General features: G+C 41.5%; 4 protein-coding genes across 19 annotated transcripts; 1 reads left to right on the forward strand and 3 right to left on the reverse strand.

The window, feature by feature from the left end:
- Positions 1–26778: 26778 nt before the first annotated feature.
- prrt2 (proline-rich transmembrane protein 2) lies at positions 26779–37329 on the reverse strand. Its single transcript, XM_014159270.2, has 5 exons — positions 36952–37329; positions 35767–36051; positions 35063–35367; positions 32276–32405; positions 26779–30166 (listed from the first exon to the last, which is right to left on the reverse strand). Exons 2-5 carry the CDS (start codon positions 35999–36001, stop codon positions 30150–30152), a joined length of 687 nt encoding a protein of 228 aa, XP_014014745.1. The 5' UTR covers positions 36002–36051; positions 36952–37329; the 3' UTR covers positions 26779–30149.
- Positions 37330–37575: 246 nt separating this feature from the next.
- On the reverse strand, positions 37576–91480 carry kif22 (kinesin family member 22). Of its 2 annotated transcripts, none has more exons than XM_014159252.2 (13): positions 91316–91480; positions 85169–85364; positions 84834–84961; positions 84114–84268; positions 83558–83767; positions 72242–72638; positions 68066–68183; positions 61750–61849; positions 50787–50973; positions 49800–49891; positions 49307–49507; positions 40908–40967; positions 37576–37918 (listed from the first exon to the last, which is right to left on the reverse strand). In XM_014159252.2, exons 2-13 carry the CDS (start codon positions 85360–85362, stop codon positions 37889–37891), a joined length of 1872 nt encoding a protein of 623 aa, XP_014014727.1. In that variant the 5' UTR covers positions 85363–85364; positions 91316–91480; the 3' UTR covers positions 37576–37888. The 2 variants fall into 2 exon arrangements, with proteins under 2 accessions (XP_014014727.1, XP_014014726.1); XM_014159251.2 differs by lacking the exon at positions 91316–91480 and adding an exon at positions 85562–85766.
- Positions 85821–124038, forward strand: pagr1 (PAXIP1 associated glutamate-rich protein 1). 7 transcript variants are annotated; one of them, XM_014159254.2, is made up of 5 exons: positions 85821–85840; positions 88857–89043; positions 116128–116449; positions 118472–118560; positions 122972–124038. In XM_014159254.2, exons 2-5 carry the CDS (start codon positions 88878–88880, stop codon positions 123217–123219), a joined length of 825 nt encoding a protein of 274 aa, XP_014014729.2. In that variant the 5' UTR covers positions 85821–85840; positions 88857–88877; the 3' UTR covers positions 123220–124038. The 7 variants fall into 7 exon arrangements, with proteins under 7 accessions (XP_014014729.2, XP_014014731.1, XP_014014733.1 ...); XM_014159256.2 differs by lacking the exon at positions 85821–85840 and adding an exon at positions 85928–86124; XM_014159258.2 differs by lacking the exon at positions 85821–85840 and adding an exon at positions 85940–86062.
- Positions 124039–124114: 76 nt separating this feature from the next.
- Positions 124115–172459, reverse strand: tlcd3bb (TLC domain containing 3Bb). Of its 9 annotated transcripts, XM_014159269.2 has the most exons (8): positions 172072–172439; positions 147497–147688; positions 144026–144109; positions 133984–134206; positions 133422–133517; positions 132499–132547; positions 127812–127921; positions 124115–125268 (listed from the first exon to the last, which is right to left on the reverse strand). In XM_014159269.2, exons 2-8 carry the CDS (start codon positions 147619–147621, stop codon positions 125215–125217), a joined length of 741 nt encoding a protein of 246 aa, XP_014014744.1. In that variant the 5' UTR covers positions 147622–147688; positions 172072–172439; the 3' UTR covers positions 124115–125214. The 9 variants fall into 9 exon arrangements, with proteins under 9 accessions (XP_014014744.1, XP_014014740.1, XP_045558562.1 ...); XM_014159265.2 differs by lacking the exon at positions 132499–132547 and having other exon boundaries at positions 172251–172459; XM_045702606.1 differs by lacking the exon at positions 127812–127921 and having other exon boundaries at positions 172072–172440.
- Positions 172460–203458: the final 30999 nt, after the last annotated feature.

Genomic DNA, 203458 nt, shown 5'->3' on the forward strand with positions numbered 1-203458 from the left:
AGGTATTATGCCAAAACGTTGGTAAATATAAATTACTGGGAGTTTATATAAGGAGTGTGCAACTCTCTCTATTTTGATAGTTTATAATTGAACATTAATTAACATAAACATGTTTAGCATCTCCAGGCTTCCACACATAGTCTACAAGCCACTGATGCAGACCTTTGGAACATCTACATTTTAAATATGGCCTATATCATAACAATAAATACATGATTTATTTTAGGCAGGTCTAAATAAGCATAATATGATGAAAATATAGCCTATTTCAGAACAACAGAATAATAGCATATTCTGAGTCATCCTTTTGTTTGGCCCTGATCTGGCTATGCCATATGGACGTGGACTAAAATAGTTAATTTAGCAGATAATATTTGCTTATAGTAATTTCATAGTAAGAAGAATACATTTTAACATTGCTGAGTAAAATAGAAAGGATATTTTTCCCAAACGATTTCCAAAGGAGTGCGGACATGTGGCTATTCTGTGTTAAGCGGTCCTCTTATATGCTTAAAATAGAGTTATTTATGCAAATGTAGTTGTGATACAAACCTTAGGCTATACACTGAGCGTAGAAAACATTATGAACACCTGCTCTTTCCATGAAGTAGGCTGACCAGGTGAATCCAGGTGAAACTGTTGGTTAAGGGCTTGTAAGTAAGCATTTCACGGTAAGGTCTACACTTGTATTCGGCGCATGTGACAAATAAAGTTTGATTTGATTAGCTTTGATTTTGAACGCTATGATCCCTTATTGATATCACTTGTTAAATCCACTTCAATCAGTGTAGATGAAGGGGAGGACATAGGTTAAAGGAGGATTTTTAAGACTGTAGACAATTGAGACAGATTGTGTATGTGTGTCATTCAGAGGATGAATGGGCAAGACAAAAGATTTAAGTGCCTTTTAACAAGGTATGGTAGTAAGTGCCAGATGCACTGGTTTGTCAAGAACTACAATGCTGCACTCAACAGTTTCCCGTGTATATGAAGAATTGTCCACCACCCAAAGGACATCCAGCCAACTTGACACAACTGTGGGAAGCACTGGAGTTAACATGGGCCAGCATCCCTGTGGAACGCTTTCAACACCTTGTAGAGTCCATGCCCTGATGAATTGATGCTGTTCTGAGGGCAAAAGGGGTGGTGCAACTCAATATTAGGAAAGTGTTCCTAATGTTTTATATACTCAGTGTATGTTTTGATTTCTAATACATTCTAAGGCTGGATGATGCGATGATGCGATGATGCGACTCTCATGATGATTTGAAAAAAGTTGCATGAAAGGCAAAGGCTCTGCTCTGTTTCTTGCGCAGGTGGGACACACTTCGTCAGTCTCAAATTGTTAATTTGACAAGCACTTAATAATATTCTCACCCATTAGACTATTCTCAATTTAATCTGGTCTTTATATATAGCCTACTAATATATGTGTATGAAGGTAAAATAGAGACATGAGTGTACAAGAATGTAAAGTATGATTTGCACATGTAAAATATGAGTTGCACCTGTATAATCAGTTTTGCAGTTGCAAACATGTAACTTCTTTTGAGAATCAGTGCAACAACACTTGCAAGCAGGTAATGTGATGTGTGAATAAATACCAACAACACTTGCAAACATGTAACATGATGTAACATGTAATCTTCTTCTTTGAATCAAAACTAAATTTGCCGATGTCAAATCTGTGCGCTCTGAGTTTTGTCACTAATTCTGTGCTTTTAAGAGCTGCTCTGCAGGAAAGCAGCAGAGAAAACATTACAGCTCTGGTAGGCAGGGTTTTCTCTTCAGATCAATCAGGTGAGGTGGTGTCATTTTGGAACGTGCTTTCACGTTTCACAAGGTTCCGATCTGGAAGCAACTTTGTTAAAATTACTAGCTAAATGATTATTCACAGAATTTGAAAGCTAGAGCAAGGGGATGGCGAAGAAGAATTAAAACGAGTATTTGGACATTCCCTTTCAGTCCTTATATACTGCTACACAGACAAGTTATATAAGCATGATTTACATGATTCATTATTCATTATTAACGTTGGTTCCTGCATGTGACTGATTGATACCTCACAAGGCTTCTTCTCTCAAAGCTGAGACCTTAAAACTGAGATAGTCCTTTTGGTTCCCAGAGCAACGTTGTACAACGTTGCTTATCAGTGATTGTGTAGATTTCTCCCATGTACAATCAATCAGTCACTCGCATGAACCCAACCAAGTTGGTTAGAGAAAAGCAGCATTGTGCTAAACATACGATCTGATACACACAGAGAAACTTCCATCACACTCCCTCCTTTTATCACTCTGTGACAACTATTGTTACATTTTAAGCTAAGCATTAGATTATTACAAGTAAAACCAGACACTTCATCCTTTCAAACCCTTCATTCTGGGTTGAACAATCTAACTAGTAAGTGATCCTTATTCTATAGCCCTTACACTTGTAAAACCATTGCAGTAGAATGGTTTAACTTAAGACCTTCATTTCATAGTGTTACACACATGCTTTATTACACAATTTCATTCATGTAAATTATATCATCGTGAGCAGCACCTTCAATGAGTTCCTTATAGTCCTCATTATCTTCATTATTGTCATTAGCAAATGGCATTTATTTTAGGCTGATCAAATGAACAGTCTCTCCTGCAGTTGCGGAAGTGAACATAATAGTTGCTGAGACCTGTGAGACAAAAGAAGAGCACAGAGCTTTACAACACAAAATCAATGTTATAACACACAAGGACAAATACTCCCAACATGGCCCATTTTGCAAGGTTCACAGACTATGATTCAAACATAGATGACAGCCAAGCTGTCACCTCCCACTCTGTATCTTTATTGCCAGAGTAGCTTCTGACGGTTTCTGATAATGACATTTCAGCTGGAACTTTTGACTTTCTTTACTTCCTTCGGGTTCTTAAGAGAGTGACAGTAAAACACTTGAAAAGAAAAAGAAAACACAAATATAAAGTATTAGTAATGCGTTAAGCTATGCATAATCATATATGGCAAGAAACAAAGTTTGATAACATGACAATTCCCACTCTCCCTTCGCCTGACTCTATATCTTTGGGATACTGTTCTGCTGGGATGCACAAAAATGAAGGCTCTAAAAACATTGTCCATTTGGAAGACCCATTTGCGACCAAGCTTTAACTTCCTGTCTGATGTCTTGAGATGTTGCTTCAATATATCCACCAAATTTTCCTCCCTCACGATGCCATCTATTTTGTGAAGTGTGCCAGTCCCTCCTGCAGCAAAGCACCCCCACAACATGATGCTGCCACCTCGTGCTTCATGGTTTGGATGGTGTTCTTCAGCCTGCAAGCCTCACCCTTTTTCCTCCAAACATAATGATGGTCATTATGGCCAAACAGTTCTATTTTTGTTTCATCAGACCAGAGGACATTTCTCCAAAAAGTACCATATTTGACCCCATGTGCAGTTGCAAACTGTAGTCTGGCTTTTTTTATGGTGGTTTTGGAGCAGTGGCTTCTTCCTTGCTAAGTGGCCTTTCAGGCTATGTCGATTTAGGACTCGTTTTACTGTGGATATAGATACTTAGGTACCTGTTTCCTCCAGCATCTTCACAAGGTCCTTTGCTGTTGTTCTGGGATTGATTTGCACTTTTCGCACCAAAGTACGGAACGCCTCGCGATAGGGCGTGGCGCGAATTACAAACTCCTCAAAAATCCCAAAACGTCCATTTTTCAAACATATGACTATTTTACACCATTTTAAAGACAAGACTCTCCTTTATCTAACCACAAAGCAAAACATTAGATTATGTCAGGAGAGTACCCAGCCAGAAATAATCACACACCCATTTTTCAAGCTAGCATATAATGTCACAAAAACCAAAACCACAGCTAAATGCAGCACTAACCTTTGATGATCTTCATCAGATGACACTCCTAGGACATTATGTTATACAATACATGCATGTTTCGTTCAATCAAGTTCATATTTATATCAAAAAACAGCTTTTTACATTAGCATGTGACGTTCAGAACTAGCATACCCACCGAACACTTCCGGTGAATTTACTAAATTACTCACGATAAATGTTCACAAAAAACATAACAATTATTTTAAGAATTATAGATACAGACCTCCTTTATGCAATCGCGGTGTCCGATTTTAAAATAGCTTTTTGGTGAAAGCACATTTTGCAATATTCTAAGTACATAGCCCAGGCATCACGGGCTAGCTATTTAGACACCCGGCAAGTTTAGCACTCACCATAATCATATTTACTATTATAAAAGTTTGATTACCTTTTGTTGTCTTCGTCAGAATGCACTCCCAGGACTGCTACTTCAATAACAAATGTTGGTTTGGTCCAAAATAAACCATCGTTATATCCGAATAGCGGCGTTTTGTTCGTGCGTTCCAGACACTATGCGAAATGGTAAAGAAGGGTCGTGCGCATGGCGCAATTCGTGACAAAAAAATTCTAAATATTCCATTACCGTACTTCGAAGCATGTCAACCGCTGTTTAAAATCAATTTTTACGCCATTTTTCTCGTAGAAAAGCGATAATATTCCGACAGGGAATCTCCTTTACGGCAAACAGAGGAAAAAATCACAAAGGCGGGGGCGGTCGGGTCACGCGCCTAAGCCCAGAGTCCCTTGATCGGCCACTTGAGAAAGGCGATAATGTGTTTCAGCCTGGGGCTGGGATGACGACATTCAGGTTTTTCCCGGGCTCTGAGCGCCTATGGACGACGTAGGAAGTGTCACGTTAGAGCAGAGATCCTTAGTAAAAGATAGAGATGGAAAAGAAGTTCAAGAAATGGTCAGACAGGCCACTTCCTGTAAAGGAATCTCTCAGGTTTTGACCTGCCATTTGAGTTCTGTTATACACACAGACACCATTCAAACAGTTTTAGAAACTTTAGGGTGTTTTCTATCCATATGTAATAAGTATATGCATATTCTAGTTACTGGGTAGGAGTGGTAACCAGATTAAATCGGGTATGTTTTTTATCCAGCCGTGTCAATACTGCCCCCTAGCCCTAACAGGTTTTAAAACTCTCTTGGCAGATAGTGTAGTCTACAGCTTATCATAGGTTACTCTACCTCAGGCGAGCAATAGCTCGAGACTTCTTTAATATCAGACATCGCGCACCAGCTATTATTGACAAATAGACACACCCCACACCCCTTGTCTTACCAGACATGTTCTGTCCTGCCGATGCACGGAAAACTCAGCCAGCACTATATTTTCCGTGTTGTTGTTCAGCCACGACTCAATGAAACACAAGATATTCCAGTTTTTAATTTCTCGTTGGTTAATAATATTGAATGGAAATCATTCAGTTTATTTTCCAATGATTGCACTTTGGCCAATAGAACAGATGGTAGAGGCGGTTTACCCACTCTCTGACGTATTCTGCCCTCTGTATTTCCAATTTCTTTTAGAATATTATGAACACATTTTCAGTGAATCAGCCATATGATATGTCCACCCTGTTAATTACTTTCACTTGACTATTTTAATAATATTTACATTTTCATAAAACTATTGTGTCCCCTTGTCAACCCTGTCCATTTGTTCTGGTCAAATTATAAAGAAATAACAGATTTTGTGTACAATGTGTGGTTTTATACAGAACTTCATCTAATTTGCACCTTATCTTTCTAAATTGGCGTCCTGCTAGCGGGACAACTTCCGGTAAAACTGGAGGGCACGCAATTCAAATAAATAAAAATAAAATTATGGATATTAAACATTTAGGTAAATATAAGTGTCTTATATCGGTTGACAGCTTAAATTCTTGTTAATCTAACTGCACTGTCCGATTTACAGTAGGCTTTACAGCGAAAGCATGCCATGCGATTGTTTGAGGACGGCGCTACACATCAAAATATTTTTCCACCGACACAGGTTTCATAAATTCACAAATAGTGATTAAATATTCACTTACTTTTGGAAAATCTTCCTCTGATTTGTCATCCAAAGGGACCCAGCTATAACATGTAGTGTCGTTTTGTTAGATAAAATCCTTCTTTATATCCCAAAAAGTCTGTTTAGTTGGCGTCATCGATTTGAGTAATCCACTCATTCAACATGCCAGGATAGGAATCCAAAAATCTACCACTAAACTTTGTTTCAACAAGTCAAAATACATTTCTATTTAATCCTCAGATACCCTAAAATGTAATCAAACTATAATATTTAATACGGAAAGCAGTATGTTCAATAGGAAAGCAATATTAGCAGTTGCGCGTTGTCTTCATGGCGCACGCACACACGAATATCCAAGCAGATGTCTTGTACTAAAACTCATATTCTTACTCGTTTTGGAAGAAACAAGCCTGAAACCTTGAACAAAGACTACTGACACCCAGTGGAAGCCATATGAATTGCATTCTGGGAGCTAGATTTAATTATTTCCCTATACGTTCCATTGTAAGAGCAAGGGCTCTCAAAAAATATATATTTCCGGTTGGTTTATCTTTGGATTTTCTCTTACCATATCTATTGTGTTATAGTCTCCTACATTATTTTAACATTTTAACACATGTGTCTTCTTTCCAATGGTACCAATTATATGCATATACTGGCTTCAGGGCCAGAGCAACAGGCATTTTACTTTGAGCATGTCAGTCAGGCGGAAATTGAGAAAAAAGGAACCTAGCCTGAAGAAGTTTTAACCTCTATGGGATCGATGTCCCTATACCGGGATGGTTGAGCTAACGTGCGCTAATGTGATTAGCATGACTGTTGTAAGTAACAGCAAACTTTCCAGGACGTAGACATGTCTTATATGGGCAGAAAGCTTGAATTCTTGTTAATCTAACTGCACTTTCTAATTTACAGTAGCTATTATAGTGAAAAATACCATGCTATTGTTTGAGGAGAGTGCACAACAACAAAAATCTTTTATCACGGCAACTGGAGTGATTCATTCATACATTCACCTCTGAAGGTAAATAATGTACTTACATTCAGTAATCTTGCTCTGATTTGTCCTACTTAGGGTCCCAGAGATAAAATGTAGCATAGTTTTGTTTGATAAAATCTATTTTTATATTCAAATGTAGGAACTGGGTTCTACAGTTTGAACCCCTGCTGTCTCTGGCTCCACACCCACCCCGCCCGGCCATCTAGATGTGTGAAAGTTAGTGTATAAACTAATGATATTCATGCATGACATTCCCGGGAGTGTGTAAACTTACATTTTGTATGACCATATAATTTGTGTATGTTCTCTATAGTTATGTACTTGAAAATGTATCATTTCACCAATTTGGGCAGGCTTGATACAAAATATTGCCCAGTATTGTAATGCTTCACTGGATCAATCTGAAACTTTGCACACACACTGCTACCATCTAGTGGCCAAAATGTAAATTGTGCCAAAACTACAATGTTATCATGGCCTTTCTCTTGCATTTCAAAAATGATGGGGTAAAAAATTAGAAAATGCATGTTTTTATGGTTTGTTTTACCTTTTACTAGAGCTAATGTGTTGCATTATCCTACATTAATTTCACATTTCCACAAACTTCAAAGTGTTTCCTTTCAAATGGTATCAAGAATGTGCAGAGAAAAATAGGAGAAACTCCCCAAATACAGGTGTGCCAAGCTAGTAACGTCATACCCAAGAAGATACAAAGCTGTAATCGCTGCCAAAGGTATTTCAACAAAGTACTGTGTAAAGGGTCTGAATGGTCTGAATAATTTCCGTTTTTTAATACATGTGCAACATTTTCTAAAAACCTGTTTTTGCTTTGTCAATATGGGGTATTGTGTGTAGATTGATGAGAAAAACAACAACTTAATCAATTTTTGAATAACGCTGTAACGTAATAAATTGTGGAAAAGGTCAAGGGGTGTTAATACTTTCCGAACACACTGTAGGTTATCATGATTAAAATGGTGTAGAACTTCAATACATTTTGAAATATTTGGTGAAATAGACAGACATGTCCCTATTTCCCCAAAACAATGGCAGTCTAAAGGTTTTAAGAGCAGTATTTGATTTAACCAGCTTAGGGTTATTGCCTTATTTGTGTTTAAAATGTTGTGGTTTGAACTAGGCCTCTATGTGAAAACGTGGCAATAACCTTTCATTCATTTCACAGTTCTACTCCTCTGATGGCATGGCAGGCAGGCAGCACACTCCTGAAAATTAACTGCTCAGGAAAGCAAAGGATCTTTTGAGCGCTACCAGATAAAACAATTTTTTTATGAATTTTCTATGTCCAGTGTCTGTGTTTATATTTTAAGGGGGTGTTACTTTGGCAGATAATGTTAACCATCTAAAGAAAGTGTCTTTTTAAAGAATTTACAAAATGTATGGTGTTTTTGGTTTATGCGTATGGACCGTTCGTGTAATTGTTATGCTATAAATGGTTATTTTATGGTTATAAGTGATAAAATGAACTAGCAAATATTTTATATTTTGCAATTCTGAGTAATTATTACTTCAGTAAGGATATACTTTATTCAATGACCTGAGGTATAGAAACTTTTGGATGGTCTGAAAAAAAAACAACTAATGTACTGCAATTGGTAAATATATCCAATAGGTGGCAGCATAAGACCACGAATGACATTTCAGAAGATTCATTTTCTGCCTGGATACACCGCTCCCCCTCGTAGGAATAGTTTCAAGTTTTTATTTCACATGCACAAGTACAATGAAATGCCTTTCTTGCAGACTCCAAACCCAACAATGCAATAATCAATAACAATGTAACACTAGAAAAAAACCTACAACAAATATGAAGAACACAAGTAAGTAAGCATACTATATACAGGGTTCGTTCCAATACCAATGTGCAGGGATACTGGAGTGATGGAGGTAGATATGTATAGGGGTAAGGTGACTAGGCATCAGGATATAAGATAAACAGAGTATCAGCAGCTTGTATGAATGGGTGTGCGTGTGTGTAGTCAGTATAAATGTATGTGCATATTTGTGAGTGAGCAGATGATGGAATGTGTGTGTGTGTATGTGTGTGTAGGGCCCTGTGAGTGTGCATACAGACAAAAATAAAAAGGTCAATGAGGATACAAGGTTAACTCAGATAGTCCGTGTAGTTATTTATCAGTCTTATTGCTTGGGGAAAGATGTTCAAGAGCCTGTTGGTGCCAGATTTGATGCACCAGTACCGCTTGCCGTGCGGAAGCAGACAAAATCGTCTATGGCTTGGGTGGTTTGAGTCTTTAACGATTTTCTGTGCCTTAATAACACACCGCCCAATATATAGATGTCCTGGATGGCAGGGAGCTTAGTCCCAGTGATGTACTGGGCCATACGCACTACGATCTGTAGTGCCTTGCGGTCAGAAGCCGAGCAACTGCCGTACCAGGCAGTGATGCAACCAGTCAGGATGCTCTCGATGTTGCAGCTGAAGAACCTTTTGAGGATCTCAGGACCCATGCCAAATCTTTTTAGTTTCCTGAGGGGGAATAGGCTTTGTCGTGCCCTCTTCACGACTGTCTTGGTGTGTTTGGACCATTCTAGTTTGTTGTTGATGTGGACACCGAAGAACTTGAAGCTCTCAACCTACTCCACAACAGCCCCGTCGATGAGAATGGGGGCGTGCTCGTTCCTCCTTTTCCTGTAGTTCACAATCATCTCCTTAGTCTTGGCTACGTTGAGGGATAGGTTGCTATTCTGGCACCACACTGCCAGGTCTCTGACCTCCTCCCTATAGGCTGTCTCGTTGCTGTCTGTGATCAGGCCTACCACTGTTGTGTCGTCTGCAAACTTAATGATGGTGTTGGAGTCGTGCCTGGCCATGCAGTCATGGGTGAACAGGGAGTACAGGAGGGGACTGAGCACGCACCCCTGTGGAGCTCCAGTGTTGAGGATCAGCGTGGCAGATGTGTTGCTACCTACCCTCACCACCTGGGGGCGGCCCGTCAGGAAGTCTAGGATCCAGTTGCAGAGGGAGGTGTTTAGTCCCAGGATCCTTAGCTTAGTGATGAGCTTTGAGGGTACTATGGTGTTGAACGCTGAGCTGTAGTCAGTGAATAGCATTCTCACATAAGTGTTCCTTTTGTCCAGATGGCAAAGGGCAGTGTGGAGTGCAATAGAGATTGCATCATCTGTGGATCTGTTTGGGCGGTATGCAAATTGGAGTGGGTCTAGGGTTTCTGGGATAATGGTGTTGATGTGAGCCATTACCAACCTTTCAAAGCACTTCATGGCTACGGACACGAGTCCTACGGGTCTGTAGTCATTTAGGCAGGTTGCCTTTGTGTTCTTGGGCACAGGGACTATGGTGGTCTGCTTGAAACATGTTGGTATTACAGACTCAATCAGGGACATGTTGAAAATGTCAGTGAAGACACCTGCCAGTTGGTCAGCACATGCCCGGAGCACACGTCCTGGTAATCCGTCTGGCCCCGCAGCCTTGTGTATGTTGACCTGTTCAAAGGTCTTACTCACGTCGGCTACGGAGAGCGTGATCACACAGTCGTCCGGAACAACTGATGCTCTCATGCATGCTTCAGTGTTGCTTGCCTCGAAGCGAGCATAGAAGTGATTTAGCTCGTCTGGTAGGCTCATGTCACTGGGCATCTCGCAGCTGTGCTTCTCTTTGTAGTCTGTAATAGTTTGCAAGCCTTGCCACATAAGACGAACGTCGGAGCCGGTGTAGTATGATTCAATCTTAGCCCTGTATTGACGCTTTGCCTGTTTGATGGTTCGTCGCAGGGCATAGCAGGATTTCTTGTAAGGTTCCGGGTTAGAGTCCCGCACCTTGAAAGCGGCAGCTCTACCCTTTAGCTCAGTGCGAATGTTGCCTGTAATCCATGGCTTCTGGTTGGGGTATGTACGTACAGTCACTGTGGGGACGACTTCCTTGATGCACTTATTGATAAAGCCAGTGACTGATGTGGTGTACTCCTCAATGCCATCGGAAGAATCCCGAAACATGTTCCAGTCTATGATAGCAAAACAGTTCTGTAGTTTAGCATCTGCTTCATCTGACCACTTTTTTAAAGACCGAGTCACTGGTGCTTCCTGCTTTAATTTTTGCTTGTAAGCAGGAATCAGGAGGATAGAGTTGTGGTCGGATTTACCAAATGGAGGGCGAGGGAGAGCTTGTACGCATCTCTGTGTGTGGAGAACCGGTGATCTAGAATTTTTTTCTCCCTCTGGTTGCACATTTAACATATGGGATTGAGGTCAGGGCTTTGTGATGGCCACTCCAATACCTTAACTTTGTTGTCCTAAAGCCATTTTGCCACAACTTTGGAAGTATGCTTGGGGTCATTGTCAATTTGGAAGACCCATTTGCGACCAAGCTTTAACTTCCTTAAGAAAAAAAACGTTTTTTCTTTGTCATTATAGGGTATTATGTGTAGATTGATGACATTTTTTTTTTTAAGGCTGTAACTTAACAAAATGTGGAAAAAGTCAAGGGATCTGAATACTTTCCGAATGCACTGTAGATTACTAAAATGATCAGATCCTACATTTAGCTAGATAGGATGTCATATTTTGTGTTTGGTCCACTATCACTGATCAGCTGATGGCTTATCCATCATGATCAAACACCACACAACCATGTGATGGATATGCTGTAAGACCCAAGAAATAATCACTTCCTCAGAGGACACACAGGAGTTGGCTATACGGCACAATCCGATGGAAGACTTCGCTAACATTTGGCTGATTGTCAGAACAGAAAGAGTTAAACTTCAATGTACTGGAGGACTACTCTAGAAATTCTAGGCTTAGTTACAGGAAAGATAGAAAGCAGAATAGGACGTGGTTTGTTTGTGTAGCACCTGAATGCAAGGGCAAGCGGTTGGTTATGCATCGTAGGGGACCAAAATAATTTTAGGATGAGGCACTCCAGTTAGTGTGAATCATTGCAGACATAGGCACCAGTAAAGGTAAATATCAAAGATGTTTACACTGACACCCCGTCTAGGGAATAGGGTTCCATTTGGAACGCAGCCCTAACATTGAAAGATGATAAACTATTGTTCCTCCTGTGCGTTGGCCTACACTGAGCTGGGTCTGACAGAAGAGCTGGGTAGTGTGAGAGGTCTGTCTGTCAAACAGAGTGATCCTGAGGAAGGGATCCCACAAGCAGATGGGTTAGTATGTACCAAAACATGATGCAAATATTAAAGATGAAACTCCATGTTGATGTTGAATAGAATACCCTTGTGACAGGGTTTCCCAAACTCGGGACTGCCGCCCACGGTCATTAAAAAAGAGTAGGTGTTAACCCCGGTGTTATGGCTAAATTCCCAACCTGGTCCCATTCCATCATGACCACCTAAGCATATATCACCTCTCCACCTGATAGCTGATGTATGGTGAGCGTTCTGGCACAACAATAGTCGCAGGTGGGTGATGTACAGTGGCAATAAAAAGTATGTGAACCCTTTGGAATTACCTGGACTTCTGCATTAAATGGTCATCAAATTTGATCTGATCTTCATCTAAGTCACAACAATAGACAAACACAGTCAGCTTAACCTAATAACACACAAACAATTATAAGTTTTCATGTCTTTATTGAACACACCGTGTAAACATTCACAGTGCAGGGCGGGAAAAGTATGTGAACCCCTGGATTTAATAACTCGTTGACCCTCCTTTGGCAGCAATAACCTCAACCAAATGTTTTCTGTAGTTGCGGATCAGACCTGCACAATAGTCAGGAGGAATTTTGGACCATTCCTCTTTGCAAAACTGTTTCAGTTCAGCAATATTCTTGTGATGTCTGGTGTGAACTGCTCTCTTGAGGTCATGCCACAGCATCTCAATCGGGTTGAGGTCAGGACTGACTGGGTCACTCTAGTAGGTGTATTTTCTTCTGTTGAAGCCATTTTGTTGTTGATTTACTTCTGTGTTTTGGGTTGTTGTCCTGTTGCATCACTCAACTTCTGTTGAGCTTCAATTAGCAGACAGATAGCCTTACATTCTCCTGCTAAATGTCTTGATAAACTTGGGAATTCATTTTTCCGTCGACGATAGCAAGCCTTCCAAGCCCTGAGGCAGCAAAGCAGCTTCAAACCATAATACTCCCTTCACCATACTTTCCAGTTGGGTTTTGATGTTGGTGTGCTGTGCCTTTTTTTCTCCATACATAGTGTTGTGTTCCTTCCATACAACTCAACTTTAGTTTCATCTGTCCTCAGAATATTTTGCCAGTAGCACTGTGGAACTTCCAGATGCTCTTTTGCAAACTTCAGACGTGCAGCAATGTTTTTTTTATTACAGCAGTGGCTTCTTCCATGGTGTCCTCCCATGAACACCATTCTTGTTTAGTGTTTTACGTATCGTAGACTCGTCAACAGAGATGTTAGCATGTTCGAGATTTCTGTAAGTCTTTAGCTGACACACTAGGATTCTTCTTAACCTCATTCAGCATTCTGCGCTGTGCTCTTGCAGTCATCTTTGCAGGACGGCCACTCCTAGGGAGAGTAGCAACAGTTCTGAACTTTCTCCATTTATAGACAATTTGTCTTACCATGGACTGATGAACATCAAGGCTTTTAGAGATACTTTTGTAATCTTGGGTCTTCTGAGATCTCTTTTGTTAGAGGCATGGTTCACACCAGGCAATGCTTCTTGTGAAAGCAAACTCAAATTTTGTGAGTGTTTTTTATAGGACAGGGCAGCTCTAAGCAACATCTCCAATCTCGCCTCAATGATTTTACTCCAGGTTAGCTGACTCCTGACTCCAATTAGTTTTTGGAGAAGTCATTAGCCTAGGGGTTCACATACTTTTTCCAACCTACACTGTGAATGTTTAAATTATGTATGCAATATAGAAAAGAAAAATACAATAATATGTGTATTATTAGTTTAAGCAGACTGAGTTTGTCTGCTGTGACTTAGATGAAGATCAGATGACATTTTATGAACAATTTATGCAGAAATCCAGATAATTCCAAAGGGTTCACATACTTTTTCTTGCAACTGTACATTGATGGTGGATGAGGTGAGTTTCCCCCTACTATGTAAAGCGCTTTGACTACCTCTGTTGGTAGAAAAGCGCTATATAAATCTAATCAATTACTATTATGATTTCTGTCCTCCACCAAGGCATCCCAGCCTTCTAATGTCCCTCCCCAGATCGCCTCCACCTCTCCTCACCTCCTTCTGGTCCCCCCTCTTATTCCCCCACAGGCCCTGCCTCCTACTCCTGCTGGCCAACCAGCCACCGGCTGCACACCCGCTTCCAGTTTGACCACAGCTACTCCGAGATAGCCTTTCCTTATCCCATACATTCTGCATGCCAGCCTGCCTGTATGTTTGATTTATGACTCTCATGGAATTTAATGTGTTAAGGACTTGTAAAGACTGTACAAGAATGTTGGGCTTTTAAATTGATCCCGTTGTGTCTCTTCATGTAATAGACTATAGGCCTAATGTAATGGGTGTACAGAAGAAATGTAAGTTGTAAAAGCCAACTGTTATTACATGACTTATCATATTATGTCATTACAGATACATTTGGATAACAATATCCCTGAGATGAATGTTGTACATAATGTTATGGCTATGATAGCTATAATTTGCACTTTTTTTTTACAGGTTTGAATGAGACAATGTATTCCACTAACATTCTTTCAATAAAGTTAGTTTTATTAATATTATATTCATTGTTTTTGTCTTTCCTTATCATATATAATATTAAATGCTATTTGTAATTTTGGTGTAGATTTGTGTTTAATATACTATCCAGATAAGAAAGTGTCTGATCAAGGAACATTCCATAGAATTATTGAAAAATACCGTCGGTCACGAAAACAGCTGTAGCTTGTTCACAGTAAAAGGTATTTCTATTCTGATTTCAGATGTTCAATCTTTACCAAACAAGGAACACTCGGAATGATTTAATTTTTTCTCTATCTTCATTAGAAAGTTATAAATGGCAGTCGTTTGGAAAAAAGAAATTGATTTTCGTATACGATACACATTTTCACAGGTGTTCTCTTAACTGATTACATTTGGATTGATGGGGTGCTATTATATGTCATATAATTTTAAAGGGATGTTTCTCAGCTTTCTAAATATGTTGATATAATGTTGAAGTCAGAAGTTTACATACACTAAGGTTGGAGTCATTAAAACTCGTTTTTCAACCACTCCACAACTTTCTTGTTAACCAACTATAGTTTTGGCAAGTCGGTTAGGACATCTACTTTGTGCAAGACACAAGTAATTTTTCCAACAATTGTTTACAGACAGATTATTTCACTTATAATCCACTGTATCACAATTCCAGTGGGTCAGAAGTTTACATACACTAAGTTGACTGTGCCTTTAAACAGCTTGAAAAATTCCAGAAAATGATGTCATGGCTTTAGAAGATTTTGATGGGCTAATTGACAATATTTTAGTCAATTGAAGGTGTACCTGTGAATTTATTTTAAGGTCTACCTTCAAACTCAGTGCCTGTTTGCTTGACATCGTGAGAAAATCAAAAGAAATCAGCCAAGACCTCAGAAAATCGTAGATCTCCACAAGTCTAGTTCATCCTTGGGAGCAATTTCCAAATGCCTGAAGGTACAACGTTCATCTGTACAAACAATAGTACGCAAGTAAAACACCATGGGACCACACAGCCGTCATACCGCTCAGGAAGGAGACGCATTCAGTCTACTAGAAATTAATGTACTTTGGTGCAAAAAGTGCAAATCAATCCCAGAACAACAGCAAAGGACCTTGTAAAGATGCTGGAGGAAACAGATACAAAAGTATCTATATTTACAGTAAAACGAGTCCTTTATCGACATAACCTGAAAGGCTACTCAGCAAGGAAGAAGCCACTGCTCAAAAACCGCCATAGAAAAGCCAGACTACGGTTTGCAACTGCACATGGGGACAAATATCGTACTTTTTGGAGAAATGTCCTCTCGTCTGATGAAACAAAAATAGAACTGTTTGGCCATAATGACCATCATTATGTTTGGAGGAAAAAGGGTGAGGCTTGCAAGCTGAAGAACACCATCCAAACCGTGAAGCACGGGGGTGGCAGCACCATGTTGTGGGGGTGCTTAGCTGCAGGAGGGACTGGTGCACTTCACATAATAAATGACATCATGAGGAAGGGATTTGTGGATATATTAAAACAACATCTCAAGACAGCTTGGTCGCAAATGGGTCTTGAAAATGGACAATGACCCCAAGAATACTTCCAAAGTTGTGGCAAAATGGCTTAAGGACAACAAAGTCAAGGTATTGGAGTGGCCATCACAAAGCCTTGACCTCAATCCCATAGAAAATGTGTGGGCAGAACTGAAAAAGCGTGTGCGAGCAAGGAGGCCTACAAACCTGACTCAGTTACACCAGCTCTGTCAGGAGGAATGTGCCAAAATTCACCGAACTTATTGTGGGAAACTTCTGACCAACTGAATGTGATGAAATAAATAAAAGCTGAAATAAATCATTCTCTCTACTATTATTCTGACATTTCACATTCTCAAAATAAAGTGGTGATCCTAACTAACCTAAAACTGGGAATTTTTACTAGGATTAAATGTCAGGAATTGTGAAAAACTGAGTTTAAATGTCTTTGGCTAAGGTGTATGTAAACTTCCGACTTCAACTGTATACACTACCCTTCAAATGTTTGGGGCCACTTAGAAATGTCCTTGTTTTTGAAAGAAAAGCAAACTTTTTGTCCTTTAAAATAACATCAAATTGATCAGAAATACAGTGTAGATATAGTTAATATTGTAAATGACTATTTCAGCTGGAAACATCAGATTTTAATGGAATATCTACATAGGCGTACAGAGGCCTATTATCAGCAACCATCACTCCTGTGTTTCAATGGCACGTTGTGTTAGCTAATCTAAGTTAATCATTTTAAAAGGCTAATTGATCATTAGAAAACCCTTTTGCAATTATGTTTGCACAGCTGAAAACGGTTGTCCTGATTAAAGAAGCAATAAAACTGGCCTTCTTTGGACTAGTTGAGTATCTGTGGCATCAGCATTTGTGGGTTGATTACAGGCTTACATAGCCAGAAACAAAGAACTTTCTTCTGAAACTCGTCAGTCTATTCTTGTTCTGAGAAATGAAGGCTATTCCATGCGAGAAATTGCCAAGAAACTGAAGACCTCGTACAACGCTGTGCACTACTCCCTTCACAGAACAGCACAAACTGGCTCTAACCAGAATAGAAAGAGGAGTGGGAGGCCCGGTGCACAACTGAGCAAGAGCACAAGTACATTAGAGTGTCTAGTTTGAGAAACCGACGCCTCACAAGTCCTCAACTGGCAGCTTCATTCAATTAACTCAGCAAAAAAAGAAACGTCCCTCTTTCAGGACCTTGTCTTTCAAAGATAATTCGTAAAAATCCAAATAACTTCACAGATCTTCATTGTAAAAGGTTTAAACACTGTTTCCCATGCTTGTTCAATGAACCATAAACAATGAATGAACATGCACCTGTGGAATGGTCGTTAAGACACTAACATCTTACAGGCGGTAGGCAATTAAGGTCACAACTATGAAAACGTAGGACACTAAAGAGGCCTTTCTACTGACTGAAAAACACAAAAAGAAATATGTCCAGGGTCCCTGCTCATCTGCGTGAACGTGCCTTAGGCATTCTGCAAGGAGGCATGAGGACTGCAGATGTGGCCAGGGCAATAAATTGCAATGCCCGTACTGTGAAACGCCTATGACAGCGCTACAGGGAGACAGGATGGACACCTGATCGTCCTTGCAGTGGCAGACCACGTGTAACAACACCTGCACAGGATCGGTACATCCGAACATCACACCTGTTGGACAGGTACAGGATGGCAACAACAACTGTCCGAGGTACACCAGGAACGCACAATCCCTCCATCAGTGCTCAGACAGTCTGCAATAGGCTGAGAGAGGCTGGACTGAGGGCTTGTAGGCCTGTTGTAAGACAGGTCCTCACCAGACATCACCGGTAACAACGTCGCCTATGGGCACAAACCCACCGTCGCTGGACCAGACAGGACTGGCAAAAAGTGCTCTTCACTGACGAGTCGTGGTTTTGTCTCACCAGGGGTGATGGTCGGATTCGCGTTTATCGTTGAAGGAATGACCGTTACACTGAGGCCTGTACTCTGGAGCGGGATAGATTTGGAGGTGGAGGGTCTGTCATGGTCTGTGGTGGTGTGTCACAGCATCATCGGACTGAGCTTGTTGTCATTGCAGGCAATCTCAATGCTGTGCGTTACAGGGAAGACATCCTCCTCCCTCATGTGGTACCCTTCCTGCAGGCTCATCCTGATATGACCCTCCAGCATGACAATGCCACCAGCCATACTGCTTGTTCTGTGTGTGATTTCCTGCAAGACAGGAATGTCTGTGTTCTGCCATGGCCAGCGAAGATACCGGATCTCAATCCCATTGAGTACGTCTGGGACCTTTTGGATCAGAGGATGAGTGCTAGGGCCATTCCCCCCAGAAATGTCCAGGAACTTGCAGGTGCCTTGGTGGAAGAGTGGGGTTATGTCTCAGAGCAAGAACTAGCAAATCTGGTGCAGTCCATGAGGAGGAGATGCACTGCAGTACTTAATGCAGCTGGTGGCCACACCAGATAATGACTGTTTCTTATCATTTTGACCCCCCTCCTTTGTTCAGGGACACATTCTTCCATTTCTGTTAGTCACATTTCTGTGGAACATGTTCAGTTCATGTCTCAGTTGTTGAATGTTATGTTCATACAAATATTTACACGTTAAGTTTGCTGAAAATAAACGCAGTTGACAGTGAGAGGACGTTTCTTTTTTTTGCTGAGTTTAGTACCCGCAAAACACCAGTCTCAATGTCAACAGCGAAGAGGCGACTCCGGGATGCTGGCCTTCTAGGCAGAGTTCCTCTGTCCAGCGTCCGTGTTCTTTTGCCCATCTTAATCTTTTCTTTTTATTGGCCAGTCTGAGATATGGCCTTCCATGTGGCTCAGTTGGTAGAGCATGGTGTTTGCAACGCCAGCATGGTGTGTGCAACGCCAGGGTTGTGGGTTCGATTCCCATGGGGGGCCAGTACAAAAGAAAAATGCATGAAATGAAATGTATGCATTCACTACTGTAAGTTGCTCTGGATAAGAGCTTCTGCTAAATGACTAAAATAACAATATGGCTTTTTCTTTGCAACCCTGCCAAGAAGGCCAGCATCTCAGAGTCGCATCGTCACTGTTGACGTTGAGACTGGTATTTTGTGGGTACTGTTCAATGAAGCTGCCAAACTTCTTCTTATTGGTGTCCTTTAGTAGTGGTTTCTTTACAGCAATTTGACCATGAAGGCCTGATTCACACAGTGTCCTCTGAACAGTTGATGTTGAGATCTGCCTGTTACTTGAACTCTGTGAAGCATTTATTTATTTACCCTCTGCAGTAGAGGTAACTCTGGGTCTTCCATTCCTGTGGCGGTCCTCATGAGAGACAGTTCCATCATAGCTCTTGATGGTTTTTGCGACTGCACTTGAAGAAACTTTCGAAGTTCTTGAAAATGTCCGGATTGACTGACCTATATGTCTTAAAGTAATGATGGACTGTTGTTTCTCTTTGCTTATTTTAGCTGTTTTTGCCATAATATGGACTTGGTATTTTCCCAAATAGGGCTCTGTTCTTTATACCCCCCTACCTTGTCACAACACAACTGATTGGCTCAAACGCATTAAGAGGGAAAGAAATTCCACAAATTGATGCAGACAATTACATTGATGGAAGCAACAATCTATTCACAGTATTAAAGCTGATCCACCCCTTAATAATTTTTTTAAATATGAAATTCCACAAATTAACTTTAACAAGGCACACATGTTAATTTAAATGCATTCCAGGTGAATACCTCATGAAGCTGGTTGAGAGAATGACAAGAGTGTGCAAAGCTGTCAAGGCAAAGGGTGGCTATTTGAAGAATCTCAAATATAAAATATATTTTGATTTGTTTAGCACTTTTTTGGTTACTACATGATTCCATATGTGTTATTTCAGTTTTGATGTTTTCACTATTATTCTACAGTGTAGAAAATAGTAAAAATAAAGAAAAACCCTTGAATGAGTAGGTGTTCTAAAACTTTTGACCGGTAGAATATATATACCTTGTGTTTTCATATATGGTTTTACACCAGAAAATGATACTCAATAGTGCAAGTAGAGGTCATGATCCAGCAAGAAATGTAACATTCCGTCAAGGCTGGGAAGGGTTAACCTAATGATGCTCTTTCATGATTGTTTTAATCTTGTCTAGAGTAATGACATAGTCAACTGCTGAGGAAGAATCGATTCTGCCAGATCATCCTATACATAACCACTGTTTGTACTTAATACATTTTTTCACAACAGTTGGGTAAACTGCATTTTCATTTACCCTCCACTACTTCTCGATGTTTTCATATAAGAAACAGGAATTCCAGATCGTTTGTTTTGAAATGGCTCTCAGGTTGATGAGAGAATGGCCAGACTGATGTTATTGATAAACTTTCTGGAAAATGTACATTAGTATCTTTCCATCTGTCTAGTAGGAGTATTTGGAAAACAGAAAGGAAAAAGCTGCTGCTCAAGCTCACAGGTGATATTTATTTACATCGTTTCGAACCTTAGGTCTTCATTAGGCATCCATATTCCAGGTGGGGGTGGAAGGTCCTATATATAGGGACACTACTCGGAGACATCACTTCCTGAAACAGGAGGTAGAAAATGTATAACATAGTTTCACGATATTAACATTCAATGTATCAAAATATATTGATCACATTCTCTGTGTATGATCATATTTATAGTAATATACACACACATACAATATTAAATTAGGATTTTAAAAAACCAATTTAGACACAATTTAAAATGGTTTCATGTCAAACTCCTCGTTAAGGCCAAGAGGAGACAGTGTGTTCAGCCTGTGGATCCAGAAAGATTCCCTTTGAAGAAGTTTCCTCTCAATGTCTCCTCCCCTGCGTGACATCTTGACCATTTCTATTCCAATGTATCTCAGAGAGCTAATAGGATGTCCAGCTTGTACAAAATAAGAAGCGACCAGATTTGTTGTCTCACCTGTCCGTATATTGCTACGGTGCTCACTGATCCGTGTCTTAAGGCTTCTACAGGTTTTCCCTATGTAAGACAGACCACAAGGACATTTCAACATGTAAATAACATTGGTGGACATACATGTAATCAGGCCCTTGATCTTAAATATTTTTTTATTATCACTTGTGAACGATGCCCAGCTTGTGTGCAGAAAGGCAATAAACAGTGCATGCCTTTTTTGGCGACTTTTTCAAATCAGCCACACAACTAATGTAGCCTAGCCCATAGGCCTATACGTTTTGATAAGGTTTGTATCACAACTAAAGTGGCCAAATAACTTTTTTAAATCAAGCATTTTAAGCTAAACGTTCTGATCTGTTGCATCAGACTCATTGCTTTTAAACGTTTTTTTGATGAGTGGTTGTATTAATTTGGGATCTGTCGCATCCCACAACTGTCCCAGACTTTGTTTGGAATATTTTTTGAATAGGTCAACTTTTGAACTATGGAGGATAGTAGACTGACATAGGCTAGTGCTTTTGCTGTTCGCCTACTCATCTTGGTGGCTGACGAAAAGTAAATGTGGACAGTTCTTCTAACATCTTCAATATGCGCCTCGGAATTCAATAAGAAGGACGCGAGCACTTGCGTACCCGATGTGTCTGTCTTCACTTGTAGGCTACTTCGGAGCTGAGATGCCTGTGAGAAGGACCCAATCGTTTGACAGGCATTGGTTAATAAGAATTGAGATATCTGAGAGAGCCATGTGAGTGAGAGGTGCATCGGAGCACGCAACCGGGAGAAGGGAATTATGATTATTATATTCAGCCCAAATGGCCACTGGTAGCAAAAGGAATGGATTTTTCAGGGGGCATTTTGAGGTATTTTCAAGTGCTTGTCAAATTGTGAACGAGAGACTGATGAAGTGAGTGCAGCCTGCACAAGAAACAAAGCAGAGCTCATGCCTTTCATGCAACTTTAAAAAAATAATTTGTCGCATCATGCAGCTTTAGAATGTATTAAAAACCTAAACATATAGCCCAACGTTTGTATCACAATTAAAGTTTAATAATTAACTCTAAATTAAGCATATAGGAGGACCTGTTTCTCTGTTAACCGCTCAACACAGAATAACTGCATGCCCGCATTCCTTCAGGATTAATTTGGAGAAAATATAATTTTCTTTATGAAATTACAGCCTGATGCGCTCGCATCTGTGAATTCAACTTCAATTGCACTACTTTCGCATGTCCCGTTTACAGCACGCAGCGGAGGAAAAGTGGATAGACATGCCACAGTCCTAGCTAGGCTACTAAAATGTTAGTCTGGCTTTGGTTTTTAAAGCTTGGCAATGAAACCAAAAAACAAAACACACTGCAAGAGAGAAATATGTAGGCCTATTACAGCAACATTTGAGCAATAGCCTAGGTTGGCTCAACTACAATACATTAAAATGAAAAACATGTTTTAAGTTTAAATGTTACAACAACCTATAGCTAAGTCTTTGTTATTTGGAGTCATTAAATATTTATTGATTAGGGTTGCAGAATAGTATGCACATCTGCAGGCATAGCAGCAAAGGCTGGACAAATATTCTCTCTCATACAAAAGAGATACGTTAAAACGCTATATACAGCATCCTATGTACATAACTGGACATTTTAAAAGGGCCATATTTTTTTGAATAAAACAATGGCGAGTATTGGCCGCAGTTGCACATTTGTTTGTAAAAGCAAATAGGCTATGTCTGGTGTGCAAATTCATTATTCTTTTCTCAATATGGCCATGCTGCTGATTAAGTTTGAAACCCCTGGGTTAGCGTATCTATTTATGTAACTAGCTATTTATTTAGCAAGCTAAAAACACGGAGCCTAACGTAAGCTACAGTAGTTAGCTGCTGGGAGGATGTCATGACATTGGCGTGGGTGAGTGACCAAATTTCCCCATCGTATCATTTTTCGTTGGCTACAACTAGAGACGCCGTAGGTGTCATTTGGTTAGCTAGCAAGACATGTGAATCGCTTTGCTAGCTAGCTGAACGACTGTTGTCCAGAGTTAGCATATCTCTTAATTGTCAATGAAATGTATTAGGCGTCTATCAAATGGGAGGGCAGGCACAGGTAAACTGCAGAAGGTAAACAGGTCAACTGCAGCTGGACGAGCAGGCTACTATTCCCCATCGTTTATCGGTGCAATTTCGACGGCCAACTAGCTGAAAAGGTTTGAGTGTTTATCTAATGTTCGTTCCCTCGTTAGATTTTTAGCTCATCTTAACTGTGCAGATTTGAAAAGCAGAGAACTGCAGAAGTAGAGGAAGATTTCAGATGTTTAAACTTTTTGTCTAAGTTGTGGTCAAAGTAGCTGATTTGTGTCAAAAGTTGCATTTACAGTGAATGGAATGTTGTAAGTGATGAGTTCACAATGGGGCCGCTAAGAATGTTGAGGAAATGACATGAAAGTGGATGGAGGACAAAAACAACAAAAAGTGTACAAAATACAGAAGATATCAAAAAGTCGAACAAGATTTTTAATACGGAACGGTCTACACGTTTTGAAGTTAAATGACATTTCTAGCTCAAACGGTGTAAAAGTAGCGTGCCAAATGATAAATAACATTAAGTAATAAGTACAGTATGGTCAAAGATGCAGACACACACGTTCCCAACTGGGCACACTGGTTGAATCAACGTTGTTTCAAAACAAATGAAATGTTATTTTTCACGTGTCGAATACAACAGCTGTAGCCTTTAACGTGAAGTCCTTACTTACGAGCCCTTTCCCAACAATGCGGAGTTAAAAAGTAAGTAACGTAATATACTGATCAAAAATATAAACTCAACATGTAACAATTTCAAAGATTTTACTGAGTTACAGTTCATATAAGGAAATCAGTCAAATAAACCCATTAGGCCCTAATCTATGGATTTCACATGACTGGGAATAGGCCCACCCACTTGGGAGCCAGGCCCAGCCAAACATAATTAGTTTTTCCACACAAAAGGAATTGAATACAGACAGAAATAGTCAGTTTCATCAGCTGTCCAGGTGGTCTCAGAGGATCCCGCAGATTAGGAAGCCGGATGTGTAGGTCTTGGGCTGGCGTGGTTACACGTGGTCTGCGGTTCTTGGCCGGTTGGACATACTGCCAAATACTTTAAAACGACATTGGAAGTGGCTTATGGTAGAGAAATTAACATTCAATTCTCTAACAGCTCTGGTGGACATTCCTGTAGTCAGCATGCCAATTGCATGTTCCTTTAAAACTTGAGACATCTGTGGAATTGTGTTGTGTGACAAAATTGCACATTTTATAGCACAAGGTGCACCTGTATAATGATCATGCGGTTTAAACAGCTTTTTGATAGGCCACACCTGTCAGGTGGATGGATTATCTCGGCAAAGGAGAAATACTCACTAAAAGGGATTAAACACTTTTTGTGCACAACATTTGAGATAAATAAGCTTTTTGTGTGTATGGAACATTTCTGGGCTCTTATTTCAGCTCATGAAACATGGGACCAACACTTTGCATGTTTATTTTATAATTTTGCTCAGTATACCAATATCAGGCTATATACAAGGAGTACAAAGTCCATTTACAGGGGTACGAGGTAGTTGAGATAATATGTACAGTACATAGAGGTAAAAGTGACTAGGCATTCAGGATAGATAAACAGTAGCAGCAGCATATGTGAAGAGTCTTTGTGTGGCATCAATATTCGTGTTGGAGTGTCAGTGTAAGTACAGTGCCTTCAGAAAGTATTCACACACCTATACTTTTTCCACATTTGTGTTACAGCCTGATTTTCTAATGGATTAAATTGAGATTGTGTCACTGGCCTACACACACACACAACACCCCATAATGTGAAACAATTTTTACAAATGAATGAAAAGCTGAAATGTCAGGAGTCAATAAGTATTCAACCCCTTTGTTATAGCAAGCCTAAATAAGTTTAGGAGTAAAAAAATGTGCTAAACAAGTCACATAATATAAGTTTCAGGGACTCACTGTGTGCAATAATAGTGTTTAACATGATGTACCCAACACATAATGTCGCTCATCCGAGCAGTGCATTTCAAACACAGATTCAACCACAAAGACCAGGGAGGAGAAAACGGAGGGTGGATCAACAGCATTTTACATACTCCTCAATATTAACCTAAATCAAAAGAAACGGAAGCTTGTAGAGAATAAAAATATTGAAAAACATGCATCCTGTTTGCAACAAGGCACTAATGTAAAACGGTAAAAAATGTAGCAAAGAAATGTTGTTTGGGGCAAATCCAACATCACTGAGTACCACTCTCCATATTTACAAACATGGTGGATGCTGTATCATGTTACGGGTCTGCTTGTTATCGGCAAGGACTAGAATGTTATTTTTTTAAACAGAATAGAGCTAAGCACAGGCAGAATACAAGACCAAAACCTGGTTCAGTCTGCTTTCCAACAGACAGTGGGAGACACATTCACCTTTCAGCAGGACAATGAACTAAAACAAGGCTAAATATACAGTGCATTCGGAAAGTATTCAGACCCCTTGACGGTTTCCACCTTTTATTATGTTATAGCCTTATTCTAGAATGGATTAAATTATATTTTCCCTCATCAATCTACACACAACACTTCATAATGACTGTTTTTTAGAAATGTTTGCAAATGTATTACAAATAAACTGATATCACATTTACATAAGTATTCAGACCCTTTACTCAGTACTTTGTTGAAGCACCTTTGGCAGCAATTACAGCCTCGAGTCTTCTTGGGTATGACGCTTCAATCTTGGCACACCTGTAATTGGGGAGTTTCTCCCATTCTTCTCTACAGATCCTCTCAAGCTCTGTTAGGTTGGATGGGGAGTGTTGCTGCACAGCTATTTTCAGGTCTCTCAAGAGATGTTTGATCGGATTCAAGTCCGGGCTCTGGCTGGGCCACTCAAGGACATTCAGAGACTTGTCCCGAAGCCATTCTTGCGTTGTCTTGGATATGTGCTTAGGGTCGTTGTCCTGTTGGAAGGTGAGCTGTCGCCCTAGTCTGAGGTCCTGAGCGCTCTGGACCAGGTTTTCATCAAGGATCTTTCTGTACTTTGCTCCATTCTTCTTTCCCTTGATCCTGACTAGTCTCCCAGTCTCTGCCGCTGAAAAATATCACCACAGCATGATGCTGTCACCACCATGCTTCATCACAGGGATGCTGCCAGGTTTCCTCCAGACGTGATGCTTGGCATTCAGGCCAGAGTTCAATCTTGGTTTCAACAGACCAAAGAATCTTGTTTTTCATGGTCAAAGTCCTTTAGATGCCTTTTGGCAAACTCCAAGCGGGCTGTCATGTGCCTTTTACTGAAGAGTGGCTTCTGTCTGGCCACTCTACCATAAAGGCCTGATTGGTGGAGTGCTGCAGATGGTTGTCTTTCTGGAAGGTTCTCCCATCAATGTGAGTCAGCATTCTCAAGGTGAGCAATACTCAGAAATGTTGCTGGAATACAGATTCAACCTCAATATCTACACATCAATGTCAAAACAAGATAAAAATAATCGATCTCACTAACTTTTACCAAGACGGGTTAAGTTTTGTTTCTTGGTGCTAATCGTCAAAGATATTCTACCTGCTCATTAGAACTATCAGTGGTTTTTGCCTGTAGGCCCCTCACCCCCAAATGTCTTGCTCTTCCTTCTCCCCCTCTTCGTTCCACTGCCTGACAACAGTAAGCACTTTTCATCCCCAAAGCTGACATACTCTAACTGTATGACAAGCATGCACTCCCACACTCAGTTTTCCCTCTTTCATTTCAAGTCATGCTGTGATAGACTAACAGACCAATTTTCATGCAATGTGTCTTTATTAAGAATGTGCCTGGGAAGGATACAAGTATCTCTAGTGCCAGGTTTTCTTATCCATGTCATTTTGGTTGTACGTCTATAAAATTGTCATACATCAATGGAAATCAACATGCCAATATCCACATAGATTATAGTAGCCAATGGTAATACAAAGACTGCAAAAGACTAATTAACAAAGACTAGCAGACTACCTCTCCTGTCCACATTATAAGAGCTATAATGTTAACTCATAACTATGAAGACTCCACAATATATACGTTACCTTATCTGCAGAATAATATCAAGTCTTGATTACAATTAATTTTAACATCTAAACACTAACAGAGGGGAGAAATGCCTAATACATTAAATCATACAGAATGTTTGCATTAGGGTAGGAATTGCTGTTGATGGACTTTGAGGTCAAGGCATAGTAGTATCTAAATTAAAGGTAGTCTCAGAGATATGACAGATGCATTTAGTAAACAGCATAGCGGGTCAATTTCTGCAACAACTAAGAGCGTTGAAGTGTGAGGCTCAACTTCTCTTCCGTGCACATGTGCAGATACTGTGTGTGACCGTGTGAGTGCGAAGCCTTGCATCTCGCTCATCAATATTTGCGATGCTGCTCATGGCAATGCCATTTCATCTACCTTAACTTAAAGTTCCAATTTAAAATAATTACTAATCAAAAGTGTTTGGGAGACAGGAGCTGTGGGAATGAAAGGTAGATACTAATCAGACATTTGGCTTGGATTAAAGGGTAGATACATTTTTTTTTTAAATCCATCAATTTATTCACTTAATTGTGGCGTTGTTGATTGAAAATTGATTCAACATTTTAAATGCAGGGTAAAACATTTTATTTTAGCCACCGCTAAGCAAAACACTATAGGAGTAACAGGGGCATAATTTGCATGTTCGAAATCTGTGGACAAATCACTTCAAGTAACTTCAAACACGTTACCATCCACAGTTATGAAATTAAAGTCATACCGTCTATCTATCTATCTATCTATCTATCTATCTATCTATATATAAAAAATCACTACAGCTGTGATGGAAACATGACGTTTTGGTCCAACTTTATAAATACCGACAATTTTCTCGTTCGACGTGGGATCTTTTTGTGTTGGTAAAATTAAATATGCAGTGTTAACACTAGGCGCAAATATTCATTTAATAACATTCATATCGAAGTGAACTTGGAGTCACGTGATGATATGGTGTGTGGTCCTCTCACTACAACTCGGGGAAACCATGCAGTTTATTAGGCTACAGACTAAATAAATTATGATGAACGTTCACGGTGATGAGACACACTCCTTCCCAATAAATAGAGGGTCTTATTCAGATGACATGATCGATGCTTGACTGCCGTTAGAAAATTAAAATATTCTCGCTCTTATCCATAATAATCTCATGTAGACTTGTCTATCTGTACTGTATCTGAGATCTGTTGGCTAGAGCGCACGTGCCAAAACCAGAGTTGGCACCATTAGCTATTAAATGCAACAGTTTGTGACAAAACTTTCGGTCGAGTTAAAAATGCAATGGAAACACATTGAATTAAGCTTTAAAAATCAAATTGCATGCACTACATCGTCACACACTGATTATTTGTATCCGCAGAAATTCGGTTTGGTGGAAAAATATTCACATTTTCTTTATGCAGATTATGAAAAATCTGTCACCAAATGGATGGAAACCTGGCTACTGACTTCATTTGAGTTGATTTGGCCACACCATTTTTACCATCAACAATGCCCCTTTTGCTTCCATGGTTTTCTAGTTAGCTGTGGCTTTTTAAACAAATCTGAATCCTGCACATAAATGCCTGGATCAATCGACAACACAATTAAGCGAATAAACCAATGAAAATGTCAAGTGAACTGAACCTTCCCTTTAAAGTCCACCACTAGATACCCAGCATGGGGATCAGATTCCCACTTGATTAAATCGGAAAGATGACAGATTATATTCTCTGGGTCCCCATACAATAGATACCCAGGGCTGCTACCGTATTTCCAGTATCACCAAAGTGAAGACTGGCAATTCATTTTATTGTGACCAGCCACAACAGTGCAGTGACTATGTAATTTGGTATATGCATGGACACACACCACGGCCATCTATCATCGATAGCTCCGTACTTCAAAAGCATCAGATTATTAAACTTGTGGTTTAAAATCTAAAACATTATCAAAAATGTACAAGAAATAAAGTTTCACCGATTCACAATGGCAGAACTTTAACCATTCATGGATGCTGTAAATAACCTGCTATGATTTGTTTTTAGGTTTTTCCACTTCTCTGGTCAGCAATGCTCTCATTCATTAACAGTCAAAAGGCCCATCCTCAGTGTGGAAAATGGATATAAAGTCACTGAATTACATATCATTTTGTGTTCTTCCTGCCACCCATTTTGCATCCATTTCACCTTATTTCCAGGTCCTAAGCCAAACACATGGAGATATATATTGTGGTCACCAAAAGCTTTAAAGCACAATGACAACTTTATTTTTTGGCCACAATTGTGTCCTTTACTTTGACTTTGCTTCGTGCCCATGAAATGTTTATCCCTTCCATCTTCTCAGCAGTTGTGTGTTGGTGAGCGTCGTTCCCTCCTGCCCTCGCTCTTAAATTACAAAATGGCTAACAGTAGCCTGAAAGACATGAAGGATATGCACTGACAAACTAGAATCTAAGCCTATTCCGAAATGAAAGGGGAATTCTTCCTCTGAAATTAATTTCTTCTTTGAGTTTCTATTGCAAGGCTAATCCCTCAAGCACCTTCATGTACCGATGGGATTTTATGCCAAGCTGAATTTCTGATGTGTCCTTTCGTCAGGGCAATGAAGGATGGACTAAGCAGACATTTTGTTGTCCTCCAATGATTGTAGGTAGTCAAGCTCTGAAACAATCCTCCCAGTTTCTCTCACATTGATCACACCTCCTTTAAACAATCTCTTCTGTTGTTTTTGTCATCCTTTCTCACGACATCTCGTTTTGGTCTGTCTCTCTGATCATGGCCAGTGGTTGAGGTAATGGCGCCTTGTCAAGGACAGTGTTCAGTGTTGGGCAGAATACAAAGTAAGGAATTATTCTGATCATCCGTTTCTCCACTGCGAGATCCATCATTGGAGAAGCCCAGACCAGTTTGGAGCGGAAGCATCTTGTATATAGTTTTTTCATTAACAAAGGATTACATAATATCAATTATAGAAAGGTATGTAATATCAGGTGTATAATATTCATAGCATGTCCAGTTAATGACTACACTGTAAGAGACGGTAAAAAGGAACAGTCAGCTAGATAGATCCTGTTTCCGGATATCCAACTGTTAGATCCTGTTTCACGGCAAGACGATACTCAGGATTTCACATTTACTAAAACAAAAAAAAGAAGAAACATCAGCAGTTAGTAAAGCAATTTTTCATTCTGCCAGCTCAATATGGAAGTAGAAGCAAACAGAGCTACAGAGAACAGTTACATAATGTATCAAAAAGGGCCACCGGCCCTTTAACTCCAGTTGTGTGTACAATATGCTAGTTTTAGTTCCAGTCGCTGCTCACAGTGAGTTAATTAGGACATCTCTTTGGCTTTAAGACCCGATGGGATGGACATTTTTCACATTCGAAAACAGCCAAAATACTGTTGTTAAACATTTGATTGAACTTAAGTGAACTAAACAATCCCACATGGGTAATTTCATTTGAGTGATTGACCCAGCTTATGGCTGTGTGAGTATTTTTGGAGTGAGCCAGTGGACACACACAAAAGTCCTGGGCCCAGTTCCCCAAAAGCGTCTTAAGGTTAAGTATATTGTTAGAACCTTTGCAGGAGCAAAATCTCTGAGCTGTTTCCCAAAACCATCATTATCAAAGTTGCACTTACGTTTGAGTTAATTAGCAGACACTCTTATCCACAGCGATTTACAGGAGCAATTAGGATTAAGGGCATTTCTCAACGGCACGTACAGATTTTTCACCTAGTCGGCTTGGGATTCCAAGCAGCGACCTTTCGGTTACTGGACCAACACTCTAAGTGATGCGCTTAAAACACTTGTTATTTACCGACTGCCTCAGACCGCTAAGTGAGTCGTTAGATGCTCTTTTGCATCACTTTATACACAGAAGTTCTCCACTAAACATAGAATCAAGCTTTTTATCTGTCTCTCAGTGACCACTGATAACTTCACAACGAAGTTGACTACAAATACAAAGTTGCCAATGTCGTTGCAATTGTTACGAGCAAAAGATAAAGATATGTTTCAAATGAAAACTGAAATGACTGCATTAAAAAATAAATAGTATAGGCTACATAGGTCTATAAATTACATTTTTTGTTAAAATCAATTTCATGTTCAGTCAACTGAGTTCTATTTAGCTAAATGTAGGCTACACTGTAATTTTTCCCTCAAGATATTTCATGATCTGTAACATGTGCGCAATGATGTGCCAAATCTGTGATTATGTGCATTATAGGGTAGGCTAAGCATTAGAATAAGCCACCTCAATATTTGCAACCTTATAGGTGATAGCTGACCCATCATAAATATAGTGAAATAATTCTAATGTTAAGGTAAATTTCGAATGGAAAAAGCTGATGGGAGAGCAGCACTGACTTTTTTTTACATAAGGAAAAACAACGACACACTTCGAATGTTCTTTCTGTGTGGAGTTTTGGGAAGCATGTTACATCTTCGGAAGTTGTCGGAAACGATGTGTCGTTAAAACACTCGTGAGCCTAAGTTCCATTGCTATAGGGAAACTGGGCCCTGTTTGATTCCTCTAAAACGCAACTTCCTTCCTCCCTGTAGATCAGGGCTGTCAAATTAATTCCATGGAGGGCAGTGTCTGCTCATTTTTGTTATTACCTTTTAATTTGTGTCCAATGAAGACCTAGACAACCACATGAGGGGAGTTCCTAACTAATTAGTACAAGGGAGGTGAAAACCCGCAAACACTTGGCCCTTCAGGGAATGAGTTTGACACCTGTGCTGTAAATGACCAATGATCTTTAAGTGATTGGATGATTAGATAAGTGAAATCAAAGTGATCACCCTAATGTTTTTGGGAAAGATATCAAACCCTCATAAGTCCCATAGGCCCCTGAGCTTAAGTCCATGCATTAGCTCTGGGAGCTAACAAGTCTTCAGGTCTCAGGAATGATTACTCATCACACAAGCGTAATTAACAGAACCCTTTTTGGTACACTGTCACTAATCCAAATCAGACATCAGGGAAGGAAGGATGGATTGCATTTCAAGTCCTCGAACAGTGCCAGCCAAGGGATTTGTTGGAAAGGCTTTGAGACTTCTGGTAGGAATCATAAATTAATAGAGTAGGGCCCATATTCATAGTCTTGAGTAGGAGTGTTGATCTAGGATCAGTTTTGTCTTAAAGATCAAAGACAAAACTGATTCTCGATCAGCACCCCTACTCTAACTCTTTATGAATACAAGCCAACTGAGGTTGGCCAACTGTGATACTCACTCGCTAGGTTTACAATGCAGGCAATGATGATGACTGTCCCTCCTATCAGTGACACTGTAGAGAGCATCCTGGCGAGACGACCTAATCGTCGAGCTCCATCCAGGTTGCCCTGCTCCAGACTGTTCTTGGACTAGGAAAGGAGGAAGGAAGTAGTTGGTTAGTTATGGACTGCTTAAAGGCCCAGCGCAGTCAAAAATATGATTTTCCCGTGTTTTGTAAACACTACATGACCAAAAGTATGTAGACACCTGCTCGTCGAACATCTCTAATCATGGGCATTAATATGGAGTTGAACTGATGTGTTGGAAAGGTGGCATCCTATGACGGTGCCACGTTGAAAGTTACTGAGTTCTTCACTAAGGCCATTCTACTGCCAATGTTTGTGTGCATGGCTGTGTGCTCGACTTTATACACCCGTCAGCAACAGGTGTGGCTGAAATAGACAAATCCACTAATTTGAAAGGGTGTCCACATACTGTTGTATATATACACACGGTGCAATCGGGAAGTATTCAGACCCCTTGACTTTTTCCACATTTTGTTACGTTACAGCCTTATTCTAAAGTTATTCAATTCTTTTTTCCTTCATCAATCAACACAAAATACCCCATAATGACAAAGCAAAGACTTTTTTTAACAAAAATATCACATTTACGTAAGTATTTCAGACCCTTTACTCAGTACCTTGTTGAAGCACCTTTGGCAGTGATTACAGCCTTGATTCTTCTTGGGTATGACGCTACAAGCTTGGCACACCTGTATTTGGAGGGTTTCTGCAGTTCCTCTCAAGCTCCGTCAGTTTTTTCATGTCTCTCCAGAGATGTTCGATCTGGTTCAAGTCCAGGCTCTGGCTGGGCCACTCAAGGACATTCAGAGACTTGTCCAGAAGCCATTCCTGCGTTGGCTTGGCTGTGGGCTTACGGTCATTGTCCTGTTGGAAGGTGAACCTTTGCCCCAATCTGAGGTCCTGAGAGCTCTGGAGCAGGTTTTCATCAAGGATCTCTCTGTACATTGCTCCGTTCATCTTTCCCTCAATCCTGACTAGTCTCCCAGTCCATGCCGCTGAAAAACATCCCCACATCATGATGCTGCCACCGCCATGCTTCACCGTAGGGATGGTGCCAGGTTTCCTCCAGATGTGACGCTTGGCATTCAGGCCAAAGAGTTCAATCTTGGTGTCATCGGACCAGAGAATCTTGAGTATCAGTCCTCTAGGTGCATTTTGGCAAACTCCAAGTGGGCTGTCACTTGCCTTTTTTTTTTACTGAGGAGTGGCTTCCGTCTGGCCACTCTACAATAAAGGCCCGATTGGTGGAGTGCTGCAGAGATGGTTGTCCTTCTGGAAGGTTCTCCCATCTCCACAGAGGAACTCTGGAGCTCTGTCAGAGTGAGCATCGGGTTCTTGGTCACCTCCCTTAACATGGCCCTTCTCCACCGATTGCTCAGTTTGGCCTTGTGGTCAGCGCTAGGAAGAGTATCGGTGGTTCCAAACTTCTTCCATTTAAGAATGATGGAGGCCACTGTGTTCTTGGGGACCTTAAATGCTGCAGACATTTTTTTGGCACCCTTCCCCAGATCTGTGCCTTGACACAATCCTGTCTCGGAGCACTACGGATAGTTACTTCAACCTCATGGCTTGGTTTTGCGATGACTGTGGGACCTTATGTAGACAGGTGTGTGCCTTTCCAAAATATGTCAAATCAATTGAATATACCACAGATTGCAATCATGTTGCAGAAACATCAAGGATGATCAATGGAAACAGGATGCACCTGAGGTCAACTTCAAGTCTCATAGCAAAGGGTCTGAATACTAATGTAAATAAGGTATGTTCTTTTATTTTTTTATATGTTCTCAAAAAATTACAAAAACCTGTTTTTGCATGATGAGGATTTTTTAAATCCATTTTAGAGCAAGGCTGTAATGTAACAAAATGTGGAAAAGGGGAAGGGGTCTGAATACTTTGAGGGCACTGTATAGTGTATATTTCCACACTTTGAGGTTGGAATAATACTGTGAAATTGTGAAAATGTATGATAATGCCCTTTTAGTTTAAGAGCTGTTTGAAAAGACCACTTGAAATTTCAGCCTGTTTTAGTGGGATGGAGTTTTGGCTTTCCATGGTGACCATGCTGTAAATTAGTTAACAGACCAATAAGAGCAATTATTTCAAACCTCTCTGCCAATAACAGCTATTTTTCAGCTTTCACCTGCCCACTCCCAGATAGTTCTAGTAAACAACTCGCCCCTTTGCTAAGAAGCTATGTGTTTCCTTTTGACCAGTATTTTTTAATAGAGATAAAAACAGACTAACACTAACAGCACAAGGTATTCTGAAGCCTGACACAAAGCTGGTAGCCTGGACCCAGATCTGTTTGTGCGCTCTTGCCAACTCCTATGGTCATGAAGTGGCATGACAATGACCATAGAAGTTGGCTATACACCACAAACAGATCTGGGACCAGGCTACAAAGCTGGTGCTAATCGTCAATAACATCACAGCAGTCTAAGATGAATAGAAGTAGTTTCTGACACAAAAGGTACAGAAATGTCTGATGAATATGAAACCACAAGCATAAAGGCAAAGGTCTTCAAAGCTGTACTAAAAATAGTATTTAGCAAACATTGCAGATCATTTGACACTAAAATGTGACAGAAAGAGGAACACAGTTGTCTAGCAGTAGTCCTGCAGTTCAATCCCCGGTCTTGCCACTCCCTTACTGTGCTATATCCTTCTCACCAATCTCCCCATCTACATTTCTAACTTGTCAAAAGAAAGAGGCTTACCATAACAGAGTAGACAAACCCCACAATGTTGATTGGCCAGACAGGGCAGAAGCAAGCCAGCACAGCCAGTATTAGGTAGTCTTTAGGCTTGGCTCTGTCAATGGGTGGGTTGGTGGCGATGCTGGAGTGGCGTGAGATGGAGGGCCGCGGGGAGAAGGCGGTGTAGCCGATGGAACCGGCACGACTCCCCTTCCGGGTCTTGCTGTTGTGGGGGTGGTGGGAGTAAGAAATGGACTGCTGCCTTCTGGGAGGAGAGGAGATGACTGGGGAAGTGGTGTCAGCAGGAGCTGGGTGTATACCATTACCTAGAGAGGGGGGGGACGGGGACATGGATGAAAAGCATCAGTAAATGATTGAACTAGTGTCCCCTGAGCACTAGTAGACCAGAATCTTATGTTAAATGTATTTGACATGCCCCGAACTAACCGTCCAAGCAAGCGTATGCTGTACAACTGTCCTGGATTCCGCGGGCACACAAATAACTTAAATGAGTCAGAGCTTAAAAAGCTTGGGCTGTGTGGTCTAGTGGTTAGTGCCGCAACCCCTGGCACAAAATACCAGTCGGCATGGGGTCGAATCCAACCCAGTGCCCTTCTGACTTGCAACTCTGCTTACTTTCCTATCTTCTCTCCACTATCCTATGCACCAATAAAATACGTAAGGAGCGGGACTGCGCCTCTGCATAAAAATGTTTTATGTCTTACTGTTCTCCATTTTCTCATTGATCACAATGACCAGTTCCCCTGCTGTGGCTTGGCTCAGGCAGGGCCCAAAGCTGGTGGTGGTGCTATGGATCTCTTGTTCCTCCATCTCTGGTGGGGACGTGACAGTCACAGCGATGATGGTAGCTGGGCTTAACAATGATGCATCTTGGTCCAATAGTGACGGCTGTTCCTCGCCTGGCCAAATGGTGGGGGCTGGGTTCGTGTTCAGAGCCATGTTGATAACAAAGGAGTGTGCTTGTGGGCTTCTGCTTACCTTCTATACACCTGGGGGTTAGACAAAGGGGTTGAACAATGACAAAACAAAACCTGCTTACCAACTATTGTTTACACTCTGTTCAGAGCAATTTGGTATTTTACTTATTGAATCTGTACTCACTGGCATATGAGGGCACATAATCATAACCTCCTTTAGTATTCCTGGGGACTTAGGGTCTGATGAGAAATTCTTACCAGTTTTTTTCAATGCTCTGCTTAAATATAACAGGAAAGGCTAAGAGGCCAAACATCTATTTTAAACACTGATCTGGCCCTTTGCCACACAGGGGAGAATTAATACAAAAAATTAAGTAATGTAAAATGTCACCAATTTATTATTCAATACAAAGATAAAAACATGGCCCAGCTGCCTTTATATCAAATAATGCTAATAATATTATTGACAAAAGGTCTATGTGCAGGTGTGTACAGACCTGCTAGTATTTCTTGACGTGTTCATAACCACTTTCTGAGCACAATGGGGCATATGATTGCAGCCTATTTAGCACAGTACAATGGGACAAAAAAAAATTGATAAAAAAAAAAAGGTAACAGGGACAAAGCCACAGGGAAGAGTGAAGACATATGGAAGGAGAGTGAAAGGGGAGGGGGATTATACAGCTACAATTATGGGCTAGAGTATTGGATACAAATAACCTATTTGAAGGAATAGGCAAATTATAAAAAGCAACCGTTTACCAAAAAGGGTAATGACTGTGGGGGGGGGGACGATGCATATGCAGCAATGTAGGCTTGCATGGAAAACATAAAAATAAAACGGGATAGGACATAAATACCCAAATTCTCAATTCAAAGCCGTTATCACGGCCTATTGGCATTCTACACAAAACATTGTATTGAAGATAATGGCATAAGCAAATTGACGATGCTAAAATATTAGAAACTCACCTTTTATCCAATGGATTCTTCAAAATACCCGAAATGACCCGTGATTTTGCATGATAGTATTTTCATAAGTGAACCCAATAGCATTCAGCGATTTATTATTCGTTACAGCCTTCAGTATGTTTGCATGCGCAACTCTGAAGTATGTTCCCCAAATACGCGCATCTCTTTTGTAATATTCTGGAAGACGTGTACAGTACTGAATTACGTGATGTAGAGCCCTTTCGAAATGCTGCGCTTCGGGGGTGGGGAGGGTGCAGAGAATGTGGATCAGATAAGAGGGGGGAAAGCGTGAAATGAATAAACTGAAATCAACCCAGCCTACGTGCAGTGGGAGGGATGGATTGACAGCACAGCACCCGACAGAAACGCATCCTTTCTGTTGAGTGCCTAATTTCCTAATGCCACATTTACATTTACTATAACGCCTTCCCATATTAAAGGTATGTGTAATAATTAGGGTTATCAAAATGGAGATGCCCTTCCACGTGTTCTGCTATTGTCATATTTCACCAATGGTAATATTATTTCGAACAGTGTTGTTGGCTATACATTTTTACAAGCAAGCCACATCCTCGAACAACATATACCATTAATATGGTGTGTAAATAAGGACTGAAAAATCGATAAAAGTAGAGACATTTATTGAACGGCAATATTGCGCCATCGGCTGGAATAGCGCAAATACTACAAAAACATCTCAAAATAAAACAAGGACAAATATCACATTTTCGTGAAATATAATAAAAAGACATACTAGTAAACGCTTGCAGACCACCTCTTATAAGAGATGTATATACACAGACATATCACGTTATACAGTTCTAAATGCAGAGTCAGAGTGGCAAATAATCAGAGAACATTCTTCAAAAACAGAGAAAATTAAAAAAGGCAAAATGTTGGAAGGACAAGAAGAGTAGACAAAGACCAGATAGCAGAATCACGTCCCCATCATGCTGAGAATGTTGGCCTGTGAATGAAGAGAGAAAACAGTCACGCACCATAAAAGCCTTGTTTAAAGCTTTATTCTTTAAATGGACCAAGAGGACACCAGAAGCCTAATGGAAACGATAGTTAGCGCCTGGGTTGAATTCATTAGTGTAATGTGCACTGTAGCAAAACGCTTAGCTGTAGAAAACGTAGACATGCGTTCAGGTAGTCCCTCCCGTTTTGCCACTTTGTTTCGGTTTTATTCCTAGTGAATACAACCATGGAAATATCTTACACCTGGGCCATTCACGTCTGCTACAACAGTGTTTTAAGGTGTTCCACAAATACTCCAGAGAACATTGAGTTTTCAATGCCTCGGGGTATCAATACAATTCGTGCTTAAAAATCCATCAAAAGGATATCCCAGTTAACAACAACACGTTCCCACAACTCTCAATAGGTCATTACCTAATGTTTTCATAGGAACGTTCCAGTGCTGTGCAAGGACTGTTTCCATGAGACCATTCCCTAAATATCAAAACAGAACCTACCCAGAACGTGGTTACCATGTTCTCAGAATATTCAGTACTAATGGTCTAGACATGTTTCATTGGAATGTTGCAAGAATATTCCATTGTACAGTTTGAGGGTTAGGAGAATATTTCATCAACATCACACCAAACAAACAGAACATGGACGCCATGTTCTCAGAATATCAGATATTAATGCTCTGGACACGTTTCATGGGGAAATAATTTTTGTCTAGTTCCCAGTTTGTTCCGGGGACCTACCCAAAGACTCCGAAAGAAATGTTCTCTCCCAAAAAAGGACTTGTTTCTTTAGACACCACACCTTGTTACTGTTGCCAAGCCCATTAGGGCCCTGATTGGTGAACCACAGATCCATTTACAGCTCTTTGTTTGTTGGCAAGGTTTGGGACACCCAAACAGTGCTTTTAACATACTGTTTTCAACTTACACACTTGACATACATGATTCCATTGTGCACGTTCATTTAAACAGTTATTATTATTATTCAACATGTCCTCACCTGGGATTTGAACTCACAACCTCTTGGTTCACAGCATTCCGATCTTCCTGCTATGCCACCATGTCTGCGTCTAGTTGTCTAATGTTGGTGGTGCATATTCCTCAGTTTTAATGTTACTCCTTAATCACCATGATAAATAAAATCGTTTTTATTGAGTGTACTTTTAACAGAGATGAGATTTACTTTGAATTGCAAAGTGTACCAATATAGGTAAAATCAGTCAGTGACACTGCACGGTGGCGTAGTAGAAAAATACTGATTTTAGAGATGAATAATGTTACGGTCCCCACTACTACAACAAACAAAAAAAAATACTTAAATACAGTCATTTAAAATACTGTAGAATTTCATGAATTCCTATAGAGAACTGCTCCTACTGGGGAGAGCCAATGTCAGACTGTTGGCTTCAAAGCCTCGCAAAGGCCAATACATAGCATCAGCAACACAGGGTTTATAGACATCATTGTGTTGAAAGCACTGTGTGTGTGTGTGTGTGTGTGTGTGTGTCTCCCCTTAACCTTGCCAACAGACAAAGCTGTAAATGGATCACTGGTTTACCAATCAGGGCCGTGATGGTCTCGGCAACAGTAACAAGGGGTAATGTGTAATGAAACAAGTTTTTCTATTGGAACCATCAGGCGACATCCTAAAAACCTCTTTAGGGACGTCCCCGGAAGAATCCGCAAACTAGACAAAAACCTCCATGGTGCAATGACAGACTGCCCTATGTTTCAAAACGTCCTAGGACACAGGAATGTTATTGTAACGTTCCAATAGAATGTCTCTCCTTTTTGGAGAACATGGCAACCATATTCTGTTTATGTTTGGTATGATGATGTTGGAATACTAACCCTCAGAAAACTGGACACAAATGTTCTTGCAACATTCCATGAAGTGTGTCCCGAACAGTAATATTGGGTACTCTGAGAACATGGCGATCATGTTGTTATGTTTGGTATGATGTTGATAGAATATTCTCCTAACCCTCAGAAAACTGGACGCAACGTCCCATGAAACGTGTCTTGAAAATTAACAATTTTGTTTGACATTAAAAATGATTCTCCGGTACTTTGTATACCTTTTAGCCAATAGTTCTGAAAGTAGCGCTCACGAGCCAAAATACCGTACTACGTCTTAGTGCAGATATATTGCACAATGTCATTGCTCTCGCTCTGCTCTGGGTGCATCATGTACATCTTGCTAGCTGTCACTCATAGAGGTCTGTCACGCAAGAGGATGAAGCTTATTGGCTGGCCCATGTGGGGGGAAAATGGAGCAGAACAGCATCCAGAAAAACAGTTGCATTCAAACTAGGGACTTTGTGGCCAATTGAGGTAAAACAGTTATTCAGCTCATGGATTATGCATGTATGAACTACACATTGACACATCCAGCCCAAATCAGCACATTTCAAAAATACTTAGGAGAATATTTTCTTAAATATATGCTCCTAACTAACACCAAAACATGCTAAATAGGTTCTCAGAAGGTTTTTGCTAATATAGATTGAACGTTCCCTTAACTAACGGAAAACTGAATACTCAAACATTTAGGGTAACATTACAAAACGGTCTCCGCCCCTAGAATTGTTAGCCGAAATAGCAGTGAAGCTCGGCAAAGAGATCCTTGATGAAAATCTGCTACACAGTGCCCAGGACCTCAGACTGGGGTTCTACAATAGAGTTCTCACCATTTCTCTTATTTACTGAAGACTGACTGGAGCATAAACCATGTTCATACCCTGATACTATCAGTAAGACTTCCTGTTCAAGTGTTGGGGCATTTTCTTTTTAAAGCGTTACATTTTCTTGCCAACATCTATACAATGTAGCAATGTTACATTTTCAAAACAAAACACCAAAAGACAATGGAATGATAGTCCTGGTGTTTTTTCATATTACGATACCACAATGAAAGATGGAGAAAGAGTATTGAGACGACCCCAGATCTATTCTATGGAATCTGCTTGTCAGTCTTACCTTAATGAAGGAGGAGAGTCTTTTGGCTGTGATTCCCTCGATTTTGGTTAGATCCTCCAGCTGGAATAAAGATTGATATTGGCATTAGAACCAGAATGAATGAAACTCAACTTAAATTGTATGTACAGAGCATTTGGAAACTATTTAGACCCCTTGACTTTCTCCAAATTTTGTTACGTTACTACCTTATTCTAATATTTTCCTCAATCTACACACAATACCCCATTATGATGAAGCGAAAACAGGTTTCAAAATGTTAACAAAGTATATAAAAATGAAAAACAGAAATGTTATTTACATAAAAATTCAGGCCCTTAGCTATGACACTCGAAATTGAGCTCAGGTGCACCCTGTTTCCATTGATCATCCTTGAGAGGATTCTACAACTTGGAGCCCACCTGTAGTTAATTCAATTTATTGGACATGATTTGGAAAGACACACACCTGTCTATATAAAGGCCCCACAGTTAACAGTGTATGTCTGAGCAAAAACCAAGCCATGAGGTCAAAGGAATTGTCCGTAGAGCTCTGAGAGAGGATTGTGTCGAGGCACAGATCTGGGGAAGGGTACCAAAAATTGTCTGCAGCATTGAAGGTCCAAGAACACAGTGGCCTCCATTCTTAAAAATGGGAGAGGTTTAAAACCAACAAGAATCTTCCTAGAGCTGGCCGCTTGGCCAAACTGAGCAATCGGGGGGAGAAGAGCCTTGGTCAGTGAGGTTACCAAGAACCCAATGCTCACTGACAGAGCTCCAGAGTTCCTCTGTGGAGATGGGAGAACCTTACAGAAGGACAACCATCTCTGCAGCACGCCAACAAATCAGGCCTTTATGGTAGAGTGGCCAGACAGAAGCAACTCCTCAGTAAGAAGCACATGACTTTGCCAAAAGGCACCTAAAGGACTCTGACCATGAGAAACAAGATTCTCTGGTCTGACGAAAGATTGAACTCTTTGGCCTGAATGCCAAGAGTCACATCTGGAGGAAACCTGACACCATGCCTACGGTGAAACATGGTGGCAGCATCATGCTGTGGGGATGTTTCAGCAGCAGGGACTGGGAGACTAGTCAGGATCGAGGGAAAGAAGAATGGAGCAAAGTACAATGAGATCCTTGATGAAAATCTGCTCCACAGCGCTCAGGACCCCAGACTGGGGTGAAGGTTTACCCTCCAACAGGACAACAACCCTAAGCACACAGCCAAGACAACGCAGGAGTGGCTTCGGGACAAGTCCTTCAGTGGCCCAGAAAGAGCCCGGACTTGAACCCGATCTAACATCTCTGGAGAGACCTGAAAATAGCTGTGTTGCGACACTCCCCATCCAACTTGACAGAGGTTGAGAGAATCTGCAGAGAATGGGAGAAACTCCCCAAATACAGGTGAGCCAAGCCTGTAGCGTCATACCCAAAAACACCAGAGGCTGTAAATCGCTGCCAAAGGTGCTTCAACAAAGTACAGAGTAAAGGGTCTGAATACTTATGTAAATGTGATCGTTTCAGATCTTTCATAAATTTGCACAAAAATCAAAAAATGTTTTTTACTATGTCATGGGTTATTGTATGTAGATTGATGAGAGAAAAAAACAACAATACATTTTTGAACAAGGCTGTAGAGTAACAAAATGCAGAAAAAGTCAAGGGGTCTGAATACTCTCTGAATGCACTGTGCTTGTGTATGTGTATATACAGCTCTGGAAAAAATTAAGAGACCACTGCAAAATTATCAGTTTCTGTGGTTTTACTATTTATAGGTATGTGTTTGGATAAAATGATAAGGTTTATTTTATTCTATAAACTATTGACAACATTCTCCCAAATATTGTCATTTAGAGCATTTATTTGCAGAAAATGACAACTGGTCAAAATAACAAATGATGCAGTGTTGTCAGACCTCGAATAATGCAAAGAAAATAAGTTCATATTAATTTTTAAACACAATACTAATGTTTTAACTTAGGAAGAGTGCAGAAATCAATATATTTGGTGGAATAACCCTGATTTTCAAATCACAGCTTTCATGCGTCTTGGCATGCTCTCCACCAGTCTTTCACATTGATGTTGGGTGACTGCAACTTTTGGCGCAAAAATTCAAGCAGCTCGGCTTTGTTTGATAGCTTATGACCATCAATCTTCCTCTTGATCACATTCCAGAGGTTTTCAATGGGGTGGGGTTCAGGTCTGGAGATTGGGCTGGCCATGACAGGGTCTTAATCTGGTGGTCTTCCATCCACACCTTGACTGACCTGGCTGTGTGGCATGGAGTATTGTCCTGCTGGAAAAAACAATCCTTCGAGTTGGGGAACATTGTCAGAGCAGAAGGAAGCAAGTTTTCTTCCAGGAAAACCTTGTTTGTGGCTTGATTCATGCGTCGTTCACAAAAGACAAATCTGCCCGATTCCAGCCTTGCTGAAGCACCCCCAGATCACCACCGATCCTCCACCAAATTTCAAAGTGGGTGCGAGAAAACCAAGCGCTATGATGAAACTGGCTCTCATGAGGAGCGCCACAGGAAAGGAAGACCCAGAATTACCTCTGCTGCAGAGTATAAGATCAGAGTTACCAGCCTCAAATTGCAACCCAAATAAATGCTTCGGAGTTCAAGTAACAGACATCTCAACATCAACTGTTCAAAGGAGACTGTGTGAATCAGGCCTTCATGGTTGAATTGCTGCAAGGAAACCAATAAGAAGAGACTTGCTTGGGCCAAGAAACATAAGCAATGGACATTAGACCGGTGGAAAACTGTCCTATGGTCTGATGGGTCCAAATTTGAGATTTCTGGTTCCTCCCGCTGTGTCTTTGTGAGACGCAGAGTAGGTGAACGGCTAATCTCCGCATGTGTGGTTACCACCGTGAAGCATGAAGTGTGATGGTGTGGGGGAGCTTTGCTGGTGACATAAGGCATTCTGCAGCGATACGCCATCCCATCTCGTTTGCGCTTAGTTGGACTATCATTTGATTTTCAACAGGACAATGACCCAAAACACACTTCCAGGCTGTGTAAGGGCTATTTGACCAAGAAGGAGAGTGATGGAGTGCTGCATCAGAAGACCTTGCCACCACAATCACCTGACCTAAACCCAATTGAGATGGTTTGGGATGAGTGAAGGAAAAGCAGCCAACAAGTGCTCAGCATATGTGGGAACTCCTTCAAGCCTGTTGGAAAAGCATTCCAGGTGAAGCTGGTTGAGAGAATGCCAAGTGTGCGCAAAGCTGTCATCAAGGTAAAGGGGTGGCTACTTTGAAGAATCAAAAATATATTTTGACTTGTTTAACAGCTTTTTGGTTACTACATGATTCTATGTGTGTTATTTTATTTATTTAACCTTTATTTAACCAGGTAGGCCAGTTGAGAACAAGTTCTCATTTACAACTGCGACCTGACCAAGATAGCACAAAGCAGTGCGACACAGAGTTGCACATGGGATGAACAAACGTACAGTCAATAACACAATAGAAAAGTCTATATACAGTGTGTGGAAATGTAAGATTAGGGAGGTAAGGCAATAAATAGGCCATAGTGGCGAAATAATTACAATTTAGCAATTAAAACACTGGAGTGATAGATGTGCAGAAGATGAATGTGCATGTAGAGATACTGGGGTGTAAAGGAGCAAAAAAAAAAAATAACAGTATGGGGATGAGGTAGTTGGGTGGGCTATTTACAGATGGGCTATGTACAGGTGCAATGATCGGTACGCTGCTCTGACAGCTTATGCTTAAAGTTAGTGAGGGAGATATGAGGCTTCAGTGATTTTTGCAATTCGTTCCAGTCATTGGCAGCAGGGAACTGAAAGGAAAGGCGGCCAAAGGAGGAGTTGGCTTTGGGGATGACCAGTGAAATATACCTGCTGGAGCGCGTGCTACGGGTGGTTGCTGCTATGGTGACCAGTGAGCTGAGGTAAGGCAGGGCTTTACCTAGTAAAGACTTATAGATGACCTGGAGCCAGTGGGTTTGGCGACAAATATGAAGCGAGGGCCAGCCAACGAGAGCAAACAGGTCGCAGTGGTGGGTAGTATATGGGGCTTTGGTGACAAAACGGATGGCAGTGTGATAGACTGCATCCAATTTGCTGAGTAGAGTGTTGGAGGCTATTTTGTAAATTACATCGCCAAAGTTGAGGATCGGTAGAATAGTCAGTTTTACGAGGGTATGTTTGGCAGCATGAGTGAAGGATGCTTTGTTGCGAAATAGGAAGCCAATTATAGATTTCATTTTGGATTAGAGATGCTTAATATGAGTCTGGAAGAAGAGTTTACAGTCTAACCAGATCCCTTGTCCACATAAGTCAGAACCGTCCAGAGTAGTGATGCCAGACAGGTGGGCAGGTGCGGGCAGTGATCGGTTGAAGAGCATGCATTTAGTTTTACTTTCATTTAAGAGCAGTTGGAGGCCACGGAAGGAGTGTTGTATGGCATTGAAGCTCGTCTGGAGGTTTGTTAACACAGTGTCCAAAGAAGGGCCAGAAGTATACGGAATTCTGTCGCCTGCGTTGAGGTGGATCAGAGAATCACCAGCAGCAAGAGAGACATCATTGAAATATACAGAGAAAAGAGTCGGCCTGAGAATTTAACCCCGTGGCACACCCATAGAGACTGCCAGAGGTCCAGACAACAGGCCCTCAGATTTGACACACTGAACTCTGTCTGAGAAGTAGTTGGTGAACCAGGCAAAGCAGTCATTTGAGAAACCAAGGCTGCTGAGTCTGCCGATAAGAATGCGGTGATTGACAGAGTCGAAAGCCTTGGCCAGGTAGATGAATACGGCTGCACAGTAATGTCTTTTATCGATGGCGGTTATGATATCGTTTAGGACCTTGAGCGTGATTGAGGTGCACCCATGACCAGCTTGGAAACCAGATTGCATAGTGGAGAAGGTTCTGGTGGGATTCGAAACGGTCGGTGATTTGTTTGTTAACTTGGCTTTCGAAGGCCTTAGAATGGCTGGGTAAGATAGACATAGGTCTGTAACAGTTTTGGTCTAGAGTGTCTCCCCCTCTGAAGAGGGGGATGGCCACGGCAGCTTTACAATCTTTAGAGATCTCAGGCAATATGAGAGGTTGAACAGGCTGGTAATAGGAGTTGCAACAATTGCGGCAGAATTTTCGAAAGAGAGGGTCCAAATATTCTAGCCCAGCTGATTTGTAAGGGTCCAGATTTTGCAGCTCTTTCAGAACATCAGCCATCTGGATTTGGGTGAAGGAGAAATGGGGGAGGCTTGGGCAAGTTGCTGTGGGGGGTGCAGAGCTGTTGACCGGGGTAGGGGTAGACCGGTGGAAAGCATGGCCAGCCATAGAAAAATGCTTAATGAAGTTCTCGATTATCGTGAATTTATCGGTGGTGACAGTGTTTCCTAGCCTCAGTGCAGTGGGCAGCTGGGAGGAGGTGCTCTTATTTTCCATGGACTTTAGTGTCCCAAAACATTTGGGAGTTTGTGCTACAGGATGCAAATTTCTGTTTGAAAACGCTAGCCTTTGCTTTCCAAACTGCCTGTGTATATTGTTTCCTAACTTTCCTGAAAAGTTGCATATCGCGGGGGCTATTTGATGCGAATGCAGTACGCCACAGGATGTTTTTGTGCTGGTTGAGGCCAGTCAGGTCTGGAGTGAACCAATGGCTATATCTGTTCTTAGTTTAATTTTTTTAGTTTTTTTTTTTATGAATTGGGCATGCTTATTTAAGATGGTGAGGAAAGCACTTTGAAAGAATAACCAGGCATCCTCTACTGACGGAATGAGGTCAATGTCCTTCCAGGATACACGGGCCAGGTTGATTAGAATGGCCTGCTCACTGAAGTGTTTTAGGGAGCGTTTGACAGTGATGAGGGGTGGTCGTTTGACCACGGACCCATTACGGACGCAGGCAATGAGGCAGTGATCGCTGAGATTCTTGTTAAAGACAGCAGATGTGTATTTAGAGGGCAGGTTGGTCAGGATGATATCTATGAGGGTGCCCGTGTTTACGGATTTAGGGTTGTACCTGGTAGGTTCCATGATAATGTGTGTGCGATTGAGGGCATCTAGCTTAGATTATAGGACGGCCGGGGCGGCAGGTAGCCTAGTGGTTAGAGCGTTGGACTTTACAAGATCAAATCCCCGAGCTGACAAGGTAAAAATATGTCCTTCTACCCCTGAACAAGGCAGTTAACCCACTGTTCCTAGGCAGTCATTGAAAATAAGAATTTGTTCTTAACTGACTTGCCTGGTTAAAGAAAGGTTAAAAAAAATATATAAAAAAATCCCAGTTCAGGTCACCTAACAGTACAAACTCTGAAGTTAAATGGGGGGCAATTAATTCACATATGGTGTCCGGGGCACAGCTGGGGGCTGAGGGGGGCCTATAACAAGTGACAACAGTGAGACTTATTTCTGGAAAGGTGGATTTTTTAAAGTAGAAGCTCGAACTGTTTGGGCAGACCTGGATAGCATGACAGAACTTTGCAGGCTAACTCCACCCCCTTTGGCAGTTCTATCTTGGCGGAAAATGTTGTAGTTGTGGATGGAAATGTCAGAATTGTTGGTGGCCTTCCTAAGCTTTGATTCAGACACGGCTAGGACATCGGGGTTGGCGGAGTGTGCTAAAGCATTGAATAAAACAAACTTAGGGAGGAGGCATCTAATGTTAACATGCATGAGACCATCAGTTTTAATTTCTTAACTATTATTCTACAATGTATAGAAAAAGAAACCCTGAAATGAGTAGGTGTCCATACTTTTCACTGGTACCACACACAGAGTGCATTCGGAAAGTACTCAGCCAACTTGACTTTTTCAACTCGTGAATTTCATTGAAAATAGCTATGATGCACTTTATATGTTAAGGTATTGACATTAATTTTTTTTGCATATTATTACCAATGACTTATCAACAGCTGTAACAAGTTGTCCAGTGTAGGAAATCCTCACCGGTACCGAAGTTTATAGAAATACCCATTACCAGAATGCTAACAAAATTTGCACAAAATAATAGTGAAAGCACATAGCTAAATGCTAAATGCTAATGAGCAAAAACAAACCAACTAATTGCAAAGACAGGCAAATCCAGCTCATAAAGTTATAAAAGCATAGCTAGTAGCAACCAAATTGTATTTTCTGTGAGTGTGGATATTTACAAGCAAAAGTGAACAAGAGAAATTGTGCAAATGAACAAAGTTGTAATGCATGCTTTTCTGATGGAAGAGCAGCATATGTCCACGGAGCAGAGGGGGGAAGAACGGAGGAGAAAAAAAGCTAATAGGAAGCACAGGGGAAAAGATGGCAACAGCACATAACTAATCAGAGGTCTTTGACTTCTAGCAGAAAGCCATTCTAAGATATCTGATGGAAAAATGTTTGTAGTGAATTGCATACAAGTGTAACTTCATCTCATGTGCGCAGAACACAGAGACTCACCAATAGATAAAACGCAATAGACGTTTTAGTCATTGAGCAGACGCTCTTATCCAGAGCGACTTACAGTAGTGAATACATGCATTTCATTTTCATTTCATGCATTTCTTTTTTTTTTGTACTGGCCCCCCGTGGGAATCGAACCCACAACCCTGGCGTTGCACACACCATGCTGGCATTGCAAACACCATGCTCTACCAACTGAGCCACAGGGAAGACTCTCCCGCTTCTCCCGTTGTGCCATTTACAATCAAACACGTGACTTGCTCAATTATTCTGGGTAACTATGGTAAGCTTCATAATGTAAAATTATGTGACAGGTGAAATAAGATGAAATCTACTTTATCTCCTAAAGGATTGCACAAGTTGACTGCAGGTATTAACTTAAAAGGATCTACAAATTTTCAAAGAAATAGTTTGGACGGTATTGAAAAACTATGCTGTGGTTTTTCCCAAATACCCCGGTATGCAGCCCAAGCCTAGTGACAGTAACCAAAGGATAATCAAAAACTTGTGTACACCCAAAAGATGATACAATGCTTATCTAGAGGCAACACAACATTGTAAATCAGGTAAAACAAACAGCTTGTGACAGCAAGTAAGCGCGACATTCTCAAAACCCCTTTGGTTACCGTCTGTCATTTTGAGTTCCATTACACTTAAATATATGTAAAACCTAGGACTCACATACCATGCAATGCCCCTTGTAACTATTGTCTGATGTGTTTATGTTGTGTTTGAACCGTTTGTGATGCTGTGCTGCTACTGGTATGATGTTCTTTCTTTTTACAGTGTAACTGGGTGCCTTGAAAGGACGGCGCTTCAAATAAAATGCCTCGTTATCATTCTGATGAAGGCTTAGATGACAAGATGGCTGAAACATTGGTCTCAAAGTATTTGTTTTACTTCAAGAGCGAGAGCTACGCCCACTATCAACATTACATTTTTTTGTTTTTAAGAAATGGGCTAGCTGTAAATGCTGAAACTTAATATGGGCCCAAACAACACAGACCTGGGAGAAGGACCCTTGAATCTCCCTCCAGCCCAGAATGAGCTTGGCCTTCTTGTCCCCAATCTGCTGCAGGCCCTTCAGGTCTTTGAGGGACCCGGAGTTGAGCACCTGCAGGATCTTGTGTCGGGACTGGTCCAGCACTGACTTGTCCAAATGAGACTCCCAGCCGGTGTCCTTCACATTCTCTTTTCCCTCTTGGAGCTGAGAGCGAGAGAAGGTGGACGGCAGAAACAGACATATATATATATATATACACACATCAGAATTATTATTTTTTGCCTGCATATTACAGTGCACACCAACATGGGACAAAGGGTTCAGAACAGCTGTTTAATATTGCATGTTATGTGGCTTTGTTCCAATAGTCACACTAGAATTACCACTTAGCATCAATCAATGTACTGGGTGTGCATGCTAAGTGGTAGGCTAGTGTGGTTTTTGGAATGAAGCCAGTTTCATTTTACATAGTCAAACAACAAATGCTGTTGCTGACCTCACTCTGCTCCAGATTCTTCTGTTTCTTCATGAGGCAGACAGATGGCTTTTTGACCACTGGACAGTGCTGGAGAGGTTGTAGCTGGGACACTTAAAGGAAAAAGAGATGTCACACACACACACACACACAACATAGATTCCTTTCAATACTACATACAGGAAAAGCATAGACCCTGGCTATTTACAGAGCAGAAAATTAAACATTTATATAAAAAGCGCTATATGAACGTGGCAGAAAACATGCTTAAGCGAAAGACATGGGAAGATGCTCATTGGAAATGCACCGCTGCCAGACCCCAAGGTGCTGAAGTGGCTACAGATTGTATTAGTCATCATTATTTGGTTGGTTTGGGCAGATTAATAGGCAGACTGCATGGTCATATCAAGCTCCCGATCTAATCAATAGCCTTACTGTTTTACAAGACATTGCGCAATACGATATCAATTGTTGACACTTAAAGGGACAGTTCAGATTTTTTTAGGATTGGGTGAAATGTGTCTTGAGTTGTCTATATACCAGTAGTGACAGCATCCACAAAAATAATCCATACAAAACTTTGTTTGAAGTTACTTTGAGGCGATGTTTTGGCATGAAATGTAGACAATGCATTTTGAAACCCAGATTTTTTCTAATGGGGATGCTAACCATTAGCCAGTGGTGCCTGGAGTAAAGAACGCATTATCGTATATTATCACTATGGGCATAAAAAGATGAATTTAAGCCAATCATAAAAATAATATATAAAACATACCTTTAAAATTGGCAGGGCCATGTTCATTAGGCACTAAACGGAAGAAAACTGACTAAAATAGGGAGGGACTACCTTGAAATTAATGAGATGCTATTTTTCAGGTTCCGTTGAGAAACATTTTAAGCTGTTTTCCATTGCGTGCCCTTATGAACACGACCCAGATGTGTTAGAGAGGTTAAGCTTAGAGGTTCCTGGGGTAAACACTGGATTAGTGGGTGGGTGGGCTCACTGACCTTGTAGGGGCGACACAACAGCCTGCTGTTTTTTGGGTTTGGCCGCCGTGGACTGTTTTCTGTGTAGTGGGGGTAGATGCGTCCTGAAGAGGGGCGAGTCTCCCGATGACCCACTGTCCGAGCTGTTGCGAGTGGCACCATTTCCTGTCACTTTGCTCTCAAACTCCTTCTGCTTCTCTTTCAACTCCTGCACAGACAGCAGGAGTGAAGAGTTTTGTAGCCATAGAATTACAAATGATAACTAATAGGATCTCTGTGATTGTGGGACACTGCACATTAAAATCAACATTTCTGTAAATGTGCCAGATTTAGTCCAGGAAGCTAATCGTCCCATTTACTGTGTAAAGGTGATTCAGTATTTAGAATTAGGGATGAGCATTTGAAATTATTTCACTATTTGAATATCATGAAACTTTTGGACGTGGCTTTTGACCATTCCTTTGGGTTCATCATGTCTAACTATTGTTAAAAAAAAAGTTTGGTCCTAATCAGATAGGTTTGGTACTATATTTATTGAATATTATAAGAATTTGAAGCATTTGAGGTAGATATGTACATGAAGGCAGGGTAGTGACTAGGCATCAGGATAGATAATACTAAGAGTAAAATAAAGAACAGTAGCAGCAGCATATGATGCATGTAAAAGTGTGAGTGTTTGTGTTGTGTCGGTATGTGGGTTTTGTGTGAGTGCCAATGTAGTGTGTGTATTTAGTGTCATCCCCTCCTCCAAAAATTCACCTCTGGCAGGCGTTTCAGGTCACTCACGACCAAAACCTCCCGCCACCTGAAAAAAAGTTTCTTCCCGGGGCTGTTGCCTTCACCAACCGGCCCATAGAGACTAATGGAGTATACACTCTATGTTGCACACATCAAGCCATCTCTGAACAAAATAACTGGACTATACTGCATTGGCACTCTGTTAATCTCTCTGCATTTAGATAGTGCCTTTAGAAAGTATTCACACCCCTTGACTTTTTCAAAATTTTGTTGTGTTACAGCCTGAATGGATGAAATAGATTATATTGAGATTGTGTCACGAGCCTACACACAATACACCATAAATGTGAAAGTGGAATTATGTATTTAAAATTTTTACAAATTGATTCAAAATTTAAAGCTGAAATGTCTAAGTATTCAACCCCTTTGTTATGGCAAGCCTTAAGTTCAGGAGTAAACATCTGATTTAACAAGTCACAAAAGTTGCATGGACTCACTGTGTGCAATATATAGTGTTTAATTAACATGATTTTGTAATGTCTGTACCCCACACATAAAATGATCTGTAAGGTCCCTCAGTCGAGCAGTGAATTGAACCAAAGACAAGGGAGGTTTTCCAATGCCTCGCAAAGAGCGGCACATTTTTGGTAGATGGGTAAAAAATTAAAAAAAGAAGCCGACACTGAATATCCCTTTGAGCATGGTGAAGTTATTTAATCACACTTTGGATGGTGTATCAATACACCCAGTCACTACAAAGATACAGGCTTCCTTCCTAACTCAGTTGCCGGAGAGAATGGAAACAGGAATTTCCCCATAAAAATATTCCAAAACAATAGAATCATGTGCAAATATTGTACAATCCAGGTGTGCAAAGCTCTTAGAGACTTATTCAGAAAGACTTACAAATGTAATCACTTCCAAGGGTGATTTTAACATGTATTGACTCAGGGGTGTGAATGCTTATGTAAATTAGATTTCTGCAGTTAATTTTCACTTTAATGCAGGCAAACTCATGATAAGCTGTAGACCACACTATCTACAAAGAGATTTCCCATTTATATCATTCGTAGCCGTCTATTTACCACCACAAACCGATGCTGGCACTTAAGACTGCACTCAAAGAGCTGTATAAGGTCATAAACAAGAACATTCTCATCCCGAAGCCGGGCTCCTAGTGGCCGGGGACTTTAATGCAGGCAACTCCATTTTACCTTGTGCAACCAAATTCTAGACCACCTTTACTCCACACAGAGATGCATAAACAGCTCTCCCTCGCCCTCCATTTGGCAAATCTGACCATAATTCTATCCTACTGATTCCTGCTCACAAGAAAAAACTAGAGCAGGAAGTACCAGTGACTCGCTCAATATGGAAGTGGTCAGATGACGCGGATGCTACGCTACAGGACTGTTTTTCAAGCACAGACTGAAATATGTTCTGGGATTCATCCAATGGCATTGAGGAGTATAACACCTCAGTCACTGGCTTTATCAATAAGTGCATCGACGACGTCATCCCCACAGTGACCGTACGTACATTTCCCAACCAGAAACCATGGATTACAGGCAACAGCCGCACCGAGCTAAAGGCAAGAGCTGCCCCTTTCAAGGAGCGGGACAGTTATCCAGCCAATTATAAGAAATACCACTATGCCCTCAGAGGAACCATCAAAGAGGCAAAGCATCAATACAGGACTAAGATTGAATCATACTACACCGGCTCTGACGCTCGTCGGATGTGGCAGGGCATGAAAACTATTATGGACAACAAAGGGAAACCCAGCCGCAAGCCTACCAGGCGAGCTAAAATGCTTTTATTGCTTGCTTTGAGGCAAGCAACCCGTAAGCATGCAGGAGAGCACCAGCTGTTCCGCACGACTGTATGATCACACTCTACGTAGCCAATGTGATCAACACCTTTAAATAGGTCAACATTCACAAAGCCGCAAGGCCAGACGGATTACCAGGATGTGTAGTCAAAGCATGCCCTGGCACGTGACATTTTCAACCTCTTCCTGGCCGAGTCTGTAATACCAACATGTTTCAAACAGACCACCAGTCCCTGTGCCGTACGTCGGTAGCCATAAAGTGCTTTGAAAGGCTGGTCATGGCTCACGTCAACACCATCATGCCTGAAAGCCCTAGACACACTCCAATACGCATACCGCCTCAACAGATCCATAGATGACACAATCTCAATCGCACTCCACACTGACCTTTCCCACATGGACAAAAGGAACACCTAGATGAGAATGCTGTTCATTGACTACAGCTCAGCTTTCAAACGCCATACTGCCCAAAAAGCTCATCACTAAGCAAAGGACCCTGGGACTAAACACCTCCCTTTGCAACTGGTTCCTGGACTTCCTGACGGGCCGCCCCCAGGTGGTAAGGGTAGGCATCTGCCACGCTGATCTTCAAAACTGGCTCGTTAACAGCTTCTACCCCCAAGCCTGCTGAACAACTAATCAAATGGCCGCTGACTATTTATATTACCCCCCCCCCCCCCCCATTTGCTTTTACACTGCCGCTACTCACTGTTTATTGTCCATGCATAGTCACTTTACCCCTATCTACATGTACAAATTACCTCGACTAACCTGTACCCCCGCACATTGACACTGTACCCCCTGTATATAGCCTCATTATTGTTATATACATTTGTGTTACTTTTTACATTGTTTATTTAGTAAATATCTTATTAACTCTTTCTTTAACTGCATTGTTGGTTAAGGGCTTGTAAGTAAGCATTTCACGGTAAGGTTGTATTCAGCGGATGTGACAAATATCATTTGATTTGATCTAGACATGACCCCATCACCGACTGAAGTTGCAGCTCTGGCAACCATTGTACCCTTTCCAAATAGCTTATATTTTATTTTTGAATTATAAGGAAACTTGACACTTTTTAATGTTTCAATAGGCCTCAAGTGTTGTTGGATGGTTGTTTGACAGTCGCTGAGGCTTGTTGTGTCTTAACATTAAACACTTTCAGATGAAGCAGGTTTAGCTAGTTATCTAGCTATCATTGCTAATGTTAGCACCAAAGATACAGGCTGAGAGATCAGGATTCCTTAATGATTTGCCTTTCAATTTCATAATCAATGTTGTGTTCTTCTAACAGGCATACATGTTGTTTGGACTGTTGTTTAAGACAGTGGCAAAGAAACTCGGCTGTTATTGTTGCAAACACTATCATTTTGGATGTAGCATGCTAACTAGATACAGTAACGCTTATGGTTAGCCTAGCTAGTTACAGTCAAAAATCATTTGAAGTTAGATGCCATTGCAGTTGGTGACAACATGAATATAAATATAGCATGACATTCATGCAAGCATTATAATATATTTACAACCCAAAAGTATTGTTAAATGCCCTCATAACTTATGACATAAGCAACATATTTAGACTAAGCTTCAAATGGGCTTGTTAGCCAGTTAGCTAAGCAAAAGCCGCTTTCAAGTGCTAGTCAGAAGTAGGAAACTCAAATGTCCGACTTGCTAATTGGTTAAACTCAACACGTTTATAACTACAACCAAATAGCAAGTTGAAAATGTCAGAGTTTCCTAGTTCCGACTAGCAACATACCTGCAGCCTAACTAGGCAGAGCATTGAATCATGGGAGACTAAATGCACCTTACGGACATAATCAATCCCTATCCCAGTCTGCTGTCCCCACATGCTTCAAGATAGCCACCATTGTTTCTGTTCCCAAGAAAGCTAAGGTAACTGAACTAAATGACTATCGCCCCGTAGCACTCACTTCTGTCATCATGAAGTGCTTTGCGAGACAGTCAAGGATCATATCAACTCCACCCTAGACCAACTTCAATTTGCTTACCATCCCAATAGGTCCACAGACAATGCAATCGCCATCACACTGCCCTATCCCGTCTGGACAAGAGGAATACCCATGTAAGAATGCTGTTAATTGACTACAGCTCTGCATGTAACACCATAGTACCCTCCAAACTCATCATTAAGCTTGAGACACCGGGTCTCGACCCCACCCTGAGCAACTGGGTCCCGCCCCCAGGTGGTGAGGGTAGGAAACAACAACAACACCTCCACTGATCCTCAACACTGGGGCACCACAAGTGTGTGTTCTCAGCCCCCTCCTGTACTCCCTGTTCACCCACGACTGAGTGGCCATGCAAGACTCCAACTCAATCATCACGTTTGCAGATGACACCACAGCGGTAGACTTGATTACCAACAACAACGAGGAGGTGAGGGCCCTTGGAGTGTGGTGTCGGGAAAATAACCTCTCACTCAACGTCAACAAAACAAAGGAGATGATCGTGGACTTCAGGAAACAGCAGAGGGAGCACCCCCCCTATCCACATCGACTGGACATCGCTCCACAGGTGGCGAATCGCATCTCTGCATGTCTGGCAGACATATCAGTGTGGATGACGGATCACCACCTCAAGCTGAACCTCGGCAAGACGGAGCTGCTCTTCCTCCCGGGGAAGGACTGCCCGTTCCATGATCTCGCCATCACGGTTGACAACTCCCTTGTGTCCTCCTCCCAGAGTGCTAAGAGCCTTGGCGTGACCCTGGACAACACCCTGTCGTTCTCCACCAACATCAAGGCGGTGACCCGATCCTGTAGGTTCATGCTCTACAACATTCGCAGAGTACGACCCTGCCTCACACAGGAAGCGGCGCAGGTCCTAATCCAGGCACTTGTCATCTCCCGTCTGGATTATTGCAACTCGCTGTTGGCTGGGCTCCCTGCCTGTGCCATTAAACCCCTACAACTCATCCAGAACGCCGCAGCCCGTCTGGTGTTCAACCTTCCCAAGTTCTCTCACGTCACCCCGCTCCTCCGCTCTCTCCACTGGCTTCCAGTCGAAGCTCGCATCCGCTACAAGACCATGGTGCTTGCCTACGGAGCTGTGAGGGGAACGGCACCTCCATACCTTCAGGCTCTGATCAGGCCCTACACCCAAACAAGGGCACTCCGTTCATCCACCTCTGGCCTGCTCGCCTCCCTACCTCTGAGGAAGCACAGTTCCCGCTCAGCCCAGTCAAAACTGTTCGCTGCTCTGGCACCCCCATGGTGGAACAAGCTCCCTCACGACGCCAGGACAGCGGAGTCAATCACCACCTTCCGGAGACACCTGAAACCCCACCTCTTCAAGGAATACTTGGGATAGGATAAAGTAATCCTTCTAACCCCCCCCTTAAAAGATTTAGATGCACTATTGTAAAGTGGTTGTTCCACTGGATATTATAGGTGAATGCACCAATTTGTAAGTCGCTCTGGATAAGAGCGTCTGCTAAATGACTAAAATGTAAAATGTAAAATGCAGTAGTGGAGAAGGTGGAAAGTTAAGTTCCTCGGTGTACATATCACCAACAAACTGAAATGGTCCACGCACAGACAGTGTGATGAAGGTGCAACAGCGCCTCTTCAGCCTCAGGAGGCTGAAAAGAATGTGGCTTGTCAGCAAAAACCCTCACTAACTTTTACAGGTGCACAATTGAGAGCATCCTGTCGGGCAGTATCACCGCCTGGTATGGCAACAGCACCGCCCACAACCTCAAAGCTCTCCAGAAGGTGGTGTGGTCTACACAAAGCATCACCGGGGGCAAACTACCTGCCCTCCAGGACACCTACAACACCCGATGTCACAGGAAGGCAAAAATGATAATCAAGGACAATAACCCCTCCCCCCCCCAAGTCACTACCTGTTCACCCCGCTTCCATCCAGAAGGCGAGGTCAGTACAGGTGCATCAAAGCTGGGACAGAGGGACTGTTAAACAGCTCTCTCAAGGCCATCAGATTGTTAAACAGCCACCACTAGCACAGAGAGGCAGCTGCCTAACTACAGACTTGATATCATTGGCCACTTTAATTAATGGAACACTAGTCACTTTAATGCCACTTTAAGAATGTTTACATATCTAGCATTACTCATCTCCTATGTATATACTGTATCCTTCACCATCTATTGCATCTTAGCCGCTCTGTCACTGCTCATCCATATATTTTAAACTTACCGTAATTTCCGGACTATAAACCGCAACTTTTTTCCCACGCTTTGAACCTCGCGGCTTAAACAATGACGTGGCTAATATATGGATTTTTCCCGCTTTCACATTTTTTTCCTTTAAAAAACACATTCTGTGATGTGCTCAGTTTTTTGCCGGCATGAAGCTTTCATTAGACCAATGAAATTGCCGAACGGGTTAAGGTCAAACAACTTGTTTACTGTTTAGATTAAATCAAGCGCTCTCAAACGTCCCATCATTCTGATTACGGTAGTCATTTTGTCACCCTCATCATGGCAAAGACACGGAGAAATGCATAGTATGCAGCTTTCAAGTTGAAGGCGATTGATCTGGCTGTTGGAAAAGGAAATAGAGCTGCTGCACGGGAGCTTGGTCTTAATGAGTCGATGATAAGACGTTGGAAACAGCAGCGTGAGGAATTGACAACTAAAGATTACTGCTAATTTTTTATTTTTTGTTACAAGCCGTGTTTCGTTAAAGCCTATTTATTTTTGTTACAAGCCGTGTTTCGTTAAAGCCTATTTATTTTTGTTACAAGCCGTGTTTCATTAAAGCCTGTGTAAAGTTCATTTGTTTCAATGTACCGGTAGGCACCTGCAGCTTATAGACATGTGCGGCTTATTTATGTTCAAAATAATATTTTTTTAAATTCAGTGGGTGCGGCTTATATTCAGGTGCGCTAAATAGTCCGGAAATTACGGTGTATATATATTCTTATCCCATTCCTTTACTTGATTGTGTGTATTAGGTTTTGATGTGGAATTGTTAGATTTTCCCTGTTAGGTACTGCTGCACTGTCGGATCTAGAAGCATAAGCATTTCGCAACACTCACAATAACATCTGCTAACCATGTGTATGTGACCAACAAATTTGATTTGGATAGGATTTGAAATCGTAGTATGCTGTAGATGAGGGCAATACAGAAGCTTAAAAAAAATAAAAAGTTCGGTATGACTAACAAAAATGATAAATGTTAATTAACTATTACACCCCTTAACATTATCCACATTTTATTACGTCACAGCTTTATTCTAAAATAGCCCATAACAACAAAGCAAAAACCGTTTTTGGAATTTTAGCAAATACACACACACTACCGTTCAAAAGTTTGTTGTCACTTAGAAATGTCCTTGTTTTTGAAAGAAAAGCATAAAATAACATCAAATTGATAAAAAATACAGTGTATACAGTATTAATGTTGTAAATGACTATTGTAGCTGTTCTTTTTTTATTGAATATCTACATAGGTGTACAGAGGCCCATTATCAGCAACCATCACTCCTGTGTTGCAATGGCACGTTGTGTTAGCTAATCCAAGTTTATCATTTTAAAAGTCTAATTGACCATTAGAAAACCCCTTTTGCAATTATGTTAGCACAGCGGAAAACTGTTGTCCTGATTAAAGAAGCAATAAAACTGGCCTTTAGACTAGTTGAGTATCTGGAGCAGCAGCAGTTGTGGGTTCGATTTCAGGCTCAAAATGGCTAGAAACAAAGGCTATTCCATGCGAGAAATTGCCAAGAAACTGAAGATCTCGTACAACGCTGTGTACTGATAATGGGCCTCTGTACGCCTATGTAGATATTCCTCAGCCGTTTCCAGCTACAATAGTCATTTAAAACATTAACAATGCCTACACTGTATTATTTCTGATCAATTTGATGTTATTTTGATGGACCAAAAAATGTGCTTTTCTTTCAAAAACAAGGACATGTATAAGTGACCCCAAACTTTGGATTGGTAGTGTATATAAATACAACGGATATGACATTTACTTAAGTATTCAGACCCTTTACTCAGTACTTTGTTGAAGCACCTTTGGCAGTGATTACAGCCTTGATTCTTCTTGGGTATGACGCTACAAGCTGGGCACACCTGTAATTGGATCCTCTCAGCTCTGTCAGGTGGATGGGGAGCATCGCTGCACAGCTATTTTCAGGTCTCTCCAGAGATGTTCGATCTGGTTCAAGGCCAGGCTCTGGCTGGCCCACTCAAGGACATTCAGAGACTTGTCCAGAAGCCACTCCTGCGTTGGCTTGGCTGTGGGCTTACGATCATTGTCCTGTTGAAAGGTGAATCTTTGCCCCAGTCTGAGGGCCTGAGTGCTCTGGAGCAGGTTTTCATCAAGGATCTCTGCTCCGTTCATCTTTCCCTCGATCCTGACTCGTCTCCCAGTCTGTGCCACTGAAAAACATCCACACAGCATGATGCTGCCACCACCATGCTTCACCGTAGGGATGGTGCCATGTTTCCTCCAGATGTGACGCTTGGCATTCAGGCCAAAGTTTTCAATCTTGGTTTCATCAGACCAGAGAGTCTTGTTTCGCATAATCAAACTCCAAGCGAGCTGTTATGTGCCTCTTACTGAGGAGTGGCTTCCGTCTGGCCACTCTACCATAAAGGCCTGACTGGTGGTGTGCTGCAGAGATGGTTGTCCTTCTGGACGGTTCTCCCATCTCAACAGAGGAACTCTGGAGCTCTGTCAGTGACCATCGGATTCTTGATCACCTCATAGACCAAGGCCATTCTCCCCCGATTGTTCAGTTTGGCCAGTGGTCTGCTCTAGGAAGTCTTGGTGGTTCAAAACTTCTTCCATTTAAGAATGATGGAGGCCACTGTGTTCTTCGGGACCTTCAATGCTGCAGAAATGTTGCGGTACCTTTCCCCTGATCTGTGCCTTGACACAATCCTGTCTCGGAGCTCTACGGACAATTCCTTCGACCTCATGGCTTGGTTATTGCTCTGACATGCAGTGTCAACTGTGGGGATGATATATAGACAGGTGTGTGTCTTTCCAAATCATGTCCAATCAATTAAATTTACCACAGGTGGACTCCAAGCAAGTAGAAACATCAAGGATGATCAATGGAAACAGGATGTACCTGAGCTCAATTTCGAGTCTCATAGCAAAGGATCTGAATACTTAATTAAGGTATTTATAAATTAGAAATACCTGTTTTCGCTTTGTCATTATGGGGTATTGTGTATAGATTGATTAAATATTTTTCCTCAACAATTTTAGAATAAGGCTGTAACGTAACAAAATGTGGGGGAAAAAAAATCAAGGGTTCTGAATGCTTTCCGAATGCTCTGTATATTAACAGCATAATAACTGGTTATAAAGTGGTGGAATTGTCCTTTAATGATAAGGTGTGCAAGGTAGTTGGTTTTTCCACAAGCCTTTTTCAAATGGCAAATGAATGAAACCGTAAACAAATTGGTTCGCTAGCACACTGAACTACTAAATCAAATGTTTATAGCTATTATGTGTCTAAACTTAAAAACACTTGCTCTTTTTGCAAACTGATTTTCAGCTGATGTTTTTTTGTTAAAGAAGAAAAAAGTAGACTAATGATTCTGATGAAAATACGCTCTTGGCCTTATTCCAAAACTGCAGCTTGTGGTTGGAACACACAATGGGTTCCAAAATTGACACACTTGATAAAGAGCAAAAATAATTCAAATACGTAGCTATATTGTATGCTCCAAAAATGTGGGAAATATTATTTTATACTAAAACGATTGCTCAGAGAAAGAGATTTTGTTTAACAAGAAAACCTTTTTTTTTTTTTTTATAAAAAAAAAGGCAGGTGCCAATTATGGACACCCCTATTTTCAATACCTCACCTTGTGAGGATAATGGCACGGAGCCTTAAAAATATATATATATCATTAAATATATATATATATCCATTATATATATATATATATATATATATATATATATATATATATATATATATATATATATATATATATATATAATGGATTTCAAGTTCGGAGACTGAGATGGCATATGTTAATTTTGTGGCCAATTAATCAATTTTGTGGATTTTGATGTGTGCCTGGGCTTATTCAGGCAGCTACAAAGCCGATTCCACCTGCCCCACTGTTCAGTTTACCTGCACCGGGAACATCAGCAACTTAATGTCAACCCCTGCATGGTATGTCCTTGTATGTAAAAATGTCACACAGATAATTTAATACAGACAAAGCCTTTTCATTGTTAAAATAGGCATACCACCCCCCCAAAGTGAACACTCACACAAGTGACCTAATACTAACGTCCGTCCAGATATTCAAATAACCGTACCCATCGCTAGTGAGAATGCGAATGTTCAGTATCTCATGACAGTTCGGTCTTATTAACTAGGAAATCAGCTTGTACACTATTCTGAGTGTGTGTGTACACTCTGTGATAAAGGGTGCATGCTCTTTACCTGGATCTCTCTGTGCATGTTGAGTCTTTCCTTTACTGGGGTGCCCATCAACAGCTTCTCCAGAGCCAACAGCCGGTTCAATACAGATGGGTCTGTGGGGCTGAGAAAGAGACAAGAGAGAGAGAGCAAGAGATAAGCAGGGGAAAGGGACAAAGAGAAATGTGACTAAGCTCAGACAGGAGGGAGCTTCCAAAGTTGCTCAGTAAGGAGAGAAAAAAAGAGAAAGAGCTAATGCCTAGTAGTAGAATGAATTGTTATGAGTACAGTAATACACAAAAAGGCATAGAAAAGACAGATTTGTCTCTTTCTATAAGGGTCGCCAACAGGCACAGCAGTCAGTGGTGTTTGTTATAGGGAGAGAATTCCTTTCAGCACCAGCTACCAAATCCTGGCCTACTGCACTGACGCCAAAACCTGTTAAGATGCTGTCAGAGAGAGGATAGATAGATAGATGGATTTACAGGCATGTAGAAAAGTAAGTACACCGACTGGAAAGGTAATTCTTTAAAATTATTATTATTTTTTTTTACATATTTTGACACATGGATAGTTGAGCTAAATTCCGACCACATTCATTGATAAAAGGTGACCCAATTTTTAACAAATCACAAAACAAAAAAGTTAAAACAAAAATGTAATTTCCTTATGCGGAAAAAGTTAGTACATCCCTACCTTTACCATCACATAAAATGGCTAAAATATGATTAGAAAATGATTAGAAAATCTGATTAAGTTGGGAGGGTCCAGTCTTCCATAAAGATTAGAAACTTAGTCTGGTTTGGTCTTAACCATATGGGTGTGTGGTAACATCATGCCAAGATCAAAATACCTATTCGAGGCCCTCAGAATAAAGATTATTGATGCCCATGAGTCTGGGAGGGGTGACAAATCAATTTCCAAGCAGTTCGAAGTACATCATTACACTGTCTGATCATCTACAAATGGAGAAATCTCCAGACCACTGACAATCTACCTAGGACAGGTCGTCCCACCAAATTCTGACCAAAAGATGATCATAGAAGTCTAAGAACCCCAGGGTAACATCAAGGGATCTACAAACCTCTCTTGCCACTAATCAATGGCAAAGTGCATGAATCTGTCAGAAAGAGACTGCACATATTTGGCCTACAAGGGAGGTCAGGAAGAAGCTTCTGCTCTCAAAAAATAATATCAAGACACGACTGACATTTGCCAGACAACACCTGGGTTAAGAACAAAACTACTGGAGCAATGTGCTCTGGACAGATGAGTCAAAGGTGGAGTTGTTTGGCCTCAATACCAGATGGCAGCGTTTCGTTTTTACCAAACATGGCTTTAAACAGAAGAACATCATACTAACCGTAAAGCATGGAGCCGGTGGCATTATGGTTTGGGGATGATTTGCTGCCTCAATGATTGCAAGTTGGCTAGGCCCTGAGTCAACCATGAATCCCATATTGTACCATTGAGGAGAATGTGAGACCCTCTGTCAAAAAGCTGAAGCTGAACCAAACATGGCTCATGCAACAACAGGACAATGATCCAAAACACACAAGCAAAGCTACAACAGAATGGCTCAAAAAGAAGAAATGGTGGGTTATGGAATGGCCGAGTCAAAGCCTGGATTTCAATCCTGTCAAAATGCTGTGGGGGGGGACTTGAAGCGAGCCGTGCATGTAAAAAAGGCCCCGAACATGACACAGTTGAAGCAGTTCTGTAAAGAAGAGTAGGCAAAGATTCCTCCCAGTCGATGTAAGAGACTAATTGACAGTTACAAGAAACAGCTACATTAAGTTATTTCATCCAAAAGGAGGCAACACCAGCTACTGAAGCTAGGGGTGTACTTATTTTGTCCGCATTTCTGTAGATTTTTCATGAATAAATTATTCCAAAGTATAATCTTTCAGTGTCCATTTGTTAAATTAGGTTACCTTTATCTGTCAATAGTGTTGAAGTGAAGATTACATATCCATCTGTCCAAATATGTACCAAAAGAAAAGACAACTTTCCAAGAGGGTACTTACTCACAGTCACTACCATGAAAGAGAACAGTTAGTCATGTGGAAAAGTAAGTTTATATGCACACTAACAATTCAATATTAAACTGATTATGGCAGTAGGTAGATTATGCAATAGTCCTGTAAACACCGTACTGTGCTTATCTTAAATCAGCGTATGGTCATAATCGACGTAAGCATACAGCGATGAAAATACCTGGTTTTCTAAGATACCTTTCGAATTATTAGGACATGTAAACATCTTAAAATCGGCTGTTCCAGCAGTGTATTTGATCTGCGCATGTGTGCTAGCACCAGCCCAGCGAGCCTCTCTTTAGCGTGAGGGAAGTGTGTTCGGAAACAACTGAATGCCTGCGTCTTGAGTCATTTTTACATACCAATTACAAGTTAATTAAAAAATTCAAATATGCTTCCCAAAAATAACATGTTCGCTGTGGTAGAACATTTATTTTAATTGACAATTTTCTGCATTTATCAGACTGCCATCAGGTTGCCTGATTTCAGATGTGTCCATGTAAACAGGGTAATTAGGGAAATCGTTCATCTTGCAATGCATGTAAATGTTTTAATCGAACTATTATATCAAATCTGATTATCCACATAATCATATTATTGTGTGCATGTAACTGTACTCACAGTTTGACATATTCCAACATTATAAAGGCAACCTTCTTACAACTAGCCACTTCAAAACTGTTATGTTAATAAATGTTTAAATACAATAAATAATATTATATACACGCACGAACACGCAGAAGCCATCTGACATAAAGAAACGCATGTCGGTGTCGTAGCATGCCACCGGCATATCTCTACAGTACAAGTCAAAAGTTTGGACACACCTACTCATTCCAGGGTTTTTCTTTATTTTTTTACTATTTTCTACATTGTAGAATAATAAAACTATGAAATAACACATATGGAATCATGTAGTAACCAAAAAAAAGTGTAAAACAAAATCTAAATATGTTATATTTGAGATTCTTCAAATAAGCCAACCTTTGATGACAGCTTTGCACACTCTTGGCATTCTCTCAACCAGCTTCATGAGGTAGTCACCTGGAATGCATTTCAATTAACAGGTGTGCGTTGTTAAAAGTTAATTTTTGGAATTTCTTTCCTTCTTAATGCGTTTGAGCCAATTAATTGTGTTGTGACAAGGTAGGGGTGGTATAAAAAAAATGTATTTTACCAAATAGGGCTAAGTCCATATTATGGCAAGAACAGCTCAAATAAGCAAAGCGAAACGACAGCCCATAATTTTTGTTTACCTTTATTTAACTAGGCAAGTCAGTTAACCTGTTGGGGCTAGGGGGCAGCATTTGCACGTCTGGATAAAAAAAATGTACCCGATTTAATCTGGTTACTAATCCTACCCAGTAACTAGAATATGCATATACTTATTATATATGGATAGAAAACACTCTAAAGTTTCTAAAACTGTTTGAATGGTGTCTGTGAGTATAACAGAACTCATTTGGCAGGCAAAACCCTGAGACATTTTCTGACAGGAAGTGGATACCTGATGTGTTGTATTGACTTTAAACCTATCCCATTGAAAAACACAGGGGTTTAGGAATATTTTGGCACTTCCTATTGCTTCCACTAGATGTCACCAGCCTTTACAAAGTGTTTTGAGTCTTCTGGAGGGAGATCTGACCGAACAAGAGCCATGGAACGGTGATGGCCGATTAGACTCTGACGCGCGAGTTCATGTTGGGTACCCTCGTTCCAATACGTTATAAAAGAGTATGCATTCGTCCACCTTGAATATTATTCATGTTCTGGTTAAAAAAGGCCCTAATGATTTATGCTATACAACGTTTGACATGTTTGAACGAACGGAAATATATTTTTTCCCCTCGTTCATGACGAGAAGTCCGGCTGGCTTACATCATGTGCTAACGAGACGGAGATTTTTGGACATAAATGATGAGCTTTTTTGAACAAAACTACATTCGTTATGGACCTGTGATACCTGGAAGTGACATCTGATGAAGAGAATCAAAGGTAATGGATTATTTACATAGTATTTTCGATTTTAGATCTCCCCAACATGACGTCTAGTCTGTATCGCAACGCGTAATTTTCTGGGCGCAGTGCTCAGATTATTGCAAAGTGTGATTTCCCAGTAAGGTTATTTTTAAATCTGGCAAGTTGATTGCGTTCAAAAGATGTAAATCTATAATTCTTTAAATGACAATATAATATTTTACCAATGTTTTCTAATTTTAATTATTTAATTTGTGACGCTGACTTGACTGCCGGTTATTGGAGGGAAACGATTTCCTCAACATCAATGCCATAGTAAAACGCTGTTTTTGGATATAAATATGAACTTGATAGAACTAAAAATGCATGCATTGTCTAACATAATGTCCTAGGAGTGTCATCTGATGGAGATTGTAAAAGGTTAGTGCATCATTTTAGCTGGTTTTATGGTTTTGGTGACCCTGTCTTTGACTTGACAAAACATTACACACAACTCTTGTAAATGTACTGTCCTAACATACTCTAAATTTATGCTTTCGCCGTAAAACCTTTTTGAAATCGTAAAACGTGGTTAGATTAAGGAGATGTTTATCTTTCAAATGGTGTAAAATAGTTGTATTTTTGAAAAATTTGAATTTTGACATTTATTTGGATTCAAATTTGCCGCTCTTGAAATGCACCTGCTGTTGATGGAGTGCACCACGGGTGGCACGCTAGCGTCCCACCTAGCCCCAAGAGGTTAAGAACAAATTCTTATTTACAACGATGGCCTAGGAACAGTGGGTTAACTGCCTTGTTCAGGGGCAGAACAACAGATTTTTTTATCTTGTCAGCTCAACCTTCCGGTTACTAGTCCAACGCTCTAACCACTAGGCTACCTGCCGCCCCATTACTTTAAGACATGAAGGTCAGTCTATCCGGAAAATGTGAAGAACTTTGAAAGTTTCTTCAAGTGCAGTGGCAAAAACCATCAAGCGCTATGATGAAACTGGTTGTCATGAGGACCGCCAGAGGAAAAGGAAGACCCAGAATTACCTCCGCTGCACAGGATAAGTTCATTAGAGTTATCTGCACCTCATATTACACCCAAATAAATGCTTCACACAGTTCAAGTAACAAACACATCTCAACATCAACTGTTCAGAGGAGACTGTGTGAATGAGACCTTCATGGTCGAATTGCTGCAAAGAAACCACTACTAAAGGACACCAATAATAAGAAGACTTGCTTGGGCCAAGAAACACAAGCACTGGACATTAGACCAGTGAAAATCTGTCCTGATGAGAAAATTTGAGATTTTTGGTTCCTCCCGCCGTGTCTTTGTAAGACACAGAGTAGGTGAATGGATGATCTCTGCATGTGTGGTTCCCACCTTGAAGCATGGAGGTGGTGGTGTGATGGTGCTTTGCTGGTGAGACAGTCTGTGATTAATTTTAAATTCAAGGCACACTTAACCAGCATGGCTACCAAAGCATTCTGCAGCGATACGCCATCCCATCTTGTTTGCGCTTAGCGTGACTATCATTTGTTTGTCAACAGGACAATGACCCAACACACCTCCAGGCTGTGTAAAGGCTTTTTGACAAAGAAGGAGAGTGATGGAGTGCTGCATCAGATGACCTGGCCTCCACAATCACCCAACCTCAACCCAATTGAGATGGTTTGGGATGAGTTGGACCGCAGAGTGAAGGAAAAGCAACCAACAAGTGCTCAGCATATGTGGGAACTCAGTCAAGACTGTTGGAAAAGCATTCCTCATTAAGCTGGTTGAGAGAATGCCAAGAGTGTGCAAAGCTGGCATCAAGGCAAAGGGTGGCTACTTTGAACAATCTGAAATATATTTTGATTTGTTTAACACTTTTTTGTTACTACATGATTCCATGTGTTATTTCATAGTTTTAATGTCTTCACTATTATTCCACAGTGTATAAAATAGTAAAAATAAAGAAAAACCCTGGAATGAGTACGTGTCCTAACTTTGACTGGTACTGTATGTATGTATAACACATTGATTAAACACTGGAATGACTTAACTAAAGGCAAAGAAACATAACGATTACATATTAGTTATGGTGAACTGGGTCAGGTGTGTAAATTAAGGATGCACTGATGTGGACATTGAGCCAATATTGATCATTTCTTGACCATAATGACCAACACTGAGAACAAAATGTTTTTCTGTAATTCTCGGCTAATACGGAAATGAAGAATAATATATTGGGAAACCCTATTTGCACAATTAAGGTTGGTATAGTTTATGTTGCTATAGTTCATTTTTTTTGTGTAGGGAAGATATAGATTGTGTTCAATAGAGAAGGGCCTCCAACCTGTGTAGCTGTGCTGGGGGTGTAGGCTCCTCCTGGCTGGTCTTCTTCACGTCTTTTAGCTTCTTTTTCTGGGGCTCACCGGACCGCCCAGCCTCCTGCTCCTCCCTGGACCTCTTCACTGCAGCAAAGAGGGGAGGGGGACGTCAATGATACTACATATCAAAATTAATGTTGCAAAATCCTGGTGCCTCATACATAACCACTGCGTAAATTTGTCACCAAGACTGAGCATGCAAATACATTGAGATTTAGCAATGCCATACATACATGTTTCCCGTTAAAAAAAATCAGACCCGCGGTAAAAACTTGTGCGTTAATGAGATTATAACTCGCACATAATTCAACTTTTATAGTGACAATAATGCCCTTATTAGCTGTATATTTTGGACCTAATGGAATTAGACCAAGTCAGTATCTAAAGGAAATAGCGAACTTGATCAAACGGTTAGGAGCACGTAAAACGTCAGCCATCCCCTCCGACGCCATTCTAACAATGTCTTCGGGAGGCGTTTCTGAAAGACCAACAATTGCAAATTGTTGTGGACTTGTAAACAGATCATTTGAATGCAATAATGTTTTGCATTAACTTTTTATGGAAACTAAATATGCTGCACTGACCACGAATTCTGAAAGTGTCTAAAAATACATCTGAGTATACTACAGTAGACCTACTTACAGTGAAGGCCTACACACTTCAATGCAAAAGAAACTGTCTGTTCACCTGTTAAATTATACTGTGTGTTATAAACCACGCTGCCTGTCAGATGCATATAGCAAAAACTATAAATAATAGCCTATCTAATAGGCCCAATTAAATTATATGTGGATGATAAAATGTTGTATGGCTACTTGGGAAATATAAACTCAACCTTCTCAACATAACCAGAAATGGTGAGGAATTTATTCTGCAACGGTTCTGATACAGTGGCAAGAAAAAGTATGTGAACCCTTTGGAATTACCTGGCTTTCTGCATAAATTGGTCATAGAATCTGACCTGATCTTCATCTAAGTCCCAACAATAGACAAACACAGTCTGCTTAATCTAATAACAAACAATTACAGTGCCTTGCGAAAGTATTCGGCCCCCTTGAACTTTGACCTTTTGCCACATTTCAGGCTTCAAACATAAAGATATAAAACTGTAATTTTTTTGTGAAGAATCAACAACAAGTGGGACACAATCATGAAGTGGAACGAAATTTATTGGATATTTCAAACTGTCCTTAAGCCATTTTGCCACAACTTTGGAAGTATTCTTGGGGTCAATGTCCATTTGGAAGACCCATTTGCGACCAAGCTTTAACTTCCTGACTGATGTCTTGAGATCTTGCTTCAATATATCCACAATTTTCCTACATCATGATGCCATCTATTTTGTGAAGTGCACCAGTCCCTCCTGCAGCAAAGCACCCCCACAACATGATGCTGCCACCCCCGTGCTTCACGGTTGGGATGGTGTTATTTGGCTTACAAGCATCCCCCTTTTTCCTCCAAACATAACGATGGTCATTATGGCTAAACAGTTCTATTTTTGTTTCATCAGACCAGAGGACATTTCTCCAAAAAGTATGATCTTTGTCCCCATGTGCAGTTGCAAACCGTAGTCTGGCTTTTTTTATGGCAGTTTAGGAGCAGTGGCTTCTTCCTTGCTGTGCGGCCTTTCAGGTTATGTCAATATAGGACTCGTTTTACTGTGGATATTGACACCTTTGTACCCGTTTCCTCCAGCATCTTCACAAGGTCCTTTGCTGTTGTTCTGGGATTGATTTGCACTTTTCGCAACAAAGTACGTTTATCTCTAGGAGACTGAACGCATCGCCTTCCTGAGCGGTAGGATGGCTGTGTGGTCCCATGGTGTTTATAGTAGCGTACTATTGTTTGTACAGATGAACGTGGTACCTTCAGGCGTTTAGAAATTGCTCTCAAGGATTAACCAGACTTGTGGAGGTCTACAATTGTTTTTCTGAGGTCTTGGCTGATTTCTTTTAATTTTCCCATGATGTCAAGCAGAGGCAATGACTTTGAAGGTAGGCCTTGAAATACATCCATAGGTACACCTCCAATTCACTCAAATTATGTCAATTAGCCTATCAGAAGCTTCTAAAGCCATGACATCATTTTCTGGAATTTTCCAAGCTGTTTAAAGGCAGTCAACTTATGTAAACATCTGACCCACTGGAATTGTGATACAGTGAATTATATGTGAAATAATCTGTCTGTAAACAATTGTTGGAAAAATTACTTGTCATGCACAAAGTAGATGTCCTAACTGACTTGCCAAAACTATAGTTTGTTAACAAGAAATTTGTGGAGTGATTGAAAAACGAGTTTTAATGACTCCAACCTAAGTGTATGTAAACTTCCGACTTCAACTGTAGGTCTAGCTTACAATTGTCAATGGAAAGGGTGACACATTATTCAACCGTTAAACTGCGCTTCGGATTAGATCGCATAGAGCAAAATACTTGAAATAGCTTATCTAATTTACTACTGCGATGTGGGTTCAATTAAATGAGAGATGGGACGAATGGTAGCCTATATTAACTTGTTGTAGGCCTATAGACTACTTCGAAGTAGCCTATGAAACCAGCATAGTCAGAAAAGATGAGGAATTTATTCTGCAATGATCATGGAAATTTCTACTCCTAATTATTTTGGAATGCAAAGACGAAAAAAAAAGAAAAAAAGTGTCACTCTTTTCACTAACAGCAAATGTTTGCATCTTATGTACTCCCCATTTGCACAAGGCTACTACTTTTGCCTTGCGATGTAATACTTCAACCACTAGAAACTGTGCATACATATTATCTAAAGTTCGCGGGAGGATAAGCACATTCTCACGTCGAGTTCGGTTTTTATAAAATGTTAACTTTCTCAAAAGTTCCCAGGTTAAGAAATCTTGGTAAGAGGGTTCCCTCCCAGCCTATCCCTGTTTCTGGGAATCAACCAACCGGGATTTCTGAAGAACCTTAACTTTGGGATAGTTTCCGTAATACATTACAGCTTACTAGTGTTGCACGGTACTCTGTAAATTCTGTATTTTTACAAAAATAAATAATGGTCCTGTACTAGGGTCTGTTACATTCAGTTCTTCTTTCAAATGTGTCTCACGTGATTAGGGGTCATCAAGTCTAAATGAGCGTAGCCCCTTAAAAGCATGAAGAGCAAAGTGCCTGCTCCATTTACTCAATCATTGCTAGAGCTGTCTAGGCTGCATTGTTAGCTCCCCAGTCACGCTGCACAGAAGTTAACACACTTGAATAATGCACCACGGCATGTAGAAATGTTTAAACTGTTCATTACTGTAGGCAAAACAATGTCCATAGAGCCTAGAATACTTTTATGATGCAAGACGATACCGCTAGACTACAATTAAAACTGGAAGCTAACTTTACTTGCTAGTTTAGAGCTGAATTCACTTCTCTAGTACTTTTTTTGTGATAATATGCATACCATAACACAAAATATGTTGATGTCAAAGCTGATTGTGATCACTTCGTAGTGTACCTCGACTCCCGTCTGGCTTCTACTAGATTCCATAAGCACAGTCAGATTCCACAGCCACATTCTGCCTCGTAAACAAGTCATTACTTTCTTAAAAAAGAGATTGCACACACTTGTATAAAAGAGAATGCTTCTATGTAAATGTTGTTGATCAGTACAATAATATGTTCTAATAGTTGCCAATATAAGAAGTCCTAAATGGAAGGGATTGTTAGTAATCTGTAGCTAAAACAAGCTCAACTCAATGCACGCACACACTTCATTTGAATAATATGCATTCACCTGTATCGTGAATAGACCGAGGCTACATCTTGATTTACTCCGTTCATCAGTAGATTTACCATTCAAATAAATGATTACCATTAAGTTGTTTGGAAGTTAGATTGGCAAAAACTATGTCAAATTGATTGTATGATTGTATAATGGAGTCATTAATACATGGCTGTCTAAAAAAAATAAAAAATAAGAATAGTTTAATTTGTGATTAATACAATTTTATGTCAAACAATAAGAACCACCAGGAAAAAGGGGTGAGTCATTTGGGCTCCACAGGGTTCATGTCAAGACTCGAATCCATCAAAATCTATAATTGTGCTGTGCCATATTACTTGCTGCCTGCAATGAACGGGCCCATAATATAAATACCTCTGAATTTCATCCCCCTTTCTCACCTTGTACAGACGGCACGGTCACCGTCTCCCGTATGAAGGGCTTGTTGACGATCTGCTTGGACTTGGCGGCAAAGTTAAGTGCTGTGAAGGTTTCAAAGTAGTATGTGTACTCGGGCGCGATGTTGGTGATCATGACCGAGTGGGACGAGCCGCCCAGCGAGTCCTGCAGAAGCCTCGTCAGCTTGCTGTCACGGTAGGGCACACGCCCGCCGCCGCCCGCGTTGAGCGAGTCCACCACCTTGCTGAGGGTGAAGAGGGAGAGGTTGATGGCGCCGCTCTCCTTTAGGCGGATGCCCTTGTTGCCCGTACGCCGGTTGTCCTCCGAGCCGGCCAGGTCCACGAGGTAGAGCTTGCCTGTCTGCTGCCGGTGCGGGGGGTTGCGCTGTGTCCGCACCACCTGGGGAGAGGCAGAAGGAATTATTAACTTTATTTATTCAGGGAAGCCCAATTGAGACCAGCTGTCTCATTTTCAATAGTGCCCCGAGGACATAAAAGAAAATATAAAACTTCAAGATACAATACGAAGTACACTAGAACATCAATCACAAACAAGTTATCAAAAGTCAATCAAAACAATTCCACACCTCGTGAACTCATTTGTCAGAGTTTTAAACTGAGGAAATCCAAACACAATGCATTTTATAAGCAATTCCAAAATGTGGCGTGTTGAAACTAAAAGCGGATTTACCTAGTTCGGGGGAGACCTGAGGAACCTCAAGAGTTACCAAACCCGTTCACAGGGTTGCTTATGTCATGTTTTTATACTTTAAGAACTAAGTAAGGTAACTGGGAAGCTTGTATAGTATAGTTTGGCAAACAAAAAAAGGTAGTAATGAAGTGATCTACGGGTCTTTAATGAGAACAAGCCAACTATCTGGCAACAGCTCTGGAAGGCATTCCTGCAGTCAGCATGCCAATGGCACACTCCTTCAAAACTTGAGACATCTGTGGCATTGTGTCGTGTGACAAAACTGCACATTTTAGAGTGGCCTATTATGGTCTCCAGCACAAGGTGCACCTGTGTAATGATCATGCTGTTTAATCAGCCTCTTGATATGCCACACCCGTCCGGTGGATGGGCCATCTTGGCAAAGGATTTATTCTCACTAACAGGGATGCAAGCAAACTCGTGCACAACATTTGAAAGAAATAAGCTTTTTGTGCACATGGAACATTTCTGGGATCTGTTATTTCAGTGCCTTTAACCTGAGACCAACACTTTACATGTGAGTTCATTATTTTGTTCAGTGTAGTTACTCCACAACACTAACCAAATTGACAGAGTGAAAAGAAAGAAGCCTGTACAGAATCAAAAATCTTCCAAAACGTACATCCTGTTTGCAATAAGGCACTAAAGTAAAACTTAAAATAATGTGTCAAAGAAATTAACTTTGTCATGAATATGAAGCGTTATGTTTGGGGCAAATCCAACACATCACTAAGTACCACTCTTCATATTTTCAAGAATGATGATGGCTGCATCATGTTATGGGTATGCTTGTCATCAGCAAGGACTAGGGAGTTTTTTTTTTTAGGATAGAAAGAAACGGAATATAGCTAAGCACAGGCAAAATCCTAGAGAAAAACCTGGTTCAGTCTGCTTTCCAACAGACACTTGGAGACAAACGCCTTTCAGCAGGACAATATCCTAAAATACAAGGCCAAATACGCTCTGGAATGGCTTACCAAGATGGCATTGAATGTTCCTGAGTAGCATAGTTACAGTTTTGACTTAAAATTGGCAAGACTTGAAAATTGCTGTCTAGCAATGATCACCAAACAACTTGACAGAGCTTGAAGAATGTTTAAAAGAAAATGATTGTATAATACAGGTGTGCAAAGCTCTTAGAGGGTTACGCAGAAAGACTCACAGCTGTAGTCGCTACCAAATGTGATTCTAACACTCAGGGGTTTGACAACTTATACAATGCTCAAAAAAATAAAGGGAACACTAAAATAACACATCCTAGATCTGAATGAATGACAATCTTATTAAATACTTTTTTCTTTACATAGTTGAATGTGCTGACAACAAAATCACACAAAAAGAAATCAATGCAAATCCAATTTATCAACCCATGGAGGTCTGGATTTGGAGTGGAAAACCACACTACAGGCTGATCCAACTTTGATGTAATGTCCTTAAAACAAGTCAAAATGAGGCTCAGTAGTGTGTGGCCTCCACGTGCCTGTATGACCTCCCTACAACGCCTGGGCATGCTCCGGATGAGGTGGCGGATGGTCTCCTGAGGGATCTCCTCCCAGGCCTGGACTAAAGCATCCGCCAACTCCTGGACAGTCTGTGGTGCAACGTGGCGTTGGTGGATGGTGCGAGACATGATGTCCAAGATGTGCTCAATTGGATTCAGGTCTGGGGAACGGGCGGGCCAGTCCATAGCATCAATGCCTTCCTCTTGCAGGAACTGCTGACACACTCCAGCCACATGAGGTCTAGCATTGTCTTGCATTAGGAGGAACCCAGGGCCAACCGCACCAGCATATGGTCTCACAAGGGGTCTGAGGATCTCATCTCGGTACCTAATGGCAGTCAGGCTACCTCTGGCGAGCACATGGAGGGCTGTGCGGCCCCCCAAAGAAATGCCACCCCACACCATGACTGACCCACCGCCAAACCGGTCATGCTGGAGGATGTTGCAGGCAGCAGAACGTTCTCCACGGCGTCTCCAGACTCTGTCACGTCTGTCACATGTGCTCAGTGTGAACCTGTTTTCATCTGTGAAGAGCACAGGGCGCCAGTGGCGAATTTGCTAATCTTGGTGTTCTCTGGCAAATGCCAAACGTCCTGCACGGTGTTGGGCTGTAAGCACAACCCCCACCTGTGGACGTCGGGCCATCATACCACCATCATGGAGTCCGTTTCTGACTGTTTGAGCAGACACGTGCACATTTGTGGCCTGCTGGAGGTCATTTTCCAGGGCTCTGGCAGTGTTCCTCCTTGCACAAAGGCCGATGTAGCTGTACTGCTGCTGTTTTGTTGCCCTCCTACGGCCTTCTCCACATCTCCTGATGTACTGGCCTGTCTCCTGGTAGCGCCTCCATGCTCTGGACACTACGCTGACAGACACAGCAAACCTTCTTGCCACAGCTCGCATTGATGTGCCATCCTGGATGAGCTGCACTACCTGAGCCACTTGTGTGGGTTGTAGACTCCGTCTCATGCTACCACTAGAGTGAAAGCACCGCCAGCATTCAAAAGTGACCAAAACATCAGCCAGGAAGCATAGGAACTGAGAAGTGGTCTGTGGTCCCCACCTGCAGAACCACTCCTTTATTGGGGGCGTCTTGCTAATTGCCTATAATTTCCACCTGTTGTCTATTCCATTTGCACAACAGCATGTGAAATGTATTGTCAATCAGTGTTGCTTCCTAAGTGGACAGTTTGATTTCACAGAAGTGTGATTGACTTGGAGTTACATTGTGTTGTTTAAGTGTTCCCTTTATTTTTTTGAGCAGTGTATAATCAAGATAGTGTTTTCTTTTTCATAGATTATTATTTTATTTTTTTAACAATTGTTACACATTTTTCTTCCACTTTGACATGAGTATTTTGTGTAGAGCATTGACAAAAAAATAGCAAATTAAATCCCACTTTCTAACAAAATGTGGAAAAAGTCAAGGGGTGTGAATACATTCTGAAGGCACTGTATATTTAGTCTTGTCTGCATCAAGGACAAGTTTTAAACCAACTTTTTCTAAGGTAACAAAGTCAGATCACAGCTCTAATATAGCCTGGTCAACAGTTTGGGCAATAGCATAGATAAGTGTCATCTGAATACAAATGAATATTATAAACAGATAGACCAATATTATTCATGTAAATAGTGAAGAGAACGCGTCCCAATACCGATCCCAGCGTTACACCTTTTGTAATATATATGAAACTAGACTTTGGTTTACACCATCAGAAATCACACAATGTGTCCTATCTGACAGATAGGCCTCAGTTTGAGAACTGATCTAGGCCTCAGTTTGAGAACTGATCTAGGCCTATTTCAGTCAGCCTCTGAATGAGAATGTAATGGTCAAGAGTGTCAATTACCTTGGAAATGTCTATAAATAAGGCAGCACAATGGTTTTTATGATCTAAGCAATTTAACACATCTAGAATAAGCGTAGCAGCTGAAACGGTGCCATGCCAGGTCTAAAACCAGACTGGTGCACAATTAGAATAGGATGAGAGAAAAAAAAGAAAAAAATGATTCGCTGAGAGTTGGGCAGGGATTCTAAAACTTTGGAAAGGCAAGATAAATACGGTTCAATTTTTCTAAGTCAGAAGGATCTCCTATGTGTAGGGGGAGGACATGTTCCGCTTTCCAGATCTTAGGAACACCAGAAACAACTGTTAAGTTAAAAATATACGATTCTGCAATAAGTGGGGGAGAGAGCTGCATGGCACTTAGTACATCATATATATAATGGTTGAAATAAAAATAGTGAATGTGTATATGGGAGTTCATCATTCATTATTTACCGTCACTTTCGAGGTGAATAAAAGGACTCCCTCTACTGGAATTAGAATTTCCAGAAACTATTCTTTCAAATAGATGGCCTCTCTTTTTTTCTTTTATACGAAAGCATGCTTATCTGCTACCTCACCCCGACATTATACATTGGGTTAGGGACGGGTAGGGCCTGTTTTTGCATCAATAACTAGGGTTACGGGCATGGCTCAGGTATCACTAACATTTTGAAGCTGAGCCATTTACTTGATTTTCTGCGTAGTACAGTGATATGTGACTAAGATCATAACATGGTGTCAGAAGTGCTTTAACCTCGCCAAATATAAAACAGGAGAGATTATTTCTCAGAAAATAATGTTCCTTGATTTTTGTCAGAGTTTAGAGTGACGAAAGGAGCCAACTCCTCTCTAATGTCTCGTCATTGAGCAGAGCAGCCCAAGCGGAGCCATGGATACTCACAGAAACAGAGCCGCCATGAGCAGAGTGTGACTGACAGAGAGGAACAGCTAATGGATTTACTAAGAAAGTTATTTCGGGCAGTGCCTTAAATTTGGCAGAAGCAATTGGGCCTGGGTAGGTAGGTCCTGAACATTGCGGGCATGGGTAGGGCTTAAAATGAATGTCCATGCAGGGCTCTGATTTTCAACAATGTTAGAGAAGTGAAACAATTTAGGGCCTGATCCGAGTCAGAGATCGATGACAATGCCCCAGTCACACAACCCCAGATCAGACATGAAATTATGCGCATTAAAATCCCTAAAATGTCTTTGTAATAATACATGGATGGTATTTAGGTAGCTTAGCATCTCTTATGCAAGCAATGGGACACTGGTCACTGAGCTCATTAGCAAAAATTCTATGGATGCATCGATTCTTCAGCCAGAAAATCTATTTAAACATCACCATTAACAGATTCACAATTTTTTTGTTGTTGTTGCTTATATTGCCTTCCTTCCACTCTCCTAAAAATAAGCTACAGTTTTTGACAACAGTTGCGTCCTCTCCTTCAGTGTCGAATTAAGCATGCAACTGTGTTGACAGTCATTGATCTACAAGTAATTTCACATACCGAACAACTCCAGGGAATATCAGTAGCCTGCCTAGTCAAACCGCGCACTGTGCCCAACGCGAAGTAGGCAGCCTGTTCCTGATCTTGCACGTCTGGGTGGCACCGTTAACATCAGGCTTTATTAGCTGAGTGACAACCTACAGTACCAGTCAAAAGCTTGGACTCATTCAAGGGTTTTTGTTTATTTTTTAGTATTTTTTACATTGTAGAATAACAGTGAAGACATCAAAATTATGAAATAACAGATGGAATCATGTAGTAACCAAAAAAAGTGTAACAGATCAAAATATATTATATATTTGAGATTCTTCAAAGTAGCCACCCTTTGCATAAATTTCAAATAATCTGTTTTAACTTTGTCATTATGAGGTATTGTGTGTAGATTTATGAGGGGAAAAAAACAATGTAATGAATTTTAGAATAAGGCTGTAACATAACGAAATGTGGAAAAAGTCAAGCGGTCTGAATACTTTCCGAATGCACTGTGTATCTCGATTTTTTGTGTTTCTTTCGAGAAAGAAAAGAAGATAACACCTATTTAAATGATTTCTTCATTAAAATGAAGAAATAAACAATGCCACTTGTCTTTCTGTATCAATTAAGCCTATATGCGCAAAATAAACAAATGAACACCATCACTTGCCAGGCTGTCATTGAACATAAGATTTTTAAATATGAAAACATGCCTCATGTATCCCTGAAAATGTGCAAAATAAAACAAATACTACATTTCTGTCAAACAAAATGATATTTTACTTTGCTCCTATAGGTTTCTGGAGAGGAACTTGAGCCTGTCTACCGACTCTGGCTTGAGGCATGCCCTACGGCATGTTACAATGTTCCCACCTGTGCTGAAGACCCTATCTGAAGGGGCACTTTTAGCAGGAATGCATAGGTACTTCTTTACAAGATCGCTCAGTCTTGGGAAGTAGGCCTTATGAAGCCTCCACCACTCAAGCGAGTCAGTGTCTGGGTCTGTGTCAGGGGACATCAATTAGCTTGAATGATCAGTTTTGATGGTGTCATCCTCTGACTGGGAGGCAGACGTTACGGTCTTCTTGAAGATGCGTGCAAGTATTTTCTTGCTCTTCTTAGCCACAGGTTCAGCTTCTGGGCGCACATGCACAGCTGTGCCAGGCTGAGGTGTGCTCTTCTCAGCTAGCAGAGACTGGAGCTCCAAAACAGCTCTTCGTTTGATGCCCTCAACCTTGTCATCTGCTATGTATTTTCTCCTGGACCAGGGATCCGGTTCTGTTTCTACACCTGCATTGCTTGCTGTTTGGGGTTTTAGGCTGGGTTTCTGTACAGCACTTTGTGACATCAGCTGATGCAAGAAGGGATTTATAAATACATTTGATTGATTGATTGAAGCCATATCCAGGTGATCATCTGTGGCAGGGTCATCATACTTGTCATTTAGATACTCCAGTGTGGCGCTCTTGATTTGCTTTGTGAGACCGTTCTCACCCTCCACTGGCTGCAGGTGTTGAACAGATGCAACACAGGCTTACCAGACAGCACATCAGTGAATTATTGTAGTGGGCTTATGGCTTTGTTCACTGACTCCAAAACGTTGATATCCTGCCAGCTGGGCACCAGGTGCCTGCTTTTCTTCTCTGAGCCCATGACCCGTGCTATGGCCTTCTCCTGCTCCAGGACTCGTTCAACCATCTTCTGTCTTGAACCCCACCTGGTTAGGACTCTGATGAGTTGGTAGATTGAGCTCAGCCTGTACTAAAACCATGTCTCTGCTATTTTTGAAGCTGAAGGAGAAGCTGATAACAACCTTTTTGCATACCCCGATGGCACAGTCAATCTGAGGGTCTTTCACACCATTCTCTGTAAAAAAAAATAAGAATGTAAAAACTAGTAAAAGAAACAAAAATAATAATTTACAAATGGCAACATTTTTAGTAATGTAACAAATACAGCATTCCCACACATCGTGATGTAACAGTTTTTGATAAGCCTTATTTCTATCCGTATTTCTATTTGACAAAGAAAACATATTGGCAAACACTTTCACCCTGTATAATACTACTACATTGTTTAGGAATGTTTAACCATTGTAGCTGTTTGCATAGGCCTATATGTTTACATATTTAATTGTTTTGATTGAAAACATTTAAAATCAATTACATTTAGTCCATATTGTTGTTATTCTTTAAACATGCCTGTGGTTAATTTGCTATTGGATTGGTAGAACTACAACCAGCTACAAAGGTAAATTATTATTATTATTATTATTTACAGCTGGTCTGAAGATTCATTTTTTGAATGCATTTTCATTATCCAATGTCACACTTACCGATAGCGAGGTGAAGCCTGTGTCCAAAGCACTGCAGACGGGTCCACTTGTTCAAGCGCAATGCTTTTATCATGCATGTCTTCGCTCAGCTTCCATGCCAGTGTGTCTTCGAGACCCTGGGCTATTATTTCACCCGTATGGTCATCGGGGAAGTATGATGTCTAGAGGCATACATTTAGCAATGTCTATTCTTCATCTATATAATGGACTGTCAAGCATAGATATGGCTCCAACGTTCTGCTCGACAATAGATCGGTTGTGGTGGAAAAGTACGACACATTACACCACTGCGAAAGAGTCACAGAGAAGCTGGCTAAAGTACTTAAGTAAAAATTATTTAAAGTACTACTTAAGTAGTATGTGTACTTTACTATTTATATTTTTTGACAACTTTTACTTCACTACATTCCTAAAGAAAATAAATGTACTTTTCACTCCATACATTTTCCCTGACAACCAAAAGCAGGACAGGAAAATTGTCCAATTCACGCACTTATCAAGAAAACATTCGGGTCATCCCTACTTACTAAACACACGTGCTTCATTTGTAAATTACTTTTACTCAAGTATGATAAATTGGGTACTTTATCCCCACCACTGCTCTTTCGCAGATAGCAATGTATAACCGTGGCAATGCTTCTTCTGCAAAATACTTGCAGCTTGGTAGCTGATATTTGGGGTCAATTGTGTTTAGCAGCTTTTTGAAGCCAGGCTTTTCCACTGTATAGATGGGGAGCATATATTTTGCTATGTGATTAGTCACCGCATTTGTTATCTCCTTCCACCTCAAACTTTTCTTGTCATATGGAATGACATTTGAAAATTATGCGGCTATGGTATATTGTCCTTTACCAGACGTTTTGGGAGTGGGACAACTGGAAGCATCAGCATCGTGTAGTTTCACGTATTCCTCCCATTCCACTGAGTGTTTCTGTCTCAGGTGCTGGAAGAGGTTAGTTGTGCTGCCACATCTGGTGGCAATTGTCTTGAGACACTTTGCACAGGACATTGATTTGCTGAACATCTGACCTCAAACCCAAACCACTTCCATATGACAGAACAAACATTGCGACCCTTGGGAATGATTTCATTCTCACGAGAGGCTGAGCTGGCTACCTCATTGTCCATTTTGATAGAATCTCTGCCGCTACACTTCATGGGCATGGTTACAACTTGGGAAAGGCTGTCCAGGATTGTTATTTGTGGACAACTTTTTAGCATGTGCTGTGACGCCGTTGGTTCATGGTTCGGTTCACTATGGGCTGACAGAGGGCGAGATGCCGCATTTGCCAACGTTATAATGTAACCCCTCGTAAAAACAACAAAACCTCAATTCTTGTGATACAGCCATTTGACATATCGCACAAAAACAAATTTGAATTAATCAAATTAAATCGATATATCACCCAGCCCTAGTTTCATGTGACAGAGGAAAATATTAGTTCTAAATTAAAGTCAGAAAGGGGGGAGATGCATCAACAAGCATGGGTTATTAATATGAACTATGATCTATATGAATTATAAACATATGTTTCAAAATGCTGAGCACCTCCGCTCAGATTCAAAGTGGTTGATGTGTTGTGAGCAAAAGGCATTCTCCTTCACCCTCCGGTTTTGTGACCATTTGATCTGAACGAACTGTGTCGAGTATACCGACAGAATCAAGCCTTTAGACGTTCATGTTAATTATCCTTCATTATATTTGTCAAATATATTTATGTAATTAAAAGTCTCACTACATTTTCTGGCGCCTTCATGTCAGCATCGGTTTGTACATGAGACTGTAGCCAATATGCACATAGGACTACATGGAAAAATAGATTTGAATATTATTCCAATGTTTGTCTCTCTGATCCAATTCTGATTGGAGTAATCGTTTGATTGGTGATTGTTGTTCGATATTTCTGTTACTTGTTCTGGACAAGATGAGACAGGCGTTAAGGCTGAGCCCTGATGCGCTCTTGAAAACGGTGTTTTACTGTCTCATCTGGCTATAGGCTACCTGCTGAACAGGGCTAACAATAGATTTGATTTTGATTCTTCAGGTTCACCGTGAGCAATAGTTTTGGTAGTTTTGCTTTAGGCTAAACAATCAGCGTATATGGTCATCTTGAGAAATAGAGGGTAAAATGTATCATTTCATAACTGAGCACATCAATCACTTTGCGAAGCAAAACCAAGAGAAAAGAAGCTCACTAAAAACTTCAGAACGGTCAAAACCATTTGATTTTGAGATGAGGTGAAATTCAAAGTTGTGCTATATATACACAGTATTCATTGGCTATGTCATAGCTAATTTGTAAACAAATATTGATACATTACTAGCCCAAACACTTAATCTGCAAAAATGACAAGTTAATTACTGGGTGATGGTGATTTCAGAACGGACACACACACACACAAAAAAAAAACATGCTACATTGCCGCCACCCCATGATGATAGTGGGGTGGTAGATGCCTAGTCTCCCTTATGGCTCAGATCAGGTGCCTACATCGTACATACACCATAGACACACACACACGTCAGCTCAGACAGATCCAGCGCAGAGGCCAGCTCATGAGCTCCATCAGTAGCAGAATTTAATTTAGAATGGAAAATGAATGTGTTTACGCAACAAATGTTAGTGCATTGATTCATTCTCTAATCAAACCGAATCGTTTCAAACTAAAACGCATCGTTTCTGTATCGGAGCCCATGTATTTAGATATGTATTGAATGGTCTTTAAAGGGAAAGATTTGTATCCCTAAAATATTCCATTGGCAGTAAACTTATGTGGGGCATTTGTTAGAATAATATCTAAAATAGTTCATTTTTCAGGGTGTTTAAAGTTGGGACAAGTTGTTTTAGTTATCAGCCGAGTTATCTTTGTACTGAGCTAAATCTCTCTCAGCCAATCTGATACTGGCATCAACCAATCCAGATTAAAAATCATCCAAAATTAATCATTCAGATTTAACATAGTCAGACAGTAATTCAGACAATTTGCTTAAAGCACAAGGAGAAGCGATAAATTCCCACTAGTGTCAGTTGGACATTATTACCAAGGCCCACATTTAGAACTAACCATTCTAATTGAGGAAGAAAAGAAGAATGTGAGAACGATAAAGGAATGGTGGGGAAGGAGCAAGGGAGAAAAGTGGAGAAGGATAAAGGTATGGAGAGCGGAGGGAAAGAGGAAGGGAGAGAATCATTTCGTGCTCCATCCATGGCTCTGCTACAGAGATATCTAAATCTGTGTTCAGACTGCTAAATATGAGTTGCCTTATTCACTAGCCACACAGACTGTCCTATTAAAGACAGAGGTCTTTACCTCCCGAGATTGTCCCAACAGGCATAGCAGCAGCAACCAGAGGTTTGCTTTATGTAAATCTACCTATGTCATGTTATGTTATGCATCTAATACTAAGTAATTCATGGGAAATATATAAACCTATAGGAGTCAGAGTGTGTACAAACCTTGATGAGTAGAATGGCGTGGCTGCGGCTGGAGCGCTGGTTGAGCTTGGTGGAGGCCGTTGTGCGGTTGAGGCTGGCAGGGATGAAGTGAGAGTGGAAGTTGGAGAAGGAGGAGAGGGGTGTGTGGGTCAGGCCCGGGATGAGGATGTTCCTGTCCTTGTCCTCTCGGATGGGCAGATCCTGAGCACTGGGGGACAACAGGTCCAGCACCTGGGACAGGGAAGGAGGAAGGGACAGACCATGGGATGTAAAAACACTGCCAAAAAAAGTCTCAATATAATAAAACCAAATAATTGATTCAACATTCGTTTCACTTTCTATTCTTTGTGTCCACCTCATTCTCAAAAATGCATTGGAGGAGAGGATCTAAGGTCCCTCCCTTCTGACTTTCTCCCCTGATGTGTTTTGAGGAGGCGAGGAATGACAAATTGATTAAGGACATATTGGCAAACACATGAAAGCACTCACAATGCATCGCAATAAATACCAGCAACAATTATAAACCAAACAAAACAGCTAAGCATATTTCAAAAAACATCAGACCACCCAGTCCTACCTTTTCGTTGTATATTTCCAGGTAGGACATGCCGATGCTGTAGTCCCAGCCTTCGTGCTCCCTCTCCTTGGCTTTCACCAGGTTGAAGACACCTCGGACCGCCCGTGGGATCACCCCTGGCTGTTCCTGACTGCCCAGCATAGTGTGGGTCTTCCCTGGGTGAGGAGATAGAGGAGCAGGCGGTTGGTGCTGGCTGGTGGATAATGGAGTTTTCTAGCACGCTTCCCGATATACAACATTGCTGCTAACCACTCGTTTAGCCATTACTGATAATGCAAATTAGAGCAGTGGTTTTCAAGCCGTGATCCGCGGCCGGTACCGAATGCATTTATTTATTTTTTTACATATATTTTTCCCATTTGTAATAAGATGCCTTCAATATGTTACGTTCACTGCTAAAACTGACTGGAAATTTGACCAGATTTTTATTTTTGCAACATGACTGATTTGGTGGTCCCTGTAAAGGCAAAGGTTGGGAACCGCTGCATTAGAGTATACTCAAAGCTGCACATACATAGTGCTGATAAGCAGCTCTAGAAACAACAATGATATAAATATGATGCAAGAGCAAAAACAAATGCAGTGGAAGGCCGTATAGGGCCAATCTTATGAGAGTGAAAGTATTGATGCTTAACCTGAAATCAGTCCGTGGCAGTAACTCATTGACAGTACCTTGTATCGCCCTCAAAGGAAAACATAAAGGAGAGCCCTTTGACATACCAGCTCCAGTTGGGCCGTAGGCAAAGACGCTGGCGTTCTGTCCTTTCAGAAGGTGGGGTAGAATGGGCTTCACTGAGGAGAGGAACACCTCCTGTTGAGTTGTCTCCTCACCGTGGAAGACGTCAAACCTGAAACCCACCACAGAATTTTAAGGGACAGTCTGTTGCCTGTGGTATTTTGTGCCCCCCCCCCACACACACACAAACAAGTGATCCATCTGGTCCCCAAACACACCTATGTTCAACCACATTTTTAATTTTTTTTTATCAAGTATTAAAATAAACTGGCATGTGATGACTAAAGGTTGATATTGTTTCAGGCAAAAAGCCACTGACTGGTATTGCAGAGTCTCTGTGGCGTTCCTCCAGTTGATTATCTCCAGGGTCTCCGTATCCAGTCTTCTTACGCAGGCCCCCTCGCCCTTCGGGTCCTGCATGTGCATGTAGGGCCGTAGGCGCACCGCAACCCGAACCCTGGCTGTCTGTTTGGTTCCTTTCGCAACGTCCTCAGCCACGCGCTGGGCCGCCATGTCTACGAAACAATAAATTACATTTACTTAGCTAGAAACTGATAATGAGAGTCTAATAAACACGGGCTAGCCAGCTAAACGTTAGCTAGCAAACAAGCTTGAAACACATAGCCAGCGATCTGCTACCCTCTTTGTTGTTAGATGTCGTTAGCCAGTTCAGTTGTCGAGAATCTAAAGCGAATAAAACACTCAACCTTACCGATAGTTTCCTCCTGTTCTCTATAAAATGTGGTTGGTATAAAAAGTTCAAGATGTTTGCTAGAGTAAATGATGCCAGAATTTGTTGACAAAAAAAAAGACTTAAACGATCGTAAAATGGCCTTCCGCCCAATATTTTCAAACGATAAGGCACAGGGGCCGTCACCAAACTGAGCCAATCGACACACTTGGTCGTATGACCTATGACGTATACTTCCTCCACCACTTCCTCGTCCCAAAAATTAAATTGTCAAAATCACGTAAATGTTGCAATTTCCAAGTAAGCAATATAATATACATTTGGTCGATTTGAATATTGTTACTTGAAATCATGAAGCTTGGAAATTGAGAATTATTTTTGGGTGCATGGGTTCCTTGCGCCCCGCTCCCACTGTCTGTGTCTCATTTCTCCAGAAAATGGCGCTGTGTTTACGTCTGTGTGTCTCCCATCTGCTTCGTTTTGAATGTTTAGACTTTTGATGCATTTATCAATTACTAACTGGTAGGATCATTTGCGTTGTCTACCCGATCTATCTGCGAAAACAAACTGACAATTGGATTAAGGTAGCAAACGCAATATCTTGCAATAGTTTCTTACAGTGACACTTGCAATGTATGTTCCTGCTCACTAACATATAGTTGGCTGACTAAACTCCACTCCATGGTGAAGGAAGTTTATGATGAACTCCACCAACGGAGTGAAGCAGAGGCCAGGCTTTGTGGAATTCAAGTCCGACTACAATCGATTCGCCCAAGGTCAATACTTTAAACGTGTTTATTTCTGAAACGCTTAATTTACCTATATTTCTCCTCAGTGTAGTTGCATGGTTTTGTTTGTTTGCAGAAATCCATACTTTTTCAATAACTTGTTTGCTCATTACTGTTGATCTAAAATGGCAACTCATCGCATGTGCCAGTTGAATCTCAACAAGGAAACCAGTCTGTGGTTGTATTTGATTAACGTTTATTGAAAAAGTATGGATTTCAGCAAACAAAGAAAGGCAGGCAACTACAGAGGACACACATAAGTACGAGGTACATGTTTCGTAATTCAATTATTTTGAAGTATTGACCTTAGGCAAATCGATTGTAGTCGGACTTGAATTCCACAAAGCCTGGTCTCTGCTCCACTCCTTTGGTGGAGTTCATCATAACTCCACTCCATGGTGAAGAAGTTTTAGTCAGCTAGCATACAGTTAACTTAGCTAGCTGACTTCAATAACATGTAATGTGTAGCTAGGCTAATAGTAGGCAAAACAAACATATTTTCACGATTTCACTATCATCCAAATCTATCAATCATATCATTTTTTGGCTCATTCAGTCGTTTTTACCTGATTTTAAGTAGAATTCTGTCCAAATGAATAATCAATATGTTGAAATACATTGATATGTTGAAGACCAAGACATAAAAAAAATACTCTCTATACACATGTCAGATGTGTGTTCAGCTTACTTGTATTTTGCTAAATTAGTACATTTAAAAAAGCTCACTCAATAATATTTGCCAAGCGGTCACTCCAGACTGAAATTGATGAGCTTGTTTTACTGTAATTAATAGTGCGCACGCAAATTAATCAACCACATCAATATTGTATTGAAATCAATGGAACTTGGAAAATACCCGTGGCAACATGTCCCGTTTAAACTCTTCTAAGAGACAAACCGCAAACTTCGGTATACTACATATACCGGTCGATAAGTATTGAACCTCTTTGTTATGGTAAGCCTAAATATGTTCATGAGTAAAAATGTGCTCAACAAGTCGTAATAAGTTGCATGGACTCACTCTGTGTGCAATAGTGTTTAACATTATTTTTTTGAATGGCTACCTCATGTCAGTACCCCACACATACAAGTATCTGTAAGGTCCCTCAGTTGAGCAGTGAATTTGAAAAACAGATTTGACCACAAAGACCAGGAAGGTTTTCCAATGCCTCGCAAAGAAGGGCACCTATTGGTAGATGAGTGTAAAAAGATAAAAAACTGAATATCCCTTTGAGCATGGTATAGTTATTAATTACACTTTGGATTGGTGTATCAAAACAACCAGTCATTACAAAGATACAGGCGTCCTTCCTAACTAAGTTGCCAAAGAGAAAGGAAACCACTCAGGGATTTCACCATGAGGCCAAGGGTGACTTTAAATTGTAATGACTGGGTGTTTTGATACACCGATCCAAAGTGTAATTAATAACTTCACCATGCTCAAAGGGATATTCAGCTTTTTTTTTTTTTTTTTTTTACAGAGTTTAATAACTGTGATAGGAGAACTGAGAATGGATCAACAGCATTGTAGTTACTTCACAATACTAACCTAAATTATATTGTGAAAAGAAGGAAGCTTGTATAGAATAAAAATATTCCAAAACATGCATCCTGTTTGCAACAAGTAATCGTAGCAAGTAATACTATAAAAAAATGTGGCAAAGCAATTAACTTTTTTGTCCTGAATACAAAGTGTTATGTTTGGGGCAAATACAACACATTACTGAGTACTGCTCTCCATATTTTCATGCATAGTGGTGGCTGCATCATGTTATTGGTATGCTTGTAATCATTATGGATGTTCAGGATAAAAAAGAAATGTAATGGAGCTAACCACAGGCAAAATCCTAGAGGAAAACCTGGTTCAGTCTGCTTTCCACCAGACACTGGGAGATTCCATTTTTTTCTTCAGCAGAACAATAACCTTAAACACATGGCCAAATCTAAGCTGGAGTTTCTTACCAATTAGACAGTGAATGTTCCTGAGTGGCCGAGTTAGAGTTTTTATTTAAATCTACTTGAAAATCTATGACAACCTGAAAATGGTTGTCTAGCAATGATCAACAATCAATTTAATCGAACTTGAAGAATTTTGAAAAATATAATGGGCAAATGTTGCACAATCCAGGTGTGGAGACTTACCCAGAAAGACTCACAGCTGTAATCGCTGCCAAAGATGCCTTTTTTGTTGTTGAAATAAGTCAAGGGGTATGAATACCATCTGAAGGCACTGTATTTCTTATTACCTTAGCCATGGAGACAGTTTAAAAGTGTTCATAAACAGAATTTAACCAGGGAATATAGACTAGAGCTTCCATAGGGACTGTGGAGCAGGCTGAACGTTCAGCGTCCATCTAATAGCCAGGCTATTTTTCTGACCCGAAATTTCTCCATAAGCTGTGTTGAAGACACTTTCTCAACATAGATCATGTCTTTTTTATATGCATATCTTCTGTCCAAGGAGTGGGTTTGTAGCAAACATTACTGTTACTGGTGCTAACATGTAACTCAACTCAAACTCTCTCTAGCATAGTAGCAACATCAAGATAATGCAGGCTGCAGAGGCTACTGCAGACTCCTCACTGAGAGAGGGAATAGAGGTGCTCGGAGTGGGGGACAATGAGAAAACCACTGGTAGGGAAGAGGAAGGTGACGAAGACGGGACAGATGTAGCAGCTGCAAAAGCAGAGGAGACCAAATCAGAGGATGCAAAAGGTAGGCCCCTCTGGGGTAATGCTAACTACACATTCACAACTTTATGGGAAGAAAGAAGCCTCTACCTAGCTTGCTGCTTTAAGTCCTAAGTGTCCTCAATGGGCTCTATTTTCAGCTAGCGTTAAGCCAGCGCAATTGTGAAACGCACGCTTGTTTGCAATTTCGACCTGTTAAAGCCTGTGTTCTTCTATATTCAAACCCTAGCACCAGGATTGGTAATTTACCTGTCTTATATGAGCTCGCTTGCTCTGAGGTGGGAGGGATGTCAATATCTGAGGTGTGTCCTTAAAAAGGTGCGCCAAAGTGCCATTTTCAGTATGCGCTGGTGTGGATATTTAAGACTAACCGAAAGCTGGTCTTAGCACTAACAAGGTTTGTTATGACAGGATTTTGACAACGAAAGTCCATCCTATCCAGCCGTGGTGCACAGTGCCCATACGCACATGGAACAAGAGAGATGTGCTTTTTGTGGCCGTAAACCTCGTATTTAGAAACATATTTTTTTATAGCCTCCCCTCCTCTCAATGAAGGCAGTTTATTTATTTTGTCATGCCCAATGCATTCGCCAGGTAGTCAAGATTATCGATAAAAGGTTTGCCTCGTGAGACCACTTTGAAATAAATCTTAATCACCAAAGCTTTATTAAAAGATGAATTGTGGTAGCAGCAAAACAGTGAGCGGACATCCCCTTTTTATCTATGTAGGCTATTACATTATTTTAGCCAGCTCCTTTTATTATTTTGCATGTGCATAAAAACCCATCGGTAGGCTATATGCCCATCATGGAACGAGAGTTGAGATAATCTGGTGACACTCCTATTTAGAAACATTGAAGTTATTTTCCTGTAACAATTGCTTGTTTTCTGTTTTAGTTTGATAAAAAGAAGCTCTTAGTAGCCTACCCTTACCGAACTATAACGAAAGCTGGTTCAACAGAAATGTGTCTGGTGTCTTTCTTATCCTGGCCATGCATTAGCCCAAGTAGTCTATCCATAAAAGGTTTTTAAATGGTCTACACGTGAGGCTTTTGCCAACATGCTTTTGCATTATTCACAATTCACATAGGCCTACCTGCAATGCATACTCCATTTAGCTTGACTACCTCCCCATTTCCAAAGAGCGCTTCTTGTCCGGCTACCAAAGACGCGCTCCTCCAAACGTAGGCTGTTAACATTTTTCAGTCCGTTAACGCCATATGAATGGCAGGCCTAGTATATATCTTGCTTATTGAGATTGTGCCTCACATACAATACCATTTACGTTGGTATACGTTGGTATATTTAAAGATTTACGCCTAGTATTTTTTATTTGAGAAGTGCGATGCGTGAAGGCCTATACTTGCTAAAGCCAGTTACAATGTTGACTGTCAACACTCCAAACATATTGAGCAAACACAGGATTTTTTTGTAACTGTCGCCTATGCTATTTAATCCCTTACACTTGTGGGAATTGGCCTATATAGATAAGGCTAAATTGAGATCTTTCAGAAGAAATATGGAAATGCATAACCATGGTAGCAATTCAAAGGGAACAGTTTGGAGATTATGGGACAGTTATTAGACTAAAGGTGAGGACACAACAGTTCAGAAGACTGAATCTGAACATTACACTATTGATTTTACGTGCATTCTACATTCGCTGTACTTTTCACCTCATTTTGTTGATAACAAAATCTGAAAGTACTCTATATACATTCAGTAGCATAACAAGCAAATGTGGAGTAGGTGCAACAAGGTTTTGAGTGTGTACAGTTTAGTCATTTTAATGCACTTTTGTGAATCAAAGAAGAGTCTTAAACTATAAGGCACTTTTTTTCAGCTCTCCTAGCTGTGAGGTTGAGGAAGTATATAAAGCACACTTGTAGATGTTTTGAACACAACCCTGCATCTCTGCCTTTACACAATGTTCTGTTGTTGTTTATGCAATCCAAAAACTGTCCATTATCTGGGTCAGGTGGGTATAATTTGAAAGCTTGTTCTATTGCCAACATGACTAGCTAAATGATAAAATACGATATTACAGTGTTAGGCTTTCACTAGGTAATTCAGAGAAGCAGATCGTAGTTTTGGTGAGAGTAGAATGGAGTCATGAGTGCATTCAGTTGCATGTTCCACGGCAAATTTTCTTCACAATACAACAAATATAACCTAATTCTGTTCAGGACAACTCAGGATATAGCGCTGTACATCAAACATAGTGATCATAAACGTTGACACTGTATATTACATTTGTTTTATGATTATGGGAATGTGAAGTGCACATTTAGACTCACGGATGTTTGGCTTGCATGTATGACATCAAAGCTGTATTTATTATAATCCTCAACGTCTCATCCTTCAAAATACATAGAGTCCTTGTAATTTACAGCATTTCCCTCACTCAGACAACAAAAACATTTGTTAAAGTTGCTCAATTAGCGGGAGGGAGGGGGCAACCTCTTGTCTCGCGCGGTGCTTAAGTTCAGAACGGCTGTCAGTCAAAACCAATACAGAGCTGTGAAGCGGAGAACCTGTACAGCCACTGCGTTCCAATTTAGGAGTTTATCAGTGTCCAAATCTGCCATTTTCAACCCGTATACTGGTATGAATGGAAAGGGCTACTAATCTGTAGTGTCAATCCACAATGAACTAGGACGAGAATATTCCGTGCCCTCAGCCGAATTGGAGTTGATGACCGTCAATAACCTACAGAACGTATTGACGCAAAGACCGTCAAAAACCTAAAGAACTTAAGATAAACGCATGCAGTATTAAGCCATGGAACGCCTTGCTTGGCCAGTGAGTGGCCAAGCCCTCGTCACAACTACAACTTGTTTATTTACCAAAACCCAGCAATTCGCGCCACTGCCAGCAATTGCGCTCATAATACTTGCTTGTGAAAATAGCGAAAGTATTTCTGGCTCACCCCCGGGCCCCACTCCCGAGTGGCGCAGCGGTCTAAGGCACTGCATTTCAGTGTTGGAGGTGTCACTACAGACCCTGGTTCGATCCCGGGCTGTATCACAACCGGCCGTGATCGGGAGTCCCGTAGGGCGGCGCACAATTGGCCCAGTGTCGTCCAGGATAGGGGAGGGTTTGACCGGGGTTTGTTGATTTGAGGTCATTGAGGATTTTCTTAAATGGCCACAGATGCTAAAATCTATGGTCATTAAACCTTTGAAAATAATTTACTCAAGTGACATGATTAATAATTTTGCTCACAATGTAATTTCCCTTCATTTAAATTGAGTAACACCTATGACACGTTGTATTTAGACACACCAAATTATCAATGGAATCTTCAAATTTCACATACAGTGGCAAGAAAAAGTATGTGAACCCTTTAAAAATACCTGAATTTCTGCATAAATTGGTCATACAATTTGATCTGAACTTCATCTAGGTCACAACAATAGACAAACACAGTCTGCTTAAACTAGTAACACACAAATAATTATATGTTTTCATGTCTTTATTGAACACACCGTGTAAACAACTTGGATTTAATAACTGGTTGACCCTCCTTTGTCAGCAATAACCTCAGCCAAACGTTTTCCTCTTTACAAAACTGTTTCAGTTTAGCAATTTTCTTGGTATGTCTGCTGTGAACTGCTCTCTTGAGGTCATGCCACAGCATCTCAATCGGGTTGAGGTCAGGACTCTGACTGGCCCACTCCAGAACGTGTATTTTCTTCTGTTGAAGCCATTCTGTTGTTGATTTACTTCAGTGTTTTGGGTCGTTGTCCTGTTGCATCACCCGACTTCTGTTGAGCTTCAATTGGCAGACAGATAGCCTTACATTCTCCTGCAAAATGTCTTGATAAACATAGGAATTCTTTTTTTCGTCGATGATAGGAAGTTGTCTAAGCCCTTAGGCGAAAAAGCAGCCCAAACCATGATGCTCCCTCCACCATACTTTACAGTTGGGATGAGGTTTTGATGTTGCTGTGCCTTTTTTTCTCCGCACATAGTGTTGTGTGTTCCTTCCAAACAATTCAACTGTAGTTTCATTTGTCCACAGAATATTTATAAGCCGCAGGTGCCTACCGGTACATTGAAACAAATGAACTTTACACAGGCTTTAACGAAACACGGCTTGTAACAAAAATAAATAGGCTTTAACGAAACACGGCTTGTAACAAAAAATTTAAAATTAGCAGTAAGCTTTAGTTGTCTTTTTGCACTGAGTCAATTCCTCACGCTGCTGTTTCCAACGTCTTATCATCGACTCATTAAGACCAAGCTCCCGTGCAGCAGCTCTATTTCCTTTTCCAACAGCCAGATCAATCGCCTTCAACTTGAAAGCTGCATCATATGCATTTCTCCGTGTCTTTGCCATGATGAGGGTGACAAAATGACTACCGTAATCAGAATGATGGGAAGTTTGAGAGCGCTCGATTTAATCTAAACAGTAAACAAAAAAGTTGTTTACCTTAACCCGTTCGCCAATTTCATTGGTCTAATGAAAGCTTCATGCCGCCAAAAAACTGAGCACGTCACAGAATGTGTTTTTTTGGAGAGAAAAAAATTGAAAGCAGGAAAAATCCATATATTAGCCGCGTCATTGTTTAAGCCGCGAGGTTCAAAGCGTGGGAAAAAAGTTGCGGCTTATAGTCCGGAATTTACGGTAATAAGACACAAATTATTGTATTTTTCCTTGTCTATATTGAATACATAATTTAAACATTGAAATCAAATGTTATTAGTCACATGCGCCGAATAGAACAGGTGTAGACCTTACAGTGAAATGCTCACTTACGAGCCCCTAACCAACAGTGCAGTTTCAAAAAATACAGATAAGAATAAGAGATAAAAGTAACAAGAAATTAAAGAGCAGCAGTAAAAAAAAATAACAATATATACAGGGGGGTGCCGGTACAGAGTGGGGGGGGCAATGCAAATAGTCTGGGTAGCTATTTGACTAGATGTTCAGGAGTCTTATGGCTTGGGGGTAGAAGCGGTTTAGAAGCCTCTTGGACCTAGACTTGGTGCTCCGGTACCGCTTGCCGTGTGGTAGCAGAGAGAACAGTCTATGACTAGGGTGGCTGGAGTCTTTCACAATTTTTAGGGCCTTCCTCTGACACATTCACAGTGTAGGTTGGGGAAAAGTATGTGAACCCCTAGGCTAATGACTTCTCCAAAAGCTAATTGGAGTCAGGAGTCAGCTAACCTGGAGTCCAATCAATGAGACGAGATCAGAGATGTTGGTTAGAGCTGCCTTGCCCTATATAAAAAAAAAAACACTCACAAAATTTGAGTTTGCAATTCACAAGAAGCATTGCCTGATATGAACCATGCCTCAAACAAAAGAGATCTCAGAAGACCTAAGATTAAGAATTGTTGACTTGCATAAAGCTGGAAAGGGTTACAAAAGTATCTCTAAAAGCCTTGATGTTCATCAGTCCACGGTAAGCCAAATTATCTATAAATGGAGAAAGTTCAGCACTGTTGCTACTCTCCCTAGGAGTGGCCGTCCAGCAAAGATGACTGCAAGAGCACAGCGCAGAATGCTCAATGAGGTTTAGAAGAATCCTAGAGTGTCAGCTAAAGACTTACAGAAATCTCTGGAACATGCTAACATCTCTGTTGATGAGTCTACGATACATAAAACAAGAATGGTGATCATGGGAGGACACACAACGGAAGAAGCCAGTGCTGTCCAAAAAAAAACATTGCTACACGTCTGAAGTTTGCAAAAGTGCACCTGGATGTTCCACAGCGCTACTGGAAAATAGACATGTGCGGCTTATTTATGTTCAAAATAATATATTTTTTTTAAATTCAGTGAGTGCGCTTAATAGTCCGGAAATTACGGTAGTTTAAGCACACTATGTTTGTCTATTGTTGTGACTTAGATGAAGATCAGTAATTCCAAATGGTTCACATACTTTTTCTTGCCACTGTACCTAAAGGTTGAGATTAGCTAATAATTTTAAAAAATCTAGACCCCTACCCCGATAAGTTTTCCACTGGAGGGGATGCTCAATGTCCTTGTATATCTTTCTAAAGAGTTATTTTCAAAGTGGTAACACCAATGACATAAAACTTAGGGATACATTATATTTGTAAAAAAAAATGTGCATTTTAATAGCTTTCTTTGTTTTATTGATCTACAGTATACAATATATTAAATACATCCTCCAGCGATTGAACTTTTACTGTAGAAAAGCGATATCCCAAGTACAAATACAGTAAAGTACACACACTAAAGGTAAAAAAATAAGTTTTGAGGAGTAGGGCATTCAAGGAGTTGGTCTGATGGGAATCCTTGATGCCATCGACCTCCCCGCTTGCTTGAGGAACAATAGAGGAGCAATTGTGCTATGTCCTGACTTAGCTGGACCACCTATTGAGATGTGCCTTTAAGTAAATCAGGTGTTACATGTGGTGAAAAGGAGACTGGAGTGCCACTTTAGGCCTACTTTTGTTTACTTTCTAGCATTCAAAATAATAGATGGATATCTCTTAATCCCAAAAACATGTCACTAAAACTCTACTAGGTCACTACAGGGACAAGCCAATTCGTTTTCATTAAACAATGCCATGTTAACGGAGACAAAAAAAACAACATCAATGCATTTAAGACACATGTTAATGTCGTTTTGAAATATCTCTTTACATTTTAGTACTTTGGTACTATAATTAAAAAGGAAAGAAAAAAATGAATCACCATTGTAGACCCTTGGTTTTGTGTGAGGTATTTTTGAATTGCAGAGAAGTAAAAAAATAAATAAAAATTGCTTCCAATTTTTATGCAGAAAACCATTCACAACAAGTCCCCCTACTTTTCATGAAATATTTGCATAACATCACAAACGCTGCTGCTGCGGTCATTCTCTTTCTTTTGAGAAGGCAGTGGCAATATGTTGTTCAAAGTGGCTAGATAGGACACTGTAATAAGCAAGAATTTTGCTAGGGCTTTCTGGGAGTGGTTTGAGTGAGGTGGGGAAAACTGAAGTAACCAGGCAGGCCAAAACACCAGGCAGGCCCACCAAAACAATATTTTCAAGCAGCTCTTTTGCTGAAAGGGCATAATCATAATTATCACAGTATTATTCCAACCTCATAGTGTGGAAATTTATATAAAACAGGAAAATCACATTTTTGACTGCACTGGGCCATAGGGCATCTCAGACATGAGGAAATTAAAGCGTATGGGCAAGGTTGCCAAATATATTGGCACCATTGCCCATATGGAAACGCAATATATGTATTATTACTTGTATGTTTTATATGGGCATATATGGTGGAAACATATGCTTATGTATCCACACATACAGTACCAGTCAAAAGTTTGGACACACCTACTCATTCAAGGGGTTTTCTTTATTTTTACTATTTTCTGCATTGTAGAATAATAGTGAAAACATCAAAACTATGAAATAACACATATGGAATAATGTAGTAACCAAAAACGTGTATATTTTAGACTCTTCAAAGGAGCCACACTTTCCCTTGATGACAGCTTTGCACACTCTTGCTATTCTCTCAACCAGCTTTTTATTTTATTTATTTATTGAACCTTTATTTAACTAGGCAAGTCAGTTAAGAAGAAATTCTTATTTACAATGACGGCCTACCCTGGCCAAACCCTAACCCGGACGACGCTGGGCCAATTGTGCGCCGCCCAATGGGACTCCCAATCATGGCCGGTTGTGATACAGCCTGGAATCAAACCAGGCTCTGTAGTGACGCCTCTAGCACTGAGATGCAGTACTTTAGACAGCTGAGCCACTCGTGAGCTTCATGAGGAATGATTTTCGAACAGTCTTGAAGGAGTTCCCACATATGGTGAGAACTTGTTGGCTGATTTTCCTTCACTCTGCGGTCCAACTCATCCCAACCCATCTCATTTGGGTTGAGATTGGGTGATTGTGGAGGCCATGTCATCTGATGCAGCACTCTATCACTTTCCTTCTTGGTCAGATAGCCCTTACACAGCCTGGAGGTGGGTTTTGGGTCATTGTCCTGTTGAAAAACAAATGATAGTCCCTTTAGCACAAACCAGATGGAACGGTGTATCACTGCAGAATGCTGTGGCAGCCATGCTTTTTAAGTGTGCCTTGAATTGTAAATAAATCTCAAATTTGGACTCATCATACCAAAGGACAGATTTCCACCGGTCTAATGTCCATTGCTCGTGTTTCTTGGCCCAATCAAGTCTCCTTTTCTTATTGGAGTCCTTTAGTAGTAGTTTTTTTTTGCAGCAATTCAACCATGAAGGCCTGATTCACGCAGTCTCCTCTGAACAGTTGATGTTGAGATGTGTCTCATACTTGAACTCTGTGAAGTATTTATTTGGGCTGCAATCTGAGGTGCAGTTAACTCTAATGAACTTATCCTCTGCGGCAAAGGTAACTCTGGGTCTTCCTTTCCTGTGCCGGCCCTCATGAGAACCAGTTTCATCATAGCGCTTGATGGTTTTTGCGACTGCACTTGAAGAAACTTTCAAAGTAATTGAAATTTTCCGGATTTACTGACCTTCATGTCTTAAAGTAATGATGGACTATCATTTCTCTTTTTCTTATTTGAGCTGTTCTTGCCATAATATGGACTTAGCCCTATTTGGTAAAATACAATTTTCTGTGTACCAACCCTACCTTGTGACAACACAACCGATTGGCTCAAACACATTTTAAGAAGGCAAGAAATTCCGCAATTTAACTTTTTTGATTCACATCCGGCCATGATTGGGAGTCCCAGAGGGCAGCACACAGTTGGCCTGGCATCGTCCGGGTTTGGCCGGGGTAGGCCGTCTTTGTAAATAAGAATTTGTACTTAACTGACTTGCCTAGTTTAAATAAAATCAATTTACATTTAAAAACAAGGCACACCTGTTAATTGAAAGGCATTCCAGGTGACCAACTCTTGAAGCTGGTTGAGAGAATGCCAAGAGTGTGCAAAGCTGTCATCAAGGCAAAGGTTGGCTATATTTTGACAGAACATTTTTTGGTTACTACATGATTACATGTGTTATTTAATAGTTTTGATGTCTTCACTTTTATTCTACAACGTAGAAAATAATAAAAATAAAGAAAAACCCTTGAATGAGTAAGTCTGTCAACTTTTGACTGGTACTGTATGTCTCTTATGTCATAATATACTGTATGTTACCTTATATGTACATGTGTGTGACACACAGTATTCAAATGTACATACAGTTGAAGTCGGAAGTTTACATACACCTTAGCCAAATACACATTTAAACTCTGTAAAAATTCCCTGTCTTAAGTCAGTTAGGATCACCACTTTTATTTTAAGAATGTGAAATGTCAGAATAAGAGAGAGAATGATTTATTTCAGCTTTTATTTCTTTCATCGCATTCCCAGTGGGTCAGAAGTTTTACATACTAATTGAGTGTATTTGGTAGCATTGCCTTTAAATTGTTTAACTTGGGTCAAATGTTTTGGTTAGCCTTCCACAAGCTTCACACAATAAGTTGGGTGAATTTTGTCCCATTCCTCCTGACAGAGCTGGTGTAACTGAGTCAGGTTTGTATGGCTCCTTGCTCGCACACACTTTTTCAGTTCTGCCCACAAATCTTCTTAGGATTGAGGTCAGGGTTTGTGATGGCCACTCCAATACCTTGACTTTTGTCCTTAAGCTGTTTTGCCACATCTTTGGAAGTATGCACCAGTCCCTCCTGCAGCAAAGCACCCCACAACATGATGCTGCCACCCCAGTGCTTCACGTTTGGGATGGGGTTCTTCGGCTTGTAAGCCTCCCCCTTTTAACTCCAAACATAACGATGGTCATTATGACCAAACAGTTCTATTTATGTTTCATCAGACCAGAGGACATTTCTCCCAAAATTCGATCTTCATCCCCATATGCGGTTGCAAACCGTAGTCTGGCTTTTTTTTATGGCGGTTTTGGAGCAGTGGCTTCTTCCTTGCTGAGCGACCTTTCAGGTTATGTCGATATAGGACTCGTTTTACTGTGGATATATAAACTTTTGTACCCGTTTCTTCCAGCATCTTCACAAGGTCCTTTGCTGTTGTTCTGGGATTGATTTGCACTATTCGCACCACAGTATGTTCATCTCTAGGAGACAAAACGCGTCACCTTCCTGAACGGTATGACGGCTGCGTGCTCCCATGGTGTTTATACTTGCATACTATTGTTTGTACAGATGAACGTGGTACTTTCAGGCATTTGGAAATTGCTCCCAAGGATGAACCAGACTTGAGGTCTCCAATTTATTTTGGAGAGGTATAGGTACACCTCCAATTGACTCAAATGATGTCAATTAGCTTATCAGAAGCTTCTAAAGCCATGACATAATTTTCTGGAATTTTCCAAGCTGTATAAAGGCACAGTCAACTTACTGTATGTAAACTTCTGACCCACTGGAATTGTGATACAGTGAATTATAAGTGAAATAATCTGTCTGTAAACAATTGTTGGAAAAACTACTTGTCATGCATAAAGTAGATGTCCTAACCGACTTGCCAAAACTTTAGTTTGTTAACAAGAAATTTGTGCAGTGGTTGAAAATGAGTTTTAATGACTCCAACCTCAGTGTGTGAAATCTTGAACTGTATATAAGGTAAAGAGCACATAGGCCAGTTAGGGGTTGGGTTTGGGTCATAAAATTGTATTAAATAATCATGTGAAAAGCTTATCAGATTCAGTTGAATAACATGCTGACCAAGCCAGTCGCGTGCATGTTGATTTTGTACCCAAATTTATTCAAATTCAAATCAAATTTATTTTTATATAGCCCTTCGTACATCAGCTGATATTCTCAAAGTGCTGTACAGAAACCCAGCCTAAAACCCCAAACAGCAAGCAAAGCATGTGAAAGAAGCACGGTGGCTAGGAAAAACTCCCTAGGAAAAACTCCCTAGAAAGGCCAAAAACCTAGGAAGAAACCTAGAGAGGAACCAGGCTATGAGGGGTGGCCAGTCCTCTTCTGGCTGTGCAGGGTGGATATTATAACACAACATGGTCAAAATATTAAAATGTTAAAATGTTCATAAATGACCAGCATGGTCAAATAATAATAATCATAGTAGTTGTCGAGGGTGCAACAAGCACGTCCGGTGAACAGGTCAGGGTTCCATAGCCGCAGGCAGAACAGTTGAAACTGGAGCAGCAGCACGGCCAGGTGGACTGGGGACAGCAAGGAGTCATCATACCAGGTAGTCCTGAGGCATGGTCCTAGGGCTCAGGTCCTCCGAGAGAAAGAGAGAAAGAGAGAATTAGAGAGAGCATATTTAAATACACACAGGACACCGGATAAGACAAGAGAAATGCTCCAGATGTAACAGACTGACCCTAGCCCCCCGACACATAAACTACTGCAGCATAAATACTGGAGGCTGAGACAGGAGGGATCAGAAGACACTGTGGCCCCATCCGATGATACCCCCGGACAGGGCCAAACAGGCAGGATATAACCCCACCCACTTTGCCAAAGCACAGCCCCCACACCACTAGAGGGATGTCTCCAACCACCAACTTACCGTCCTAAGACAAGGCCGAGTATAGCCCACAACGATCTCCGCCATGGCACAACCAAGGGGGGGCACCAACCCAGACAGGAAGACCACGTCAGTGACTGAACCCACTCAAGTGACGCACCCCTCCCATGGACGGCATGGAAGAACACCAGTAGGCCAGTGACTCAGCCTCTGTAAAAGGGTTAGAGGCAGAGAATCCCAGTGGAAAGAGGGGAACCGGCAAGGCAGAGACAGCAAGGGCAGTTCGTTGCTCCCGCCTTTCCGTTCACCTTCACACTCCTGGGCCAGACTATACTTAATCATAGGACCTACTGAAGAGATAAGTCTTCAGTAAAGACTTAAAGGTTGAGACTGAGTCTGCGTCTCTCACATTGGTAGGCAGACCATTCCATAAAAATGGAGCTCTATAGGAGAAAGCCCTACCTCCAGCCGTTTGCTTAGAAATTCTAGGGACAATTTGGAGGCCTGCGTCTTGTGACCGTAGCGTACGTGTAGGTATGTACGGCAGGACCAAATCGGAAAGATAGGTAGGAGCAAGCCCATGTAATGCTTTGTAGGTTAGCAGTAAAACCTTGAAATCAGCCCTTGCCTTAACAGGAAGCCAGTGTAGGGAGGCTAGCACTGGAGTAATATGATCACATTTTTTGGTTCTAGTCAGGATTCTAGCAGCTGTATTTAGCACTAACTGAAGTTTATTTAGTGCTTTATCCGGGTAGCCGGAAAGTAGAGCATTGCAGTAGTCCAGCCTAGAAGTAACAAAAGCATGGATTAATTTTTCTGCGTCATTTTTGGACAGAAAATTTCAGATTTTTGCAATGTTACGTAGATGGAAAAAAGCTGTCCTTGAAACAGTCTTGATATGTTCTTCAAAAGAGAGGTCAGGGTCCAGAGTAACGCCGAGGTCCTTCACAGTTTTATTTGAGACGACTGTACAACCATCCAGATTAATTGTCAGATTCAACAGAAGATCTCTTTGTTTCTTGGGACCTAGAACAAGCATCTCTGTTTTGTCCGAGTTTAAAAGTAGAAAGTTTGCAGCCATCCACTTCTTTATGTCTGAAACACAGGCTTCTAGCGAGGGCAATTTTGGGGCTTCGCCATGTTTCATTGAAATGTACAGCTGTGTGTCGTCCGCATAGCAGTGAAATTTAACATTATGTTTTCGAATGACATCCCCAAGATGTAAAATATATAGTGAAAACAATAGTGGTCTTAAAACGGAACCTTGAGGAACACCTAAATTTACAATTGATTTGTCAGAGGACAAACCATTCACAGAGACCCCCACACAAGACATGATCAGGACACGCAAGTTGAAATATCAAAACAAACTCTGAACCAATTATATAAATCTGGGGACAGGTTGAAAAGCATGAAACATTTATGGCAATATAGCTAGCTAGCTTGCTGTTGCTAGCTAATTTGTCCTGGGATATTAACATTGGGGTGTTATTTTACCTGAAATGCACAAGGTCCTCTACTCCGACAATTAATCCACTTAAAAACCGTAAACCAAATTCTTTTCTCGTCATCTCTCCTCCTTCCTCAGGCTTTTTTTTTTTACTTCTTTGGACTTTATGGCGGTTGGCAACCAACTTTCCGGTGCATAACTACAACCGACTTGAGTGTGGACTTCAGTTCATCTTTCAATCACCCACGTGGGTATATGCTCCAAAAAAGCAATGAGGAGATGGGAGAGGCCGCAGCGTGTTGAGCGTCACAAGTAGAACCTATTTCTATTTTAGTGCTTGGTCACGCAGACGCTCGCTGAGGTGCGCAATGATTGAATAACATGTATGTGTCCATTTTTTTTACACTGCTCGCGCACACGACGCGAGTGGTGTGGTCAGCATGTTAGAAATCCTTGACCATTAAGGCAATATTTGCAATGATTGATATGTAAATTAAATTAAGGGATAGTTAACCTTTTTTATACCTTTATAGTCAGTCAGATGGTTCCTTACCCTGAAAGTAGTCTATGGGCGAGAAACTGTAATCCATGATTTACAGTTGTTTTAAATAGCCACTATTAACTTGAGGGGATTTGGCCACAAACATTGAACTTTGACTAATGGCACCCATCACCCCAATTGTTTTTTTTGTTAGCCATCTGACTATAAGGTATAAAAAAACTATCCAAACTATCCTTCAATTTGTTGAATTGAAATTGACCCCAGCCCTATTATGGTGTATTATTTTTTAATGGGATCCTGCGAGATTGAGATTTAGGTCAGATGAAACCATGAATTCTATTTTTATGTTTCTGCGTGCAGTTTGGAGATTATTTTAGTTAGCTTAGCACAATTGTTCTAATTTTTCTGGTATATTAACCAGCAGATCAATGTTGTATCTGTGTCAATGCCGCTGCCCATCTGCTTACAGATGTCATAATGAGACAGATACAACGCTGTGATCTATATACATCTCTATGTGACAACAGACAGAGCATGAGGAAGTGGATAGAATCTTTTTTTTAATGATTCGGTCAAATTAACTAATTTATAAAATATTGATTACTATGTTTTAGTGATGCACCTATATGACATTTTTGGCCGTTACCGATATCCGATATTTTCCTTGCCAAAAAGAAAACGATACCAATAACCAATATTTAAAAAAATTGCGGCCTTTTTAAGCATTCTAGTACATTTAAATAGTTAAAACACACATATGGACGCAGCGGTCTAAGGCACTGCATCTCAGTGCAAGAGGCGTCACTATAGTCCCTGGTTCGAATCCAGGCTGTGATTGGGAGTCCCATAGGGCGGCGCACAATTGGCCCAGCGTCGTCCGGGTTTGGCCGGTGTAGGCTGTCATTGTAAATAAGAATTTATTCTTAATTAACTGACTTGCCTAGTTAAATGACGGTTACACACACACACACACTGACCAAAAAGTTATTTTGTTTGCATTTACGCATGTCCCCATTACCAGTAAAACATAATGAAAACCTATTTCTTTCACTTACTTGCTGTGCTGTTTCATTGTTCATTTGTTCAGTCGTTTCATTCTCAACCAGGATTTCTATGGAACGCCGTTTGGGTCTTTGCGTGTCAAAAAAGATACTATTTGATGTGTCAAATATGTTTGTTGACCAATCAGGTCCTGAATATGACTGCACGTCACATAATTTAACTCGTTCATTATATTTTTACTCGTATATCATATGTCCCAAAGATTCATTGATACGTATGCTATGATGCTGGTAAAGTTGTCTCGCGCAGCTACAGTGCTGGTCATTAAAAAAAGCTATCTAGCTCATGGATGCAAACAATGTTCTTCCCCAAAAACATAGCAAAACGACAATCTGTTTCAGTAGCTATATAGCTAGGTGTCATCTAAAATAACCCTAATATATAAAACAGTTCTTATTTGATTAATGGTGGTCGGATCCATCTATGTGAAGCTAGCCACAATAAGCATTAGCCACAATAGTGGACTTTGCAGTTTGCCTTCAAAATAAAAGTATGGCATAATTCTACTATTTGTATTTATTTACATCACTGTCAATGATATACTTTTATTCTGAAGGCCAACCGCAAATTCTACAATTGTGCCTAATCCTTATTGTGGCTAGCCTCACAACACATAACCCCGGTCCATTTCACTAGCCAAATGAAGCTAGCTGGCTGCTTTATAACATTAGCTTTGCACAACAAAGTTAAGTAGCTGACTAGCTATTTATTTTCATGAACTGTTCAATTTCAATAGGTGAACAAGTGGCAACCTAGCTAATACTTACTCAGAAGGATTCCTAAATCATTGGTAAGAATAAATGAAAATGACTGCAGTTTCTACTTGTCATAGTTTTCAAGCTGGTTGTATTGGTGCTAGCTAGGTACCAAGCTAAAGCTAGCTACCCCAGAAGTTGCGGTCGAACAAATTATGCTTTATTACCAACGCGGTTTTGTAAACACATCGTTCGTGGCCGGTGTTTGTATGTTTGCTGACTTTTTTTGCACAGCTTTGACAGTGCTACTGTATCTTTTTTGACACGCAAAGACCCAAACGGCGTTCCATAGTATGTTTGTCGTGAAGCTAATAGCAGTGACGCTATTACTGTGTAACTCCGGTAGGGCAACATCTGAAATATAGCGCACTTGGTAGTGTGTACCGGTGCTCGACCAGTCGGCGAAAGCCAACATCACCCACGACAGAGAACGGTTGATTGTCAAGGGCAATGAATTCCATTACCTTGGCTTTAATGGATTTCACCTTTGAGTTGTCTTGCTGAAAATGTTTTACTCTTTCAAATGACTGCTTGACTGCTCGATCCACACAGCAGACATTGTGGGCTAGGTTAGGAATGCTGTGTTGCGCAAAATTTTACGTGGATTCATTACATCATGTACCTTCGTTATATAGGTATGCACGTCAGCTTTGACATTGGTTTTGCACGTCTGGCCTTAAACTAGGCATCGGCCGATAGCGATGTTGGCATTTTTGCTAATATCGTCCGATTCCGATATGTTCACCGATATATCGTGCATCCCTACTATGTATAGCTTCGTAAGACTAAAATGACCAACCACCCAGCTTTGGAGTAGTTGAAAGTCTGTTTTTGAGAGGAGCTGGCTACTGTGGGAGACTTCTAGTAATTGTGCTAAGCTAACTATGTGCTAGCTTCAATCATCTCCTAACTACACGCTGAGACAGAAATGAGTTCGTCTGACTGAGAAAAACAACCTAAATCTCGCAGTATCCCTTTAAGCCATATCAGTGTCTGGAATAATATTCACCATTCTTTCTGCCATGAGTCATTTATAAGTCATTATTTTTAAAACAATATCTTGACAATACCCGCACATTGTCAAATGCTCATTTCCAATCGATGATTAAAAACGAACTCACCAATTATTGCGGTCACGTTTTCAGGATCTGGTCTGTCATTTTTCTCCGCATCTTATCCCCTTAGCTTTTTACCACCCAGAATTGTTCAACTGAAAAAGGTTCAACGTGTCAAATAATTATCCAAAGTCATGATGACACACCCGATATTTAAATTTGAGTTAGGTCTGAAGATGACTCTGGCTTAGCTGTACAATGCTACAAACAGTGTTGGTTTGTGTGAACAGCAAGTAGACCCTTTTTCACAGACGATCTATCTCTGGCCCAACACCCGTTGTCTTTATACAGTGCATTCAGATAGTATTCATACCCTAGAAGACTCGAAGGCTAGAATTGCTGCCAAAGGTGCTTCAACAAAGTTCTGAGTAAAGGGTCTGAATACTTATGTAAATGTGATGTTTTAGTTTATTATTTTTAATACATTTGCAAAAAAAATCATAATAACCTGTTTTTGCTTTGTCATTATGGGGTATTGTGTGTTCGTTGGGGTTGAGGTCAGGGCTCTGTGCAGGCCAGTCAAGTTCTTCCACACCGATCTCGATAAAGCATTTCTGTATGGACCTCGCTTTGTACATGGGGGCATTATCATGCTGAAACAGGAAAGGGCCTTCCCAAACTGTTGCCACACAGTTGGAAGCACAGAATTGTCTAGAATGTCATTGTATGCTGTAGCGTTAATATTTCCCTTCACTGAAACTATGGGGCTTAGCCCGAACCATGAAAAACAGCCCCAGACCATTATTCCTCCTCCCCTTAACTTTACAGTTTGCACTGTGCATTCGGGCAGGTATCGTCGGACTGGCAGATGGTAAAGTGTAATTCATCACTCCAGAGAACACGTTTACACTTCTCCAGAGTCCAATGGCGGCGAGCTTTACATCCCTCGAGCCAACGCTTGGCATTGCGCATGGTGATTTTAGGCTTGTGTGTGGCCGCTCGACCATGGAAACCCATTTCATGAAGCTCACAACAAACAGTTCTTGTGCTGCCGTTGCTTCCAGAGGCATATTGGAACTCGGTAGTGAGTGTTGCAACCGAGGACAGACGATTCTACGCACTTTAGCACTCGGCAATCCCGTTCTGTGAGCTTGTGTGGCCTACCACTTCGCGGCTGAGCTGTTGTTGCTCCAAGATGTTTCCACTTCACAATAACAGCACTTAAAGTTGACCGGGGCAGCTCTAGCAGGGCAGAAATTTGACGAACTGACGTTTTTGAAAGGTTGCATCCTATGACGGTACCACGTTGAAAGTCCCTGAGCTCTTCAGTATGGGCCATTCTACTGCCAATGTTTGTCTACGGAGATTTACATGGCTGTGTGCTCGATTTTATTCACCTGTCAGCAAAAGGTGTGGCTGAAATAGCCGAATCTGATCATTTGAAGGGGTGTCCACATACTTTTGGTGATGTAGTGTAGCTCAGGCAGTAGGAAGCTCTCTCATCCATTTATATGCAGAGGATACAGTCTTATACTCAGCTGGCCCCTCCCTGGATTCTGCGTTAAACGCTCTGCAACAAAGCTTTCTCTGCCCTTGACCTTTGTTTTGGAGGTGTTCAGAACAAGGTTATGTGGATCAGTAAGAAGAATGCTCCAAAACCCCCCCAACCGGTGTGATTACTACCTCTGAGGGTTTAGAGCTTGAGGTAGTCACTTCATACAAGTACTTGGGAGTATGGCTAGACGGTGCACTGTCCTTCTCTCAGCACATATCCAAGCTGCAGGCTAAGGTGTAATCTAGACTTGCTTTCCTCTATTGTAATCACTCTTTCACCCCAGCTGCCTAACTAACCCTGATTCAGATGACCATCCATAGATTGGCAGGTAAGGGTGCTCTTAAGCAGCTTGATGTTCTTTACCATTCGGCCATTCAGATTTGCCAACGTTGCTCCTTATAGGACACATCACTGTACTCTATACTCCTCTGTAAACTGTCCATCTCTGTATACCCAGCGTGAGACCCACTGGTTGATGCTTATTTATAAAACCCTTTTAGGCCTCACTCCCCCTATCTGAGATATCTACAGCAACTCTCATCCTCCACATACAACAACTGTTTTGCCAGTCACATTCTGTTAAAGGTCCCCAAAGCACACATCCCTGGGTCGCTCCTCTTTTCAGTTCACTGTAGCTAGCGACTGGAACGTGCTGCAACAAACCCTCAAACTGGACAGTTTTATCTCCATCTCTTCATTCAAAGACTCAATCATGGACACTCTTATTGACACTTGTGGCTGCTTTGCGTGATGTGTTGTTGCGCTTACTTTTTTGCCTTTCGTACTGTTGTCTGTGCCTAACAATGTTTCTACCATGTTAGTGCTGCAACCGTGTTGCTGCCATGTTGTGTTGTGTTGTCTTAGGTCTCTCTTTATTTAGTGTTGTGGTGTCTCTCTTGTCGTGATGTTTTTTCCCCTACATTTTTATTTTTAATCCCCCGTCTCAGCAGGAGGCCTTTTGCCTCTTGGTATGCTGTAAATAAGAATTTGTTCTTAATTGACTTGCCTAGTTAAATAAAGTTGAAATAAAAATATTAGCATTCAGGCCAGGAGCTAGTACTTGATACACAGCCTTTAGCCAAGATAACTGCTGACAAATGCTTCTTGTAGCCGTCAATGACCTTGCTGCACCTTTCTACTGGCAATTTGTCCCACTCTTCAGCTGTGTTTGAGGGGTGCTTAAAGCCAGTATACCACGGCTAAGGGTTGTTCTTAGGCACGACACAACAAAGTGCCTGGACACATCCCTTAGCCGTGGTATATTGGCCATATATCACAAACCCCAGAGGTGCCTTACTGCTATTATAAACTGGTTACCAACTTAATTAGAGCAGTAAAAATAAATGTTGTGGTATACGGTCTGACATACCATGGATGTCAGCCAATCAGGATTCAGGGCTCGAACCAACCAGTTTATAATTTAGTTTAGAGTCTAGACCAACTGCTACCATAGGTTTTCTATGGGATTCAGATCTGGACTCATTGCTGGCCACTCAAGAACAGTCTAGCATTTTTTCCTTAACCCTTCCTCGATGCTTTTTGATGTGTGTTTGGGGTTGTACTGATGAAAGACCCACAACCTTCGACAGAGACCAAGGTTTTGGACACTGGGTTGAACATTGGACTCCAAAAAATCTTGCACATTCAAGGCCCTCCGCACCAGATGTCGCAAAGTAACCCCACTGCATTATCGAATAGAGGTCGGCCGATACCGATTATTGGAGGACCAAAATAAGCCGATACCAATTAATCTGCCGATTTTTACTATTTAAAAAAGTTTTTTATATATATATGTAATAATGACAATTACAACCAATACTGAATGAACAATACTCAATGAACACTTATTTTAATTTAATATAATACATCAATAAAATCAATTTAGTCTCAAATAAATAATGAAACATGTTCAATTTGGTTTAAATAATGCAAAAACAAAGTGTTGGAGAAGAAAGTAAAAGTGCAAAAGCTAACGTTTAAGTTCCTTGCTCAGAACATGACAATATATGAAAGCTGGTGGTTCCTTTTAAGTCTTCAATATTCCCAGGTAAGAGGTTTTAGGTTGTAGTTATTATAGGACTATTTCTCTCTATACCATTTGTATTTCATATACCTTTGACTATTGTATGTTCTAATAGGCACTTTAGTATTGCCAGCCTAATCTCGGGAGTTGATAGGCTTGAAGTCATAAACAGTGCAATGCTTGAAGCATTGCGAAGAGCTGCTGGCAAGCTCAGTCAGACTGCTCTATCAAATCATAGACTTAATTATAATATAATAACACACAAATACGAGCCTTAGGTCATTAATATGGTCAAATCCGCAAACTTATCATTTCGAAAACAAAATGTTTATTCTTTCAGTGAAATACGGAACTGTTCTGTATTTTATCTAACGGGTGGCATCCATAGGTCTAAATATTGCTGTTACATTGCACAACCTTCAATGTTATGTCATAATTACGTAAAATTCTGGCTAATTAGTTCGCAACGAGCCAGGCGGCCCAAACTGTTGTATATACCCTGACTCTGTTGCACAGAACACAAGAGAAGTGACACAATTTCCCTAGTTAAAAGAAATTCATGTTAGCAGGCAATATTAACTAAATATGCAGGTTTAAAAATATATACTTGTGTATTGATTTTAAGAAAGGCGTTGATGTTGATGGTTAGGTACACATTGGTGCAATGACAGTGCTTTTTTCGCAAACGCGCTTGTTAAATAACCCGTTTGGCGAAGTAGGCAGTGATTCAATGATAAATTAACAGGCACCGCATCGATTATATGCAACGCAGGACAAGCTAGATAAACTACTAATATCATCAACCATGTGTAGTTAACTAGTGGTTATGTTAAGATAAGTTTAATGCTAGCTAGCACCTTACCTTGGCTCCTTGCTGCACTCGCATAACAGGTAGTCAGCCTGCCACGCAGTCTCCTCGTGGAGTGCAGTGTGATCGGTGTCCAAAAATGCCGATTACCGATTGTTATGAAAATTTGAAATCGGCCCTAATTAATCGGTTGACCTCTTATCGAACCTCCGCCATGTTTGATTCTTTTAATGCTTAATTAGGTCGTCGGAAAACCTAGCGCTGATCTGCATTGCCAAAGAACTCTCATTTTGTTTAATCTGCCCACAGAACAATATAGCAGGATTTAGGCATGTTTAGGTGGGATTTCTTGTCTTTCTTTCAGATGTTTACCTACTACCAAGATCAGGTGGTTGCTTAAATTCATTGTAGCCTAGGTTTAATACACTGAACAAACATATTAATGCAACATGCAACAATTTCAAAGATTTTACTGAGATACAGTTCATATTATTTTTGTTTTTATTTAACCTTTATTTAACTAGGCAAGTCAGTTAAGAACAAATTCTTATTTACAATGACGGCGTGTCACAAGGCAAAAAGGCCTCCTGCGGGGACGGGGGCTAGGATTAAAAATAAAAAATAAAATAAAAAAATACTTAAGACAACAACAGTGTGGCAGCAACACATGACAACACAGCATGGTAGCAACAACATGGCAGCAGCACAACATGGTAGCAGCACAAAACAGGGTACAAACATTATTGGGCACAGACAACAGCACAAAGAGCAAGAAGGTAGAGACAACAATACAACACGCAAACTGTCAAATCAAATTTTATTGGTCACATACACATGGTTAGCAGATGTTAATGTGAGTGTAGCGAAATGCGTGTGCTTCTAGTTCCAACAGTGCAGTAATATGTAACAAATTCACAACGACTACATTATACACACAATGTAAGGGGATGGAGTAAGAATATGTACATATAAATATATGGATGCGCGATGTCATAGGCAAGGTGCAATAGATGGTATAAAATACAGTATATACATATGAGATGATTAATTTAGGATATGAAAACATTAGTGTCTTTATTTAAAGTGACTAGTGATACCTTTTATTAAATCCATTTAAGTGGCCAGTGATTTGAGTCTGTATGTTGACAGCAGCCTCTCTGTGTTAGTGATGGCTGTTGAACAGTCTGATGGCCTTGAGATAGAAGCTGTTTTTCAGTCTCTCGGTCCCAGCTTTGATGCACCTGTACTGACTTCGCCTTCTGGATGGTAGCAGGGTGAACAGGCAGTGGCTCAGGTGGTTGTTGTCCTTGATTATCTTTTTGGCCTTCCTGTGACATCGGGTGCTGTAGGTGTCCTGGAGGGCAGGTAGTTTGCCCCCGGTGATGCGTTGTGCAGACCACACTACCCTCTGGAGAGTTTTGCGCTTGAGGGCGGTGCAGTTTCCATACCAGGCGGTGATACAGCTTAACAGGATGCTCTTGATTGTGCATCTGTAAAAGTTTGTGAGGGTTTTAGGTACCAAGCCACATTTCTTCAGCCTCCTAAGGTTGAAAAGGCGGTGTTGCGCCTTCACCACACTGTCTGTGTGGGTGGCCCATTTCAGTGTACGCCGAGGAACTTAACTTTCCTCCTTCTACACTGCTGTCCCGTCGATGTGGATAGGGGGGTGCTCCCTCTGCTGTTTCCTGAAGTCCACGATCATCTCCTTTGTTTTGTTGACGTTGAGTGAGGTTATTTTCCTGACACCACACTCCGAGGGCCCTCAACTCCTCCCTGTAGGCTGTCTCGTCATTGTTGGTAATCAATCCTATCACTGTAGTGTCGTCTGCAAACTTGATGATTTGAGTTGGAGGCTTGCATGGCCACGCAGTCGTGGGTGAACAAGGAGTACAGGAGAGGGCTGAGAAGACACCCTTGTGGGGCCCCAGTGTGGAGGATCAGTGGGGTGGAGATGTTGTTTCCTACCTTCACCACCTGGGGGCGGCCCGTCAAAGTCCAGGATCCAGTTGCACAGGGCAGGGTCGACACCCAGGGTCTCAAGCTTAATGATGAGTTTGTAGGGTACTATGGTGTTGAATGCTGAGCTGTAGTCAATGAACAGCATTATTACATAGGTATTCCCCTTGTCCAGATGTGATAGGGCAGTGTGATGGCGATTGCATCGTCTGTGGACCTATTGGGGTGGTAAGCAAATTGGACTGTGTCTAGGGTATTAAGTAGGGTGGAGGTGATATGATCCTTGACTAGTCTCTCAAAGCACTTCATGATGACAGAAGTGAGTGCTACGGGGTGATAGTCATTTCAGTTACCTTAGCTTTCTTGGGAACAGGAGCAATTGTGGCCATCTTGAAGCATGTGGGGACAGCAGACTGGGATAGGGATTGATTGAATATGTCCGTAAACACACCAGCCAGCTGGTCTCGCATGATCTGAGGATGTGGCTAGGGATGTCATCTGTGCCGGCAGCCTTGCGAGGGTTAACACATTTAAATGTTTTACTCATGTCGGCCACGAAGAAGGAGAGCCCACAGTCTTTGTTAGCGGGCCGTGTCGGTGGCACTGTATTGTACTCAAAGCGCGCAAAGAAGTTGGTTAATTTCTCTGGGAGCAAGACGTCGATGTCCGCGATGGGGCTGGTTTTCTTTTTGTAATCCATGATTGACTGTAGACCCTGCCACATACGTCTCGTGTTTGAGCCGTTGAATTGCGACTCTACTTTGACTCTATACTGACGCTTTGCTTGTTTAATTTCCTTGCGGAGGGAATAACTTAGAGGCCAGGTCATGAAGGAAGGCTTGCTCATTAAAGTTATTTAGCAAGCGTCTATGACAAATCAGGACAGGTCGTTTCACTGAGCAGCCATTAGAAGCACAGGCTGTAAAACAATGATCACTAAGGCCATTACAGAAAACACCAGACTGATACCTACCAGGATTATTTGTGAGGACAACATTGAGGAGAGTAGCCTTTTCTGGTGTTTGGAGTCATACCTTGTGGGGTTGGTAATAATCTGAAAAAGATTTAGGGAGTCCCATTGCTTTAGGACTTGGTTAGGTGGTTTAAGCATGTCCCAGTTTAGGTCACCAAGCAGGACAAATTCAGGCTTAAGGCAGGTAGGGTACAGGCCAGTGCTGATTTGAGGACGAAAACACCCAGCAACAGTCAACGAAGAGCTATTTGAAAGTTGAATCTTTAAAACCAGCGAATCAAATTGTTTGGGGATTAACTTGGTGGAGACAACTGAGCACTGAAGGTGATCCTTGGTAAAGATTGCCACTCCCCCACCTTTGGAAGATCTGTCTTGCCGAAAAAGGTTATAACCAAAAAAGTTAACATCAATATTCAAAACACTATATTTCTAAACAACGTCTCAGTAATGATCAACACATCTGGATTGGAGGTGTGAACCCACACTTTCAATTGATTCATTTTAGGTAATAAGCTTCTAGTGTTAAAGTGCAGAAAACCCAGGCTTTTACGAGAGCAGAAATCAGTGAAACAGAGCACAAGTCAGAATTGGGGCTAGCAACAGTAGATGGGCCAGGGTGTACGTGCACATTTCCAGATATCTTCTGCAGTAATACAATCAAGGCACGGCAGAGGACAGGGAGGGCTCTGCAGTGCTGATTTATTACATTTGAAGATCATATTATACAGCCGGCGAGAGGTGGTTAGAATAGGATGGGAGGCCAAATGCCTGTGTAATCAATAGAGAGTCAGAGTCCAGAGTGTAGGAACAAACAGTCTGTCCCACGGTTGGGTAAACAAGAAATATCATAGTCAACAAAGCATGCAGGAGTCATGAGGCAGATAGCAAAATGCACAAGAAAAAAATATATAATGACCTGGGGCTAGCCATTGTGAGTTCAGAGTCACTCGCCCCAACAGTGCATGTGTGCTGGAGGCGAGCGAAAGCTTGGGAGAGAGGGGGGAGTGTGGTAGGGGTACCTGTACCAGACTGGGAGACAAGCCAGGGCAGACCGTGAACAGATCGCCCGGTGGAATCCAAACAGCAGTGCAGCAGGCAACGGGAGTCGGTGTCATACCCACTTTGGAGAAGCTTTTACTTCTTTTGGCAGATTTCTTGTAGAAAATGCCAGTGGATGGTCGCTGAACAGCAGGGGGAAGCTTCAAGGCCTCTGGATTTGGGTGGGGTTACCTGTCATTTGTTGGGCTCAAAGGCCTCGACACCTCTCACTTCACACCTCAGTACTAATTGAAGTTGTATCTGGTCTGTCTCAGTTCCAGGTTGGATGGTGTCCTTGGTAGTGTTAATCCTTCCAGGTAATTTTGTCCAAAATTAGGTTGTAGGTTTCGAGTTTTGATCTGGAGTGAAGGTTATGCTATGGAGAGTAGCATCCTGTATATGTCCCTGCCGAAAAATTCCAAGTTTCTTACTCCAAATCTATCTTTTTGCAAAAAACATGTTGAAAAATGTGAGAGCTCACTGTCTCTCTCTTTTTCTACTCATATAAGGCAATCAGTCAATTGAAATAAATTCATTTGGCTCTAAATCTATGAATTTCACATGACTGGGAATACATATATGCATCTGTTGGTCACAGATACCTTAAGATAGGGGCGTGGATCAGAAAACCAGTCAGTATCTGGTTTGACCACCATTTGCCTCATGCAGCGCAACACATCTCTTTCGCAAAGAGTTGATCAGGCTGTTGATTGTGGTCTGTTGAATGTTGTCCCACTCCTCTTCAATGGCTGTGCGAAGTTTCTGGATATTGGTGGGAACTGGAACACGCTGTCGTACACGTAGATCCAGAGCATCCCAAACATGTGCAAATGGTTGACATGTCTGGTGATTATGCAGGCCATGGAAGAACTGGGACATTTTCCGCTGCTAGGAATTGTGTACAGATCCTTGCGACATGAGGCTGTGCATTATCATGCTGCAACATGAGGTAATGGCGGCAGATTAATGGCACGACAGTGGGCCCCATGATCTCGTCACGGTATCTCTGTGCATTCAAATTGTCATCGATAAAATGCAATTGGGTTTGTTGTCCGTAGCTTATGCCTGCCTATACCAAAACCCCACCACCACCATGGGGTTCACCCACACGTCTGCCATCTGCCCGGTACAGTTGAAACTGTGATTCATCTGTGAGGAGCACACTTCTCCAGTGTGCCAGTGGCCATCGAAAGGTGAGCATTTGCCCATTGAAGTCGGTTACGACGCTGAACTGTTGTCAGGTCAAGACCCTGGTGAGGACGACGAGCATGCAGATGAGCTTCCCTGAGACGGTCTCTGACAGTCTGAGCAGAAATTCTTTGGTTGTGCGAACCCACAGATCATCAGCTGTCCGAGTGGCTGGTTTCAGACGATTCCCCAGGTGAAGAAGCTGGATTTGGAGGTCCTAGACTGGTGTGGTTACACATGGTCTGCGGTTGTGAGGCCGGTTGGACATACTACCAAATTCTCTAAAACAACGGCTTACGGTAGAGAAATTAACATAAAATTCTCTGGCAACAGCTCTGGTGGACATTCCTGCAGCCATCATACCAATTGCATACTCTCTCAACCTGAGACATCTTTGGCATTGTGTTGTGTGACAAAACTGCACATTACAGAATGACCCTTTGTCCCCATCACAAGGTGCACCTGTGTAATGATCATGCTGTTTAATCAGCTTCTTGATATGCCACACCTGTCAGGTGGATGGATTATCTTGGTGAAGGAGAAGTGCTCACTAACAGGGATGTTGAGGCTCCCGAGTGGCGCCGCGCTCTAAGGCACTGCATCTCAATGCTAGAGGTGTCACTACAGACTCGATTCCAGGCTGTATCACAACCGGCCTTGATTGGGATTCCCATAGGGCAGCGCACAATTGGCCCAGCATCGTCCGGGTTAGGGTTTGGCTGGGGTAGGCCGTCATTGTAAATAAGAATTTGTTTTTAACTGACTTGCTTAGTGAAATAAAAGGTTAAATAGAATTACAGAAAAGCTTTTTGTACGGAACATTTTGGGGATCTTTTTACGTTTTACGTTTTCTATTTAGGGCCTATGCAACCATACTAATTATGGATTAATAGTAATTAACTTCTAATTTACACATCTGTCTTTACTGTTCCCTTGCCAAATTCACACATTGCCACTGGCCTCTCGCCCACCCCACCGAATACCCGATTCGAAAAATAACGACAGATTGCGGCAGGATGATATTTCACAAAAGTGGGAAAGGTGTCATAAACAAGACATGCTCGTATTTAGTTTTTCCGTAATTTTTTCCCAACATTTTTGGGATAAAAAAAAAAGGCCTTTTATTTATAGTTATTTCATTTATACTTATTTATACTTGGGATATCGTTTTGTAACAGGAAAGGTAAAAAGAATAGCTGGAAGGCGTCCTTGGATTAGTTTTTCATGGTTGCAAATACCACCGCAATTCAGGAATGACACACTAACTTACTAACACACATGCATGCTTCTGTCCGATTCATCTGTTTTTTCCAGATGGAGACAAAGGTGGAGATGCGATGGAAGGAGAGGGGGAGATGGAAGCAGACAGCAAGATGGAGGGAGGCGATAGAAAGCAGGTGGAGCGAGAGTGGGAAATCACCTATAGCGATGACGAAATCGAGGACCCCAAAAACTGGATGCCCCCTCCTGACGAAATCAAAAGACTGTATGAGCTCCTTTCAAAAGGGGAGAAGCTGGAACTGAACTTTGTGCCCCTTCCTCGAAGACCGCCTACACCTGAGAGGACCCCCTCGCCCGAGAGGGATGATGAGGATGAGGCGGCAAAAGAGAGGGAGAGGGAGGATAGAGAGCGCAAGTGAGTTGTGTATTAATTTATATCTAAGGTTGGTTATGTTTCCTTCTAGCTCTGGTCCAGGACTACGGTAAGCAGAGTTGTGTTCATTGCGGTACTCAATGGAAAACCAAAATGAGCATTTCTTATTGAATAAGTCTAGGGGCTCTATTTTCAAACACACTTTAGTTTGCAATTGCGTCATGTAAAAACTGGCGCACTGGCATTTTATTAAAATATCACGAGCAGCAAAACAGTCAAGACATTCCCCTTTTTTATTTATATTGGACATTATTTTTGTCCAGCTTCTGTGAAAAGTTTGGATGCCCAATGCATGAAAGGTGTTAGCGACTAGGGAAGCGTGTTTAGGAACAAGTTATTTAACGACTTATTGTTTTTCGTTGATAATTTTGTAAAAAAATGCATCTTCCACTTTCTTTTGTTGAATCGTGGGAATTACGATCACTGTCCAAGGTTCTGGATCCGCTTGTAAGATATTTGCCAGTTTTTTTTGTTTTTCAACCTTTCATGTTGCAAAGTCACTACTGGTCATTTCAATGGCGATGGTAGGCCATTTCTACAATGCCTTCAGAAAGTATTCACACCTTTTTACTTTTTACAGATTTTGTTGTGTTACAACCTGAATTTGAAATGGGATAAAATGTATTACACACAATACCCCATAATGTCAAAGTTTAATTATGTTCTTCCAAAATGTTCCCAATTAATTACAAATGATAAGCTGAATTGTCTTGAGTCAATAAGTATTCAACCCCTTTTATGGCAAGCCTAAATAAGTTCAGGCGTAAAAATGTTCTTAACAAGTCACATAATTAGTTGCATGGACTCACTATGTGCGATTTAATAGGTTTTAACATGATTTTTGAATGACTACCCTAGTCGAGCAGTGAATTTCAAAAACAGATTCAACCAAAGTAGACACTAAATATCCCTTTGAGCGTGGTGAAGTTATTAATTACACGTTGGATGGTGTATCAATACACCCAGTCACTACAAAGATACAGGCATCCTTCCTAACTTAGTTGCCGGAGAGTAAAGAAACCACTCAGGGATTTCACCATGAGGCCAATGGTGACTTTAAAACAGGAGTTTAATGGCTGTGATGGGAAAAACTGAGGATGGATCAACAACAGGTGCAGTTACTCCACAATAGTAACCTTATTGACAGAGTGAAAACAAGGAAACCTGTACAAAACACATTCCACAACATGCATCCTGTTTGCAACAAGGCATTAAAGTAATACTACAATTTTTTTGTAAAACAAACATTTTGTCCTGAAGTGTTATGTTTGGGGAAAATCCAATACAACACATTACTGAGTACCACTCCATATTTTCAAGCATAGTGGTGGCTGCATTATGTTATGGGTATGCTTGTAATTGTTTTTCAGGATAAAAAGAAACGGAATGGATCTGAGCACAGGCAAAATCCTTGTGGAAAACCTGGTTCATTCTGCTATCCACCAGACACTGGAAGATTAGTTCACCTTTCAGCAGGACAATAACCTAAAACACAAGGCCAAATCTACACTGGAGTTGCTTACCAATAAGACAGTGAATGTTTGAGTGGCAAAAACCACAATGTGCACCCCTTGGGGTCCCCAGGACCAAGTTTGGAAACACTGCTGTAGGCCATTTTAAGAAAATAGGCTATAAATGGACTAACATTCGAATTGGATTTGCTGACAACGCAATACATAAAATACACAACTTGAAGCAACCACACATTTAGCCATGAAGCAAGTTCTAATTGGCCAGTGAGGGGGTCAAGCCTGACAAACCTACAACTTGTTTATTTGTCAAAACCTAGCCCTTTCGCACCACAGCCAGCTGCTGCGCCCATAATTCAGGTTGTGAAAATAGCAAAAATATTTGACACCCCCCCAAAAAAACCTATTGTGCTACCACCAATGCTAAGATTTACCATTGGTTAGGTTTGTTGAAATAGAGGCCTAGGTACTCCCCCTGTTATAATAAAGATAAACTATGGCAGTATGGCTGACTAGTATTTTCTTTCTTTGTCAGGGCCCCATCTCCCACAGAGTTTGATTTTGATGAAGAACAGATACAACAGACTCCAAAAAATGCTTTCATCAACCGACGCAGGACACCAGGTATGACTCACTGCTCATGACTTTCACTTACCTCATTCTTTGTTTTGGAAGATACCTTTCATTCTACAGTATCTCTCACGCAACTTAGGGTCTACAAGCACTTGCCTATTGCCTAATATCGAGTCATATTCACCATGTGATTTGATGAGATTCAATTAGACTGAACCGGAGTGCAGCTAAAACTGGTGCTGGGGCATAATTGTCAAGAAGGTGGCATAATGCATTGTTCATAAAAATATGTACACTACATGACCTGCTTGTCATACATCTCATTCAAAAATCATGGGCATTAATATGGATTTGCCCCCCCCCCCCCTTTGCTGCTATAACAGGTTCCACTCTTCTGGGAAGGCTTTCCACTAGATGTTGGAACATTGCTGCGGGGACTTGCTTCCATTCAGCCACAAGAGCATTAGTGAGGTCGGGCACTGATGTTGGGCAATTAGGCCTGGCTCGCAGTTGGCGTTCCAATTCATTCCAAAGGTGTTCAATGAGGTTGAGGTCATGGCTCTGTGCAGGCCAGTCAAGTTCTTCCACACCGATCTCGACATCCATTTCTGTATGGACCTCGCTTTGTGCCTAGGGGCATTCTCATGCTGAAACACGAAAGGGCCTTCCCCAAATTGTTGCCACAAAGTTGGAAGCACATAATCGTCTAGAATGTCATTGTAAGCGTTAAGATCTCTCTTCACAGGAACTAAGGGCCTGAACCATGAAAAACAGCCCCAGACCATTATTCCTCCTCCACCAAACTTTACAGCTGGCACTATGCATTCGGCAGGTAGCATTCTCTTGGCATCCGCCAAACCCAGATTCGTCCGTCGGACTGCCAGATGGTGAAGCGTGATTCATCACTCCAGAGAACGAGTTTCCACTGCTCCAGAGTCCAATGGCAGCGAGCTTTACACCACTCCAGCCGACGCTTGGCATTGTGCATGAGGATGTTAGGCTTGTGTGCGGTTGCTCAGCTATGGAAACCCATTTCATGAAGCTCGAACAGTTCTTGTGCTGATGTTGCTTCCAGAGGCCGTTTGGAACTCGGAAGTGAGTGTTGCAACCGAGGACAGACAATTTTACGCACTTCAGCGGTCCCGTTCTGTGAGCTTGTGTGGCCTACCAATTCGCGGCTAAGCCGTTGTTACTCCTAGATGTTTACAGTTCACAATAACAGCACTTAGTTGACCAGGGCAACTCTAGCAGGGCAGAAATTTGACGAACTGACTTGTTGGCATCCTATGACAGTGCCACGTTGAAAGTCACTGAGCTCGTCAGTTAAACCTCTTGGGGCTAGGGGGCAGTATTTTCACGGCCGGATGAAAAATGTACCCAATTTAAAACAGGTTACTACTCTGGCCCAGAAAATAGAATATGCATATTATTAGTAGATTTGGATAGAAAACACTCTGAAGTTTCTAAAACTGTTTGAATGGTGTCTGTGAGTATAACAGAACTCATATGGCAGGCAAAAACCTGAGAAAAATTGAATCAGGAAGTGGGAGAAATTAGAAATGTAGTTCTTATTTTGAATCCCTTGAGAAACTACATTGACACCTCCTAAGGCTTCTATTGGCTGTCAACGATCTTTAGAAACTGGTTTCATCCGTCACCTGTTACCGGGCAGAAAATTGTGGCTCAGTCAATCAGTGGCCAGTCTGAGGACAGGTGTCTCGTGACGCGCGTGCACGCGAGTTCGTTATTTTTCTTCTGGGATCAATACCTATTGTCCGGTTGGAAAATTATCGCAATTTTTTGTAAAAAAATACCCTAAAGGATTGATTGTAAACATCGTTTGACATGTTTCTACAAACGGTAATGGAACTTTTTAACTTTTCGTCTATGGATTTGGGCCCACGCCACATGGCATTGTAAAGTGTTCTGGATGGGTCAACAAAACGGAGGTATTTGGACATAAATGATGGACTTTGCAGAACAAATGAACATTTCTTGTGGAAGTGGGAGCCGTTCCGAGTGCATTCCGCCGAAGATCAGCAAAGGTAAGAAAATATTTCAAACATATTTTTAGAGATTTGTCGACACCGTGGTTGTAGGCTAACTGTATAGCTTAGCATTGAAGGCTAAGTTCTGTACTCAGAATATTGAACAATGTGCTTTTTCCGTAAAGTTATTTTGAAATCTGACAAAGCAGTTGCATAAAGGAGTAGATTATTTCTAATTCTATAAATAATTGTTATACATTTTGTCAACGTTTATGAGTACTTCTGTAAATTGAGGTGCCGATTCACCGGGTGTTATGGGGAGAAAACATTTTCTGAATGTCACGCGCCAATGTAAAATGCTGTTTTTGGATATAAATATGAACTTGATCGAACAAAAAATGCATGTATTGTCTAACATGATGTCCTAGGAGTGTCATCTGATGAAGATTGTCAAAGGTTAGTGCTTAATTTTAGCTGTATATCTGGTTTTGTGACGGCTATCCGTGCTTGGAAAATGGCTGTTTTTTTTGCTAAGGTGCTATCCTACAATAATCTAATGTTTTGCTTTCACCGTAAAGCCTTTTTGAAATCTGTCAATGTGGTTGGATTAACGAGTAGAATATCTTTAAAATGACGTATAATACTTGAATTTTAATTTTGAGATTAATTTGTTTTGAATTTCGCGCCGTGCTATCTCACTGGTTGTTGTCCAACCAATCCCGTTAACGGGATTTTATCTCGAAGGGGTCCTCAAGAGGTTTTAAGGCCATACTACTGCCAATGTTTCCCTGAGGAGATTGCATGGCTATGTGCTTGATTTTATACACCTGTCAGTAACGGGTGTGACCGAAAATAGCCGAATCCACACATTTTGAAGGGGTCTCCACATACTTTTGTATATATAGTGTATCATGCATAAAATGTATGCCCTAATTTTCAAACTAGTTTTCTTCAAGAAAACACAGAATACTAACTCTGTGCTCCACGTGCTTGACAATTTACTTTGTTGAGCCAATTTCACCGTCTGCTTCAGCGGGGTACCCGGCTCATGCCTGGAAGGCAGTCTGGTTATTAGTGCTGAGCGATTAGTGCTTTTTTAAGTTTGTTAGATTATGAAAGAATTATCACAGGTTTACGATTATTTACATTAAATGGACTATGCATTATGTGGGTTGAATCCTGGAACACAGAATAAATTAAAATAAGTCCCATGATAGTAGTGACTGCCCATTACTGCCACTTGTTAACCATTATTTGTTCACATTTAAATCTGTTTGTTTTATTTCATTCCAAGTCATCTCATCTCTATAGAGGTTCTGCCTGTGCCCTAACAAAATCACAATTTTGTAGTTCTTAAAATTAAATAAGGCGTACTTTTGACTGCTGAATACCACATATCAATCACTTAGATCATGTATGAAAGAAACACAGATCAGACAAGTTGATGTGCAACAGATTATGGTCATTGTAGTTAAGGACCACATTAAACTACCATAAATTCCGGACTATAAGCCGCAACTTTTTTCCCACGCTTTGAACCTCGCGGCTTAAACAATGACGCGGCTAATATATGGATTTCTCCCACTTTCAATTTTTTTAATTTTTTTTAAACACATTCTGTGACGTGCTCAGTTTTTTGGTGGCATGAAGCATTCATTAGACCAATGAAATTGCCGAACGGGTTAAGGTCAAACAACTTTTTTGTTTACTGTTTAAATTGAGCGCTCTCAAACTTCCCATCATTCTGATTACGGTAGTCATTTTGTCACCCTCATCATGGCAAAGACACGGAGAAATGCATATGATGCAGCTTTCAAGTTGAAGGCGATTGATCTGGCTGTTGGAAAAGGAAATAGAGCTGCTGCATGGCTGCTTGACGAGTCGATAAGACGTTGGAAACAGCAGCGTGAGGAATTGACTCAGTGCAAAAAGACAACTAAAGCTTAATGCTAATTTTTTATTTTTTGTTACAAGCCGTGTTTCGTTAAAGCCTATTTATTTTTGTTACAAGCCGTGTTTCGTTAAAGCCTGTGTAAAGTTAATTTGTTTCAATGTACCGGTAGGCACCTGCGGCTTATAGACATGTGCGGCTTATTTATGTTCAAAATAATACTTTTTTTTTAATTCAGTGGGTGCGGCTTATATTCAGGTGCGCTTAATTACGGTATGTAGAATATTGGCCTGTTGGAAACTACAACTCCCTACTATATTGCACAGTTCAGGCTGGATCTGATTCATCTCTAGAGAAACTTGTGTGACGTGAAATTCAAATAATTGACCCGATGTAGGTCAGTTAATTGTTTAAAAATTTAATTTTCAGTTACTCACTCAGCACTACTGGTTAGCAAACAAATACGATCACCTTTTCAACCCGGGAGTAACTCCACCCACCAGGTGAACTAAAACAAATACCCTCAATGGTCAACCACTACCCTCATTCTCGGGTTTATTCATGCATTGTCCTCTTTTTGCAGGGTCCTCGGCTCGGTCCTCTGTCAAACGGGAGGCTAGGTTGGACAAGGTACTGTCAGACATGAAACGCCACCGCAAAATTGAGGAGCACATTCTCCGGACTGGACGAGACCTCTTCAAGAGCGAGAAGAGCAGCCGGGCCGGGCCCGAGGAGGCACTCTCTCCCAACAGTCAAAAAGAGAGAGAAAAGGAGAGAGAGAGAGACAGCGACCCCAGCAAAATCTTCTCACCAAGACAGAGGCGATACTGAGACAGGAGGAAGAACTGCAGGCCAAGAGCTTCGACGCTTGATTTTTTTTTTAATGCCATTACCAATTTTGTATGATTGTGCGTTTTGTATCCTTGTAATAAACATGACTTATATATATATATATATATATATATATATATATATATATATATATATATTATATATATATCAGTGTCTTGATATAACACCCAGACAAGTTCAGAACAGAGGAGTATATTTTAGCTATGAGTTAACAATATAGGCTCAGAAGTTTATACAGTACATTAATAATACGTATGCATAAATATGCATTCAATTCAAAACCACAAATAAATAAAATAAGCATATACAGTAAATCAGTTGAAATGCATTTTTCCCCCCATGGCAAGAGCCACTAACCAATAAACATAGAACAAAGGTATAGTTTATCGCCGTCTAGACGTTATTGTCCCATCTTCTTTCTTGCATCCAAGGTTACTGGACCACGTTTGTTTTCCTAGTATTTTATTTCCATATTCAGGGGAAGTATAGTCATGTTTTCTGAGTGAATAGGGCTCCTGAAACCAGTGGCTCAATTCAATTTGCTCAGTACAAATAAGAAACTGAAGAAGCGGAAACAGACTCCTAAAGCAGTTTCAAGAGCTTTAGAAAGGTCAACCTATACTAAATGCTACCAAGACAGTGTATTGATTATATTCTGGTCGATTTATGCAATTCACTAATTACAGCAGTGGTAATATAACATGTTTTTGATTTTTTTATTAAATATTCTTGGGCAGAATACTTGTGTAACGTCAGCCAATGAATGACAGTATGTGGAATAAATAGGGCTGCTTTTTTTGTTGTTGCACTGGCACTAACTCATTTTCCTAATATGCTTCAATACCACTCACTCAAAAGTTAAGGACCCACGTAGTGCATAGAAACGCAAAGGCCCACAAAATTGGCCATTTATTTTGTTCCTCAAAATTACATTCTCTACACTGAATAAAATAACACTGTTGCAAGGCGGCAGAGTTTAACTGCCAACAGGTGAAATAATTCATGCATTTGCTACCTGAACTACAGGAGATCAAAATGGATAAAAAAAATAAAAACACAGGATGGGAGATCAGAAACAGAACTACAATCCAAATCAACGTGACGCTAAGAACACTTGTCACATTCTCAGTCCAAGGAAAAATGAAATATCCCACATTAAAATAAATAAAATGTAGTACACACAAACAATTGAGATAAGGCAGCATAATACAGTCTTATGAGGTTATCTCCCTTCCACCCTGGTCACATTTGTTAAGAGTGTACAGAGGATACAGATAAATACTAACAAGTCAAAGTACTGCTTGGTGAGGTTGTTTCTTGTTACAGAGCCGAATTAGGCCTTTCCATCTACATCAATGTACTAAACATACCAGTATAATACATTCCTAACTCCTGTGCTAATTTACCTCCTAGGCAGACAGGATTTCATTTGATCTACATGAGGACGCTCCACTTCTCACTTGCTATACTTCTTTCAGGCTAATCTCTCTCCATTCTCAACACGCATCAGGGGGAACAATAGCTTTGATGTTTTTGTTGTGTGCTGTTCAATGTGCAAACGCTCCCTTCAATTCCTTTATTCGCACAAGCAGAATATCGGTATTAAGTATAGATTCTGGCAACAAAGACAGTACCATTTGAAGCGTTTCTTTTTTTACGCTTGCAAAACTCATGCTTGTTCAAAGTCTCACTACCTTTCTTTCCCTTTCAACTTCACCCACCGGTACATTATCCCCACCTCCTTCCTTACCTCTCACCCTCCCGCCCACTTCTCAGTGAGAGTCTGAGTTTTGCTCTGTGGCATGAGTGCTGTACCCATTGGCGGGCTGGAACGGCGCCTGTCCGTCCAACTCATCCTTGGCGGTGATCGGGCGCCTCCGGGAGCGGGAAGAGCCAGTGAAGAGTCGCATGGCCCCTCGGCAAATGAGGGAGAACCAGTAGACCTGGGGGGCCATGAGCATAGCTGCGCCCAGGTTAACTTGCCAGGGCACGTTGAAAGGAACCATGTGGAGGGGAATGGACGCGTACCTGGAGGGGGGGGAATTATAAAGAGAATGGGCACATGGGGGATTTTGAGTGGCCACATACAGTTGAAGTTGGAAGTTTACATACACTGAGGTTGGAGTCATTAAAACTCGTTTTTCAACCACTCCACAAATTTCTTGTTAACAAACAATAGTTTTGGCAAGTCGGTTAGGACATCTACTTTGTGCATGACACAAGTCATTTTTCCAACAATTGTTTACAGACAGATTATTTCACTTATAATTCACTGTATCACAATTCCAGTGTGTCAGAAGTTTACATACACTAAGTTGACTGTGCCTTTAAACAGTTTGGAAAATTCCAGAAAATAATGTCATGGCTTTAGAAGCTTCTGGTTAATTGACATAATTTGAGTCAATTGGAGGAGTACCTGTGGATGTATTTCAAGGCCTACCTTCAAACTCAGTCCCTCTTTGCTTGACATCATGGGAAAAATCTAAAGAAATCAGCCAAGACCTCAGAAAAACATTTTGTAGTGGGTCAGAAGTTTACATACACTCAATTAGTATTTGGTAGCATTGCCTTAAAAATGTTTAACTTGGGTCAAACGTTTCAGGTAGCCTTCCACAAGCTTCCCACAATAAGTTGGGTGAATTTTGGCCCATTCCTCCTGACAGAGCTGGTGTAACTGAGTCAGGTTTGTAGGCCTCCTTGCTCGCACACGCTTTTTCAGTTCTGCCCACAAATTTTCTATGAGATTGAGGTCAGGGCTTTGTGATGGCCACTCCAATACCTTGACTTTGTTGTCCTTAAGCCATTAGCCACAACTTTGAAGGTATGCTTGGGCTCATTGTCCATTTGGAAGACCCATTGTTGCTTCAATATATCCACATAATTTTCCTGCCTCATGATGCCGTCTATTTTGTGAAGTGCACCAGTCCCTCCTGCAGCAAAGCACCCCCACAACATGATGCTGCCACCCCCGTGCTTCACGGTTGGGATGGTGTTCTTCGGCTTGCAAGCCTCCCCCTTTTTCCTCCAAACATAACCATGGTCATTATGACCAAACAGTTCTATTTTTGTTTCATCAGACCAGAGGACATTTCTCCAAAAAGTACGATCTTTGTCCCCATGTGCAGTTGCAAACCATAGTCTGGCTTTTTTATGGCGGTTTTGGAGCAATGGCTTCTTCCTTGCTGAGCGGCCTTACAGCTTATGTCAATATAGGACTTGTTTTACTGTGGATATAGATACTTTTGTACCTATTTCCTCCAGCATCTTCAAAATGTCCTTTAATCTTGTTCTGGGATTGATTTGCACTTTTCGCACCAAAGTATGTTCATCTCTAGGAGACAAAACGCGTCTCCTTCCTGAGCGGTATGATGGCTGCGTGGTCCCATGGTGTTTATACTTGCATACTATTGTTTGTACAGATGAACGTGGTACCTTCAGGCGTTTGGAAATTGCTCCCAAGGATGAACCAAACTTGTGGAGGTCTACAATTTATTTTCTGAGGTCTTGGCTGATTTCTTTTGATTTTCCCATGATGTCAAGCAAAGAGGCACGGAGTTTGAAGATAGGCCTTGAAATACATCCACAGGTACCCCTCCAATTGACTCAAATTATGTCAATTAGCCTATCAGAAGCTTCTAAAGCCATTACATATTTTTCGGAAATCTTCCAAGCTGTTTAAAGGCACAGTCAACTTAGTGTATGTAAACTTCTGACCCACTGGAATTGTGATACAATGAATTAATCTGTCTGTAAACAATTGTTGGAAAAATTACTTGTGTCATGCACAAAGTAGATGTCCTAACCGACTTCTCAAAACTATAGTTTGTTAACAAGAAATTTGTGGAGTGGTTGAAAAACTAGTTTTATTGACTCCAACCTAACTATGTAAACTTCTGACTTCAACTGTAGAACTAACAAAAGGGGGGCAGAGGCATTAAAGGGATAGTTCACCCATATTTCATCATTCTTTATTTTCATCAGTTTACCTTAAATGGCTCAATTTGACGTAAATTAGTTGCCTGACGACTCATCCTGAATTTAATTTTCCTGCTATATCAAATCGCTCTATACATCAGTCTGAACCAATTCTAGATGTCTTTTGTGCTGAGGCCAAAATGACATGATTCATGGAGGCCGTCTCTGGCCCAACCCATCGGTTTCTGGGACCAATCAGAATGGTTTGAATGTGTCTGCATTCGAGAAGTCATTGGGGAGACCCACAAAGAAACATTAGTGGGCGTGGCGTGGCGTTTGGCCAGAGTGATGTGGATGGGTAGCCAGGCTACTAAATGAGATCCACACATGCTATGCTCCCAGAGTTCCTTGCGCTTATCTCAACTCTGAATCTGGCCCTAAATGTACATGGACTCCAAATGAGAAAATGTTGAAAGTATTATGAAATGTAGATGAACTATCCCTTGACAGCCACCCACTACAATGCTACTCTCTTCACAAGCCCCCGAACCCTGATACAAGAGTTAGAAAAATAAGAGATGTGACCAAATCACCATGCACATCAGTCCTTTAAGCTCAGCATGGAAGCAGAGAGTGAGGGACAGACAGAGACATACCTGCCATACGCGTAGTAGAGGTAAGGGAAGAGGAGGACTCGACAGATGAAAAAAGTGACCAGCATAGTAGCCCCATTCACTTTGTGCAGGAGAGTGTGTTGCTGTTTGTACTGAGAGGAAAAAGAGGGAGAGAAAGAAAGAGGAGAGAAAAAAGGAGAAAGAGCAAGCAGTACAGATTGGTGAAAGCTGAAAAATAGTTAATAGGCCTATTGCTCTACTTTGCATGGGCAGCAAAAAGTGGAAAATGGAGGACAAAGTATACTTGTCATGCTTCAAGTCAAAGGCGGGCTTGTATAGAATACAGTGCTTTAAGGTGTGGGAGAAAAACATGTCATTATACACAGTATATTCTGCAAAAACATCTGTTTCCACCAGCTTGCTAGACTTCTCTGCTCCAGCAAGCTAAGCGTTTGATCGACAGCTAGCGCAACTTTGGCAAGGTAACAACACCGAGAAGATTATGATAACAGTTCAACATGTGAGAACCTCAACATTTTCATTTCACATCTAGAAGTATAATTTTTATCTATCAAATGTGTAACACCACACCAAACTGTACTATGTAGTTTACTTTAAATGGTTCCTTTTGCACAGAGGTTATAAGAAGCATCTGGCCCCAACTCTACACAACACACTGTAGGGAAGGAAGGGGAGGGCAGGGGTGGTGTGTGATGTAAAGGGAGGAGGAGAGGTGGACAGGCAGATATTGTATCCGCGGTTAAATGCAGTAGAATACAGGGGGCTATATTCAAAGGCTAACAGATGTGGGAGCATCAGATGTCAGTAAAATCAGCATACAGTGCATTTGGGAAGAGTTCAGACACCTTGACTTTTTCCACATTTTGTTATGTTACAGCCTTATTCTAAAATAGAAATGAAAAAAATCCTCAATCTACACACAATACCACAATGACAAAGCAAAAACAGGTTTAGAAATATTTGCAAATTTATTACAAATAAAAAACATATACCTTATTTAAAAAAGTATTCTGAACTTTTGCTATGACACTCGAAATTGAGCTCCGATGCATCCTGTTTCCATTGATCATCCTTGAGATGTTTCTTCAACTTAGTCCATCAGTGGTAAATTCAATTGATTGGATGTGACTTGGAACGGTACACACCTGTCTATGTCAGGTCCCACAGTTGAAAGTGCATGTCAGAGCAAAAACCAAGGCATGAGGTCGAAGGAATTATCCGTAGAGCTCCGAGACAGGATTGTGTAAAGGCACAGATCTGGGGAAGGGTGACAAATCATTTCTGCAGCATTGAAGGTCCCCAACATTCTTAAATGGAAGAGGTTTGGAACCACCAAGACTCTTACTAGCGCTGGCCGCCCGGCCAAACTGAGCAATCGGGGGAGAAGGGCCTTTGTCAGAGAAGTGACAAAAAAATGGATGGTCACTCTGACAGAGCTCCAGAGTTCCTCTGTGGAGATGGGAGAAACTTACGGAAGGACAACCATCTCTGCAGCACTCCACCAATCAGGCCTTTATGGTACAGTGGCCAGAAGTAAGTCACTCCTCAGTAAAAGGCACATGACAACCCGCTTGGAGTTTGCCAAAAGGCACCTAAAGGACTCAGACCATGAGAAACAAGATTCTCTGGTCCGATGAAACCAAGATTGAACTCTTTGGCCTGAATGCCAAGTCTGGAGGAAACCTTTCCCCATCCCTACGGTGAAGCACGGTGGTGACAGCATCATGCTGTGGGGATGTTTTTCAGTGGCAGGGACTGGGAGACTAGTCGGAATCAAGGGAAAGATGAACGGAGCAAAGTACAGAAGGTCCCTGCTCCAGAGCGCTCAGGACCTCAGACTGGGGCGAAGGTTCAGCTTCCAACAGGACAACGACCCTAAGCACACAGCCAAGACAACGCAGGAGTGGCTTCGAGACAAGTCTCCTAATGTCCTTGAGTGGCCCAGCCAGAGCCTGGACTTGAACCCGATCAAACATCTCTGGAGAGACCTGAAAATAGCTATGCTCCCTATCCAAGCTGACAGAGCTTGAGAGGATCTGTCAATAAAAGCCTTTGACACTTATGAAATGCTTGTAATTATACTTCAGTATTCCATAGTAACATCTGACAAAAATATCTAAAGACATTGAAGCAGCAAACTTTGTGAAAATGTACATTTGTGTCATTCTCAAAACTTTTGGCCACGACTGTACATATGAAATGTAAAACAGTATGTTAACATTATTAAAATGACGAGTGCTCCATGTCTATGTACATAGGGCAGCAGCCTCTAAGGTTCAGGGCAGAGTACTGGGTGGAGGCCGGCTAGTGATAGCTATTTAACAGTCTGATGACCTTAAGATAGAAGCTGTTTTTCAGTCTCTCGGTCCCAGCTTTGAAGCAGCTGTAATGACCTCGGCTTCTGAATGAGGGGTGAACAGGCCGTGGCTTGGGTGGCTGAGGTCCTTCATGATCTTCTTGGCCTTCCTGTGACACCGGGTGCTGTAGATGTCCTGGAGGGCAGGCAGTGTGCCCCCGGTGATGCGTTGGGCAGACCGCACCACCCTCTGGAAAGCCCTGCGGTTGCGGACGGTGCAGAAATTCATCAGCCTCCTGAAGTTGAAGAGGCGCTGTTGCCATCTGTGTGGGTGGACCATGTCAGAATGTCAGTGATATGTACGGTGAGGAACTTTTTACCTTATCTACTGCGGCCCTGTCGATGTGGATGGGGCGTGCTCCCTCTGCTGTCTCCTGAAGTCAACAATCAGTTCCATCATTTTGTTGAGGGAGAGGTTATTTTCCTGGGACCACTCCGCCAGGGCCGTCACCTCCTCCCTGTAAGCTGTCTCATTGTTGTTGGTAATCAGGCCTACCACTGTTGTGTCGTCTGCAAACTTGATGATTCAGTTGGAGGCATGCGTGCGCACCCTTGTGTGGCCCCTGTGTTGAGGATCAGTGTAGTGGAGGTGTTGTTGCCTACTGGGGGAGGCCCGTCAGGAAGCCCCCAAGGCCCAAGCTTAATGATGAGCTTGGAGGGTACTATGGTGTTGAAGGCTGAGCTGTAGTGAATGAACAGCATTCTTATATAGGTATTCTTCTTGTCCAAATGGGATAAGGCAGTGTGCCGTGCGATGGCATCATCTGTGGATCTATTGAGGCGGTATGCAAATTGCCGTGGGTCTAGGTTGTCGGGTAAGGTTGAGCTGATATGATCCTTAACTAGCTTCTCAAAGCACTTCATGATGGCAGAAGTGAGTGCTACGGGGCAATAGTCATTTAGTTCAGTTACCTTCACTTTCTTGGGTACATGGACAATGGTGGACATCTTGAATGAAGTAGGGACAGCAGACAGCGATAAGAAGAGATTGAATATATCCGTAAACACTCCAGCCAGCTGGTCTGCGCATGCTCTGAGGATACAGCTGGGGATGCCGTCTGGACCGGCAGCCTTGCGAGGGTTAACACGCTTAAATGTCTTACTCACGTCAGCCATGGAGAACGAGAGCTCACAGTCCTCGGGAGCGGGCGGCGTCAGTGGCACTGTGTTATCCTCAAAGTGGGCGAAGAAAGTGTTTAGCTTGTCCGGGAGCAAGACGTCGGTGTCCGTGACGTGGCTGGTTTTCCCTTTGTTAACCAGGATTGTTGGAAATCCCTGGAATTGTGACTCCATTTTGTGTCTGTACTGTCATTTTGCCTGTTCGATTGCCTTACGGAGGGCATAACAGGACTGTTTGTATTCGACCATATACCCAGTCACCTTGACATGATTAAATGCAGTGATTCGCACTTTCAGTTTTGCGCAAAGGCTGCTATCTATCCATAGTTTTTGGTTTTAATATTATATTAATAATATAATAATAATATTATATTTAATATAATGGGAACAACATCCCCTATACACTTCCTGATGAACTCAGTCACCATGTCAACCCGGAACATATCCCAGTCTGCGTCACCAAAACAATCTTGAAGCATGGATTCCAATTGGTCAGACCAGCATTGAATAGACCTTACTAGGTCTATTCACTTCCTGTTTGAGTTTCTGCCTATAGTTAGGGAAGAGCAGAATGGAGTTGTGATCTGATTTGCCGAAGGGGGGCGGGGGACAGCCTTGTGGCCATCCCGGAAGGGAGAGTAGCAATGGTTGAGAGTTTTTGGAGCGCGAGTACTGCAGGCAATGTGTTAAGAGAACTTCGGTAGGTTCTTACTCAGATTTGCTTTCTTAAAGTCACCAGCTACAATAAATGCGGCCTCAGGATATGCGGTTTCCAGTTTGCACAAGTCCAGTGTAGTTCTTTGAGAGCCATCGTGGTATCGGCTTGAGGGGGAATATAAACGGCTGTGACAATGACCGAAGAGAATTCTCTCAGGAGGTAATGCGGTCGGCATTTAATTTTGAGGTATTCAGTATTCTAGGTCAGGTGAACAAAATTACTTGAGTTCCTGTACGTTACCACAATCATACCATGAGTAGTTAATCATGAAACATACACCTCCACCTTTCTTCTTCCTGGAGAGCTGGCTGTATGGACGGGAACAGTATATCTGGAGAGATATGATTCCATGAAACAAAGTATGTTACAGTCCCTGATGTATCTCTGGAAGGAGATCCTTGCCCTGAGCTTGTCTACTTTATTGTCTTGGGACTTAACATTAGTGAGCAATACACTCAGAAGCAGTGGATGGTGTGCACACCTACTGAGTTGGACTAAAAGTTCACTCCGAATACCTCTTCTCTGCCGGCGGCGTCTTGGAGCAGCCTCTGGGATAAGTTCATCCTTGGGGGGTACGAAAAAAGGATCCAGTTCAGGAAAGTCGTATGTCTCTTTGAAATGCTGGTGAGTTACTACCGCTCTGATATCCAAAAGTAATTTCTGTATGTAATAACACAAAAAACATTCTGGGCTAATAATGTAAGAAATAACAACAAAAAATAAAACTGCAAAGTTGCTTACGAGCTAGAAACAGAGCGGCCATGTCTATCGGCCCCATCTTGATACTTTAGAGTAAATTAGACCAAATGATGCCTGTGCGCAGCGCATTGAGTAAAGTGCTGTTAGATTAATTTTTGGCGGCTTTGCGCACAGACATCCCCTGCCAGGCAGTGTCGCTGCACGAGGTGGGATATAGGATTCATATAAATTTGTGCAATTAGCAGCTATGAAACAAAACAGCAGAAATACTTTGAAAACAGCTACTGCAGCATTTTTCTGCTATAAATCGCAACTTGCACATGTGCTCATACTTTTGACTATTTTATCAAGCCTTAAAAATACTTCTTTAACCTATCTCCTCCCTTTCATCTACACTGATTGAAGTGGATTTAACAAGTGACATGAATAAGGGATCATAGCTTTCACCTGGATTCACCTGGTCAGCCTATGTCATGAAAAGAGCAGGTGTTAATTTGTTGTATACTGCTGTAATTGAGGTAATTATATTATAGATGTGCTGTTATACAACACACACACACACACACACACACACACACACACACACACACACACACACACACACACGACAGAGTGATGAGCCACATGCCAGGAACCAACAGTCCAATTAAAAGTCAGAAATTGAAACGTGAGTGGGACACCTAGAGATGTGTACAATTCAAAAAGTACTTTGAACACAATAGTTTAAAAACTGAAGTACCTGGATGAGGATTTTTCCCAGACAGACCCACGGAGTGCTGACTTCTGCCAAGAACATGACGCCTTGGAAGTAATCCCCCTTGCCCTGTCGCCAGAACTGGGGGAAAGAGGAAGAAGACAGTTCATTGAAAGTCATGTTTTATCATCATGAATAAACCTTCAACAAACTTTTTTACCAGTGTAAAGTAAGCCTTGTCCATAGGGCAGGAGCCTTTATCCTGTTTTTGTAGCATGATGCAGCTTGATTTACAAGTACACTCCCAAGACAGGAGGCTAGTCTGTCACAGGGCCTTACCCCCAATCCATCTGTATCCCTAATGCTCAGTACCAAGCAGAGAGGCATCAAGACGATTTTTTGAGTCTTTGGTTGGACTCGGCCGGGGATCAAACAGCCAACTACCCAATATCCGGGCGGACACTCAAACCACACGGCCACAAAGATTTGCCTGTGTACCCTACCAAATATCTTTAATAATGACACACACAAGATACTTCCAATAAACACTCACTCGCTCACACGTCATTCTCCCAGCATTTGAATGTCGTCATTGGGCGACAGTTACCACAGAGACGGGGAAGCACACGGTGACCATGACGATGTGGTGGAGTACCATGAGGAACTCGCGCCGCAGGTAGCTGGTCAGGGCCGCACCCAGGGGTTTGGCGCCGCTGTCCGCTTCATGACCCTTGATGCGCAGCTTGTACCAGTAGCACATGAACATAGCGTAGATGTCGTACACAAAGTAGGGCACGGCAAAGAGGATGTAGGCGCTGGTGAGCCAATGCCTGATACAAAGAAGAAGAAAAAGAGGTAGAAAAAAGGGGTTACGGTAAGGTTACTTAGTTGAACAGTGGGCATTAAATAAGCAAGGCCACAATATTTGGATTTGATTCATTCGTATGTAAAAAGGTTTTACAAAAGTAATATAGTTTGGGGATGGAGACTAGGGAGTGGTGGTATGGTTTACAGCAAGGGTTTTCTGGATGGGGAAGGACCAATGGAAGGGTTTCCGTGTGGGTCCTGATTTTTGTCACACTTCCATGGGGCTCATCAACACTAAAGACAACAATTATATCGTTAACATTATTTTCTGAAAAATAATGGCAACACTAGCAATTCTCTCTTGGAATGTGAAAGGCCTAAATTGTCCTATCAAACATTCCATCTGTCTCAATATTCTAGCAAGAAACCTCCAAGAAACACACCTGTTCCAAAAGTACACACATAGAATGCAGAACCATTTGTACAAACTGGCTTATTTTTCTTCAGCCCCAAACAAAACAAAAAGTGTAATCAATGATACAAAAGAAACTCAAAATCACCATATTGGGTAAAGGCAAAGACCAGGAAGGCAGAATCACTTAACCTCTTGACGGTCGCCTAGGATAGGGGGCGCCACAATGCATTTTGAAAAAAATTGTGCCCATTTTAAACGGCCTACTACTCAAACTCAGAAGCTAGGATATGCATATAATTAATACTTGTGGATAGAAAACACCCTAAAGTTTCTAAAACTGTTTGAATGGTGTCTGTGAGTATAACAGAACTCATATGGCAGTCAAAACCCCGAGACAGATCGAAACAGGAAGTGGAATTCTGAATTGCGGACTCAACTTCATCACGTTGCCTATTAATCACACCGTGAGCTATGGTTCATTGAGCACTTCCTATTGCTTCCACTAGATGTCCCCAGTCTTTACAAAGTGATTTGAGTCTCCTACTGTGAAAACTGACAGAATGACACGCTGTGGAACGTGGTCACACGGAGAGGGCCATCACCATTATGACGCCGGCGCCCCTGGTTACCCTCCCCTTTCGAAACGTTTATAAAGACAATGCAATCGTCCCCCTTGAATCTTATTGGAGCTCTGGTTGAAAAAGGCCCTAAAGATTTATGTTATACGTTTGACATGTTTGAACGAACCTAAATAAGAAAAAAATGCATTTTGTTGAAAGAGTAGCCCCGCGCACGTCGGAACTTTTGGTGCAGCCTTCAGAACGCGCTAACAACAACAAGCTAATGGAACATAAAGGGTGAACTTTTTCGAACGAAAATACATTTGTTGTGGACCTGGGATTCCTGGAAGTGCCTAAGGATGAAGATAATCAAAGGTAAGGGATTATTGACAATAGTATACAAGACTAGATTTCATATGCGATTGTTCCAAGATGGCGCTGACCTGTATTGCTAGCCTATTGTTCTGAGTATCGCATCCCCTTTTATCGCAAAGTGTGATTACCCAGTAAAGTTATTTTTAAATCTGGCATTACAGGTGCTTTCAAGAGATATTCATCTATAAATCTTAGAATGACAATATTACATTTTAAAAATGTTTTCGAATAGTAATTTAGTAAATTGTAGCGCTGTTTCATCGGATGCATTTGAGGGAAAATAGTTAGTCAACGTTACGCACCGATGTAAAATGCTGTTTTTATATATAAATATGAACTTTATCGAACAAAAGAATGCATGTATTGTGTAACATGATGTCCTAGGTGTGTCATCTGATGAAGATTGTCAAAGGTTAGTGCTGCATTTAACTGTTTTTTGGTTATTTGTGATGCATGTGGTTGGTCGGAAAATGGCTATGTGGCTACTTTTACGATATACTCTTCTAACAATCTAATGTTTCGCTTTTGCTGTAAAGCCTTTTTGAAATCGGACAACGTGGTTCGATTCAGGAGAGGTGTATCTATAAAACGATATAATTTGAAAAAAAAATTGAAAAAAAATATTATTACATTTTGTTATGCTAATGGCGATAGGATTTTTCGCTGGATGTCCGTCCCGAGGCCGCACAGGGGTTAAATATCCATAATGGAAAGAAAATGGCCTTTTTGAATGTGTATACTCCAAATTCAAATGATCCTACGTTTTTTGATTCTCTGAGCAGCATATTGTTAGAATTAACTGAATTCCAATGGGTTAACAGGACAGACATGAATGCCATTTTGGACATGTGAGACAAAATCTACAGTGTCTTCAGAAGGAATTCACCTTCCTTTGTTTATACATTTTTTGTTGGATTTAATTGTCATTTTTTTTACGATCTAAACAAAATACTCTGTCAAAGTAAAAAATAAAAATAATAATCTAAATGGAAAATAAAACACTAATATATCTTGATTAGATAAGTATTCAACATGTTACAATCACCTTTGGCAGCGATTACAGCTGTGAGTCTTTCTGGGTAAGTCTAAGAGCTTTGCACACCTGGTTTGTACCGTATTTGCACATTATTCTTTAAAAAAAGTATTTTAGCTCTGTCAAGTTGGTTGTTGATCATTGCTAGGCAGCCATTTTCAAGACTTGCCATAGATTTTTCAAGGCAATTTAAGTCAAAACAGTAACTAGGCCCCTCAGGAACATTGTCGTCTTGGTAAGAAAATGCAGTATATATATTTGGCCTTGTGTTTTAGGTTATTGACCTACTAAAATATGATTTAGTCTCCCAGTGTCTGTTTGAAAGCAGACAACCAGGTTCCTCTAGGATTTTGCATGTGCTTACGCCTATTCTGTTTCTTTTTATCATAAAGAAAACTCCCTAGTGCTTTCCGAGGAAAAACATACCCATAACATGATGCAGCCACCACCATGCTTGAAAATATGAAGAGTGGTATGTTGTGTTTGTCCCAAACATAACGCTTTGTATTCAGGACAAAAAGTTCCTTTCTTGTCACATTTTTTGCAGTATTACTTTAGTGCCTTATTGCAAACAGGATGCATGTTTAGGAATATTTGTCTTCTCTACAGGCTTCATTCTTTTCACTCAGCCATGTATGTTAGCATTGTGGAGTAACTATAATTTACAAAAATAACAAAAACGCATCATGCAACAATTTCAATGACTTTGCTCAGTTAAAAGTTCATATGAGGAACTCAGTGAATTTAAATAAATAAATAAATAAGGTCCTAATCTATGGATTTCACATGACTGGGACTACAGATATGCATCTGTTGGTCCCAGATACCTTAAAAGAAATGGGCCTCAAATTGCCATCGATAAAATGCAATTGTGTTCCTTGTTCGTCTTCCAATACCATAAACCCCACCGCCACCATGGGGCACTCTGTTCACAACATTGACATTAGCAAACCGCTCGCCCACATGACGCCATACACGTGGTCTTCGGTTGTGAGGCCGGTTGGACGTACTGCCACATTTTTTTTTAAATGATGTTGGAGGTGGCTTATGGTAGAGAAATTAACATTCAATTCTCTGGCAACAGCTCTGGTGGACATTCCTACAGTCAGCATGCCAATTGCATAATCTCTCAAAACTTGAGACATCTGTGGCATTGTGTTGTGTGACAAAACTGTACATTTTAGAGTGGCCTTTTATTGTCCCCTGCACAAGGTGTACCTGTGTAATGATCATGCTGTTTAATCAGCTTCTTGATATGCCACACTTGTCCTATGGTATATCATGGCAAAGGAGAAATGCTCACTAACAGGGATGTAAACAAATGTGTGCACATTTGAGAGAAATAAGCTTTTTGTGCGTATGGAACATTTCTGGGATATTTAATTTCAGCTCATGAATCATGGGACCAACACTGTACATGCTGCGTTCATATTTTTGTTCAGTGTACAATGTTGTTCATCTATCCTCAGTGATCTCTTATCACAGCCATTACATTTAAATGTTAAAAAAATGAATAATTATAATAATACAAATAAATAAATACATCAAAAATAAAATAAAATCGTCATTGGCCTCATGGTGAAATCCCTGAGCGGTTTCGTTCCTCTTCGGTGCCTGTATCTTTGGATTGACAGTGTATTGATACACCATCCAAAGTGTAAATAATAACTGCAACCATGCTCAAAGAGATATTCAATGTCTGCTTTTTTTTATTTTTACCCATCTACCAATAGGTGTCCTTCTTTGCAAACCATTGGAAAACCTCTCTGGTCTTCATGGTTGAATCTGTGCTTGAAATTCACTGCACGACTGAGTGACCTTACAGATAATTGTATGTGTGGGGTACAGAGATGGGGTAGTCAATTTAAAAATCATGTTAAACACTGTTATTGCACAAAAAGGTGAGTCCATGCAACTTATATGGCTCGTTAAGCACATTTGTACTACTGAACTTATTTAGGCTTGCCATAACAAAAGTGTTGAATACCTACTGAGTAAAGACATTTAAGCTTTTCATTTAATTAATTATTTTGTAAACATTTCTAAAAACATAATTCCACTTTGACATTATGGGGTATTGTGTGTAGATCAGTGACACAAAATCTCAATTGAATCAATTTTAAACAAAAGGCTGTACATTTTTTTATTAAGTAAAAGGGTATGAATACTTTCTAAAGACACTGTAATAAGACCAACTACTAGCCACACGCAGCCAATGTTCTCCAACATATACTCTCTGATTACAGCCAGCCTCATTGATGCCTGGCGAGCACATAGTCCAAAAGCAAACGAGTACACTTTCTACTCAAACAGGCATAAAACATTCTCCCAAATCGACTTTATATTATCTGCAACTCTATTTTCTAAAATGAAGAAAGACATTCAACATATGAGCTTGTCTGATCACCATGCCAACTACTACCAATTTCACACTTCAGAATCTCCTAAAAGAGCCACAAGATGGCGTTTCAATGTTTCATTACTACAAAATCCTACATTCTGTCCTCAATTTGAAATTGAACTAAATGAATTCATAATGCTCAATAAAAATTCAGTCAATGAACCCCGGATTCTATGGGATGACACCAAAGGTTTTATAAAAATACTTCATTTGCATCTGAGTTGAATAAATCACAATTAAATAAGATATCAGAATTGGAAACACTTTTTTCAGACCAGGTATCTATTACTCACTCTCAACAAACACTTTTTTCAGACCAGGTATCTATTACTCTTTCCAAAGTCAAGACAGAACTTAATTTATTGATAAGACAGAAAGCAGAATTTGCCGTCCACTTAGTTAGGTTCAACCACTACTTCCATGGTAATCGTCCCAGTCGTTTACTGGCCAACAAGCTTCGCAGTAATGATCAATTAGCTGAAACAGCAACTATTGAATCTGAAACTGGGGAATTACTATCAGAACCCAAATGAATCAAAGATTCTCCCAGCTCTATAAAGAACTGTACACCTCTGATTGTAAATACACACCAAGCCAGAGTAAGTCCTTTCTAAAAGAATTAAGAACTCTTCTCTCAACAGAAAAAGCTGCATTGCTGGGAACCCAAAATCGCTCTCAATGAACTCAAAAGGGCATTGCATAGTATGAATAAATGGCAAATCACCTGGATGGGATTCCCCCTGAGTTCTATTTACATTTTTATCGGTAAGGATGCTACTCAGTGTTCTCACTATCACTCCTTGGCCCGTTTTATCTCGATGCAGAAAAAGCTTTTGATAGACTAGAATAGTCATATCTCTGGTCGGTCTTGAATAGCGGGATCCGTGTTACCGAGATTTCCTGCCCAAACCCACTCTCTTTTCGCAGGATTCTGCTTTCTGTCTTATCAATAAATTAAGTTCTGCGAGAAACCGGTAAATTATAAAAATTATTTATATGAACAGCATGACGTGAAATGGAACTTCAATTATATGTAATGTCTAAATCTGTCTTATCTAAGGGCCACAGCCTACTCTCTGCAAGATCAATCATCAACGCTCAGGTTGGGAACAGACAGCGCATTTCAGTATAGAGTGCAGTTCACAATGCATGTCGGCCTTTCATCTCATCATGGTAACTTTTTTCTTGTGAAAGGTAGGACTACATTTGCTGCAGCATAGCCTATGTATTAGTAATATAAGGACTGAATGAATGCATGTTTCATTTACACAAAAGAGCACAACAAAGCCTATTCCCCCTCAGGAGACTGAAAAGATTTGGCATAGGTCCTCAAAAAGTTCTACATCTGCACCATCGAGAGCATCCTGAATGCTTCCAACACTGCCTGGTATGGTCTAGGTCCAAAAGGGACCATGGCACCATCTGCACCATCGAGAAAATCCTGTCTGAATGCAACACTGCCTGGTATGGTCTAGGTCCAAGAGGCTTCTTAACCTGTTGGGGCTAGGGGGCAGTATTTGCACGGCCGGATAAAAAACGTACCCGATTTAATCTGGTTACTACTCCTGCCCAGTAACTAGAATATGCATATAATTAGTAGATTTTGATAGAAAACACTCTAAAGTTTCTAAAACTGTTTGAATGGTGTCTGTGAGTATAACAGAACTCATATGGCAGGCAAAAACCTGAGAAGATTCCAAGCAGGAAGTGGCCTGTCTAACAATTTGTTGTCCTTCTGTTGCATCTCTATTGAAATTACAGTATCTGAGCTGTTACGTGACACTTTCTAAGGCTTCCATTGGCTCTCTAAAGCCTTCAGAAACCGTATCGACGCGTCTCCTGTCTCTGGGCAGATAACAGTAGCACAGTTTGTCAGTGGACTGCCTGGTGACAGAGAGACTGGAGATGCGCGTTCACGAGACCTCGCCATTTTTTTATTTTCCTCTTTGAATGAATACAACACTGTCCGGTTGGAATATTATCGCTATTTTACGAGAAAAATAGCATAGAAATTGATTTAAACAGCGTTTGACATGCTTCTAAGTACGGTAATGGAACGAAATGCGCTTGCCTTTGGATAGTGACCTGAACGCACGAACAAAACGGAGGTATTTGGTTATAAATATGGGTTATTTGGAACAAAAACAACATTTGTTGTTGAAGTAGAAGTCCTGGGAGTGCATTCTGACGAAGAACAGCAAAGGTAATACAATTTTTCTAATAGTAATTCTGAGTTTAGTGAGCCCCGAAGTTGGCGGGTGTCTGAATAGCTAGCCTGTGATGGCTGAGCTATGTACTCAGAATATTGCAAAATGTGCTTTCACCGAAAAGCTATTTTAAAATCAGATATAGCGATTGCATAAAGGTGGTCTGTATCTATAATTCTTAACCTCTATGGGCTAGGTGGGACGATTGCGTCCCACCTACTCAACAGCCAGTGTAATCCCGTGGCGCGATATTCAAATACCTCAAAAATGCAAAAACTTCAATTTTTCAAACATATGACTATTTTACACCATTTTAAAGACAAGACTCTCGTTAATCTAACCACACTGTCCGATTTCAAAAAGGCTTTACAACGAAAGCAAAACATTAGATTATGTCAGCAGAGTACACAGCCAGAAATAATCAGACACCCATTTTTCAAGCTAGCATATAATGTCACATAAACCCAAACCACAGCTAAATGCAGCACTAACCTTTGATGATCTTCATCAGATGACAACCCTAGGACATTATGTTATACAATACATGCATGTTTTGTTCAATCAAGTTCATATTTATATCAAAAACCAGCTTTTTACATTAGCATGTGACTAGCATGTGACTAGCATTCCCACCGAACACTGCCGGTGAATTTACTAAATTACTCACGATAAACGTTCACAAAAAACATAACAATTATTTTAAGAATTATAGATACAGAACTCCTCTATGCACTCAATATTTCCGATTTTAAAATAGCTTTTCGGTGAAAGCACATTTTGCAATATTCTCAGTAGATAGCCCGGCATCACAGGGCTAGCTATTTAGACACCCAGCAAGTTTAGCACTCACCAAAGTCAGATTTACTATAAGAAAAACGTTATTACCTTTGCTGTTCTTCGTCAGAATGCACTCCCAGGACTTCTACTTCAATAAATGTTGGTTTGGTCCCAAATAATCCATTGTTATATCCAAATAGCGGCGTTTTGTTCGTGCGTTCAAGACACTATCCGAAAGGGTAAATAAGGGTGACGAGCATGGCGCATTTCGTGACAAAAAAATTCTAAATATTCCATTACCGTACTTCGAAGCATGTCAACCGCTGTTTAAAATAAATTTGTATGACATTTTTCTTGAAAAAAAAGCGATAATATTCCAACCGGGAATCTGCGTTTAGGTAAAAAGAGGAAAGAAAATAAAGCACGGGGTCGACTCGTGCACGCGCCTAAGCCCATTGTCCTCTGATCGGCCACTTGCCAAACGCGATAATGTGTTTCAGCCAGAGGCTGCCTCGATATCATTCAGCTTTTTCCCGGGCTCTGAGACCCTATGGGAGCCATAGGAAGTGTCACGTTACAGCAAAGATCCTCAGTCTTCAATAAAAAGAGCCAAGATGAACAACAACTTGCCAGACAGGCCACTTCCTGTTCAGAATCTTCTCAGGTTTTTGCCTGCCATTTGAGTTCTGTTATACTCACAGACACCATTCAAACAGTTTTAGAAACTTTAGGGTGTTTTCTATCCAAAGCCAATAATTATATGCATATTCTAGTTACTGGGCAGGAGTAGTAACCAGATTAAATCGGGTATGTTTTTTATCCGGCCGTGTCAATACTGCCCCCTAGCCCTAACAGGTTAAAATAATTGTTATGTATTTTGTCAACGTTTATGATGAGTAATTTAGTAAATTCACCGGAAGTTTTCGGTGGGAATGCTAGTTCTGAACATCACATGCTAATGTAAAAAGCTGTTTTTTGACATAAATATGAACTTGATTGAACAAAACATGCATGTATTGTATAACATAATGTCCTAGGAGTGTCATCTGATGAAGATCATCAAAAGTTAGTTCTGCATTTAGCTGTGGTTTGGGTTTTTGTGACATATATGCTTGCTTTGAAAATGGCTGTGTGATTATTTGTGGCTGGGTACTCTCCTGACATAATCTAATGTTTTGCTTTCGCTGTAAAGCTTTTTTGAAATCGGACAATGTGGTTGGATTAACGAGTCTTATCTTTCAAATGGTGTAAAATAGTCATATGTTTGAGAAATTGAAGTTATAGCATTTTTAAGGTTTTTGTATTTCGCGCCACGCTCTACCATTGGATATTGGTGAGGTGTTCCGCTAGCGGAACGTCTGTCCTGAACATTAACACTTATTTTTCTTAAACCTACATAGTTGGTTAAAAGGGCTTGTAAGTAAGCTTTCACTGTTGTATTTGGCACTTGTAACAAATAAAATTAGATTTGATTTCCATCTGGCTTTCGGGGGGTCACCTAACTTTTTCATTGTAAAGAGGATTTTTTTTAAATTCGCATTTGTTTATTTCCCAAGATTTATCACACAACATTTTAGGACTACATACAGCAGCTTTTTAATTAAAGGAGTCTGCTATGTGTCTTCTTTTTTGCCATGACAAATCAAGTATCGGGACAACCCTTCTCCCAAGGCACAAAAAAAACACTGACAAATTATGATTCTGAAGTTAACAATTCACTTAAAACATTTCTAGTATGGCCTGATGTAAAATATCGCTCAAGGCTGAATGAGACTAAAAAACGTGCTTTTCTTTTTTCTTCACTCTATGCTGTAGTTAACTGTTTTTTTGTGTGGGAGGGGGGGGTTATGATTCAGATATCTTCTGTCTCTTTCTGGGGCCTGATCATTAGGACCAGAAACTGAAAATGTTTTACAACGGAAAACAAAAGTAATAATTTCTTATTGAACAACTGTGTCTGTTTTCTTCCATTTTAGTGTCTCAAACATGCCCCTGGTCTGTTTTACTAATTTTACTGACTGAGCTTTACAGTAACAACAATTGTCAGAAGGACGAGGTGAATTTCTACACTTACTGGTCCTCAACGATGTCATCACAGGAGGAGGCAATGATGTAACCAGCAGAGGAGGCCATGATCGCCTGAACAGAGGACACCAACCTGAGAAAGGCCCGCAGGAGAAATTAAACATTAACATTGTTAATAACATCAGACTACAACTGCTAAATGTCTGGTAAAATGATAAAATATTGTGAAATCCAATTTTTACTAAAATGTCATCCTTCGTCATTATCAGAGTTAACCAAAAGTCATCATATGACAGAATTAGTGTCGATTTATTTTGAGTGGTAACCAATGGCTCCATCTCAATTAGTCTTTCCGCAATTCCTCACATCCTATCTCCTCGCTTCCTTCTCAAATGTATATTGAAAAAGAAAGTCCAAGGTCACTCCCCTCAGACTTTCTTCTCCAATACGTTTTGAGAAGGCAAGGAGAGAGAACGGAAATAATTGAGGAAAGATTAACTGAGGAAGAGCATGCATATATATACAGTTGAAGTCAGAAGTTTACATACACTTATGAGTCATTAAAACTAGTTTTTCAACCACTCCACAAATTTCGGCAAGTCGGTTAGGACATCTACTTTGAGCATGACACAAGTAATTTTTCCGACAATTGTTTACAGACAGATTATTTCACTTATATTTCACTGTATCACAATTCCAGTGGGTCAGAAGTTTACATACACTAAGTTGACTGTGCCTTTAAACAGCTTGGAAAATTACAGAAAAATATGTAATGGCTTTAGAATCTTCTGATAGGCTAATTGACATAATTTGAGTCAATTGGAGGTGTACCTGTGGATGTATTTCAAGGCCTACCTTCAAACTCAGTGCCTCTGCTTGACATCATGGGAAAAAAAAATAAAAAATCAGCCAAGACCTCAGAAAAAAATTGTAGACCCCACAAGTCTGGTTCATCCTTGAGAGCAATTTCCAAACACCTGAAGGAAACACGTTCATCTGTACAAACAATAGTACGCAAGTATAAACACCATTGGACCACACAGCCGTCATACCGCTCAGGAAGGAGACGCATTCTGTCTCCTAGAGATGAACATACTTTGGTGCAAAAATTGCAAATCAGTCCCAGAACAACAGCAAAGGACCTTGTGAAGATGCTGGAGGAAACAGGTACAAAAGTATCTATATACTATGGTTTGCAACTGCACATGGGGACAAAGACTGTACTTTTTGGAGAAATGTCCTCTGGTCTGATGAAACAAAAATAGAACTGTTTGCCCATAATAACCATCGTTATGTTTGGAGGAAAAAGGGTGAGGCTTGCAAGCCGAAGAACACCATCCCAACCGTGAAGCACGGGGGTGGCAGCATCATGTTGTGGGGTGCTTTGCTGCAGGAGGGACTGGTGCACTTCACAAAATAGATGGCATCATGAGGCAGGAAAATTATGTGGATATATTGAAGCAACATCTCAAGACATCAGTGAGGAAGTTAAAGCTTGGTCGCAAGCATACTTCTAAAGTTGTGGCAAATGGCTGAAGGACAACAAAATCAAGGTATTGGAGTGGCCATCACAAAGCCCTGACCTCAACAATTTGTGGGCAGAACTGAAAAAGTGTGTGCGAGCAAGGAGGCCTACAAAGCTGACTCAGTTACACCAGCTCTGTCAGGAGGAATGGGATAAAATTCACCCTACTTATTGTGGGAAGCTTCTGGAAGGCTACCCGAAATGTTTGACCCAAGTTAAACAATTTAAAGGCAATTCTACCAAATACTAATTGAGTGTATGTAAACTTCTGACCCACTGGGAATGTGATGAAAGAAATAAAAGCTAAAATAAATCATTCTCTCTACTATTATTCTGATGTTTCACATTCTTAAAATAAAGTGGTGATCCTAACTGACCTAAGACAGGGAATTTTTAGTAGGATTAAATGTCAGGAATTGTGAAAAACTGAGTGTAAATGTATTTGGCTAAGGTGTATGTAAACTTCCGACTCAACTGTACATAGTACCAGTCAAAAGTTTGGACACACCTACTCATTCAAGGGGTTGTTCTTTATTTTTACTATTTTCTACATTGTATGGAATCATACAACATATGGAATCATGTAGTAACCACAAAAAAAAACTGTTAAACAAATTAAAATGTATTTCATATTTGAGATTCTTCAAAAGTAGGCACCCTTTGCCTTAATGACAGCTTTGCACACACTTGGCATTCTCTCAACCAGCTTCATGAGGTAGTCACCTGGAATGCATTTCAATTAGCAGATGTGCCTTGTTAAAAGTTCATTTGTGGAATTTCTTTCCTTCTTAATGCGTTCGAGCCAATCAGTTGTGTTGTGACATGTAGGGGTGGTATACAGAAGATTGTCTTTTACCAAATAGAGCTAAGTCCATATTATGGCAAGAACAGCTCAAATAAGCAAACAGAAACGATAGTCCATCATTACTTCAAGTTTCAAGTTTCTTCAAATGCAGTCGCAAAAAACATCAAGCACTATGATGAAACTGGCTCCCATGAGGACCACCACAGGAAAGGAAGACCCAGAATTACCTCTGCTGCAGAGGATAAATTCATTAGAGTTAACTTCCCCTCAGATTGCAGACCAAATAAATGCTTCACAGAGTTCAAGTAACAGACACATCTCAACATCAACTGTTCAGAGGAGACTGCGTGAATCAGGCCTTCATGGTCAAATTGCTGCAACAAAACCATTACTATAGGACACCAATAAGAAGAAGAGACTTGCTTTGGCCAAGAAACACAAGCAATGGACATTAGAACGGTGGAAATCTGTCCTCTGGTCTGTTGAGTCCAAATTAGATTTTTTGTTCCAACCGCCGTGTCTTTGTGAGACGCAGAGTAGGTGAATGGATGATCTCCGCATGTGTAGTTCCCACCATGAAACATGGAGGAGGAGGTGTGATGGTGCTTTGCTGGTAATACTGTTGGTGATTTATTTAGAATTCAAGGCACACTTAACCAGCATGGCTACCACAGAATTCTTCAGCGATACGCCATCCCATCTGGTTTGCGCTTTGTGGGACTATCATTTGTTTTTCAACAGGTCAATGACCCAACAAACCTCCAGGCTGTGAAAGGGCTATTTGACAAAGAAGGAGAGTGATGGAGTGCTCCATCAGATGACCTGGCCTCCACAATCTTCCAACCTCAACCCAGTTGAGATGGTTTGGGATGAGTTGGACTGCAGAGTTAAGAAAAAGCATACTGTTGGAAAAGCATTCCAGGTGAAGCTGGTTGAGAGAATACCAAGACTGTGCAAAGCTGTCATCAAGGCAAAGGGTGGCTACTTTGAAGAATTTCAAATATATTTTGATTTGGTTAACCCTTTTTGTTACTTAAATGATTCCATGTGTTATTTCATAGTTTTGATGTCTTCACTATTATTCTACAATGTAGAAAATAGTAAAAATAAAGAAAAAACCTTGAATGAGTAGGTGTGTCCAATCTTTTAACTGGTACTGTATATGATCCCCACTTTTCCTCATCTCTCACCTGGCTGACACTATGACCGCATCCCCTTCGCTCCACCTCAGTGCAGGGATATGCTTGAGGCATTGCTTGGAGAGCACAAACAGGCCTGGGAAGAAGACAGACCCGGCAGCCAGGATGGTCAACATGGTCCAAAGTGTTTGTCTTGATGGCAAAGTTCAGCAGGTAGTCTGGTCTTTGAGATCTTTCTTCCCTCTGAAATTGGAAGCACAGAGATAAACAATTTCAAAACAAGAAGGCAACTAATGCACTAATAAAGGTTGTTTCCTTTCTTTTATCATGTGTCGCCAAAGGGACACAGCATATTAAGTGGGAAAGGGGCATTGGGACAAAAATAGCACCAGCACAGAGTGGAGAAGAGGGCATTTGTTAACTTTTCAAAGGGGCAGAGAGGGTTAGTGCGTGTGGATGATTGTGGTGATGCTGAGGGCTGGGTGTGGTTGCTGGTAAGTGATTTTCATAGATGAGGAAGCCCATTGTGCTAACATGACAGGGTGGCCATCTAAGGTCATTATGAACCTCATCACTACTAGGGCTGTGGTGGTCACAAAAATGTATCAGCCGGTGATTGTCAAGCCTATAACTGTCGGTCTCACGGTAATTGACCGTTAATTAACATAAAACACATTTAGCATCTCCTGGCTTACAAGCCATTTGAAAAAGTCTAATAAATCCATGTAATATAGCCTACACCTTCACAATAAATCCATTACCTTTTTAGACAGGTCTAAAGATGCATGATATGAAGAAAAGAAGAAAAGGATAGCATACTCTGAGTTGTCCTTATGTTAGGACCTGATCTGGCTATGCCACATGGCTGTGGGCTACACTAGTTAATTTAGCAGACAAGATTTGCTTATAATTCCGTGCCATTATTTTATAGTATGAAGAATACAATTCAACAAAGCTGAATAAAATATAAATATTTTCTCCAAACGATGAGGGAGTGCGCACTATTCTGTGTTGAGCGGTTAACAAAGAAATAGATACTCCTATATGCTTAATTTAGCAGGCCTAACGAACAACAAAAGCACTAGCCTATGTCAATCTACTATCCCCCATAGTACAAAAGTCGACCTATTCTATTCTGTGGGAGAAATAAATATTCCAAACATAGTCTGGGACAGTTGTGGGATGCGATAGATCCCAAATTAATATAACCACCAGCATCTAAAAAACACTTGTATGCAATGTGGCTGACGCAACAGATCAGAATGTTTAGTTTAAAATGTTGATAAACTATTAGAATATTTCTTCACATTATAAGCGCAGCAATGTGCACATAGTAGTAGGCTATAAGCACAAATGTTCCATTAGCGGGAATACACCATTATCAAAAGTGACCGCAAATGTGATTATGCATGTAATGCTTTTATTATAAATGTGCTTAATTTTAACAAGTTATTTGGCCACTTTATTTGTGATACAAACCTTATTAAAACATAGGCCTATGAGCTAGGCTACATGAGGTGTGCGACTATCATTCAAAAAGGTTGCAAAAAAAGACATTGTTTCTTATGTTGGGCATCATTCACAAGTGATAATATATAATTCACAAGTGATAGGCTAATATTGTCACCCATCAGACTATTCTTGACTTAATCTCATCTTTACATATACTAAATAATATATGTGTGACATTTGTTTTGATTTAGAATGGACCATTATCACGCACCTGTATCGAAACAGGGGCAGCGGGAAGAAATACATGTGCACTTAAATAGCGAATGGAGGACGCTTTTCTCCGTGGTTTATTTTCATGCCAGCCAGGTAGGCTATACTCCTGTTGTAAATATAAGCAATGTGCTTAATATTAAGAAAGTAGAGAAATAAAAATAGTAGGCCTAGCCTATAGAAAGCTGATGGGATCCTCCTCTTTTTATTAGTGGCCATCACTCTGTTCTCACGCAATTGCATAGCCTATAGAAATGTTGCGAAACATGAGCTCATGAAGTGTTTGATTTGATTTTCGAATACATTTGCATTTTTGTCAGAGTGATTAGAGGGACAATAGAGTCCTGAGTACCAGGCAGTTAGCAAGTTTGGTAGGCTACTAATGACCAGCAGCAGCATCAGAGCTTGGAGAAGCCTAATTACAGTGACTAAACGGTCATGTCGAATTTGACTGCCTTCATGACTCGTGACCGCCGGTGTGGCAGTAATACGGTCACCGCAAGAGCCCTAAATCACTACCAACTCGGGCCTGAGGCATGCATGTTGATCCCACACAATGCAGCATGGTTGCTCCGACTAGTCGTATGATGTTACGAATGGTCGGTTACTTAAGACATAAACAAAAGGAGGTTGGGTAGTTGGGGAGGATGGGTAGGCGTATAGGCCTAACGGTAACGTCTAACAACCCAAAGGTTCCGTTTTCGAATCATGTCAGGGACAACTTAAGCATTTTAGCTAATTAGCAACTTTGCAACTACTTGCAGTGGCTGCTCTTTCACTGTAAATGTCCATTAATATGTTATTGACATGTAAATCTGTCATACAAATCAGGAATTTCCTCAATAAACACAAATACGAGCGTTTCTGCATCTCATCGGTAGAAAAGGGCCATCTACATTTCCTGGTTGTAAGTAGGGATGCACGATATATCGGTGAACATATCGGAATCGGCCGATATTAGCTAAAACATGGCAACATCGGTATCGGCCCGATGTCTAGTTTAACCCCTGATGTTAAAAACCGATGTCAAAGCTACCTCGCATACCTATATAACGTCGGTACATTATGTAATGACGCAACGTAAAATTTTGCGCTACACGTGCAACACAGCATTCCGAACCTAGCCCACAATGTCTGCTGTGTGGATCGAGCAGTGAAGCAGTCATTTGAAAGAGTAACAAAAGTTATTTGTATTACCCAGTAAGAGTGTACCTAAGTTGGCATGAGCAAAACAGTTTGGAAAATCGACTTAAAAAAATTCACACTCCACTAAATCAACTTCAGCTAAAATGGCTACCATCACTGGAGATAACGTGAAAGTTTGGCATCAGAACTCACTGAATTGCGGTATAACTCACTGGTGTCTGCTCTGGCTCCAATTCAGGCAACCGTGGAAACCATCCAGGGTTCTGTGGCATCTCACACTACCACACTGGCCGAAGTTGAGGCCGGGCTGTCGAGCCACAGCGACCAACTCACTACGCTGGAAACAAGGCTTGACGATGTGGCCGCTGCCAACAAGTCGCTGCAGCTACAAGTGGAAGATTTGATTTCACGATCAAAATGCCAAAATATCAGCATGATTGGACTGCCAGAGGATTCTGAGACAGGATCTCCAACCCACTTCATGGCGGAGGTTTTGGGAAATGAGGCTTTTCACAATCTTCCTTAACTCAATAGAGTCCAACACAGCCACCTAAACCTCGCCCATGCAGCCAACCGCGTCCCATTCTTTTTTTTAATTGAACCTTTATTTAACTAAAAAAGTAAGTTAAGAACAAATTCTTATTTACAATGACGGCCTACCAAAAGGCCTCCTGCGGGGACGGGGGACTGGGATTAAATTTTTTTAATAAATACAATATAAATATAGGACAAAACACACATCACAACAACGGAGACAACACTACATAAAGAGAGACCTAAGTCAACACAGCATGGTAGCAACACAACATAACAACAACATGGTAGCAACACAATATGGTAGCAGCATAAAACATGGTACAAACATTATTGGGCACAGACAACAGCACAAAGGGCAAGAAGGTAGAGACAACAATACATTACGTAAAACAGCCACAACCGTCAGTAAGAGTGTTCATGATTAAGTCTTTGAATGAAGAGATTGCGATAACTGTCCAGTTTGAATGTTTGTTGCAGCTCGTTCCAGTCGCTAACTTCAGCGAACTGAAAAGAGGAGCAACTTAGGGATGTGTGTGCTTTGGGGACCTTTAACCTGTTGGGGCTAGGGGGCAGTATTTGCACGGCCGGATAAAAAACGTACCCGATTTAATCTGATTATTACTCCTGCCCAGAAACTAGAATATGCATATAATTATTAGCTTTGGATAGAAAACACTCCAAAGTTTCTAAAACTGTTTGAATGGTGTCTGTGAGTATAACAGAACTCAAATGGCAGGTCAAAACCTGAGAGATTCCTTTACAGGAAGTGGCCTGTCTGACCATTTATTGTCTTTCTTTGACATCTCATTCCATTACAAAGGATCACTGCGGTAACGTGACACTTCCCACGGCTCCAATAGGCTCTCAGAGCCCGGGAAAAACCTGAATGTCGTCATTCCAGCCCCAGGCTGAAACACATTATCGCCTTTCTCAAGTGGCCGATCAAGGGACTGTGGGCTTAGGCGCGTGCACTGGCCGCCCCCGTCTTTGTGATTTTTCCTCTGTTTACCGAAAAGGAGATTCCCGGTCGGAATATTATCGCTTTTTTACGAGATAAATTGCATAAAAATTGATTTTAAACAGCGGTTGACATGCTTCGAAGTAAGGTAATGGAATATTTAGAATTATTTTGTCACGAATTGCGCCATGCGCACGACCCTGATTTACCATTTCGGATAGTTTCTGGAACGCACGAACAAAACGCCGCTATTCAGATATAACGATGGATTATTTTGGACCAAACCAACATTTGTTATTGAAGTAGCAGTCCTGGGAGTGCATTCTGACGAAGACAACAAAAGGTAATCAAACTTTTGTAATAGTAAATCTGATTTTGGTGAAGGCTAAACTTGCCGGGTGTCTAAATAGCTAGCCCGTGATGGCTGGGCTATGTACTTAGAATATTGCAAAATGTGCTTTCACCGAAAAGCTATTTTAAAATCGGACATATCGAGTGCATAGAGGAGTTCTGTATCTATAATTCTTAAAATAATTGTTATGCTTTTTGTGAACGTTTATCGTGAGTAATTTAGTAAATTGTTAGTAAATTCCCCGGAAGTTTGCGGGGGGTATGCTAGTTCTGAACGTCACATGCTAATGTAAAAAGCTGTTTTTTGATATAAATATGAACTTGATTGAACAAAACATGCATGTATTGTATAACATAATGTCCTAGGTGTGTCATCTGATGAAGATCAAAGGTTAGTGCTGCATTTAGCTGTCTTCTGGGTTTTTGTGACATTATATGCTAGCTTGAAAAATGGGTGTAAGATTATTTCTGGCTGGGTACTCGGCTGACATAATCTAATGTTTTGCTTTCGCTGTAAAGCCTTTTTGAAATCGGACAGTGTGGTTAGATAAAGGAGAGTGTTGTCTTTAAAATGCTGTGAAATAGTCATATGTTTGAAAAATTGAAGTTTTTGTATTTTTGAGGAATTTGTAATTCGCGCCACGCCTATCATTGGATATTGGAGCAGGTGTTCCGCTAGCGGAACGTCTAGATGTAAGAGGTTAAATGAAAGACAATCGCTGTTAAGCGCATCATTTTGATTTCTTTCTTTTTACTAAGGCTTTGAACTTGCGGCTCCACTTATGGCAATCTATAGCCTACATTGCAGTTTGGCAGCCTTTAGGTCATTTCGGATACTAATGTTACTCGCTAGTTAGACTCCGATCCTGTCTACCAATATTTGTATGTATGTGTGTGTGTGTGTGTATATATATATATATATATATATATATATATATATATATATATATATATATGCTTGACGTATACCTTTTTTGTTGCAGATTTTTTTATGGACATTCTATACTACCGTGGTTTACGTTGGCCTTAATAGGTGTGTCATCCTGTGGGTCACTGTTGGCCTGTGGGTCACTGATGGTTCTCAGTTACATTCACTTTATCTTGGACTCAACTACGACTCTTCTCTTCCAATTTTACTCATTTAATTGTTGCACTAGCTGAAGAGTTTAGACCCATGGTTCGTTTGCTTAATTGTACATATCCAAAATGCTAGTTGTCCGTATACCATCATTTAATTGTTTCCCCCTAAGGACGTTTGAAACAATTTAGCAACACAGGGGCTGACCCTTTTTCATAGTCTACTAGTTAATTTCAAATGTTTCTCATTACTCAGCCCTGTGGCAACACCTACTGGACTACATTCATTTATGGCCAGTGAAATGCCACCGATCGCTGTTAACATCTTTCAATAACTGGTTATACTCTTTGTTTAAAGTATGACCGAAACCCAAATTGTGCACTTGCCTACTGCCATATTTAATTTTTTAATTTCAAGGTGGTATGTAACTTCTTTCCTAGGTCGGTTTGACCTCACATCACGTTTAGGGTAATCAACGGATGCTGAGTAAGAGAACTCCTGCTGCTCGTCTCATTCATAATGACGAGATTAGGATTAGAATTTTTTGCCTTTTTCTTTAAATGGTTTTATACCATCACTTTTATTTTATTTTTGTGTATGTTGGGGGTGGTGGGGCAAAGATTATTGTGCTCTGCTTCTCTAGAGTATTTCTTTTTTTTCAGATTTGTTTTTTCATGCTGCTCCTCTCTCAATCTCTCTTTTAAAGATTCATGTCTAGTTCAACAACAAGTCAGGATGGAATTTTGGGGCTTCCAGTCAGACTGGTGTGTCATGACGTTGGCCTGTGGGTAAGGTTTATGACCCCCCCCCCCCCCCATAAATACCTTTCTCCCTTCCCCTCTCTGACCCTACTGAAGGACTTGAATAGCCTGTGTTAAATATAGAGAGTCTGGGAACATCAAACAAATGGGGAAAAGGAACCATATTTTGGTAATAAAACCAGTTGGAAATATGCTTGGGAACGTAATGAGTATGTATGTCAGTTCGGTTGTCATCTGAGACATTATGACTGATGACAGGATGACATAAACTGTACCTGGGAAAGTATACACCCTCTAGTTATCAGAGTCACATGGAATTGTTATGCAATTGAAATGTTTGATATTGAAATTGTTTGTTAGGAGATTAAATGTAATTTTAGCTTCCAAATGAGAGAATTGGGTTTTCATAAGGAAAGTGCCCTGCTTGATCAGTGGCCCACCCCTGTGAAGAGACAGGTGTTATAAACGATGAAACACATCCTTCCCCCTCTCCACTATATAAGCCTTTGACGAAAAGATAACCACGTTGGTTCCAGTACGTGAGGTCTGCAGCCTCTACGTTAGAAGGACACACGTCAAGTACAGAACTAAGCCAACCTCGGCGTGAGCTTTGGTGGCGAATGGTATGAACTTTGAGCTTATTCACTACAGAAGTGATACTTCCTAGCCGTTGAGTTAGCAGCGGCCGCTGTAGACGTGGGCTAGGAAAGGACGGACGACGGATCCAGTCTAACAACCAGACGAAGATACCACCACGTATCCAATTTACCACCAGAGACATTCTTCCGAGGACAGGAAGATCTGTTGGCCAACCCGGCCAGCATCTACGACCAATCTACCGAAGCGCAGCTCAGAGTAAATATTTATTGCATTTTCCTTTTCCAAATGGGCGGTAATTTAGAATGCATAAGATAATGTATTTACGATAGCATAGCTGCTGTTTCTTTGTTCCTAAATCTTCCCGCTCTTTCATTCAAGCCCAACCCCCTTTCCTTTGTGTAACCAGCCATGATACAGGTTCCGTCCACCAGGACGTTTTCTGTATGACATCATTTGTATTCTGTGTATTTGTAATTCTGTGTGATTGGTTTAGCTATTTAGTAAATAAATAATTAAACCCAATTTTGTATTGCTGATTCAACTTGTTAGCCAGGGTTCGTGAAGATAGCCAAGAATTTACAACTTTCATTATGAGACTGAAAATAAGATAAGGGTTAATATTGACTGCTACCGATGTAAAGTATTACTAAGTATTTTAAGAGTTTATTCGGAAGATAACGGCTCTATAAACGTTCTTCCGTGGTGCCCCGACTTTCTAGTTAATTACATTTACATGATTAGCTTAATCAGGTAATATTAATTAGAGAAAGAATTTTATAGGTTAGCATGTCATATCATTTAATCCGGCATAGCCAAAGACACGACAGGTGACATGGAACATTTGCGGTTGTGGGGGGAAAATGAAGTGCTTCTGAGCATTTTCACATCTGAAGAGCCTGAATATTGATATCGCATTTCTTCAAGAAACGCACCTAGATATTAACGACCATACTAGATTGCATAAAGCATGGGTTGGACAGGTTTTAAATTCTAATTTGAACGGCAAAGCCAGGGGAACAGCAATAGTGATTTCACCCTCACAGATCATTTCAGATTCTGGAGGACGTTATACAATAGTTAGTGGCACCCTCTTCCAAACCCCTGTAGTACTTGCCAATGTTTACACCCCTAACTGGGATGACACTATATTTATGACACCTCATTTAGCCTCTCTCCCTAATCTTGACACCCACCGCCTCATCTTCGGCAGTGACCTTAACTCTGTTACTGAACCAAGACTAGACCTGTCTAATCCCAGAACACTTACTCCTTCCGGGATGGCAAAAGCTCTTTCTACATTCATGACCCAAATGGGTTATGTTGATCTATGGTGCTTCCTCCACCCGGTCACAAAAGACTTCTACTTTTCTCATGTTCATCAAGCCTACTCGCGAAGACTACTTTTTTTTTATAGTTAGAGCCCTTCTCCCCTCAGTTAAAATTACAGAATATTCTGTTATAGTAATTTTGGACCATTCCCCCACATTCTGGATTTAGCACTTACTCTGAATGCAAAAAAACCCCAGTTGAATTGGAGATTTAACACGTGTTAAATCTCCAATTGAACTGTTTTTTTTTTTTTGCGTTCAGAGTAAGAGCTGAATCCAGAATGTGGGGGAATGGTCCAAAATTGTCTTACAAAAAATGACTTTATTTCAACCAACATAGATGTATTCATTTAAACAAATAAAAATGACGACACCTCCCTCTCTCTTCTTTGGGAGACTTTCAAAACTGTATTATAGGGAAAGAATATCTTACAATGCTCATTATTTCAAACAAAGAGAACTGAAACGTCAAGAACTGGTGGACTCAATCCTGGCAATAGACCGCCAATATTCACCTTCTCCATCCCCTGAATTATACGCAGAGGCTGAAACTTCAAACTCAACTTAATTTGCTTTCCACTGATAAAGCAGAGTTTCTGTTGCAACGAACAAAGTGGACATACTACGAATATGGTGACAAGGCCAGCTGCCTTTTGGCACACCAACTTAAAAACGCCAGTCAGCATCTCATCTCATAGGTATATGACTCTTCCCGTAATATTACAAGTGATCCCTCTAATATTACTTCAACTTGTGTCATTTTATTCTAACCTCGACAAATCCGAACCCCCATCAGATAATACGACTATGGACAACTTTTTAGATATCTTGGATATTCCATCCATTGATATGAACATGAATAAAGTTCTGGATAACCCTCTGCATCTAGATATCTAGATAGGGGCGGCAGGTAGCCTAGTGGTTAGAGCGTTGGCCTAGGAACCGAAAGGTTGCAAGATCAAATCCCCAAGCTGACAAGGTAAAAATGTTGTTCTGCCCCTGAACAAGGCAGTTAACCCACTGTTCCTAGGCTATCATTGAAAATAAGAATTTGTTCTTAACTGACTTGCCTAATTAAATAAAGGAAAAATAAAAATGAGATAAAAGGTTATAAAGTTAATGCAAGGCCTCAGGCCCTGATGGCTTCCCTGTCGATTTTTATAAGAAATCTAATATAAACTAGCCCCATTACTATTAGATATGTTCACCGACTCGTTTTCACAAGGCTAACTCAAGCCTCCATCTCACTTGTACTCAAGAAAAATAAAGATCTAGCAGAATGTGGTGGATATCAGCCCATTTCACTTTTGAATGCTGATGTTAAACTATTAGTTAAGGTTCTATCATGCCGGTTGGAACCCTGCCTTCAGGATGTCATATCTGATGATCAAACAGGTTTCATCAAAGGACGACAACTGTTTTCCAATGTACGCCATCTTTTGAACATTATACTCTCTCCTTCTGTCTCTCCAGACCCCGAAATGGTTGTTTCTCTTGATGCATAGAAGGCTTTCAGCCAGATGGAGTAGGATTATTTATTTAAGATTTTGGGAAGATTTGGGTCCAATTTCATCTCATGAATGCGTCTGCTCTATTCTGCTCCTATGGCTAGCGTACACACCAACTCTCAACATTCAAAATACTTCCCCCTCTCCAGAGGGACCAGTCAAGGGTGTCCTATGTCCCAGCTCCTTTTTGTACTTGCAATAGAACCGCTTTCGTTGACCTTAAAATTATCATCATCATTCACTGGAATCCACCGAGCTGGTGAAGAACAGTGTCGATGTATGCAGATGATCTACTATTATATCACTAATCCTTTGAACTCTGTCAATAATATACTCCATATTTGACACATTTGGATCATTCTCAGGTTACAAATTGAACATTCAGAAAAGTGAATGTTTTCCAATCAACCCCACTGCCAAGCAAATTCCCCATGGAGCCCTGCCTTTCCATCTGTTTCCCTCTGGTTTTTGCTATTTAGGTGTGAATATAACAACATTTCTGGCTATCCTACATAAAAACTAACTTTGCAAATCTAGTCACGCGAGTTAAAGCAGACTTACAATGCTGGGATAGTCTGCCTCTCTCCTTAGCTAGCAGAATCTAATCTGTTAAAACATTTTTTTTAACCTAGGTTTCTATACCTTTTTCAATGTCTTCTGGTCTTTCTGATTAAATTTTTTTTTACCAAGTTGGATAAGTGCAGTCATTTTATCTGCGCTGGCAAATCACCTAGGAGACATAAAGCAATACTTCAAAGAAGGAGACAAGATGGAGGATTGGCACTTCCAAATTCTGGTGTAATGCTCCAAGTACCAACTGGTGCTCATTAGAAGCACACTCCTGCCAATCATCCTCCCTTTCTGCTCTTACTTGTGCCCCACTGTCCTTGTGTCCTTCAAAGTATACTGGAAACCCCATTGTGCGCTCTATGAAGATCTGGAGACAATTTTAGACTTTCTGCCTCTTCTCTTCTAAGCCCTGTTCGTAACAACCACCTATTTTTACCCTCCAAACTCAACCAGGCTTTTGTTTTGTGGTGAGAAAGAGGTTTGGTATGTTTCAAAGATGTATTTTTAGATGGGAATTAGCAAGTTTGAATATTGTAGCTAAATATAATCTGTCTCATTCTAATCTTTTCTGCTATTTTCAAGCCCATAACTTTGTTTGCTCTCATTTTCCCACCTTTCCTCAACTGCCTCCCAAGACGATGCAAGAAGAGATTTTGTCCCTCCCGTGGATTTGGCAAGGTCTGATTTCAGGATTATATGACATTATGCTTTCCTCTGAACCCTCTCCAATAAACAAAATCAAGGCAGGTCAAGTTCACTACCCCAGTCTTACACATGACTGGTGGGAGGAGGCCCTTCTTAGGGTTAACTCCACATCCTCATGTGCTCGGTTAAGTTTAAATTCAGTTCAAACTCTTGCACAGAATTCACTACACCAAAGAAAAACGTAGTAAATTCCTCCCAGACACAAATGAGACGTGATAGATGTTCATTCCCTCCAGCAAACCACACCCATATGTTTTATTCATGTTCTAAACTGTCTGAGTATTTGTCATCATTTTTTAACACTTTCAAAAAGATATTGACCTGCAACCTTGTCCTTTGATAGCTATATTTGGAGTTCTATCTTTGTAGCCTAGTCTCACTAAAAGTAAAGCAGACGTTGTAGAGTTTGCTTCCCTCATAGCCCGCTGGCAGATCTTGCTTAATTGGAAATCCTCCAAACCTCCGACTGCATCATCCAGGTTGAAAGATCTAATATATTTTCTACACTTCGAAAAAATGTAATACACAGAGGTTGTACTGATAACTTTTTATTGAGATGGCAGCCTTTAATTTCCTTTTTTGAACAGTTGCCTTCTATTGATCAGGAGTAACAATTTTGGCCAACGGGGTATATGAGAGGGTGTGGGAGGGAAGGGATTCTATGCTGTGATCTTTAGTTATTTATTTTTGTGTACGTGGGTATGTATATTTATATTATTTCCAATTGTATGTTTTCATTTATTTTAGCATGTATGCTGCTTTTGTTAAGGGGAGGGAGGTGTTTCAATAAGTATAGGGGGATAAAATGATGTATCTGTTCAATTTGTATTTGTCCAATAAAAATATATAACAAATAAAATAGATTTGAATTTTGATTGCAACGTGCGCATATACTGTAGTTGTTTTAACGGAATAGCCTACGTCTTTTCAGCTCAGATTTACCCATGAGGCTATGGCATACGACGCAGTGTAGGAATAGCCTAGTGTTATTTTTTTTAATCCATATTTGTTTATGTATTCATTCGGATTCACAGTGCGGACTGTGAATCAGAATTAGTTAGGTAACATAGATAATTAAGATGTCTTATCTGCATAATATGTTTATATGATATGCTTGTTATTAGAATGTATCCCTTCAGACTCTGATGTTGGCAGTTGCACTTCCTCCCTCAGCTGGGCCTCAAGTCAACTGGGGCCCAGAGAGGGGAGAAGTCAGGCTTGTCTTTCACATGTCTCTGGTGCTATGCAGAATATCAGAAAGAGAAGAGGACAGGAGGGAACATTGTCTTCATATGTGAATGGATCTTTACCTATTGTAAACCACGTGAAGGGATGGCGTGATTAATGGGGAACCAATTACTTGTCTCCACAATGTCTGTGCGCCAGTCACTCCCTCCTTTGGCCTTACGGGAGATAAGGTCTGAGAAAAAAATGTGTGGGGTAGTGTCTGGAACCATTGTATGTCATCTCTGATGTTGCACCTATCCCGGGGTAGTGTATGACCTAGAGGCTCACTCCCCTCAGTGAGATTGTCCGGTCATGTGGTCAAGAAGGGGTTTTACTTGAGACGGGAGTTGACAACTGATTTATGCCATAGAATGAATTGGTGTTTCTGTGCTATGAAGTACCAGGAACGAGATCGGAGCCTCGTCTTAGGGGCCAGACTAAACAATAAGAACAGTCTTCATAGCAAATGCTATCTGGCTGCGGGATACTCCTTACTCATATATCAAGTTTCACCTTGTGAACCATTCCATACATCTGTTGTTTGTCATAAAGACTAAAAGGGCGTATCTTTTTTATAAAATATATTTGTATTCTTTGTACGTCAGAGCTACTCGCCACAACACTTGGAAGTGTTGAGCCAACCAGCCTCATCATTATAGAAGCAATTGCTCTATGCTTTCCTTATTAATATGTTTTGAATAAAGTAATATCCTGATTGGTGATTGACCTTGTCTCTTCTCATTATTGATTCGAATTTCCACCACAGGACCAAACAGAGGTCCCGTACCGAATGGTTCAGTACAAATAGATGTACTGTTACAGCCCTAGTAGACACTGTCCTTCGCTCCCGCCTACCCTCACCGTCATTAACAGAACTGCGGGAAAACAATGCCCGACAGGCGGGGGTGAAGGACACTGTCTAGTACCGGTTGCCCCCACTAGCACAGTAGGCAGGGGGCTGGGGCAACATCGTGTGCTAGCTAACTAACTAACTAGTTAGTGACACCTTGTGCTAGCACACAGTGTCACCCCCGCCTCCCGCGTACTGGAGAAACCGTGCCCGAGAGGTAGGGTCGAAGGACACTGTCGACTGGTTGTCCCCGCCACCCGCTTGCGCAGCAGGCGTGAGGCTGACAGTGTAGTAGTTAGCGACACCGTATGCTTGCTAGTTAGTTAAATCACGATGTAGCTCCCGCCTGCTGTGTACCAGTCCTCATTAGGACTAGCTGTCCGAACACCTGCTCTCGCCGTCGTTAACAGAACTGAGGGAAAACAGTGCCCGACAGGTGGGGTGAAGGACATGGTCTACCGGAGTACGGCTAGCTAGCTCTCATTGTCGCCCCGTCCCTTCTTCTGTGGGGTTTATCGGCAGCTGGCATCCAACGCTATTTTGCACTAGTGCCACCTACTGTACTGGAGCCAAGCTCCCCAGCCAGTCCTAACTTAAAAATGGACCAATAGAAGTATAAAGATGCAGGAATGCACCGAATTGGGGGACGCAATTGCACCTTTCTCGGTCAAACTCGTCGTCAACATCTCGAACGCACAGATATGGGGCAAGAAATTGTACATTATTAAAGAAATTGCATATTATTAGTCCAACGGATCCATAATTTATTTTCTCTGGAAATGGAGGTCCACAAAATAAGGACCGAGGTAAAGTAGTTTTTTTATTCACACATTTGGACATTCAGACATTCGCCAAAAGCCATTTACAAATGTAAAAATCAATAACTAATTCACCGTTTGTCACAGAAACATCAAACTAGGTATGATTTATTCTGTAAATGTCTAGTATACTTTTACAACCTTTGCTTTGAGTAAACATTCCAGTTCTAATTTGATAGAAATACATAAAATGCCATTTAAAGCTATAGAAATCAATAACGTTTTCACTGATTATGACAGAAAAATCTAACTAGGTATGATTTATTCTATAACGTCAAAAACATACTTTTACAACCTGGCTTGAGTAAAAATTCCAGTTGACTTGATAAAAAAACATAATATCTATAAAATGCCATTTAAAGCTATATAAATGAAAAATGTTTTTGCTGATTATGACAATCATCAAACTAGGTATGATTTATTTTATGTCTAGTATACTTTTACAATCTTTGCTTTGAGTAGAAATTCCAGTCTTGATTTGATTGAAATACATAAAATCTCAAATATTGCATTTAATAATTCAGTGATTGTAGCAGAAAAGGGAAACTATGCATTTATTTGCAATAACTTTAAAGAAATGTTCATTTCAAGTGCAATTTGTTCTATATGAAGTTGTAAAATGTTTACAATCTTAAATTGTATGCAAAATCGGATCAGAACATTCAACAACCTCTGACTCCACATCGTCAGAATTCTGAAGTAGGAAATCAACAAGCTCCTCAGTGTCGTTCTGCTCAAAGTCAAGGTCACCTTCTCCATACTCATTGATCTCAGATCCCAACTTTGCTGCTCTCCTGTTCACCTCATATCCTTTACTGCAGGGTTGGTAGTGGATAGTGTATCCACTGGATGGCTGAGTCTGGCCTCTCCAGGCACCATGAACGCTGGTACCCCCTGCTCACTTTGAGATGGCTCCTCCAGAAGCTCCCCCTCCTCCTTCACTGTGAAGAATATGCACTGCCTGGTATTGCTCTGCTCCACATTCAATTGGGATTGACCTTGACTAACCTGGGGGTCATTCAAACCATTTGTTTTGCTAGCACAGACTGGAATATGTTCCGAGATTCTTCCGATGGCATTGAGGACTGCACCACATCAGTCACTGGCTTTATCAATATGTGCATCGAGGACGTCGTCCCCAACGTGACTGTACAGACATACCCCAACCAGAAGCCATGGATTACAGGCAACATTCGCAGTGAGCTAAAGGGTAGAGCTGCCGCTTTCAAGGATTGGGACTCTAACCCGGAAGCCTATAATAAATCCCACTATGCCCTCTGACGAACCATCAAACAGGCAAAGCGTCAATACAGGACTAAGATCGAATCGTACAACACCAGTTCCGACGCTCGTCGGATGTGGCAGGGCTTGCAAACTATTACAGACTACAAAGGGAAACACAGCCGAGAGCTGCCCAGTGACACGAGCCTACCAGACGAGCTAAATAACTTCTATGCTCGCTTCGAGGCAATTAACACTGAAACATGCATGAGAGCATCAACTGTTCTGGATGACTGTGTGATCACGCTCTCCGCAGCCGATGTGAGTAAGACCATTAAAACAGGTCAAAATTCACAAGGCCGCTGGGCCAGACGGATTACCAGGACATGCACTCTGAGCATACGCTGACCAACTGGCAAGTGTCTTCACTGACATTTTCAACCTCTCCGTGTCTGGGTCTGTAATACCAACATGTTTCAAGCAGACCACCATAGTCCCTGTGCCCAAGATCACAACGGTAACCTGCCTAAATGACTACCGACCCGTAGCACTCACATCTGTAGCCATGAAGTGCTTTGAAAGGCTGGTCATGGCTCACATAAACACCATTATCCCAGAAACCCTAGACCCACTCCAATTTGCATACCACACCAGCACTCCACACTGCCCTTTCCCACCTGGACAAAAGGAACACCTATGTGAGAATGCTATTCATTGACTACAGCTCAGCGTTCAACATCATAGTGCCCTCAAAGCTCATCACTAAGCTAAGGACCCTGGGACTAAACAGCTCCCTCTGCAACTGGATCCTAGACTTCCTGATGGGCTGCCCCCAGGTGTTAAGAGTAGGTAACAACACATCCGCCACGCTGATCCTCAACACGGGGGCCCCTCAGGGATGCGTGCTCAGTCCCCTCCTGTACTCCCTGTTCACTCATGACTGCACGGCCAGGCACAACGCCAACACCATCATTAAGTTTGCTGATGACAACAGTGGTAGACTTGATCACTGACAATGATGAGACAGTCTATAGAGAGGTGGTCAGAGACCTGGCCATGTGGTGCAAGGACAACAACCTCTCCCTCAACGTGATCAAGACAAAAGGAGATGATTGTGGACTACAGGAAAAGGAGGACAAGCACGCCCCCATTCTCATCAACGGGGCTGTAGTGGAGCAGGTTGAGAGCTTGAAGTTCCTTGGCATCCACATCAACAAACTAACATGGTCCAAGCACACCAAGACAGTCATGAAGAGGGCACAACAAAATATATTCCCCCTCAGGAGACTGAAAAGATTTGGCATGGGTCCTCAGATCCTCAAAAGATTTTACAGCTGCACCATCGAGAGCATCCTGACGGGTTGCGTCACCGCCTGGTATGGCAACTGCTCGGCTTCCGACTGTAAGGCACTACAGAGGGTAGTGCGTACGGCCCAGTACATCACCGGGGCCAAGCTTCCTACAATCCAGGACCTATATACCAGGCGGTGTCAGAGGAAGGCCCTAAAAATTGTCAAAGACTCCAGCCACCCTAGTCATAGACTGTTCTCTCTGCTACCGCACAGCAAGCGGTACAGAAGCGCCAAGTATAGGTCCAAGAGCCTTCTAAACAGCTTCTACCACCAAGCCATAAGACTCCTGAACAGCTAATCAAATAGCTACCCAGACTATTTGCAACCTGCTGCTCTTTAATTATGTTTTTCTTATCTCTTAATTTAGATTTTTGTTGGTATTTTCTTAAAACTGCATTGTTGGTTAACCGGTTGGGGATAGGGGGCAGTATTTGCACGGCTGGATAAAAAACTTACCCGATTTAATCTGGTTACTACTCCTGCCCAGTAACTAGAATATGCATATAATTATTGGCTTTGGATAGAAAACACCCTAAAGTTTCTAAAACTGTTTGAATGGTGTCTGTGAGTATAACAGAACTCCTATGGCAGGCCAAAACCTGAGAAGATTTCAAGCAGGAAGTGGCCTGTCTGAGAAGTAGTGTTTCATCTTGGCTCTTTTTATTGAAGACTCAGGATCTGTGCAATAACGTGACACTTCCTACGTCTTCCATAGGTTCTCAGAGCCCGGGAAAACTTTGAACGATATCGAGGCAGGCTCTGGCTGAAACACTTTATCGCTTTTGGCAAGTGGCCACTCAGAGTACTATGGGCTTAGGCGCATGCCCGCTTTTCCTTTGTCTGTTTATCCAAACGCAGATTCCCGGTCGGAATATTATCGCTTTTTTATGAGAAAAATGGCATAAAAATTTATTTTAAAACAGCGGTTGACATGCTTCGAAGTACGGTAATGGAATATTTAGAATTCTTTTGTCACGAATTGCGCCATGCTCGTCACCCTTATTTAGCCTTTAGGATAGTGTCTAGAACGCATGAACAAAAAGCCGCTGTTTGGATATAACGATGGATTATTTTGGACCAAACCAACATTTGTTATTGAAGTAGAAGTCCTGGGAGTGCATTCTGACGAAGACAACAAAGGTAAGAACATTTTTCTTATAGTAAATCTGACTTTGATGAGTGCTAAACCTGCTGGGTGTCTAAATAGCTAGCCCTGTGATGCCGGGCTATCTACTGAGAATATTGCAAAATGTGCTTTCACCGAAAAGCTATTTTAAAATCGGACATATCGAGTGCATAGAGGAGTTCTGTATCTATAATTCTTAAAATAATTGTTATGCTTTTTGTGAACGTTTATCGTGAGTAATTTAGTAAATTCACCGGCAGTGTTCGGTGGGAATGCTAGTCACATGCTAGTCACATGCTAATGTAAAAAGCTGGTTTTTGATATAAATATGAACTTGATTGAACAAAACATGCATGTATTGTATAACATAATGTCCTAGGGTTGTCATCTGATGAAGATCATCAAAGGTTAGTGCTACATTTAGCTGTGGTTTGGGTTTATGTGACATTATATGCTAGCTTGAAAAATGGGTGTCTGATTATTTCTGGCTCGGTACTCTGCTGACATAATCTAATGTTTTGCTTTCGTTGTAAAGCCTTTTTGAAATCGGACAGTGTGGTTAGATTAACGAGAGTCTTGTCTTTAAAATGGTGTAAAATAGTCATATGTTTGAGAAATTGAAGTAATAGCATTTCTAAGGTATTTGAATATCGCGCCACGGGATTCCACTGGCTGTTGACTAGGGTGGGACGCAAACGTCCCACCTAGCCCAGAGAGGTTAAAGGGAGTGCTCCTAACCGCAGCTTGTTACCTGTAAAAAAGACATGTCCACAGAAGCAATCAATCAATCAGATTCCAAACTCTCCACCATTGGCCAAGACCAAAGAGCTCTCCAAGGATGTCAGGGACAAGATTGTAGACCTACACAAGGCTGGAATGGGCTACAAGACCATCGCCAAGCAGCTAGGTGAGAAGGTGACAACATTTGGTGTGATTATTTGCAAATGAAAGAAACACAAAAGAACTGTCAATATCCCTCGGCCTGGGGCTCCATGCAAGATCTCACCTCATGGGGTTGCAATGATCATGAGAACGGTAAGGAATCAGCCCAGAACTACACGGGGGGATCTTGTCAATGATCTCAAGGCAGCTGGGGACCATAGTCACCAAGAAAACAATTGGTAACACACTACGCCGTGAAGGACTGAAATCCTGCAGCGCCCACAAGGTCCCCCTGCTCAAGAATACATATACATGCCCGTCTGAAGTTTGCCAATGAACATCTGAATGATTCAGAGGACAACTGGTGAAAGTGTTGTGGTCAGATGAGACCAAAATGGAGCTCTTTGGCATCAACTCAACTCACCGTGTTTGGAGGAGGAGGAATGCTGCCTATGACCCCAAGAACACCATCTCCACTGTCAAACATGGAGGTGGAAACATTATGCTTTGGGGGTGTTTTTCTGCTAAGGGGACAGGACAACTTCACCGCATCAAAGGGACGATGGACAGGGCCATGTACCGTCAAATCTTGGGTGAGAACATCCTTCCCTCAGCCAGGGCATTGAAAATGGGTCGTGGATGGGTATTCCAGCATGACAATGACCCAGAACACACGGCCAAGGCAACAAAGGAGTGGCTCAAGAAGAAGCACATTAAGGTCCTGGAGTGGCCTAGCCAGTCTCCAGACCTTAATCCCATAAAAAAATCTGTGGAGGGAGCTGAAGGTTCGAGTTGCCAAACGTCAGCCTCGAAACCTTAATGACTTAGAGAAGATCTGCAAAGAGGAGTGGGACAAAATCCTTCCTGAGATGTGTGCAAACCTAGTGGCCAATTACAAGAAACGTCTGACCTCTGTGATTGCCAACAAGGGTTTTGCCACCAAGTACTAAGTCATGTTTTGCAGAGGGGTCAAATAAGTATTTCCCTCATTAAAATGCAAATCATTTTATAACATTTTTGACATGCGTTTTTCTGGATTTTTTTGTTGTTATTCTGTCTCTCACTGTTCAAATAAACCTACCATTAAAATTACAGACTGATCATTTCTTTGTAAGTGGGCAAACGTACAAAATCAGCAGGGGATCCAAAACTTTTTCCCCCCACTGTACAGTTGAAGTCGAAAGTTTACATACACTTAGGTTGGAGTCATTAAAATTATTGTTTCAACCACTCCACAAATTTCTTGTTAAGAAACTATAGTTCTGGCAAGTCGGTTAGGACAACTACTTTGTGGATGACACAAGTAATTTTTCCAACAATTGTTTACAGACAGATTATTTCACTGTATCACAATTCCAGTGGGTCAGAAGTTTACATACACTAAGTTGACTGTGCCTTTAAACAGCGTGGAAAATTCCAGAAAGTGATGTCATGGCTTTAGAAGCTTCTGATTGACTCAAATGATGTCAATTAGCCTATCGGAGGTGTAGCTGTGGATGTATTTCAAGGCCTACCTTCAAACTCAATGCCTCTTTGCTTGACATCATGGGAAAATCAAAAGAAATCAGCCAAGACCTCAGAAAACAAATTGTAGACCTCCACAAGTCTGGTTCATCCTTGGGAGCAATTTCCAAATGCCTGAAGGTATCACGTTCATCTCTACAAACAATAGTACGCAAGTATAAACACCATGGGACCACGCAGCCATCATACCGCTCAGGAAGGAGACGTTTTCTGTCTCCTGGAGATGAATGTACTTTGGTGCGAAAAGTGCAAATCAATCCCAGAACAACAGCAAAAGGACCTTGTGAAGATGCTGGCGGAAACAGGTGCAAAAGTATCTATATCCACAGTAAAACGAGTCCTATATCGAAATAACCTGAAAGGCCGCTCAGCAATGAAAAAGCCACTGCTCCAAAACCGCCATGAAAAATCCAGACTACGGTTTGCAACTGCACATGGGGACAAAGATCGGATTATTTGGAGAAATGTCCTCTGGTCTGATGAAACAAAAAGAGAACTGTTTGGCCATAATGACCATCGTTATGTTTGGAGGAAAAAGGGGATGCTTGCAAGCCGAAGAACACCATCCAAACCGTGAAGGACGGGGGTGGCAGCATCATGGTGTGGGGGTGCTTTGCTGCAGGAGGGGCTGGTGCACTTCACAATATAAATGGCTTCATGAGGGAGGAAAATGATGTGGATATACTGAAGCAACATCAGTCAGGAAGTTAAAGCTTGGTCGCAAATGGGTCTTTCAAATGGACAATGACCCCAAGCATTCTTCCAAAGTTGTGGCAAAATGGCTTAAGGACAACAAAGTCAAGGTATTCGAGTGGCCATCACAAAGCCCTGACCTAAATCCCATAGAAAATCTGTGGGCAGAACTGAAAAAGCATGTGAGAGTAAGGATGCCTACAAACTTGACACAGTTACACCAGCTCTGTCAGGAGGAATGGGCCAAAATTCACTAAATTTATTGTGGGAAGCTTGTGGAAGGCTACCCGAAACGTTTGACCCAAGTTAAACAATTTAAAGGCAATGCTACCAAATACTAATTGAGTGTATGTAAACTTCTGACCCACTGGGAATGTGATGAAAGAAATAAAAGCTGAAATACATAAATCATTCTCTCTACTATTATTCTGACATTTCACATTCTTAAAATAAAAGTGGTGATCCTAACTGACCTAAAAAAGGGCATTTTTACTAGGATTAAATGTCAGGAATTGTGAAAAACTGAGCTTAAATGTATTTAGTTAAGGTGTATGTAAACTTCAGACTTCAACTGTATGTAGGTGTAGTTTCTCCACTGGTATAATGTGCGGTAGTTGCACACCTCCCTGCTGAATTATGTTGAGGTGATTTGGGCCAGTTGATTTATTTAATTTTTTTTAATTATCTTTTGTGAAAAGGTTTTTCACGTAGGCTTTGTGCTAGCAGTTTAAGAGAGAAAGAGAGCAAATAGCATTGGGACAGACTGGTTGAAGTCCTAGTTTTTAATGGTTAGTGCCGGTAGATTACAGAGGGGTTCACATACAGTTCAGAAGCAAATCATAATGTAAACGTTTAACCCAAAAACAAAGCATGTACTGTCCACTTCTTCAATTGGTGCTTTTTTTGTTATCCACCCTCTGGTATCTTTCAATACCGTGCTAATTAATTAATGAATTAATATATATACACACACACTATATATATATATGTACACTACTGTTCTAAAGTTTGGGCTCACTTAGAAATGTCCTTGTTTTTGAAAGAAAATTAATTTTTTGGTCCATTAAAATATCAAATTGATCAAAAATAGTGTATTTGTAAATGACTATTGTAGCTCGGAACGGCAGATTTTTTATGGAATATCCACATAGGGCTACAGAGGCCCATTATCAGCAACCATCACTCCTGTGTTCCAATGGCACGTTGTGGTAGCTAATCCAAGTTTAGAAAACCCTTTTGCAATTATGTTAGCACAGCTAAAAACTGTTGTTCTGATAAAAGAAGCAATAAAATCAGCTTTCTTTAGACTAGTTGAATATCTTGAGCATCAGCATTTGTGTGTTTGACTGAAACTCGTCAGTCTATTCTTGTTCTGAGAAATGATGGCTATTCCATGCGAGAAATTGCCAAGAAACTGAAGATCTTGTACAACGCTGTGTACTACTTCCTTCACAGAACAGTGCAAACTGGCTCTAACCAGAATAGAAGGAGGAGTGTAAGGTCCTGGTGCACAACTGAGCAAGAGGACAAGTACATTAGAGTGTCTAGTTTGAGAAACAGACGCCTCACAAGTCCTCAACTGGCAGCTTCATTAAATAGTACCTGCAAAACATCAGTCTCAACGTCAACAGTGAAGAGGCGACTCCTGGATGCTGGCCTTCTAGGCAGAGTTCCTCTGTCCAGTGTCTGTGTTCTTTTGCCCAGCTTAATCTTTTAATTGTATTGGCCAACTCTACCTAGAAGGCCAGCATCCTGGAGTCGCCTCTTCACTGTTGATGTTGAGACTGGTGTCTTGTGGGTACTATTAAATGAAGCTGCCAGTTCAGGACTTGTGAGGCGTCCGTTTCTCAAACTAGACATTCAAATGTACTTGTCCTCTTGCACCGGGACCTCCCACTCCTCCTTCTATTCTGGTTAGAGCCAGTTTGCGCTGTTCTGTGAAGGATGTAGTACACAGCGTTGTACGAGATCTTCAGTTTCTTGGCAATTTAATTTCGCAGAACAGGAATAGACTGACGAGTTTCAGAAGAAAGTTCTTTGCTTCTGGCCAGTTTGAGCCTGTAATCGAACCAACAAATGCTGATGCTCCAGATACTCAACTAATTTAAAGAAGGACAGTTTTATTGCTTCTTTAATTAGACAACAGTTTTCAGCTGTGCTAACATAATTGCAAAAGGGTTTTCTAATGATCAATTAGCCTTTTAAAACGATAAACTTGGATTAGCTACCACAACGTGCCATTGGAACACAGGAGTGATGGTTGCTTAAAAATGGGCCTCTGTACGCCTACGTAGACATACCATTAAAAATCAGCCGTTTCCAGCTACAATAGTCATTTACAACAATGTTATTTTAATGGACACAAAAATGTGCTTTTCTTTCAAAAACAAGGACATTTCTAAGTGAGCCCAAACTTTTGAACGGTACTGTATGTTATGGTTCACTCTTAGTTTTCCTTATCTCCACTGTAGAATGTCCATCTTGGTCCTCTTGATCCATCCACCTGTCTTCTTTGTTAGTCAGGCTTGACCCCTTTATCCGGTAGTTTTTTCCTGTAATCTATTTTAATATGACTGAAGATGCATCATTTTATGCCAGGCCCCTTCTATAATGGCATAACAGACTCGTTAGAACTTTTGACCACATGCCATCCAAATCAAAACTGGAATTTGTACTCAAAACAAAAGTTGTAAAAGTATGCTAGACATTTATAGAATAAACCATATCTATTTTTATGTATCTGTGACAATCAATTAATTAGTTATTGATTTTTACCATTTGAAATGGCTTCTGTTGAATGTCTGATGAATTTCAGAATGTGTGAATATAAAACCAACTTTACCTCGCAAAATAAGGTCGCAAATCATACGAATAGCTGAGACCATGTTGGGCAATGCTAGCTAGCTGGTTGGCTAAAGACGAGACTCGGTGCATTGTAAATACGCAATGCGCTATCTTTCCATATCGAAATAAATGCATATAAGACTAATTGTATGCTGGCTTACCACTTATTTAGATAACTAGTTATATTTTGGTTATTGCACATCTTTGAGCTTACAAAGAAATGTAATACTTCTAAAACATGACCAGGTTGCTGTAGCATCAGTGGACTTGTTCACACAGGCTAACGTTAGTTACAGCTACCTAGCTAATGAACAGTCATTTATAAAAAGGGACATCTTTGGCAATGACGTTCAATCACAAATGACAAAATCAGGCAGTGAGCTAACGTCTTACAGCCGGCTAGATAACGTATGCTAAGTTAACGTTAGTTAAACGACAATATACACATTCTATATAGAACACGTATAAAACCAAGGCTACAAATTGAATCGCAATAGTACAAAAACTAAAAAGCACAAGAGTACAGTGGCTAGCTAGAAAGCTAATATTTAGCAGCTAGCTAACGTTGACCAGTTAGCAACATTTCTAGCTAGCTAAGCCAAAACACCACGAACGTTTGAAAACCAAGACAAGAAGTTAGCTAGCATGACATAGGTAGGTAGCTAACGTTAATTCAAATAGTACCATTAGACAGCTCACGTTAGTTCACTCCTGTTCTGGCCTAGCCAAAAAGGCCCAGTAGCGGTAGCTAGCTAGCTACTAGGCTAACACAAACATGCTAGCTGGTTAAATCGAAATGAATGGAACGAAGCTAGGGAGATTTACATAGATATTTTGCAGTCGGGTCAGCGGGCTGTCGAAACTCGTGTCCTGGAAAAAGCGATTAGCGAAGTCCCGGGGGTGCCCGCTTGGATGATCCACATGTTCAAACTGTTAGTATTTGACCCCAAATATATCTTACAATAAAAGTGCTGTGCAAGGGCTTCCAAAATTCCGATAGTTACCCCTTCCAAAATATTTAGACCAGCCAGTAATTGTGCCCGGCGACGCTCTAGCACCTCAGCTGGACAACATGACGGTTTGCAACTGTAAAAAAAAAAGTATAATTGACTCCAGATGTTGACTGCTATCGCATTGCTTTAGGATAACACAAAACCGCCTATCCTAGATTTGCAGATAGCCAAGTCTAGATAAATGTGGTCTGGCAGCAACAGTCCTAAGGGGCGGATTGGCCATCTAGCAATTCTGGCAAATGCCAGATGGGCTGGACCTTTTTTTGTTGACACATACAAAAAAATATATATATTTATTTTTTCTTTATTTAACGAGGCAAGTCAGTTAAGAACAAATTCTGATTTACAATGACGGCCTACCCCGGCCAAACCCTAAGAAAGGCAGCGTAGCCTAGTGGTTAGAGCGTTGGACTCGTCACCGAAAGGTTGCAAGGTCGAATCCCTGAGCTGTTGTTCTGCCCATGAAGAAGGCAGTGTTCCTAGGCTGTCATTGAAAATAAGAATTTGTTCTTAACTGACTTGCCTTTTTAAATAAAGGTGAAATAAAAACCCTGGGCCAACTGTGCGCTGCCCTATGGAACTCCCAATTGTGGTCAGTTGTGATACAGCCTGGAATCGAACCAGGGTCTGTAGTGATGCCTATAGCACTGAGATGCAGTGCCTTAGACCCATAACATAACAATGAAAAAGGTGACATGGCTGACAGCCCATGGGACTGTTAACATTTTTTCTTTTTGAATTTTGCACAATTTCTGTTAAACTAATCTAAATGAGTTGGTCAGTGTGCAACGGCCCGTTTTTTCTGATAGGCTGAGTTGAGGTCACACAAACATTCAAAGTCAAACGCTGCATCAGCAAAGAGACATGCTCCGACTGTCATCAGTTAGACAGTCAAGATCATGGATCGTAAAAAATGGACAGGGTGCATATAAACTTAGAAACAGCACATTCTACATTGTCACCTCACACAAAACGTCCTATTTTTTGGGCAGCTAAAACCATGATTTGGTAAAACAGTAAACTGCATTATCGTGATTCTTGTAATGAAAGTTTCTGCCCCTGTCCCTGCCCTCATTGGAGCCTGCTGCTGTGATGAGCGAGCCACTCTCCTCTCCCCCCATGTGCTCAACAGAAAAATGTGTTCTGATCGTATAACATTTCGAAATGCAATTGCAGAAAATTCTGGAGTCCTATTTTGGCAGTAAAATATAGCAACTATAATTAATTGTCAACCCACAATGTATGACAATCAGTGGATTAGGTTGCACATCAAAATATCTTGAATATTTCCTTCCTGCTTGGACGTGTTAGATGAAACAATTATTTCTTGAATACCTAGGGAGTCTATTTTTTATACTTTTATGATTTGGGTCAGAACAAATCATGGGCTGGTGCCACCAACTCTAAAAGTTAGTGGCACTAGTGACACCAGGGGAAAATGTTAGTCTAAAGCCCTGTAATAGTAAGTAGGCTCTGCGCATGTGTTATTTTACACACACTACATAGCTGCTACTCATATTCCCCCTCCTTTCACATTTATTTCTTAGCTCACACTATTCTGAACCATGATGATGTAGCCTATCTCTGCCTCATATTTCTGAACAGCTGAAATAAACATTTGATGGTGATTTGAACTTACATTCCAATATACTGTGCCTTCGGAAAGTATTCAGAGCCCTTGACTTTTTCCACATTTGTTACGTTGAAGCCTTATTCTAAAATTGATTAAATGGAAAAAAAATCCTCAGCAATCTACACGCAATACCCCATAATGACAAAGTGAAAACAGGTTTTTAGAAATGTTTGCAATTTATAAAAAACAGAAATACCTTATTTCCATAAGTATTCAGACCCTTTGCTACGAGACTCGAAATGTAGCTCAGGTGCATCCTGTTTCCATTGATCATCCTTGAGATGTTTCTACAATTTGATTGGAGTCCACCTGTGGTCAATTCAATTGATTGGACATGATTTGGAAAGGCACACACCTGTCTATATAAGGTCCCACAGTTGACAGTGCATGTCTGAGCAAAAACCAAGCCATGAGGTCAAAGGAATTGTCCGTAGAGCTCAGAGAGGATTGTGTTGAGTCACAGATCTGGGGAAGGGTACCAAAACATTTCTGCAGCATTGAAGGTCCCCAAGAACACACTGGCCTCCATCATTCTTAAATGGAAGAAGTTTGGAACCACCAAGACCAAACTTAGCAATCGGGGGAGAAGCGCATTGGTCAGGGAGGTGACAAAGAACCCGATGGTCACTCTGACAGAGCTCCAGAGTTCCTCTGTGGAGATGGGATACACTTCCAGGACAACCATCTCTGAAGCACTCCACCAATCAGGCCTTTATGGTAGAGTGACCAGACGGAAGCCACTCCTCGGTAAAAGGCACACAAAGCCCGTATGGAGCTTGCCAAAATGCACAAAATGCACATAAACACTCTCACACTCTCATGAGAAACAAGATTATCTGGTTTAATGAAACCAAGATTGAAATGCTCACTAACAGGTATGTAAGCAAACTTGTGCAAAACTGTGAAAGAAATAAGCTTTTTGTGCATATGTAACATTTCTGGGCTCTTATTTCAGCTCATGAAATATGGGACCAACCCAACATGTTGCGTTAATATTTTTGCTCGCTGTATTATAAAGGCTATACAACCTCCTCTGTCTGTTGTGACGGATATTGTAGTTGCACAAGCAAGACACAATCCCTACACATTGCATTGGAGCAAAAACAATCAGCGTTTTGTGTGATTATTTCATTTAAATTTTTTGCATTTTGTGTGATGTAAGCTAATCGTACCCACTTGCCAGAGTTTCTGAAAAAATAACTACTATTTTGACTGCCTGTCTGCCTCCTGCTTAGATAATGCTTGCGGTGATCATGAAAAAACAACATTAAATTGCTAATTAGACTGCAAGTCTGTGTCTTGCTTGTGTTTGATATACTGAAAAGATAGCTGCAAGATAACTCCACTTGAGTTTTGCATTGGGGAAATGTTTTATTTTAATTTATTTAACCTTTAATTTAACTAGGCAAGTCAGTTAAGAACCAATTCTTATTCACTATGACGGCCTACCAAAAGGCAAAAGGCTTCCTGTGGGGACGGGGATTGGGATTTAAAAAAATTAAATAAACAAAAATATAGGACAAAACACACATCACGACGAGACAACACAACACTACATAAACAGAGACCTACGACAACATAGCATGGCAACAACACATGACAAAACAGCATGGGAGCAACACAACATAACAACAACATGGTAGCAACACAACATGGTAGCAGCACAAAACATGGTACAAACATTATTGGGCACAGACAGCACAAATGGCAAGAAAGTAGAGACAACAATACAACACGCAAAGCAGCCACAACTGTCAGTAAGAGTATCCATGATTGAGTCTTTGAATGAAGAGATTGAGATAACTGTCCAGTTTGAGTGTTTTTTGCAGCTCATTCTGTCACAATTTTCTTCGTCAGACGATAAAGAGAAATCATTGTCGGACCAATACGCAGCGAGATCGTATGTACTCATCTTCTTTATTAAGAAAAAGAAGGGAAACCAAAATAAACACGTACACAAAACACACTGCCGACTAACAGTCTGGTAAGGCACAAGGCTATACACAGAACAATCTCCCACAAAACACAAACAAAAGACATACCTATATATAGGACTCTCAATCAAAGGCAACTACAAACACCTGCCTCCAATTGAGAGTCCAACACCCAATTACCTATCATAGAAATACTAAACTAGAGAGAACATAGAAATACAAAAAACATAGAACATAACCCAAAACCCGGAAATAATAAATCAAACACCCTTCTAAGCAAACCACCACCCCGAACCACATAAAACAAATACCCTCTGCCACGTCCTGACCAAACTACAATACAAATAACCCCTATTACTGGTCAGGACGTGACACATTCCAGTCGTTAGCTGCAGCGAACTGAAAAGATGAGCGACCCAGGGATGTGTGTGCTTTCGGGACCTTTAACAGAATGCGACTGGCAGAACGGGTGTTGTATGTGGAGGATGAAGGCTGCAGTAGATATCTCAGATAGGGGGGAGTGAGGCCTAAGAGGGTTTTATAAATAAGCATCAACCAGTGGGTCTTGCGACAGGTATACAGAGATGACCAGTTAACAGAGGAGTATAGAGTGCAGTGATGTGTTCTATAAGGAGCATTGGTGGCAAATCTGATGGCCGAATGGTAAAGAACATCTAGCCGCTCAAGAGCACCCTTACCTGCCGATCTATAAATGATTTCGACATAATCTAGCATGGGTAGGATGGTCATCTGAATCAGTGATAGTTTGGCAGCTGGGGTGAAAGAGGAGCGATTACAATAGAGGAAACCAAGTCTAGATTTAACTTTAGTCAGCAGCTTTGATATGTGCTGAGAGAAGAAGGACAGTATACCGTCTAGCCATACTCCCAAGTACTTGTATGAGGTGACGACCTCAAGCTCTAAACCCTCAGAGGTATTAATCACACCTGTGGGGAGAGGGGCATTCTTCTTACCAAACCACATGACCTTGTTCTGAACATCTCCAAAACAAAGGTCAAGGGTAGAGAAAGATTGTTGGACACTAAGAAAGCTTTGTTGTAGAGCATTTCACACAACATCCGAGCAGGGGCCGGCTGAGTATAAGATTATATCATCTGCATATAAATGGATGAGGGAGAGCTTCCAACTGCCTGAGCTATGTTGTTGATGTAAATTGAGAAAATTGTTGGGCCTAGGATTGAGCCTAAGGGGTACTCCCTTGGTGACAGGCAGTGGTAGAGACAGCAGATTTTCTGACTTTATACACTGCACTCTTTGAGAGAGGTAGTTAGCAAACCAGGCCAAAGACCCCTCAGAGACACCAATACTCATTAGCCGGCCCACAAGAATGGAATGGTCTACCGTATCAAAAGCTTTGGTCAAGTCAATCAAAATAGCGTCACAACATTGCTTAGAATCAAGGGCAATGCTGACCTCATTGAGGACCTTTAAGGTTGCAGTGACACATCCATAACCTGAGCTTAAACCAGATTGCATACCAGAGGGAATACTATAGACATCAAGAAAGCCAATCAGTTGATTATTGATAAGTTTTTCCAACACTTTTGATAAACAGGGCAGAATAGAAATAGGACTATAACAATTACAATCAGCTTGATCTCCCCCATAAATAAAGGACGCACAATGGCTGCCTTCCAAGCAATGGGAACCTCCCCTAGAAAGGAGAGACAGGTTAAAAAGGTCGGAGATATGCTTGGTGATGATAGGGGCAGCAACATTAAAGAAGAAAGGGTCTAAACCATGCTTTTTGGGGTCAAGTTTCAGGAGCTCCTTTAGCACCTCGAACTCAATGACTGCCTGCAGGGAGAAACTTTGTAGCGGGGCAGGGGAAAAAGAGGGAGAAGCATTGGGAAAAGTTGCATTAGAAGGGGTGGGCGATGAGGAAATGTTGGATGGGCAAGGATACATGGCTGAGTCAAATAGGAATCCTGAATTAATGAAGTGGTGATTAAAGAACACAGCCATGTGCTTCTTGTCAGTAACAACAACATCAACTTTAAGGGAAATGGGCAGCTGTGAGGAGGAGGGTTTATTCTCCAGGTCTTTAACCTTTTTCTAGAACTTCTTGGGGTTTGACCCATAGAGAGAGAACTGCTCCTTAAAGTAACTAACTTTGGCCTTCCGGATAGCCCGAGTGCACTTATTTCTCATTTGCCTGAACGATTGCTAGTCAGCCTGAGTATGCGTGTGCGGAGCCTTTCGCCAAATGCAATTCTTGAGGTGGAGTAACTCTGCAAGATCACGGGGCTGAACCTGTTTTTAATTCTCATTTTCATTATGCGGGCGTGTTTGTTGTCAATACCACTGAAAAAAATCTAAAAAGAAGGTCCAAGCGTCTTCGACAGAGGGCATCAAGCTGATTCTATACCATTGTACGGAGGCCAGTTCATGAAGGAAGGCTTGATCATTAAAGTTTTTTAGCGAGCATCTATGACAAATCAGGACAGGTTGTTTCACTGAGCAGCCATTACAAACACAGGCTGTAAAACAGTGATCACTAAGGTCATTACAGAAAACACCAGACTGATACCCATCAGGATTATTTGTGAGGATAACATCAAGAAGAGTAGCCTTTTCTGGGTGTTTGGAATCATACCTTTTGGGATTTGTAATAATCTGAGAAAGATTTAGGGAGTCCCATTGCTTTAGGACTTGGTCAGGTGGTTTAAGCATATCCCAGTTTAGGTCACCAAGCAGGACAAATTCAGACTTAGTGTAAGGGGCCAGGAGAGAACTTAGGGCAGGTAGGGTACAGGCCGGTGGTGATGGAGGACGATAGCACCCAGCAACAGTCAACAAAGAGCTATTTGAAAGTTTAATATTAAAACCAGCAAATCATATTGTTTGGGGACAGACTTGGTGGAAAGAACCGAGCACTGAAGGTGATCCTTGTTAACTTTGGGATAGGGGGCGGTATTTTTCACGTCCGGATGAAAAGCATGCCCAAAGTAATCTGCCTGCTACCCAGGCCCAGAAGCTAGGATATGCATATAATTGGTAGATTTGGATAGAAAACACTCTAAAGCTTTTAAAACTGTTAAAATAATGTCTGTGAGTTTAACAGAACTGATATGGCAGGCGAAACCCCGAGGACAAACCATCCAGGAATTTGTTTTTTTGAGTTCACTGTGGTTTCTATGGGAAACTGGATTTATGAGGCACATGGTTGCAGTTCCTATGGCTTCCACTAGATGTCAACAGTCTTTAGAAATTGGTTGATGTTTTTCCTTTGAGAAATGAAGAAGTACGGCTATTCAGAATGAATGTCAAGCCAAGTGGACTCTTCTGTTTGGGGCGCACGACCTGGAGCTCGCTCCACTTTTATATTATCCGCTATTGAACACATACTATATCATTATTTAATTGTGTGAAGCCATCACCATTTTATCGATTATTTACATTTTAAGATACCTAAGGATGGATTAGAAAAATGGTTTGAAATGTTTGGACCAAGTTATACTATATCAATATTTAATTGTGTGAAGCCATCACCATTTTATCGATTATTTACATTTTAGGATACCTAAGGATGGATTAGAAAAATGGTTTGAAATGTTTGGACCAAGTTTACAGGTAATGTATTAGATAATTTGTAGTCATGTTGGACGAGTTGGAACCGGTGTTTTTCTGAATCAAATGCGCCAAATAAATGGACATTTTGGGGATATAAAAAAGGAGCTTATCGAACAAAAGGACCATTTGTGATGTTTCTGGGACATATTGGAGTGCCAACAGAAGAAGATCTTCAAAGGTAAGGCATGAATTATATCGTTATTTCTGACTTTTGTGTTGCACCTGCTTAGTTGAAATAGGATTTTCATGTGTTTGTATGGTGGGGTGCTGTCCTGAGATAATCGCATGGTTTGCTTTCGCCATAAAGACTTTTTGAAATCTGACACGGTGGCTGGATTAACTTTTTAGTGACAGGGGGCAGTATTTGGAAATTCAGATGAATGACGTGCCCAAATTAAACTGCCTGCTACTCGGGCCCAGAAGGTAGGATATGCATATTATTAGTAGATTTGGATAGAAAGCACTCTGACGTTTCTAAAACTGTTTGAATGATGTCTGTGAGTATAACAGAACTCATATGGCAGGCAAAAATCCAACCAGGAAGTGGATTGTAGTTTTTCAACTGATTACCTTTCCAAACTACAGTGTCTGTGGGGTCATTTTGCACTTCCTAAGGCTTCCACTAGATGTCAACAGTCTTTAGAACCTTGTTTCATGCTTCTACTGTTACTGGGCAGAGAATAAGAGCTGTCTCAAGCCTGGGACCAGGCTCCGCCGCTCCTTCTTTTTCCTCTGTAATGAATACGGTATTGTCCAGTTGGAATATTATCGAAGATTTATGTTAAAAAGACCCTAAGGATTGATTGTAAACATCGTTTGACATGTTTCTACGAACGGTAATGGAACTATTTGACTTTTCGTCTCGGGTTTTGCGCTCGCGCATTATGCCTTTGGATTAGTGATCTGAACGCATGAACAGAGGTATTTGGACATAAATATGGAGTTTATCGAACAAAACGAACATTTCTTGTGGAAGTGGGAGTCCTGTTGACTCCAGAACTTGGCAGGTAACTGTATAGCTTGCTTTGATGGCTGAGCTCTGTACTCAGAATATTGAACAATGTGCTTTCGCCGTAAAGCCTTTTTGAAATCGGACAATGTGGTTGGATTAAGGAGAAGTTTCTCTTTAAAATGGGACATAATAGTTGTATGTTTGAGAAATTTGAATTGTGAGATTTTTGTTGTTTTGAATTTGCCGCCCTGCTATTTCACTGGCTGTTGGCAGTGTGTCCCGCGGATGGGACGCTAGCGTCCCACATGTCCCAGAGAGGTTTTAACAAGAAGTTAAGCTTTATTTCGGTGTATTGCACTTGTGATTTTATGAAAGTTAAATATTTCTAATAATTTCATTTCAATTTCGTCTAGCCGTAACAGGTGAATGACTTGGGGCTAGCCATTGTAAGTTCAGAGTCACTCGCCCCAACAGTGCCAGGTTTAAATACCCAGGGGATAATGGGGAAGGTGGGTGACACCTGGAGGGGTGGAGACAAGCACAAGGACCATTGAAACAGATCAGGGTGTGACAGGGAGCTCATCTGCTCATGACCTCTCTCTCTCTCTCTCTGATAACTAATAACTATCTGTTTTAACCACACACAGACCCTACTAACTACTATTTTGCTTCTCAATGATCATGCAAGTGCCGCACAAGAAGGCTTCCACCTCTGGGCAGCCAAAGTTCTATACAGCGGAGCGTGTATCTGTCAATGGGCGAGTTCCTTTTGCATCGCCCGGTGCGCTATTATTCCTTACATTGTTTGTACTATTTGTGATGATAATGTTCATAGTTATGCTGCCATATCGTAGCGAGAGTTGCTGAAAAAAGAACTAGCCAATGTTTGCAACGATGATGAGAAAATAATGTTCAATCGCTATTTTGAGAGCCTGTCCTTTTTATTTTTGTTCTTTTTTTTTGTGCTTGTCTGTGTCTTGCTTGCCTAAATAGCTGCATGCAACTCAGTAGCTAAGCAGAACATGAAATCGCGAGACTGTCTCTGTGTCGTGCTTATGTTTGCAATACTGTTACAACGGACAATAAAGTTTGTAGGAAAATTTCAATCATGTCAGTTGTATACAACATGATAGCTGCATGTAGCCTAACATCCTTCCTGAAAAAATAACATGAAATCGCACCAAGAGTGTGCAAAGCTGTCATCAAGGCAAAGGGTAGCTACTTTGAAGAATCTCAAAACACTTTTTTGGTTGCTACATGATTACATATGTGTTATTTCACAGTTTTGATGTCTTCACTATTATTCCACAATGTAGAAAATAGTAAAAATAAAGAAAACCCTGAAATGAGTAGGTGTGTCCAAACTTTTGACTGGTACTGTAAATCTATAACGTTCCATTTATTGGAGTTAGATTACATTATGAATGGAAAAGCGATCGTACAATATCATACGAATTATAGGATGTGTAGTTTCATACGTCTTACCCGGTCGTACAATAGCACACGAATTGGAGGATGTACCTTATCATATGTCATTGGTCATAACGCGCAAATTTCACCACACCTGTCACGTTGGCATGAAGGAACGAGAGACAGAAGCAGGAATGCATAATAGGGTTTTTATTTAGCCCAAATGACGGCGTGTAAGGGTATGTGGACGAAGACCAAACAAGCACTATACAAAAACACAGGGTTGAAACCCAAATAAAAGATCGAGGAATACCTCGATTAAATAACACACATGCACAATGATTATCACACGGGACAAGTCCCATAATCATCTGCGCAATCCACAGGGGCACGAAATCCCAAAAACACACAGCACAGGTACTCACACGCACCAACGGACATTGTAACAATAATCGACAAGACCATGGAAACCAATGGGCACATATATACAAATACTAATCAGTGGGAATAGGGGACAGGTGTGCGTGTGTAACCGATGTGAAATGGTTAGCGGGGTGCGCGCTAATAGCGTTTCAACGGTGACGTCACTCGCTCTGAGACCTTGAAGTAGTCACGTCCTGACCATAGTAAAATGTTATTTTCTATGGTAGAGTAGGTCAGGGCGTGACAGGGGGTGTTTTGTGTTTTTCTATGTTTTCTATATCTATGTTTAGTTCTAGTTTTCTATTTCTATGTTGTTGTTTTTTTGGGATGATCTCCAATTAGATGCAGCTGGTCCTCGTTGTCTCTAATTGGAGATCATACTTAAGTAGTGTTTTTTTTTCCCCCACCTGTGTTGTGGGCAGTTGTATTCTGTTTAGTCTATGTACCTGACAGAACTGTGAGCTGATCGGTTTCGCTTTTGTTATTTTCTTTTGTGTTAAAATAAAAAGTCATTATGAGCACTCAACACACTGAGCTTTGGTCCCCTCGCTACGACAGTCGTTACAGAAGTAGTTGTTCCCTGTAACCTGATGGGTAACGATGCTTTGTGGGAGGCAGTTGTTGATGTGTGCAGAGGGTCCCTGGTTTGAGCCCAGGTAGGGGTGAGAAGAGGGACGGAAGCTATACTGTTACATTGATGTTGTTGACCCGGATTACTGGTTGCTGCGGAAAAGGAGGTCAAAAGGGGGGTGAGTGTAACCGATGTGAAATGGTTAGCGGGGTGCGCGATAATAGCGTTTCAATCGGTGACGTCACTTGCTCTGAGACCTTGAAGTAGTTGTTCCCTTTGCTCTGCAAGGGCCGTGGCAATGGGTAACGATGCTTCATGGGAGGCAGTTGTAGATGTGTGCAGAGGGTCCCTGGTTTAAGCCCAGGTAGGGGCGAGGAGAGGGACGGAAGCTATACTGTTACAAGTGATGAATGTTCCGGAGAGATCCGTGGCTGCCTTCCCAAAATTAAATGCCCCTATAATGGAATATCGAAGGACATTCATGCTTTCCTGTAAAATCAAGTGCTTACTTTGTCTAAGCTCGTAGGCACTGACGCTTGTTGTGATCAGTTTTATGGTATTATACGTCTTTCTCTGAGACCAGGTTGCTTGTTGTGCTGTAACAACAAAGGAGAATTACAGGGAGAATTAGCTTGCGGTTAGAGGAACTAACAACAAACATTAAGATAATTGATGTAAAAGGTTAGGGGAACTAAAACGGCAAAGGTTAGGAGAATTTACGTAGCAGATTAGGTGAAATGGGTTAAGTTTCGAAGAAGGGTTAGCTAAAATACTACAGTTGTCCCTAATGTGACTCAAACGCAATCTTTCGATTGCTAGATGGTCGCAGATTAAGCCCACTCATCCTCCGACCAACCTCTCTACTTTGATTTCTGTCTAAAGTAACCATTAGTAGGTATCATACATCCTGGAGGTGCTCAGAAATACGTATGTTTTGTATGGCTCTGTTAGGGTAGTCTGTTAGGGTAGGTGTATGTCAAGGGAATCCAGGCTTCCCACCAAAATGTACGAAAAATAAAAACATTTAAAAATATTTATTTCGTCTCTCTGTGTTTTTATAATTTTCCTTCAATTCGCAAGAGGCTGAATGTGTCTCACCGGAGAAAGCATCCGAGCGAGCGAAACAGCGCCCCTCTTTCTCTGTATGTGTAGGTTATCTATCTGATGCTGTCTGGTCAAACAGAGTATGACATTGTTGTCGCTTGTAGCATTTAATGCAAGGGAAGCCAGCCAGCATTTGGCCTCCCTTGATAATTTTTTTTATTAAATAATAGACAATCAGCATTGAGCTAAACTGAGTGAGGTCAACTGTTGGATTCTGGGTAAACTTTGAACATTGCTATACTAGAGACATGATAGATCAGAGGTAATACTATAGTATCTGAGGGATGATAGAGAATGGTTGCTACATCAGAAGTTAATGGTTATCTGTAGGAGTCAGATGGCTTTGGGAAAGTGTAGGGGAAACGGGTGGAGATCTTGGAACCTAACAATGTCACTGAGGGAGAGAGGGTAATGTATAACGTTTACATTATGTCAGGATATGTTAGCCATCAGGAATCCTCTGGGAGGAGAAGAGACACAGTCTGGTATCAATAACCATGACAGCCTTGAGTTGGGGAGGAGTGAGAACTTTGGGGTAGAGGTCAGGTTAGATGAAGTGAGGAAGAACAGATATAACTAAGGTTCTGTATAGCAACAGATGCATTGGCTGTTCAGATGTGGAGGAGGGGGACTCAGCCTACGAGAAAGGGTTAAATATCAGTGCTTGTGTGAAATGTCGTTTGTCTGAACTACAGCTGTGTCGACCCTTTGGGAAGAATTAAACTTGGTTAAGCTTCTCTAGTGTCCGTGAATTATTTACTCTGAAAATAAGAACCTAACACTGTGAATGGTCCTGGCACACCAAAAAAAAGTGTCAAGGGAAGCCAGTTTGGATTTTGCTTCACTCCTGTCACATCGCATCTAGAGAAATATGTCATTGACAGAAACAACTTGAAATGTTGCATCTAGTTGTGTTGTTGTCCTCCGGTGGCTAGCTAAAATTGTCCTTTTCCTAAATTAGCCATGGATGGAGATAGGGATTTGGAGTTGTAGTTTTACTTCATTATTAGTACTGACCAATGATTATAATGGTGATTCTGATTAGTGCATGTACTTTATAGCAAATTAATATTTCATATTACATGACTAGGATAAAAAACGACTAAAGGGTCATTCCTCATTTATTTTATTTGAAAATGAAATAAAACAAAACATAAACGTTTTTTGTTTTTATTGTCTAAAGGAATTAATAATGAGAAACAGAATAATGATTTGATTGTGTTTTTTATCGGTTCTGGTTCAACCCATGCACCGTTCGTTTTGGTCAATTAATAGTTGTGGCTTCCTGACAACGCAGACAATTATAAATGGGTCATTCTTCATGTTTTTGATCTGCATATGAAATCGAATAAACAGATAAACATCCTTCCCTGTAGCTCAGTTGGTAGAACATTAAAAATGGTTTCTCATTCCAATGATGTTTGATTGATGATTGACAGTCACTGTAGTGGGTTATGTGCCGTCCAGATTGGCCTAGGTCAGTGAGACAGCCACTTTTACAACCTTAAGCACTTTGACCTGTAGCCTATACCATTGTGGATAGGCTCAATGACATGCAACTGATCACAACAAGCTTCAGTGCCTACGAGCTTAGACAAAGTAAGCACTCGATTTTACAGGAAAGCCTGATTGTCCTTCGATATTCCATTATAGGGGCATTTAATTATGGGAAGGCAGCCAACGTGTGGTGAAATTCGTGTGTTATGACTAATGACCATATACAGTGGTCATGACCCATGGAGATGTCATGGTCCCACCTGGCACCAGAGGGCGCCAGAGACCGTCCTAGAGACATTAACGACACTCATGTATGTCCAATTTACTCATTATGATTCCCTGTTAAAGGAGGTGGGTGTCTGTTGTCCTTTGCTGAAGCTTGAATTGTTCATCGTGTGCGTTCGTTTCCTGAGTGAGTTCTCGAGACTTAGTGTTTGTTGTTTTTTCAAGTGCACTGGGATCATGCGGACACCGTTTCTCAGTGAGGTATTATGTTTATCCTTAACCACGGATTCCTTTTCTGGTCTCTTCTCTGCACCTGGGTCCAACCTTACCATGTCACAGGAAACAGCTTCTAGTTTTGTTTTTGTCAGGATCTGCCCATTTATGATGAGCCTGTAAGCTACATCAATAATTAGGTGTGATATAAACACTGAGTTCTGTCCATGGACCAATGAGCATATGATGTGTCCTTTTGAAACTCTCCGATGTGCAAACATAAGTAAAGACCTGACGGTCGGTCTCTCCTGGACTGCATCACATTCAGGGACAGTCCCGGGGGAAAGTACCTCACAGTTCCACAACCAAGTTGGCAATGCTATTAGGCTATGGTTTTGAATGTTTATCAAAATATGTAGCTACTATGTAGTTACAATGCGAGGGCGCAGAGCGTCTCACGTCAGATAAATTACTTTCCAGCGATTTCACAAGTAGTTATTTTTGCAGTAGCCTAACCTTGATTGTCAGGGAAATGTTTAGTAGAAGTATAGGCTACTTTGACTGGACAATTAGCCTACGATACGAAAAAGCTACTATTGAACAGGCCAAAAGTGTAGCCTATGCATTTTGTGAAATTAATGATTGAGGATGGGGTTTATGCCGTATTCTATGGTTTCCGTCCCTATATCAGTGGTGTCTGTAAAATGGTAATGCATCCATAGGCCTACTGAAAATGATGCATCTGGCCCGATGGAGGCTGGACTGAAAAACTACTTTGATTTAGGGCTAATACCCGCCGCAGACGGGTCACATAGGCCTATAGGATCTGTCATTGTTGGATTGGCTAAATAATGTAAAGCTATTGGGTAACTATCAGGGAAAGCTGTGTGCTTAGTGTGCAAAGTGAGCTTCGCTGTCTTGAAAGACTACAACTTGTCCCGACTGTAATAACGGAGCTGGGATGCAGGTGCAGGTGAAACGTTTAATAAAACAACAAAACCAGGAACGAAACAATTCCATGTGGATATAAGCTGGTACACAAGAATAATACCAAATGGTGAGAAAACATAAGGGAGTGACATAAAAGGGGAGGAAATTATGAAGATAATGAAGTCCAGGTGTGAATCATAATGATTAACAGGTGTGCGTAATAATGAATCCCAGGACCGGTGGTTAGTATTGTGGCGACGTCGTACTCTGGAGGGGAGGAGCAGGCGAAGATGTGACAGGACCCCCCCCCCTCTGATGCGCGGCTTCAGCCGCAGAACGACGCCAACCAGAGGGACAACCCCGAGGATGAGGAGCGGGTCAGTCCGGGCGGTGAAGGGGGAAATCCTGGATGACGTTGGGATGACCGCTCCTCTGGGCCATACGCCTCCCAGTCCACCAGATACTGGAGCCGACCCCCACAACGTCGGGAGTCCAGTAGGGATCTGACAGTGTACGCCGGACCCACCTCAATGACCGGGGGGGTGGAGCTGTGTCATGGGGGACAGTATCAGCTAGGGGGCCAAGAACCACCGGCCTGAGAAGGGAGACATGAAAAGAGGGTGAGATACAATGGTGACTGGGTAGTTGTAACCTGTACGTTACCTCGTTGACCCTCCGGAGAACCTTGAACGGCCCCACAAACCGGGGGCTCCGTTTCTTGCAGGGCAGGCGGAGTGGGAGGTTCCTGGTAGAGAGCCAGATGCCGTCCCCAGGATGGAACACAGGGGTCTCACTGCGGTTGGGGTCTGCCTGTTCCTTCTGACGATGGACGGAGCGCTGGAGTCTCACGTGCGCATACCTCCTCTGACTCCTCAGGAACCTCCCCAGCTCCTGGTTCATCCTCTCCACCTGCCCATTGGACTGAGGCTGATACCCGGAAGTGAGGCTGACCGTGCCCCTGAGCTTCTCCAACAAGACCCTCCAAACTCGTGATGTGAATTGGGAGCCACGGTCCGAGATGATGTCCTCCGGAAGGCCATAATGCCGGAAGACCTGCTGTAAGAGTGCCTCAGCGACCTGGAGATTAATGGGGAAACCAGGAAGAGGGATTCACCTCTTACATCTAGATGTGCCGCTAGCGGAACGCCTCGCCAATATCCAATGATAGAGCGTGGCGCGAATTACAAACTCCTCAAAAATCCAAAAATCCATTTCTCAAACATATGACTATTTTACACCATTTTAAAGACAAGACTCTCATTAATCTAACCACATTGTCTGATTTCAAAAAAGCTTTACAACGAAAGCAAAACATTAGATTATGTCAGGAGAGTACCCATCCAGAAATAATCACACAGCCATTTTCAAAGCAAGCATACATGTCACAAAAACCAAAACCACAGCTAAATGCAGCACTAACCTTTGATGATCTTCATCAGATGACACTCCTAGGACATTATGTTATACAATACATGCATGTTTTGTTCAATCAAGTTCATATTTATATAAAAAACCAGCTTTTTACATTAGCATGTGACGTTCAGAACTAGCAAACCCACAGAAAACTTCCGGTGAATTTACTAAATTACTCACGATAAACGTTCACAAAAAACATAACAATTATTTAAAGAATTATAGATACAGAACTCCTTTATGCAATCGCGGTGTCCGATTTTAAAATAGCTTTTCGGTGAAAGCACATTTTGCAATATTCTGAGTAGATAGCCCGGCCATCATGGCTAGCTATTTTGATACCCCCCAAGTTTGGCACTCACCAAACTCAGATTTACTATAAGAAAAATTGGATTACCTTTGCTGTTCTTCGTCAGAATGCACTCCCAGGACTTCTACTTCAACACCCAATGTTGTTTTGGTTCCAAATAATCCCTAGTTATATCCAAATAGCTCAGTTTTGTTCTTGCGTTCAAGACACTATCCGAAGGGTGACGCGCCGGCGCGTATCGTGATACATTTTTTAAAATATTCCATTACCGTACTTCGAAGCATGTCAAACGCTGTTTAAAATCAATTTTTATGCGATTTTTTTCGTAAAATAGCGATAATATTCCGACCGGGAGACCTTGTTTTCGTTCAAACACTGAAAATAGAAAATGGAGTCTTCACATGCACGCGCGCACCCGTGTCATTGTTCTCAGAACGACCACTTTCCAAAAGCCCTACTGTTTTTCGTCCAGGGACTGCAGAGTCATCATTCCCCATTCTGGCGCCTTCTGAGAGCCTATGGGAGCCTTAGAAAATGTCACGTTACAGCAGAGATCCTCTGTTTTTGATAAAGAGGCTATAGAAGGCCAAGAAATGGTCAGAGAGGGCGCTTCCTGTATGGAATCTTCTCAGGTTTTGGCCTGCCATATGAGTTCTGTTATACTCACAGACACCATTCAAACAGTTTTAGAAACTTTAGGGTGTTTTCTATCCAAATCAAAGCATATTCTAGTTTCTGGGCAGGAGTAATAACCAGATTAAATCGGGTACGTTTTTTTATCCGGCCGTGAAAATACTGCCCCCTATCCTAAACAGGTTAATCGACATGACTTGAAAATCTATCCACTATCACCAGAATGGTGTTGAAACCATCAGAGGGGGGAAGATCGGTTACAAAGTTAATGGATAGATGTGACCAAGGTCACGACGGGCACAGGAAGCGTCAGGAAATTCACTGCTGGAGCATTCCGGGGGACTTGGTTTGAGCAGGTACGGAACAGGAGTTGACATACCGAGTGACATCCTGCACCAAGGTGGGCCACCAGTACTTCTCAGCGATGGACTGGATGGTGCGAGAAATACCTGGATGTCCAGCGACGACAGCAGTGTGTGCCCAGGTCAGCAGCTGATCCCTTATCCCTGTGGGTACGTAGATGCACTCGGGAGGACAATTCTGGGGTGCAGTCTCCCTCTCTGGAGCCTGGCGGATGTCCACATCTATGGCCCAAACCACTGGACCCACGACTCGGGAGGATGTGATTATGGGTGCCCTCTGGACAAGAACTTCTCCCGAATCGTAGATACGGAACAGAGCATCAGCCTTGATGTTCTTAGAACCTGGGCGATAGGTCAGCGTGAAGTCAAACCTGGTGAAGAAAAGTGCCCACCTGGCTTAGCGCGGATTGAGTCTCCTCGCTGTCCATATGTACTCTAGGTTCCGATGGTTGGTGAGGATGACGAATGGTTCCTTGCCGCCCTCCAGCCAGTGTCTCCACTCCTCTAATACCATCTTCACCATCAGGAGCTCCCGATTGCCGACGTCATAATTCTTCTCTGCGGAGGACATTTTCTTGGAGAAAAAAAGCACAAGGATACAATTTCAATGACCTCTCAGTGGTGGGGGCTCCCAACTGGTGTGAAAAATAGAGGGAGCACTGAAGGAGGAGGAAGTTTTAATATAACGTATGTCTGCAGGTTCTGTTTGGCTGAGCTATCTGAGATCCAGATAAAATAAATGAGAACTGGGGCATTCCAACCCAGACCAAAACAGCAACATTCTAAACAAATACAGACAGTTTTGTAAAATCCCACCTTAATGCATTGTTATGGTGTGAAAAAGCAGTGTGCTTTGACTGAAAAACTGAAAAATATTGACGTGCTGTCTGGTTATCCACCAGATGTGCTGCATTACTTTTTTGAGGAAATCCTGCCTCGGGAACTGGCATTGTGCTTCAAGGTTTTACTCAAGAATAAATATTTTACTCTGTTGGAACTCAACAATCTTATCACACAGTTCCCCTATAAGTGGAGTGATAAAACTGACTGCTCACAATCAATTCCTCTTGACTTGATGAATCCAAGGAAAATAAGTATTGGAGGAAATGCTCATGAAAACTGGTGCCTACTGTGTCTGCTTCAATTAATTAGAGGAAGTAGAATACCTGTAGGTGAACCATCATGAGAAATTCTTATGGACCTCAAAAGATATTGTTGAACTTGGTTTCGCCAATTCACACAGAAGAATCAATTTGGTAACTTGACAGCAAGATATCCGAGAACAGTCATAGATTCTTAGAGGTTTTTCCTCAGGATAGTCTTATACCGAAACATCATTTCATTGAACACTACCTGCAGCTGATGAAGGCATTTGGACCCCTTATAGGGTCAAACAAGCGGATTGTTCGGCAGACCAACAGCTTTCAAAACATTTTGCTGTCTCTGGCAGTTAAGCATCAACTAATGCTTGCCTACCATCTGCATGGCACCAATCTTGTCAAGCCTGCCCTATCTGCCACAAAGCTGTCCACTGTTGCTTTGGAAGTGTTAAAGGATGACATAAAGGAAGCGGTACACTTTTCTTTTCCAGATTAGACTTTTGTTCAGATGGCAAACACACTTTCCTGCAATGGTACCAACTACTTGGTTGGAATGATCCTAACCTACGGATCCACTGGAGGTCTACCAGACCATGTTGAAATACTTCTAATGATTGTTGTTCATGGTGAACTTGCTTTTATTGCCAAGTGTCAGAATGCTTGGTATAATGAGCACTTTAGGGGGTTTGAACTGGAATCCACAAAGAAGCTTAAGGTCATTGAGCAAAAGGAATTGGCAGACATCTACCCACTAACAGCATACGATGTTGGCCAAAAGTGCATGGTAACCTTGAAGCACCATATATGCCTGCAATATTAGGTAATAATCTTTAAAAATTGAATAGTTTTAAATGTGGTGTATTTATAAACAATGCATTGCTCATAAAGCTCATGCCGAATTTAGTATTTGTTATAGAATAGAAATGCTTGGTTTTGCACGTTTATTATTATAGGATCTAGTAAGCAGCACTTGATAACGATTTAATGGGATACCCATGTTTGACATCATACCAATTTGATAACTTTTATGCATTTTTTCTTGATAGGATCACTTTCACTACAACAGAACATACATGTCTGCCAGGCTACGGGTCCTATTGGAGGGCCCTGATATCCATAAGCTAACATTGCCTTCTGGAATCCCTGCTACTGTGGCTGAGCCTGGCACAATTGTGCAAGAGACATTTCAGCTTAAAAAAATATTTGTTCTACAGTACATGGACAGTGAATTTGGAGATCAGTTCTTTTCTCTGCTTGATACTGAAGACCTAAATGATAAAGACACCAAAGTGGTTGACCTTGACTCCCCACCTCCTATTACTTTAAATGTACAAGGACTCAATAACAGCTCCACAGAGACATCGGATGAGAGAGGATTCCTTGGATCACGTGATACTGTGATATTGTCCTCTCCAGAAAGTACTTCTTCCCAACGCTCCAGTCCATGGCCATCTGAGTTTGAAGTTCCTCCTCGCTTTGCTTATGATATTCTTGAGGCAGCTAATGAAGCACACATGAAGGATGGATCACTACTCAACAATCTGTCTGTGAAATCAGACATGCTGGAAAAACTGTCTGAAAGGATCTTCCAGTTTACAGTCTATCCGCAAATTTGGTAAAAGCGGAGAAATGCGAATTCCATCGCTCCACTATCTCCTTCCTGGGGTACATCATAGTGGCAGGCAATATCCAGATGGATCCTGAAAAGGTGAGAGCGGTGGTGGATTGGCCGCAATCCACCTCCAGAGTGCAGCTGCAACGCTTCCTGTGGTTCGCCAATTTCTACCCCCGGGTTCATCCTGGGCTACAGTACCCGGGCTTCCCCCCTGTCAGCACTCACCTCTCCCAAGGTCCTATTTACATGGTCTCCAGCTGCAGACCAGGCGTTCTTGGACCTCAAACACCAATTCACTACCACCCCCATCCTAATCTATCCAGATCCGTCCCGGCAGTTCGTGGTGGAGGCGCCTCGGACATCAGAGTGGGGGCTGTCCTGTCCCAGCGTTCGGCCCAAGCCCAAAAGCTGCATCCTTGCGCTTTCCTCTCCCATCGTCTCATCCCCACGGAAAGTAACTACGACATGGGTAACCGGGAACTTCTGTTGGAGGAGTGGAGGCACTAGTTAGAGGGGGGGAACACCCATTCACAGTATGGACAGATCACAAGAACCTGGAATATCTCTGCACCGCCAAGCGCCTCAACTCCAGGCAATCTCGATGGGCGCTGCTATTCACCCAATTAACTTCACCATCTCCTACCACCCGAGGTCCAAGAATGTGAAGCCCATCTTCCCATTATCCCCTGTGTACTTATACCTGTGTTCTCTGTCTGTTGCAAGTTCATCTTGTCTTACCAGCATTCTTTCCCGCCTTCCTGTTTCTCTAGTTCTGTTTCCTAGTTTTTCCCTGTTCTGACCATTCTGCCTACCCTGAGCCTGCCTGCCTGACTCTGACCTGATCACGAACCTCTGCCTGCCCTTGACCAGCACCTTTGCCTGCTCCATGTTTCTAATAAATCATCTGAGAGCTGTACTATCCATGAGTCATGATAACCATTACCTTATGGGATACAATTATTTCCTTATGGAGTTATCAATTGTTGTTATTCTAATTAGTTTATTTTTTATTTAACAGGCATTGTTGTTTTTTGACACATGAATCACGATGTCAGTAATTGTTCCAAAGGGGAATTACCAGTCCCCTGGGGCCCTGGCCCTTTGGTAAATATGCAAATAGATTTTCTTCACGTCTGCCTTTAAAAGGAAGACATATATGTTGGTAATGGTTGACAGTTACTCCAAATGGATTGAAGTTTTCCCCACCTCAAGTGATATATTTGAATTATTGTTTTGTGTGCTTTGTTTTTGTCTTGCTTCAATAACAAATCTCACCAGATTGGGTCTGCTGAATGGTCGGGATTTATCCCTAAGGATTAGTCCTCTAACTCCCTGACCCTGTAACTCTGCGGTGAGATCACCAAGATGATAAGGAGGTATAAGCCAATTTGGGGGGAAATGTTTTTTCAACTATGTGTTGTTATTTTCTTTCACATTTAAAAAAAAATCTGTTTTAAGAATATTGGTAGTGGTAATAATTTGTCATACAGTAAATCATTTGTCTGGATTTCCTGAAACAGAAATGCCCTAAACTAAACTGTTGTTCTGGTCTGTTATGGCGAAGGTGACCACAGATGGTGTCAAGATGCATGGAAGGGATAATTTTATCAATAACAGCGTGAACCTCAACCCCTTCTAACTGGCTGAAGCAATAGCGACAATGGCGTTCAGTATGGTCCTTCACCACTTCTACCGTGAGACCTGAGTCTGAGCCAGCAACCTGTACACAGCATCCAGTCGACGCTATCAACTGCCTTTTCTCTCATGCCTTTTCTCTCAGGAGTGCAACATGAGTCCACGTGGAGTGAGCATGGAGGGAGATTCCATGCAAACTACTCTCATGCTGCTGGTGTACTGGTAGGAAAATGTAATGGACTGTAAAGGACAATGGCGGCTCAGGTGAAAGACTTTATCAAGGGCCATCTACTTTGAACATGTGCCATTGGGAGGATGAACTGAAACACTATCTGAAGAAGAACATGAAAAAATGGCAGAAGGATGAGTGCAGGGAGGGAGGGGTGTGGTCAACCATGCCCGTAATGGATTTAGGCTTTTGTTTATTTGGGATATCAGGTTGATTGTGGAGGTCAGCACACTGCGAAATGTGTCACACCCTGATCTTTTCACCTGTCTTTGTGCTTGTCTCCGCCCCCCTCCAGGTGTCACCCATCTGCCCATTATCCCCTGTGTATTTATACCTGTGTTCTCTGTTTGTCTGCTAGTTTGTCTTGTATTGTCAGGTCTTACCAGCGTGCTTTCCCATCGTTCTCTGCCTGTCCTCGACCTGCCCGTTGCATGCCCCGTGATTGTAATAACTGATTTAAGAACTGTACTATCCGCCTCCTGTGTTTGCATCTGGGTCATATCCTGAGTCGTGATAGAAATGTATAGTAATTTAGACTAAGAATGCATTGAGATACCAATCTGTCATTACCACAATTGATGAGAATAGTTAATGCTAGAAATATAAGATGAATATACTATATGTCAATGTAAATGTACATTCTGCCATTGTCGGTGTATGCTAAGTTCAGGGTCTTAAATTAAAGTGATAGAACCAAAGTGAAGCACTAAGGACTGTCATTCTAAATGTGTGTTGGATAATTTATCAATAGTTAAAATTATGATTTGGAAAGGCGAGGCTTCTAGCGAGGTATGCCCCTAAATTGTGAGGAAAGCCAATAGATTGTAAACTCAGCAAAAATAGAAACTTCCTTTTTCAGGACCCTGTCTTTCAAAGATAATTCGTAAAAATCCAAATTACTTCACAGAACTTCATTGTAAAGGGTTTAAATACTGTTTCCCATGCTTGTTTAATGAACCATAAACAGTTAATGAACATGCACCCGTGGAACGGTCGCTAAGACACTAACAGCTTACAAGGTAGGGAATTAAGGTCACAGTTATGAAAACTTATGACAATAAAGAGGTCTTTCTACTGACTCTGAAATACACCGAAAGAAAGATGCCCAGGGTCCCAGCTCATCTGCGTGAACGTGCCTTAGGCATGCTGCAAGGACGCATGAGGACTGCAGATGTGGCCAGGGCAATAAATTGCAATGTCCGTACTGTGAGACGCCTAAGACAGCGCTACAGGGAGACAGGACGGGCAGCTGATCGTCCTCGCAGTGGCAGACCACGTGTAACAACACCTGCACAGGATCGGTACATCCGAACATCACACCTGCGGGACAGGTACAGGATGGCAACAACAATTGCCCGAGTTACACTAGGAACACACAATTCCTCCATCAGTGCGTAGACTGTCCACAATAGGCTGAGAGAGGCTGTACTGAGGGCTTGTAGGCCTGTGGTAAGGCAGGTCCTCACCAGACATCACCAGCAATAACATCACCTATGGGCACAAACCCACTGTCGCTGGACCAGACAGGAATGGCAAAAGTGCTCTTCACTGACAAATCGCAGTTTTGTCTCACCAGGGGTGATGCTCGGATTCGCGTTTATCGTTGAAGGAATAAGCATTACACCGAGGTCTGTCCTCTGGAGCGGGATCCATTTGGAGGTGGAGGGTCTGTCATGGTCTGGGGCGGTGTGTCACAGCATCATCGGACTGAGCTTGGTGTCATTGCAGGCAATCTCAAAGCTGTGCGTTACAGGGAAGACATCCTTCTCCCTCATGTGATACCCTTCCTGCAGGCTCATCCTGACATGACCCTCCAGCATGACAATGCCACCAGCCATACTGCTCGTTCTGTGAGTGATTTCCTACTAGACAGGAATGTCAGTGTTCTGCCATGGCCAGCGATGAGCCCGGATCTCAATCCCATTGAGCACGTCTGGGACCTGTAGGATCGGAGGGTGAGGGCTAGGGCCATTCCCCCCAGAAATGTCTGGGAACTTGCAGGTGCCTTGGTGGAAGATTGGGGTAACATCTCACAGCAAGAACTGTAAAATCTGGTGCAGTCCATGAGGAGGATCTGCTGCAATCTTAATGCAGCTGGTGGCCATACCAGATACTGACTGTTACTATAGATTTTGACCCCCCCCCCCCCTCCTTTGTTCAGGGACACATTTTTCCATTTCTGTTAGTCACATGTCTGTGGAACTTGTTCAGTTTATGTCTCAGTTGTTAAATATTATTATGTTCATAGAAATATTTACACATGTTAAGTTTGCTGAAAACAAACGCAGTTGATAGTGAGAGGACGTTTCTTTTTTTGCTGAGTTTAGCTTGGGCTAACCTTGCCCCAATCTCATTCTTATCAAGGTTGGTGTGAAAATGTTATAACTTGTTCTCTCTCTTCCCTGTGAAAGTCAATATGCATGTGCCCAAATTCGGGAGATCTCTAGAGACGTAGAGAAAATTGGCAATGCTAAAAGATTTGCGTAAATTGGCTCTGCAAAACAGAGGCTCTTGACTATCTTTTGACAGGTCAAGGGGGCACTTGTGCAATCATTGGCGATGAATGTTGTACTTTTGTCCCAGATCAGTCTTCTAATATGACGGATCTCGCGGAATACATTGCCACTGTTGCTAAGATTAATTCCCCACAACCAGAGTTATCACGACTCAGGGGGCAGGCAAACGACAGGTCAAGGGCAGGCAGAGGTTGATAGCCCAAAGCAGAGTCCGTATGTCACGTCCTGACCATAGTAAGCTGTTATTTTCTATGGTAGAGTAGGTCAGGGCGTGACAGGGGGGTTTTCTAGGTTATTTTTTCTATGTTATGTTCTAGTTTTGTATTGCTATGTTGGGTTGTTCTAGTTTTGTATTTCTATGTTGGGCTTTGTTTGGGATGATCTCCAATTAGAGGCAGCTGGTCATCGTTGTCTCTAATTGGAGGTCATATTTAAGTTGGTGTTTGTTCCACCTGGGTTTGTGGGAGATTATCTTTGAGTCAGTGTATGTTTCACCTCTGCGTCACGGTTTGTTGTTTTTGTCATTCAGTTTATTTTTGTATGGCATAGTTTCACAGTGTAAATAAAATGTGGAATGACACACACGCTGCACTTTGGTCCGCTCCTCCTTTCGACAGCCGTGACAGAATCTCCCACCACCAAAGGACCAAGCAGCGTGATCAGGAGTGGACCTGGGAGGACATTTTGAACGGCAAGGGATCCTGGACGTGGGAGGAGATCCAGGCTGGATAGGATCGCCTCCCATGGGAACAGGTGGAGGCAGCGAGAGCGGAGCGGCGACGAGAAGAGGAACTAGCCCGGCAACGAGGCAAGCACAAGAGGTAGCCCCAAGAGTATTTTGGTGGGGGGCACACGGGGAGATTGGCAGAGTCAGGGTGGAGACCTGAGCCAACTCCCCGTGCTTACCGTGGGGAGAATAGGACTGGTCAAGCACCGGGTAATGCGCACGGTGTCTCTGTGCAAGCTCTGTGCAAGCTCCTCGCAGTGGCCTTGCTAGAGTTGGCATTCAGCCAGGAAGGGTTGTGCCGGCTCAGTGTTCCTGGTCTCCGGTGCGTCTCTTCGGCCCAGGTTATCCTGCGCCAGCTCTACGCACGGTACCCCCAGTTCGCCAGCACAAACCAGTGTGACCTGTTCCAATGCCCCGCACTTGCCGGGCTACGGGGGGTATCCAGCCAGGACGGGTTGTGCCAGTCATAAGCTCCAGACCTCCAGTGCGCCTCCAAGGCCCAGTATATCCTGCGCCAGTTCTACGCACTGTGTCGCCAGTGCGCCTGCACAGCCCAGTTAGTCCTGTGCCAGCGACCCGCCCTTGCCAGACTAAAGTAAGCATCCAGCCAGGACGGGTTGTGCCAGCCATAAGCTCCAGACCTCCAGTGCGCCTCCACGGCCCAGTATACCCTGTGCCTGCTCTGCGCACCCGGCCTCCAGCGACGTTCCCTAGTCCAGAGCTCTCAGCAAAGTTCCCCAGTCCGGAGCCTCCAGTGACGTTCCCTAGTCCGGTGAGACCTGTTCCGGCTCCACGTACGAAGCCTCCAGTGATGATCCATGGCCCGGAGCCTGTAGGGATAATCCATGGCAAGAAGCCTGTTGGGATGATCCATGGCCCGGAGCCTGTTGGGATGATCCATGGCCCGGAGCCTGTAGAGATGATCCATGGCACGAAGCCTCCAGTGATAATCCATGGCCCGGAGCCTCCAGTTATGATCCATAGCACAAAGCCTCCAGTGGGGATCCATGGCGCGGAGCCTGCAGTGATGGCATGGAGCCTGTAGCGACGGCCTGCAGTCCGGAACCTCCTGAGACGGCCTGCAGTCCGGAACCTCCTGAGACGGCCTGCAGCCCGGAAACTCCTGAGACGGCCTGCAGCCCGGAACCTCCTGAGACGGCCTACAGCTCGGAACCTCCAGCGGCGGCCTGCAGCCCGGAACCTCCAGCGGCGGCCTGCAGCCCGGAACATCCAGCGGCGGCCTGCAGCCCGGAACATCCAGCGGCGGCCTGCAGCCCGGAACATCCAGCGGCGGCCTGCAGCCCGGAACCTCCAGCGGCGCCTGCAGCCCGGAACATCCAGCGGGGGCCTGCAGCCCGGAACATCCAGCGGCGGCCTGCAGCCCGGAACATCCAGCGGCGGCCTGCAGCCCGGAACCTCCAGCGGCGGCCTGCAGCCCGGAACATCCAGCGGCGGCCTGCAGCCCGGAACATCCAGCGGCGGCCTGCAGCCCGGAACATCCAGCGGCGGCCTGCAGCCCGGAACCTCCAGCGGCGGCCTGCAGCCCGGAACCTCCAGCGGCGGCCTGCAGCCCGGAACCTCCAGCGGCGGCCTACAGCCCAGAACCTCCGGCAATGATGTACAGTCCGGTTCCTCCGATGACGATCCACGGTCCGGGGGTACTGAAGCAGAGGGATCAGTGGGCGGAGCGGGGGTTACGCCCCGAACCGGAGCCGCCTCCTCTGCTGGAGGATCCGCTGGATGATAGGGTTCTGTGTACTGCACCAGAGCCGCCATAGACACTTGTCACCCTCCCTACCCCCCCTTTTTTTTGTTGATGCATTCGGAGTCTGCACCTTTGGGGGGGGGGGGGGGGTACTGTCACGTCCTGACCATAGTAAGCTGTTATTTTCTATGGTAGAGGTAGTTTGTGGGAGACTATCTTTGAGTCAGTGTATGTTTCACCTCTGCGTCACGGTTTGTTGTTTTTGTCATTCAGTTTATTTATGTATTGCATAGTTTCACAGTGTAAATAAAATGTGGAACGACACACACGCTGCACTTTGGTCCGCTCCTCATTTCGACAGCCGTGACACCATAAGGTACAGAGTGGCAGGCAGACTCAGGGTCAGGGCAGGCAGTAATCCAGGGCAGTGTCAAAATGTACAGAACAGCAGGCAAGCTCAGGGTCAGGGCAGGCAGAATTATCAAAACCGGGATAACTAGAAAACAGGGGCTGAAGAAAAAAACAGAACACAGAAAAAACACGCTGGTAGGCTTGACAAGACGAATTGACAACAAACAAACAGAGAACACAGGTATAAATGCACAAGGGATAATGGGGAAGATGGGTGACACCTGGAGGGGGTGGAGACAAGCACAAAGACAGGTGAAACAGATCAGGGTGTGACAAGAGTGGACGCCTGCAACTTGGTTGGAATCAGTGTTTGGAAGTTGAGGATCCCAAATTGACACACTGCAGCGTGGCTGTAACGTGTTGTTTTTTCTTAGTTTGTCTAAATGGTGGTATTTAACATGCTGTGTATGTGTGTTTAAAAAAAAATCACTCATGTTAATAGGAGTATAACCTTTCTTATGATGATAGTATTACCATACTAATTAGATTGTATAACCTAGAATGAAAGGTTTGAAATGTCATTTTTTTATGTTACTTTAATACCAGTGTAGAATATTTTGATATAGAAGCTAAAATCTCAATGCTTAAATTAAAATGTAATGATTATTCTCACACAAGTGATACAAGGATAGAATGTGAAGGAACATTTAATGTTGGTACTTTTCTGTATATATATTTCTGTGTTCTGTTTGTGCTTTTCTAATAACCTTCTTCTGTGTTCAGTGACTGATTGAACGAATCCTCACTATCAGTATCTGCAATTTGGCTGTACGCCCAGACCCTTGTTTTGAGAATGAAAGATCTCAGCATAGAGAGAAGAAGCCTCGTGAGGTATTGGTCTAGCACATGCATGACCCAGTATTGGTCGGTCACATGAATGAAGCAAATGTTAATGATGAAATAATTATGAATGAATAAGCTAAATCATTCAATAACTTGTCTGTATATAAGAGATCTAATGGGAATGCCCCGAGAGCTCCTGACAGACATTCACCATGGTGCATCAAGTTTGTTGGAATCTCTCCAGTTAACTGATAATAAACAATGATTCATTTATGATTGACTTCGAGTGTCCCATGTGTAAGAATTTCCACAACACCACATCTGTGCTGGCAGTCTCCCCCTTGGGGTTATCCTGACTCAGTCTCAGGATGAGACCACAATCCTTGAGGGCCTTCAACTGTTGAAGGACATCCTAAAGGAGGACGCCTTTGCAGGGAGAGGTCAGGCTGGTCCTCGCCTCATCATTACAGATGACTGCAAGGCAGAGAGGAGAGCATTAGGGAGGGCATTTCCAGGGGCCAAACTTCTCTTTTGTTCCTTCCACCTACTCCAGGCAGTGTGAAGGTGGCTGTAAAGTAAGGAGAGTGGAATAAACCTGAGAGACAGGCAGACCAGACCCTCTTTGCAGTCGTCAAATACATCATGTATGCCAGGGAAAAGACGGTTGAAACCCTCTATCAGCAGGCAAAACAAAATCCAGTAGAAGCCAGTGTAGTATAACTGTATGAGGTGCAATCTATTAACTTATGAGGTATGAGGTGCAATCTACTTTGCCTAGAAGGCCAGCATCCTGGAGTCGCCTCTTCACTGTTGACATTGAGACAGGTGTTTTGCGGGTACTATTTAATGAAGCTGCCAGTTGAGGACTTGTGAGGCATCTGTTGTTCAAACTAGACACTCTAATGTACTTGTCCTCTTGCTCAGTTGTGCACTGGGCCTCCCACTCCTCTTTCTATTCTGGTTAGAACCAGTTTGCGCTGTTCTGTGAAGGGAGTAGTACACAGCTTGTACGAGATCTTCAGTTTCCTGGCAATTTCTCGCATGGAATAGCCTTCATTTCTCAGAACAAGAATAGACTGACAAGTTTCAGAAGAAAGTTCTATGTTTCTGGCCATTTTGAGCCTGTAATCGAAACCACAAATGCTGATGCTCCAGATACTCAACTAGTCGAAAGAAGGCGATTTTTATTGCTTCTTTAATCAGGACAACATGCTAACATAATTGCAAAAGGGTTTTCAATTAGCCTTTTAAAATGATAAACTTGGATTAGCTAACACAACGTGCCATTGGAACACATGAGTGATGGTTGCTGATAATGGGCCTCTGTATGCCTATGTAGATATTCCATTTAAAAGAAATCTGCCTTTTCCAGGTACAATAGTCATTTACAACAATAACAATGTCTACACTGTATTTCTGATCAATTTGATGTTATTGTAATGGACCAAAATGTTATGATATGGGCAGGCATGATATGGGCAGGCATAAGCTTCGGACCATGAACACAATTGCGTTTTATCAATGGGAATTTGAGTGCACAGAAATACCGTGGTGAGATCCTGAAGCCCACTGTCGTGCCATTCATCGGCCACCATCACCTCATGTTTCAGCATGATACTGCACGGCCCATGTCGCAAGGATCTGTATACAGTTCCTGCAAGCTGAAAATGTCCCAGTTTTTCCATGGCCTGCATACTCACCAGACATGTTACCCATTGAGCATGTTTGGGATGCTCTGGATCGACATGTACGACAGCATGTTCCAGTTCCCGCCAATATCCAGCAACTTCGCCCAGCCATTGAAGAGAAGTGGGACAACATTCCACAGGCTACAATTAAGAGCCTGATCAACTCAATGTGAAGGAGATGTGTTGCGCTGCATGAGGCAAATGGTGGTCACACCAGATACTGACTGGTTTTCTGATCCACGCCGCTACTGTTTTTTCAAAAGGTATCTGTGACCAACAGATGTAAATTTGTATTCCCAGTCATGTGAAATTCATAGATTAGGGCCTAATGAGTTTATTTAAATTGACTGATTGCCTTATATGAACTGTAATCCAGTAAAATCTTTGAAATGGTTGCATGTTTTTTTTAAATATTTTTGTTCAGTGTATTTTTGGCTGTAACTGTATGAAAATACCCTGAAATAAAAGGTGACATTCTGTACTGTCGCCTCATATGATATAAATCCAAAATGCTTGAATATAGTCAAATTTAAAATGTTAGGTTCACTGTCCAAATACATATGGTGAGGGCTGTATAACATTTCCAGTATTAATAATCAATCACATTATGAAAGAGTTTGGGGGCCCAGAGCCATGGTCCCCCGAGGGACCTTTTGTAATGTAAATGTTGTTTACATACAGTACGAGTCAAAAGTTTGGACACACCTACTCATTCAAGGGTTTTTCTTTATTTTTACTATTTTCTACATTGTAGAACAATAGTGAAGACATCAAAACTATGAAATAACACATATGGAATCATGTAGTAACCAAAAAAGTGTTAAAAAAATCTAAATATATTTTAGATTCTTCAAAGTAGCCACCCTTTGCCTTGATGAAAGCTTTGCACACTCTTGGCATTCTCCCAACCGGCTTCACCTGGAATGCTTTTCCAACCGTCTTGAAGGAGTTCCCACATATACTCAGCACTTGTTGGCTGCTTTTCCTTCACTCTGCGGTCCAGCTCATCCCAAACCATCTCAATTGGGTTGAGTTCGGGTGATTGTGGAGGCCAGGTCATCTGATGCAGCACTCCATCCACTCTCCTTCTTGGTAAAATAGCCTTTGCACAGAGTGTTTTGAGTCATTGTTCTGTTAAAAAAGAAATGATAGTCCCACTAAGCGAAAACCAGGTGGGATGGCGTATCACTGCAGAATGCTGTGGTAGCCATGCTGGTTAAGTGTGCCATGAATTCTATATAAATCACTGACAGTGTCACCAGCAAAGCACCCCCACACCATCACACCTCCTCCTCCATGCTTCAAGATGGGAACTACACATGTGGAAATCACCTGTACATCTCACAAAGACACAGCGGTTGGAACAAAAAAAACCTCACATTTGGACTCATCAGACCAAAGGACAGATTTCCACCGGTGTAATGACCATTGCTCATGTTTCTTGGCCCAAGCAAGTCTCTTCTTCTTATTGGTGTCCTTTTAGTAGTGGTTTCTTTGCAGCAATTTCAACCATGAAGGTCTGATTCAAGCAGTCTCCTCTGAACTGTTATGTTGAGATGTCTGTTATTTGAATTCTGTGAAGCATT

The sequence above is a fragment of the Salmo salar genome, chromosome ssa19 (genome assembly GCF_905237065.1).
Source record: "Salmo salar chromosome ssa19, Ssal_v3.1, whole genome shotgun sequence".
Lineage (NCBI taxonomy): Eukaryota > Metazoa > Chordata > Actinopteri > Salmoniformes > Salmonidae > Salmo > Salmo salar.

What these genes read in the sequence shown, in the direction of transcription:
- tlcd3bb (XM_014159265.2), bottom strand. Translation starts at nt 147,621, where the DNA reads ATGTTGACCATCCTGGCTGCCGGGTCTGTCTTCTTCCCAGGCCTGTTT. An exon ending in GATGACATCGTTGAGGACCA is followed by an intron (nt 134,207 to 144,025) that starts GTAAGTGTAGAA and finishes TCTTTGTATCAG; the next exon opens with GCATTGGCTCACCAGCGCCT. An exon ending in CTCTACTACGCGTATGGCAG is followed by an intron (nt 125,269 to 127,811) that starts GTATGTCTCTGT and finishes CCCCCCCTCCAG; the next exon opens with GTACGCGTCCATTCCCCTCC.
- kif22 (XM_014159252.2), bottom strand. Translation starts at nt 85,362, where the DNA reads ATGGCGGCCCAGCGCGTGGCTGAGGACGTTGCGAAAGGAACCAAACAG. An exon ending in AGAATCTGGAGCAGAGTGAG is followed by an intron (nt 49,508 to 49,799) that starts GTCAGCAACAGC and finishes TCTCGCTCTCAG; the next exon opens with CTCCAAGAGGGAAAAGAGAA. An exon ending in GACTCTCCTCCTTCATTAAG is followed by an intron (nt 37,919 to 40,907) that starts GTAAGACTGACA and finishes CTTCATTCACAG; the next exon opens with GCCAACATTCTCAGCATGAT.
- pagr1 (XM_014159254.2), top strand. Translation starts at nt 88,878, where the DNA reads ATGCAGGCTGCAGAGGCTACTGCAGACTCCTCACTGAGAGAGGGAATA. An exon ending in CAAATCAGAGGATGCAAAAG is followed by an intron (nt 89,044 to 116,127) that starts GTAGGCCCCTCT and finishes TGTTTTTTCCAG; the next exon opens with ATGGAGACAAAGGTGGAGAT. An exon ending in AGGGAGGATAGAGAGCGCAA is followed by an intron (nt 116,450 to 118,471) that starts GTGAGTTGTGTA and finishes TTTCTTTGTCAG; the next exon opens with GGCCCCATCTCCCACAGAGT.
- prrt2 (XM_014159270.2), bottom strand. Translation starts at nt 36,001, where the DNA reads ATGGCTCTGAACACGAACCCAGCCCCCACCATTTGGCCAGGCGAGGAA. An exon ending in CAATGAGAAAATGGAGAACA is followed by an intron (nt 35,368 to 35,766) that starts GTAAGACATAAA and finishes CCCCCTCTCTAG; the next exon opens with GTAATGGTATACACCCAGCT. An exon ending in GGTTTGTCTACTCTGTTATG is followed by an intron (nt 32,406 to 35,062) that starts GTAAGCCTCTTT and finishes CTCCTTTCCTAG; the next exon opens with TCCAAGAACAGTCTGGAGCA.